Source organism: Phyllostomus hastatus, unplaced genomic scaffold, assembly GCF_019186645.2.
Source record: "Phyllostomus hastatus isolate PE091 unplaced genomic scaffold, TTU_PhHast_1.1 phas_contig_41, whole genome shotgun sequence".
Lineage (NCBI taxonomy): Eukaryota > Metazoa > Chordata > Mammalia > Chiroptera > Phyllostomidae > Phyllostomus > Phyllostomus hastatus.
The window spans coordinates 2,820,673-3,059,880 of record NW_025333876.1 but is presented as its reverse complement, the minus strand read 5'-3'; the positions used below and the strand labels follow the sequence as shown (position 1 = coordinate 3,059,880).

The following is a 239,208-nucleotide window of genomic DNA, read 5'->3' as shown; positions in this document are numbered from 1 at the left end:
GACAAGCTCAGCTGTGGCAGGTACTGGACTTTTGGCCAGCCTTCTTGGTAGCTGAGTGACCAATAGGGTTTCTAGGATAGCAGTGAATTAGGCAGACTTTTCCCATGGTCACTGACAATCTTTGACTCTTGCCAACCACCCTCTCCCCAAGAAAAGACCCTGTCCCAGGAAGCTCCCTCCTTGACTACCAGGTTTTTCCTTCCAAATCACTGATCACCTGATAAATTTTCAAGGCACTCCCAGGAGTGAGTAGAGGACAGGGAGAAGCTGGGTGGGCTCCTCCTATATTTCCTTCCTGGGAAGTGGAGTGGGAAGTCCTCCCTTCTGTGGAAACATGAAGAGTGAAAAATAAATGCGTACCAAGGGCCTATGTTTTTCCCTCCTTTAGGTTCTGTTTCCCATGGGTTCATCACAATGCCCAGCACATAGAGGTAGCTTAATAAATGTTTGCTGACTATGATAATGCATGAATACACAGTTATGTGTGCAGTAAAGTGGTAAGAATGTGAGGTTCTGAAATCAGATAGCCTGGGTTCAAAGTAAAGCTCCATCACTTACTATGTGCCCTGGAATAAATTGTTTAGCTTTCCTATGATTTGGTTCGTTACCTGAAAAATAAATATAATAGCAGTACATATTTTTTAGATTTGTGGGAATTAAATTATTTAATATATGTAAACCAGTTAGATAAGTGCTTGGCATATAGTAAAGTCTCAATTAATAGCAGATTCTTGGAAGGATCATAGCAGATAGAATCCAAGTTGTTCCCAAACCTAGGCAGTTCAAGAACTTTTCTTAGTAAAAAGGAAAAGTAAATATAGTTAAATATATGTGTATATGTGTACAAATGTAAAAATGTGCACATATACATACATATACACAGGTATATATATACACATATGTTATCAGATTTTTAAATATTTTGAGATATCTCTTCTGCTGTTTTGATATTAAAATGTCCTTTATTTCTGACAATGATCATGATCGTAAATGGTCATTTTCTTTACTACCTTGACAAACTAATGTATACATTGCTCCCACAAGTGCTTTTTGAAATGTCCATGGTCTGTGAATACAAAAGCCTGGGAAGCACTTGGTTGTTGGCATGAATGTCTCCAGGGAGGTTCTCACTAACAATGCTATACAGTTGAAGATGGTGGTTCTCAGCCTTGGCTGCACATTAACATTACCTTGAGAGTTTATAAAATACAAAACAAAGCAAATTGATGCCTATGTCTGACTCCTAGGGATTCTAATGTAGTAAGTCTGGATGTCAGAACTTTAAAAGGTGGCCAAGGAGACACATGAAAGTGAGGTGGGACAAGGAGCCAGACAGTGGTCATTTATTTTCTTTTTGGGCTATCTAGTCAAATATATTGGAAATACGTGGTGGAGGAGAACTCTATGTATATACCCTGGGCCACCAGAAAGAGGGACCAGTGGTGCCTAGAGCAAATTAAGCCAGAAAAGTCTCTGGAGGCAAAAATGATGAAACCAAAGTTATCCTACTTTAGGCACATCATAAGAAGGCCTGGTTCTTTGGAAAAGATAACAATTCTGGGAAAAACAGAGTGCAACATGACAACAGGAAAACTAAATAGAACATGGATTGACTTCATAAAAGAAGCCACAGGCAAGAATCTACAGTCGCCGAGTAGGGCTGTGAAGGGGACCTCATGAACGTCACTTACTCATAGTCATCAGAAGTCAATAGCATGTAACAACAATCAAATATATGTTTCTTTTTTGTTATTATTATTTCCAGAGTGTAAAATGAAGGAAATAAAAACAAACAGGAGTTTGAAAGAGCAGAACATTGAAAGAAAAAGTAGCAAAACCTTTGTTTTATCATTGATTAGCTTCTGAAACCGTATTTCATCAACCACCTTTTCTCTTTATGTCATTTGAGTTGAAGAACCCATTGATTCCTGCCCTGGCTGGTGTAGCTCAATGGATGAGTGCAGGCTGCAAACCAAAGGGTCACTGGTTCAATTCCCAGTTAGGGTACATGTCTTGGTTTCGGGCCAGGTTCCTAGTGGAGGCCACATGAGAGTCAACCACACACTGATGTTTCTCTCCCTCTCTTTCTCCTTCTCTTCCCCTCTCTCTAAAAATAAATAAAACATCCTAAAAAGAAAGAACCCATTGATTCCTAATTATGTTTGACAAAGTCTCATTCTCTCCCCTCTTATTTTATGTGTAAATAACTTTTCACAAAAACAGTAAAACAGCAGAAGGAGAAAATCTCTCAAAATGTTGCTGAAGACTCTTTGGTACTCCTCTCCATGCCATGATTGTGACATCATTCTGAAACATGTGGTCACCCAGAAATGTACTTCCTCTCAGCTTTTAAAATTCCTTATATGTTAAGATACATTTCTAATTATATTTCAAATAAGAACCAGATGTTTTGAACACTTAACTTTCATTGCTTTCTGAATCTTGTTTAAAAACTATCAGGAGGGGGTGGTGTTTTGGCTCACTCTTCCCTTACTCTTTCTGTACATTTCTCAAAGATTTAACATTCTCAAAGATTTTTCCTGGGAATTTACCAATTTCCTTCTAAAAGAAAGTTATTTGGGTCAACTGACCTTTCACAAGGCTCCACTGTGAGTACTACGAAGAGAGAAGAGTTAATTTTGCAGGTAATGGTCTTCCTAGAAGTGTCGGTAGCATTCTTAGGAGTAGAGAATAGCTTGCTGGTTGATTGCTCCCTTCTCTCTGTCAAACACTGACTTTCACCTTCGTGTGAGTGGAACAAGCCTGCTTTGTTTTAACACTCACTTTAACTCATGCTGTATCTTACCTCCAGAAGGTTAATTGCTCATGTAGTAGGAAGTGCAAAATAATACAGCAACAGTTAGCCTTAACTTAGAATACAAATTTCTTTCCTCCTGGTATCTGTCCAAGTCACTACTGGTTGGAGCTCACATATTAGCACAGACCAAGTTCCCACATCTTGAACTGTATTGATTATGAGATTCTCACTCTTCATGGGTGCATCTGCTGGGGCCTGAGTGTTAAGGGCATCCAACTAAGGTAGAAGGAATAGAAAGAGAGGCTTCCTTTGTTTTTGAAGATCAAGACCACTGCTGTGTTTCTTAACCCCAAACAAGGTCACCAAAAAGAAGAACTGACCAGGCAAAAGGATGAGAATACCATAGGACTGACTTCGGTTGGCCAGTCACACTACCCAGAGGTGACTTCAAGAGGACACATGTTTGGGAAAATCACCTTTAATTGAGTCTTTTTCCTTTCCTCATGGGACTCTCTTGTGTAGAAATGGTACAGGAGACTAGGCTATTCGCTTACCTGCTGTACAAAAGTGGAGTAAACTGTTTAAGTCTTGTGGTATTTTTCTTACAGAAAAGAACAAAGTAAAGTTTGGCCCCAACTTATTTTCCACTTCATCTTCTGCCTTGCTTCCTCCCTCCTCCCACCCCACTCAACCTCTTGCTATGCCTGGGACATGCTGTGCCCTTTAGGCCTCCCTCTTAGGCTAAGTTTTCCTTCCCCTTTAGTGAACCCATATTCAAGCTCTGAGAGAGGTTGGTGGTGAGCTCCTCAGAACAGCCCTCCCCATCCCACTCAGCTAGTGGGGGCCACCTCCATGTTCCCGTACCATTTTGACATCTCTCTTTATATTTCATCTTGTGTCATGTAATTTTTGGTTCATGACTGTGAACCTCACTAGGCTGTGGCCTCTTCAAGGATAAGGGCAGTGTCTTTTCTTTGTGAGCCCTGGGCCCAGCACAGTAACTGGCCTGTGGCAGAGAGGGAGGGAAGAAGGGAGAATACATGAAGTCCTGGTGCTTTTGTCTCTCAAGAGTGACCCCCTTGGATGAATGAGAATCAAGACAAGGCACTGTTGGTTCTCATTTGCTGTGACCCTCTAAAGATAAGCACCTTTCTTGAGTGTGATTCCATTATAAACCCCAAACACAAGGTGACCACTTCTGATGTCAACTGAAGACATGGTGGCCTCTTCCCATGCCAGACACAAAATTGGCTGTTAGACTAAGGGAAAATAGACTACCATAAGTTATGGACCACTTTAAAGATTTTCTAATGTAGTTCACATCACATTTGAGTTTGGGAACTCATTCTCCCTAGAAACAGTAATTGAATGAAAGCCTCTTCCCCTTGTCAGATGGGATGAGGGGGTAGAAGGTAGGAGTGAGGGCACAGACCAGGAAAGTTTAGCATTCTCTTTCTCTTGGGTGGAAACAACTGCAGTAACAACAATCTAAACATATGAACAGGGCTTATTTAAAGCATGGAACTTTACCAGATGTGGAAGGGTGAGACACAGATTAAAACAGAACATACCCCCACTACCTCCTAGCTGAAGGTCTTCAATCTTTTTTTTTTAGACAGATCCTGCTTTAAGTTATTTTGTATGAGTAGCACAAGAGGACACCAGCCCTAGGCAACCCAGGGGTCACGTGGATCCTTTTGTCTTCTCCTTGGCAGACAGAGATCTCACTATAGAGCCTTTGTTAGGGCCTGGGAACCTTTGGGACACTGAGCTGGAGCTGGTCCTGGAGCCAGACTTCAACCTGAGCCTTGTTTTGAGCTATGGTCATGGAATTTGCCAGCAGAGCCTGAGACCTGTGAGGATGTGGGCATGAGCCTGTTCCAAAGCTTGGGGTGGGCAAGGCCTGCAAGTCAATTGACCTTGCAGCCAATGGCCTGTAGGACCTTGGGGCTGACCTCCTTGGGTTTTACAAGGCCTTGATAGCCTTACACATACACCCATGGCCTTGGCATTACTGGCCTCTGTCTTCTTCCAGTCCTTGCTGTGCTTCTTGGCAAATGCATGTTCTTTAAGAATGCAGGGTCTATCCCCTAAAGACATTCATATCTTTGTGATCAGGTTTCTTGATGCTGTTTCTGTGCCATTTGGGACATGATATGGTTCTTGGTTCTAGCCATGTCTACACTCAAAGTGCCTGAAACTAAAAGACAAAGAGGGTGGCTTCCAGGAGGGTTTCAGTCTCAAAGCAAATTTTGTTCTATGAAGTTGTGAGTTAGTCTAACCTGCTGCTCTTCTGAATTTTAGATTTGCCTCCTTTATCAACCATTTACAACTTCCTAAAAATGCTATTTGAAGAATAATAGGGATCATACCAGGACATTTTCCCCCAAATAGGGACTTTACCAAACTATGTACGCCCCAAACAAACTTGTTTCTTTTGATTCCTTTTTTTATTGTACTTTTTCATTACCATTTGCCGCCCGCCCCTTGTTGTCCATGTCCATGAGTTCTTTTTCCTTTTTGCTCCATCCCTCCATCCCCTAACCTCCCCCATAGCTGTCACCCTGCTTTCTATCTATGCATCTGTCTCTATTTGCCCATTTTATCAGTTTATTCATTAGGTTCCACATATGAGTAAAATCATATGGTATTTGTCTTTCTCTGACTGGCTGATTTCACTTAGCATAATATTCTCCAGGTCCATCCATGCTGTTGCCAATGGTAAGATTTTCTAATTTTTTATAGCCAAGTAGTATTCCATTGTGCAAATATCCCGTAGTTGTTTTATCCACTGGTGTACTGATGGAAACTTGGGTTGCTTCCATATCTTGGCAATTATAAATAGCACTGCATTGAACATAGGCATGCTTATGTTTTTTCAAATTAGTGTTTTGAATTGCTTTGGAATAATTCCTAGCCGTGAGATCACTGGGTCAAAAGGCAGATCCATTTTTAATTTTTGAGGTATCTCCATACTGCTTTCTACATTGGCTGCCCCAACCTACATTCCCACCAACAGTATGAAAGGGTTCTTCTCCACTTTCTCCACATCCTTTCCAGCACTTATTGTTTGCTGATTTATTGATGATAGCCATTCTGACCAGTGTGGGGTGATATCTCTTTGTGGTTTTTATTTGTATTTCTTGGATGATTAACATCTTTTCATATGTGTTGGCCATCTGTATGTCTTCTTTAGAGAAGTGTCTATTCAGGTCCTTTGCCCATTTTTTAACTGGATTATTTGGTTCTTTGGTGTTGAGTTTTATAAGTTCTTATAAATTCTGGATATTAACCCCTTACTAGAAATATTGGCAAATATGTTCTCCCATCTCATGGATTGTATTTTTATTTTGTTGATGGTTTCCTTTGCTGTGCAAAAAATTTTTAGTTTGATGTAATCCCATTTCCTTAATTTTTCTTTCACTTTGCTTGCTTGTGGGGATATATCAGAAAAAAATATTGCTACAAACAATGTCTGAGATTTTACTGCCCATGTTTTTTTCTAGGATTTTTATGGTTTCAGGTCTAACATTTAAGACTTTAATCCATTTTTAATTTATTCTTGTGTGTGGTGTAATAAAGTGGTCTAGTTTCATTTTTCTCCATGTATCCGTCCAATTTTCCCAAAACCATTTATTGAATAAACTGTCTCTATCTTGTGCCTGCTTTCTCTGTCAAATATTAATTGGCTATAAAGGTGTGAGTTTAATTCTTGGCTCTCTGTTCTATTTCACTGATCTATGTGTCTGTTTTTATGCCAGTATCATGCTGTTTTTATTACTATGGTCTTGTAATATGGTTTGATATTAGGTAGCATGATTCTTCCAACTTTGATTTTCTTTCTCAGGAATGCTGTTGCTATACAGGACCTTTAGTGGTTCCATGTAAATTTTTGGAATATTTGTGCTAGTTCTGTGAAATATGTCATTGGTATCTTGATAGGAATTGCGTTGAATCCATATATTGCTTTGGGTAGCATGGACATTTTAATGATGTTAATTCATCCTGTCCATGAACATGGTATGTGCTTCACTTATTTATAATTTCTTTAGTTTCTTTCTTCAGTGTCTTATAATTTTCCCAGTAAAGCTCTGTCCCACTGTTTTTGAGTGGCCCAGTAAGAATTTGTTTACCACATTTTGCTCTTTCTTGTCTACCTGGAAATTGCTTATTTTTTCTTTGAAATTCCAGATTGCTGCCCTCTTTCAACCTTTGTCCAAAATGGTATATAAGCCTCAACTGCTCAGGTCCTATAGCTTATGGCACCCCCCCAAATGTACCTCTGTAATAAATTTTGAGTGTTTCTCTTATTAACCTATCTCATGTTAACCTGATTATTAGCCCAGCTAGAAAAAACTTAGAAGGTGGGAGAAAAGTTATTTTTTGTATCACCACACTGTGCTGGCTGACCACCTGGTAGGTAATCACTCTGAGAAGGAAGGAGCTACCTTCAGGTCAGACCATGCCCTTTGTCTTAGAGAACTGTATTATTTAACACCAAAGACAAGAACATCCATTCCATACAGTAGGATGTAGCTGCAGGTTTTCCTTTCTGGCTTTGGCTATCATAGCATATAAATATCAAGTGTTCATCTCTCCACTTCCTAATCTCATAACTGGTGCAAACTTTAATGGGGACACAGGAGATGTAGCGTCCTTTGTTCTCTTAATGCCAAATAAATATATAATTTTTGAATGGCTTTTGAAACTGAGGGTCCTTATGACTTTGATGAAATTTAGTTTTCAATCCTGGCTTTAGAAATCAAAGACCTAGATTTCCCCCCAGATAATCAGCAGCCCTCAGGCAACAGAAGACAGTAGCCTAGACCTGACTAATGGTCACATGGTCTGGACCTCCGGCAGCCTACAGAGAACATCTTGATCTCAGTTATGTTTCAGTTCCTGAACCCTAAGTGGAAGGCCTCATGGTCTACTTTCTCATGACACCAGACAGAGGGGCAGTAGAACAGATCTCAGTGCTGTCCTCCAGACCTAAGGAAACAATTCATTACCCTTACCTCATCTCCAACTAATCAGCTCCCAGCACAACCCCCAACCCCTAACCCATGGGTTGTTTTGTGATTTTGCCCTGTATAATCTGAAACCTACAGGCCATCAGAGAGTTTGAGCTTTTGAGCATTAGCTTCCTGTTTTCCTGGATGGTGCCATTCTCCACTCAAAATAGCCCAACTTTCTCCACTGCAATTCTCAGTGTTTAGTATTTGGCTGTGCCAGCATCATGTGGATGGACTCTTTCTGTAACACTTTGAGTGAGCCTGCGTTCTAGACTGTGAACTTCACTCATGCTTTTCCATTTCCCTGCCCCTTTAGATGGGAAAGGATGGCTAGAAGGGAGCTGGAGTTGAGTATTTGTATTCTCCCAGATCACTTAGGCTTTCATAAAACCTCAGCAGGTTAGGCTCTGGGTAACTCGATTCCCCTGAGTGCAGCCTTGTTAAGAGCAGAGTGCTCTGATGCATTTCCAAATTGTCCACTTCCCCCTCTCCCTGCCTGAAACACCAGGGGATGGTCACTGCTATTCACCTTGAGAATCTGGTAGAGCTCCAGGAGCTAAAACTCCCTGAAGTATGGAAGTACCCCCAATGATGGGGTATCCTGCAGTTTCTTTCTCTCAGACTTGTCCCCACTGAACCTCCAGAAACCACAGGTCTGATTGTCCTCCTCCATCACCAGTTCCCAAGCAAGTGTCTGCTGGGTACACAGGGGTTCTGTTTCGTGAATTGTCATTCTCCTTGTCTGCCTGTGCATTTCTCCAGTTTAGGGGTCAGTAGTTTGCTCTGTGACCTCACATCTCTTACAGATTCAAGATGAGTTGTTGATTTTCCAGTGCTTTGATTTTTTTTAACTTGTTGGGATGACATATAGGTTTCTAAGCTTATGTGCTAGACCAGAAACCTAAAATTTCCAATGGATTTTTCTTCTTGACTATCCACAAGGCACTCTGAATAGACACAAGAATTTGAATAACAAAAACTGTGGTCATTCATTTCAGATAGTCCTAGAGATCTTCATGGTTCAAAAGAACTTTCTAGAAAAAGTTAGCTGTGTGTTTGAGAAGTGACTAAATACTCCAGGGTTTTGGCAGAGATAAGATCTCAAATCTCAGAGCTGGAAAAGTTTGCTCTGGTTGAGCCTTGCACTGACAGCACAGCCCCTTTTTAATTTCAACTTGATGTGATGAAATTGGTGTCCCCAACTTGAGGGAAGGAACTAGGGTTTTCCCTCTTACCCTTCTATGTCACCAAACCCCAAATTCACGTTTTCCTGAATTGGATTTGTCCTCTGGGCAAAAGCACCTTCTGAGCACACAATTCTGCGCTTCACTTTCCTGTAAATATCAACGTAGTTAAATTCTGTAGTATCATATCTGAACTTTTAAGGAAGTCCTCTAAACATGTATTGTACCCAGCATTTAGAGTTGTTTTCAGTGGCAGCACTATCCTAGATAACCTAACCACCCCTAATCCTGGAATGGGAAATATACTCTTATTTTCTTAATACAAGTTAGTAACCTGAAAAGTTCCTCATTACTATTGCTGGTTATCTGACCACTCTGAGAATATATCCTCCATTACATTCTGTCTTAACCACTGTGTATCCTCAAGGCTCAACGAGTGCCTGGCACATGGTAGTCATCTAATAAGTAGTTATGAAAGGTAATAATAATGATGATAATAATGAAATAACAACATTAAAAGACCTTGAACATGGGATAGGTGTAGTGTCCCCTTCTCCAAACCATCCTCCATGTGTGGGAGGGTTGACTTCCCAGAGCATGTGCTCTCAACTTTCAATAGCTCCCACAGCCTTTTCCATAGAGGCCATATTTCTTAGCTTAGTTCTTAGTATCCGTACAAGTCTGCCTATAAACTAATCTTCTATTCTCTTTGCAGCCTGTGTTCTCCCCAAATCAGTCTACCTGGCATTTCTCAAACATACAATCCAACTTTGCTCTCACTAACTCTCCTGCCTTGGCTGCTGTTCCCATTACCTCTTCCTTCTGTCCCAAACTTACTATTCTTTGGACACACCACTCACATCCCACTCCCTCAGAGATTCCTCCTCTCATTCCCTGGCCAAGAAATAATTCTCCTTTCTTTAAATACCCAGAGTATTGGGGGCTTCTTATGTCTCTTATCACATGTTCTTTGCATTATAACTATTTATTTATGAGGATTAATGCTTCCCCTAAAAGCTTGATGGTGCCTTGCTTATAGGAGTTACTCCGTATATATGGATAGAAAGATGGAGTGTCAAAACAAGCTTAGATTGAGGACCTCAAACTGTATCAAAATGAGGGAATCTTTGTCCACTGCTCTGAATATAGTAAGTGGGGTCAGGCAACAGCCATGTCAATGGACACTTTATTTAAATGATTATTAGGCCCCAACTATTTGACACCTTTACAGAATAATTGGGGGACTGATTTTTTTCTAATTGTAAGCACATGGAGAATTTCACCAGAGACTGGCTTTAAGGAACACAGATCTAACCAAATTGGCTGTGACTCATATTTTCTATCAGCATTTCCTGTAACCTTACTAAATTTCTCATTTCTACTATTACTACACTGAAAGCCACCATCCTGAAAAACAGAAACCAAGACAGCATTTCTCTTGTTCGCAGAGGCTAAGTTGTAAAGATGGAAAATTCCAAGGTATAAAATTAAGAGTTTGAAATCCTGTCATCTGCATAATGTAGTGTTTTTCTTTTCTCTCTGAAACAGGATTGGGCAGCTTTTGTATTGCCAATATTAATGAAACCAACAGACTGCATTATTGTATTTGGTTGACTATTAAGAATCTTCTGAGTTCTGCAGAAAAATATTTGTAATCATTGTATTCCCACTGGAACAAAAGACTACAGAAGGAAGCACTACTACTGCTAATACTACTGTCAGTGCATGAGTCATGGAGATTAGTTGGTCTACACTCAATGTTTTCTGACCCCCCTTTTGTTCAGGAGAGAAGTTCGAATAATCAAAGAAAATGCCCTTGAAAGTATTTGTTTTGAGTTTGCCTAACACCTAAGAGAAACTGAATCCTATTAATGAAACAGTTTTACAGATCACAAATGACCAGTTTTAGGAGAAGAAAACAAAAAAAGACACAAAAGATATTGAAATTATATTTCAGAGAGAGAAACTCTCTAAGGCAAGAATGTCTTAGGCCTACAATCTAAATTGAAGGCCAGAAATCTGAGTATGAACCCAGGAGATCCTAACTGAAGGCATGAAGGACTCAAGGGTAGCAGGGTGGCAAATGATGCTTGATAGAATTTCAAGTAATATCTCATAGGATCTTACGTCTGGCATCTCATTGATAATTTTGGAGGCATAGCGGTATGGAATGTGTTGTACCCAAACAAGGCTACATGCTCAAACCCATTCTGACCACAGTCGCTGTCAGAAATCCAGCCCTCTCTGCTCATCCCATACGGCTTCATTCATCTCCGATCAGACACAACCCCAAGCCCAACCTCCTCTCCAACCCTCTACCACCCCCTAAAGAACCTGCACTTTGCAATTGGCAAACCCCTCCATCTCCCCCTCCATTTCTTCAGGAGCACCTGGATCACCCTGAGAAAGTTGCACTGAGATGGGAGCAGTTGACGCTGTTTCTCTCTCATTCATGCCTTAGATCTCAGGACCGGAGGCAAAGCTGTGTTATCCTGGGGCACCATTGCCACAGGCAGACTGTGGTTTTCCCTCTCCTTCTCTGTTACACAAACCCCTGCTTTTTAAGACTCATTCCACTCACATGCCATCTACCCTTGATAGCTGTCATGCACAGTCTTCCAGAAGCTCCTCCCACTGCACACATATATACACCCTTCATACACTGGAAGCTTTAGCTCTCAACTGCCTGATTTACTTTCCACCCCAATTCCTGCCACATTTTTGTCCACTTCAATGTACATGGAGATGACACATCCACCACACTGACCTCTGGGGCCCTTGGCTATTCATTAGTCTCTAGAACAGCCACCCACAAGTAGGTCACACCCTGGCTTAGGTCATCATTTTCCCCAGTCTCTAATCCTAACATTTCCCTCACCCACCACCCTTCCTATCCTTCTGTTCATGTTCAAATACTTCCTCCACACAATCCTTCAACTCCACCAGCACCATAGTCCCCTGACCACTCATTCTCTGCTGATGGCATTGTCTCTTATTTCACTGAGAGAATAGGAGTCTGGGAAGGGTCTCCCTCCTCTTCCCATCCCCATATTGGCAAACCCATAGCACCTTGCACCTTTTACCTTGTTCCCCCTGGTGTCACCTCCAGTGTTTATACCTGAAACCATGCTCTCTCCTTCTCTTTGGGACTGTTTCCAACAGCTTTCCAACATGTTTTAGTATCTACCCTTCTGGGAAAGAACTTTCCCCTGATGCACTGACATGCTGGAGCTGGTCACACTGGCTCCTAAGAGCTTTTAAAATTTTCAGGTATTTTGCAAGCTATGTGACATTACATCGGTAACTTGAAATTGGCCATGCTTGGAGAATGTATACCACTAGAAAGGAAGGTTTTGGTTTTCCAAAGAGAGGCTACTACTACACATTTACGAGCATATCACTGCTTTATCCCACATCCTCCTGTGGCTAAAATGTGTTTCCCTGCGATTCCTCCAACCTTTGCCCCTGTTTAAGCAAAACTCCTCAAGAGTTGTCCACGGTGTGGGCTTCCTCAGGCCCATTCATTCCCTAGACCCACTCCAATCTAGCTTCTGTCCCTGTCAAAGCCACTTAGCACGTCCATATTGCAAATCCCAATAACACCATTTCTGTTTTTATCTTACTTAACCTTTGCATTCAACTTACCCACTTCTCATTCTTAAAACATTCTTGCCCTAATACCCCAGATGCTACACCTCTCCTAGTGTTTCTCCTGCTTCTCCTTTTATTCTTTTTAAGAATCTGTTGCAGGCTTCTCTCTGCCTCCCTCACACACACACGCATGCGCACTCACAACTCCTAAATGTTGGCTTCCTGAGGTGCAGTCGTAGGCTTCTCTATATTTTCTCTCCAGGTGACCTCATCCTGTGTCAGGACTTTACATGCAAAGGAGTCCTAAAAGGCACTTCCAACCTCTCCAGCCTCCCGATTCTCCATCTAACTGCCTAGCTGACAACTCTACTTGGAGGCATTCTTTGCTTTCACAGTAACATGTCCTGCGTGAAACTCTTGATTCCTTCACCACCCAGAAAACAAATTCCTCTTCCCAGTTTCCCCATCTCAGTAAGTGATTAAGCCATTTGCTTCAGCTGGAAACCTGGCCACCATCCAGGATTCCTCCTCATCTTTACCCTCTACTTCCAAGGCCTATCATTTCTACCTCCTGGGTACACATACATCTTGATGCTCCTGCCTCTATCCAGGGCCAATACTACACCATCTTTGAAGTCACCCTCATCTCACACCTGTGTTCGCCCAGTAACCTCCTGTGGACTGTCTCATTTCTACCGCTTAGCATATTCTCTACCAAACAGCTAGACTCAACATTTAAGAAAAAAAAAATCCTGGACATTAAAATGGCTTTTAATTTTAAGGATACACAGAAAAATAATTATTTCCTTATTAGGATGGCCAATTGCAAGAATGTGTATAAAATAAACTATCAATAAAATAACATTTTAATTGCATAGAAATGAATGCTTTTATATATGATTTCAAGTGAGAAAGTGTAACAGAAACATATGATGGAAATTAGTTTGATGGAAATTATTCATGTTTTGATGAATCAGTTCAATAGAAATTATTCATCTTTTAAATTGATTGAATTTGCATAGGCATCATTTTTTCCCCTTTAGTTTAAAGAAATTATTTCCGTTTCCTTAATTTAGGTTTTGAAGTAGTAGCTTTCATTATAAAAGCAGTGATACACGCAAGCAGAATTTTAAAAGTCAAGGTTTAACAATATCCTTGTAAATGATTACCAAAGCTTTTTGTATATATGCTATCAAAATAAAACTGAATATAAGAGTTGCCTGGAATGATCTATTCACGTAGAAATCACTTAACTAATGTGCACCCTTTGTTCTGATATAAGAAGAAAATTAAAATCTTATGAAGTTTTCATATACCTATGGACTTTGTCAATTTACTTTTTAAAACAAATTCTTAATCCTTAACCCTTCCTGTACAACCCTAAAAATTAAGATGGCTTTTAACAATTTCAAGGGTACATAGAAAAGTAATTCTCTTACCCTTGAAACTGTCAATATTTTTTCTTTTGGACTTAAAGATGTTTCCCTATTGACTTGAAAGACTCCAGAGTCAGGTAATCTTTTAAAAACAGGCAACAGTTTGTTTTATCACACTGCCTAAAGCCTTCCTTTCCAGCTCATCTCAGATAAGATCCACATGCCTTTTCTACGAGGTCCTGTGTGGCTTGACTTTACCTTTCCCTCAGCTTTATCCAGCCCTCTTGTCTCTCTAACTTCACAGCACCAGGTACACTGGCTTCCTCTTGGCCCCTGAGACACTGTCTACTTTTCTGTGGTTTTTTTTTGCAGGAAGGGGGGTACTAAGGAAATTTTTTGGGTTTTGCCTTTGAGCATTTGTACAAGCTCTTCCCCCTGTCCAGGGGCACTTTCCTTCCCACTTTCTGCCCACCTCACCTCCCCTTTCAGGGCTTATCTCAGATACCATCCCCATAGGCAGAGGGTCTGGTGGAGGAACATGGTCATGTTAGACAAACAGCAAATCATCTATCTTTAAATAAAATATCTTAAATTTACTTAATGTCTTAAGTAAATAAATATCTTAAATTTACTGTCTGGTTGGTATTTGTTATGTATTCATCACTGTTTGAGAGGTGACTTTCATTGGCCAGTGTTGGGCTGAGCACCCTGGGGCCAGCGGTAATTGGCAGAGAAACTCTATGGAGTCTGCCCAGGTCCTTCAGCTGCCAGGCCCTTGGTGGTATTTAGTTGGTCTGCTCATGTTCTCCCTTCTCCCACTGACAAATGTCAGTCATGCCCTGTGTCTTAGTTAGGATTTCCAGAGGCAGAGCAGATGGGGACTCTTGTACAAATGAGATATTGGGAGAGGGCTGAGAGAAGGAATCTGGAGGGAGGTGAGGGAAGCAGGGAAGGGGAGGAGAGCAGCTAAGAAAAGATAAGTTTTCTGCTGCAGTCTAACCTCATCCTGAAAGTGATATCTGCAGCATGAATGGCACAACACAGCTGCCCCTCTTTAAAGCAGAGACTCTGAACTTTTGTCTCCCTCTATCCATTGGTCATTGGCTGAAGGCACCTCAGTGGTGGGGGTAGAGGTAACCTCACAGATGTTAGGTGGCTCTTGTCTGCATAGTCTGATGCATCCTCTAGGCAAAAGGGATCTGGGTGGGGAATCAAAAACTCAGGATCATCTTAGGGCAGGATTTCTCAGCCTTGGCACCATTTACATTTGGGGCTGGGGTTGTGGGGCCGTCCTATGCCTTGTAGAATGCTTACCAGAATCCCTGGTCTCACCCATTAGATGCCAGTAGTGCATCCACACCTCCATCTCTAAACATTCCCAAACATCCCCTGGGAGGCAAAATTGCCCTCCCCTCCCCAGCCACCCCACTATTCTGTGGTGTCTTCAGCCAATCCAGAGAGGGAGCTCCCAGCTTATTCACAAAGTTGTGTAGCACCTTACACACACATTTCATTATGTTTGAGTGTGTATATGAGTGTGCACATGTGTGTAGTGGGAAGCCTAAACTGCTCTAAATATGACTTGCTAAACTAAGACTGGGTCAAAACAGAATGAAAAAAAAAGGCCAATTAATTTGATAGCTATTAAACAAAGAACATTAACAGAGTTACGTGACTAAGTGAAGATTAACGTTAAAGGGGCGGCTGACTGCCAGGCTTCTGGCTTTGGCAAGTACAGGATAGGACAAGGAGAGCAAGCTGGAGAAAGAAGGACCAGGTAAAATTTGGCCATGTTGAATTTGGTGTGCTGAGGCTGCTTGCACACAGAGAATGCTGTTGCTTAGAAAAATCCCACAATGCAATCCACAGAATAAGAGAAAATATTTACAAGTCATATTTTGATAAGTATTTAATATCCAAAATATGTAAAGAACTTCTATGACTCAACCACAATACCAACCCCCCCAAAGAACCTAATTTTTATTTTATTTTTTAATTATATTTTATTGTTTATGCTATTATAATTGTCCCAGCGTTTTCTCCTTTGCCCTCCTCTATCCACCTCCTCACTCTCTCAGGAAAACCCCACACCATTGTCCATGTCCATGGGTCATGTATATATGTTTTTTGGTTACTCTACTCCCTATACTGCACTTTACATCCCCATGGCTATTCTGTAACTACCAATCTGTACTTAAACCCTTCACCTCTTTCACCCACCCCACCGACCCGTCTCTCATCAAAACATTCTTCGTATCTATGATTCTTTTTCTGTTCTGCTTGTTTGTTAATTTTGTTTTTTAGATCCAATCATTCATAAATATGTATTTGTTGCCATTTTATTGTTTATATTTTTTATCTTCTTCCTCTTAAAGAAGACCTTTTAACCTTTTATATAATACTGGTTTGGTGGTGATGAACTTCTTTAGCTTTTTATCATCTGAGAAGGTCTTTATTTGTCCTTCAATTCTAAATTATAGTTTTTCTGGGTTGCAGATCCTTGCTTTTTTTATCACTTTGAATATTTCTTGCCAATCCCTCAGGTCTGCAAATGTTCTGTTCAGAAATCAGCTGACAGTCTTATGGGAGTTCCCTTATAGGTAACGAACTACTTTTCTCTTGTTGATTTTAAGATGCTTTGTCTTTAAACTTTGGCATTTTAATTATGATGGCCCAAATGAAAGAACAGAACAAAACTCCAGAAAAAGAACTAAACAAAATGGACACAAGCAATCTACTAGATGCAGAGTTCAAATCACTGGTTATAAGGATGCTCAAGGAACTTAGTAAGGAAGTTAATAGCATTTAAAAAATCCAGTCAGAAATGAAGGATACACTAATTGAAATAAAGAACAATTTACGGGAAACCAACAGCAGAGCTGATAAAGCTGAGAATCAAATCAGTGATTTGGAATATAAGGAAGCAAAAAACAACCAATCACAACAGCAAGGAAAAAAAAGAATCTAAAACAATGAGGATAGTGTAAGGAACTTCTGGACAACTTCAAGCATACCAACATTTGCATCATTGGGGTGCCAGAAGGAGAAGAGAGAGAGCAAGAAATTGGAAACCTCTCTGAAAAAAACAGTGACAGAAAACTTCCCTAACTTGGTAAAGGAAATAAACATATCAGCCCAGGAAGTGCAGAGAGTCCCAAACCAGATGAACCCAAAAAGACTCAAACCAAGACACATCATAATGAAACAGAACCTTTTTTTTAAAATGAACAAAGGACTTAAAAAGACATTTCTCCAAAAGAGATATACAAATGGCCAATAAGCACATGAAAAGATAGTCAACATCACTAATCATTAGGGAAATGCAAATCAAAACCACAATAAGATACCAACTCACACCCATTAGGATGGCTACTATTAAAAAATAAATAAATAAATAAATAAATAAATAAATAAATAAATAAATAACGTGTTGGCAAGGATGTAGAAATTGGAATCCTTATGCATTGTTGGTGACATTGTAAAATGTTGCAGCCACTGTGGAAAACCAAATGGAATTTCCTCAGAAAATTAGTAATGGTATTACCATATGACCTAGTAATTCCACTTATAAGTATGAATGGATGGATAGATAAGATAAGATAAGATAAGATATATGACATAGACAGAGATTTCCAATAGAATTGGAAGCAGGCTCTCAGAGTAATATTTATACATCCATGTTCATAGCAGTATTATTCACAATAATCTAAAGGTGGGAAAAACTCAAGTGCCCATCAATATATTAGTGGATAAAGAAAATGTGATATATATACACAATTAATTATTATTAAGCCTTAAAGGGAAAGAAATTTTGACACATTATACCATGGATGGATCTCTTTGAGATTTATTTATCTATTTATTTTTATTTTTTATTTTTCAATTACTGTTGACACTCAATATTCTATTAGTTTCAATGTACAGAACATGGATAAATCTTGAGGACATTTCTACTTTCTGTCTCTATGAATCTGACTATTCTAGATAGCTCATGTGGATGAATCTTGAGGACATTATGCTCTGTGATACAAGCCAGGAACAAGGGACAAGTATTGTACGATCACACTTATATACAGTATCTATAATAGAATAGTCAAATTCATAGAAACAGAAGGTAGACTCATGGTTACCTGGAACTTGGGACAGCAGACAATGCAGAGTTGCTTAACAGAGACAAAATTTCAGTTTTGCAAGATGAATAGAGTTCTAGAGATCAGTTGTATAATGTGAACCTACTAAACACTACTGAGATGTACACTTAAAGTAGTTTAAATGATTTAAAAAATTCTATGATATTCACAGAGAAAAAAGTTGACAAAATAAAACAACTCATGTATATAAACACAAATTGGCATATTTCCTAATTTTCCTAAAGCCAGCTATACTCTTATATTAATTAGAAGTAGTCTGTTATTTAAGTTGGGAGTTTATCTTAAGATCTATTTGTTATTTTAATACATTTTAAAAGACAAATGCTAGATTAGAAACTTAGACAAACTTATCTATCTTGTGGGGTGGCGCTTTCATCTCCAGAACCCTCTGCTGCCCTGAGAGGGTTGTTTCTCCTTCATGTGGTGGTTCCAACAGGCCTTGCCATGCAGGCCCTCCAGACAGTGTTTGCATGTTTCAATATTGAGTTGCTGAGAGGGTGTTTCCTGAATAAAGTTCCCACTTCCAGATGAATAAGACTTCCTCAGAAATCCAACTCTAGAGGTCCCAGGAGCATGACGTTCTCCTGCCAGTGAGTACACCCTCTCACACTGCCTCTGGGATGTGGGATCATGGAGAGGCAGGTTCCTCAGGTGAAGAGCAGAGCACCTTCCAGACGACCAGAGCACTTACTCTTTCCCAGTTTCATGTCCACCCAATTCGATGTCATTGAAAAGCAAAACTTTTACAGGTGCCTTCATGCACTCAACCAGTATTTATTGAATACTAGCATTATGCAAGTTACCAGAAGATAACCATTAAAACTGTGGACAGAGCTTTTTCTAAGTCCCTTGTGTTAAGGTATAACTTACATACAGTAAAATTCACCCTTCTAAGCGTGCAGTTCTATGACATTGATGAATGTGTATCCGATGACCATGATCACAGTCAAGAAATAAACTATTTCTATCAACCCCAAAAGTTCTCTTATGCCCCTTTGTAGTCAAGTCTTCCCCTCACCCCTCCCCTGGCAACTACTAACCTGATCACTGTCCCTATCATTCTGCCTTAGCCAAATGTCAAATAAATGAAGTCACACAGAATGTAGCATTTTGTCAGGTTTTGGAGATTCATTCACATTGTTGCATGTATCAGTAATCTATTCCTTTTTATTACTAAGTAGTATTCCATTAATAGACATACCACCATTTATTTATCTAGTCACTAACTGATCAACATTTGGATTGTTCCCAATTTTCAGCATTATGAATAAAGCTGTTACAAACATTTGCATATGGGTCTTTGTGTGGATATGTTTTCATTTCTCCTGGGTTAATACTTAGGAGAAGGACTGCTGAGTCACCTGGAAAGTGTATGTTTACATTAATAAAAAACTGCCCAACTGTCTTCTCAAATGGCTGTACCCTTTGCATTCCTACCAGCTATATATGCCAGTCCCAGGTGTTCTGCATCCTTGCCAGCCAAACAAAGCTTTTTGCAAACATCAGCATCTTAATTATTTCAAACTTGCAATAATCGTGATTGTTATATTTTCAGCAATGTGTGGCCATATCTCTAAACTTCCCACTCAATAAGCTGGGATCAGAAATATGCACTGCCTGGTTCCTTCCACAGTGCATATTTTTCCTTATAAAACAATTATATAAAAGTGCCTTCATGATCTCACTGGGTTTAAGGAATTATGACAAGGCAGAGTTAGCCCTTAGCCAGAAGGAAGTAGACATTAACAGAATAGTACATGCTCAGTGTCAGAAGGGATGTATAAAGGGCTTCTTTCCACCCCCTCCCCACCATGGGATGCTTGAATCCTGTCTTACTCTGTTTCTGGCAAGGGGTCATCCAGGTTCTGCTGCAATCAGGCCTCTGTTAGGGATCTCACTTCCTGCTGGGGCTCTGTGTTAGTCAGGATTCTGTCCGTTACCAAATGATACGGTCATCAGGAATTGTGTCAGCTGTGGACAGTCACTTGCCTCAGGCTTCTTTGGCTCACTGGTCTTAGTTTGGGTTATGGAAGCTGGCATAACTCCAAATCCTATTTTTATCTGACATCTCTGTAGACACTCAAAAACAGCTCTCATGTCTTGTAAAGTATCTTCTCTATTCCAGACCAAACATCTCTAGTTCCTTTGACCGCCCTTAAACATGATCAACAGGTTCTTCTCCAGCCTGTCCCTCTCCTCTCAAAGGATATGGTTATATTGAATATCTGCCAAAATGGGGAGCTTGGGACTGAGCCCAGACCTAGATATGTCTAGCAAACATGGGGCAGATTCTCATCCAGGGCCTCTACTTTTAATCTTCCCTAAGGTCACATTCATGTTTTGGGCAGAGGTCTCTGGTGCCTCACACTGAATTTACTATCAGCTGTGACCTGTGAGGCTGGCTACCCATATCTTCCCCAATCTGTATTTGCACAAATGTTGGGTGACTCAAGAGAAGGACCTTAAATGTTCTCATTACAGATTTAACTGCTGCTCCAACTTGCTAGGACTTTGGCTGACTCCGGTTTTATAATCAATTATGTTCACTATCTCAACTTTGTGTCACCAGCAAAGTGGATAAACAAATGTACAATATCTTTGTTCAGCAATGTTCTATGTTCTATGCACTTGACCAGGAGCTGGGAATAATACAAAGATGACTCAAATGAGGCCAGTCTCTAGAGGAGCTCACCATTCACATAGAGGACTGTTTGGTTTACTACAATGAAAGCTTCCCATAGGATTTCATTAGCATAGACATCAGAACTCTGTGGGTTCTATCTTCTAACCAGTCACTAATGCAACTACCTGCATTGGCATCGGACCAGGATGTCTCCATTTTGCCCAAATGGCTGGCATGAGAAAGTTTGAGGACCATCTATAAATCTATATATATATGCTACGTCTATGCATCACTGCAGAGCTAGGTGTCAGAGTATTGAGAGGAATGAGGACATCAGTCTGCTCTGAGTTGTACTTAGTAAGTGGCCAGCCCACACTCTGACCACATCCCCACTGTATCCCACGTTCCCTAATCTCAAAACATTACATGAACTTATTTGCATGGACATAAAGATAACTGAAAAGTTCAAATAGAATGAAGTCGACAATGAGCTCCGGGAGTGGCCTAGCTTATACGAACAGGTAAATAATAAGTGTGTAAGTAATGGATCAACACCTTTAGCAGAAAATTGTATTTTAGGGTCTAAGCCTTGTTCCAAAGTAATAAATCTCATGCAGGGCACTTTGGGCAGTGTCTAAGAGGCTTCTGGAAATACAGACTTGTGGCTGAACCTTAAGAGGTCCTTATAAGCCATGGAGACTGGCAGTCTAGCTTCTAGCTGAGTTTTGCAGGGGAAGGAGAGAAGAGAAGAGGCCTAGAAAGGCCCTCAGCACTGACTCCCAGAGGCCTGGGCCTGTCTCCCTCAGGGAAGGCAAAAGATGGCTTTGGTTCTCAAATTCCCGGTGAGAGAAATGCACAACCCTTAGGTGTGCATTCTCAACAGGCATTTTATTGTATACCCAGCAGTTGAAGTTCTCCGCTTGGAATGTTGTTCCCCTCTGATCTGGCAAAGTGTTCACATAGGTGATAGTGAGATTTTTACTCTTTTATGTTAGGAAATCAAGATGCAATCACCAATGGGAAGGAGGGTTCAGTGGCTGACAGCTAGGATTTCAAGGAGCAAACCTTTGGGAAGGAGTTGTTTCCTCAGGAAATTCTTTCTCAGCCTCCCCTTCCAGAAAACCCTCATCTCAACCCCTGCTCCAGAAAGGTTTCCTGCATTGCCCCGGAAGCAGGCTTCTTACCCAGAATGTGATAGTTGCCAATCGGTGTAAAGGACAAAGTTTGAACTGCATGTGGGGCTTATTTTTTTTAATTTCCTCATTTTCCCTGGAAGAACATCCCCCCGCCTCACTCTCCCCCACCCCTCACCAGCAAAAGCAAGCACTGCCTTTGACTTTCCCTGCAGCAAGGGCTCCGTGAGCGCTTTGGGGTTCTGTTGTTTACTTACTGGTCCCCGAGTTTTTGTTCAGCCCAGCAAGCTGCGCCGGGGCCCCTGGCATGTTATTTATCTTTTCCCGCGAGGGACTTGTGACAGCTCAGGGTGTTGTGTATCCTGTGAGATTGTTTATCGCCCAGCCCCTGCAGTGGCCCGAGCAGCCTCCTTGCCGGCACTTCACGTTCCGAAAACCGACTACGTGAGCGAGCGAAGGGCCGGAGGTCACTCTGGGCTCAGGGGTGAACCCGAGTCCCCTGGAGCCTGGGCGGCGTGTTCTCAGGCGCAAGCTCTGACCCCGAGGGCCCAGGTTACATTAGCCTACTCTGGGAAGTCACCTTCGAGAGCCACCAGCTCCCATGGTCTTCCTGGCGGGTGGGAGGGGGTGTCTCCGAGTAGTAGTGCCCCCCCGACCTCCCCCCACCCCGCCCCGACGGCCCTGCGCCACCTAGGTCAGGCGCGGACCCGGCGCACGGCGCTCGCTGTGCAGAGTCACCCGCAGGAGATCCTACCGAAGAGGCTGGCCCTTGGCCTTCGCCCCGACACGCTGGGTGCGCTCCCACGAGTCCAGCCACAACCCCAGGCACAGGCACCACCGGAAGCCACCCTCGCCCCGGTTCATAGGGGAGCGGGGCTGGCACCGGGTGCACAGCGGAAGGCTTTCCATGCTTAGCAGGACCTTGGCCGCGGGGGACTTGAAATTAGCCCATTGGGTGACTTCGGGGTGAGTCCTTCCTTTTCACTTTTCCTCTCCTTTCTGTTCTTTACATTTCTATCCCTTTCCCTGTCCTTCTTCTTCCTTTTTTGCCTTTAGAAGTTTCAGAGGGTGAAGTCTCTGTAGTCAGCCTTAGGGGCGCGCCTGGAGCTGGACGGAAAGGGGCGGTGCCCAGTCACTGCCAGCCTGACTAGCCCTACACCCCAAGCACACACGGGCGCACACACTCACACTTACGGGGAAGATCAAACGCTCACGGCGGCCCGAGGTCTGTTTTCTCAGGCGTCCGCCCGTTCCCCATCACCACATTGTTAGCGGGACAATGGGCTCCTGTGTCAGTCTTGTTGGCACCAGTTTTGTACGATGCAGGAAACAGCATTTCCTCTCGGTGCTGGAAAATTAACTTGGGTCGTGCTTTTCCCTTTTTATTAAGAATCCGCACACACCCCGGGAAACCCGAGCTCCCGGAGAGGGGAAGGAGCGGCCGCAATAGACATCCCAGGGTCCTGCCCCGGCCGTCCCCTTCCCGCTCGGCTCCGGCTCCCTCCTGCCAAAGGAGGAAACTCGCCGCGCTAAACAATGAGATGGCCTGGTGTCTCGGCAGTGACCCTCCCACTGGGGCTGTCACGCCGCCGGTGCCAAGCCGCAGAGCCCTCGTGCGGCCCTCTAGTTGGAAAGGGAACTTGGCAGAAGGGGCCCCCCCACTGCCAAAGGACCCCGACTTCTGGAGGTACCAGCGGTCTGTTCCAAGGGACCAAGCTTGGGCAATGGGACAGTTGCTTAGGTAGTCCCAAAGTTTAGAATTTGGAACACTGTTACGATCACAAACTACTAGTTCACATTATCCTTTTCCACTCAGTACTTCTTTTCAGGTACTCATCTTACTTGGCCATGAATTACATAGTGTTGCCAGTCTTTTGAAATAACACTGGATTGCAAAATCCTGGAATCAGGAAAGGATCTTCTTTACACTTACCACTACAAATGTTCATTGAATACGTAGATATGTGAGCCTCTCTTAGCTGCCTCTACTGCCATCTCTTATTGTTCCATTTGTGGGCTAAAATGAACAGCTGACTGATGACCGTTATATACACACAGGATTTCTGTGTATATAATAGACATACTCTTTTCTATACATTAAACATTTGTGCACACACTCACACACAACATTTCTACACTATGTGTTCAGTAGCTGTGATACCATTACCATCCGGCTCTCCTTCCCTGCCCTTCATGGTCAGCTGGAGAGAAAAAAGTAGAAACTCCATTTTGAATCTATTATAGGAGTATCTCTCCTCATTAACCTTCTTTTGAAAGCTGCTATTCAAACATTTTATATAAACTAATTTTTGAAAATGTTGTTACCTGTCAAATTTCAAGCCCTCAATTTTTTATAGACTTTATTTTTTAAGAGCAGTATGAGGTTCACAGCCAAAATGAGTGGAAGGCACAGAGATTTCCCATATACCCCCAGACCCCACACATGCATGACCTCTCCCATTTATCAAAATCCCTCACCAGAGTGGTACATTTGGTATAATCGATGAATCTACATTGATACATCTTAATTACCCAAAGTCCATAGTTTACCTTAGGGTTCACTGGTGGCATTGTACATTCTATGGGTTGGATAAACACATATGACGTGCATCTGTAGTAGGTGATTGAACAGACATGAGCAGAACAAGGATGATGGGCCAGGTGCAGAAGGTCACCAGGGTGGAAAGATCCAGGTGTCTAGCAATGGACAAAACTTGGAAAATAAGAACCTCACCCCCAGGACCTCATTCCTCCCCTAGGATGTTACAGGTCATGTGATTTAGACCTTCTGACCTTTCATGTCACTGCTCATGCAGTTTGGACACTCTCCTGACCTCTCCTCCCCTCCCAAGCTAGTACTGCGGTAGGCCCCCTTGGAGGAGGAACAAGGGGACAAAGAGTGGCTCAATGTTACTCCCATGCCAGCCCTTGCGTGACCACTCCCTTAAATAATAACCCATAGGGATAATATCTAGGCCTCAGTTGTGTTTCAGCTCCAGGCCCCAGAAAGCAGCAAAACCAGACAAGTGATGCCATGGCAGGCATTAGGACTAATGATCCCCTGCCCTGGCACTGGCCAATCAGTTGAGACCACGACCCTGAAAGGACACACCTGCAAAGCTGATGAATATTCATCGGGATCTTCCCCTGAGATGTCTAGATAAGTACCCTCAAGACAGAAGACCAGTGTGGCTCTCTCTGTGGAGCTCACTTGGGCCTACTCTCATACCCTCCCCCAGGTGCGTTTTCCTTGTCTCTCTTCCTAAGCTCCAAGGGCCCTTCCCTTGCTCCTGTAATTTTTTTTCTCAGCTCATTTCTCCTATGACTCACTTCTTCTACCTCTGTGACTTTCTAAACAAACTTTTTCTTGTACTTTGAGTCTTGGCTCTGAATTTTTTCTTAGCCAGAACTCTAGTATCAAGGCTGCTGAATTGAGGTGTAGTCTGACTGTACCAGTCAAATACCTGGTGCCATTCTTGCCACTGCCAACACACGGAACTGTGATTTTGATCATCTTATCATGGCACGGTGTGGCAGACATCTGGAGAAGCCCACTATGACCACCTTGAAGACTTGGACCACATGCTAGGTACTAACAGGCATCCATTGTGCCCCACCAGCTCCTCTCTTTGCTTTGGGTGGACTTGGGTGAATTTTCTTTGGAATTCTGGACCTCCCTATTTTAAGGTAAGGGGCCTTGACTTTCTTTGAACTGCTTATTTTTCTTTTTAATCCTTGAGGTGGAGCTAAAGATTAAGGGTTGAGATAATTCAGGACAAAAGGAGAAAAAAAATGGGTGGCTGGTTTTTAACTTTGGCTGTTGGATTGGAATTGCTTTCTGAGGAGGTGAACAAAACCTTTTGCTGAATAAATGAGAGCCTGAACTCATTCAGTTCTGAAGATAAGGGCACTTCCTCCCTCCAGCTTGAATCTCAGGTATTCATAAGTGACTAAAAATCTCTGTGGAGGTGTCAGAAGTATCCCCCATGACATGTGGAAGTCCCATAGGGAATTCCAACTGTAATTAAATAATTGATTCATCTTGGGGAGCACACATAAAGGCTGGTTACCTAGCACTTTGAGTCCTCATTGCTGTATTAGACATCCAGGGAGGGAAATCAAGACACATAAGAGGGTTTGAGATGACTGGAGAGGTGACAGCCACTTGGAGCTCAACTCACAAGCAAGCCACACACTTCAACCCACTACACAATATCCCTAGAAACTTGTTCAGATTACAGATCTCAAGATAAAACTAAGATTAATGTAGGAAATCATACCTCCAAAGCTGAAAACTCCCAAACCCCAAATTCCATTAATGGTCCCACAGATATACAATTAATAGGAAGACTTTACTTGAAAGTACTTACAGAAAAGGGAAGAATTAACTAGAAGTGATATCAACCTAACATGGCCAAAATGTTGCTCTTTTGCCAGCTCTTAAACTGCATGAATGGGAAGCTCATCTTGATTAGAAATTAGAAGTTTCTAGGAACACAGGTAAATTACACTCAGAATAGAAAACCAGAAAAGCTAGTCTCAGGCAGAGGGGAAACAGCGATTTTATACATTCCTTGGATTAGAACAGAATTAAAGAATCTACATAAAGATTTCCCTGACTTTCTCCAGAACCTTGATGAGTTCACCAAAAAAAAAAAAAATTAAATTTAACTCTTAGAACAGATGGTCCTGGCTATTCTGACCTATTCCAATTAATATACCTACTGGTTTCTCAGTGCAAAAGAACAGAATTACTAAGTAGGGTCTGCTGGGAAACTCCTGTAGTGGAGTCTGCTTTTATTGTAGAAAGCCAAGTCATCTTAAGCAGGGTTGTAGAAAACCAAAATGGAATTTAGAAAGAGAAAAGGAACAGAAACAAGCATACCATTGCTCCAAAGACTGTGAGAGGGTGTTTCCTTTTCTTATTTTATTTAAAAATATTTTTTAAAGATTTTATTTATTATTTTTAGAGAGGGAAAGGAGAGAGAAAGAGAGAGAGAGAGAGAGAGAGAGAAACATCAATGTGCAGTTGCTGGGGGCAATGGCCTGCAACCTAGGCATGTGCCTTGACTAGGAATCGAACCTGGGATGCCTGGTTTGCAGCCTGCGCTCAATCCACTGAGCTACACCAGCTAGGGCCCTTTTCTTCTTACTAATAGTTTAAGAGCTGTTGAGATCATCATAAAAGGAGAATCCACTAAGGCTCTTACAGATACTGAAGCTACTTTATCTGTTCTTAAGCACACCCAACTAGGTCACCTTCTCCCTCAGAGTAAAGCTTCTGCACAAGTGATAGGAATATATAATCAACCAATGTTTGTTTTTATTTCTTTTCTTTTTTTATCATTGTCTAATGTTTGTTTTGAAATCAGAACCTGTTCCCTTCCAACTAGGGAATGTTGTGGGACAATATACATAGTTTTGCTAATTAATCTGCTCCAGTCCACCTGATAGGGCAAGGTTTCCTAGAAATCAATGATGTCCACTTATCCTCTTTCCAGAAGGGTAGAATGTATTTAAACTAAATGAACTGGAGGAAACTAATCTTGAGACTAAACATTTGCGAATAATGTTTTCTTCATTATTAACTTCCATGACAGCCTCAGGGGTGGCTTAATAGGGACTCTCCTTTCCCTTTGATTGGATGGCTGTTCTCTCTCTCCCAGGGCTCCGGAAGGACCAGGGCTCTTGGGACATGAAAGGTAGGGCAACAAGTCACTGGCTCAATGACCAGAGACAAGAGTTTTCCATCTGAGGTGACAAAGATATTAAGCAAACCTTTTACAAACAGACACAATGATCCAGTAAGCTATCTAAGGCTGGAGGCCAGCAAGCAGGGAAGCCTTGCTTGGAATGGACTTCATATAAAGTAGAGTCAGCCTGTATGAGTGAAGTAAATCCACTTAAGCAGTGCCCAGCCGTCACTGTGACCATTGGTTCAGTCTGCCCTCAGAACATGGGGTAGCATTCTATACTCCAGGTGGCACTCAAATGACAAGTTATCCCTGCAGAAAGAAGTCCACCTACCTGAGTAGAATGAGTCTATTCTCCCCGTGGCTGGCTATCACAGTGACTAGTGGTAAGTCTACCCTCCAGGCACAGGGCATGCACTCTATATCCCCAGAGGTTTTCAAGTGATCGGGTGCCTGCTCAACTGTAGCTCTCAGACCACAGGACAGCCCAAAACAGCCCAGAGACTAGGCTAGCAGGGACACCTCTGACTCTCAGCTCAGTACCTTTCTGTCTCTCTATAGATGGGAAACCAGTCCACAGTGCCTCAACATACTCCTTTGGGGATACATACTCGCCAACTAGGAGAGATTTGACCCTGAATCCCTAAAAAAAAATGGCTAATCTTTGTTTGCAGCATGGTCTGGCCCTAATATAAAGTGGGCAGTGGAGAGGTTTGGCCACTTAATAACACCATTAATTTCAATACTATCCTGCAGCTAGACCTTTTTTTTCAGTCCCAAGAAAGTAATGGAGGTTCCATATAATCCAAGCCTTTATTGCTCTCAAGGATGACCTTAAGCTACGTACTACTGGTAAACCAGATCTCTCTGTAATTGCTACAGAACCTGGAAGAAAAAATATACCCAAATGGAAAAAAATTCCAAATGGTGAATGAATTTGTCAGTCTTTTTCCAACATTTGAGTGGCAACCCAGTCCTTGAGGTATTAAAAACAACTGTCCTTGTTTTACAAATGAGATCTTTACAGAGCCAGAGGTGTGGCTTCAGAAGCAATTCAAAGCCCACCAATTCCTTCTAGCTTCCCCAAACCTTCACTATTCATCTCAAAAGTCTTATAAATAACTGACTATTAAACCAAAGTCCTTTTAAGAGTAGCTTATATTTCTCTTCCTGCAAATACCTTTGAGGTGGAAATACCTGGTCTTCTTCAAGAACTCTCATCTAGACCATCTTTTAAAATGCAAGTTTCTGGAAGGTATTCTCACTGAAAGAAAAAAACTTTAGCTATCTGCGCAGATCAATTTAACTTATTTCAGCTGTTCCTTTCTAAATTAATGTTCTGATAGTATTAAATATCTAGTTATTTTAACATAACACGAAATAGTGAAACATTGATTGCTAGGCAAGTCTTAAATTCACCTACTTTTGGTTTTTAGTACAGAAAGGCTAGAAAATACATTTGAAGCTGTTAATGAATGTCTTAAATTCTATTAGAAGTATGTCTCCTAGAAGTGTGAGTATGTTTGCCATTGGAGAGCCTATGTTTCTAGAAGTTATGATATGTATTTGCCAATCTAAAGAATTCTAATTGCTTATTTTTTAGTTGTCACTAAAAATTGAGGTTTCTAAAAGTTAAGACTTTTTAATAAACTATTGAAATTTATTTCTTACAGTGCTAGAGGCTGAAAGCCCAAGATCAAGAACCCAAGCCCATGCCAAGTGTGGTCAAGCACAGGCTCTCTTCCAACTTATAGATTTCTCCTTATATTTTCACATGGTAAGCAGTTAGGGGAGCTCTGTGGGAGTGCTTTTATGAATGGCACTAGTCCCATTTATGAGGGCAACACTATCGTGGCCTAATCACCTCCCAAAAACCCCTCCTCCACATTCAATCACATTAGGGGTTATGATTTCAGCATATAAATTTGGGGGGATACTTTCAGTCTATAGCAAAGTGTCACACCTAGAGGAGGGAGGAGGTGGGTACTGGTTGAAGAAGATGATGGGATTAGTCAGAGAACATATATGAATGACCCATGGACATGGACAATGGTGTGGGGACTGACTATGGGAATAAGGGAGGGCTGGGTGGAGGGAGGCAAAGGGAGAAAAATTGGGACAACTGTAATAGCATAAATAATAAAATATTTTAAAAACAAGACATTTAAAATTATATTTATGAAGTATCTGTAATAACTAGTGACATGATTCAATATTAAGTGAAAAAAGGACACAAAACTTTATGTATAGTAATTTCTACTATGTGTATAAGAAATAGACTGGAAGAGATTACACCAAAATAATAACAACTATTTATTGGAGTGGGTGTATAGGTTATTTTAAATTTTATGTACTTTATTTTCCAAACTTTCTACAAATATTATATATACTTTTAAAACCAGATAAAGAATTCTAATTAATTTGGAAATAAATTATATGGTTTTGGCACTAGAAGGTATATGGTGTGGAAATACAGAAGGAACAGGAAGAAAGTGAGTTGTTCTAAAGTTCGTTGTTTCTGAATAAGTTAGGAAGAGGTAAACTAAAAGGGACTAGGAAATTTGCAGACGGTTTGTGAAAAGAAATCTTGAGAGGAAATTACATGATTAAACTGAATAATAAATTTAAGTAAGTGAATTAAAAGATCAAACATAAGCTAATACAGAGCTGGAGTTTTGTTCTTTTCCACTCTGTTAAAAAAAAACACAAGGATTTGTCTCTTTCCAGATATAAGGAGATTTATTTTTTAAAACAATTTGATAAATTATATATGTTTTTCTCACTATCTATCTGATCCATCCAGAATTTGGAAAATTTAAATCAGTATTATTTTCATGTCAATATATTTGCATGTATGAATCCAATAAGAATCTGTTTTCTTTATAATAGAATACATAAAACCAATTTCCAATTATAGTTTTATTAATCAGGACTTTGACTGCAATGTCATGTTTGAGAGAGACATGCCTGGAGTCTGGATGTCACAAGAAAGCTTTAAGGAATAAAGACTGACTTCGAAAGATGATAAAAGCTCCTTGGAGAAATGGCCTGGTGCTTTGATTATTCACATGGTTCATGGAAGTTTTTCCAGATAAAGAACAAAGGTTGCTTTCCTGGGAGACAGCAAGAAGAACCTCAAGACATTTTGGGGACCTTGAGAACTTGAGCAATTCACCCAAACCTATAGCTATTGCAGGCAAAGCCAGGTGGCAACTGTGTGGTTTGGCTTCTTTGTCCTAAGAAACTAATTAAAGCTCAGTCTGGAGATTCTTTATGAGATTTCAGCAAAGCAGGTTTAAGAAAGCCTGTATGACCAATTGCTATTCTTGTTGTGTTTATACAAATAATCAGGCCAAATTGAAACTGGACTTAATGCAGTAAATAGGTTGGCCTTAATTTTGCTCTTTGATAAAAATGAGGGTGATTTTTAGGGAAGATGGGTATTTCAACAGACTCTGTGATACACAGTTGTGGATATTAGACTGTAGTTCAATTGTCTTAAGTTTTATTTTTTGCCTATAAACTGAACTGGATACTGATTTTTTCTAGTTTTCTTAAATATTTGGCTACAACCCTCTAAAGTAATGTTTCATCGTTCTCCCATCCTTTCACTTGGAATTATTGAGAACTAAATTTTTTTCCTTCCATTGAACAATTCATAATACTTGTTGTTGTTCTAGCTTTTGCCCTAATAATATTGAGATATATAACACAGTTTGCTTCCACCAGGTTACAAGTCCTACTTAAACTCAGGGAATACCACCCCTAGACACAACCTCCTTCCATGCCAACCCTCATGATCTCTCTGACATAGAGCAAGGATCTCTTGGCTCTGAAGGAAAACATCACTCTTCAGCAGGAAGCAGCTACAGAAGATACCCTGAGCCCATTTTCCCTTAAAGAATTCAGAGACAAGGATTTTTGAGAGGGCAATGTGGTAGGCAGTTAGACAGGTATGAGCAGAGCAAGGATGATAGGCTAGGTACAGAAGGGCACAAGGGCAGAGACTCCCAGGTGCCCAGCAACAGGCAAAATTGAAAAAACAATGTCCTCACCCCTAGGGCAACCTTTTCTCCCCTAGAATATTGTTGGTCATGGGATTTAGAACCCCTGACTTTTCATATCCCTGATTATGCAGTTCAGAGCTTCCCCTCACCTTTCCTCTTCTGACATGTGGCTGGTCATCAGGTTTGAACCTTAGCAACATGGGGCTGAATCATAGCCCTTAACATTAACCCCCCAGAACAATGAGGTTCTGACCCTCATCGAATTCATCTCTGCTTCAGTTGGGTGTCATCTCCAGGCACAGAAAAGCAGCAAAAGCAGACAAGTGATGCTATGGCTGACATCAGGACCACCTGCTTTGACTAGTGGACTCCTGCTCCAGTAATGATCAAGCAGTGAAGACTATGACCCTGAAAGGACACACCTGGAAAGTTAATGAAAATTTTATTGGAATCCTCCTCTGAAACCTCCAGATAAATAACCTCAAGACAGAAGACCTAGTGCCACTTTCTGTCTGGAATACACCCACATCTACCCCTACTCACTCCCCCAGGTACATTTTCTGGCCTCTATCTTTCTTCTAAGCTCCAAAAACCCTTCTTTTGCCTCTGTAACTTTCTTCCTGAGCCTATTTCTTCTACAGCTCACTTCATTTACTTCTGTGACTTTCTAAACAATTTTTCTCTTATACTGAGTCTTGGCACTTCATTCTTTCTTAGCCAGAACTCAAGTATGGAGGTTGCCAAATGGAGGTCCAGTGTGACTCTACCAGCCTAACTTCACTGGTCTAACACCTGGTGTCATTTTTGCCACCACCGACACATCCACCATTATAGTCTCATACAGAGTAGGAGCCCTAAAAATCCTATGTGTTTCATGGATTCATCCCTCTAAACCCTCAATTTTTGAGTTTATTGTTATGCCTAATTAATGTTAAGATCAAAATAGAGAATATTGAGAAAGTGCTTTGAGGACTTTCTACCCTCTATGAGTAGAATATAAATAAGAATTATTGGAATTATTGATCTACTGTTGGCGCTGGCTTCTAACACTTCAAGTTGAAATCTGCATTTTCTTGACCAACCACATCCACCCCTTCCTTCTCCTCCAGCTGTAAGAGTTAATGGTCTGTAAAACAATACTCAAATATTTAAGTCCTCTAGGGAAATGCTGAAAGGAAAGCTTTGGGACTCTTTGTAATGTGAAAATCATCCCCTAATTGCTTTACTCCCAGTTACTTCAGTCTTTAAGATCATCTGCTGAACTGGTTGAGTGGAGCCAGGGGTAAGAGCCAAGTCTGCTTAATGGTCTTGAATGAATGAATGATTGATCATATTCTATTTTTTGTTTACATGTTATTTTATTTATAATCTTACAAAATAGATTATAGCTTGTGGTCTGTAGGAATAAATTTGAGAAGAAAGAGGTGACATAGTCACTAAGAGGTATAAATTGGGTGCATACTAATTGCTCAACAAATATTTTTTAATAATGAAAAACTTGGCTCACTGCTATGGTTTGCCAAGATGAGACTTGCCCTGGCTGAGTAGCTCAGTTGGTGGAGTGTTCCCCATAGTACAGGTTCAATCCCTGGTCAGGGCACGTGTGGGAGACAACAGATCAATGTTTCTCTTTCACACAGTTGTTTCTCTTTCTCTCCCCACCCTTCCTCTCTCTCTCTCAGATCAATAAATATATCCTCAGGTGAGAATTCAAAAAAAAAGATGAGGTGAGACTTGTGGCAGCAAAGTGTGCAAAACCCTAAGGTACTGTGAGTTTTACTTCTTAAGACAGCCTTTGTTGCTTTTGCAAAATACTTACTGAGAGCCTTCTTGCCGTGGATCTTTCTAGAATGTGCAACTCTGATTTAAACTTACTGTAGTTGTTATTTATCTGTTTATATATGTGTGAGCCCCTTTGAGGATTGTCTTGAATATGCAGACCTCTCACTGTTTCCTATACCTAGAAACAGATGAACAAATATCTGATGATGATAATGGGTGACCTATGTGAAATGAATGCAGGGGTCAGAAGTCATCACTTAGAACATTAAATGATGCTAATGACCTCCAGTGGCAGTTTTCCAATGCCATTATGGATGTGCTTTGAGGGATCCTTGGAGGATCTTCTACTAGAGAGATTTTATATTTGAAGTCCAGCTGCTCAGGATGATTTTGCAAACTTCATCTCAGAAGAATGACAACAACAGGCAAAGCACAGATTGGTATCCCAAGCCTATTAATGGAGAAAATACTGAAGAATGAACTATCCCCATCATTAACCTTTTTAAAAAACCTTTCTGAACATGCTCTATACTCTATGAACTAGAAGGAAAAGAAACCTTTTCCTAAAAATGCTCAGAGCTATGGAAAAATGATGGAAGGTTTTAATCCTCTGTCCTCTTCCATAAAAACAGTTGTCTATAGCCATAGCTCCAGATTCTTAATGCTCTGTGTGTCCACCTCACTTTATTGCTGCTAGCAGACAGGTAGATTGTTCCTCACAGTCTTCTCTCAAAGTGATTAGCCTGAATTTAAGTTGAACAAGTCAAGGGCTTATTGAGTTGTGTAGTTTCTTGGGTAACCTTCAGCTAGGAAGATGTCAGGACCAGCAGATGCAGAATGGTCACATTTCAGCCTGCTTTTCCTAGACTATCTTCGTGTTGGCTTCATTTTTGTAGGTTACTACAGATGAGTCTTTTATTTTCTGCATGGATTGATGATACATATCAATTTGGCTGTTCCTTGGCTCCATCAGGTAGAAGTCTATGGGAAAGAAAGGAGTTCAGAGACTTAACAACAAGCTCTCTCTTGCTACATCAGGCATCCCACCCTTTGCCCTCCATTCCCTGCTCTGTTCCTGGGCTGATGATCTGGTCCTTCCCTACCTCTTAAGTTCCTACCCTTGTTTTCTGTCTGTAATCTTCTCCTTCTAGGACTGTGGCCAGGTCCCTTTTTCAGAACTCTGGTCCTGAGGCTGGGGCCTAGTTGAGAGCCCTATCAGACACCCCTTGCCTAACTGCCTTCCTAGGAAACATATCCACCCTAATTTCTTACTGTTGAGCTCTGTCTACATTTTCTGGTATCACTTTGCTTCATCTTAGGCTTCTTTCCTCATTGCTGATTAACTTCCTGGACTTGGACTCAAGATGATAATCTGTGGACATGAACATCCTGTGCGAGGCCAACTCCTGGCCTCTGTTCTTCTCCTTTCTAGTGCCTTACTCTTCTTTTGCTTCAGCTTATCACCTGACCATTCCCCCCACCCCCACTGGGCCCAATGACTGTTCATTTTCTGAAAAGAGGCAGATTTAATTTTTTTAATCAATAGAGAATCATCGTTGTGACACCTGAAAAAAAAGAAACGTGTGACTCACAGCAAGATTTGAAATGCCCAGTGAGGTCTGCAGTCACCTTGTAGGTTTGGGTCTGCAAGGCTAGCCAGATTCCAAGTGTGTTTATTTTCTTTTGGGTATTTCTGCTCACATTTTAAACACGTTGCTAATGAGTGAGCAGTGGTGCCTCAGATTTTCAAATGGCTGGATTCTCCCACAAGGAAGAATCACTAAGTGCAAGAATATAGCATGGCTTTAATAAATTATACATATAAAAGAAGAAGCCTTGTTATAGAGACTGCTGGTATAGGAAACATTCTTTAAAAATCCTAAACATGAATATTAAAGAACAATATGTTGACCTCCTATAAGCAATGGTTTATAATATCTTAAGATTTAATTTCTAAACAGCTCTACTTTGTCCTAAGTAGTTTAGGATAAGTAAGTAAATTTAAACTTGTTTTATTACTTAAAGCATGACTTAATTAAGTGAAATGTATGGATACAAGATGGTAATAAATAAAATTCAGTGACTTCATCACCCCTCTTCGCCTCTGTTCCGTTCCTGGTCCAGTGTAGGTGTGTGAGTTGACAACGCCTAGTTAACTCTCCTCAAACCTCGTGGCCCTATGTCCACCACTCCCACAGGCCTCTTTCCTGGATTAACTCTGGGTTCACACTGACAGCAAGGCTGTCCTTCACCAATGTAAATGGAGCTTTTTTAAAAAAAAAAGAGAATGACTCCCCTGCCCCTCTTGCCCTCTGTTTCCCTCCCACAAGCCTGAATGAGGGAGAACAAGCGGCATGGTGCTCAGCAACAGAAGCACCATGGCAGCTACCTTCTTTCTAACTGGAAGATTTTACATGAGCCACCTTTCTTAGGTAGGCCCTTTGCCATAGAGTTCATGCTGGGGATCAGATATGCCAGCACACCTCTCCATTCGTGTGTGTACCAGCACATAGGCATGTGCACACACACAGGCACGCATATGAACACACACCTGTCGCCACCCTCCACCAGAGCAAAACAATCCACAGGCTTCACTGAGCCGATAAGACTCAATCTCTTGAAAATTTAAGTCATGAGGAAATTGGCAAGTGAGTCATTTTAATGAGGAAGGTGTACTGAGCAGTTAGAGTGGGCTGAGTGTGTGGTGTGAGCACCTGCATGCCTTTCCCTCTACACAGCCCTGGGAAGTATGCACTGGTTTCCTCCCGGTTCCATAAATGAGGAAACTGAAGGACAGGGCAAGTAGACCACATGCTGGTCAGATCAGAAGTGAGATCCAAAGTGTCCTCATTTCCTGGTGGGCAAGAGAGGCCACCCTTTCTGAAACCAACGGTTCAGCTTCCCTTGGACCCCCCGGGGATCTAAATCCCTACTACCCCAATTCTCTGCCACTTTTTGAAGCTGACCAAGTTGTTTGGGTCTCCTGTTGGTTCTAAGAATGCTGCAGAGCTGTTCTGGGGAATCTGAGGCCTATTCTGTGTCTGAGGAACTAAGTATCCTTTTACCTTTTCCTAACTGTGTTGATGAAAACATGAAGGCAAACTTAGGGAAGGAGCTTAGGAAATAAAGGAGGCTCAGCAGAGAAAATTCTCAAGATGAATGAAATGACTAACTGTTGCTAACACAATGGAGTTGGTATGAAAAAGATTATGAATCAGGATTACTTCAAAGTTACAGTAAGTATAGTCCAGAAATAGAGAAACTGTATCTATGGAGTAGTTGTTTTCCTTTAATTGCCAAATTACTCACTTCTTTTAAGTTAATGTTTTCCTCTTTTCGTTTCTGTATTTACCGCATATGCCCTCTAGTTTTTCTATTTTAACACGTACTAACATTTTTGTAACTTCATTTCATGCCTGTAATATTTAGTTGTTCCTCTTTAGCAAACACTGGGAAATATTAAACAAAATTAGGCTTTACATTTCTGTGAATGCTAAAAATAGTGAAGAGGGAAGTTTACAATATGTACACATTAGTCAGTCAAGAAGCTGAAGTTTCACTCTTCTTTAATAGGTTTAAAACTTTTTTAAATAAACTGTATATTTTAGATCAGTTTTATGTTCATAGCAAAATTGAGCAGAAATTTAAGAGTTCTCATTCACCCCCTGATACCCTCCCCCAACACAGACACACACACAGCCCTCCTTTTATCAATGTCCCTTATGACAGTGGCACATTTGTTACGCAGCTAACCTACACTGACACATCTTAATCACCCAAAGTCCATAGTTTACCTTGGGGTTTACTACTAGTATTGTACATTCTATGGTTTGGGAACATATAGAATGACATGTATCTACCATTGCAGTGTCATACAGAGTATTTTCACTGCCCTAAAAAACCCTCTGTGCTCTGCTATTCATTTCTTCCTCTTCCACACAATCCTAATAACCACTGACCTTTCCACTGTCTCCATAGTTTTACCTTTTCCAGAACGTCATGTAGTTGCAACCATACAGTGTAGTAGAGCCTGTTCAGGTTGACTTCTTTCACTTAGTGAAGATTGACTTTTTAAAAAAAAATTATTGTTGTTCAATTACATTTGTCCCCATTTTCCCCCATTGCTGCTCTTCCCTGCCCTGCCCACTCTCCTCTCCCACATTCAGTCCTCTTACCAACCCCATTGTCTTTGTCCACGGACCCTTTATACATGTTCCTTGACTTGAGTTTTTAAATCAGCAAAGGAGTCTCTTCATATCAAGCTCCTGTCTTTGTGCTTTGCCTTTAAAACTTGATTTGATTGCTTTCTTCTGCCCTCTGATGGCTGGACACTCACACCCACTTCACTCTGAGTGTCTCTGGAACATTAGCTCAAGAGCACTGAAATGGCACAACTTTATTTCTTTAATTATTAAAGCACAATGGAATATTCTTAATAAAACACACTCTTGCCATTTAAGAATGATAAATATCTTACAAAAATAATTCCATGTAACATGCAAAAGAGCCTGTGTTGAAAAATACTACCTGTTCTCTAGACTCATGTAGTTAGAAAATATTTTATTAAGACAATTATACCCCAAAATACTACCGTGAAATTTTTATTTCCTTAGATCTTGACCTCAAAGATTCAAAGTAGTTCTCCACCATGATAATGGCCATTACCCCAGATTATCTTAAGCATTCATAATTCAGGAGTAAAGCTGCCAAGAAGTCCAGAGCCTCTTTCTCCAGGAAGCTGATTCCTTTAAATGGTGGTTCTCAAGTAGGTAGAGATTGTGGAGCTCAAGATCATTATGGATGTCTCTGGGGATGACCATGAATTACATGTTACAATTAAAACAATAAGGTCAACAATGAAGATGGGGGTCATAATAATAGTTAACATTTATTGAGTACTTACCATGTGTCATTCACTTTGCTGATTGCCACATACAATCCTCACAAGGAGGTATATATTATACTGTGATTATCCCCATTTTACAGAGTAGTAAACTGAAGCTCAGAGAGGTTAAATTAATTTGCAGAGTAATCTGCAAGTAAAGGCAGATTCAGTTTTGTAAAGTCAGCTGAATAGGCACTAACTTAAGTATGTTGCCCTGGTTGAATATACTATTTATTATTTGGGAACTTCATTTTCTTCATTTATAAGGGATGAGTCAGTGGGGCTTTTTCAAACTGAAATTCTATGGTTTTTTACTATAATTGCTGCTCTTTCTAGACATTGAAATCATAGTTCCTATTTTTTCCTCCTCCATCACCACTTAAAAAATTTTTTAAACTAAATTTATTGGGGTAACATTGATTACTAGCAAGAAGCTGAGAAGCCCTGACAGGCTGACCCTACCCAGCTTATACCACCCAGCCTATTAGCAGAAGTTCTTTGTTCTTTGCTTCATTTTATATTGTTTTGGGGGTGCGGATGACTCTCTGCCCAAAAGCAGTGATCTTGACCTGAATAAGATCTGAGCTTACTTGCATGCAAATCCTTCCTTCCTTCTATAGGCTTATCAAATCACCCCCACTGATTCAGTGGATGAAGCAATGGGCCTTTAAGAAAAAGTTCTCTCCTTCTCCACCAATAGGCTTAGTGTTAAGAGATCCGAAGGCCTGAAGGACTACGCAGCAGAGTCCAAGCTGTACACCCAAGAGGCCATTTGGATTCAGATTCACTATGGGCAAAGCACATCACCTCTCTGCCTGTTTCCTTACAGTAAGATCAGGTGCCTGGGCAAGGTTTTCTATGAGGTTCATCTGTAACTAGTATTTTATAATTTTATGTTTTATGTTCACCAGTCTTCTGGAATCTTTCTTTTCCCAACCATTGGAACTTTTCTTCTTCATAAGTTGTAGGAAAAAATGGCCAATTGTCTTGCAATATCCTCTTCCTGTTCTTAAAATTGCTTAGGATGCTTGCCAACAAATTTTGGGGTTTTTTTTCCTTAACAAACACAGTTTTTAAAGTCCTTTTAAAATAATATCATTAGATAATTAAGCACGGGTTTCTATCCTTTTACCTGTTTTATATTCTTTACATAATGATCACTACCCACAATTTTTAAATAAATATGATGGAGAGAAAAGTACACAACTTTCAAAGCTTGTGTACTTACCCCTCTTCACAGAGGTGGTATTTTTCTTGATTCTCCTTTTAAAAAACTTTCCTATTTCCTTCTTTTTTCTTCTTGATCTTGTCTCTACCCATCTGTGTTACATCTTAACACAGCAGTACTTATCAAATGAAGTGGAATTTTCAAACCATAAGTTGCTTCTCTGTGCGGTTGCTTTAATACCTATTCACACTTCTTCATCAACCCACTGTGGATTTGCTGCAAACTTGTGGGAAGGACATGTGTCCTCACGACCATCATCCAGAGCCAAAACTCTGATCACCAGGTATAATCACTGTCCCCCTTTTCTCTCTAGATGTATTTTTTCTAGGCTCAGATCCTAAAATTTACCCAAAGGATTTATAGTTTTGCATTTTCAATTTCAGACTAGAAAAGAAAAGCATGTTTTAGCAAGAAAACATTTTAAACATATGCATAAGACCATGTGTGTGTGTGTGTGTGTGTGTGTATAATAGACCCATAATCCAGCTTCACCATTATACCTTATGACATATCTTGTTTCAACTTTACTTTTTTTGTACACTTTTGAAACAAATCTCAAACATTTTTTCACTTTACCTGTGCTTCCTTCAGGATGTGAAGAAAGAGAATTTTTCTTAAATAATCAAGTGTTACTTGGCTGGGTTTTAAATTTCAGCAAGGAAAACCAAAGTAATGTTTGACTTGGTGCTTCAGAAATAAAATTTGTCATATCTTGACATTAACTTGTTTTCTTTAATGTGGATTAACTGTTGTACTCCAAAATTCAGAAATCGTGGTTCTGATTTTTTTAAAAGATTTTATTTATTTATTTTTAGAGAGGGAAGGGAGGGAGAAAGAGAGAGAAACATCAATGTGCAGTTGCTAGGGGTCATGGCCTGCAACCCAGGCATGTACCCTGACTGGGAATCAAACCTGCGATGCTTAATTTTTTATACAAGTGTTCTGATGAAAATCTTGTTATAAAATTATAGAAACAAAATGATTTAGCAGTCTTAAAATGAGGAGAAAGCATCTTATGATGTTTTGCCTTTCAAGTCATAATTAGAAGCAATGTTCTCAGTTTAGCTAGAACTTGATTTTATGGACTATTTTTTTCAACAGAATAAACCTAAGGCCACTGATACTCAATTCTTCCATCTGTGGTAAAGTTAGGTGAGCTTGGGGACCTAACTTTCTTACAAATGCCAGATTTGCCAGATTTTGGATCTGATGGTGACTTAGAAAGTTCCAGGCCCACACATCTATCTATTTTCTGACTCAGACTGGTCTGCAGCTGGAGACAGACAGTGGCTGGCCTTCTCCAACTTCTGCTGTTGCTGATACACATGAAAAGTACATCTGGGAGGAGCCTGGAAGAGGTGCAGGAAGGAAAGGGATGGTCTTCCACTGAAACTGCCAGGAGACCTGCCCTGGGGCTGTGTCTGCAGTCAGGGGAAATTCTGAAGAAGGAAGGCTGAAGAAGGAGAACTCTGCTGGGCATCCCTACTCACTCAGATGTGGGAATTAAATTCATGGCTTTTAATAAGCTTTCTAGTATACAGAACTCAGATTTTATACACACACACATACACACACATATGTATATGGTCTTATGCATATGTTTAAAATGTTTTCTTGCTAAAACATACTTTTCTAGTCTGAAATTGAAAATGCAAATATATATATATATATATGATTTCGGTCCAGCATTAGGATACAGCAATCTGATGCTGAATTTCTACTACCTTAAAATGTTTGGACCAGAGCTAGACTATCACTTTAAACACCACATTGTCCCAAACAGGAAAATAAAGTAGGTTGCTTTCAATTGCCCACTCACCTCAACCTGGCTGAAACCTAGTGCACTGTTCTCCTCCCCTCTCAGAGCCCTCTTATATCCCCATCCTCGCAATGCTCAGCAGCTCAGAATGCTCCTTGGAAACTTGGTTTCTCTTTGGCTCCTCCCTCTCCCTCACTGAACCTCAAAGTGAATTTCTGTCTCTATCCCTTCTCTGAACTACTAACCAGAGCTCCTTCTCATCCCTGTTCCAGTCCTATCCTCTCTCCTTCTAATAGTTTGTTTCTTCATAGATTTAGTTAATGATTTATTATTTTCCTTTCAGTCTCACTCCTCTTTAATCCCCCATATGCTACTCTAGCCACTTTAAACCATCCCTTCCTAGTACTAGCAGGATTAAGCACACTTTACCTACCAAGTCATCAAGGGCCCTCAACCTTGCCTATTTGAATTTAACCCTCCTGTTCCCTGTCACCTGCCTCCTCTACTGGCCCTACTCACACACTTCCCTGTCCCCACTGGTTTTACTGTTTTTGCCTTCTTTTCAGAATGCCTTCTCCTCTGCTGATACTAATCTTGTTGCTACCCTCAAAATCATTTCTAAGTTTAGTAATTAATAATTTCTGTACTCATAACTGTATCTTCTTGTTGCTTTTACATGCAGTAGAATTGTTTCCCAAGGTTTTAGGTAAACCTGGCCATCTCAAATAAACTGGAAGCCCTTCTAGGACAATAATTATGTCTTTCATTTTACTCTTTTCAACAAGACTGGCCCATGATTGGGTAAGGGGTCTGTGCATAAAAATATTAACTGAAAGCAAGAATACATTTTCTGGATTGTGTACCACGACAAGGACCTTTTCCTTCTGATTGTTCAGCCACATCTCTGTTTGACAAAACAAGTGCTGGTTTCAAGTGAAGCAAGAATATTGGAGGGTGTGTGTGTGTGTATGAAAGGGGCTTGGAGGGAAGAGAGGAATAAAAGTATGTGTACCTAACTGACTAAAAAACATTCCAGCATCAAATTAAGTTAATTTTGGAATTATTTGTAAGGATAAAATTGAAATGTCCAGCAGTAGGATAATATTTTGCAGTTATTAAATATAATAATTATGAAAGCAATGTAAAAACATGGAAAAATAAGAGCATTCTGTGTGAAAAAGAGTAGCATGAAATATACCAAAGTGATCATGGTAATTATATCAAAATGATTCAATTATTACATCCTCTAGCTTTCTCCCTATCTTCTCATCTGTCTAAATGTTTTCTAATTAAAAAAGTATATTAAAAATAATATATTTTTAAATAAGATAAAAAGTCAACAGCTAAGAGTTACATGCTAAGATAAAATTAACCTTTGGCAAAATTGTTAATTATAATGATTAGGTGACCCATATACATATTTCCTTAACCAACTACTTTTCCTTTAGTATTAGTCCCCTCTCTGTTTTGCCTTTCTCCTGCCGCAATCTTCTCTAATGGCTTGATTCTGGACTTTTTAAAAACTTTCCTAGGGTAACTTGAGTAAAACTTATCTGTCCTATTTCCTCTTGCTCAGTCCATCAAGTGTTCCTAAATAATGTCAATCCTAAATAATAACAAGTTAACATGAAGCTTCTATTGATGAACATACATCTAGAGATAATGACACAAATACTTTGGTTTATTTAACCCTCAAGTCCATTTATTCATTCATTCAGCTCTGTCTTCCTTAAGGATTTTGGTGGTGATCCAGAAGGCACGCTTATCCTGTCTGTCGATGATTTGAAGCAGAAGATACAGGAAATGCACTGAATGGCAGAATTGGAGAGCAGAAAGATTTCAACATGCCAGCAACATGGACTAAGTCAAATAAGAAGTTAAATAAGAGTGTGTGTAAGGGTCTGGGTTTGAATTGTCCAAGCTAGGGCTGTACAAGTATAGCCAGATCACAGCCCTTGTGAAAAAGCCTCAGGGGTCTTACCCAGAGTAAGTTCTCCTAAGAATGCAGGGACTGAATTAGCTGACAGGAAAGTCCCCTTTGAGTTTAGGTTGCAGTAACAGAAGTATTGTAACTATGTCTCAGCCCCTGGGGAGTATCAAGAGATATAGGGATAACTATCAGGCCTGAACTGGGACACACAGACTCAAAAAGAAGCTGAAACCCTGCATAAACCAAAATGAGATAAGTAGCAGCAGCACTCATCTATGTGAGGAGCAGGTAGTCAGAAACAGAATGGGGCTTATGGAGCCAAAAGGAGATGGCCCCCAAGGAACTCTGTCAGTAGAACTAGCAACCTAAGGTTTGTGAGTATGTTCTTCTTAGACCAAGGAGCCTGAACTGTCAAGTGGATATGTACTGTGAGGTGTGGTTTTTTTCCCATAACAAAGCAGGGTTTTATAAGATCATTTGGTTCTTGTGGCCAACCATACTTATTTATGCTATGTAGTGTGTAGCCACAGAATCCATTTTTTTCTTTGGTCTGGAGCTACCTAGCCCATGTGGGGATGAGATTCCTGATTGAGCCCCAGCAACTGCAAGCTGAGCCCTCTCCACCCTTGGTTGGCAGCAGGAAGATGAGGGCCTGGGTTTCCTTCTGTCTCCCACCCTGATGCTTTCACACTGTTTTTTAGTCTTGGACTTTAAAGCTGTTGGTGTGCCTCTGAATAGGGACTAGAAAGAACCCTCAAGAGAATGTTTATACCTGATAACAAGAGAGAGTGTCTGGTTTTGCAGGAGATGAAATGTTCTTTTGTATTTAAGCAGGAAGTAAGCAGATAGTCCGCTTCAATAGCTTTTTATACCCACCAGGGGTGTTGAAATTGATCTTTTCCATCACTATTATCTATAAAACCTCTTCCTTAGTGATTTAGTTGGGGAGTACTGTAGCCCATTCTCATTCAAATATTATCTCTTTTGGGGGGAAGAGCTGAGAGCCATACCTTTATTTCTCATCATTTCAGCTTAGATAGTCATTTATCTCAATGCTAAATTTCATCTAAACATAAAATGAAATCATGAACAAAGCTTTGTGACAACTTGTAGCATCCTGAATTCTTCGTGAGGAAGCGAATGTGACTAACAAAAGAAGGAAGAGTAAAAGAAATTGCTGGCTCTCATTAAAAGCCTGCAACTTTTCCAAAGAATAGTTGGGGGCTTTTTGGAAGACCACTCAATACAGAATGATTTGGGTGTGAAGAAAGTGAGACTCAACCATGACTCTTATAATAAGTGAGCAATATTGCTGACCAACCGACATCTTCGATTAGGAAGGCTGTTTCAGCTCTCCTGGCTTTACAAAGAAAGTCCACGCAGATTCATTTCTGACAGCAGCTATTTCAAATGTTGTTCCCTTGCGTGTTTAAAAAAAAAATCAAATCGCTTTGAAAAGTTGCAGTAAACTTTGGTAGGTCGTCCTGTGGACCACTTTCCCCCAGAGTCAGCTAAGTGTCTTTCCTGAGTCCGCAGGACAGACCGACCACCTCTTCTTTGTGTCCGTGGTAAACCCAAGCCAGCCCAGCCCTAGGACCTTAGCACTGTGTGGTCCCGGCCCCTTTGCGGATCTTAAACCCCTTAGAAGACGGAGATGAGCCCTTCCCATCGCGGTGTCTTTGGCTCTAACACAATGCCTGGTCCCTGTGAAGTGCAGAAGGGCAATGCTGACGGCCTGCCTTTAGAGAAAGCAGAAAGTGACAAGTAGCTCTAAAATTCGGCTCTCCGGGTGTGCTCCAGACCGTGACCTGGGCTGGGGGACCAGTTGCAAGAAGGATCCGCTGTCAGCTTCCAGCCCAGCGATCTGTGTTTACCAGCTCTACACTGAGTGAGCCTGTTTTGGGGAAATGTGGTGAGGAGCACTGGGAAAGGATGGTGAAGCCAGCGGGCAAGCAATGGCTGTGCGCCGTCTTGCTTCCTTTTAAACCAAGAGGGACTGTGGCTTAGTAGCCCCGGCGCCAGGTGCTCCGATGAGCGTTTCCTGCGTCGGTCGGCTGGTGGCAGAGACTTGGGCTTGCTCACCCGCCCAGAGGCGTGGCAAGTTCGGGTTGCCCAACTTTCCCAGGCCGGGTGGTAGTCCCAGCCTTCAGGAGGTGTCGCCGGCCCAGTTCAGGAGCAATCACAGTTCCCTTTATCAGGACCATCTGGCAGGTTCCAGGAGAGCGATTTTCCAAAGTGGCGGTGTTTACAGGGACAAGGTGGGATTGCTCCATGCAGCCTAGGACGCTCTCAGCCTTTGTGGCAATGGAGACGAAATTGAGGAACAACGCGGAATCAGTGCCCTAGCAAATGACCTACTGCCTCCAGTTAATTTCACCTCGTTTTGTTCGAAGAGCAGCAAAGTCACTCACTCATCTTGAGTAAGCTAGCTGCTATCAGAAGGATTTTTTTTTTCTTTTCCGAGAATTTAGGAAATAAAGTTCAAGTGTCCGGCCCTTACAAGTTGCAGGAGCAGTTTCACGCCTCAGGTTTGAAAGAGGTATCTTGATGCTATTTCTTGTTTTGCTTCTAGGAAGCGGCTTAGGACATAACTTGGGCGGGTACATCTGCGGCCGAAAAAGACACAGACGCACTGCACTCTCTAGGGACCGGAGAGGGTCCACTGTCTTCCCGAAGGTGCCAGGCAAGCGTCCAGTGATCTCGGGTTCTCCCGGTCCAGTGTCAGGTGCCGAAAGTTTCCGGCGCCTTCCGAGGTCTGGGGACAGTCAGGGGGCTCGGGGGGAGGGGGTGTGGCTGGACAAGAAGGGATGAGCAAGGAAGGGGAGGGAGCGGGACTGAGCCTCACTCTTTGGTGCCAAGGACACCGCGGCCAGCTTCCCGCACATAGGACTTTCCGCCCCGGGGGCGGGCGGTGGAGCTCCATTCCTGTGCCCTTACCAGCTTCTGGCGGCCCCCAGAGCTGAGTAAGCCGGACGGAAGGAGCCTGCCAAGATTTCCAGAGCTCTGAAGACAGAAGGGCACGCAGACTAGAGGGTCCGGAACGAGGACCCAGAACCTGCCCCGGCCGTGCTCCTGGGCCAAGTCGTCAGCGCTTCCCCACGCGCGCGCCCTCGGCCCTGTTTCCCCACGCCTGGCGGCCCCCGCCCCTCTCCGCAGCAGTAGGGAATCAGGTCCCGGAGGAAGAGGGTAGGTGGGGGGGGGGCGGATAAGGGGTGGGGGACCCCTTGACGTCACTGGAAGGAGGTACCGGGGTAGGAAGTGGGCTGGGGAAAGGTTATAAATGGCCCCCGCCCTCGGCTCCTCTTCATCGAGGTCCGCTAGAGGCTTGGAGTGCGCCGGGTAGACACTTCTCGCTACTCTTTCCCAGCGGCAGCGGCGGCGGCGGCCAGGAGCCGGCTCTGGGACTGAAGCGCAGCGGCCAAGGACGCTGGGCTGCGAGGATTACCCGTCAAGTGGCTGTCTGGCTGGCTGGAGCCGCGGAGAGGGGCGCTCGGGACGCGGAGCCGGAGTGCGCGGTCGGAGGCGGAGTGGGTGAAGACAAGCTCCGGCGGCTGGTTCGGTAGCCCGCCAGGAGTGCGGGCACCAGGCAAGCAGGCCGCGTCGCGCTCACCATGGTCAACTGCTGGGACACCGGAGTCCTGCTGTGCGCGCTGCTCGGCGGTCTGCTTCTCACAGGTGAGGCGAGGCCAGTGCCGTGATAAGCAGGCAGGGGGCACACCTTGGGGGGCCGAGGGCACGCAGGGGAGGCGAGCCACGGTGGGAACCTGGAAACCGAGTGTCACTGTGCACGCCTGGGGTCGTGGCTCCTTTCTCCTCCGCGGGGCGGTCAAGGCTCGCCTGGCAGAGCAACTGGCGGAGCCCGAGGGCATCGCCACCCTGGATGGCACTGGAGCTGCTCTTTGGCCGCTGAAGTCGCTCATCCTCTCTGCCTCGTTCCGGGCTCTGGGAGCGCCGCGCACCCAGACCTCCCAGGCGGCCAGTACTCAGGACCCTCTAGAGCCCGCGCTCGGCTCCCAGAACGCCCGCGGGGCCACGCGGGGGCTGGACTGAAGCCCGACGGTGGCGATGTTGGGCACCAGCCACGACGTCTCGCCCCGAGAGGAAAGGAGGCGAGCCCTTTCGGAGGCGGTCGTGTGCTTGCCGGGAGCAGACAGATCCCCGAAGATGGCAATAACTGGTACCCTTTAACCCACTTGGGGCCCCAGAGCCCGACTGTCCGCGGAACGTTCTGCAAGCGTCCACTCCTCCCGCTGGTCGCGGACCACGGGGCCGGAGCGCGCTGCGCACAGCCACCCGGACTGGTGGGACTCTTTCCACCGGTCCTGCCCACGTCCGCCCAGGCCCGCTGCTTGAGTGAACCTGACGGACGAGGGCAGTCCAGAACCCAAATACCGTTAAGTTTCGGAATTGCAAGTCTAGCCTTTAAATTCCGAGAGAAGAAAGGGCGGACATTTGGACAGAACGATGCGGTTTGAGAAACCGGTGAGATCCACCCCTTTGCCGGGTGTTAGGGAAACTGGCAGTCCGCTGTCTGGGCCCGGAGGTCACGCCTCTTTCAGGGTGGAGGCCGCCCCAGCCAGGTGTCGGAGCCCCAGGGGATTCAGGGGCTTGGGTCGGGAGTCTGCGCAGTGGGGCCCAGCGGCCGAGCCCTTGGTTCAGTCCCTCCGGGCAAAAGACAGTAACATCAAGTAAGTGACAGCAATCATTCAAGTAAAGTCAGTTATTTTTTTTTTAAATGTTTGTTGAACCCCACAGGCTGTAACAGTTAAATATTCTTTCTCAGTGGGAAGACTAATTAGACCGTCGGTTTTTAAATAACAAGCCAATAGTTCCAGTTAGATTGGTGAAACCATTGACCCGAGAGGAAAGGCGCAGTAATAATGTCTGAGAACCGCGCTGTAACTTGGAAAAAGCTGCCAAATAACTGTATGAATTTGAAATATTGCTGTTTTAACTCAAAAACACATTTTTTTAGTTTGGAAAAGTCATTTATTTTGAAGCAATTGCTTGGAGCATCTAAATAACTTGCTGCAGTGCACCTGTCTGTTATGTAAAGGGAAATCTAGGTAAATCATTGCGGGTCCAAAAATTGGAGGGAAGAGAGTATGTTGTATTGGATTTTCTGCTTCACGCAGATGTCTCTTTATCTTTGTTTTGAAACTGTGGTTGACTAGTGAAGTACAATTCTCTTCCTGATTAAGGGCCACTTAGGTCGGTGAAGGTTTTCAGAAACCTGTGAGATTCCCTTGTGATTTCCCTTAGATTTGATTTTACTTAAATGAGGCAAGAATCTTGGAACTCTTTTGTGATTAAAAATTTTACATATGTAAATTTACATATGTAAAGGGGTGAGAACCCCTTTACCTGCGGTTTAAGGGACGTTCTCTCAGCCTTTGGGGTTTGTTTTTGCGAAGCCTGACTTCCCAGAACACAGGCTTCTCGGTCTGGCTAACAGGCATCTCACAGCAAAATAGTCCCTACGTGCTTTCTGAACCACATCAGGACTTTCAAACTGACCTGAAGGGCTGCAGCTGTGGGGAGAGGGTCCAGAAAGGGACCACGTTTCTGACCGGTATATTTATCAGGAGTCCACTTGCGCCCATCACGGGCCTGGTCTGCGCTCCTTCGGGTACTCTAGATCCTTTGTGTACTTATCAGGTATTATCCTGTTTTTGACCGATGTGCACGCGCACCTGGAGGGATGAAATAACCAGAGGTTCGGCAGTACAAAAAAGTAATGCATTTCCCCCCAGAGAGTGTATTTACCTGCTTCCAAATATTCTGGGAAATAAAAAGATGCCAATAATTCAGATATTTTCAAGTCCTCAGTATTGCAATGTCTTTTTCTTAGAAGGGATACCAGTCCTCCTTTAACTCTACTCAAAGTCTCATTTTCTTACTTTTAAGTCACCACACGCTTGATTAAAGCCACAGACCATTTTTTTCTGGCCCTGTTTTTCTTGAGTTTTTGAGCAGCTAACATTTACAATTTGCTGTAACTAACTGGAAATTCTTCCCTTGGGGATTTTGTGAGTAAAGTCTACATTAATAACAAAGTTAAATCAAAATATACATGAAAATAATACATATTTCCAAATCGAATGTAATAAATCTCATAATAAAGCTAATTTGACATGACAATTTTTGTTGTTTCCCCAAGGTTTATGCAGTCACTCCTTTTTGTTGTGTTTTTCTGAATTGCATATTGAAAATGTTAATTATTTATAGCATGTTAGGCAATTCAGTTAGTTTTCCAACTGATAGATCATGTTGCAGGTGAATTGTAGATCGTCACCTACTTTAGTTCTTGAATATTTTTACCTTATTCGTTTATTATTATTTGAAGTTTTTCTTTCTCTGTTGAAAATTCTATAAAAGGCTATCCAGTTTCTTTTCTAGTGAAATCTAAGTGGCTTTTCTGTTTTCATATGTAAAATTTGGAAGTTGGAGTAGATGATTATTTCTAAGACCCTTTCCCAACTCTAAAATTCAATGAATGATTCCAAGAAATAGGCTGAACGCAATATGTCTTTTTCTTCTTCCCTTACCTACATTTTGCATGTAGGATGGGTAGTAAACCCCGCAATGCCAGAGCTGAGGCTAGAAGGATAAACAGGGTTTTCCCTGTTATCAGTAATCACACTGTATTTTCTTTTCCCTAGAGAATGCACCTGACCAACCAATTAGCTTGGTCTTCAGTGGGTTGCAAGAGCTAACCTATTAGAGTATGCCCAAACCAGTACTAATCATTATCTTGGGCTTTCTGCTTTTTTCTAGCAGAATATGTAACTCTAGCAAGTAGACTTTACTTTAGAACTCTAGTTACAGTATAAGTGCTAATGATGCCAGTCATTTTAAACCCATATGCATTTCTTTTTTTATTATTATTAATGCTCACTTTATTCTAAAAGAAGTTTAGAATTCAATGAGGATACTAAGCCTCTATTTTACATGATTTTTTAGAACAAACCAAATAATCACTTTGTTCTCCTTACCAAAAACTATTGAGACATTCTAAATCTACCTTGAATATACAGACTGTAGAAGTTGAAAATGGTATGTTGTAAAAAAATGGTTTTCTATTGATCAAAAAAATGGCATATCTTTGAGGAAGGTTACCCAGCCTATTGCAAAGTTATGGCTGGTATTTACTCTTCCTCGGGAAGTTCTGCAAGGTAAGAAGAAATAACAGAGCAGTAGCTTCTGTGGTGCTCCTTTAAGGTGAGATTTGAATGTGAGTGGGCATAAGAATGGAGAGAAAGTAAGGGAAGCTCTCTTGGCACTTGGGTATGAAATGCAAAGCTTGCAGGAGTTAAATTCTTGGTTCGGTTGGGTCAGGAGTTCATTGGATATCAAATACATGCTATAACTTTTCCAAATATGTACTTTGTCCTTGTGGATAGGAGAGAAAGGACATCTGAAATAACACCCAGTATTTTATATATTTATTTAAAGTAAAATATATTATTAGGAATGATTTAAAGCATCTGTTGCATGGGTTTAACCAAATTATTAAAACAGAAGAATCCATTCTGTTCAATTGGCCTTAGCATACTGGTGAGCTGGTTTGAAAAGACAAGATCTCCTGCCACATGTTTTTCAGGATTATTGGTGGTTACACAGACACTCAGGTGCCTGGAAAGTGCATGCTGCTTATTAATTACTGGATTTTATACCAGATTGAGGGAGGGGAAGGAAATGGGAGGAATGGGGCAATTGAGGGAGGACTTGAAAGGAAAGTCTCTGGCTTAGCATCTGGGACTACAGGGGGGTTTCATTAAGGAAATGGTTCCATTGAGTCTGCTGGAGATAGTGGACTAGATTTCCTGCATTGCTGCTGGGGCGGATGTGGGGGGATGTCAAGAATTCCTGGGGATTTCCCATCAGTCTTGGTGAAGCCATTTCTGATTATTGCTCCTCTCCTTGATGTTTTTGAGAGATTTGATCTTGTTTCATAAACACATACATTGGGAGAGTGGGATAGATAGAATATCATAGATGGAATCTACTCAATTCAGAGAGAAGAAAATCTACCAGGAGCAGTTGAGTGATGTTTTTTTTTTTTCAACAGCTGGCTAGTGGCAGATACAGGAACAGAATCCAGTGTTCACACTACAGATAACATTTCTTCTTCATTTTTGTTTTCCCTCTACCCTAGGCAGAGAAGAGGTATTCAAATATTTGCTGAATGAAATTATTACTGTGCTAAACAAGGTCAACAGCTGGCTAATGGCAGATGCAGGCACAGAACCCAATGTTCGTACTGCAGATAACATTTCTTCTTCATTTTCATATTTCATCTACCCCAGGCAGAGTAGAGGTATTCAAATATTTGTTGAATGAAGTTATTACAGTACCAAAATTTCTTTTTAAACCCTAGCATTGTTTTTTTAATATGAAATATTCATCAATTTTTTAAAAAGCCCATAGAGCTTTGAATCAAGAATACCTGAATTATGACTAACCAGTAGTACATTGAAAGATGTGGTCCAAAGATTAATTTTCCTTGTGGGCAGTGCTATACAAACTCTACCCCAGTCAAAGGAATTACCCACCCCCTTTTTTAGATGATCCTTGCATGCTCATTGCTCCATGTTCATGCTATTTTGTCTGCTAGACTCTTTTTCTCCTTGTGCTTCTCCTCCTCCCCTTGCCTTCAAATTCCAGCTCAGAACCATCTCCATGAGCACCTCAATATAGCCCCAGGCAGAATGAATGGCTTCTCCTGCTCCTATATGTACCCTCCTGTATATAGCCCCTCCCTGTGACCATCTTCCAGTTTCCACCTGGCATCGTTAGCATTCTACTTATATAGCTGTGCCTTCACCCTTTGAGGAGGAGAGACCATGTCTTAACTGTCCTTGGGTTCCTAGCACCTAGTGTGATGCTTGGCATGGAGGTTCTCAGGAAGTGTTTGAATGAGTGAATGAATGATGTAACCATACTATCGTTTCAAAGAAGAAGTCTGTCAGGGCCAGATATGAATTTATTTCAGTATATGAATGTGCTTCTACCTATCCATTTGGCCTCAGTTATAGTGGATTCTTTAGAGGGACTATTCTTAATAAATAGTGTTTATCCTCAGTAGTGAGTGACTAAGACATAGGAAATCAGCTATGAACTTCAACTCCCTGAGATACTTATCTCCTGTAATCCTTTCTTTTTTTTTTGTCATACTTCACTGGGACCTATGAGCCCCCAAAGCTGGATTTCAGTCTGTGCAGAAGTTCTGTCTTAGCCTGTATTGGTGAGATGCCAAACACTTAGCTTTACTCTGCACTGTCTGACTCAATTTTTAGAGATAAGAATGCTGTTAGATTTTATGCTTTGACTTACTCATCCTCTCAGAGACTCAACCCTGAGTCCTTGGGTGCTAGGCTTTGATGCAGAACTTGAAGAACAGAAACCTGTCCACACTTAGCATCAATGCTCTGCTTTAATAGCAGCCTTTGATTTCAAATCATTACACCAGGCTAGTCTGCCTGATTTCCTCTTTCCTTACAATGAGTTCTTCTCAACCATTCATGCAAACAGGCTCCTGGAAGGGTCATCCTACTAGGTAGGTGTGAAATGTGGATCTGAAAAATCTGAATCCTATGGTTGGGGCTCAGGTTGGTGCCTCCCGTTCCCCACTCCCCCACCAGCCCCACACTTACACGTGTCTACAACATACTCTAAAACATTCTTCTCAAAGTGTGGTCTATGGTCCAGCATCTGCTGAGTAACTTAATAAATCAGAGCCTATATTTTAATAAAGTCCCCAGATGTTTTGTTTGCTCATTAAAAATTGAGGAGCACTTGGCCAAGACATGGGAACAACCTTAGTGATCTTTGATAGATGATTGGACAAAGAAGACGAGGTCCATATACACAATAGAATACTGCTCAGCCTTATGAAAAGATGAAATACTTCCAACAGCATGGATAGATCTTGAGAATATCATGCTTAGTGAAGTGAGTTGATGGAAAATGTCAAGAACTGTATGATTTCCCTTGTGTATGGGATATAAAACAGAAGGCAACAAATGAACAAACAAGAAAAACAAACAAAAACTCACAAACAGTACCATGGTTACCAGAGGGAAAAAAGGGTAGGGGAGCAGAAAAAGGTAGAAGGAGTCAAATATATGGTGACAGAAAAAGACTTGACTTTTGTTGGTGAGCACACAATGCAACATAGAGATCATGTATTATAAAACTATACAGTTGAAACCTATGTAATTTTGTTAACCAATGTCACCACAAAAAAATTAGTAGTTTTTTAAAACTGAGACGCACTAAAGGATTATTAGCTCTGATGTCAAGGTCTAAATCCTCTTCACCAGTATCCTTTGATGACCATTGATTGACCTGTGTGACCAAGGAACTAGACTTGGGTCAACCAGGAGCCCCTTCTGGCTCCCACATTGTTCTTGTGCCCTGCCTCCCACCAGGGCACCTGTGTCCTACTTCTGGACTCTTTTTACAAAACCTTAGATTTAACTTGTACCTGTAATAAAAACAAATCGGTGTGATCTTGAAGATACCATGGTTAACCAAATCCTGGATGCAAGATTAAGGCTTTACAAAATACGGGTTTGGTGTAAAATAGTAAAAATGGAGTTAAATAGGTTTTAGCCATAAATAAAAGTTCTATAAGACATTTGCTTCCAAAACAAAATTACTTGGTGGTAAAAACTAGCCAGTGTCTCCTCCAGAATCTTTGTTGTCGAGGGGCATCGCTGTCTCATGGTGTCATGCTGTAGTTAATAATAAACTTTTTGTGTTTCTTATTGGCTTGAAATTTCATGTGTTTGTCCCTTGCATTCTTCCTTGTCTCATTATTACAAATCTTGGAAAATGCTTTTATCTTTTCATAGATTATCCTAGTGCTCATGGGTATTTTTCTCAGCTTAGTCTTCCATTTTTTTCTATTTAAAAGGTGGAGGGGGAATAGATTTCCTTTCAAGCCACCCATCATGTGGTTTACACAGCCAAGCTATAACAATGATCAGATTCTTTTGTTAAAAGAGGCCTGCAGTGAACCTTATATAAATAAAAAGCCTTGGCTTTCATTATATAAAAATGTGAAACCACTTAAACTCAAGGCCACCTTTAACAAAACCCTGATTAGTAACTAGTCTGCCCATTAGGGTCTATAAAACCCTTTGCTTCTCATCTAGGTCCATGGTCTCCAGTCTGGCCCTACATTAGAGTCATCTGGAGATGTGTTTGTTTGTTTGTTTGTTTGTTTTAAAAAGCTCTTCTTGCCCTGCTGCACTCTTGACCAATTTAATCACAATTGGTCAAGTGGGATCAAAACATCAGTGATTTTAAAGCTCCCAGGTGACTTCAGTGGATGGCTGAGGTTAAGAAACTCCTGTTTTATCAGGCATCCAAATTACTGGGAAAACTTTGCTACACTAGAGTACTGGGCCCCACCCCAGAGTTTCTGATTCAGTGGGCCTGGGGTGGGGCCAAGAATTAGCCTTTCTAACAACTTCCCAAGTAGTGCTGATGCACCTGCTCCAGAGACCACACCTTGGGATCCCCTCCCCTAGGGCTGCTTGGGAGGGACCTGCCCTGTGCCAATCTGTAAAATGCACTGAACCATCACTAGACCTATAACAAGGTGGAGGAAACTGTATTTACAAGAATTCCTGCCAGGAAAAGTGTGTGTTAGTGGTGTGTTGAAGGGATACAAGGATAAAGTGCTCGGGACGTGCCGTCAGTAGATGTGGCAGAATTGCCTTCTGGGGAAAGCGGGTCTGTACTGCCCAGTGGGGTGTGTGAGTTAGGAGCCAGAAGTGAATTACTGATCTAGACATTAGTCTTCCTTCTCTGCTTTTACACCCCAGAGCATTCAGCCTTCCCTTTTTATAAATACTGGAAAACATTTATAGATGTTTTTTGAAAGGTGTATATATTGACCTGTCCCAGGCACCCACATGCCCTGGTCCAGCCCTGCCTTCCTCCACAGCAGAGTGCCGTCTGAAGCCTCACGGTGATTTAACTCTCATTGAGCCTCTGTATCCATATTTCCTTTGCTGGGATTTTTCTCCTGACTTGGGTGGCTGAATTCTACCTGTTGGAGCAGTGTGCTTCTGCTGGCTTTTATGATGTGCCAGAGGTCTGTCTCCATTGGTGAGAAAAGTCACTGCTTGGTTGGAGACAAAGCTAGGCTGCCTCTGTGCAGAACCATGACTCTGGGACACTTTTTGTGAATCACAAAGCGTTCAAGTTGCTTCTCCTTCCCTGTGAGCATCTGGGGTCACTATAGGGCATTGAAGGCCTCATATTGTGTGAGTCCCACATGACACTTATATTTTCAAATATGGAAAAGGCATATGCATTATGCACTACTGAATCGCTGTTTCTGCAGGGCTCAGTCATGGCAGCATTTGTGTCTGTCATCTATTGCTATTCAACAGGTTGCCCCCAAACTCAGCTGCCTAAAAGAAGAATTTACTCAGTCAAATGAGTCTGCGGTTTAGAAATTTTGGGCTGGGCCCAGCTGGGTGGTTTTTCTTCCGGTCTCACCCAAGTCACTCGTGCCGCTGTAGTCACTTGGCATTTCAACTGGGGCCTTGGTGCATGCTGTTACTGGGCCTCCCTCCACATGCAGTCTTTTGCCTACATGGAGGCAGGAGCAGTCCAAGAGGGCAATGGTGGAAGCTTCATGGCCTCTTGAGGGCTGGGCTTTGGAACCACTACCACACCGCTCCTGCCACATTTGATTGGTCCTAACCCACAGTTAAGGATTGGGGAAACAGCTTCCTCTCCTGATGGGGGGAACTGTACAATATTGTGGCCATGTTTAATATACCACTGTTTGGTACTTAGCCCTTTCTTTTCCATCTAGATATTAAGCTGGAATTTGGCCAAGATATTAATAGTGAAAATACCTTGGCCCTTCTACATAGAACCTTTAAGTGAGACAACCGGTCTAATGGAAAAAGCTTCCCATTCAGAAATCTTTTGATTAGGGTCCATACCAGGTTGGCGCTGCTGGCCTCTTATGAATACCATGACACCAGCAGAGGAGGACCCCTGACCTTCAGATTCTGAGTATAGACATCTCTTGGGGTTTATATCATAGGACCTCTGGCTGAGTACTTTCTCCTGGAGAATGTGGTGAGGATGCGTGCTTTGGGAGAGAAAGAAGGGAGGTAACTAACCTCTGCAGATTGTCAGGCACTTAAACTTACATTCATTACCTTACTCAATCCCAAGAGGTAGCACAGTACTCTTCAGTGTGAAAAAAATGAGGCTGAGGTCAATTAAATACTTTTCCTAGATCACAGAAGTGGTAAGTAAGGCTGAAATTGTTTCAGTCTCATTGAGTCAGACTCCAAACCTCACTGTTCTCACCCCCACGTTCTAGCCTAAGTGAAAAGGGGAGAAAGAAATGATCATGGATGAGAGCATGCTGGTTTTCCCTTCATTCCAAACCATTCTATCCTTGGAGTTTTGTCATCTCCAAAGAATGTGAGAAGCACTGCTACTCCAGCTTAAAGTGGCCTTGGGACATTCCACTTCTGCTTGTGGCAGATGCCAGTAAAGTCTCCATGAAAACAATATTAACCATGTGGATTTTCTTATGAGAGCATTCAAGGACCGTCCCAAAAACTCAAGTCAAAAAGGATCTCCAAAGGCATTAAGAACATGATTTGATGTGGCCTTCCACACTGCTCTCCTGTAAGTGACTTGAAACTCAAGCAGAGGGACAGAAGGCCAGGCAGCACTTTGATTCTGAAAAAGGCCTTATCACTCTGAAAAGCTGGACTGCCTGCTGCCAGATTGCTTCCAGGAGGCCAGTGTCTACCGCACCTTTTAGATTTCCAAAAGACTTGGAGCTTTTCTCAGTGGAACTGGAGTACAGGGAAGGATCCTGAAGTGTTGTTTGACCCTGAAGGCAGTTGCTACCTGTATTGGGGCAGGAGCAGACGAAACATGACTCCAGGGAAAAGTGGAGGAATCATCTCCTGGGCATGTGCACCTTGTTTTTTTTTTTTTTAAATTCTCACCTGAGGACATACTCATTGATGTTAGGGAGAGGGGAAAAGAGGGAGGGAGAGGAGCATCGATGCGAGAGAATAACAATGCACAAGCCCTGACTAGGGACTGACCCAGCAATCCAGATATGTGCCTTGACCTGGAATTGAACCTGTGACCTTTTGATTATTGGATGACGCTCCAACCAACTGAGCCACATGGCCAGGCCATGAGCATGTGCACTTTTAACTTTGCTTTCCCAGCACTGAAACCTGGAAGCTAGGGAAACTTGATGATTTGTGGATGGTCACACTCTTAATGTAGTGATCAGACTAGGATTCAAATCTAGGTCTTTTTGATTTTAAAATCAGTGCCCTTTCTACCAATATTTACCCCAACATACCTTGAATGTTAAAATCTATGAATTAAAGAAAATCACTTTGGTTTTCATGGTGTAGAATAACAAGCTGTTGTGTCTGAGAAAAAGACAGCTAACTGTTCCAACATTTGCCTGGAGGTGTTTCTTTCTGTCTGGAAGGGCCACAACCACGGCCTCCATCTCTCCATTTGATTGGCAGCCCTTGAACTATTGTCGGAAATGGAAATGATCCTTTGGGCCCTGTTGTTGCTCCTTGGGTCTCTTGCTCTTCCTCAGATTATTCCTTTCAGGTATTCAAACCTGCAAGCAGTGAAGAGAAAAAAGCATTTTACTTATTTCTTGGTTTGTTACTTGAAGAGGGACACTTTTCGATACCAGGATAGGGCCACATTTATCCAATCTGCAAAAAATCTTATCCTGCCACCTATTAAGGAGGTTTTTTTTTTCCTTCTTTCGTTCCAAGGGAACAATGGAGAGTGATCAAATAGATATATGCTTTGGATGAAAATTTTAAAGAGTGAGATATATACTGTTTGATTTTAATGTTTGTTTTCTTTTTCTAAGTTGGCATTAGAGAAACCAAAAATATATGTAAACAAATGGAAAGGCAGGGATCTATTACAGGGAACTGCAAACAAACAATGTTAAAAGGCTATGTAAACCCTTGTTACAGCATTCCGACTATGATTAATTGTATTGTTTTCGTTTTGGAAAATACTGTTTAATTCTCCTTTCCACTTAATGTCGACTGCTAGATCAGAGTTTTGTTCTCTGTTGTTATTTGGAAATGTTTATAGCTTTGAAATCTTCTGCATAGGGAATTCTGCTAAAACTAGAGGGAAAAAACCATGGAGATTGAGTAACTCCCTTATTGATTATTAATTTTTTATTATTCTCTATTATTGCCCTGAAATAGACTTTGTGTACCTGTAGCTTCTTGAGTGCTAGGGGATATCTGACACACATCATTGATGCACAGATGAAAAGTGGTCCTGCCACGCACCCCGGCTCACTGTCCTCAAACCTCATAAATGGAAAACACCATACACCAAGTGTTTGCTACACAAGCATTCAGGAAATTAGCATGAAGGTTCATTTTCAAGAATTTCTGTTTCATTTTAGCCTTTTTAGACTGGACATTAAACTTAGTGATTTTATATTCAGGTATATCTCTTTTTAGGAGTAGTAAATTTTTTAAATGTAGAAATAGAGTTGTTTTTTCTTTTTTTAAACAGTTTTCCCAATTTCCCCCCACTTTATCTGTCCTCCACCCTGCACTGCCCAACCCTCCAGCATTCCCCCCACTTAGTTCATGTCCTTGGGTTGTGCATATAAGTTCTTTGAATTCTCTGTTTCCTATACCATTCTTGACCTCTTCCTATGTTATGCCTACCAATTATGCTTCTCATTTCCTGTGCCTTTCCTCCTCCATTCCTCCCTTCCCCCTCCCCACTGAAACCCCCCCATGTGATGTCCATTTCTGTGATTTTGTTCCTGTTATAGTTGTTTGCTTAGTTTTTGTTTTCATTGTTTGTCTTTTCTTTTAGGTTCATTTGTTGATAATTGGGAGTTTGTTGTCATTTTACTGTTCATAGCTTTTGATTTTCAGTTTCTTAGATAAGTCCCTTTAACATTTCATATAATAAGGGCTTGGTGATGATGAATTTCTTTAGCTTTACCTTATCTGGGAAAGAACTTTATCTGCCCTTCCATTCTAAATGATAGCTTTGCTGGATAGAGTCATCTTAGTATGTAGATCCTTGCCTTTCATGACTTTGAATACTTCTTTCCAGCCCCTTCTTGCCCACAAGGTAACTTTTGAGAAATCAGCTGATAGCCTTATGGGCACTCCTTTGTAGATAACTCTCTCCTTTCCTCTTGCTGCTTTTAAGATTGTCTCTTTGTCTTTAATCTTGGGTAACTTAATGATGATGTGCCTTGGTGTGTTCCTCTTTGGGTCCAATTTCTTTGGGACTCTCTGGGCTTCCTGGACTTCCTGAAAGTCTATTTCCTTTGCCAGATTGGGGAAGTTTTCCTTCATTATTTGTTCAAATAAGTTTTCAATTTCTTGCTCTTGTTCTTCTCCTTCTGGCACCCCTATAATTCAGATATTGGAATGTTTAAAGTTGTCCCAGAGGTTCCTAAGCCTCTCTTCATTTTTTTAAAAATTCTTGTTTCTTCATTCTGTTCTGGTTGGGTGTTTATTTCTTCCTTTTTTTCCAAAAAGTTGCTTCAAGTCCTGGTTTCCTTCCTGTCACTGTTGGTTCCCTGAATATTTTGCCGTATTGCACTTTGGGTATCCTTCATTTATTCTTTCATTTTGAGACCAAGCTCAATCAGTTCTGTGAACATTTTGATTACCAGGGCTTTAAACTGTCCATCAGATAGGTTGGCTGTCTCCTCATTGCTTAGCTCTCTTTCTGGAGTTTTGTTCTGTTCTTTCATTTGGGCCATATTTCTTTGTCTTGACACACCTGTGAAGTTGTAAGGGGGGGCCTTAGGAGAGAGTTGTTTTTTTTTTTTATTTTAAATGTGCAGGTGGGCATGGGATTGCCTCCCTGGGATAATTCACTCACCATTTTGGAAGAATGTTAAGTACAGATCTAGGGGAATATGTCTTAAAAGAAATATACTTTCTTACAATGTTTTGGAGTGCTATATTTTCTGATATGATTTCATGAGGAAAATTGCGGATCATATCAACTCTAATTCTCCTGATGCCAATTCGTAAGCGGTCATCATTCTAGGTTTATGTTCAACTTCTAGGGTGAGTTCAGGTAGGAATAGAAGATTCTTATTTTAGAACATTTCAACATTCACTTAAAAGGTACTTAAGCAATCATCAATTAACATGTTATTTTTTATTTCAAGATGTAAACATGGTTGTATTTCTTGTCCTACATTTACCATTGTCTTGTTTTGTGACATTAACTATGAATTTTACTGAAATGAGTCACTTAGGCTAGCAAAGAAGTTGTGACTCCTTATACTAAAAAACAGGTCTTTCAAACGCATGGCATAAATAGCTTTGAGGTGATGTCTTATTTGTTGACTTAAGTCTTCTACATTTCTTGGAATTCATCTAATCTATTTCTAGATGACTCATGTCCTAAGAGACCTCAGGGTTGAAAGACCTTCAAGAAGAAGGGCTTGTTCTGATTCACCTTCCAGCTGTGAATCCAGTACAGTGCCTGGTACATAGTAGTCACTCAATAAACACTAGCTGAACTGACTGAAACTGTATCCTAACCATTCCACTGGGCCTCAGAGGACTTTGAAGGAGTCATGATTCCATATTAGTTCTCCTTCTAAGAATCTATGTGTGAGTGTACAGGTGGGTGGAGGGGGTTGGCAGACATATGTCCCAGAGCTGCTGATAGTTCCCCCCACATATCTGAAATGTTCTGTTTCTTCCATTTGGACCATCCTCTGGTTCCAGTGACCCCTTTCTTGTCCTTGGCTAAGCTTGCCAGGTTCTCCTGAATTGAATCTAGTTCCAGGATTCAGAGTGAGAAACTAAGCTGCCCAGACACTGGAGAAATGGTTCCCAGAGATATTTCCTCTCGTGAATCCTCATGCTGGGATACTCTTAGCTGGGCAAGGTTTCCAAACAGCACAGAAGAGGGACTCTTTATGGGGAACTTTAATTTCTAGGTACACCAACACAGCCAAAATATACTAAATAATGTTACTGTTGTTGCCATTGTTTTTCCATCTTGGATAAGAACATGGGTTGAAAACTATGTCCTCTTGGCTCTGGACCACCCATGGTGTAACCTAGGAAGAGGAGTGAAAAGAGGGGACAAGTTACATCCTGGCTAATGTATCACATCCCATGGTTTTTCCTTTATGACCCTCATTGCTGCCTTTCCTTCCCAGACCTCTTCCTTTGTTTCAAAAAGTACAATGTGAAACTAGGCATATATTCAATATATTCTAGCAAATGTTCACTTTTGGCTTTTTTTCTAGTGACAAGTAAAGTCAGGTAGACTCTAAATTGTCTATCTATCTATCTATCTATCTATCTATCTATCTATCTGACAATAGGCCTTTCTCCTGTAGCAGAGAGGTCAAGGAAAGCAGAATTGTAGAAGCCAGAGACTTTGAAGGGCAGCCGGTAACAATTGCTTAAAAGATAAAGATGAGCTTAGAGGGTTTGAAGATTGGGAAGTCTTTGAAGAAGAGAGAAAAACTCACTGGTGTTTGTTTAGTAAATACACAGACACTCCGTTTTTCAGGTCTTACCTTCAACATCTATCTTCTGAGAGAAGTCCCTCTCTCCCTGGGCTGGGTTAGCTGCCTCCACAGCTGGTGCTTCCCTCTGATAACATGCAAATGTAATTTTATTTTTATACAAAAGGGAGTTTATATGTATGAAATTACATACATCTCTATTTACTTATTTTTCTGTTATTCAGCCTAAGTTAGAAACTTAAGGAAAACAATCTTGTCTTATTATTATATCCTTCTCTTAGTATATGTTTAAAATAGTAAGTGGAAAAATAAATGCTGAGGTTAAAGACTGGAGAAATCAACACGGTGAGGGGGTGAGAGGAAGGGGTCACATGGGCATGTGATAGACAGACGAGGGAGGAGTTCCCAGATTCTTAGAATCATAGGTCTCTTTCCAGGGGTTGAGTAGCTTAATTTTGTGGAAACAGCTCTGGTATTAGGGACCTTTTTACTTCACCACAAAGTTCTGACTTCTGGCTTTATGTAACTTCTACTGATTGTTTCTGGTCTTGTCCTCCAGAATGAGCTGATTCATAAGTTATTTTAAAGCTTGTTAGGTTCATGGCCAACTTGTAACAGAAATTGGTGTTTTGTTTTGTTTTTTAGCAGAGATGTGATATCTTGGATGATATAAAAAAAGACTAATTCCAGAAACAAAGTTCTAGATAAATTAATGAAAATATAAGAGTAAAAATGTCCCAAGAATTAAAAACCATGTTCTCCAGGTTTGGGGTACAAATGACTTCAAATCTCCTGTGGATGTTTGTCAGGAAGGCCTTTACATCACACACTGAAATGAGTAAAAATCATTCACTAAATTATTTTTCTAAAAGCTGAGATACTGCTGGTGGAGGCATACTGCTTTTACTAATTCCATCTAAGATAAGATTTTTTTAAAGTTTGTAAAATCTTAAGAAGGCACAGCTATTACAAATATTTGCTATGTAAATTTAACAAGCTGTAAGAAAACATGAAAATTAAAGGAACTCAGAATTTTAAAAAAGAATACTTAAGTCAACATGCCCATTCCATTGTCTAAGAAGGATTAGTCTCCAAAATATGCCCAGTGAAAAGCAATTATATTTCAAATAGTTTAATTTAGAAGGAAACTGATTTTGACAACAGAAACACAATGGTCAAGATAGTGTTTAATGAACCTTAGGAAGTATGCTGTAGCTTTCAAAAATTCAATTCCCCTACAATGGATCACTTTATTACACACTCTTAGCCATTTAAATCTCAAGGGTAAGAGGGTTTTGTGTATATTGTTGGTTATAAAGATAGGTTATCTCAGCTTTCCTCTTAGTGAGTGAATTTATAAAGCACCTTCTTTATAGACAGTCTAAAGTATTTCAGAAAAATATAATTAGTACTTTAATAAATATATAATTCATAAATATATAATTAGTACTTTGTAAACTGTCCAAGGAAGCTTAAAACTAATGTCAGAACTTTATCACACTCGGCCTTCCAATTTCCTTTTGTTTCTCCGCTATTTTTATATGCAAAACAATTGGTATTTTCTCTTTCTTTGTAATAGATTATAAAGTTAAAGACTGTATGAAAAGAACAGACCAATCATTGGGTTAGCTATAATAACATTTTTGGGTTTTTTCTTGCATAAATAAATAGTCTGCATGCATGCTAGACTTTCTTCTTCATTTTATTATACAAAAATTTAAAATCATTTTTTGTTTTCAATTACAGTTAAAGTACATTATTATATTAGTTTCAGGTATATACTCCAGTGATTAGACTTTACCTTATTTTGTTTTTTTGATTTTCTGTATTTATTTTTAGAGAAAGTGGAAGGGAGGGAGAAAGAGAGGGAGAGAAACATCAATGTGTGGTTGCCTCTCCCACATCCCCCACCAGAGACCTGACCCATAACCCAGGCGTGTGCCCTGACTGGGAATCAGACTAGTGACACTTTGGTTTGCAGGCTGGCACTCAATCCACTGAGCCACACCAGCCAGGGTGACATCACATAATTTACTAGTGATCATCCTGATAAATGTCACACCCATCTGACACCACACACAGTTATTAGCATATTATTGATTATATTCCTTATGCTGTACTTTACATCCCCATGACTATTCTGTAACAGCCAGTTTGTATTGTACTTATTAATCCCTCCACCTTTTCAATGCATCTGTCCATACCTCCTCCCATCTGGCAACAGTCAAAATCTTCTCTGTATCTATGAATCTGCTTATGTTCTGCTTGTTCATTTGTTTTGTTTTATAGATTCAATTGTTATAGATATGTATTTATTGCAACTTTATTGTTCATATTTTTTATCTTCTCCTTCTTAAAGAAGAAGTTAAAGGAGTGCATCACCACCAAACCAGTGTTACATGAAATGTTAAAGGATCTTCTTTAACAAGAAGAAGAAAAAAAAACATCAAAATTTATAGTTCACAATTTTAAAGGCTTTTTTTTAGATTCAAAATGAAAACTTTACCACAATGCATTTTTTCTCTGGTTAACTAATAGCATCACAACATACAGCTCTGGATGTCCCCCCCCCACCCCCCCCAGAAAGATCTGTGTGAATCCAAAGGATCTGTGTTACATCACATGTTATAAGTAGCCACTAAACTAAAATGTAGAAGTTCCATTCTAGTTCATCTGCTTTAACTATTATATGGCAGGTCTTATACTGAATTGACAAAATATTTCCCAGATCTTCTCTGATGCTTTCCTTCCTAAGGGAACCCACAGGGGCCCATGTAAGTAACATGTCCATGAAATTCAAAGACCTGCTGTCCTCAACACCACAGATGCCTGAAGCCTTGCATTGAACAGTAATGAACACAGAGTAATTGGTAAAACATTGGGTGGTAGACCACACTGTAATTCCAATGCCATGTAGGATAAGGAAAACTTTTGATTTCAAATAGTGGCCCGCATATAGAGAGTAAGATGCTACAAAGCGAATAACTTTAAGTTCAAGCATTTTATTAATATTACTGCTATTCCTGATGTGCCTTTATCTGAATGCTGTTTTAGTGATAAGCACTTTGTCACTGACTTGATGCTGAATTGTTTTATAGTGCTATGATTCTAAAGAGAATACACCAGTTGAAGAAATATTAACAGCAAAAACACCAGTTACTTACATTGAGCCAAGTGTTATATATTGAGTCTTACATATATTTCATGTGTTTATTGAAATTGCACCTCTACCGAACAATCTCTTTTTCTGGTGTTCATAACCTGAAAGTTAATATATACTGGCCTGAAATCAAAATGAACAGTAAGTAGCATAATACTACTGGTGAATAGGATCCATTCTATATGAGATGACATCAAGCCCAGCTTCCCCACAGCCCTCTGAATGGAGACATCAGATAACAGCATAGGCCAGGAGGTAATATGCTTCAAGTGTAATCCATTTCCTGCTATTGGTAGAGAAATGGAGATGTATCTAAGCCCTGCCTAACAGATGAAAGCATTCTCCCAGCATTTGGGAGGGTACAAAGACCATCTGCTCTGTTCATCTCCCTTTGCGTAATCAGATGAAGGTGTACCAGACTTCTCTCCTGAAATTCTTTCCAAGCTATGTCTCATGCACTGTCAACCAGATCTTGACCCCTGCTCCAAGCAGCTCAGATAACATCCATGACATCATCTGGTAAACTGAAATGACATGTTGTTAGACAGCTCTACAGAGGTGTTTTTTGAACCTATTCAATAAAAGAACTGTGGTGTAGGAGGAGAACATATTTTGGGAAAAGGTAACTCCATGGCTGGCAGGAGATTTCTCACTGACTGACCTTAATTAGTCTGATGTCACATGAAAAGGAGCTGTGCATGGGTACAGGTCATTGGGAGGGTAGGCTCCTGATCGTAGCCTGGTGACAGGCCTAATGATAAATGAACATGCTCTTTTAAACCATGACCCTCCAAGAAGCCAGTGTCAAGTAAAAAGCTCAAAGAGGTATACTGAAGCTATGCCTCCTTATAAACAGTGACAGTAGGAATGTCGATGTTATTTAGAGCATTTCTCTATTAGCAAACATCTCAAACAACACAGAATTTTTTCTTTTAAATGACTTTTATAAAGTTTAAGGAACAATGAGTAAAGTCTATCGACCCAGGGATGGAATGAATACTGTCCAAGTTCAGATTTTTTTAGACGTTGCCCACTTTAGTGGTTCATTGTGGATTGTCCCTGTGCCATGTGCTGCAAAAGCTATTCATGGATCTTGCTGGCTGACAATTAAACCATGAGTTGTAAAACAGCTTCTGCTCAGAAACCGTGGCAGAATTATTTAAATGAATATCTACAGAGTAGTGGCAATGCTAACTGCTGAAATTAAACATTTAAAATAATTTTCACTTGTTTTCTTTTATACTTGAATTTAAGACATAAATCTTATATAAATGACTACTTTAAATTCTCTACTAAGGCATGGAGACCAGACAGTTCACCTTTCAAATCTACAGATTTTGGGGGTCACTTAGAATAGCAAAAACTAAAGCAAGAAGCCAGTGAATTCTTCTTGTGAGTCCATGTGGTAAAATAGTGAGTTTAACATAATGTAAAGATGTCAAGGAAAATAGCAAGTCCCTGGCATTAGCAACTTTCAATAAATTAAATGTACAGGGTGGGGCAAAACTAGGTTTATAATTGTGAGTACACAAACAAGGTTTATTCCTATATTATTATTTATTAATTATTGTATTATTTTCTATATGAGCAACTGTAAACCGACTTTTGCCCCACCCTGTATTGTTGCTGGACAGCAGCCAGTTAGACATTGAGTGGTAGACATTTTGGGCAACCCTGAAGCTCAGTAACACAATTATTCTCCCCTAAAATGTCCTATTTGTCCATCTAAAAGTCACAAATAATCTTATCAGCATGAGGGATTAGTCAGCAGTGAGTCAGAGCTCCTTGGTATTGTTGGATACAAGTCCATTCCTAACTCTCAGTCTAGGAGCTTTTTCTGTGCCTAAGAGAATGAAGAATGTGATTAAGACACACACACCAAAAACCTTTCATTTCTATATCCACCTCCTCACTACACCCCCAAAAAACTTGATGTCTTCACAAAGAGAAACGTGTGCATACTGGTAGGTAGGTACTTATGTGTGTGTGTGTTTATGTAAACATTTTTTCATTTCTGTAGGTACTTCCTTGATTTAAGGCCAGTTGATTAAGGGGGAAAATAGCGTTTTACAAACAGGTGTCATGGTTCATTGTGGCACTGAAGTTACAATGCTGCCGTGCAGATTCCTAGGCCTGTCCTATCTTCAACTTAGCCTGTTGGTAGATGGAATATGAGCCCTGGGGTCTTTCCCCATCTTCCCATCAGTGGAAGAAAAACACACGTGTAAAGTCCTCCTTTACTTAAGGCCTTCTTGCTAATTAGTACATTCAGTTACAACGTACACTTCATATTACCTGATAAATACTTTAATAGAGGTGCAAAATGGAGATTAAGACCAAGATGTAACTTTTTATTAAGTGCTAGAGTCCTGCAAGAATTAGCAGCCTGAACAGAAATTTTAGTAGTTTCTGGAAATTTGGTTTACCTGCAATTCCATTCCTAGCATTTCTTCCCCCGATGTCACCAACCAAAAAGATTCTACGAGGTTTAGTCTGAAACTTAAGCTTTTAATATTGCTACATCTTGAAGAAAGAATATCTTTTATTATGAATTATGTCTAATTAACCTCACCCAACCTTGGTAGAGGCTCCTGATCTTAAAATCAAATTTTAGAAACATGATACTTGGGGAATTATATTTAGATAAAGAGGTCATTTATCACATAGGATTATGCACTGTTGGAAACATGGTATGTTAAATCAAAGACAGATGCATCTTATTTGAAATAAATTTAATATACAAAGCTTTGTTAAAAAACAAACAAGTTAGAAATCACTAATTTTAATATAAAAGTAACACCAGCCAGTTTCTTCAGAGAGCTCTCATAGCATAATTTTCAATGTGACTAAGTTTGTTAAAATTCTAATTTCAATAAAAATTTGTTATATACAAATTTAGTTAAAATTCAGAATATACAATTAGAAGTGATTTAAAATTAACATTAATCTAAATTTATAAAAATATTGTGACTTAGAGAAATAGTAAATTTCTTGCAGTATGTTTGTAAAGCTTGTAATATAAAAATAGTAATGTTATTGATCATGAAAGAAACATTATTTCTCTAAATCAGCCTTGTAAAGCTTTGAGCTGGGAAAACAGCTAGCATAAAATCTAACACTGATGGTGTCATATGTGGCAACAAAGTTCAAAATAGCTTGATATTCTAAGCCTTCACCTTAACTCTGTGATTACTTTAGTCATGAGGTTTTCTGTTTTCTTTTTAAATAACAGCTTTATTGAGGTAAAATTTACATTCTATAAAACTCACTGTTTTAAATTGTATAATTTGGTGGGTTTTAATATAGCATATTTTTCGGACCATAAGACACAACTCTCCCCCCTAAATTTGGGAGGAAAATGGGGGTGCATCTTATAGTCCAAATGTAGCTTACCTGGCTCACTGTGGGGGCCATGGGGAGGTGGCCTATGTTATTTATGTTATTAAATATTTTACCACATTTTTTGCTTCAAAATTTTTCCCCCTATTTTCCTCCTCTAAAACCTAGGTGTGTCTTATAGTCTGAACATTTTGGTATTCACTGACATGCATCCGTTACCACTATCTGATTTCAGAACATTTTCATCACCCTGAAAAGAAACTCCATGCCTACTGGTAGTCACTTTCCATTCATTCCCCTCTTTCCCTAGCACCAAACTGCTTTCTGTCCCTGTGGAATTCCCCATTCTGAACATTTCATATAAATGGAACCATATAATTGGTAGTCTTTTGTGACTGGCTCCATTTACTAAGCATAATGTTTTTGTTTTTTAAACAAAAAAGACCTATTTTTTCACAGTTCTGGAAACTGGACCTCCAAGGTGTAAGGAGGTTGGATTTCTCCTGAGGCCTCTCTCTGCTGCTTGTAGACGATTGCCTTCTCACTGTGGCCTCAGGTGGCCTTTTCTCTGAGTGCACCAGAATAATGTTTTCAGAAGTCGTCCACACTGTAGCACGTGTCCACACTACATTTTTCTTTATTGCCAAACAGTGTTCTGTTGTATGGCTATACTACCTTTTGTTTACCCATTATCATTGGTGGACACTTGGGTTGTTTCCACCTTTTGGCTATTATGAGTAATATTGTGATGGGCAAGTTTTTATATGGACATATGTATTTATTTCTCTTAGGTAGACACTTAAAAGCGGAGGTCCTGGGTCATATGTTTAACCAGTTGAGGAACTGCCATACTCCTTTCCAAAGTGGTTGCCTCAAATTACAATCCTACCAGGAATATATGAGGGCTCCGATTTCTCCAAATCCTCATGAATACTTGTTTTTGTCTATCTTTTTTATTTGAGCTGTCCTAGTGGGTGTAAAGTGGTATCTCACTGTGGTTTGTTTGCTTTTTAAAAATGTTTTATTTATTTATTTATAACAATGTTTTATTTTTATTTATGTATTTATTTTGTTTATGGAGAAAGAGAAACATCAATGTGTGGTTGCCTCTCAAGCGCCCCTGCACTGGGGACATGGCCCAAAACCCAGGTGTGTGCCCTGACTGAAAATTGAACTGAAGACCCTTTGGTTCATGGTCTGGCACTCAGTCCACTGAGTCACACCAACTAGGGCTCTCACTATGGTTTTGATTTGCATTTTCCTGATGACTACTGACATCCAGTATTTTTGCACGTGCTCATTGGCCATTTATATATCTTCATTGGGAAAATATCTATTGAGATCTTTTGCCTATTTTTGAAATTGGGTTATTTGTCTTTTTATTAGTGATCAGTATCTCTAGAATGCAATTTCTAACTTGTACATTCGGTACCCATTCCTGTGATTTCAGAATCATAGAATTTTTAGTCGGGAAGGGACAGTAGGAATTTAAGTCCAGCCCCTTCTGTTGGCAAATGAATCTGAGGCTTACCATGACATGCCCATGGTCACAACAGAGCTGTTTAGCAGCAGACCTGGGGAGATTAATTACTAAATAAAAAATGGAAGCATGAACATTTCATGATTTGTATTTGCATAAGGCCCCTTTCAATATAGCAGAGGTAGAATCTGGATGAAATGGAGCTTCAAATCTGGATGAAATAGGTACTTTTGTCTTGAAGGGCCTTCAACTAAAAACGATTGGTGTTTGAGAGGGAAACAATGATCAGTTGCCTCTCATATGTGCCCTGTGTGCCCTGACGAGGAATCAAACTGACAGCCTTTTGTTTTGTGAGATGATGCCCAGCCAACTGTGCCACACCAATCAGGGCTCTTCGTGTATTTTCAGTCAGACTTTACATAAAAGTCATCTCTCAGCTTTAAAATGATGATCTGTGTGTGGTTCCTTATGACCTATAGTGGGAATTCACTCTTTTCGGACCCAGCACTGTAGCTTTGAAGAAAGAGCCTCAGTCTCCTGATATAAGGAATGATTATACTGTAGTTGACTTGGATGAAAACAGTAGTTCACAGACCTCTCGCTAGTTCACTGAGAGGACAACAACTCTTTTAAACGAGACTTCTAGGCTACCATGGCCAACAGGACAGTTTTGATCCCCATCTGAGCTTCACAATGGGAGAGTCATTGTGAAATTGTGGCACTCCACCCTTGGAAGTGAGGTAGTCCGTGGATTTGTTTCTGAATGGGCAGTGTGACTCTGAGCTGCTTATTGAGAAGAGCAAACTAAGTTACACATGGTGTGAAGTGGACGTGTATGTGGACATGTACATATTTATATCTTTATGTTATGAGTATATCACTCCTGAGGAGAATGTATCTGACATGCAGTAAGTACTAAAAACATGTTAAGTCTTCATTACTCAAGCACGTTTGTGGACATTAAAATGCCTCAAAGAAATGTTTTAAGGCCTAATGTCATTTCCTAGCATTTGAAGAATAAATATTTCACTTTCCTTTTTCCTTATTAGTTTTCCTGTTAAACTGTATCTTGGCACCTCCATTAATCTTTACGAGACTAGTTTCCTATTAACTGAGGAATGGTGATGCACTCAGGGTCCAGTTTCTTGGAAACACAGTTTACTTACACTTCTCCTTTGCTTTGTTTTAATGAAGCTTTTCTCTAGCTTCCTTATTCCAAGTGCAAAATTAATTGATGTCAGTGGAGAAAAATTATATAGCAAAATATGTTTCTGAGCCTTTTCCCCCTAAATTTTCCAACAACCCTATTTTTGTCTCAGTGTCTTATTTAGCCACTCAGCTGTGTGTCTTCTCTCAGTTGGAGACTGGAATGGGAGTGAAGAAAGGAACTCGCAGATGGCATGTTCTTCAAGGAATCTTCTCTCTGCTGGCATTCGGGTGGTCCTTTGAGGTCAAAGTTTCTCTCTGTTTAGGGTTAGGATTCCTGGTGTTCTAAGTTGCTGATAAAGAAAGATTCATACACTTTGGAAACCAAAACAGCAGGCAGTGGGAATGACCCATACCATGGAAAGGGAGGCCTCTTCCCCACAGCCCCTCCTAGATGAGAAAGCTCCTCGTCTCCACAAAAAACACACAGATCACCTGCAAGCAATGCCAGAATTTTCCTCAGGAAGCTATGCTGGATCTTTTCCAAACACAAACAATTGTTCAACTAAATCCCCAAAGTTCCATGCCATAAAGAAGGGCAGAAATCATTCGGCCTGGACATTTCTCAGGGCAAGTGTTATCAGTTTCAGCCTGTGGCTTTATAGAAACCTAGTGTTTCCATGGATCACTGGTTTTGAGCTCAATGTTGCCTCAGGGAACCCATAAATATGAGTGACATACAAAAGGCCTTCCTAGTTGCTTGAATGGGTTGACTTGTTCGATGACTTGTTATGTGGTATACCAGTTGCATTCATATGAAACAGTGATTTTAATTTAAATTAGTTAATATTGAACCATGTTTTTCTGGTAGTATTTTGATACTAGGTCTATTATATATAAAAGGTACTTTTAAAATATTAATTTATATCACCAACAACACCAGAAAAGCAGAAACTGTTCATTTCATATCTTTGCAATTACATACCCAGCAAAGTATTCCCTGATAGGGGAGGGGAGCAGTTCCTCTGGATGTCAGTGACAGTGGGTGTCTGCCACATGCCAGGCAGGATGGCCACCACCTAGATGACACAGCACTGAATTCACACGCAATACCTGTGAGAGAAATCCTGGGTTTCCCAGTTTTACAAAATAATAATGCCAACAGCCATACAGTGAGTAAATGGAGAAACTAAGCTTCAAATTCAGATCTTTAACTGAGTCTAGTTTTTTAATTTTTTTTTTAGATATTAGGACCCAAGAGAAACACTAGAGAGCACTGCTAGACTTAACTGTGGAATTAGACATGTGTGTCTCATCTCTCAGCTCTGTGATCTCACACTAAAATGTGGAGGGCTGTCCAGCTCAACCTCCCACTTTGAAATCCATGGCATAAACCAATTTTTAAGTAAAAAATATTCCCTAAGATTGGCTCTAAATCCTGAACTTTCCTCCCTTCCAGAATATCTTTCCTCCCTCCCCCAACCATTATCCCTGCTAATCTCGGGGTTTTTACTTGGCCTTGCAGCTGCCTCAGCAGGAAAAGGAGGAGGAATGTGAGAGGAAGGGGCGGTGGGGGAGCAGAACAGGAGGAGGTCAAGAGGTCTTTACTGAGATCCATCCTGACTAGTCAAGGAGAGCTTCAGGAGAGCATCAACCTTGACAGTACCAACGGCTCAAAGAGCCGAGAAACTGGGCCCGGTAACGGGAAGTCAGAGACCCAAGGCTATGCAGTCCAGTGCCTCTTTTCCAGATAAAAGAACTGAGTAGTGGAGAGAGGATCGACTTGTCCAGGCTCACCCAGCCAGTCAATAGTGGGGGGAGGGGTGTTATTATTGTGCAGTGTAGAGACGTATAGATTTTAAGGCACTTTTGCAGGGCCTATTTTATTGTCTTACAACAATCATGAAATATGCCTGTCAAATGCCACATAGGTACATGGTGAGCAGTTCCTATTTTTCTGTACCACAGCAGAAGGAACTTGGAGATTATGTAAGACAAAAACTAAGTGGCTTCTAAAACTGATTTTGGCTCTAGAATTAGTTTTCCATATGAGGAAACTAGTTCAGAAAGAAAATGACTTGCCCAAAATATTATGGCTTAACTAGTGACTGAGCTATGTCTAGAACCCAGGAAATTTTGTATGCCTTGTAATCAGAAAAATAGATCACACAGGCCATTTATACAGATGACCTATACTGGTATTAGGATTATATTTTGGATGACATTGACATTTTATCCTGAGAATTTTTAGTTAAGTTACTACTGTTAATGTCAGAAACATCCAAACCTACAGAGAATTTATATGAATTTATCTGAGCCAAATTGACAAATTCCAGGAAGCAAAACCTTAATGGATTGAGAAAATGCTCCAGAGAATGACAGTTTCACAGCATATTTTATACATTAGAATCAAAAGAAGAGATATAAGAGGGATTCCATGAAATCCATTGGTGGTAGATTAAGGGGTGGGAGAAAGCAAAGCTGGGAAGTCTCTGGGATTGGATAAAAAGTAAAACAGAGAGACACGTACCTCTTTCACATAGGTGGGTACAAGAAGGTTAATAGTTAACATTTACAGCACATAGAGATGGTATGTGGGGAATAAGATAACCATGGGTGAGGTATTCTGTGGTCTCGGTTCTAGTGCAGAGGTTGTGCCCCAAGGCGTCTGGAAAAGGAAACTACTCTGACATTTCAAAGGTATGCTGTTAATTGCGAAAGGACAATAGACTGGCTCACTTAAGGTTAAGATTGATGTTTGTCAAGGAAGATACCAGCCAAGGACGTGACTACCTGCCATGACCCACTTTTCATTAGGAATTTTGACATCCAGACCATCCTGCGTGGTCACTTTCAGGCTCTGAGTTTGCAAGGCTGCCGCGCAGGCCTCCCCTAAGCTTGTCAGGGTTAGCATGCGGCCCATTTTTCGTCCACATTGTGTATGGTCTTAATGTAGTTGCATTTTGAACCATGTATAAATCTGTTAATGTTCTAAATTAATGGTCTTTTGGACATTATTTAGACCATTTGGCATAAAAGGATACATAATATTCATGAGTAAGATTTGGACTTGAAAAAAATTAGTGAATCGAGAGAAACTTGTTTTAGCTGTACCTTTCTGCATGTGAAAATAAGTTAAAGGTAAAATGTTACCTTTTTGGAAAGATATAACTTTAAAAAAACATGAGAGGGCAATTTGTGAATAATACGTTTCTAAAATTTATTTTCCAGGATCTAGTTTGGGTTCAAAATTAAAAAGTCCTGAACTGAGTTTAAAAGGCACCCAGCACGTCACGCAAGCAGGCAAGACCCTATATATCAAATGCAGGTAAGTGACTGTCGGCTTTGGGATTACCTGGCTGCCCTTCCTAAGGCAGAGTAGAACGGTCACCTCTTAGAGTAGAAAGGTAGGGACTTCAGTGGTCTCTAGTGATTCACAAAGTGCAAATCACAAGGGTCCTGCTTCACACGAAAGTAATTCACCTCCTGAAAAGACTCACTCAAGGGGAAACAAGGGAAGGGGAGCCCTGATCATTTTTGCACCTTTATTCTGAGTTGTTTAAAAGCTGTTCTAAATTTAGCATCACTTTTCTGTAAAGAAGATGACTGCGCTTAAGACAGAACCTCAGAATAGTGCTTCCCAATGAGATGAGTGCCTGGGACCTGGCCCCAGCCCTAATTGTGTTTTCTTTTCTTTTCTGTGATTGCAGAGGGAAAGCAGACCACTCATGGTCTTTGCCTGAAACAGTGAGTAAGGATAGGAAAAGGCTGAGCATAACAAAATCTGCCTGTGGAAGGAACAACAAACTGTTCTGCAGCACTTTGACCTTGACCACGGCCCAGGCAAACCACACTGGCTTCTATAGCTGCAAATATCTATCTATTCCTGCTTCAAAGAACAAGCAAACAGAATCTAAAATCTATATATTTATTAATGGTAAGTCTTCCATTTTGTACATTGTTTTTTAATAGCTTCTCAGAGGGTCATAAACCTACCCTGACCCCTTGGAAAGGGGGCTACCTCAGAGAGTGAGAAAGAAAGGGGCCAGGGAAGAGGTCCTAGCCTAGTTGTAGGAATTTTGGGGATACATTTTTAATGCATTTATTGAGTGTCCATTTCAACTAGAATTTTCATGGACCAGTCGGTCAATTCTATGCTCCCTGAAGGAAGAGATTCTTGTCTATTTTGTTCACAAAATAGAACTGTGTCTAGCACATAGAATAAATGAATGACAAGAATTCAGTTCCATCTCTTAAATACTGAGAAGCTCAAAACAGAATACAAGATTTTTTTGTCCTTTAACACAACTATATTCTTTTATACATTAGAGTTGTAAAAATATTGCTCTTTCTACTGAATTCATAAATGTAATGTTGCTAATTGTCTCTTGAATGCCACAAAATTAGTTCCTGTTCATGATGTTGTATGATTTCACATTCCCTAAGTAAGTACTATAATGATATAAGAGCTGGCTTATGCCATTCTATAGGAAAAAGGGCAAAAGGTAAAATGTATAATTTTTCAGTTATAATTTTTATGGTGTTATTTTTTTTAGAGAATGAAGAAATACATTAATATTCAGAGGGAAGAAGTGCAAACTTCTTAAATACAAATTGATTATAGAAATGGATCCCTGAGGAAGAATAAGGAAGCAGGCTTGTTATTTTGTTCTTCCTTGGAAGGGGTTTTTTTTAAAAAAAGAGGTTCTGGAGAACATAAAGCAAAATTAGTAGGTAACTTAGGCACAAAAGCAAATTAAGAAACAAAACGATCAACCATATGTCACAGTAGCCTAAATACATATCATGTATACATCCAGGCAAGTTAAAGAACTGGATCCTTGCATTGGAGACAGTACCATAGACTTATGTTTTGGTGGAAATCTTTTTGACTTTTTGAAATAAGGCAACTAAATAATGTTTTAACAGAGCATCTTATGTAGATAGCAGACTCAGGATTAGCCTGAGGAGACAGTTGAACAGTTGTATATTAGCAGTAATATCTTTTCAGCTCTTGTCAGCCTGATTTAGACCAAGCCAGTTTTCTGTCCCTGCTCATCCAAAGTCTTGTTTTCACATTTTGTACTTTTCTAGGCGGGTTGGTAACTGGAGGAGATACCAACTTCCTAGCAGTTTGCCGGGTAGGGATACAATCCTCCTGCTTAAAAACAAGAGGAAGTAGGCCAGGGGTCTTTGCTGAGGGAAGTGAGCCTGCTTCCATAGGAGTCCAGGGCAGGTGGCAGGCAGGGCGGGGAAGGTTCATAACGAAGGTAAGACTTTCGGAGATTTACTTTTGCAGCTCCAGGAGAAAGCAGACAAAGTGGTAGGAAAAGGTATATACACAGACATCTGTTCCCTTTCTATAGTTCTGCACAGTCGTTATGCTCTTTCTGGCACTTGTGGAGGAGAAAACACTTTATCCCTGTCTTTCTAGGGGAGTGGTGTAAAATTCATTCATGTGAAAATTCTCATAAAATTATCTCCTATGGGTTTATCAGAATCTGACTTGCAAATCAAGTACTTAAATAAGTAAAAGAAGACCATCTCTTTTTCTCTCTCTTGCTCTGAAAAACAATGTTCAGCTCTTTTCATCTTTAACTCCTATAGTGTTCAGCAGACTGCACGGGTTTCTGGAGCCTGTAGGTAGGGAGTGCAGCACCCATCTTCTTCCCCTTTGATAATAGAGGAAGAAACTTAGTTACTTAGGATTATTTCCATTTCAGCTACAGAACAAAGCAGATCTTGCAAGAAGCCATTACTCTGGGTGTCAAATCAATTGTTAACCTAAGCCCCATGGGGGCAAGATCCATGTCTGTTTAAATGACTTTAATCTGCAATGTGCCTCCCTGGTACAGTGCCTGGCACTTAGCAAGAATTCAGTAATAGTTGTTAAACAAATATAGGAAGGGCTTAACAGGGCTGTGTAGAATACTCTGTTGGAATTGACATGGAGGATAAACTCCAGCCTAAGTAGAAAGTGCCATAGCTAATTATTGTTGTCTGTTATGTGATTAGGAGGAAGAGTAGTGGCCATTTTGTTGTGTATTTATTATGTCTGCTTGCTTGTAGTAGTCCACAAACATTAGCATAAAGTTATAAGTCCCAGTATCTCAAAACTCCTGCGTAATCTGATTAGGCATTAGGAATTTGGAATTAGGAATTAGGTATTTGGAGAAGAAAGGATTGTAAAATGCGTTAATTCTGTATCATAGGACATCACTATGGAACATACATAACTGCTCTATTATATGAGTTCATTAGAAAAAAATATGAGACTGATTACTTTCAATAGCACTAATACTAAAAGATTTTGAATTAATAATAGTAGCCATAGAAGAGCACCCAAATCTTCTTTGTTAATTAGCTTCATCAGCAAACATTTAGGGAACACTTGCTATGTGCCCGTCACTGTACTAATGTGAATCCTACCATCGACTATACTGTCTTCTTCCTGGTCTCAGAATTGTACTTTACTGAAGTCTGTGCAGCTGTGAAACAATTCATTAAGCAGTGGTAACTTTTCCAGATACCTTAACATTGTATGCATTTCATATTTTCATTATTTTATTGATTTTCCTCCTGAGAAAATTTGGTCTTAGGCTTCTCTTTCTAGTGAATCCTTACTACATCACAGGTTTCATTTCATTTAGGAGCATTTAACTCATCTCTGGTCACTCGGGATTGTCTCTGGGATTAATAAAACTCCAACCAATTCCTAATACACAGCAGTTAGGAACTCGTTGTCACTTATTTATTATTGTTAAGTCCTTACTTAGAACACATTATTCTGTTTGGAAGATTTCTGCCCCTGATAAGCACCTGCAGATGTGCTGGCATTTCATTTTGCTTCTCTCTAAAGAGAAACACTAGTAGGTACACCTTTTGAAAAGGCACAGATTTGTGGTCTAATGTGGTTCCAAGAAAAAAGAAATCAGGGCTGCATAGCTTTGTCTACAAAGAGCCAGATTCAGTGTGTGGATGATAAACACACCACTGCTTCGACATTAGTGATCGCCTGCTGTGTAACAGGCATGGTTCCCATTTGAGCACTAATTTGGACAGATCTCTGCTATGCAGTGTACAGAAAAGTTGGCGTCACCACTTTATCACTTCAGCTTGTATGAACCTGCAAAACTTTTGACATAATTCATTAACTTCATTTAGTTATTCAAGTAATTATATTTGACTACTTAATTCCTGAATTGTCTGATAAAAATTTAATAACTTCTTACATTTGTAGTTTCCTTTCATTTAAAAAAAATGGTTTTATTTACATTATGCTAGTTAAATCTCACAGTAATCCATGAAGTTGTCTTCTCTTCATTTTACACATGAAGAACCTAAGGCCACTTCACAACCAGGCTATGTGGGGAGTAACGGGAAAGCCTCAGCAGCAGAGTGAGTGAGTGGTCAGGTTCTTCTCTTCCGAGTCTCAGTGGTGAGAGGAGATCGAAGGGGCCAAGACTGAGGCAGGCAGATTAGGTAGGGCCTCCTGCCAGAGAGGCAGAAGAGCTGGTGGGCCAAGGTCACCACAGCAGCTGTGATGAAGGAGAGGTGATGAATTGGAGGGATTCCATCCACCTTGGTGAGTGGGTGGGAAGGGTGGGTGAGAAGAAGGAGGAATCAAAATGACACTGGGAATTCTTGCGGGGGAGAGGGGAGCAACTGGGCAACTTGCTGCAGGTCCCCTAGCCAAGCAGACCTTTGTTTCACTAAATTACATAACGCAAAGGCAACCATCTTCCTCTGCTGATACTCCCTTGGCATCATCTCCACAAATGGCTCTTGCATGAGAGTAGCTGAAAAATGAATAGACTCCCTCAGGAACTATAGCTACAAAATTCTGAGTCATAAAGAAAAATAAGTTGTAAAGTGCTCCTTAATGCTTTCCTAATTACAAAACTAAAATATTGCTAGATAAATTGTAATGTTAGGGCTGTTCAGGTGGTATTCATCTCCTTTGTTGAGAAAAAGGACCACTTTTGCATTTCTTTTCTGCCCCTTTGGTATACAAAAGAAATCAGGTCCGCTTTTTCTAGAAGTTAGAAGAGTTCATTGAAATCATTATTGTACCATATGAGTTGTGACTGTAAAGTAAGACAACTGACCTGAAAAGTTTTTAGTGGCATTTCTGAAGTTTTAAATACTTTGTCAATGTCTCCAATTCAGTTAGAAAGACCTTGAATGTGGTGTGTTGAGTCCCCTACACCATGAAGTCAGCCGATGCCTCTCTAAGCCCAAGTCTTTCACGGCTATTTAAATGTAATGTCTTCTCTTGAAAATTATAATTGAAAAGGGAAAAAATGGCGTGTGAGTGCTGTGGTTGAGTGGATATATTCTACTTCTTCCCTGTTAATGAAACTCATCTTTTTTCTTCTGCTTCTCTTCACTTGATTGTTTTTCTCTCTGTGTCTATTTAAGCAAATAGGTTGGAGCATTATCATAACAGATTTTCCTCCATTGGTTCTCCCACATGCATAAAACTGATGAGATTTGCATAACAGCTTAATTTCGGGTGGAAAATGATCAGACACACTGGGTATGTAATTGAAAAGAGGTAGAAGTTCTAGCCACCCAGATATTCTGGGAGAGGATAACCATTATGCTTTCACATAAATATACTTAGTAGGAAAATGTTCTACCTGGCCATGGGACTTTGAATTAGTAAAAATAATAACAGCACAGATATTCTGAGAAGATTTCAATGTACTTGTTTGTATAGCACTTCAGATTTTTCCAAGAGCTTTCCTATAATTATCTCTGAGATAAACTAAGTTGGTATGATTTCGTATGTTTTATGTATAAGAAAACAGCCTCAGCAACCTGCACACGATAGAGAGAGCTAATAACAAGCTAGGAGGGGATCCAGGTCAGGTTCTGGGTTAGGGCTATTTCTAGAACACTGGGGTTTCAGCTATTGACTTCAAAGTATGAACTAGTTGTTATTTTAATCTTTAAGAATATAGATTATATAGTTATTAAGTTTTTTAAAATTTCAGACTGTTTTTCTGAATGATAGACCTTAGACAAACAAATCATGATCCCAAAGAGTTTTGTGTTGTCCCCTCACAGGGACAGAGCTTGTTTGGCACTGTCTGTATGCACACGGTCTCACTGACACGTTGTAGCTCACACAACATGGGCAAGAGGCACCACGCTATTTATTAAGTCAAACAGGGCTTTCTTTATTTATCCTCACCTAAGGAAATTTTTCATTGCTTTGAGAGAGAGAGAGAAGTATATCAATGTGAGAGAGAAACATTGATTGGTTGCCTTCCTTTACGCACCTCCAGCCCTGACCAGGAACTGAACCCGCAACCTGTCAGTCTACAGGACAACACTCCAGCCACTGAAGCACACCAGCCAGGGCAGTTGACAGGGCCTTAAAAAATGTGCCTCCTAACACATTAAATGGGCTGTGAAAGCTGATTAGTAGGCTGTGATCAGCATTAAAAAAAAAAAGAATGGAATGGAAAAGGTTGAAGTATATTGCAAAAGATAAGGGTAAATATTGTTTAGAGAAAATTCTTTTTTATATAAAAGTTTGTTTCCATTTTATACACATACTTTTACATTTATTTTTTACCCACATACATGTAAAATACTTATGAGTATGTGTGTGTGTTTAAGGAGTTTGATGTAAAATGTATTTCTTATTGTGGAACTTGATATAATAAGTTTAAAAGCTTTCTGCTCTTTAAAGTTTAAATAAGTAAACATTAAAGTTTTAACAGGTTTAGACAGGGTAGGTCATCTCTGTACTTGGACAAACAGCACCAGTGGTAAGTAGCACGGTGTTTTTTGCATACCACTGCTGGAACAGAGGCCACAGAGAGCGTAGTTGTGGGAGTGCCCCTCTCCGCCAGGCACTGTGGCTGTACCACTGCTGGGTGGTTCTCTACAAATACCTGCCCCATTCCTGACCTGGGCTTTCCCACTGCTGGGTCTGGCCCAGGAGGGGTGTCAGCAGTGGAGTCTGTCTGCCGTGTGGCTCGCACACCTGCTCCGTGCAAGGCCCTGTTCTTTATCCTGTGGGCGGCACAAGAGCAAAGATATGGGGTCTTATCATTTTGGAGTCCCCTGGTCAATTTCTAGGACTGTGACTTATAATAGATTTTTAAATACACAAGTTTAACTTTTGTAAAGAAGAGGTATTGTTCAAAAGTGGGTCTTTGCAGGGAGTGAGGAGGACTCTAGTATTCATGGACGAGGCCCCCTTTGGGGTGCCGTGCTGTGTGCCCAGACGTTCTGTTCCAACACTGCCTTCTCCTAGATTCCTACCCAGGTCAATGCACTGAGGAGCACACGGAACATGCTTGGTCAACATTGCTTAGCTGAGGACTGGCTGGCAGCTGGTGTTTGTTGACCGATGTGCCACACTGGTGGGGCAAGTCCCACCAAAACCACCATTAGAACAAGCAGGGACGTGGGTGAAGAGTAGCAACATGCGGCTTTACTCACAGAGACTCTCAACCACCACTGTTTCCCCTGGGGGAATAACAATGTTCGAGAGGTGGGGATGCACAAAGGACGTCGGCCCTCCAACCTGAATTGCAAGGTCTTGCTCTTTCCGACTGTCATTGGGCAGGTCAGATCTGGGATAGGTGCAGACAGCATTGTGAGGCTGAATGCACTTGCAAAGCCTCTGAAAACACTTCAGTGCAGTCACAGTCATACTTTTGTGAGAGAAACTTTAAAAAGAAAGTATTGGTTCTACTCATCAAAATTGGCTGAATCCTTTTGTCCTGGATTTCTTAGCAAATTTATTACATGAGCTACCATTGCTTGGTTATTTAATTTATTTTTTATTTTTAAACTTACTCTTATATTTTTAATTGAATTTATTGGAGTGATGTTAGTTAATAACGTTATATAGGTTTCAGGTGTACAGTTCTATATTACAACACCTATACATTGTGTTGTGCATTCACCATCCCAAATCAAGTCTTCCTTCATCACTTTATCCCCCTTTCCTTCTCCTACTTCCCCCCACCCCTCTCCTCCAGATTTAAAGGTCAGTTTTCAACACGTGCTCATTTACCCTCCCCTTGCCGGTCCGTAAAGCTTCCCACACCTTTCTTACTCTCACATCACCTCTGTCTCTAATGCCTGGCACTTTCCACCTATTTTCTGAAACTTGTGTTTAATCTGGCATGAATCTTTCAGTAAGAATTGGTTTCCAAAGTTTTGGTTTCAGGGGTTGTCTAAGATTCCTACCCTAGTAGCCACCTGAGCCCATAGTTGTTGAGGAGAAAACTCACCAGTCACCTTGCACCACATGGAAACAACCAATGCAGACAGCCTGGGTGAATATCATGTTTTTCTTCTCACATCATTGCCTGATGTACTTGTTCAGCAGACAGATGAACACATTGGGATGCATGAAGTTGGGAAATTTGGACTCAGCCTCTGGACTGAAACATGTCTGAAACCCAGGTGGGTTTCCTGAAATGGCAGCCGTCCAAGGCTGGCTTGCATTTGCAGAATTTTACTTCAGATGATCTTCTGTAAAGAATTTCTAGGAATTTTCTGGCCTGTCTCTACATACAGCTTCATCAAAAATCTAGTACAAAGTCAGGTTTTGCTGGAATGTCTTTTTCATTTCAAGAAAGTTGTAAAAGAGGGGAAACAAATATTTCTAGGGTTTAGAACACACACTGCAGCATTGTTGACTGGAATCGCAGAGCACTCTACAGCCTGGCTCTGGGTTCCCTCTAGAGCTGAAGCATGAAGGACATTATCCATTCTATCCATCACTGGGGGACAGCTGATTAGGACCACATGGCTAGAGTTTAGACAAGAGTGACTTAACTCTTATCCATTCTCCTTTCCTGATACTTGAAAGCTTGATGGAAGATATTCTTGATATCTTTAAGCCCTGCCATTCCACATTTCCTTTCTAGAAACATTTTTGTCATTAGATACCAAGGGACTCTGACTATAGAAAACACTCACAGGTGATGGAGGTAGAAGCCACTCATGTTGGTGGCTTCCTTGGCACCTGGGAGTGTTGCATCTTCTTTCCTTAGCCCCTGTCCCTGATCTCGTGTTCACCTAGCACGTTCCTAGGAATTTCATCCTTAGTACTCGAAGGTGCCTGCCCAGTGTCCAGGACATTCCTTCAGGAGAGAACATTCCTTAACACTGCCTAGGCGCCACACCGGGGAATGCTGGCGTGCCAGTTCTGTGGAGCTACATCGCTAAGCTTCACTAGCAAAAACACAGTTGTATATAACCAGGCACTGAGTACAACTACGTAAATACTCAAAAATAATCAGAGAGAACGTAGTCTTGAATAAGCTGTTTGGACATAACTTTGAAAAGTTAATGATTGTGGTAGAATTACAAAATCTCAAGATGGCAGTGAAGTCTACAGGCATAAAATTGACAATATCCTCTCGTGTTCCCCCTATAAGCAAGAACTGTGGAAAATAGTATATCAAAACTTTATGGTTTAAAGGAGTTTTTAAAATCTTCAAGTAATCTTTTTAAAAAATGAGCAAGGGACTTTTTCAGGAAAAAATCCCCTTCAGCTGAAAAGCCCTTCCGTTTCCGACTCTTTGTAACTTTCTTTAACAACGACAAACAAGTGCCCGGCCTGCGGGGAGAGGAGCAGGTGATTTGTTTTGGTCTTCATGGTCCTTACAATTCAGATACGTGTAAGTTTGCCTTTACTATTTAAAGTTTTTGTTGTTTTGTCATCTGAGGCATTTTTGCTGGGCTACCCTGGCAGTCCCCTTGGCACACACATTGTGCTATTCAAAAACCAGTGACTACTAAGGCAAAAACACTCCTCCCTTCCTTCCTTCATCAAATATCAATTAATAAGCTATAGTCGAAATAGTGTGATCTAGGGTTGAAATTGGGTTCAAACCCCTGTTCTGACACATGTGAGGCGCTGGTACAAATTCCTTCCCAAGAACAGTGATTAACACTCAGGTCTTGGTCTGTGCTGGACGCTGTTCTCAGCACTTCGCACATGTGAACAGTTTCATTCTCACAAGTCTTTGAAATAATAATATCCTTTTCGTCTTCTCTTCACAGAACAGCTAAGTAACTTGCCTGTAGAACTAGTCATGTAACTAGTACATGTAGGTCATATAACTACTACATGGTAGAGAAGGCAATGAAGTTCTTGCCTTAACCGCCTCTCATAGTCAGGAGCTCTTATATATAAAACCCTGAGTTTCAGTGTGTGGCCTGCAGTGTGTGCTGTGTCAGTGTTCACTCTTACTGTAACAGGGAGGCTGTGACTGAGACAGCCCTCATGAGAGCAGTCTCAGGCTTTTAGTGGATTACATACTCAGCAAGGAAGTTAATACAGGCCCTGGCTGGTGTGGCTCAGTGGATTGAGTGCCAGACTGCAAAGCAAAGGGTCATTAGTTCGTATCCCAGTCAGGGCACATGCCTGGATTGCAGGACAGGTCCCTGGTGGGGGGCACAAGAGAAGCAACCACACATTGATGTTTCTCTCCCTCTCTCTCTCCCTCCCTTCCCCTTTCTCTAAAAATAAATAAATAAAATTTTTAAAAAAGTTAATACAAGTGTGGGCTGCATTAATAAATATGCAGTGTTCTACTAAGGGGTGCCAGTCTCACTGTTCAGTTCACACTTCAAAGGATATACTGGACCCAGTAACTCCAAGCAAATTAACCCCTCTCAACCTCATTTTTGTCATCTGTAAAACGGGTATCTGCCTCATGGGCTTGTGATCATAAAATAATTAGATGATTTATTATTTTCATTGGCAAGGAAATCAAAGAAAATGAAATGTTTAATCTAAAAGGCTAAGAATTGAGAGGGAAAATAGGAAACATGACTGGGATGGTCTCCTTCAAAGTTTTCTTGGGTGAGAAAGAGGTTAAGCCTCATCTTTATAATCCCAAATGGCAGAGCTCCTATCTAAGAATGAAAGAAGTCAAGACAGGCAGATTTCAGCTTGACATAAGAAATGCCTTCTGACATGGAAAGCTGTCCAAAAGTGGCGTGAACTGTCTTGGGAGACCATGAGCCCCTCGTGTGTGTAGGCACTCCAGCACAGGACAGGTGCTCAGGGTGGGATCGGGCAAGATCAGGCCCTTTCCCTGCTGAGATTCGACGTGAGCCTGTTGCATATCACTATTACTTGTTGATATCTGATTCGGGTTCATTACATGTATCATCTCATTTTATTCAAACAAACCAATGAGAGAAATTCTATTATCTGTCATTTTTTACAGAAAAGTTGGAAAAATTCCATACCATGTTTGAGTTACATCCTTGTAAATGACCAAGTCAAGCTTTGGACCCAGGTTGACTCCAAAGCTTTTGTTCTTTCCAACATGGCCTTGCCTGGGCTTCCATCCCAGCTCCGTCCGAGCTTTGTGTGCAGAATAAAATGGAGTGGGGGGTGGTAGAGCATGATGCAGGGCTGCAAACTGAAACTGTTTGGGCCAGATTCAGCTAATATATGTTTTGATTGGCAGGCATAGTGCTTTTGGCTGCCAGTATTTAACAATTGTCTTAAAGTTTTGAAACTCTAGTTACATTGGCCCAAATTCCCACTTGGCAACAACTGGCTGCAGCATGCAAGGATTGCCCCTTTATCACGGCCCTCACATTCTCAACTGCCCCCACTCTTAACGGCCTCGCATCCTGCTGCTCCACTCCTGTGTCCTCCTTGCCGGGTCTCCAGAGGGATGGCATTGTGCTATACCCATGTGAACATTTTAGCGAATGCACAAGCAATCGTAAGCTCAGGAGTAGGAAAGTACCTGTCTAATTTTCTAGATGGGAAGGTTGGGCCCCAGCCAGAGACCCACAGTGGCACGGGGCATCAGAGCCACAGGTCCTGACCTCAGCAGAACCCTGACTCCTGGCTCCCAACCACACACACACTCTGGCGGAAATGTTCTCGTGGGAAGTGTGGAGGCTATGCTCTGAGGGAACCTGTGTCCCGGCTGGAGTCTGACCAAGCCCCTGCACCCTTGGAAGGCATTTTATGTCTAGTCTCCATAAAACAGGACTTTCTCTGGTTTGAGTGCTTTTGGTTCTCAGGTGTTTTCAGAGACCTCCCCACCCAAGAGTCCCCAGCACCTTATAGCTAAAGATCTAGGCAGAGGGCCCAGTGACTCAAGCTTGATTTTAATAGTGAGAATTACTTTATAAGTCTGTTATTTCATATTTCTAAGTTCTGTCAGAAGATCCCATGTTAAACCTGTCTCTGTGCCACCAGTTCCCCCACTGATGTGGGTATTTGAAGATGAAGTTGTCACTCCCAAGTCCTTAAAAGGATTAGACCAGGTTTTGGTGTGGTGGAGAGAGAATGGTCTAGGATCAGGAAACCAGAATTCACTTATGGCTCAGCCATTGAAACCATTCCTGTGCTTATAGGAAGGTCTCTCCTTCTCTCTGGGCCTCGGTTTCCTCTTCTGTAATATAAGAGGCAGTGTTAGGGTATCTTTAAAGTACCTTAAAAATTTAATGATTCAGAGGTAGAACTGGGAATAATAGGACTTGGGACATGGCCAAAAATCTTGGCAGTGGAAGGAAAAAGTTATAGTAGTTGATCAGAGTTCCTTGCTTTTTCCTTTCCTTTCTCTTTCATTTCCTTCTTCCTTCCCTCCCTTCCTTCCTTCCACCCATCCATCTCTCCATCTTCTCTTCCCTCTTCTCTCCCTCCCTCTCCATCTTCCTATCTACCTTCTGTCCTGTCTTTCTCTTCTCCTCTTCCCTTTTGAGATGCTTTACTTAATCAAGATGAAGATATGACTGAGGTCATTCACTTGGTGAACATAGAAATCGACTAAGCAGTTTTATGTGAATGCCCATGGAGCAAAGTTCCACAAAGCCTGGAAAGTCTGAGACCTTCTTTGCTTGATCTTCTAGCTAAGCTACTGTCTACCCAGCGTCTACTCTCACTTAGATCTTCAACTAACTTCTTAGCTGATCTTAGCTGTAAGTTTGTAAAAATGCTGTCCTATTCTCCTTCAAGGCAGAATTCAGTACTCACCTCTTCCTCTAGTCAGCATGAAAGCAGATGCGTGTGGGAGGTAAGAGTTGACCATGCAGCTAGACTGTAAAGATGTTGAGTTAGTGGCCTATGCTTTATGCACAATGCTGGGTACATGATATGTCCTAATTTCACCTTTTTCTTTCACTTTTTTTTTACTACTTACTTCATCTGATATCTTCTCCATAAACATCAGTTGACTATGTGCCATGTGTCCGGCCTGTCACCCTGGTCACCTGCTGCTAGCCACGCACATTTCAAGGAGTGGAAGATGTGAGAGGAAGGAGAGAGGGTGGCCCGTTGTCCCTGTTCTCTTCTCTCCTTTCTAACTCTTGTCCTTTCCCCTTACCTTTCTATCCCATCCACTGTTATAAGTGGGCCAGGGCCTTCAAGGCAAAACTACATGTTTCTATTTTGAAGATGGGCAGGGAGGTGGCAAACAGCGTTTTTAGAAAGAGGAATTTCTTATTTTATACCATTTTTTAATTCCTTTTAGTTTAGGATGGCCTCTAGAGTTTGAAACATAAAGAGCTTTCTCTATGTACTTTGCTCTAATAGAAATATTGTGTAAACTCTCTGTCCAGAGGGCAGAAGCAGACAACTGACATTCCTGTGTCAGCTGTAGTGGGATTATTCATGTTTGAATCCTGATACTGATTCACCTCTAATGGTGACAGTGTCTGTATTTTTAGGGTTAGTGGTGAGTTACAGCTGAGGTGTTATGATATTCATTTGGATCATCATGATAACTCACTAGGAAATACTTAATTGTATACTCAGTGTGGACTATAATACTCAGATACATCTGTCAAATAACTTCCCATCTAAAGGAAGACGGGTATACTTCATTATGTTTCTGGCTGACCTGGGGCTGCCAAGGGGAATGAAGGGACATATTTGCAATCAGGATGACTTTGTCACAGGGGAAGATCTGATTTTTTGTGAGTGGCCCACCCAGTTGCAGAGGGGAGTGGGAGAGAAAGTTGAAAAGACCCGTAAGGTGAGGAGTCTGTACTAAATGATCTCCAGGAACTACTGCAGCTCAAAAAACAGTGGGTCACCTCTTCTAAGAAAGAGCCCAAAGTTTTCTCTTTTCCTCAGTATAAGATTTTTGAGGTATAATTCACATGCCATACAATTTATTTAAAGTATACAGTATAATTGTTTTTAGCATATTGACAGATGTATGCAACCACCACCACAGCCAGTCTTAGAACATTTCATTATCTCAAAAGGAGCCCCAGTACACTTTAGCTGTTGCCCTGTTCCCTCCATAGCTCCCAGCCCTAAGCCACCACCAATCTGCTTTCTGTCCCTATAGATTTGCCTGTTCTCGTTTTTTTCATATAAATAAAATATATAAATATTTGCTAGCTTCTTTCATTCAGCATATTGTTTTGAGGTTTGTCTATGATGTACCATTATCAGTAGTTTATATTTTTATTGCTGGATAATGAATATTCCACTGAGGATCTACAGTTCAGCTATCAGTACATGGACATTTGCGTAGTTTCCGCCTTTTGGCTATTATAGATAATCCTGTCATGAATTTTCATCCTCTTGGGTAGATACATAGGCAGAGAATTGCTCGTCCATCTGCTTAACCATTTGGAGACTGCCAGACTCTTTCAAAGTGGCTGTACCATTTTACACAAACCAGCAATGACTGAGGGTTCCAATTCCTGTACATCCTCATCAATACTTGCTATTGGATCTCCTTCTCTTCTAGCCCTCCTGATGGGTGTGAAGCAGTCTCTCATCTATTAAGTATTAATAGATTTTATATAATCATATTATAAATATATTTTATGTACAATATAGAGAGAAATTATATATATATTTATATCTAAAATTTAGTGTATTCTACACGTAAGTATATTTTATATATTCTAGATACAGATCTCTTACCAGATACATAATTTGCAAACATTTTCTCTCATTCTATGGTTCTTTTCATTTTCTTGTTAATTTTTAAAGCACAAAAGTTTTAAATATGGATAAAGTCCAACTGATCTATTTTTTCTTTTGTTGTTTGTATCATATACAAGACTCTAATGCCAAAACCGAGAGCTGAAGATTTACTTCTTTGGTGTCTTTTAAGAGTTTTACAGTTTTAGCTCTTACATTTAGGTCTTTGATTTACGTTTTGAGTTAATATTTCTGTGTGATGTGAAAGTCCAAATCCATTGTTTTGTGGTGTTGCTCCAACGTGATTTGTTGAAAAGACTATTCTTTCCCCATTAAATGGTCTTGACACCCTTATTGAAAGTCAACTGACCTTAGACTCATGGACTTATTTCTGGACTCTTAGTTCCACTCCACTGATCTATATGTCTGTCTTTATGTCAATACCACACTGTCTTAATTAATCACTATGGTTTATGGTTTTAATAATAACTTTTACATTGAGAAATGTAAGTCCTCCAACTTTGTTTTCCTATTTCAAGATTGTTTTAGCTATTCTGGCTCCTTGCAATTCTGAATTTTAGAATCAGCTTGTCAATTACTACAAAGAAGTCAGCTGGGATTCTGATAAGAATGGTGTGAAATTTATAGATCAAACTGCATGGGATTTATAGATCATCTTAACATTAGTAAGTCTTCCAAACTATAAACATTTTTTTCATTTATTTATCCTTTAGTTTCTTATCACAATTTTTTTAGTTTTCAAAGTATCAGTTTTACATTTCTTTTGTTAAATATATTCCTAAATACTTTATTCTTTTTGATGCTATTTGTAAATAGAATTATTTTCTTAATTTTATTTTCAGATTATTCATTACAAGTATGTAGAAATAGAATTCAATTTTGTACATTGATCTTGGATTCTACAATCTTGCTGAACTAGTTTAGTAGCTCTAATAGTTTCTTAGTGAATTCCTCAGGATTTTCTATATGCAAGATTGTGTCTAAAATAGATTTAAATCTATTAAGATTTTCTCTATTTTCAGATGACACAGTCTTTTAGTTCTTTCTTTCAAATCTGGATGCCTTTTATTTCTTTTTCTTGCCTAATTGCACTGGCTAGAATATTTATTGAAATGTTATTTATAATAGCGATTGAACCTCTAGTATGATGTTGAATAGAAGTAGCAAGAGTGGAGAACCTTATCTTGTTCCTAATCTTAAGGGGAAAGTGTCCAGTATTTCACCATTAAGTATGACGTTAGTTGTTAATTCTTTTTTTGTAGAGGCCCTTTATAAGATTGAAGAAGTTCCTTTTTACTCCTAGTTTGTTGAGTGCTTTTGTCTTGTGGGTTTGAATGTTGTCAAATGCTTCTTTTGTGTCTAATAAAATAATCATATGGTGTTTGGTTTTTATTCTATTGATATAATATATTAGTGACATTGATTAATTTTTAGATGATAAACCAATTCTTACATTCCTGGGACAAACTCCACTTAGTCATGGCATAAAATTATTTTTATATATTCAGGTTTCTAGTATTTTCTTGATTTTTTTGCATCCATATTAATAAAAGATAGTGATCTGTAGTTTGTTTGTTTGTTTTTTTTTTGGTCTCAGGATAATAATCACCTCATAGAAAGAATTAGGAAGTTTTTTCTTCCTTTCTGTTTTTTAGAAAAGTTTGTGAAGGATTGGTATTAGTTCACTTGATAGAATTCACTTGCATCTGGGCCTGGGCTGTTCTTGGTGGACAGTTTAATTACTAATTCAATCCCTTTACTTATAGGTCTAGTTGGGTCATCTGTTCTTGTTGAGTTAGTTTTATGTTTCTCTAGAAACGTTCCTGTTTCATCTGTTATCTAATTTGAAGGCACACAAATAGAATATTCCTTTATAATGTTTTTTTATTTTAATAATGTCAGTAGCAATGTCTACCATTTCATTTCTGATTTTATTCATTTGTCTTCCCTCTTTTTTCCTTGAGTTGCCTGGCGAAAGGTTTATCAATTGTGTTTCTCTTTTAAAAGAACTAGCTTTGGGTTTCATGGATATTTCTCCATTGTTTTTCTGTTCTTTATTTTGTTGACTTTCACTCTGATCTTTTATTTCCCCCCTTCTGCTTCCTTTAGTTTTAATTTGTTGTTGTTTATTTATTTATTTTTAGAGAGAGGGTAAGGGAAGAAGAGAGGGAAAGCAACATCAATGTGCAAGAGAGACATCTATTGGTTGCCTCTCGCATGCCCCCAACCAGGGACCTGGCCCACAACCCAGGCATGTACCCTGACCAGGAATCAAACCAGCAACCCTCTGGTTTGTGAGATGATACCCAACCCACTGAGCCACACCAGCCAGGACTTTGCATAGAATTCTAAGGTGGAAGATTAGAATATTGATTTGAGATCTTTCTCCTTTGTCAGTTTTGGTATACAGCTGTAAGTTTCTCTCTAAACATTGTTTTACCTCCATCCTATAAGTTTTGGTGTGTTGTCTTCATTTTCAGTCATCTCAACATATTTTCATTTCCTTTTGATTATTTTCTTATTCATTAGTTATTTAGGAATATGTTGTTGAATTTCCACATATTTGTGAGTTTCCTAAGTGTCTTTCTGTTATTTATTTCTAATTTCATTTCAGTGTAGTTGGAGAACATACTTTGTACTATTTCCAGCCTTTTACATTTATTGAGTTTTGTATAATGGCCTAGCATGTAGTTTATCCCAGAGAATATTCCATGTGCACTTAAGAAGAATGTATATCCTGCTGTGATGGGTGGAACATTCTAGCAATGTCAGTTAGGTCTAGGTGGTTATTAGTGTTGTTGGAGTTCTCTACTTCCATTTCAATCTGTGTAGATGTTTTATACATTACTGAAAGGGATGTGGGATACTAAAGTCTTCTAATATCATTGAATTGTCTATTTCTGTCCATTTAGTTTCATGTATTTTGGTGCTCTGTTGTTAGCTGAATATGTATTTATAATTATATCTTCCTGGTTGATCGACTCTATTGTTATTATAAAATGTCCCTCTTTATATCTAGTAACATTTCTACTTTTAAAGTCTATCTTCTCTGATATTAGTGTAACTACTACAGCTTTCCTATAGCTGCTCCAAAGCCCTGTTTTGAATTCTCAAAGGTTTTGAGGGGCAGGGTAAGTCAGTGAAGAAATTGCCTCTTTTCCTCTTCTTTGACTCACATTTCAAATGAAATACTTCACCAGTCAGCAGACTCTCCTGGGGCACTGGACGTGGTTCACAACACAAGGGCCTGCATGATATGAAGACTCCTGAGCATGGATGGAACTCTGTTCATGGGATTGAATTAGTTCTTTGTCCTCTTCATTTCATCCTCAATAAATTTAAATCACATCCTCTTTTAAAATAACTAGGAGTCCTCATGACAGTGACTAAAGGTAAGGAAAATGAAATTAAAGGAAAAAGAAATCAGGAATAAACAAGTGCTAGGAAACAAGATACTCACTTTTGAACCCCTGAAGTCAGAAAAGCTCCCGGAGCTCTCTGGGTTATCACCTGGTCTGAGCCCAGTAGAACTACCATGTGAGGCCAGTGGGAGATGGAGCGGAATGAGGATGGCACACTGGGACCTCTGTCTGTGTGCCCTCCTGGCCACAGTGATTACAGGCTTCAAAAGGAAGAAAGAAAGCATAAAAAAAATAGATGTAATGCCCTCCTGAGCAAGGGTTCCTGTTGGATGTTTTCCTGGTCTGAGTCCACTTGTTTTGAGGAATGAGAGCCCAGATACTCTCATTGCATGAGAAAACCTCATATTCTGTGCCAGTTTCCTGTCTCTGCTTTGAGCTCCACGAGTTCAGAGAGGGGAGGGCGGCATGGCCTCTACCTAGCTGTGTGTTGGCATGGGTCCCTGGTGACAATGTGTCTGCATCACTGGGACACTGGCAATCTTTGGGGAAGTTCTTCTTCACTCTTTCAATAACTAGCCAGCTTGGTGTCAGGAAACCACTCTGCAGTGGTGGCTGGGTTTGGAATTCATTTTTAATTTTGTGACAAAGATAACTGTATTCTATGGGAGTAAAAAGTGGATTCACGGGTGATATTAATGGAACCATGACCCCCTCTGTGTCTATGGTCCTGCAAACACAAAATGTTTGTACTCAGTATGCCAGGCACATTCATTCCTAGCCCTCCCTTGAAGTAAACTGCAAAGGAAATATACTATTAAGCCCAGAGAATATGGTTTGTGAGTATGTATATACAGGTGTCTATAACCATGAACTCACTTGCAAATGGCTTATAATGCCACTATATAGGATACAAATGATGTGTTTTGAATTATATTAGGATGGGTACAGCTCGTTGAAGTTCTGACACCTTTGAACAGAGTTACAGTGGGCCCAGTGCTGAAATTGGTATTGATTTTTAAAGGCCAATAACTGTAATAAAATTCAAGACTTTGGGGGATCCAAAGTGGCAAAGGGAAAGAAGAAATCCAAAGGCCCTTTGAATGAACTGCTTCTGTTTTCATTTAGGATTGGCATTCGTTAGCCTAGAAATGACTACACTGATGTTTACTATTTCTTGCAGGAAATTCAATGCCAGTGTCCTTGGTCAAAAAATGGTTGCTTAAGGAGACAGTAAATTAAATGTGACTCACTTACAGTTTAGTAACATGAATTAAACCATTTCCTGGTGTTTGTGTGTACCTTGCAACTAACAAAAGGAAACAACAATATAGACTCACAGGGGGAAGGAAAAAAATGATCAAATCCCGATAGTCTCTGCCCAAATGACTAGCTAAGCAACTTTGTTAAGGGGAGTAATTTTGTGTTGATAATGAATTTTTGTCCCTGTATAATTAACTTTTCCTCTCTGCATATGCTACTTCACACATTAAGCTTTCCTAACAGGCATGTAACTGTTAGCTATGATACTTAATGTCTCATTCTAGTATATTGGACAAAACTAAAGTAAACCAAATGCAAATTTTATAGTGTTCCTCAAGTAAAAATGGATGGTGCTTTATAATTTGAGACTTAAATCCAATAATTGAACATGTTTTTATAAAATAATACATAATTTCTAGAAAATCTGGCAAATACAGAAGAAGGTAAATGAGAAAATAACCCATGAAGCCACTACTCAAAGATAATCATTAACACTTTAGTGTGTACATTTTGGGGGTTTTTTGGTGCCATTATATGAATATATATTTTTGCTTTTAATAGTTAAGATCACCAGTATAATTTGCGATTTTCATGTAATCTAACCCCCTCTGCACATAAGTTCAAATTTCTCATAATAGAAGAAAAGTAACAGCTAACACATATATGGTACTGACTACCTGCCAGGCACCATTCTAAGCACTTTGCATATATTAATTCACATAAGCCTCATTATAACACTTTGAAGAAGATATTATGAGCGAGGCACAGAGGGCAAAATGATTTGCTCAAGGTCTCACGACTAGGAAGGGGCAGAACGAGGGTTCAGACCAGACTGTAAAGCATGTGCTCTGAAACACAGTGGTCTGTCTGCCTCCCCCTGACTCTCCACCTCTGCATGGGCCTGCCCCAAAGCTGCAGTCCAGCCCTGCCTCCTGCTGATCATCCTCTTCTCAGAATTTCTCTAACTCTAGATAGTATGACATGCTCCTTTCAGGGGAAAGGGTTAGTGGGGAAATCAGCCCCATCTCTGAAAAACAGTCGCCACCTACATCCCTTCCTGCATCCCTTCCTGCATCCCTTCCTGCATCCCTTCCTGCGGGGGAGCCCTCCCTCGGGAGAAGGCTGGAGATTGCTGCTGAAGGAGAAGCTGGCCTCCAGGCCTAGCTCTGCTCACAACTCATTTCATCTGTTTACACCTCTGTTTTCTCATCGATAAAATGATGGCGTTGGACAGCCCTTCATTCACTTATTGGCCCACTCATTCATTCATTTAACACACTTTGGGGCAGTTTGTCCTCTATTTCCTCTCCTGTAGGAATTCATCACCCAATATGTAGCCACAGAAGTGAGCTGCCAATTCACTGTCAGTGTATTGTTGTGATGAGAGAATGCTGGGGGTGTTGTGAAGGCCCCTCAGCTGGGGCAGAGAGGGTCCAAGGAAGGGGATGGCCTGCCAGGTTTCCCAGAGGACAAGCACGAATGATGTAGGATGTAGCGACAAACAAGCTGGTCTGTGGTGGTAGGGTATCTCGAGGGCCCTCTCTAGTGTGTTTTAAACCATCCCACCCTCAGCAGGCTACAACAATGTCACAGTGGCACTTTTTTCCTTTTTTGGCTTAAAACTACAGGAATTTATTGTTTCACATTCTAGAAACTAGAGGTCAAAATCAAGGTGTCAGCAGGGGCGTGTTCCCCTGAAACCTGAAGGGGAACATCCTTCCTGCCTCTTCAGAACTTCTGGTGGGAACTGGCTGTGCTTGGCATTCCTGGATCTAAAGCTTCACATGGCATTATCCCCTGTATGTCTGTCTTCAAATGGCCAACTTTTTATTAGGACACCAGTCATATTGGACCAGGGGCCCACCTTACGTGACTGAAGTAATTGCATAGGCAATGATCCTGTTTGTCCCAAATGAGGTCACATGCCGAAGTGCTAGGGGTTAGGACTTAAAACTATCATTTTGGGAGGGAACACAGTTCAACCCATAACAATCTCTGGAGCTACCACTGGGTCTAGGTAACCATTGTCTACTCACCATTCTTGTTTCTCCAATTCATTCTCCACTCAGCATCCAGAATGAGCTTCTTCCACTCCAGCAAGCAGGTGAGGAGGGCCTAATTAATTCTTTCAGGTCCAGATGGAGAGAGTTAACATAGGATTTTTTTCCATCTGGGCATCTCAGGCTGAAACCAAGAGGAGAAGATGGGAACATAGTAACTCCTGAGAGAGCACTGTCAATGGATTACCGAGGGCAAGGTCATGGTACATATGAGGATGTTTCTAATAAGATCTGATGCTCATCCTTTTCCCCAGAGGAACTAAAGCGAAGCTGAACAGGTGTCTTTACTCCTAATGACCTCTGAGACTGGCCAAATGCCATCCTTTAAAGGGTGACGATTTAAAGACTTTTTCTGACCTCTTTGCATGCACTTGCTGGTATTTTCTGTTAGAAAATATGACCAAGTACAGAACTGGTGCACACTAAAGAAAAAGACCTACTACTCGTATGGAATCAATACAGTATTCACCACAGCTTCTCCAGCCTCTCCCCCACACCCTAAGTAGCTCAGACCTGCAAATTCATTGTTAGGCTGCAGGGAAAGGTTTAAAAAACCTTTAAGTCAAGCTTTGGTCATTCAAATGCTAATCCCCTTTTCAACTTGACACCTTTCCATCGCCTCTATCTGTGTCATCGTGTGCTCCAAAGACATCTGATAGTAGTACCTTCCTTTGACTTCTCACAAAGGCTCTGGAGGGGCTTCCTGAGGCACTTAGCATAGCTGTGGTGAGAAGTTTATGCAGAATAGTGTCTTTTCTCTCTAATTTGCATTTTTATGGCTTTTCCTCACAGTGGTCTAAACAACCCCCTCCCTCCTCATGTCACAATTGCATATCAAGCCATCAAGTCAAGCTAATGGAAGGCCAACTCCTGAAAAAAAGTAATTCAATTTATTAGAGAAGCATTCTTTTTCTGGGCAGAACCACAGAGAGCCAGCTTCAGGAACAAAGACGTGAACTTGCAGGTTACATTAGGGGCATGATGTACTATGGTTGTGTCCATATTGCCTCACCAGCTACAAGCTCTAGATGTTTGCAGTATGATCACTTATATATGTGTACATTTCTCTGTTTTCTTCTCATTCAGATACAAGTAGACCTTTCTTGGAGATGCACAGTGAAATACCTGAAACGATATACATGACTGAAGGACGGGGGCTCGTCATTCCCTGCCGAGTCACATCACCCAACATCACTGTCACTTTAAAAAAGGTAAAGCTGAGCGATGCTATTCTCAGAAGATTTTTACTGAAAATCAGCATAATGAATTTTTTGATATTTTATATCTGTAGAATACTTCTCTTATAGACACTTGGGCTCCCTGGTGGGCTTTTAATAACATCCTTTTAGTATAAAGCATAAGAGCTAGAAGTTATACCTGTGCATGTATCTAAATGAATAAAATGATAATGTCTTAAGCATAAATCTATGTGAATAATGGAAGAACTAAAACCATGAAAGGTTTTGTATTTGCCACATATCCAAGTATTTGCCGGTGTGAGAAAGAGCAATTCTACTGCTTACACAAATTAGTAACTTGGCAGAGTGGTTGATCAGATTGTTGCTAAAGACAGAACTGCCGGGCGGGTGATTCTCCACGCTCCCGTCCTTGGTGGAGTTGGGGAGTTCCTGGTAACAAAAGGCTTTTCTCCTGCTGGGCATCCAAACTTAGCCTCTTAGGAGGGAAAAAAGGGAAAGAATGTTATAAATGAGATGTTTCTTCCTATTATGTTGTAAATTGTGCGTGAAGAGAAGGAAAAGATTTAGGCTAGAATTTAATAAAAACAAAAGTTAGAGCTTTTGTACAGCCCTGCTAATTCACCAGCAGTAGGAGTTCAGGAGTACACTAATACTAAGAATTGGATAAAAGCTCCTAAAATGAAAAACTACTGAATACTGAGAGCTCAGAGTTTTAAGAGGAAAAGTTAAGGCTGTCCACCACAAAGCAGCAACTCTGGATGTGTGTGGTGCAGTGGTGGTGGTGATCAGTAGGAGTTTAGAGTGATTTCCAGTAACACCTATGGATCCTGAGTACCGAAATGTGATGGGGGTGTCTCCCTGTCTTCTTCCTTTGCATTCACTCTTTCATATTGTTAATTTAAGTCCTCAATGCAGCCCATCGGAGACAGGTTTGGGCTTCTATTACATCTGTGTATCATTGCCAAGAAATAAAAAAGCCTTGTATGTCCCAGTGGAAACAGCAGAGGAGTCTAACTTCTACACAGAATGGAAGAAAAGCCTGAGGTTCCTGGAAGTAAGGGCCCATGTCCTGTCTGCTCCTTCAGTGCTCCCACCACCCTTCTGGAATTGTCCAGTTTGCATGGGAGGAAGCCCACTGTGGTGGCCCAGGCCTCCCCACGTGACTTCTTACCACATGACTTCTTACCACCCAACACTTACCTGCTGGGCAAACTGGCAAGTTTCCTCACTTTCCTCATTTTGGAGATGGGAGAAATTACAGCAGTACCCACCTCACAGGATCGTTAGGAAGTGAGGGGATCTAGGGAAGGCACTAGAACAATGTCTTGTGCAAGAAGGGTCCTAATCAAGGATCAGTATTTTTATTACTTAATCTAGCATTTAATACTCACACTTGGGTATTATCAAGTCATGTTTTCAATAACATGGTGTTACTCCTCTTAGTGTGATATGTTAATTGCTATATGATGAATATAAAACAAACCTTGGGGATATGAAACTTCTCTTTTTCAGGCAAGCCCCTTGCTTGTTTGCCCTAATGCAGATTCATTGCAAGGAACATTCCTAAATTCCCGTGTGTAAACATTTTTTTAAAGGTCTATAACAGAATGAGAGAGAGAGAGGATCAAGTTCTATTAAGGATTCTGGTTTGGCACATATATATTGAAAATACCCTAACCTATAACATATGTAGGATGAACTGACATTAATAAAACATCTTTCCCTTAGTGGGCCTTATCTTCCAATTTGCTAGCGCCTCCCTCTCCTTTGCCAATACGTGCTTCCTCAGAGCCGTTGCAGACAGGCCTCCCTGTCGGCACTTCTGCTAAGGTGTCCATCATCCACCTGTTTATGATGCAGGCACCACTGTCACAGCTTTCGAGCCCTGTAGTCTTTTGCTATTTGAGCTCTTGTCAGCCAGAAATAAAGTTACTTCTTAATGAAATCCTACTCAGAGCAATTATGGTTAGATTAGCACAACATAAACACTTTGGAGGAAATTTTATTGTTTTAAACTGTGCTGTGGAAGCCCATCAGCAAACCTGTCTTTCAGATTCAGCACATGCTTCTTTTCACATATTGTTTTTATTTCTTTTTTTGTGCTGTTACAGTTTTCCCAATTCCCCCCCCTTACCCCCCTGCACCCTGTATCCCCCAACCCTCCAGCATCTACCCACCTTAGTTCATGTCCATGGGTTGTACATATACGTTCTTTGAGTCCTCTGTTTCCTATACCATTTTTTACCTCTTCCTGTTTATTTAATGCCTACCAATTATGCTTCTTCTTCCCTGTACCTTTTTCCCACTATTCCTCCCTTCCCCCTCCCCACTGAAATCCCTCCATGAGATGTCCATTCCTCTGATTCTGTTCCTGTTCTAGTTTGCTTAGTTTTTGGTTTCCTTGTTTTTCTTTCTTTTATTTTTTTAGGTTCATTTGCTGATAGTTGTGAGTTTGTTGTCATTTTACTGTTCATATTTTTTATCTTCCTTTTCTTAGATAAGTCCCTTTAACTTTTCATATAATAAGGGCTTGGTGATGATGAACTCCTTTAACTTTACCTTCTCTGGGAAGCAATTTATCTGCCCTTCCATTCTAAATAATAGCTTTGCTGGATAGAATAATCTTGGATGTAGGACCTTGCCTTTCATTACTTCATATACTTCTTTCCAGCCCCTTCTTGCCTGTAAGGTTTCTTTTGAGAAATCAGCCGATAGCCTTATGGGCACTCCTTTGTAGACAACTCTTTCCTCCCCTCTTGCTGCTTTTAAGATTGTCTCTTTGTCTTTAATCTTGGGTAACTTAATGAGGATGTGCCTTGGTGTGTTCCTCTTTGGGTCCAATTTCTTTGGGACTCTCTGGGCTTCCTGGACTTCCTGGAAGTCTATTTCCTTTGCCAGATTGGGGAAGTTCTCCTTTATTATTTGTTCAAATAACTCTTCAATTTCTTGCTGTTGTTCTCCCTCTGGCACCCCTGTGATTTGGATATTAGAATGTTTCAGGTTGTCCCAGAGATTCCTCAGTCTCTCTTCATGTTTTTTGAATTCTTGTTTCTTCATTCTGTTCTGGTTGGGTGTTTATTTCTTCCTTTTATTCCAAAAAGTTGCTTTGAGTCCTGGCTTCCTTCCTGTTACTGTCAGTTCCCTGAATATTTTGCTTTATTTTATTTTTGGTATCTTTAATTTGTTCTTTCATTTTTCGACCAAGCTCAATCAGTTCTGTGAGCATTTTGATTACCAGGACTTTAAATTCTCCATCAGATAGGTTGGCTATCTCCTCATTGCTTAGCTCTCTTTCTGAGGTTTTGCTCTGTTCTTTCATTGTGGCCCTATTTCTTTGCCTGGGGCCCATGATAAGTTGTAAGGGGGGGCCTTTGCTGCAGGCAGGGCAAACTTCCTTGCTGAGCTGGGGCACTGCCTGTGGGGGAGGATCCAGAGGGGGAGCAGCACAGTTTGCCTGCTTGTCTCTAGTGCATATTTCAATGAACTCTTGTGAGACTGGGAGTTTCTCCTACCATGGCAACCGCTGTAATCTACCTGTTTTCAAATATTTTTTAAGCGCCATGATTTCAATCCCTAACTTAAATTTTTCTGAATTTTTCCCTTAATAGTTTGCACTAAGTCAGAAGAGAAAGTTGTTTTTCCCCACTGAATGCAAAGCATTCCTAAGTTTACAGGTAGAATCTTGATTTTCTAAAACATGAAATATGCCCTTTGGTCTCTTTCAGTTTTTCATGAACAGGGTATAATTCATTACAACCCAAGGAACACTCAGGTAACATAGTCACATATCCACTTACACATTGTCACTGGGAGAGAGGCAGTGGTGACTTCTGGAATAGAAATTTGGCCCCAGAACCACAAATGCCAGCCAGATTAGCTTCTTCAACAAGCAATGTAAACAAATGATGAATGGATAGAGTGATGTCAGGTGTACTTTTTAAAAGAATATAGAAAAGATTTTAAACTTCTTCATGCAGTTTGGCCTTTCTTTTATGGTCTCTGATGGTAAAGTAATCTGATTTTTTTCCTTTTCCAAGTCGGGACAAACACTAGTGGCAGTGGGCAGGTAGTGCATCTGAACCTAGGCTGGCAGCCTGGCATCCAGGGGATTTGTCCCGGCCCCTCTGGGCAGCAATGACCCTTTATAATGTCCAGTTCCAAGGGACTGTTTACATTGTAGTCTTCAAAAATGAAGTCCTTGGGGTTTAGAGGAAGGCATAAGGGAGAGTCAGATCCTAGATTCTTTTCTTCTGTTTGGACTTACTGTGCTTGGGAATACTTTGAGGATTGGAGAGCACTCCGCCGCCCCAGTGCCTTTGCTCTCTGCACCTGTTGGCAGCTGTCTTCACTGTTGACAGCCTCAGCTTCAGTGGCCAAGGTGGGAAGGTGCTCCCCTCCAGAGGCTTTTGGTACCCTCAGCCTTCTCAGAATGACAACCCAGAGAATACTCTGAATCTTGGAGGATCTAGAATGATTTCTAGCCCTTTTAAGACTGCCACCTCTTTTGTGAATCATGCAAAATAGGAAGACAAGTTACAATGTGTTAACAGCTCCAAATAAAGACATTCATGAGGATAGCCTGGCAGCCCCTTGGGGAAAATACTAATTTTCAGTTTCTCTATTGAGTATCAGGCCATTAGGCCAGTTTATTACAAAGGTTCCCAGAGGCCAAAGAGACACAGGCTCCCACCAGATGTCTGACATGACAACTTGGTCCATCCTAGGTGGGGGCAGATTGTTGTTAAGGCAATTATTGTCAATTATCATGATTACTCTAATCTACCATAATAAATGTATATCTTGCTACATGCAAAGAAAACTAAAGAGCCACTTATAACAAACTAGATCTTTGTACCTGTGCTATTTTTATTTTAGGTGAGAGTTATGTTTTCACAAACTATTAGTGAAACTAATTGCCACAGTGTTAATATGATTTTGTTAAAGCATGTTTCTTCCTTTTCAGTTTCCATCTGATACTCTGATCCCTGATGGAAAAAGAATAACTTGGGACAGCAGGAAGGGCTTTATAATCGCAAATGCAACATACAAAGAAATAGGGCTTCTGACCTGCGAAACAACAGTCAACAGCCATTTGTACAAGACAAACTATCTCACATATCGACTAAGTAAGTGACATTCCAAAGGCGTGAACATAAAACAAAATGCTCAAGGGTTTAACCTGCTTAATGAAACCATGATTTTAAAAAATACTATTTCTTATGCTTGTAGGCCATGTAATCTTTGATGTCCAAATGAGCACACCAAGCCCCGTCAAGTTACTTAGAGGCCATACTCTCACCCTCAACTGTACTGCCACCACTGCCTTGAATGCAAGAGTTCACATGACCTGGAGTTACCCTGGTAAAGTGAGTGACCAATTTTTCTATTTCTTCTGTAAGATAGTATTTCTACTTTAATGAAATGCCACTGTGTTTTGCAGTGGGAAAAACCAGAATGTTCTGAACTTCTATGGCAGTGTGAGTTCATGAAGAAGGTTTGAGTTTGGTTTGGGTGCTTTCCTTGCTTAGCATTTCGTGAGTCTGATATACATAGATATGGTCTTTTGATGTCTGGAGGTTTCATTTTGAAGTATATAGACTGGTATTTCTATTGCATGATTCTGGGTGGAAAAAGGGATTGTTTCATCCTTGGAAACCATTCTCCAGGATTTAGAGACGAGAGAAATTTATCACTAATGCCAGGCAGGGACTATCTTTTGTAACAGCAACAACAAAAAGTTGTCAGCGCATTAATTTGAGATACTGGCAGACAGTCAGGCACCTGATTGGAGCATGTTTGGAAAAGATAATACAACCCAGCCATCCAGCGTTTCATTTGTTAAGTGACAAAGGAGCAATTCTGTCCTTCAGAAAAATAAGAAGAATGAAGACTGACTTGGGTTCCCTTATACATATTAAACATCCTTGCAAACAGTAATTATTTTAAAACTGTGTAGATGAGGAACCTATGATAAACTGTTTGGAAATGTTTGACAGCACACCCCTCCCCCTTCTCTTGTGTGTCAGTATGATTTATGTGACACATCGCAAGTACAGTCATCTGTTATGTCATTCCAATTGCCCAGTCACCAAGTTCACTTATGATTAAATTATGTAGGAAAGTTTCATGCATGAGCCCCAAGCTATTGTTCTTCATCAACATTTCTTGCCATGAAAATTGAATAACTTGGCAATGAAAAGGTGTCACAAGTGCCTGGGACACATTAAGGACTCATCAGTCAAAGTACTTTCTAGAAAGTGGTATTGTTTCATTTAAATAGAAATGCTATGACTTGAGAAAAGTAAATATTCTCAATCAATTAACTATTTTCAATAAGTACCAAGAGGGTAGGAACTTTCATCTTGTTAACGTTGCTACTCTTAAGTGAGAGTACAATAATACATCTACTAAAAGCCAATAACCTTCTAACATGGTATTGTCCAATAGAACTTTCTGTGAGAGAAATATTCTATATCACTGCTGCCTACTATAGTAACCCCCAGTCACATATGGCTAATGAGCACTCGGAATGTGGCTAGTGTGACTGAGGAAGAGAATTTTTAACTTTGTTTACTTTTAACTTAAATAGCCACCTGTGGCTGGTGGCTACAGTACGGGATAACTCAGTTCTAAAACACAGGATCAGTTGTTTTCCAAGGCTGAAACAATATCAGTGTTACTCAAACTTGGAAAGGAAAGCATTCTCAAAGGGAGAAGGGGAAGTAGCACCTCTATAAGTTGCTGAAAGTCCCTTAGTCTGTTATTTTAGGGGACTGAGTATCTGATTTTTGATGGCGGAGATTGACATTTTCTCCTTGGCTACTGCTGAGAAGGAAGAACATGTCCTAAAAGTGTGTCTGTCCCAAGAAGGCAACAATAGGACAGGTGGGCAGAAGTTATTAAACATGGTGCATAGGAGAGAAGTTCAAGACTCGAAGTTCTGGACAGTTTCCAGTCTTTTTTTCCCATGCCCCCTCATGAGGAAGAATGGACAGCAGGAAATAACATATTATGTGCTATAAAATATAATGCTTAAAAATAAAAATGAGGAAGGGACAATGAAAAGAAAAGGCAATGTGACTTCATCTTCTCAAACCCAGGAGTGGTCATTGTGGCCAGCTAACAGGGCAGACCCTGAGGCCTGCTCCAGGTCTTCCCAGAAGCAAACACAAGACAGCACCCCCAAGGTGGTGGCTAACCATGTCGACAGCTTTGCATGTCCCCAGATCCATACAGTGTGATTTAGCAGAAATTGGCAAGCATGGCTCAAATGGTGAAATAATGAAACTGGGACTGTTACACCTTAGTAGGCGTGGCCGGGACTCACTACCTTTTCCTTCAATTCAAGTAAGGAAGCAGAAGAAAGCTCACATGGTGATTTAGTAAGAGAAATACTGCCATTAAGCTGGATGTTAAAGAGGATTTTTGCCTGCATTTGTGTGTGAGGTGTGTGCCTAGAAAACATGTTACTGTTCAGAGAAATGTGTGTGCTGGAGAGAAGACTCTAGATGTCTGCTCCAAAGACTAGTTCTTCCTACTTTGGCTGGTGTCTCTGACAACTTCAGTGTCCATCTGTAAAAGGACAAAAATCCTGCCAATCTGACTGGGTAGTGGTGAGGAATGGTTGAGACAATGTATGTGAAAATACAGCTGAAGAAGAGGAAGTGCTCAAAAATACCACCATGGCACGTATCTGAAATGTCCAGACAGAGACATAATTTTCAAACCTCTTGCTCCAGGTGGGTTTGCTTCTCAGCATCAAATGTTGATCTCAGTAATAATCCATGAAGCTCTATCACTTTAATTGTGAACAATTACTACCTCTACATTTGTTATACATTTTCTTTCTAGAAAAATAAGAGTGCCTCTATAAGGCAACGATTTGACCACAGCAATTCCCATGCCCATAATATATTCTACAGTGTTCTTACTATTAACCAAGTGCAGAGCAAAGACAAAGGCATTTATACCTGTAATGTGAAGAGTGGCCCATCCTTCAAATCTGTTAACACCTCAGTGCGTGTACATGGTAAGCAATTCTAGCTCTGTTTTATAGTCACTGTGGTCTTGGGGAGGGTGGGGGCATTCAATAAACCAAGTAAACTTTCTTTTGGTCAAAGGAACACTGCAGAAATGAAAGCAATGTTGTCCCACTCCACCCCCTGCCAAAAAGCAAATCACATTAAGTGCTCTTTAAATTGAATAGTTTAGAATTGAACAGAGAATCTTTTCCTTACAAATTTATTGTAGTTAATAACAACTCAGGTCATATTAAAATCTATATGAAATCCTTTGTTTAGTGTTCTTTTTAAACAAAATGGAAAAATAGGATCATTTTTACCCTTATTTTCAAGGGAAAGTTTCGAAGGTATTACTCTGACTTAGAGAAATAAAAATATGCTGTGATAAATTATTTAGAATTAATGCTCTTTCATCACTGGTTTTACTCGCATGAAATCCTAATACTGTTGCTTAATTCCAAAAGGCAAATTCTGTTACAAAAATACTTAACCCTCTCTAGAAACCTCAAAAACCTTACCTATCCCTTTTCACTGTTGAAAAGAAAAACAGTGTGAGGTGCAAAAACCAGGGAACAATTCTGTCAATGCCTTTGATACTGTTTTGATGTTCTCCAGTTGATCTTTATATCGAGTTAGTTGTTTTATGGTGCCTGGAGCCACTTTCTCTCAGCATACTCATTTGGCCTGAGAGATTTTAAGAAGTCTCTTTCTACTTTTTTGTTATTGTGCTGTAGACATGGTGCTTCAGCCTCTATTGGCCCACACTGCTTCTGTGCTTCTGGGACTTGCAACCATTTAGTTTGAAGGTTTTTTACCGGTTAGGGCACTTTGAAATTATTTTACTCATTCATCACTGTTTGGACTCATTGATAATTCAGCTCTGCTTATTTACTCATTGGTTGCACCCTCCTTTAATGGCAGGGGGAATTGAGGGGTTTTTTATTTTTGTTTTAATACATCGACCACTTCTCCTTTCCAAGACAAAGCATTCATCACTGTGAATCATCGAAAACAGCAGGTGCTTGAAACTGTAGCTGGCAAGAAGTCTTACCGGCTGTCTATGCAAGTGAAGGCATTTCCCGCACCAGAAGTGGCATGGTAGGATCAAAATTATTTTCCTATCCTTTCATGATAAGCTTTGTAAATCTGAAGATGCAGGAGCTCACTGGCTTGAATTCCTGAAGATAATCAAGATAAGTTCTCAGACAGCAGTGGAGAGCCAAGAACCGCACTGAGTCTGGACTGGGAGTGGAGTGGGCAGGACGGGCTGCAGGGAGGAGCAGCACTGTGTCAGGATGGAGTGGGGACGAGGGTGTTTGAGTGCTCATTTCAGTCTAGTCCTTCATGCACTCGGATGAAATTTCTGCATCTCTAAACCTTCCTAAGATGTCAACATCCTCTGAATGGAACATGTTGGGCAATGACCAGGAAGCCTCCTGAAGAAATAACATGCTCTATTAACCCTGAAGAAGTAGCCCTTGTGACAAGGATAGTAATTCTTTTATTATCTGAAAATAATTCTTTTATATACAACTGGGATGAAAATTCCAGTCTTGTTGTAAAATTAAACAAACATTAATAGGGACAAGACTTAATTCAGTTGCAGGGATGGACAAATGCACCTACTTGAACTAATTGTGTGTTTGTCTTGGCTCAAAATTTACATATTCAGAAACCTCTTAAGCAGTTTTTTTATGCTTGCACAACACCTGATTTGAAACAATGTAATCCGTTTATAATCTGCAGTCATTTTTAAAGCGCTTTTGAATGCCAGTATCCTTGGCTCTAACTATTACATTTTAAACAAAGAGTTCAGCACAAAGCTGATTAGGAAAACAACCCATGTAATATAGAAGTGGTGCCATTTTAGAATCTCCTTGACCAGAGCTTACTTTGCTTTCGCTGTCATATGAGCCTTGTGCTTGCTTTCCATTTCCTCGAATAGTTAATAGGTAATTAAACAGAAAATTAAATTTGTGCTAGGGCTCTTCATGCTATTGCAGTACAAGAGAGATTTTCAGGGGAATTTCATAATAGTGGAGTTTAATAGTGAATTCCCTATTAGCGTACATTATTCCTTAACTGGCATTTAATCTCTTCTGGAGGTATGTTCCCTCTTTCTGAGGCTGAGAGTATCCCCATCCATTAAACAGCACTAATTTCTATAGTCACTAAGTAGCAAGACCTAAAATAAAACAAAATATTAATCCATTTTTAAAAATACTGACTTGTTGTTTAAATGCTTTGGAACTGAGACCCATCAGTAATGGGAATTGGGTTGCAGGACTGTGTACTACATGCATGCATATGAAGTAATACCACTTGCAATATTATATACCTTTATACAGAACACAGTGAACTCCTAACAGAGTGTAAATTGCTCATTTCAAAAACTGTGCAGTTTAATGAAATTTTACTATTTTATATAGAAAAACTATATATACTATTTTACTATTTCTATGGAAAACTTGAGAAACTGAGGCTCACATGGACAAGTCAGGTGCACAGCATGCAGTGGCCCAGCCAGGCCCAGCACTCAGGCCTCCTGATCAATTCTCAGTACTGTAAGCAGCTGTATGATATCTAGGCATCACTTCTATATTTGCAGTTAAAAACATTTTTTAAGTTTATACCTTTTGTTTGTGAGTTTTGTGCTTTAACTATTCTTCCTTGGGAAAAATCTCGATAATCTTGATTTCACTCATTTTTAAAAGGGACAACTGCTGTGACCATTTATATAGCTAATAAGAACTCCACATGAGATCACAATAGGAAAGTCTATTTTTATTTTTATCTGGAGAAGTGATCTAGTTGATCTGACTTACAATGGCCCTTCTGTTGCTGGTGGAGCCTCATGGAAAACTCTGGAAAACATCTCGGAGGGAATCAGCCAGTGCCTCTGCGTTACTGCTTAAGTCACAGTGGCGGCCAGAACACCCAAGGGTACATGGAACCATCACTTCTCTGTCTCCCTTCAGCTTATTCCTTCCTTTTTGCCAAGAATTACAAAGCATACCACAGTCTAAAAATCATACCTGGCTGTACTGAAAAGTTAGTGTCTAAGTTTTTGTGAATGAATGCTGAGGATCAAAGGCTTAAAAGGCATAAATTTGAGTTTATGAACGTAAGTGGTAGTGTCAAAATGCTATCTGAGAGGCAGTGTGAAGTGACTTACTGATCATGTGCTTAACCACAGGCTAAAAGATGGGTTACCTGTGACGGAGAAATCTGCTCACTATTTGGTTCGTGGCTATTCGTTAATTATTAAAGATGTAGCTGTTGAAGATGCAGGGAATTACACAATTTTGCTGAGCATAAAGCAGTCTAATGTGGTTAAAAACCTCACGGCCACTCTACTCGTAAATGGTAAGTTTACTGTTCAGGCTTTCTCCTGATTCTGGTATAGGTAAAAATAATGAAAATTTATAAATCAAAAATCAGTATAACAATATCAGAGAAAACAATTTGTAAATAATTATTTTAAAAACCACTTATGTCTCATCATAAGTATTTCATGTCTACTTGTTATTTTCCATAAGTGATGTAGCTTTGCATCATTATAATCATACCTGCCATAGGATCAATTGTTAATGTTCTCCAAACATTTTTACTTTTTAAAAAGTTGGCATTATAATGACAGGTATGAGCGCTTATTTGTTTTTTGTTCATGTGTGTGTTTCCCTAACATCGGAACCAGTGATAATATGGTCCTTACTGCTGTGGCCCAGGAGCACAAGTCATTAGAACAGCTCCTGACTTCTGTCCTGTCTTCATCTTCTTTCCAGTGAAACCCCAGATTTACGAGAAAGCTGTGTCATCGTTCCCAGAACCTATTCTCTACCCACTGGGCAGCAGACAAATCCTGACTTGTACCATTTACGGTATTCCTCAACCTACAATCAAGTGGTTCTGGCGTCCCTGTAACCATAACCATTCGAAAGCAAGGTAGGGAGGGACAGGTAGTTTCTTGAATAACTTTCAAATACTTTTTGTCACCTGGTCTCAAGATTCTTTAATGAACACCAATGGGAGTTGGCAGAAGGGATGTGCAGTATGTTGGGGGCAAAGACTTTGCCTGCCTTGGGAAGAGGTAGGCAATATCTATTCTTTCCTACTCATTTCTGATTGATTTCTGGAGTTGGTAGCTTTAGGAGCACAGGGACAGAATTAAGGTCACCCTGTGAGCCATCATTTAGAACTCAGGTTGAAGGCCAGTCTCTTGTTTTTCAGTTAAGCACCCCCAGGCTTTGGCTGTACCACTGGTCTTCCTCTTTCTCATCTTCTAAACATTGGATATGATATGAGATCTTCCCAACACAGATGATCATGGGGCTTTCGGGGGCTTTGCTCATACTCCTCAATCTGTCCAAAAGGTACTTCTACCCATTTTCCATTTCCCGAGAAGTCCTTCTTTATCCTTCAAGGCTTGGCTCTTATGTCACCTCCTCAGAAGCTTCCTGACTGCCTCGCTCTGACCCTCCTCCCTCCCCCCTACAAAAGCACTTTGTGTAATCCACTTTGACAGCACCAGGTGTGTATACATGCGTTTGCTCTCCAGCTCTGAGCTGATGGAGAGCACCTCTGTGTCTTTAGGGCCCAGCATGGTGTGGGGCACATAGCAGATGCTCGCTGTGTACTGGCAGATGGATACATCCCCACCCTCTGCTAACTGTGCAGTGTTCCCTTGCATCCTGCTGATGACCGAGTCCTGTTTGCTTTTTTCCATTTCTGTCTAGTGTAAAGGAATGGTACACTTGATAGTTAATGGGAGCTAGTTTGACAAATAGGAATAGAATTGGTAGGTAAAACAATATTATTGAGTTGCTCGGGAATTGTCATTATGCCAAATATTTGCTTCATTTCTTTTAACTCCACATGCAGAGTGTTCAGGAGAATTTCTCTTAAAAATGTTAGCTTGATAAAAAGTAAACAAGATATAACTCTAGCATAAATGGATAGAAGTGGCTGCTTGGTTTTCTAGCTTCATCCTGCAATTTCAGCTCTTTCTTATTTTGTGTTTAAAGTATGTTGTTCTGACATTGAAAGTTACCGGTGAGTTATGGAATTTCTGAGAAGTAGCTGTTTTCATACACATCTGATTTCTCATCTGAAATATGGAGAACTTACAAACCTTAAATAACTTGTTTGCCACTTGGATATTTAACTCAAAAGAAAATGAGATATATGAGATTTTCTATTATTTTGCTAATTTGGAGGCAGGCATCCATATTTATAGATTCATCCTTTTTTAATAATAATGAGTATTTTCTTTTTAAAAAGATTTTATCTATTTTTAAACAGGTGAAAGGAGGGAGAAAGAGAAGCAGGGAAGCATCAATTTGTGGTTGCCTCTTGTGCGCCCCCTACTGGGGACCTGGCCAGAAAACCCAGGCATGTGCCCTGACTGGGAATCAAACTGGCAACCCTTTGGTTTGTAGACCAGTGCTCAATGGACTGAGCCACACCAGCCAGGGCTAGACTCATTCCTTTAAAGCCTAGATATTTGTGCTACCCTAACATATAAATAAAAATAACTAAATAATTTAAACTATTAAATTTGGGTAAAAGTTTAGAGTTGAATTTTTATAAAATAACACACTTCTATAGATAGTTTAAATTTTTGTTTTGATAATAGAAAATCTAAAAATCTGTTCTATTCAGAACTATAACTAGTAATTATGTTAGAAAATAATAATTATAAGTAATAGAATGTTATATTATAAAGTTAGGTTTAAATAATGCTAATAAAATATAGTTTAGGGAATGAGGCCTGCTAAAATGAAACTTTGGAAACTTTAGCTCTCTTTTCCAATTTCTTTGTGGAAAATGGAATCCCTCTCCCATGTTATGGAATAATGTTGCCAAGGCACAAAAAGATGTCTTATTTCTCTTGGAATTCTCTCAGGACTCAGAGCAGTGCCTTAAATCTTCAATGTTTGTTGATCATTTGATTTATCCTTTGTTAAAGGCATTTTTTTTTTTTTTGCTAATCACAGGACATGCTTCATTTAAAAGAATATCTTGTTGCTTGAAATTATCAGTTGAAAATGTGCATGTTTATACAATGTTCTCATTTCTTTTAGTCAGTAGACTGATGGAGTAGCTTACCTGTGTCAGGCCCAGATATGGTGCTTGGTGGTTAAGTAGTACATTTAACTCAGAAGCATTTCAGAAAGATATATGGGACCTTTGTGCACTAGCAAACAAATGGAATAATTCTATTTCACCCTGTCAGAGAGAGAAAAGCTAAAATTGACAGATCAATGAAGCCCTCTTTAATTACTAAAACTTTAAAAATATATCGTTATATAAATATATTTTATATACTTATATGAACACTTACATTGCATTGTAAACAGGAATTTTAGTAACATTTGAATAAAGGGATATTCTATTGCATACATTTTTAAATCTTACTTATTTTGAGTTACATAGTAACATATTTGCATAGTGGTATCTGTAGGTGATCATCAAAAGCTATTTGGTGATTAATGTAACAGCAAACCCTCAAATACTTGTTTCATTCAATGATGTTTCATTGTAAAATTGATGAGGGGAAAAAAACTCATCCCCAGCCAGGGTCTGTGTGGAGTTTGCCAGTTTTTCCCACATCTACGTGGGTTTTCTCTGGGTCCTCCAGTTCCCTCCCTCTTCCCAAATCCCTCGTAGTTTTTGATGCTTTTCAGTTCTTCTGCTATTTGTTTTGTTTCACCTCTTCCAAATCAACAAAATGTTTCCCTTTGAGGACTTTTTTCATCAGAGAAACAAAAAAAAGTTGCTCAGGGTGACATATGGTGAATAGGGAGGGTGGGGCACAGGGTTCATGCTATTTTTGATCAAAAACTGCTGAACACCCAGCGTGGTGTGGACAAGTGTGCTCATAAATCACCCATCATGAAATGGGCAAACATGTTGAAAGAGTCTTCAAAAAAAATTCACTGAAGCCGAACACAGCCTCTCCCAACAATGCCATCTGGTACACTGATACAGATGGGTTCCTAGAGCACTCACTTAGTGGAGGAAGCCTGTACTACAAGGGGCTTACCCTCCAGTATATGATTCTGGGTTTATTTTGGGTCCCCCCTCATAGAATGGTAGTAAGAGTCTTACATGGAAGTCTGTATTCTGGGGTACAGAACTGACTCTGTAATTATAATGTCAATAATAACCCACTGAGAAAAAAATGCAGCCACTCCTCAACCAGTAATGTTAACCCATATTTTCTTCAGGGTCAAACTGGCCTACCTTTGACACACAGATGAAGACATCACCATTCTTTTCCTAGTTAGTTTCCACACCTTGCTTGCTTTATTTGGTCTTTTGCCAAGGAACCCTTTCAGAATGCAAAAAAAAAAAAAAAAATGTCATTGGATTCTTAATTCTAGGGATGTGGCAAGGGGTAAAGTATTCTTTCTTGAATTTCTTAGCTAAAATGGTGGCTTTTCAAAGGGAAACTGAACAGACAGCCATGGAATCTCAAGGTACTGCTTCCAAAACTCTAAAGTTGACCTTCTCTGGAGTCTTAAATAATTACATACTTTAGAAGTTTAACAGAACACAATATTCCCTGACACACAATTTAATGTCCCATTTCTGAAACGCTCTTCATCTGCCCCAGCAGTAGAGTCCCATGGGGACTCTAGAGAAAGCTCACCACTCCAGGACTAGGTGTGGTTTGCTGGAGTTTTGGGGGGTTAGATGAGTTGGGGGTGGCCTACAAACAGGGGAAGGAAGAGGCATCTAGAAACTATGAGATGGCCTTTCCTAATGGCATTTCTCTACTGTTTATGTCAGCAAATTGGCAAGGAAAAGAAGGCCTGAATCATTAGGGATGGGTCAGGGGAAGATCATTTGGGAGAAAAAGAGTTGTGTGCACCAGTGGGGTGTGTAAAATTAACAGGACGAAGACAAAACAATTGTTCATGGTAGTTCATTAGAAATGTACTTAAGGACCCAAATTTAATTGACCGCCAGCATGAATGGCTATTATTTTTATGCTGAAACAGTTTTATGCCCCATATTCTATTTTCTGTTTACAGAATAAAAGTTTTAACCATTTAAACATGAAAAAAGTCAACATTTCCAGGGGGATAACTGTAGGTCAGATATCTGAGGGAAGCTGGAATTTGACAAGACCTCTTCTTTTGGAAATGTGGTTACATACCCCATGTTTTAATCTTTATTACATTCCTCTTAACCCTGAACACAGTGGTATCCAGGTGTCTCTTGACATATATTCTGTGTAGTGTGTATATGGGTAGGCAGACTCCAGCCAGGTATCCTGCAGGGCGTTTTACTTTGCCACACCCACAGCCTTGGATGAATCAGAATGGGGACTTTAAAGACCACGTGACCAGGGACCACTTTGGCAGGACTGTGAGCCTGAACAAAGAACCAAATAAATCTGGCCATCTTGTACAGAAGGCTTTCATCACAAGCCCAAAGTGAATGTTCACTTACTAATGAGAGAATTCTTGCTTTCTGTTATATAATTACTGGCTGAGGAGGTGCATGCTGCCCCGTGTGAGTGTTCAGACAATGGCCCTTATTAATATTTCATACAAAGTCCTGACAACTGAGCAGCAGTTCATTTGCCAAGTGCCTCTTTGCCACTTTTCTAGGCTTTGTGGGATTTTCATTTTTCCCAGTCTTCACAGCTATACAGTGAGTCTGATGAGTAATTGTCTCTTATGAATTAACTGTCTCCTGTAATTGCTGTCAAACATTTCATTATGTGTTTAAATTAAACCAAATGGCTGAGTCATAGGAAGGCTATGCCGGGTGCTTTTTATAGGGAAGTTCTGAGCAAAATTCAGTGGAGTTTCCCAGGACTAGGAATACCAGAAGGTAGTGACGCACAATTTGGGAAGATTCCTTAAGAAGACTGGCAGAATGTCTTGAAATTTCTTTGGCCACATTTACAGATTTTAAAAAATTGAATAGGCACTGTCACTGCTGAATCTAGAAACTAACATCCTGATAATGAGATCCTTAGGTAGTACATAAATAGGACAAATCACATATAAAACACACCCTAATTCTCAGAAATCTATATTTTAGTTCTATCTCCATTGATTTGGTAGACTGTTTCTTGGAATATGGACTGTAGTCTGTGGTTCTCAAGTAACTTCGCTGTCCTTTTGGGTGAGAGGCAGAATCTGGTGGATTGAGAAGATGGAAAGTGTGTTGCAAATTTAAACTATGGGCCAGTTAGTGCCTTATAAATGAGCTTCAAATCACTAGATCCTGTTTCTTCACACTTTCTCTAAAAGCCTTGTAGGATATTTTGTTGCCTTAAATTCAATTGTCTACTTAATGATAATAGCTGTGATCAGTTCAATCAAGGAGCCCTTACTAACGGTCTGTCAAAACAGTGTTTGTCCTTTTACATACATTATCCCTAATCTGTACAGTAATTTTACATAATGGACATAATGCCCCATAAGGAAACTGAAGCTCAGGAAATTATTTCTCAGATGTTTTCAGATCACAGAATAAAAGGAGCTAAGTGGGTTGGTGTTTCAGAAGATTACTTTTCCTTGGTGTTCCACAGAACCCCTCAAAATCAGTCCCTGTGAGTCGCTACAGGAAGGAGCAGAAATCCTTGCGGGGACAGGTTTGAGGGAGCACTGGCCTAAAACTATCGGTTTTAGTCTTGTCACCAGTAATCCCACAGAATCCATTTGTTGAGTTAGAGCTGAACTGAGGGTGGGAGAGGAAAGGAGAAAAGCTTGCAACAGTTGGGAGAATTTGACTCAAATTTCACAATTTCTTTGGGAACCACTGATGATCTGCAGCTGGTTCAGGCCCCAGCCTACAGGTGGGCGTAGACCCTTTTGAGCAGGGATAAAGCCCAATGGGATGAGCAGAGCTGAATAAGGCCAACCTCAGGAGGGTAACGAGTCAAACAGCTAATTTGGCGCTTCTTCTCTGGCACTTCCCCCTAATACTGCTCTTTGTGACCTTCCCACCATGCGGGGGGATTTGATCTTTTGCAGCGAAGTTCCATTTCTTTATCTGTTGTTTGGGATTAATTTTGGGGATCAACATTCAGCAAGCACCCAGCTGTCAGTGGATGTTTAGGCAACAGATGTGGGAGATAATGACAGGAGATGAAGAAGGAAAAGTAAAAGAAAATGAAGAGGAAAACATAGGGTTTCTAGTTGACGAGTGTACAAAATGAGGAGGCTACAAATTTCAGCCTTGGCATTGCCTCGTGTAGTCACTTTGAATGACTGCTTCACTCAGAATTAAGGAGTTTTCGTGATTTTTTTAAAAAAGCTTGTTTTATACATGAGAAAGTGAGGCTCAAAGATAAACAATTACCCGTCACCTCTCATCCAGTTAACGGCAAGCCCAGAACTAGATTCACGTCTCTGATGCCCTGTTTATTATTTTTCTTTATTATTATTTCCACAATAACATTGTATTGACTCTCTGTGAGAGGTGCTGATAGTCTGGTTTCAGTGGATGGCGGGTGGCGAGTGCTGCCATTGAGAGGAAGCACCACGGAGGAAGTCAGATCTGGGTCCTAAAGCCGTGGGTGCACACTCGGGACGTTAGATGGAAAGGGAGAGGAACATAGATGTGACAGAGTGACATGGGACTAGGAATGAGTTGATGATTTGAAGAAGACACCGCTTGAAGAAGAATTTGGCTGGTTCACTGGATTTGGGTTTAGAGAGAAAAAAATAAAGGTGGAAAGTAAGTTTGGACCTGACATGGAATTTCTTCAGTGGGGGCTGAGTAGTTGAGCCTGTCAGTCGTTCTACTTCAGATCATGTTCCCTGGCTAGCGCCTGTTCATCACAGGCCCACCCTGTCATTCCCATAGATCGATGGGCTTTTACAAACTCATTGGTGGTCTTTTCCTATGGAACATCTTAAGCATGTCATGTGCATTGTATCTCTGAAACTCTGCCTTCCATGTGTGAAGATCAAGATCTTGGAATCGAAGAACTTGAATTTGTGCTCAGTCTTTTAGAAAAGTTATGTGCGTACATATTATCCCACTTTCTTTGGTCTTTAATGTTCCCCCTGCCTTGTCCTCATCATTGCTTATTGCCACCTTATTGAGAAATCCTTGCTTGCGTGAAAAAGTCTTTGGGTAAATAAGTGGGGAAGAGGAAAATGGGTAGAGACTATACAGAGCCAAATGGAAGGTTATGGCTCAGAAGACTATGTGGCTTAGAATTTATTTTATTTATTTATTTATAGGATTTATTTTATTGATTATGCTATTACAGTTTTCCCAATTTTTCTCCCTTTATCCCCTCTCCACCCTGCTCCCCCAACCCTCCAGCATTCCCCCTACTTAGTTCGAATCCATGGATTGTACATATAAATTCTTTGAGTCCTCTGTTTCCTATACCATTTTTTATCTTTCCCCTTCTATTTAATGCCTACCAATTATTCTTCCCTGTACCCTTTCCCCCATTCCTCCCTTCCCCCTCCCCACTGAAATCCCTCCATGTGATGTCCATTCCTCTGATTCTGTTCCTATTCTAGTTGTTTGCTTAGTTTTTGTTTTTGTTGTTTTTTTCCCTTTTAGATTCATTTGTTGATAGTTGGGAGTTTGTTGTCATTTTACTGTTCATATTTTTAATCTTCTTTTTCTTAGATAAGCTCCTTTAACATTTCATGTAATAATGGCTTGGTGATGATGAACTCCTTTAACTTGACCTTATCTGGAAATGACTTTATCTGCCCTTTCATTCTAAATGATAGCTTTGCTAGATAGAGTAATCTTGGGTGTAGTCCTTGCCTTTCATGATTTCATATACTTCTTTCCAGCCCCTTCTTGCCTGCAAGGTCTTTTTTGAGAAATCAGCTGATAGCCTTATGGGAACTCCTTTGTAGGTAACTCTCTCCTTTCCCTGGCTTTTTTTAGGATTTTCTATTTATTTTTAATCTTGGGTAACTTAATGATGATGTGCCTTGGTGTGTTCCTCTTTGGGTCCACCTTCTTTGGGACTCTCTGGGCATCCTGGACTTCCTGAAAGTCTATTTCCTTCACCAGATTGGGGAAGTTTTCCTTCATTATTTGTTTAAATAAGTTTTCAATTTCTTGCTCTTGTTCTTCTCCTTCTGGCACCCCTATAATGCAGATATTGGAGCATTTCAAGGCATCCCAGAAGCTTGTAAGACTCTCTTCACTTTTTTGAATTCTTGTTTCTTCATTCTGTTCTGATTGGATGTTTATTTTTTTCCTTTTACTCCAAAAAATTACTTTGAGTCCTGGTTTCCTCCTTCCTGTCACTGTTGGTACCCTGAATATTTTGCTTTATTTTATTTTGGGTATCTTTCATTTGTTTTTTTCATTTTTTGACAAAGTTCAATCAGATCTGTGAGCATTTTGATTACCAGGGCTTTAAACTCTTCATCAGATAGGTTGTCTATGTCCTCATCATTTAGTTTTGCTTCTGTTCTTTCAGAAACAACAGAGATTTTGCTCTGTTCTTTCATTTGGGCCATATTTTTTTGTCTCAACACACCTGAGAAGTTGTAAGGGGATAGGGCCTTAGGAATTCACTGGGCAACCCTCTTTGCTGCGCTGTGGTGCTGCCTGTGCGGGAGGCTCCAGAAAGGGAACAGTGCAGCTCACCTGCTTGCCTCTGGCGCACTTTCCTTCAGACTCTTGTGTGAGACTGGGAGTTTCTCCCAATGTAGCAACTGCCCTATTAACTCTGAGTCTCATTTTCCCCTAAGTCAGCCCCACCTGCACAACCAGCCCCACCTCCCAAGGTCCTCGAACTCACTGTGGTTTTTCTCCGCTGGCCAGTGTCATGGTCCACTGCCTTACCGCTGTGGTTGTTCTGATTGATTTTTTCTTTAATTCCTTGGTTGTCAGAGTTCCATGCAGCTTGATTTTCTGGCGCTTCTGGCTGTTTATTGATTTTAGGTTGGTCATTATCCTCTTTTTGGTTGTGCGATGAAGTAAAGGGTTTCTACCTCCGCCTCCATCTCGACTGGAACTCCTTTTTTTTCCCTTTATAGCTAAAAGTTGTTAAGCACTTATCTATAGGATCTTAAGTGATTAATATGTGCTTTGTATGTATTATCTCATTGAATTACCACAGAACTTCTGTGAGGCAGGTAGGTACTATGATTATCACCATCTTCTGGGTGGGGCACAGAGAGTTCCTGGTTGACGTGCTAGGGACTATGAATGAGTGGCCTTCGAGCACATCATCTGCCGGGCACTTCATTCATCGTTACTGGGACTAGTCCTGTAACAACTACTCAGACATTAAAATGAGTAATTTTTGGTCAAAAGCTCATGATAAGGAGGCAAATATGTTTTGAGATGCCTATGCTATGACATTAAGAGCCAATTTTAAAAGTGTTAGGATGCAGAAAGGCAACAGAGTCTAGAGTTCAAGGACATGGGCTCTGGAGTCTGAATCTTGGCTCTGGCACCTACTGCCACCTACCAGCGGTGTGTTTATGTGCAAAATAAACCTCCTCTCTGGGTCTGAGTTTTCTGATCTTTATAATAGAGATAGCAGTGACATTGTAAGGTTGGTTGGGGAATTAAATGAGATACTATATTATAAGAAGTCTTTAGCTTAGTGGCTGGCACATTGCAAGTATTAAGTTTGTTTGCCATAAGTTGTTCAGTGCTTTTAGGTTGTTCTGCCAACCACTGCAAAGCAACTTCCTTCCGAGGTGGCATCACACATACTAAGTATCCTATGAAAGCTGATGACGATCTGACAAAATGAGCTGTGCTGTTAGGTTAATGTTCGCCCTGGAAACAGGCTTGCATTTCTGGAGTGGTCTTCTGACTGTGGTGATTTACTCCAAGGAAATTAAGATGGACCAGCAATAGTAGAATTTTCGGATTGTTTAGGAGGTTAGAGGAGTTATAATGTCCTGGATATACTCACATATGTGAATTCTACCTCAGCTCTCCAAACACTCATCGACCCAAGTCTTGTCCAGCCTGTGGCATGAGGACTCCAGACATTCACTTGCTTGTGCTCAATTATATTCTGATACTTTTCCCATGCATTTGACTTATCTCTTCAATAAAGAGATATGTTCCCTTATAACAGAAGGAGTTATCAATAAATCTTGTACTTCTTTTAAAGGACGTGATTTTACTTCTTAAATGAAATATGTGTATAAATTATTTAACTAATATGGTGCTAGTCATTATGAGCCACTGTTCTTGCCAACCCTTGAAGAAAGGAGAAGACTATTGCTGGTTAGTGTTCTGTTAAATCAGAAGATGCTTCTCCACATGTCAGCATCCTCGCCTAAGCTGAAATTGTCAGATGTTGATACTGCTGTGACAAATTTATCCAGCCCCAGTCAGATCCCTTGTCTTTATTAATACTCTTCATTGTGACTGGACAGGCACTGATGGAGGTGACATTGTGCTTAGTTGAGGCAGTATGTGTGAGGTCATTTGAGGGTCAGTAATGCCCCTTTTTTCCAGCACATTCAAGATAAGTGATGGATGTGGGGTTGACACCTGATGTGAGGTTGAGTTCATACCCAGTCAGGCCATTTTCAGGACTTACCCTTCTCAGGCAGTCACCTGAGCAAGAGGCGCGTGCTCTTGTACACTGTTCACCAGATGGTTGGCTAGGCCCTGAGGTTACTATAAAGATGAGCAAGACGCAGCCCCTGCTCTTTAGTAGCTCTTCTCCAGTCAGACGATAAAATCTCAGCTACCATGAATGACCTGTCTGCTGTGTGCCAGGCACCATGCTAAGTTTGTTACACAAATTAACTCATTTAGTATCACAGCAATGTGTGCTGATGCAAAAGGGTCTTCCTTAACTTATTTCCCTCCTGTTTGCTTTTTAGCTTCATAATAATCTAGTGAGACAGGGTAACAGAGGTAGCTTCTTTTTAGTTGGCCATGTTAACAGTATGTCCATTCCCACAGGACTTGAGATGATTCACACACAAAAAAAATTACAATAAATAATTGAGCAAACCTGGATGAAAGGAGAAAATGGGGTTAAGAGTTGTGGGGTATGGAGATATGGCCCCCAAGCTTTACTTTGTAAGTTTTCCAGAGAAAAAGAGAAATAAAATAGACATTTTCAAGAATAAGGGGCCCATGAGTGAAAAACAAATCGAGAGAAGCACAACCTTACAGAGGACTGACAGCTGAGAAAAATGATTTCTCATCTCCTGTTGGGTGGGGTGTATCTGACAAACTCCTCAACCACATTTCCACAAGAGGGAAGGTCACAGGACTGGGAATGATAATGCCCCTCAGTGGTGACCAGTGCGTAACACCAAAGCAGAACTTACTCAAAGTGATTTTGTGGGCTGATACGATCCAACGATTTCATAACTATTCAAGGATTGAAACTTCTGAGCAGTTTTCTATGACTTTGATTCTCAGAGCCGGGCTTTTGCTATCCAGGGTTACATAACTAGAAAGTTATAAAACCATGATTTGAATTCAGGTCTGGCTAGGTCTATAATCTATGGTCCTTAGGGTACATTGTGACTTCTCACCCCCACCCCACCTCTATGCTTTCTGAATGTTTCAGTGTCGACTGCTGTTAATAAGTAATGTATTCTCTTCCTTTTCATGAGAACAAACTGCTGACAATGTTGAAATATTCTTCACTGAGTGGGTGTAGTTAATACCTTAAGGCTCCTTGCATGTGTCAGAGTAAGAGCTATTTGTAGCCACTCCTAACATTTCCCTAAAGATTCCTTTTTACCAAGTCACTCTTCCTCAGCTGACCAGTCTTTCACTAAGAAGAAAAATGAATGAACAGAGTAGGTGTGCTCTTTGAGACCCATATCAGGTTGTAACCAAGTAAGTATCCACCCTTTTAGCCTCCCAGTCACCTCGGTGGAGGACGGAAAGGCTGCCTCAGTCCTGGCCCGGATTCCGTAAGAGAGACTGAGAGTTGGAGGTCCGGGGATTGCTGGAGCTCTCAGGGGAAACAAGCAGGAGAGAAGAGGAGGGAGAGCGGAGACTGGGAAGACGGGCCTTGTCCTGAGTGTGAATGGACCACGAGGCCCTTGAGAGCAGGAAGCAGGGCAGGCCAAGACGCTCACGGAAAAGCTCTTATCTAAACAGAGGTGGCCAAGACTCTGGATCACCTCCACCATTGTCCGAGGAACTGTCCCAAAGCCTTCAATCCCTGAAAAGTCTTCTCCACTCTGCCCTCTCCCCTCTCCATTCAGATGAGAAGTACTTTTCAGTATGGGCTCCAAGGCGTCACAAGGTCTCTCACTGCACAAGAAAGCCACTCCTCCAGAATCCCCTCGGCCTGACCCCGTGGCCACCCTGAAGGCCCAGGCCCTTTTCCTGGAGCTGAAGGAGCAGGAACCATTCTGTCTAAACACTCCTTCCAATTCTACGCCTTTTTCTGCCAGCATCCTTTCCCCTACATTGTTTTATTTGTTTTAAGAGAATGTGAGAGGAGGGGAAAAGATAGTGTTTGCAGCTCCTATTAATCTGATGGCTCAGACACACTATCACTGATGTTTTGACACAACACCCTCGGTGGCAGAGGAAAGTTTACATCAGGCGCTCTGCAGGGGCGCTGCCGTCGTGGGGAACCAGCCCTGGCGTGCCCTCTGGCAGACTGCCAGGTGGTCTTTTCTTTTCTTTCCTTTCTATTTTTTGAGAGACATTTTACAGCCTCAATTTGTTGTTTATTGCTGTCCTTCCCCTTTGTTTCCTAAGTTGACTTGATTCAATATTCTTTATGAATAGATTCTAATCACAGTTAGCACGTGCAGTCCAATCTCATTAAACAGATAAGCAGAGTCTACCCAGAGTCCTCAGATTTTGTTATCCAAAAATGAAAGAGGGAAATTATTGTCTCAGGACCCTTTAGAGATTTCTAGAGCTGCTTTCCACCCCTCTCCCCCATAAATGTGCTGTAATTATAATTTAATGTATACAATCACTCCTAGGCAATGGCTCAGGCTCAAATAGGCAGCCGTTGGGTGTTGGGGTGCTCAGCTCACCGCTGCACATTCCCCCACCCCAGAGACCCTCTTTAAAGTCAGCTGCCTGCTGTAAATGTTTCGGAGTTCATAATAAAGCAGGCTAGCTTTACCTCAGAACATGTTCAGGAATCATGAGGACCAAGTAAGTTAACAAGGAAAGAGAAAGGTTGTGATAAAGTTAAATTTCATCTTTCATTGCAAAATTTTTAAATGATAAAATTTATCAGCCAGTAGAAGGCCAGAGTTCTTATAATTTTAACATCAAAACATTTTTATGAGCAAAACTAACCAGCATTTAAGTCCCAGTGTAAATATCAAGTATTCTTCCCCTCTCTCACTTCACCAGAGGACTGGGTGTCTCTTCTTTTGGCAAGCTATTGCTCCATTTCTCTCCGTGCTTGACTTTGTAACTGTGGGACTCAGAGGATCCCCCTGAGCTTTCCCTCTAGCAGGTAATTCTGAGACAGATTCACCCTGTAATGTGAATCTGTGGTAAAGGTTGGGGAGGTTACTTGGGAACAGAATTCATCCTGTGTGATGGATTGAGTGCTGGTGTGACAGGAAGAGTTAGGAAGATCTGGGTTCTGATCCCAGGGCTGCTACTTTCTCTGTGAATCTGAGCAAGGCATTTGATTTTTCAGAGTCTCAGTTTCCTTATTGGTGAAAGGGTTTGTAAACTGGGCATCATAATACCTGCTTCATTGCATGACTGAGAATTTGTTGAGCTTAAATGTGTGTATATAGCTTCTAGCCTGGGCCTAGCATTAGAGTCAGAATTTAGAACAGAGATTTTGAAAGAAAGGTCAGCCTCATATCATTTATCATAGGGAGAAAGGAGATCCTAAAAAAAAATCTTTCTATCTTAAGATTCAGACTGTAGAGTAAACTTTCTAGGATTGGGGTGGTTATGAAACTTGCTAGAAATCATTTATGAAATGAGGATTTTGTGATGACAGGGGTCTTGGTTACTAGAACAGGCACTAAACAGATGGGTGATCTCCAGAAAGGTGAAATGCAGGCCTGAATCATCTCACTTCATTCTTCAAACACTATTGTTTGCTCATAGAAGAGTCACTTCAAAGAAAACACAGATACTAACTATCAGTGGCTGAAGCTCACCCAGCTGGACTGTCCCTTCTTACTCCACTGGATGCAACAGTCTGTCCTCTAAAGGAAGAAAAGCACCAGCTCTGCACCCAGGCAGAGGGTGGAGAAAGAGAGGCAGAAGAAATGAAGAAAGCCTGAAAGTTGGAATTGTTCAAAGCCAGCACCTAAGGAAAATCACAGGGGAGCCCAAAGGGGCCCCTTGAGTGCATACTGTGCATTGTGTTTCCTGGGCTGGATTTGCAAAGGTGATTTGGAATTAGGTTCAGAATGGTGGGGTAACAAAGGGAGCTCTACTATAGACAACTTGCAGACCTCAGGCACATTGGATACTCAACACATTTTGGTTGTGTATGATGAGATTTGTTTGCCAAACTTGGGAAAGAAACTGACCATGTTATACAAAAAGGGCTAAAAAAATTCAAATCCCCACTATGTTAATAGTATTCGTGTAGTGAATATTTGAAGCCTGGTCTTCCTGTGCACACAGAAGCACTGAAGCACAGCAACTTCTTGTTACGTGATGCTTGTCCGTGGATGTTATGTTACCTACGGGTTAAGTGCACAGATTCTGGAATAAGCCATGACTGATTATGAATTCTGCCTCTGCCACTTACTAGTTGTTTGACCTCTCTAATCCTCAATCTCCTTACTCATTAAATGGGAGATGAGAGTACTTACTTTTTAAGATATCATACAGATTAGTGAGATAGCATGTATGTACTGCCAAGTGCATGGGAAATATAGTCCTTGTTGTAGTAGAGAGTAATGTGCACGGTATATATTATAGTTATTCTAACCTGTGGCTGGTTAACATGCCTCTCGGGGACAGTGTTGGCTTTGCCCTTCCTTATCTGTGGCCCCAGACTGCCTGTATCTGTCTGTGGTCACAGAGGAGCCAAATGCTTACGAGTGTGAAGGGAACAGGGCAAATCCATCACCCCTACAGGAAAATCAACCCAAAGCATGTAGGTCAGTAATGTCTTCTACGTCTCTGGAGGCTGGCGTTTCCCTAATAATGTCAAGAGAAGAAGGCTGGTAACTTAGAACAGATGGGAGAGTCCCACAGGTGGCTCCTGCCTGGAGTTACAGAGACTGACATGTCACATGTAGGGCCCCAGCTCCATGTGTTGGATATGAAATTGGCTGCTTTCTCTTAATTTATTTATATCAATCTCGAGTAACTAATTTGTTTCAACTCCAGGGCAATGGATGAGATGACATGGAGTACACTCTTACCCCGGAAATTTTTTTTCCCCTCTCAATGGTTATAAATACCTCCATGCTATTGTACTTGGCATGCTACATGCAAATGGAGGTCAGGGCCCTAAAACTCATTAGGAAAGGGACAGAGGCTTGGAGCAGAGAGAGGACGGTGGAGTTGAAGCTGATAACAGTGGCCTTGTCCAGAATAGTGCCTGGGAGCTTTCTTATCTCTCCTTGGCAGGAGGTGCTGTGGGCTTCCTGTGCGAAATCAGGAGCGAGCGCTGCTTTCCTCTTGTTGTTCGGCTTCCTCCCCCCTCAAGACGGTTCCCAGCACAGTGATTATCTTTGCATCTTCAAACATGGCACAATCTACTTCCTTAAGAGCTTGATGTATTCTTAAGGCTTAGGCAAACTCCCCTCCCCCCAAATCCCGTTTCAAGTGCTGTTATATAGTCAGGCTCCCAAATGACATTCTATTTTTATGGTTCCAATTACAAAGAGGGAAAAATAATAGCCCCCAAATTAGAAAACAGCCACAGAATCTGTCCTTTTTGTTTGGAGGGCCTTGCACTAGTCTAGCCTATACTTTCCACGCTGGGGCTGTGCCATCCGTAACCGCCCTCAGACTTAGGGCCGGGGGCGGGAGTCAGAGGTTGACAACCCCTACTGAACTCCGGCAGCAGACAGCGCTTCCCTCCGGAAACACCCAGACGGGCTTTACTCTCACATATTTCTTTGTATTTCCTGAAGACCAAGCGTATGAAACTATGATCTTTGTCTAAGACCTCCCTATCCTTTTTGCTTCTTTGGGGGAAAAAGAATGAAATGAAATGCTTCTCTTTCAGATACAACAGAACTTCAGCTGTTTGTTGTTGTGATGGCCCGTATAAACACACATGTCTAACATAGGTGTATACGTGTTCATAGAGGTGTCATAAACCCCATATACCTATAATGTACATATACATTGTATATACTCATACAAGTACTGAGCATGTGTGAAAAATGTGAGGTCAAGTACTAGTTTGAAGCATAGATGTTATAGCCTAGAAAGTGTAGAATACTAATAATGAAAACTAGAGCAAAATGATATTATGTCTGGGATTTGCTTTAAAACACTTATAAAAAATAAAAAGAAATAAGGAACAGATGAAACAAATGTAAAATCTTAGCTTTAAATTTGGGTGCTGGGTATATGAAGATTTATTATATTATGTGCACTTATCAGTATGTTTGAAAATAATAACTGGAACAAATGAAACCTCTTACTAGAAACAATGTATCAGTACCTCATGCTTGTTTGTATGTTTATACATGTTTATGGAGCACCAATTACCTCCTAGTCCTTTGTTTAACTGTGAGGACAGGGTGAAGAAGTAGATGTGGCCCCTGTCCCCCTGTAGCTGTTGGCCCAGTAGGGCCTGGGAAGCATTAAATGGAAACTTAGAAAGTGTGGGTGCTCTGGGGAGGACCTCATGGGCAGCATGTCCAGGAGGGGAGACCAGCCAGAAGACTGGCTCGTTTCAGACTCTGGAGCCTTCCTCAGCTCCAGGCCCAGGAAGGAATATCACAGGACTTCCCACTGATCATCACAATCCTGTCTCTCTTCCCTTTTTCTCACGTATTTGCCCTCTCACCTTCATCTCACGTAAGTCACAGCTGCCTTTGGCTCCTTAAGATCATCCACTCAATTTTTCTGGAAATTGGGCTCTAAAAGTTTCTCCTGGTTTGAATATCTCCAAAATCTGCCCAAAGATGTAAAGCCCAACAAACTTTCTGCTCACAATAAATTCTAGTCCAACACATAGCAATACAAAATGCTTCAATGAAATGGTCACAGTACAAGGAAACAGAAAAATCAATACGTAAGTTCGTCGGGAAGCAGAGGGTCTGGCTGAGGGTGGCTGTAGGTCCTCAATTCAGGCTCCGCCAGCACCTGTCTCTCCTTCCCTGCCCAGACTGGCAGAAAAGTGCAAACCTTGGGAGCCCACAGGTGCAGTTCGGAGGGACCTGAAGTCTCTCTCTATTTGCATTGTGTCTCAAATAAATCCATATTTAAATCTCAAGGAGTCTTTTAAGGTGAACTTGCAATAAATTCAGTGAGTGGCTCCAGTCATGAGAGCAGTGAGGAGTCGCAGAGGTCAGAAGAAGCTGTTAGATAAGGTCAGGTTGTGGGAAGAGAGGGTGTCCAGTCCGTGGTAGCTGAGTGAGTGAAGTGGAGGAACCACATACCACATGATACAGTGAGAATATTTCCTTACTTTTCTGCGGTGTCTTTAATTTATAAAACCTCTGTAGGTAAATTAAGTCATGTAATGCTTATATAATCCTGTGAGATTAACAAGGTGGGTATATTTTTATTCTTATTTTTTTGAAGAGAAGACTAGTTGTGCGGGGTGGGACTAGGATTTAGGAGCCCTGTGAGTCCGGGTCCAGGACTCTGAACTAACCAAACCAAAACATGATTTGACTACAACAAAGAGCTTCTGTAGGGTTCAGGTTGGCAAAGCATGCAGGGAATCGACTGTGGATGGCCTTGACTGTCAGACAAGGAAGCCTGGGCTTTCTCCAGTACGGTAGCAAAAGGACTCCCCTGAAAACCAGAGCATTCAGGAGTTGGTCTGCCAGCAGTTTGGGGGATGTCAGAGTGGCAAAGCCAGGGGCCAGCAAGGGTAGTTCAGATGCTGGTGCACTGTCCAGGTCAGGATGGACTTGAATGTCTTTTTTGTTGTTTGGGGGGTTTATTCAGGTAGAATGTAGGATACATGAAGTGCAACAAATGCTCAGTAAATACTTAGACCAATGAAACTGCACGAAAACAGAAGCCTGCTGATGGTAATGTGTCTGAGAGAACATGCTGACTTCCGGATCCAGGTCGAAATCTCTCCAGTAACTAGTTTGAAATAATAGGAGAGATTTCATGGACTTTTAGAATCAAAAAAGATTTTATAGATAAACAACTTCAACATCCTTATTTTATCATTAAACACTTGAAGCCTGAGAACTTAAAGAGCTTGACATGATACCCCCAAACTTGAAAAGAAATAGACTGAACATAGTAACTGTTCCATAATGTGTTTCCATACACACCTAATTAGCCCTGGAAAAAATTACCTGCATAATGGAATGTTCTGATTAAAAGCCAGCCTTTTATAGAGGTGAAATGCTATTATTTGAGATTTCCATTCATTAGCATAACTTCATTTTTTCTGTTTATATGTTTCCTCCACTACAAACTAATTAAAATCTAGATACTAAAACTTTCTAATTTAGGCATTTTTACTTCATAATTAACATTTAGAACAGGAAAGATGTATGGAGATACATCAGTATGGGTTTTTCAGGTCATGGAAAATATATTTGCTATTTTTAAGTTTTGAGGACAGATATTGGGGGAAATCTAAGGAAAGGGGGAAAATGTGATTTTTGTTACCCAAGCATTCATCCAATGACTTTATTTATTTGTTTCTTTGTTTGTTTTTGTTGTTGCCCAGTGATTCTCATTTCACCTGAAGCCTTGGGCTTGACCGTGTTGCAAAGCAACACAGTAATGACTTTTTTTTTTTTTAAATAGGTATGACTTTTGCTCCAGTAGTGAAGAATCCTTTATCCTGGATCCTGACAGCAACGTAGGAAACAGAATCGAGAGCATCACTCAGCGCACGGCAGTAGTAAAAGGAAAGAATAAGGTATTTTTTGGAAAAATAAGCACTGGGATATTTATTCTAAAAACACACACTCAGTTCCTAGTTCTGGGTTTATTAGAACCTGACATAGTTAAAAGGCTGAACAAAAAATCAGAGAGAAGAAAGTATTGAGCTACGACTCCCTGAGAGGGGCACCGAGACCGCTCCAACGGTGGCATTCTCCCGCCGACCACCAGCTCCAAAGCACTGAGGACCGGTCCTAGCAGAAGAGGCGAAACTGCCTCCTAGACATCAGATTTGCCCACATCAGTGCTTCTCTGCTACGCTCTGGGGGCATGTTAGAGTACTCACCCAATTATTACATTTGAGCCTCTGGGGTGGAGCCCCGGGTTCATAAAAGCTCCCCGGAGAGGCCAGGACTGAGAATCACTGCCATACATAAAGTGGGGTGATGCTAAGAAAAAGCTAAAATGTAATGTTCCCTTTTCACAAAATATCTTGTTTTTCCCTTTGTCTTTGCAAGAGCAAAGCCTGACTATGTTGGGGTATACAAACATTCAGTGTCAAGATTTTCTGTCTTAAGCTATGTAAATCAAAACCACAATGACATACTACCTCATACCTGTTAAGAATGGCCATCATCAAAAAGATAAAGATAACAACTGTGGGCCAGGATGTGGAGAAAAGGGAACCCTTGTGCACTGTTGGTGGGAATGTAAATTGGTGCAGACACAATGGAAAACAGTATGGAGTTTCCTTAAAAAAAATGGAACTATCATATTGCTGGATCAATGGAACTAATTGATCCAGCAATCCCAATTATAGGTACATAGTTGAAGAAAATGAACATACTAACTCAGTGAGATATAGGCACCTCCACATTCATTACAGCATTACTCAAAATATCCAAGAAATGATAACAACCTAAGTACTCCTCAATGGATGAGTGAATAAAGAAAATTCAGTGTGTATACACAACAGAATATTATTCAGCTATAATAAAGAATGAAATCTTGCCATTTGTGACAACATGGATACACCTTGAGGGCATTATGCTAAATAAAATAAGTCAGAGGAAAACAAATACGTCATTTGTATATGCAATCTAAAACAAAACAAACAACAACAAAAAACATCAAGCTGATAGATACAGAGAATAGATTGGCTGTTGCCAGAGGCAGAAGGTGGGGGTGGGCAAACAAGGTAAAGGGGGTCAAAAGATACAAACTGCCAGTTAAAAATAAGTAAGTCATGGGAGTTTAATGTACAGCATGGAAGCTATAGTGGTAATACTATATTGCACACTTAGATGTTGATAAGAGCCCTGAGCAGTGTGGCTCAGCTGGTTGAGTGTCATCTCACAAAGCAAAATGTTACTGGTTCGATTCCCCATCAGGGCATTTGCCTAGGTTGCAGGCCCAGTCCCCTGTTGGGGAGCATGTGAGAGGCAACCAGTCAATTTTTCTCTCACACATTGATGTTTCTCAGCCTCTCTTTCTCCCCCCGCCTTTCCCTTTCTCTAGGAATAAATAAAATCTTTTTTAAAAAGTTGCTAAGAAAATAGATCTTAAAAGTTCTCATCACAAGAAAAAAATTGTAATTATATGTGGTGAAAGATGTTAACTAGAGTTATTATGGTGATCATTTTGCAATATATACAAATACCAAATCATTATATTGTACCTCTGAAACTAATCGTTATAAGAGAGGAACTTCAACACCCGCCAAAAAGTATCCAATCTCATCAGGGTCCAGCAGGCATCTTTTCTGCCACTCCTGTGCTACTTATTCATTCTGTTCTCCCCTAACCTCCACTGAGCCTCCGCACAGCTGGCACCAGGCAAATCTCAGTGGGCCTCAGACCGGCTGGCTTTTTTTTTCTGTGGAATTAGTGAAAAGAACACGTAAAAATCTGCTATTAAAGGCATGGAATAGTGATGCTTTGAAAAGGAAAAAATATATATCAAACAACCCCTTGCCGAAATGTCCATACTTGCATGTCTTGATTTGGAGTCATCTGTTAATGCAGATGCCATCTGCTTGAGAGGGTTATGCTTGTGACCTATTTATTCAGCTGTATGCATTTGAAGGCGACAAAATAGATGGCATCATTGTCTGTGTAGGATTTAACAATAGCAGTAACAACAAATAACATCTGAGTTCTTCAATGTGTGAAACTTTTTGACATACACTAATGTCGATGTCATTTTTTGGCTGGCTAAAGTGGTTATCTCCATTTTAAAGATAAGAAAAACTAGCATGATAAGATGATTAACTCAAAGCCACACAGTGTAAAAGTGGAAAATAAAGAGCTCAAACCAAAGTCTTCCTGTTCCAAAACCCAGTATTCTGCAGACTTAAGCCAATACAGTTAAATATCAGTTAAAATGGGGGTGGCTTCCATGAGACTATCAGCAATGGTTTGTCAAGGATTTAGGAAATGTTTTTATAACTACCAGCAGTTGTAGGTGGTTTATAGGGGTTTTTTTTCTCTGATACAAATGAACAGCAGTTTGAAACATTCCATGACGTGTAGCTGTCGATGAGGGGGCGTTGTAATGAAATACTAGGAAAGAGGAAAGTCTATAAACTTGAAAGTTAAATTCACAAAAATAAGCTATAGAAAATAAAATGGAAAGTGAGAAGGCGAGGTGAGGTTTCTGAGTAGCCGGAACCATGAAGTGGCTACCTGACTCCTTAGAGAGTAGTAGCACAACAGCAGGAGCTAGGAAAAGGAACTTCCCTGATTTACATGTAACTCTCTGGTTACTCAGAGGTGTTAAATATCAATCTCCAGACCCAGTGGGTACCTATGCCTTCCCAGGTGCAGTCAGACTCTGCCACTTTCTGTCTTGTAGAACCACGTGCAAACCAGTTCATCTCTCTGAACTGGAGTTCTCTCCTCCAGAAAATGGGACTAGTAATATTTGCCCTACCTAATTTGCCTGTTGTTACAAAGGTGGTCATCATAGTCCTGGCTGGTGTGGCTCAGTTGGTTGGAGCATTGTCCCGTGGTCCAAAGGGTTGTGGGCTGGATTCCTGGTCAGGGCACACACCTAGGTTGCAGGTTCAGTACCCAGTTGGGGTGCATAACAAGAGGCAACTGATCAATTTTTCTCTCTTATATTCCCTCTCTATAAAAATCAATAAGCATGTCCTGTGGTGAAGATGAAAAAAAGAAAAAGTGGTTGTCATATAGACCCTAATGTGAGTCCCAGAATTATGGGGATCATATATAATGAAGACTATTTGTTAAGCAGTTACGTGCAATGCAAATAATAGTTAATACTCTTTCTAAACAAAGTTGATATATATGTATATCTGTATATATAAAATATCCTTTTAGTGGCTATAACACATTAGACTTTAAGTAAATTATTAATTTTAGGTTCTAACTTTTAAAGAATTTTTTACTTTATTAATATATCTTTATGAAAAATTACCTTTCATATAATAATAACAAGTGGACGTTTTGCTATTTCAGAATGATTTGTACTGGTCTTCCCTTTACAATTCAAACCGCCTTTATGTTCTGTACATTTTAAGAAAGTGCAGTCCCAACTTGGACTGTCACGATCCTTTTCGCTGGAGCAGAGTGTCGGCACGCCCAGCGACAGCCCCGGCCCCACAGATCAGTGGACAGTGGGTCCGCCGGTGCACCTGTCGGATTTCAGGGACTTGCATTTTTTCCCTTTGTTTTGTTTTGTTTTGATGTAATTCAAGTAAGAGTGCAGGGGACAATAAAATTCAGTTCCTTACTGGCAGGTTTTGGCCTAGATTTGTGAAAAGTGAGTCATCAGTGGAGTTGCTAGTACGAAACGCGGAGTTTTGTATTGTTTAAAGGGGGCAGCCAGACTGCGAGGTCTGTAGATGCAGAGTAGGAAGTAGAAGGAGCCTGGGGCAGAAAAAACGCACAGGAAACACATATCAGCGTTACTTCTGCGAGGCTGGAGAACTGTGACAACACAGGGTGTCAGCACCGTTCCCACTGAAGCTGTTTGGAGGTGAGAGTGGGAAGTGGCACACCGCGTGCGGCAGTCCGTGACAGAAGCATCAGCACCGAGTCGCAGAATCCCAGTTTCTGTTGGGTGGCCCGCACATTCCCCAATTTTTCTAATTTCATTCATGTTCTATTCTTCCATCACGTGGCTCAAATGTGCCACCCCGGGCTAATTTTAGATTTTTCCATGACCTTTCTCCATGTCTCCTTTTATGTCTCCCTGTGACACTTAGGAGGAAACTATATTAGAAACATTCTGAGATTAAAATCTCTGTTCTGTATACAGAGTTTAAAAAAAACTTTTGCTGGAGATTAGGCCGAATTACACGTCATCCCATCCATTCTATTCTGTGAGGTTCAAACCATATTGTAGTGGTGAATTACTAATACTTAGCGAAAAGGGGGGAGGGAATATGAATAACTTCCGGACTTACAGTACGTGAGGAGGGTTTTCGTCAGTGTTCCTGAGTCATACAAAAGAACCAGAGAATGGCCTTAAAGGGTCTGTTTCTAATATCTAAATTTTTGAGGTCCTGGCAGGGCAAGTAGAGGCACCCCCAAAGTGAGGGTCCAGAGCCAGAATATTGTTGCAAATGAAAATTAATTATAGTAATAATACAATCATAAATCTTGGAGAATTTCTTTCGGTGTGCCTTGTAAAATAAATTATTATTATTTTAAACACATGCTACAACTCAAATTCTTGGCACTTTCTCTTTTAAAATATTGAGTTGGTATTTGGGTTCCAACTATTCCTTTATTTGTATCTTTTCTCCTTGAGACAATAGTATTTGGTTATGAGCACCAAAGAATGAGTTGGCCCCTTTAACACAGAAGACTCTTGCATTGAGACTTACTGCCGTCAGTCCAGATGATTGATACTCACTTATAATTCATATTTGAGCCTTTTTTTCTCTGATCCTATAAAGTTTATACTTCAATTGTCAAAAAATATTTCATTTTTCATGAAAATATGTTTAAATTAACAATATATATTCTCTGAAAAAACAGGAGTACTCTTGAAATCAGATAGTTTTTAATAAAGTTGATCATGCAATACAAGTTTCATCTTATTTTTAAGTTTTCTTTAATTATAACTTTTTCATTCATCACTCCTATTCTCAAACCATGTAACACAATATACATTGAAAAATAGCTTGTAGCTTTTGTAAAATACTAAGAAAGAAATTAATATTCCTGTACATAGTAGCATTTAGCTTATGTGACCTATCTCTGCTGGCTAAAGGAAGTATTCTTGAGGAATAAACCCAATTTGAAAGACAGTCAGAACTCTACAATAGATCTGTGGTATCAGTTTAAATAGTTTTAGGGTAAGAAGTAGTTTTGTGTATCAGTTCTACCTAGGTCTGCCTGTGCTACTGTGTATCTTTGAGTGAATCACTTAACCTCCTATGACCTCAGTTGCTTCTTGTGCAGAAGAGGGTAATACAGCCCTTTCAGGGCCAGAGGGAGGGTTAAATGAGATAATGCTTTGCACACTATCTGGCACACAGTAAGGGCTACATAAAGGTACCCAGAACCAAAGAAATAATGAAAACTCCCATCAGTGTAATTTTATAGTTCAATTTTAATAGAAACTTTGGAGAGGTGAGTTCTGTGGCATACGTCACTAAAAGTAAGGTGTCTGTTTTAGGATGGCCCATTCGGGCAAAATAAGAGAGACTCAAATGCATTAGTATCTCTATGGTTTATCATGAGACTGGATTCATTTCACTTCTAGGTACCTCAATTTCATTGATTATACAAAGCTCCTGAGCTGCCTGACTGTGCTGGAGTCTTGTAAGACGGCCATCCCAGATGGCCTGCACATGTCTTAAATATGGCAAATGTGTACATCTGATGATTCTCCCTTATCATGGAACCCAGTTCTTGTTCTTAGTTGCTTTGAGTTCAGTGAAATCACAATAATTTTTAATAGAAGCCCAAATATAACTTTCAGATTCAGGTTATTGCTGTCCATAATATCAGATATTCTCAAGCCAAATAGAAATGAGTTTTTCAGCTATTTATTGAGAAATGATAGATCTGAGACTCTAAATAAAGTTCTACTGAGGCCCATTAGGGAAAACACTAGAGAGCTAACTCCATAAGAAGGCAGTACTTACAGGAGAGGCAAGAAGCGAGGGAGGGGCTGCGAGCCCCCCCCCCCCCACCAACCCGTCTGCATCCTTGGGCCTGAACTCAGTGTGGCACGCTGCGTCGGGCATCTGAGCCTGGGTTTGCTGAGACACGTCCTTCCAGCTGCCACCAGCTAGCCCTTCATTTCACATTGCCACCTATAACCTTCTCTCCTAACTGCTTTCCTTTTCTTCCATGACTCTTAAGTGGTGGATGCAATAATTCAAAGGAAATGGCTATCCAGAATTTTTTTTATTCCCCACCTCTTACAGATTAATAATCAAAAGGGAGACACCTGAGCTCTCTTCCATTCACTTCACTGCTTATCTGTCTTTGTGTGAGTGTTCTTCTGCAAAAGAGAGTAATATATATTGGATTTTCAAGCTGGGACATTCTCCTTTATAATCTTAAAGTGGTCCTTCAAGGTTACAAATAAGAATGTCATATTCATCTCCATCTTCCTTAAAACATCTGGGCAATACCCAGTAAAAGCTCAGTCAGTGTTTTCTAAATTGAATGAAAAATGCCACATATTGTAGATACTTTCATTTCCAATAATTTCAATAATATACAAAGAATATCTGGATATATATAATTAAAGAGATCCAACAGACAGAAGAGCAACCATCGTGTAATACTCACTATATCATAGTGAAAATTACAAAGAATGTGGAGCAACAAACTTGACTAAAAATAAGGAGTATATTTTTAGTCTTCCTGATCTGTAGACTAAAGACAGAAATAGCTTAATTTCTTGAATGGGATATGAGAACATGTAAAGTGCCTAGCATATTACTTGGCAACTCAGAAAAAACATAAGGCTTTTTCTAGAATTTGTGTTGACCACTTTAGAAAATCCGTGGTCTCATTTCAGCTCGTATGTTACTTTAGCCTAGAAGCCGCTCAGCCATTATACTCCAGCTAGGACATGCCGTTAGTCCGGAAGCATCAGCACAGCCCGTACAACTTCAAAGCCAGTTATGTGTGTCCAAGGAGATAGGCTGCAACAGTTTATAAGTAACTAGGTCAATATTTTAAAAATAAGTTTAAATATAAAAAATTTGCTTTTTCATTTTTTTCATATAGTATGCATTACTTTTTTGCAAGGTTGGGTTGGATTTTAAAACTCAACAATTTTTTCATGTTACTAATTTTTCTCTTAAAAGAAGATAGCAATGCAAGTCTTTATGCTGTATAAATTTGAGTTTTATTACTTTTTGAGACATATAGTTTCTAAAGTGCTCTCAAGTTTACACAAATTTGACTCCTGGTCTTTTTGTAACAAGGGCCAATTTGTCAAATAGCAGCACTAAAATCTAGTGAAATGATCATGGAATTAATTCATAACTTATATCCTCATTTCCTAGATGAGGAATTTACAGACCAAGAAATTAAGTCATTGACAAACACAGGCAATAATCTCAATGAGCTCTCCTTCTTCTCCTCCAACACCATCAGGCTACAATGCCACAGTCTTTGAGCACATTAAAAAAAAAATGGTTCAGTCAACCTATCTCTTCTGTCCCTGCTCACTTAACACTCTAAGGTTCCTGTCCCCAGAGAACAGCCACAATCTCAGGCCATCCAAATGAAGGGAGGCTTCGGCCTCACCTGTTGCTCTTGTTGACGTGGAACTGACCACCTCAGAGAGTAGGACGTGCAGTCCCACATCTTAGCTTCAGGCCTTTAATTGTTGCACCAGCAGCATGAGATAAATAACCCTGAAACCCTAGTACGAGGCGGACGTCATTGGCTCCGGTCTACTGAGGACCTGCTTTCCTGTTATTTTTCCATTCTCACTGGGGCTCGGGAAGGGCAGAGCCTTCTGGTAACCACCACTCGTGCATGCATTTACTATCTTTGTTGAATGAATGAAATAGCTGAATCATTTCAACCCGCAGAAGTAGCTGACCGATGTTCAAATGGTGCTTTGTCCTATCACTAGCTAAAATTTCCTTTTCTTTTGTAGACTGCTAGCACCTTGGTTGTGGCTGACTCTAGAATTTCTGGGACCTACAGCTGCATGGCTTCTAATAAAGCTGGGACTGTGGAGAGAAACATAAACTTTTATATCACAGGTAAGGCATGCATCCTATCCTCAAAAAGACAGCCTGGTGACTTCAGTTGCTCTTCAGATATTGTTTGCTGTTAGAGCACTCACAGATTGAGTGACTTTTATTTAAAGAAAATATTTCATAGAATTGTTAAAATTTGACAGCCTTCATCCTTGCCCTTAGGAATAGTATTCTACAACATCACTGAATCTTCTAAAGAGTAATTTCCCTGAATTCTCTTTTAGAGTTCTCTGTCTTTGCCTGGCTCCAGGGCTGGATTGTGAGCTTGGGATCTTGTCCTGTTGATTTTCTAACTCATTTCAGAACCTAGCCCCAGGTCCGGCACACAGCAGTTGTTTAAGAACAAGCAAGGAAACCAGTTGTAATACATTATAATACAATATCATATAACTTAACCAAAAAGCTAATTGTTTCACAACTTAATTTCAACTTTTTGAGAAATGAGGCTCTCCTATAGAAAGAAATCTGAAACTGAGTTTTGATGACAATAGTTAATGCACTATTTTTTGGTAGCATTTAAGAATGTTTGGCCTTAAATAAGACCATCTCTGCACATCTTAAAACTTCCAAGGTACACAAATGGCACTCCCTGTGTCCCTCCACGGGTACAGGAAGGAAGAAGTAGCTCAAAGTATAAAAACAATCGCCTGGCTCCACACTCCCCCAATTTCTGAGGAAACCTAGGCAGTGTGCCAACTCTTTGGAAACTTCACACTGCATGAGGCAGGCTGCAGCGGTTGCCTAGAGTTCTCCAGAAAGAAAGGTAGGTCCAATGTCCTGAGACATATGGGCTGTCAGATCATAAGGAGCCTTCTGGCGAGAAAGCCAACCCAAGAAGCTGCCCTAGGAGACACCCCGAGCAGGTTGCCGCAGAGTGTCAGAGCTGGAAGAGACCTTCGAGCCTCACGTTCCGAACATGCAGAAATGGGGTCTGCAGATGGGAGGAGGCAGACAGCAGAACTGCTCTAGACTAGACCAGTCCCTGTCTTGCCAGATGTGAGAAGTGGAAGGACAGTCATCTTTGCATCCATTCCAAGTGGGGAAATCCTTTACATTGAGAAGGATTCAGATAGCAACTTCACACAGATCCAGTCTCAGATGATTTAGACTAATTAAGTACAAAGGTTTGTATTGCCCTGCATATTTGGTTGGAAACAAGTTACCATCCAAATCAATAGCCACCATACATGTGATTTAGAGTACAAAAGACTGAGCAACTCGCGTTTCAAACGATTGGCAAGTTTATACAAATTAAATGCACTGGCTATTAGACAGTAGAGTTTAACTCTTACAGAGCACTTGTAGAAGTATCAGTGGTGCCCTGTCTTTCTAGGAAGATAGTTTTAACACCAAGGAAACAAAGAAGAAATATTGAATTATATATATCCTAGTATTAAAAGGTATGAGCAGAAGTAACGTGACAGATGAATTTGCCAGCGTTGAGCCAACACTGTCTAACAGAAATACAAGCCACATATGTAATTTAAAATTTTCTAGTATCCAGATTTTTAGACGGTGAAAGGAAAAAAGTGAAATTAATTTTATTAAACCAATATACTCAAAATATTATCAACCTGCCCTTGATGTGTTTAAAAATATTGCACTGCTTTAGTTTTTAAACTTTAAATTAATTGGAGTAAAGAATTGGATAAAATTCGGTTCTTTAGTCACCCTGGCCACACTGTAAATGCGCAACAGCCACATGGGGCTCTCGGGTTCCGTGTTGTACAGTGTAACTTGAAGCCTCAGAGAAGGAGGAGGGACTTGAGAGGGTCCTGGATTTGAGTCACTACTGAGCAGAATTAGAATCTGAATGGGTAGAAAGAAGAGGACAGTGTTGTCCTGGCATTTTCAGAGTCAAGGCTGGAGTACCATAAACAATGCATCTGAACACATACAGGTTCTAGCTCAAGCAAATAGCTGTTCAATGTTTCAGCCTCTGGGGATGAACAAGCCATCCATAAGGACTGGAGAGATCAGGTTCAAATTTTGAGTTCTGAGACTACTCAGAGTTCCACAGCAGAGTGTGGCAGCACCTAGAGGTGCAGAAAGGAGCTGCTCCTGACTCCCCTGTGTTCTCTTTCCACTCCTGTCTCTGCCCCACATGGTGAGGGGCCATGCACCCATGCGTCCGGGCTCCCCAGCCTGCAAATGCAAACTCCTTCCACACCTCTCATGAACAGTCTTCCCCAGGACCTTGAAGTGTGCTCAGTGACACGCAGTCTGGCTTCAGGAGGACGGATCTGGAGAAGAGGAAAGAGACTTGGGATCATCTTTACAGGGAATTTTAGGATTCTGGGGACCCCGTCCCCCAACAAGGATCTAGATGTGGGACTAACATAGGCTCTGAGTGGGCATGCCCACTTAGCCCATGGACTCTTTGATTGTGAAGACGGACAGCCAGACAGAGCCATCCGAAGGCCCAGGTCAGGGACCCCTCTTGCCTGAATCTGAAGCAATGTTGGAAGAGGATGTACACATTGTGGAGGGGAACGGCGTCCTCATTTCCTTATTGTTCAGCATCTCCGGGAAAAGTGCACGGATGCCCAGCATGAGTTGCAGCACCCACGTCTCACCTGTCTGTCCCACTGAGTTCCTCCTCGCTGCACCATAAACCCACGCACAGTATTGTTGCTGATAGTGTCCCAGCTGGTGAAGCTGATCGAGATGATCAGCTGAATTCAGAAAGAAATTCCCTCTCACCTCCTGCCATTTGATACAGTTAATAACTGTGGAGTGGTTGAGACCTTTTCTAGATCCCAAGGCTTGTCCACAGAAAGGAGCAATGAGAATTCAATTCAAACATACCTCCTTGAAGCTCTCACCATTTTTTCCCTAGAAAGTCTAGAATTGTACTCTTAAAACAGAGCACAAATTCAACCAAATTCCTATTGCCTGAAATATAATTTTTCTGAACTCTTCCCTACCAGTAATGAAAAGTTCTAGTCTTGATTGGTGCTAATGGATTCATTTGCTTACATTCATTATTTTAAAACTCATTATTATCTTTTTCTTACTCAAATCTTCTTTGTCACCAGATTTACTTTCACTAGAGAGGAGACTAAATAGTCTTGGGAATATCACCCCTTATGTGTCTATTTTGTGTGTTTATGCTTGACCCTAGTGCAGATAATGCTTTAAAAAATCTGTCTAAAATTTAACTGCTTTAAACCTAGATCTGGATTTGGTTCTTTGCTGAGCCTCATTTCAATCACGTTTCTCCTTCCTTAAAATACCGGGTCCGGCAGAAGTAAGTCTTGCTCGAGTGTGGTCAGTAGGCTACATGAATGTCTTGCACAAGATGGACAGCAGTTTGAACATTTCACCCGAAATGTCACGTGGTGTGCTTGAGTGTGATATTGTTATGTGACAGAATTACATGCTTAGGATTTTGTAATAAAAGATTCTGTAATAAAAAGGCATGTTATTTGTGCCGGACCCTGTCTAATGATGACTTAGCGTTGCCTTCTAAATCAATGAAAAGTGATGACCTGCAGCCACTAGAGCACTGCACGGCTTTGACCCTGAGTTGGGCCATCACATATGTGTAGCAGCGACTGAAAAAGCAAAACTTTCTGGTAACCACTCACTTTCTTTTTAGAGAATATTATTTCTCTTCTTCAGTAGAAGAGAAGTTTTCTTTCTTCCCGCCTGACAAATGAGACACCTTCCATCCTTTTGATTTCTTTCAACCTTTTGTCTCTTTCATGAACTCGGTTCACATGTTTGACCAATCCAGTCAAAATGTCTACGCCCTCGTGCATAGATAACATTTTCACCTAACCCTAGGTTGAACGTCTCTCCTGAGCAGGGGTGGGTTCTTCTCCCCCACACCTCATAAGCTGCCATGGGTGTGATACCTGTTAGACAGTGAGTGTTAGCGGATGCTGATGCTGCTTGTGCTGAATCTTTAACAGACACTTGAGTGTGGGAAGATTTCTTGTTTTCACTGTGAGAGTTAGAAGGCAATTCTTTCTTGGGTCTGTTTTTGTACTTAGGCAAAAAGAAAAAAAATCAACATGGATTAAGGAGAAAAATCCCTCTGGATTCATTAACTAGTTTTAGGACATTTTATTTATCATCTTCCAGAGATCAAGAGAGAATGCCAAAGGGGCAATACTGAGACATAGATAATCACTTCTAAGAGGCTGTCCGATAATATACATCAAATTAGCTTTGGTGACAGTGTGCCCCACATGAAAAATGGACCTCAGAACCTACTGGGTTCTTTTCTTTTCCCATGTGTGTGTTTTTGCTGTTTTGCTGGCACGCAGCAGGACTGTGGGTGTGTTAGCAATCACTGAGTGTGAAACAGGAACAGCACTGCCTTATCTCCCTGGCTTCCCAGTGTCACTAAATGCATTTTATTTTGAGATTCCTGGTGGTGCTTGGCAAAGATAAACAAAATCTTCCATCAGGAAACCTGTGAGCTAATTTCCACAGGAAGTTTCAAACCACTGAAGTAAATAGAAACTCTCTACTTGGTCTCAGTGGTGTTACTTGGGCTCACTTAGGTTCCAGTACCAGATGTGACCTCATAAATGGAGTCTGTGGTCTTTAGAGAAATTATCTGATTGCACTTGGTACGCAAGACTTCTGTTCTAGTATATGTGTAAACGGGGGTGGCTGGTGTTTTGATCCTTATGCTTAGAAAATGTCTCAACTATAAAAATCTGCTGAATTACAGGGGCTATTTCAGACACCTTATTGTTATGTTAGAAATGACTGTCAGCTGCTTCTGCATCTTCTGGCACATCCTTAGATTTTAATTTTCAAAGCAGGAAAACCTCCCCTGTTCTCCTCTCTCTCTGACCACTGATAGTTTCATAAGCCACTGTTACTCCCGCTCCCAGATTTCAAATGAATACTTTGGCATTTCTTCAGACGTGACACTTTATAATAAAGCCAAGCCCAGAAAAATCAGAAAAACAAGCAAAGTGAGATTTAGGAAAGAGTTGATATGATATCTAATTTTGGACTATTGTCTCTTTAAGGTTTAAAGGTTTCTTTATAGCTTTGTGTGCAAAGGATAATAATAATAATAATAGCATAACATAGAGCTTTTCATCTTCAAAGTACTTTGTAAAATGTTGGCCCAAATTCTTCGCTCAAATACAGATACACCACTAGTAACAAGCAATGCAAGGTTCTGAGAGCAAATCAGTTCAGGGCCAGTAGTAGCCAATGGCTTTTTAAAATCCCCTGGTGAAATGAGACTGGGGACCTCTCAGTGCAAAAGCTAATGGTGGTCCAGGGTGAGAACTCTGGGGAGGAGAGAGAGCTCATGAGGTGTCTCCAGGGGCACTTAGAAAATGGACATGAAGGTTAGCCAGAAATGGGCACTGGAGAAAATGGCTTTAATGACACAGACACTTTCAGAAAATGCTTAATAGGCTTTTGAGAGCAAGTTTGAGTTTTAAAATTATCTGGCAACTCTTCCAGACTAGTTGTTTATATCTTCAGAAGAAATCTTTGCTCTTTTATGTCTGAAGGGCATGATCACCATTGAGGGGACCTGAGGAAGTGAGCTGGCTCTGCCCGGCTGCTGAGCCCACCGTGCCAGTGAAGAGCAGGCAGAGTTGTGGATGGCAGCCTGGGGGGGGGGGGCGGTTGGCATGGGTGGGGGGGACGGGGCGGGGTGCTGGCGACCCAGTCATGGGAAAGTCGGGGAAGCAGTGTTCTTTCTCTGGAACATTTAGGGCTGACGTGGTTTTGACTGGCATGACTAGGTCTTTCTTCTACCAGGGACCTGGGACTTCTAGTCTCACTTTTCACAACTTACTTCGAATAAGCCTGACTGAAAAAACACCTGTGATTTTTAGTACAAATTGCTGTTATTACTTTACTATTTTGTCCATTTACCAGTAGTTCTGTTTATGATAAAGAAATGGGAAATGTGGTTATCATCCCAAACTGTAAAAAACAATTCCACTTTGAAGAGCGTATTTGGGCAAGTATGGAAAATGTCCCATCCTACTAAACGTTCTGTTAGGCATTTCCTGCTTTGGATTTGGTTGAACTTAGTTGGTTCCCACCTGCTATATTTGATCAGTGCCCCTAAAGTAAACAGATAGTCATCCTTTTAACGCTGATGCTGACAGGATCTGTAGGAACAGTTCTTCAGATCTTTGAATATCTCCTGATGAGATGCTGCCTCTGTGTGATACATTGGTTTTTCTATGAACCAAAAGTTCTTTCTTCTTATTTTATAGATGTGCCAAATGGATTCCATGTTAACTTGGAAAAAATGCCTACTGAAGGGGAGGACCTGAAACTGTCTTGCACAGTGAGCAAGTTCTTATACAGAGACATTACTTGGATTCTGCTGCGGACAGCTAATAACCGAACCATGCACCATGGTATTAGCAGGCAAAAAATGAGCGTCACTAAGGAGCACTCCATTACGCTTCACCTTGTCATCAAGAATGCTTCCCTGGAAGATTCAGGCACCTATGCCTGCAGAGCCAGGAACATATACACAGGGGAAGATGTCCTTCAGAAGAAAGAAGTTATAATTAGAGGTGAGCACTGCAACAAAAAGGCTGTTTTCTCTCGGATCTCCAAATTTAAAAGCACAAGGAATGATTGTACCACACAAAGTAATGTAAAACATTAAAGGACTCATTCAAAAGTAACAGTTGTCTCATATCATCTTGATTTATTGTCACTGTTGCTAACTTTCTGGCTCAGAGGAGATGCTCCTCCCAAAATGAGTTTGGAGATGATGGGAGTAATCATGAGCCCCCAGGCCTGCACTGGGCTCCCCATCAGGCTGAGGGGTCTCCCTAGGGCCAACCCAGTGACGTGGTGCACATTTGGATTTGGAGGATCCCCGCAGGCACACTCTGTGCTTTTGCTCTTTGCTGTCTTCTCCTGCCTGGTAAACAACACCTGGGAGCTGACCCCTTCCTTCCACTTTGACGCCAGCCTCTTTGTATTTTTGAGTTTCAAAGCTGCATGAACTGAAATGCTGGTTTCTGCCAAAGATGGACATGAATAAGTTAATTTCCCAGCTGAGAATGAGTACAGTTGAATTTGAGACTCCGTCGGACCTCTGCCTGGTTTTATTTTGTATTATTTTATCTATTCTTCATTTGTAAATAGCACCTAAATACCAAGTTATAATGCTTATTTATTTGAAAATGCTTTGTTTTTTTACACTAAGCACATTAATCTTAAACTGGAGCTTCTAAAGTGGGTCCCACGGGTGCAAGTGTTGGTATGATTCATAGGTATTGAAGGTTTATCACAACAGGAATCGGGAAAACGCACCCCAATCAAGATGACTCCTGTCCCGTGTGATTCTCAGTAGCTGATCGACCAGTCCAGGGGTCAGTTTGTCCTCGCTGCTTCTGAGTGGACTGAGCAGCTACTGACAGCACCTGAAACAAAGCGGATCACACCTTTGTTTCAGATTTTTTTGTTCTCTGGTTATTCTTTTAAAGAGCTTTATCCTGTTTAATTGATGGCATTGAAAGGTGTACCACAATCAACTATTAAGCAAATAAAGGCCATTGTGACCAGAGGTTTAATGCAGTCTTCCAAATGTAAATCTAAAATTTGCCCATTAAAAAAAAGTTTACTTCCCCACATACCTATGTTAGTAGGTTTTCTATGGGGATTAAGAAATGGCAAAACTACAGAAGCAGAATTCAGAGTCATTGAAAAATACACATTATTTTTAAATCAAGAGAGATTATAATCTCTTGTTTTAAGCTTGCATTTGAGGGGAAAGTGATTTTTTTTGACTAGTTTAATACTCACTGTTCTATTGTTTTCATTTATGATTGATCATCATATTTGACTGGCATGAACTATTGGAAAACAAACCATAATGACCAAAATAGCCAAGGCTGGGAACGCTGTGGCCAGGCAGTCCAATGGGAGCTGACGGTGTGACAACCTTTCAGGCTCGGGAACTCCCTGGAGTGTTTCCGACTTTAGGTAGCAGATGCTGTCCCACGGCTAAACTTGTCTTTCACGTGGGAATTGCTTTTGTCAAGTGTGAAAGAGTAAACAATACCATTTCCCCAGAATGCCAGTTTTATGGAGCCCGGAATACTCTGAAAACAATCAGTAACCTGGAAGTTGTCAGCCCAAAGGAAAGAATAATCAATTGTATGTTGAAATTTTACCTATGGCTCTTGTGCCTGGCGTCTTTGTTCATTATAAGTCAGTGTGTTTCTTCAGGAAATAATACCTTAGACCCACAGACCTTGTGAGCCTGATTTTTAGAGCAAGTGGAACTGTGGGGGAGTGCTTTGGAAAGCATCGGGAATTGGACATGCAGAGTCTATCATTTCCTTCCCCTTAAAATTGCAACTGCAATTTTCATGAGGAAGACAAGGGTCTTTGTATTCACAGGACATGATTTTAAGTACTTCCAAGAGATGGTTTTAAGAATTCTGTAATTAATTGTTCATTGTATAATTAATCCTTCCAGAGAGTTTCAAAAAGAAAACCAGTTGTTTTTATTAGTCACTTTTGAGTTTGGAGGGAGGGGTGGTAACAAGAAAAAGAGAGAGAAAAGAGCCCATGTGGAGAAGGAGAGCGATGGAATGGAGGGCGAGAGGCTGGCTCCTCAGTCCCCGTCCCATGCGCATGGACGCTCTGTGTGCATGGGGCCTGCAGGGTCTCAGGCACAGAGACACGGGCACGAGAGGGAAGAGCTGGTGGGAGCTCTCTTTGGCTATGATAAGCAGCAGAAATATTCTGTTAGTTCTGATTTTCTCAGTTGGAAGGGATCAGCTCCACTTTGTTAACTTTGGGGAAGCAGCTGCCTATTTTCATTTAATAACTTAGTTTTAAAAATATGTGTTCGATGTAACTTTCTTATTCAAAATGTCAAAACAGATAACTAGAAAGTGGAAATTAATAAAATGATCCCTTGATTGATTGGTCACTCAAAAACTAGCCCAAAATGAGAATTTGCTTCTAGGAGAACTTTTTATCAGAAATGGGTACAAAGAAAAAAGCCATACTACTGTAAGTTTCAGACATGTTTGTGTAAGCTTTGTGTTTAATTGAAAGTCCTATGTTTATTCTGAAGCCTTTCTTTTGTTGCTCATCTGAAGTTTGTGTAGGGCAGATACAGCCTCTGGGCGTTCTTCATGACATTTTTGTTAAAAGCAAGTGTTCTCGTGCACATAAGCATTGCTTTCCAGTACACCTGCCAGGAAAGCCAAATCCTGCCTGTGTTGATGATGTTACAGTAGGTAGCTATGAAGATTATCTGGGTGCTGCAGGCCCTATGATCAGATTTTCTTTTTATGTTAAGGCCTATGGACAGTGGTTGGTTATTTAAGCATTTTTAGTACATGGGAAATAGCAAATGTGCTCAGAGAAACTATTAAAAGTCTAACTTAGTGAACTGGGTCTGAATTTCCATGAGACACATCACATCACAATTGGCTTCCTCCCATAGAAGGCACTAAATAGTAAATGACACTGTTCTTCATCATCTTCCAGGTTTCACTGACATGTCTGGGGTCTTCTCACGTAAAACTGTCAAAACTGCCAGATTTTGATAGATGGCTACCTGTTTGGTTAGTAAAGCTATCTGACAGATACACAGAACACAGGCACAGAACTACTCAAATGGTTCTGTTTGGGGCCAGAGAGACGAGGAAAGACACACAGACACTGGCAAAAGGGTTGGGGAAGCACTTGCAAATCAGAGCTTTTCCTTCAGCATTCTTATTTCCCTTCAGATTTCATTTTGTATAAAATGAGAAAAGGCTAATGATAAACTATGGAAATCAAAATTTAATTGGAAATCTGTTTCTTTTAACATAGTAACTGCCATATTATACTATGCCATATTATACTATGTCAACATGTTTAAAAGTTACATGATAATACACTTTTTAACCTGAGATTTCTAAATTGCTTCAATGAATGCTAATCCTGAGAGTTTCCCTGCAGGAATAAGAGAAAGGTTTGGGGCCTCGGCAGAACCGCAGGGACATGGAGCCAAAGCCATGGCAGTGTGTCATCTCCCATAGCATTGCAGCCCCTCCTAAGCTGCTTTCACAGTTTAGTACAATCAGATGAGAAAATCAGAAATGGTCAGAGAAAGCTCATACTGTGTAATTGAAACCAGTGACGCAGAATGTGTAAGTTATGCCAAAATTCTTTTGATTTCTGTTCTGGAATTTGCTACAAAGGGGGAAATGGATGGTTTGGGAGGGTGGGGAAGACATCAGGAGTTGTTTTTATCCTTTTACTGTGGAAGCTTTAGCACCTGCTTAACTAGAATGTACACACATCAGCAGGACTGACTTCGTTAAATAGACACTGTGCTCACTGGGACCTCGGGGGTACTGCCGTTTCTGTGTGGGATTTTACTGTTGTAATGTATTGCATCCTAATGTATTAAGTTCATTTTGTTGTACTATATTGGTTGGCATTTTATTAAAATAAATTGTATTGTATCATATTTGTATGTTTTAAGAGAAAATAATATAAAATATAATATTGTACTATTATATAGTGCAAAAACCACAAATCTGTGCCTCTGCCTCTTGAATGAATCCTTTGGTGACTTGCATTTGGGAAGGGAACTGAGGGAGGAAATAATCAATAAAGCTTTCAAAGTTCAAGAAATTCTGCTGTTTGGTCTGCTGCCTTACAACCCAGGTTACTGACAGCTGAGAAACACAGACATCCCCTCACAAACACAGCTACACAAGTGCCTACAAAATTACATTAGCTCATCACCACCATGCTATGTTTTTATGTAAAAAGTCATTGCAAACCTGCATTCAAAATTCTGTTTTTCCTTTCTAGTTCCTAAAACATTATGCAAAATCCTTAGGTTTTAGAAAAGCTTCTCTCAAAAAAAGAAGAAAAGAGAGAAGGAAAGGAAGGAAGGAAGGAAGGAAGGAAGGAAGGAAGGAAGGAAGAAAGAAAGAAAGAAAGAAAGAAAGAAAGAAAGAAAGAAAGAAAGAAAGAAAGAAAGAGAGAAAGAAAGAGAGAAAGAAAACTTGTTGGCCAGGCAAAAAATCTTGATAATAAAATCTAAAAACAAAGAATTTAGTTCTTGATTTTACTCTGTGTTCTAATGAATTTCAATGTATTGTACCAGCCTAATAAAGAGGAAGCAGTGGGTTAATCACAGAAGAGACATTTCGGAAAGAAAATACGAATGAAACCTTACAGTTGAGTTTTGCTGGTTATGTGTTTCAAATGTCAATATGCATATACAAAAAAGAAACTGACAAGTAATAGCAAATCTCTTTCTTCATTCATCAGATCAGGAAGCACCACACCTCCTGCGAAACCTCAGTGACCACACAGTGGCTGTCAGCAGCTCCACTACTCTAGACTGTCATGCCAGCGGTGTCCCTGAGCCTGAGATCACCTGGTTTAAAAACAACCACAAAATACAACAAGAACCCGGTAAGAGATGTTTTCTTTGTGTTTACTCTTCCTATTGTCCCCTTCTTCCCTCCACACTCCTACCCCTCCAGCCAATACAGCTAGAACCACTTGCTAATAGAGCTGCAAAAAGTTGGGCTCTGGTTCATACTTACATCAACTTCAAGTGAGGAGTATTTGAGCCAGGTCTTATGCAGACCATGTTTCTAACCCTACAGCATCTGCTTTAAACGGTGCATTCAGAAAGAAATGGTAAGCGCCACGCAGGAAAGGTTTCAGTTCACCTTCACAATAAGGAGAATGTTGCCAGGATTGGTTCCTTGGCTTGCGGGACAGCAGAGCTTTGAACACTTGCCATAGATGAAGTTTGGAGTAGTTTCACAAACTTTTAAATTCACCTGTATCAATTTTAACAGTTTGGTAAAAAGAAGAATACTTTAATTGATATTTTATAATACTGGTAAATAAAATCTAAACTAATGATCATACGTTTATTTTCCTTCAACAAAAAATATATTTAAAAACAGCTACACTTAAATTAGTAAGTATAAACACTATCTATTGCTTGCCTCATAATTCTATGGTTAAATAAGTTTAAAATAAACTTATTTATAATTGTGATTAATAATTACATTTATATTAAAAATAAAATTGCCATTTGTTTGCAATAACCCAACAACCCAAATCAGATCACGGGCAATACAAAGCGGCCCGGAAACATGAGCCCTCCACATGAAGTCTCCATTTAAATTTAATGAACGGAAAGGGCTGTGGTGTAATGGTGTCTCCTTAAGCCCACTCCCCTAATTAATCACCAGGCTGTGCAAGTTAAACTTACTAAATGCTAAATATTCTCAAATCCATTCTTTCTTCTGCTTTCCTACTGTTACTCTCTTGGTTCAGGTGCCCATTATCTGTCCCCTGTACATCGGCAGTGATGTCCTAACCGGTCTCCCTAGCTCTCTTTTCTCTCTTTGTATCTATTTTCCACACAGCTGTGTAAAACGTAACTGGGAGCATGTCACTTCCCTGTTGCACATGTTCCATTGGATCTTTATCGCAGGACCAAGTTCAAGCATCTGACAGAGCAGGCCCTCAACAACTGGCTCTGCCTACTCCTACAACTCTGAACTTTCCCTCACACTTTACATTCTAGCAATTGCCACACTCCCCGAGATCTCTGCGAACTCTCGGAGACCACTGCACACTGTGCACGCGTTATGCTGCTCCAACCCCCTGTGTCTTTGCTGTTCCCATGGCACCTCTGCCTGGAGTGCCTACCTTCCCTTCCCCTAACACCTACCCATCCCTTAAACCCAGATTGGGTGTTCACCCTCCAGACAGCCTTGCTGAACTCCTGCAAAGAGGTGGCAGGTGCTCCTGGAGTCTTTATTATGTATGAATGTTTCTATTCTCTCTTCTGAGTTGTTTTATGATCATCCATTCACACTGCCCTCTGACTATGTTGTCCATCTTTCCTGCACATGCTTTCTTACTGTCTGTGCACCAGTATGGCACACCCTCACCCTGAGGGCACACAGTGGAGCTTAGGCTTCTTTGCATCCTACTTGTTTTTTTATCCTCAGAACCTGGCACAGTGCTTGGCGATCAATAAATGTTTTATGGATGAATGAATGATCTTTAGAAAATCTTATTCTACCTTTAGCAAGTTCACTTGGTAGCACAAATGCTTAAACTTGGTGGGGAGAGGGGGCTATGTCATAGAATTTTTAAAGCTAAAGAAAACTTTGGAATATTTTTAGCCCCGTTTGTAAAACTGAAAATTTAGGTCCAAAGAAGTGAAGTGATGATGCATAATTAAGATACATAATCTTGTCCAAGATGATACATAATTAAGACATGTAGTCTCATAGAAAACTAATCCCCTGAGGTAGTCTACCAAAATAAAAGAATGAATAAATAGCTTGTGAAACTATACCTATGAGTATAATGTCCTCCCATTAGAGATTCAGAGTTCACACCAGTGTATTAAGCACCCAAAGAAGTCCTGTACTGAAGAAATCAGGTAAACTATGATTTCAAGTTCTTTATTCCCTCAACTCTCTTGGACACAAAATACTTTTTATGAAATGTTAATGTAAGATGTGATTCTTTGAAAGAGTAATTTTGACTTAAGTTCAGTTTTCATACCTTGGATGTAGATTAAAGAATTATAGCTGAACCAATTTTGAAAGCTCGAAAGCATTCTGGGACTAGAGGGTAAACACGCAAGAGAATGTTGTAAAGAAGTTACTACAAAAAGAGAAAAATTATGAGGTGTTAGGGAGGGTCTGAGTACTAGCATTGTCCTCATTGGCCAGAGGATTTGGGCAACTCACCCCTTACTCTCTGAGCCTCAATTTCCTTACTTATAAAATAGGGATAATACTGACCTCACAGGCACATGTGAGGTTTAAATGAGTTACTATAAGTTGGCAGGTAATCATGACTTACTTAGTAAATGAGACCTTCTGACACACTTCATTTATATAGAAATTGGCCAATGAGTTGTCAGAATTCATCGGAAGGTGTCAGGTCAAGCATCAGACAACTCTAAATCCAATAAAGGTATCTTCCTCCCAGGCTTCTTTGATCTTCTGAGGGCCAAAAGAAGAATATCTACAGAATCTTATAAATTCTTATGTAAAATCTTTTCTGAATCTTATTCTAATATGCTACTCTTAGGATTTATTGAGTTCAACTCTATTAAGTTGTAAATTTTATCTCTCTTCCTTTTTTTTACTCCTTAAAACTACTATAGCCTTTTAAAAAGGAATTTCTTCATTTTCTGGGGATAATCTGTTACATGCATATAGTATTTACAAAGTTTCTTATGTAAAATTTCTATCTGAGGCAGTGAATTCAGCAGCCAATGCAATGTGCTCTGTGACTATGACTCCTATGCTCATGCGTGTAGATATCTTCAAAATACCAGTTCTCTCACAGTTATGTCTTTTTACAGACCTCTGGGTAAAGATTACAGGTAACCAAAGTGATACTCTTTGACCGACCAGTGGTTCCAAAGCAAAAATGGAAAAACATTGAGATTACAACCTGAAAATGACTGAAAACTGGTTTACAATATACTAAGCCTTTGGAAAGCTAGACTGAGAGTAAAAGCCCTGAGAATAAATCATATCCTTTAGAGACTCAAGAGGCATCTTTTATGTGAAGCGCTGCAACTCAGGAAGAATTTATACACTGATAACATTTTAGTGACCTTGGATCACTGATAGGATCTGGCCCATTATCATTGTTACTGGTTAAATGACAACTTACTCTATTCCGAAGAAAATAGGAGAGAGGAAGCAGGACACATGTGAGAGCTCACTGGACAAGTGGCCACAAAATGCCTGCTGCAAGGACTTAGGGGACTGGGACATTTTCCCTCCCTGCTCATTTCCTTTCAGGGAAACTTTTCAGTGGGGCACAGCCATTCTATAGAAGAAATGAAATTTCAAGAAAGTGTTATGAAAGCTGAGTACTAAAGTCGTGGGTATCGAGCAGGAACAACAGGGACCCTCAGCACATAGACCCAGGAAAGCGTGTGTGCAGGAGACATGGAGCGACTCCACCAGGGCAGCCCAAGTGAGAAGAAACCAGGCACCTGGACACCATGCTGCCCGACACCCACGGACAGGGTGTCCTGCCTCCAGCCTCCAACTCCAGCACAAGTTCAGGCTTTCCAGGGCCTCCACTGCATGGCCTACTAATTATGACTCACCCCCCACCCCCGCACCCTCAGCACCCCCAGCACCCCTAGCACTCCTAGAGTGTCTCCCCTTTCCTCTCCCCCTCAGCCTCTGGGCCCCGGGGGCTGCCCTGGGCAGGGGTCCTTCTTTCACACTCCTTTTCTCTGACGTCGGGCTTTAGTTTTGGTTCCCATTACAGAGAGCATCATTCAGTTGTTCCCTTGTTTTATGTATGCTTATTTTTAAAGCCTTTGTAAATAGATATAAACTGTGTTATAGGAGATATAAAACTCCTGTGTTAGGAGTTTTACCAACATCTCATTTACTTTTCACAGCTGTCATCTGAGGTAGGTAATGTTATTAGATTCATTTCACAGTCTCTTTTAGCAGGCACTTGTTAGGTGCCCGGTGCTGTTCTAAGCACTTTATTAATATGAATTTCTTTGCTCCTCAAAGCAATTCTACAAAGTTTGCTAAATTGTTATGCCTGGATCACAGATCAAAGGATGAGGAAGTGGAGGCAGAGAGGAGCAATAACTGGCCCCAAGTCATAGGGGGGAGGTGACCAAGGCTCAGACCAGAAGTGACCGTGGGCCTGTGCTCTGCACCTGAGGCGGTGGGGCTATGCTCAGTACACGTCACTCACAAAAGAACAAAGAGGTACTAGTTTTAAATGACCTCATGGCCATTAACAAGCATGTATTTAAACAATGAATATTTATTTTTTCATTTCCAACCCTTAAAGAGTAAGCTTCCTAAAGACTACAGTTTATTTTTTAATTTATTTATTAAAAATTTGTAAAGCATAATAAAAAGATTTAAAGCACTTTTTAAAAGCAGACATGCCATATATAAAGTTAAAAATCATTTCAAACTCAAATCAAGTTACTTTTCAGATTTTAAAGTTCTAGAATGCATTGCATATCAGCCCAACACACTTTTACTCACTCAACAAACGTTAACAAGACACATCTTTGTGTTTGGTGCTATTCTTGGCTTGGCAAGTAGAGCAATAAACAAGAAAACTAAAATTGGAATAACCAAATATCTAGTGTAATTAATTCCTGTGTTTAAATGAATACAGCTTCTTCAAGCAGCAACCATGTGTGTCCTAACTTACTCATTATCATCATTTCTATTAACCAGATTTAATGGGTCTAAAATGAGATAAGGTGAATTAATAAGTGGGACAAGTAGAAAATAGTATGGCTCGATCACAGGATTAAAATGCAGAGAATGGACAAGAGATAAAGAGAAAACATGTGAGAAGCAATGAAGGTAGGAGAACATTCACATTAGAAGTGAGCAAAGAAGGAATTGGTAACTATTAAGAAGGACTAATGAGGTGCAAAGAGTTGAAAGAGGGAGATAATTTGAGACATATTTACTTTGAAGAGACAAGGGAAAAAAGAATGGACTGGGCATACCAAAAAACAAAAACAAAAAACAAAAAATACACACATAATATGAAAGGACCCATACCAGAAGGCACCATGTAAGAGTTCTCATTGGAGACAAATTCTGTGTGACAGTGGCTGCTTTGAGTACTGTTCAAGTCTTATAGGTACAGGGACAGCAAAGCTCTTTTAGGAAACATTCATTCCTGTTGGGCTAAAAATGTACATGGTTTGCATCCAGACTTGGGATGATGGAAAGAGATCACCTTGGAAAATGTTTGACTCCCCAGAGTGTCTTCACTACTTCTCCAGCCACGTGGCCAAGGGACCAGCAGTTCCTTCAAAATGATCAACACTCACCCGTCTACCTCACACTTCACAGATCCTCCAAAGAGGCCCTAAGTATTTTTAAAGGACATATTGTGTGAACAAGGGGAAGTTTGGCAACTTCCTTCAGAACTGGCACTGTGAGGATCCGAGATACGTTTGCAAAGCAGATATGGCAAAAGGCCTGTCTAGCCTGGTTTTACACCGACACAAGAATGAATCATCGCACAAACCATTGTGCAGAGAAAATTGGGGTATTTGGAAAAGTCATTAGAATGCTAAGCAAAGTAACAAACTCTCCTTCTCTGAAAATATTCAAGAAGACAGAAGGCAATATTGACCTGAGATATTTTTAGTCAGGCCTGCCTGAACCCAAAAAACCATCATCAAACTATTACCTAAACTAAATTTCTATAATAGCAAAATATTTTCAGAATACTTTAAGATTAAAGCAGTAAGATTGGAACAACAAAGAGTTTAGAAAGAGTAAGTTCTGTCTTAAATAGACTGAGGTTGGAAGAGGAGAGCTGCTCTAACCCACTGATTAATGATATTCATTATGAATTAGTGACCTGGGAACCTTGGTCCCCAGGACTATTTCGTGACTTAACAGGGAGTTTTTTCCTGTCACCACTATATCACTGACACCAAATATCTGTACCTGTAAATGCACATTCAGACCAAGGTGACGTGTCATAGTACCCAGGAAAACAGAATTATATCTGAAGTTTAAAGTGGTTTTCATAGACCTAGGAGAGATCTTAAGGAAAAGGAGAGGAAAGAGATGAATGGGAATATTAATGCCTGGGGATGACTGACTGTCACCCACAGGCTATTTGAATTAGCAGCTTTGCTTGATTTCTTAGTAAAAATAAAATCCAGAAATGTCAATTATCTTTTGCAAAACTTGAGTAGTAATTGCCTTTTCTTACTCATGAAATCCACCCTTATAGTGCATAGTGAATTAAGAAATATTGCAGAAAAGAAATGTGTACAAGATTCTGAGGTACACTAGGGTGGTACATGGAAGGGGAGCTGGCTGCTCCATCCATGACCCCCACAGAGCCAGCCGGTCTGTTGATATGATTGGCTAAGCAGCCATTCTCACCATTCCCTTCTCTTCAATATGTCATGTACCCAGACCAAGAAGGGCCCGGCTTCTCTAGCAGATATACCAGTAGCTCTTCTCCCCTGCCAAAATCTTCTAACAAGTTCTTAAGGTTTAGGTGTACCTCTGACAAAAATATAAGCATAAGGGACATCCTGAACATGTTGCAGAACCAAGGCTTGGTTTTTCTTAAGGAAAAACTTCCATTTAGAAGGTGAAGCAAAAGGAGTGAAATTAAGAAGTGGAGTGGGGTAATAGCAGGGAAGACATACAGTTGGTTGGCTACAAGCCCAACCCCAGAAAAAAAAAAGGAAGCCTGACTTGAACCATAGCCCTAACATGGTGAAAAATGGAGAATATTACTTTATTCACTTCCAGAAATTCTGCAGTGACTTGTTAATGTCTGGCTAGTTCAAGGAGACTGATGGGAACAGCTGTAGAGTTCTACAATTTACACCCAGGAAAGTCAAGTAGTCCAAGAGTACAGTCCCATTTTATATTGGAAATCAAAAGTTATTTATGGAGAATCGATCTCAACCCCCTCCAATATACCTCTTCATTGTCAAGTTCCAGCTTATTTAGGTCTTACATATATATACACAGCATTATATTATATTATAATGCTTTGCCCCCCCCCAGACTTCTTGGATGTATTTTCCAGCATATCATCCTCATCCCCATTCAGCCCAGAAACGCCTCATAGCAGGACCCACCCGAGGGATCACACACTGGGTGGCACAAATCCATTCACATCAATGGCAGGGACCCTGCCAGCTGGTTAAGAATTTGTGTGCTTTTTAATTTTTTCCACACTTTTATTGGTGTTAAAGTACAGTTGTCTCCATTATCCCCCACCACTCCCCACTGTGTGCTTTTTTTAAAAGTCCTAAAATTTTCAAATGAAAGATTTAGGATGTAAGAAATGGGAGAGGAGAACTCACAAATGCGGCCATTGCTTTGAGAAAGGCCTCTCCTCTTTTTTTTATTGTGGCAAAGTACACATAACATAAATTTTACCATTCTAACCACTTTGAAGTGTACGATTCAGTGACATTAAGTATGTCCACAATGCTGTGCAACCATCCCCACTGTCTAGTTTCAGGACTTTTTCATCATCTCAAATGGAAACCTCATGCCCATGACAGCTTCTCCCTTTTGACTGTGAATCGGCCTCCTCTTTTAATTCTTTCTGTGACCTCTGATGCAACCCATGGAACTGTAGTGTGACATGGCTGAGATCAGCCGCTTGTTTTGTCTAAAGAGCAGTTGATGTTTGCAGGGCCAGGAGTGGAGAAAAAGAAATGGGGAACGAAAAACCAAAGAAGAGAGAAATAAAGAAACATAGAAATATGATGGGAGACAAGGGAGAGTAGACACCCAGCAGTCAACCCAGAGATTTCAGGGAGTGTACCCCATCCAAAGTCAGTAACCCCCAAACTAACATCTCTGTTTGGGCTCTTAGAGTAGGAGGGGTCTCAATGCCCAATCTACACAGAAAACTGGGAGACTAAAGAAGGAAAACTCTCACAGTACCTTAGATAAGTCTTCTTCTCTATCTCTTAGCAAAAAAAAAATTACATGAGGTTTTTCTGTTACACATATCTACAGTAACCATAGAGACCCCTCCTCTACCCAAGTACAAACTTGAAGCAGTGTAGCCAGAACCAAAAGTGACACAGCAATGCAGCTGGGGTCATCACTATGCTCGATTCAATTAAGGAAAATAAGTACACAAATATATCCTCAGATAACTTATTCGGTGAACTCAGCCTATCACTCACATTATTCTGAATCGCTGAAAAAGTCAAATCAATAAAGTCTATTCCTGAGTTCTGGCCAAGATGGAGGCATAGGCACAAATGCTTCACTTCCTCACATAACCAGCAGAAGGATAACAACTAATCTAAAAACAATAAACAACCAGAAATGCCAGAAAATCAAATTGCAGGGAACTCAGACAACCAAGGAGTTAAAGAAACATTCACCCAGACTGGTAGGAGGAGCGGAGACCAGAGACTGGCAGCTGAGTGGAGAGGACACTCAGCAAGGCAGTGGAACCGTGGGGCTGGCTCAATGGGAAACTAAAGACTCAAAGCTAGCTGTAAACTACTGCAGGAGTTGCAATGGTGGGAGAAACTCCTTGTCTCACAGGAGAGAGTTCACTGGAAGGTGGAGCTGGAGCACAGCAAGCGAGTGGCATTGTTCCCTCTGACTCCTCCCCGACAGACAGCACCTCAACACAGCAACATGGGTTGTCCAGCCTAGTGAATACCTAAGGCCCTGCCCCCTTATAACAGAAGAGGTGCACTGATACAAAGAAATATGGCCCAAATGAAAGAACAATCAAAGCTCAAAAAAAGAGCTAAGCGATGAGGTGATAGCCAACCTATCTGATGCAGAGTTCAAAACACTGGTAATCAGGATGCTCACAGAATTGGTTGAGCTCAGTCACAAAATGAAGGAAGAAATGAAGGCTACCCAAAGTGAAATAAAGCAAAATATACAGGGAACTAACAGCAAAGGGAAGGAAACCAGGACTCAAATCAACAATTTGGAACAAAAGAAATAAAAATCCAAACAGAACAGAATGAAGAAACAAGAATTCAAAAAAAAAAAAAAAAAGAGAAAAGGCTTAGGAACTTCTGGAACAACTTTAAACTTACCCATATAAGAATCTTAGAGGTTCCAGAAGAAGAAGAACAAAAGCAAGAAGTTGAAAACTTATTTGAACAAATAATGAAGGAAAACTTCCCCAATCTGGCAAAAGAAACCAACTTCAAGGAAGTCCAGGAAGCCCAGGAAGCCCAGAGAGTCCCAAACAAGTTGGACCCAAGGAGGAAAATGACAAGACATATCATCATTAAGTTACCCCAGATGAAAGATAAAGAAAGAATCTTAAAAGCAGCAAGAAGAAAGGAGCATTACCTACAAAGGAGTTCCCATAAGGCTATCAGCTGATTTCTCAAAAGAAACCTTGCAGGCAAGAAGGGTTGGGAAAGAAGTATTCCAAGTCATGAAAGGCAAGGACCTATATACAAGATTATTCTACCTAGCAAAGCTATCATTTAGAATTGGTGGGCAGATGAAGGGCTTCCCAGATAAGGTCAAGTTAAATGAGTTCATCATCACCAAGCCCTTATCAGATGAGATGTTAAAGAGACTTATCTAAGAAATTGAAGATCAAAAACTATGAACCGTAAAATGACAACAAACTTACAACTATCAACAACTGAACCTAAAAAAAAAAACAAAAACAAAAACTAAGCAAACAACTAGAACAGGAACAGAACTAGAGAAATGGAGATCACATGGAGGGTTTTCAGCAGGGTGGGGAAGAAGTGGGGGAAGGTACAGGGAACAAGAACCATATGTGGCAGGTATAAAATAGATAGGGAGAGGTTAAGAATAGTACAGGAAACAGATACATGTATAACCCATGGATACAAAATAAGGGGGGGAATGCTGGAGGGTTGGGGGGGTGCAGGGCAGAGGGGGGATAAAGTGGAGAAAAAATGGGAAAACTGTAGCATAATCAATAAAATATACTTATAAAAGAAAGTCTATTCCTGCTCCACTCCACATCCAAGTGATAAACCTGATTTTCACATAACCTCTGCTGCTAAGGAGTCTTAAACAATGAATTTGTATATTTGCTTATGGAGCTATCTCATTTAACTTGATCATAATTAATCTGAACATCACTGACAGATGAAATAAAATAAAAAAACATATTATATGCCATACTTCCCCCTGACACACACACACTTTATAGGGGCCAGATGATGGAATGGGTTTTGATTTGTCCTTTTATTGCTTTAACCTAAATTTGTAAATTCTTGTGAAGTGTAAATATATTTTTCTTGCTTCAAAAATATTTCATTGTTCCTTTATAGTCAATATTATAAAGTTTTGCAAATGTTTAAGTATTTGTATCTATATAGTTTTTAAGCTTTAATTCAATGGCTCTTGGCTGATGATAAAGATGCCTAAAATTTCATTTTTTAAACTACCAATATTTATTTTAATTAAATAAACAATACATGAATACATTTTATGGATTACATAGTATTGAAACAGAAAAAGTTATAAAAATTTCCCTTAGGAAGAATTAACACATGATAACTATATAATGTGTACCTTGTCAATGATTTTTCTGTTTTATGCATATATATATATATATATATGCATATATTCAAATGTGAGGCAAGAGTGGGACAAATAATGAACAGGATTCAGTCATTCATTCCTTCATCAGCTCTTCACTGAGAGCCAGCTCTGGGCCAGAAATACACTAGTGCTGGGGACAAGGCAGGAACCTTGAATTTACATTCTAATGGAAAATTACATGTCATAAATTTTGTAAGCAAACAAAACTGTAAGCATATAACATATAATGAGATAGTAATAACTACTACGATGAAGAAAACAAGATCATGGATTATAGTGAGGGGCCAATAGTGGGGTTTTATGGGAAAGCCAGTATCTGTAAGACAAATCGGAGCTGAGACCATGCTGTTTTGTTTTATGACTGGCTTTTATCACAATTTCTCTGGGAGTTCTTTCTATGTCAGTACATATTATTCTAGCTCATTCACTTTAGCAGCTATACACTATAATATACTATGTATTCCCATAATTTATTTAGCTATTCTTCTTCTGATGGAAAAACACTTCCTTAACTTTAACCTCTTATGCAATGCAATGCTATTAAAATGGTCACAAAAACACTGCTTCACTACACACAGAAAGGCCATTTAGATGAATGGCTATATCCTGCAGTATAAATGCATCCAAGCTCATGGAGGAGCTGTGGCAAATCTGAACACACCACAAGAACTTGTTGGGGCAAGGATGAGTGCATGTGTGTGTACATGTGCGTATTTCACAATTTGTAGATATACGTAGTTGATAACTAAGGTTTTATCAACTAATAATCATAGAATTAGCTCTGCTTGACACGTTTTCAAGACCATTTGACGTGCCTGAATCATTTTGAAGTACTTCATTAGAACAACAGCAAAGTTCACAGGGGATAGACACAAAAATGCTTTTCATTTTTAAATGTTTAAAAATACATGTGTTTTTGGCACAGTTTCAAGGTGCTCACTTCCACTATAATCCCATCAAGTCAACCAGTTTATAACTTCTTGAAAGCTGTTAGAAACTTTTCTATTATCACAACCTAATTTTATAAGTTAAATTAGCAAAGGACTAGATATTATCCCCAATGAAAGCACCTTGGTTTATGGCTTTTTCTTTATTACATGGAGAAGAATAATATATATATCTTTTTTCACCACTGTCATCAGTCCTACTCTTATCTAAGAGCTCCTCTTTTTTCTGTCTTTTCCATGGCTAAAGAGTAAGTTGTCTCATCAGGGATCACATTCCCATCAGATTTCCTTTAGACCATCTGTTTTTAACATCTCATAATTCTCTTCCTACTTAACACATTATCATAAAGCTGCTTTTCACTATGTCTCAGATTATTCCACCTTTCACCAACTTCTTTTTTCTTACATCTACAAAGGCTTTTCTATGAGGTTTGATCTTAGGGTAAAATTCTCCATAGACAAGAAAGAGGCCACATGGTAACCATTTGAAAACACTGGAGTCATTTATATTTTAGTGCCATTTAATGAGTCCATCATCCTTCATTTCCCAATGTTGTCAGCCTAAATAGTTTACTAAACTTGTATTTCTGTTCCCCAGACATAGTTTTCCAAACTTCCAAAGACTGGATATATGAAATTGCCTTTGTATTCTTTGTGGGAAGTCAATCAGACATGCTCTAATTTTCTTCAGTTACCTTTAGCCATCCTGAATCTATGTTTTGGTTCTTTTGGTCCTTAGTTCAAATACAGCTCTTAGCTAATCAGTGCCTTTAAGAGCTACCAACTGGCTGCTGCTTGGAGGCAGCAATAGAAAGCAGGCTCTCTGGGGAACGCTGAACACAGGGCTCGCTGCCCATGTTCACTTCCTGAAGGTGGAGCTGATGAAGAAGGGCTTGTTCCCCTGCGGTATCTGTTCTATGGAGCTTGTTAAATGTAAGGAAAGCTTAGAGACTTCTGATCAAGATGGCAGCATAAGCAGACATGGCTCACCTCTTCCCACAACCACAACAGAATTGCAACTAAAATATAGAACAACCAAAATCAAGTTGAATGGAAGTCAACTACGGAATTAAAGGAACTACATCCATCCAGACTGGTAGGAGGGGTACAGACGAGGAATGGGCTGACCCCACATCCATGTGTGGTAAATAAAATTCCAGAAGGGATACCAGGAATGAGGAATCCCAGGCCCACACCAGGCCCCCCAGCCCAACAAGGAAGAGAAGTCCCCACAGCTTCTGGCTGCAAAAACCAGCAGAAATTGAGTCAGTGGAAGAAACCTCTGGAGCCCCAAGAAGTTCCTCTTATAGGAGGAACCCACATATGGACTCACCTACTCAGACTCACTCCCTCTGAGCTCTGGCACTGAGGAGGTGGCTTGAGGGGAACCAGTGGCTTGTAGAGGGAGGCTGAGGTGTTTGGCATTGAGGTGAGCAGAGGCCATTGTCCCTTTTCTGGGCTCTTCTCCCACAGGGCCAGCAGATTGGTGCCATATCTAAGATTCCATCAACCTGGCTAACACTGTTTGACCTGCCTTGGAGATCCCCAAGACTCCACCCCATCCAACTTACGGACGCACCCAAACTGGTTTTCCATATGAATGTCTGGTCTTGGCTCTTGCTTCACAACTTCCTAAATCCTCTCAAACAAGCAGCAGCTGGCCTCTGTGAGCCTCAGGCTAGCAGCCTAGAGTCACAGCTTGGCTTCCCCTGGAAATCTCCAGGCCCAGCACAAGTAGCAGCCATCTCAGATTATTTTCTAACTCAGGGAGGGTGGTCCCAGGCTAAACACAGATAGGGGATGATCTTAGCCTGCACCATCTGGGAAACATCAAGGCCAGCACACCCAGTGGACAGCTACAGACCATGTCCGAACACAACCACCCTACCCCTACACAGCTGATCCTCCATGGAAGGTGGGGGTTGGTGCTCAGCAGTCACAGCCAAACCTTGCAGCTGACTGGCCTGGGTAAATCCCTCCCATTGACCTGCCAACAGCAACCAAGGCTCAACTATTAGAAGAGAGTGTACTCAGCCCAAAGAAAGGGTGTACCTTGAGTACCCAGCTTGAGTGATAGGGGAGGCTGTGCCACTGGGCCCTACAGGACACCTACTACATTAGGTCCCACTACCAATACACAGAGTCAAAGCACCTCTACCTAATACATGGAAACAAACACAGGGAGGCTTCAAGAATGAGGAGACAAAAGAAACATGGCCCAAATGAAAGGACAGATCAAAACTCAAGAAGAACAACTAAATGAAATGGAGATAAGCAATCTATCAGATGCAGAGTTCAAAACACTGTTTATAAGGATATTCAAGGAACTAAGTGAGGACCTTCACTGCATAAAAAAGATCCAGTCTAAAACAAAAATACACTAATTGAAATCAAGAACAATTTATGGGAAACAACAGTAGAGAGGATGAAGCCGAGAATCAAATCAATGATTGGGAACACAAAGAAGCAAAAAGCAACCGTGCAGAACAAGAAGAAAAAAGAATACAAAAAACAAGGATAGTGTAAGCAGCTTGTGGGACAACTTTAAGCAATTCAACGTTTGCTTCATAGGGGTGTCAGAAGGAGAAAAGAAAGAGCAAGAAATTGGAAAATCTATTTGAAAAAATAATGAAAGAAAACTTCCCTAATTTGGTGAAGAAAATAAATGTGCAAGTCCAGGAAGCACAGAGGATCCCAAACAAGATGGACACAAGGAGGCCCACTCCAAGACACATCATAATTAAAATACCAAAAGCTAAAGACAAAGAGATGGAAGAGGGGGTGTAGGAGAATAGGTGAGAGGTGAGGGAATTAAGAAGTATAAATAGGTAATTACAGAATAACCATGAGGATGTAAAGTACATATAGGAAAGGGAGTAGCCAAAGAACTTAGACGCATGACCCATGGACATGAACAATAGTGTGGGGATTTCCTGAGGGAGTGGAGGATGCTGGGTGGAGGCAAGCATATGGGGAAAAATCAGGACAACTGAAATGACATAATTAATAACATATAATTTAAAAAAGGGAAGTAAATAAATAAATGTAAGAAAAGCTTAAATTTTTGTATCTTTAAAAAAGAAAATCTTATTTAACCCTTTTGCGTTCTAGATATACTTATTTACACACATACCTAGAGTTCAGTTTTAGTTTTAACATTGTAGAAATATTTTTAAAGTATTATATTGATTATGCTATTACAGTTGTCCCATTTTACCCCCTTTATTCCCCTCTACCCTGCACCACCCCTTCCACCAGCATTCCCCCCTTTTAGTTCATGTCCATGGGTCATACAGATAAGTTCTTTGGCTTCTCCATTTCCCATACTATTCTTAACCTCCCCATGTCAATTTTCTACCTACCATTTATGCTACTTATTCTCTGTACCTTTTCCCCCTTTCTCCCCCTCCCCCTCCCCTGCTGATAACCCTCCATGTGATCTCCATTTCTGTGATTCTGTTCCTGTTCTAGCTGTTTGCTTAGTTTGTTTTTATTGGGGGTTTTTTAGGTCCAGTTGCTGATAGTTGTGAATTTGTTGTCATTTTACTGTTCATAGCTTTTATCTTCTTTTTCTTAGATAAGTCCCTTTAACTTTTCACAAAATAAGAGCTTGGTGATGATGAACTCTTTTAACTTGACCTTATCTAGAAAGCACTTCCATTCTAAATGATAGCTTTGCTGGATAGAGACATCTTGGATGTAAGTCCTTGCCTTTCATGACTTAGAATTTCTTTCCAGCCCCTTCTTGCCTGCAAGGTTTCTTTTGAGAAATCAGCTGATAGTCTAATGGGAACTCCTTTGAGGGTAACTGTCTCCTTTTCTCTCACTGCTTTTAAGATTCTCTCTTTATCTTTAATATTGGGTAATGTAATTATGATGTGCCTTGGTGTGTGCTTGCTTGGGTCCAACTTGTTTGGGACTCTCTGAGCTTCCTGGACTTCCTGAAAGTCTATTTCCTTCACCAGATTGGGGAAGTTCTCCTTCATTATTTATTCAAATAAGTCTCAATTACTTGCTTTTCCTCCTCTCTTTCTGGCACCCCTATGATTCAGATGTTGGAATGTTTAAAGATGCCCTGGAGGTTCCTAAGCCTCTCCTCATTTTTCTGAATTCTTGTTTCTTCATTTTGTTCTGGTTGAATATTTCTTTCCTTCTTCTGCTCCAAACTGTTGATTTGAGTCCCGGTTTCCTTCCCATCACTCTTGGTTCCCTGTACATTTTCCTTTATTTCATTTTTCATAACCTTCACTCTTTTCTCTAATTTGTGACCGTATTCAACCAATTCTGTGAGCATCCTGATTACCAGTGTTTTGAACTGTGCATCTGATACGTTGGCTATCTCTTCATTGCTTAGTTGTATTTTATCTGGAGCTTTGATCTGTTCTTTCATTTGGGCCTTTTTTTTTTTGTCTTGGCACAACTGTTACATAGTAAGAGGTGGAGCCTTAGGTGTTCACCAGGGCAGGGCAACTTACGTTGCTGCTTTGTGATGCTGTCTGTGGGGAAAGGGAAGGGTCCAAGAGGGAACAGTGCCTCTTGCTCTGCTCTCTGCCAGTTTTCAATCACTTCCCCTGCCACCCACAATCTAATTGGGCCCTCCTGGTGCTGATTCCCAGGTGGGTGGGTTTGTGTACATTCTAGGACCCTGTGGGTCTCTCCAACGAACTCTCCTGTGAGGCTGGGAGTTTCTCCCACTGCCGCCTCAACCCCTGCAGGTGTTTTCAGTCAGAGGCTTTGAGGCTTTATTTCCTGGTACTAGAACCCTGGGTTGTACAGTTGGTCTCACTCCCCAGTTTTTCCTTCTTGTTTATCTGCTTGCTAATGTGGGACTGCCCAGTCCTCCAGCAGCCACCTTGCCAAGAGTCCTCTCCACCTGGCTGCCTGTCTCCACCCCTCCTACCACTTTGGATGAATGTTTGTTTTTAACTCCTTGGTTGTCAGACTTCCATACAGTTCAATTTTCTGTCAGTTCTGGTTGTTTTGTTTTTAAATTTGTTGTTGTCCTTCTTTTGGTTGTGTGAGGAGGCACAGTGTGTCTACCTATTCCTCCATCTTGGCTAGAAGTCCACATTGTAAAAATATTAAAAGAATCTTGTAGCTTTATTCTTTTTTTCTCCTGTTGAAAAAATAATTATATCAATCATATAAAAAAGAGCCAGCAGTCTAAAGGTATGATTATTTACTATGTACCTGGAGCTGTACACATCACCATCACAATAACTTACATTTATTGAAAGTATATCATGTGCCAACTTCAGAGAATTTATCATTTAGTTGGAGAGCCTATCATAATAATAACAAACAAAACTTATTTTTTACTTCATTAAAACAACAAACATATATTAATTACCTACCATGAACGAGACATTTTGTTATATTCTAGAGAAAATAAAAAAGAGAAAACTTAGCCTTTACCTTTGAAAAATTTACACATAATAGGTACAAAGATTATTCATAAATATACAACATGAATGGTGTGAATGCTACTGAATATAAATTAGCACCTCTGATTGAGGTGCTCAGGGTAGGCTTCATGAAGGAGATGTCATTTGAATCAGACTTTGGTAGATGAAAAGAGTTTTGATGATGACAATTTGGCCACATTGGGTGGACATAATATTCTTTAAGTCAGAAGTACAAATGCTCAACAGAACAACAAAATGGGAGTCATTGGTCAGTCTATTAGACAATTTAGGAAAACAACAAGTCAGATTTTTGTGTGAGAAACAGAAGGCAAACAAATGTTGTGCCCTTATTTCATCAAATGTGTGAATCCAAAATCTGTAGACTTATTTACTCAGTGGTGAATTGAATTAAAGTTCTATTCCATGTTTTTCCCTGGACAAAAATGCTTATATATAAATGGCAAGATTGCAATCCCTTGAAAATGCTAAAAACTGAAGGACTGGACATGTGTTTAAAATTTAGACTGTATCCCATGGATAAATATGTAGACCAACATCATCACACACTGCTCCACAACCCCCATTAGCAACCAACACAAGAAATAATGCAAGTCTTGACACTGAGTCTCATCATCCGATTTCTTGGAGTACTTCACAAGTTCCTGCAAGAAATAACTCAGTGTGAAATTTTACTCGACCCTTTAGGGTTAATGTTCTAGCAGAACTATGAAATGACCTGAGTCTGCATTTCTAACCTCTAGGAACTGGAGCTCTTCGAAGCAATTGTAAGGCAAAAATATTAACTGACATACAATTTTACAGACTGAGGAGAGCTGGGCATTCAGCAAGTCATAAGTCAATACTACATAAGGAGTCAGCATTTTCTGCCACCTTAGCTTCATAAATTCACAAACATGGCAATGCTCACGTCTTTCCTCACCCCTAAATTCCCTTTGCTATAGTCTTGGTTTATTTGGACATTTGCTCAGTTACTGAGTGTCTGCTGTCTGTTGGTACAGCTCTAGATACTGAGGACTCATTAATGAGTACGGACAGCACAGTTACTGCTCTCTAAGAGCAAGTGAGAAAATCAGCACGTTCACTACAAAGTGGAAAGTGCCAGAGCAGAGGAACAGACAAAGTGGTACAAGAGTAATAGAGTACAGGTCCAAGAGCATTAGAAGATGCTTTCCAGAGCAGCTAATCCTTGAGCTAAATGTTAATAACAAGCAAATGCCAGTCAAGTGGCAGCTCAAGAAAATAATAATGTGCAAAGTTCCTGTGCCTTGCCAAGACTGTCACTAGATCAGTATGGTTCACACCAGGGATACATTTAGGGATATAATAGGACAGAAACTGGAAAACTAGGCAGACAGCCTAATTATAGAGGTCTTTCCTTAATAAAAGTATAGCAGTATATTTCCATGTACATCCTCTAGGTCAAAGTTGTCTCTAATCTACCTGGCATACAAGCTGTACTAGTCCTCACAGCAAACTGAAATAAGTTGGTTTGATCACTGACATTTAAAAATCATGAGCTTTATTGTGAAAAATCCAGATTTCCATCTTCTCTTTAAAACTCAGAAGATAATTCTGGACTCAATTTTCTAGATTCCAATTGATTAGAGCTAATGCTTCTGCCTTTAGATGGGAGACAGGCCCTCTATGCTCCATGCACGGTTCCTCTCCCATGATCTCATCCCCTACTCATTTATGTTATGTGCCTGGCCCCTGAAGACATCCACATTTACAAATCCTGCTCTGTGTCCTGTTCAAACAATTTGATACAGCTTCCTATAGTAAAGGGAAATAAATTGTATATTTATATGGGAATTGTTATGCTTTTAGTGGTTGGAAATTACTTCAGTCATCCCTCTAGAAGCAAGCAGGCTTACAATTAAATTATGTTAGCAACATAAAGCAGAGCATCACATTTCTAAGTGAATTCTACTTGTTAGATCTGATTACTGACACCCAAAGGGGAAAGAGAAAATACCATTTTGCATAACAACAAAAATTGTAACATACCTAGGAATAAATATAACTGAAAACCACAATATTTACAGAGAAAATCATAAAACTTTAATGATATAAATGAAGACTTAAATAACTTAAAGATATTTGACATTCTTGAATGGGAATAATTATTTAGGTTGAAATATTTTTAGGTCAAAATATTGGCAATTTCATTTGTTTTAACCTAAAAAGAAATATAACAATTTCCTCTAATTGTTATATAAATTCAGCAGAATTCCCATCAACATGTGAACAGTGTTTTTTACAGAATTTAACAAGCCAAACCTGAAATTCATATTGGAGTTATAGAGGGTGAAGACAGTTTTGAAGAAGAAGGGATCGTGCCACACCAAATATCAAAATGTATTATCAAGCAATCATAACTTGTGTTGGGTAAATAAATAGATCATGATGAACAAATTGAGAACCTAAAAGTAGAACCATACAAATATATGGAAACTTACCATCTGACAGAACTGACACCACAACTCAATGGGAACAGAGCAGATTTCTGAGTAAATGACACTGGGATAATTGGCTATTTATATGATAAAAATCATATAAATGACAGCAGCTTGAGGAGTGCCAGAGACAAAGGAAAACTGAGTTGTGTGGTGTTGGGGCTAGGGCTGGAGGGACAGCTGCCTTTGTCCCTGTGTTGTCCCTCTCTCCACACAACCAAATCTGAATCTGCATTACCTACTGATCTCCACGACCTCCACCTTGATGACTCCCTGAGAGCCCTAGGCTGTGGCAGCTGGTCTTGGTGTTCCCTGAGATTTTTACTGATTATCCTCAGGCCCAGCACTAGTGCCAAATCTGAACCTGGTTGTTGGTGAGTACCACTTACCCCACCCTGGGGATTGCCTGAGACCCTGCCTCACCAAGCCCTAGGGTCTTTCAACAACAGAGCCTTATGGACAGTCAGCAGCCAGTGGCAGGTCTCAGTGTGCCTTGTGTCTTTTGCTGACTTATCCCAGGCCCAGTTCTGGTGGCAGCCAGTGTCAGATCACAGCATGGCCCCTCCCACATACATCCAGACCCAACTACCAACCATGGATCAGTTTGTAGCTCCTAACAGATAGTCCCAGGTCTGTTACAGGCAGTATCTGACATTGACCTGCCCCAGAGACCCTCATAAGAATCCCTAGAACCAACATACACAGTTGGCAGCTTCAGACAAAAATAGAGCACCACCCAATTAGCTCTATAAGCAGCACATCCAAAGGGAGGTCTCAGCAGGCACCAGGCCCTGCTGGGGTGAATCCCTCTTGGTGGAATTAGCCTAAGACCTCAGCTCATACATTATGGTCATGGCCAATCCTCACAATCAGCCATCCTGAGGGTCAATTCCACCCACTGATGTACCAACAGAGATCAAGCTCAACTACAACAGGAGGACACACACACCACAGACAAAGGACCCTCCTGGAGCACCCAGCTGAGGTACTCATGGAAACTGCCACTGGGCCCACAGGACACCTACTATATAAGGTTACCCTGCCAAGGCTATGCAATATAGCATATCTACTTAATATATAGAAACAAACACAGAGAGGCAGCTAAAGGGGGAAAATAAAGAAACATGTCCCATATAAAAGAACAGGAGAAATCTCCAGAAAAAAGAACTAAGTGACATAGAAACAAGTAATCTACCAGACAAAGTTCAAAACACTGGTTAAAAGGATGCTCAAAGAGCTTAAAAAAATAAAATCAGTGAAAACTTCAAAAAAGAGATAGCAAACATAAAAAAGATATACCATAAGAAAAAAAAGAGTCAGAAATGAAGAATAAAATAGCTGAAATGAGGAATACACTAGAAATAATCAACATCAGATTAGATGAAGCAGAGGATCAAATCAGTGATTTGGAAGACAAAGTAGCAGAACATATTCAATCAGAACACCCCAAAGAAAACAGAATTTAAAAAATGAGGATAATCTAAGTGACCTCTGGGATATCATCAAGTGTAACAACATTGGCATCATAGGGGTACCAGAAAGAGAAAAGAGAGAGCAAGGGGTTGAGAACCTATTTAAAGAAATAATGGCTGAAAACTTCCTTTGTTTAGCAAAAGATAAAGATATACAGGTCTGAAAAGCACAGAGAGTCCCAAACAAGATAAACCCAAAGAGACAACACAAAGACACCTCATTATTAAAATTGTAAAGGTGAAAGACAAAAAATCTTAAAAGCAGCAAGAAAAAAACAGTTACCTACAAGGGAGCACCCATAAGACTGTCAGCTAATTTCTCAATGGAAACTTTGCAGGTCAGAAGGGATTGACACAAAATATTCAGTGATGAAGAGCAAGGACCTACAACCAAGACTATTCTATGTGTCAAGGTTATTCATTTAAAATTGAAGGAGAGATATAAAGCTTCCTAGGCAGCAGAAGGCTAAAGAAATTCATCATTACCAAACTAGTATTACAAGAAATGTTAAAGGGACTTCTTTAAAAAGAATAAGGGAAAAAACATAAATATTAATAATAAAATGGCAATAACTACATACCTATCAATAATCACTTTAAATGTTAATGGATTAAATGCTCCAAACAGGGTAACTGAGTGTATAAAAAAAAAAACCCATACATAAACTGTCTACAACAGACCCACTTCAGATTAAAATACTCATGCAGACTAAAAGTAAAGGAATGGAAAATCATATTTCATGCAAGTGGGAATGAAAAAATAGCTGAGGTAGCAATACTTACATCAAACAAAAACAAACTTTAAAACAAAGATGAAGAAGGACATTACATAATGATAAAGGGATCAATCCAACAAGAGGATATAACACTTGTAAATATTTGAACACTTAAATGTATAAAACAAATATTGATGGACATAAAAAGAAAAATTGACAGTAATATAGTCATAGTAGGGGACTGTTAACAACCCTTTGACATTAGTGGGTTCATCTTTCAGACAGAAAATCAACAAACAGTGGCCTTAAGTGGCACATTAAACCAGATAGAAATAATTAATATTTTCAGAGCATTTCACCCCAAAGCATTAGAATATACATTCTTTTCAAGTGCACATGGAATATTTTCTGGAATAGACCACATGTTAGGCCACAAAACAAGTCTCAATAAATTTAAGAATATTGAAATCATCTCAAGTATCTTCTCTTACTGCAATGATATAAAACTAAAAATCAATTACAAGAATAACTGATAAACACACAAACAATGAAATCAAGGAAGAAATCAAATGCAAATTAAAACACAGTGACCCAAAATCTATGGGACAGCAAAAGCAGTCCAAAGAGGAAAATTCATAGCAATACAAGGCTACCTCAAGAAACAAGAAGAGTCTCAAACAATCTAACCTTACACCTGAAGAGACTAGGAAAAAAAAACCAACAAAACCCAAAATAAGGAGAAAGAAGGAAATAATAAAGATCAGAGCAGAAATTTTTTTAAAATAGGGTTTAAAAATACAAAACATTAATGAAACCAAGAGCTGATTTTATTTTTTTTAACCCTCACCTGAGGACATGCTTATTGATTATAGAGAGAGAGGAAGGAAGGGAGAGAGAGAGGAAGAGGAACACCAATATGAGAGAGAAACATCAAGTGGTTGCCTCTTGTACACTCTCTGACTGGGGATAAAACCAGCAACCAAGGTTTGTGCCCTGACCAGGAATCAAACCTACAACCTTCTGGTTTACAGGATGACACTCCAACCAACTGAACCACACTGACCAGGGCCAAGAGCTGGTTCTTTGAAAAGATAAACAAGATTGATATTCCTTTAACTGGACTCCTCAAGAAAAAAGAGAAAGGACCCAAACAAATAAAATCAGAAATGAAAAATAACAGCAACCAAAACCACAGCAATACAAAGAATTATTTAAAAATGCTACAAACAATTATATGCCAGCAAATTAGACAATGTGGAAGAAATGAGTAAATTTCTAGAAACACAATCTTCTAAACATACAATCTTCTAAAACTGAATCAAGAAGAAACTGAAAATCTGAATGGATTACTTTAGAGAAAATCAAATCAGTAATCAAAACAACTTCAAACAAAAAATTCCTGGACCAAATAGCATCACAGGTAACTTTTTACCAAGCATTCAAAAAAGAATTAACACCTATCCCTCTCTAACTATCCTAAAATAGTCAAAAGGAGATAAGGCTCCCAAGCTCATTTTATGAGGCTGTCATTATCCTGATTCCAAAGCCAGGAAAAGACATTGCAAAAAAAGAAACAAGAAAGAAAGAAAAAAGAAAAGAAAGTTATAGGCCAATATACCTGGTGAATGTAGATGTAAAAATCCTCAACAAAATATTAGCAAACCAAATTCAGCAATATCTTAAAAAGATCATGCACCATGATCAAGTGGGATGTATTCCTGGAACGCAAGTTAGGTCCAAGGTCTGCAAATCACTTAATATGATACACCATATCAACAAAATGAAGAATAAAAATTATATCATATCAAAACCCAGTCAAATGGGTTTTTTAATAGGTTTCATCTTAAATGGGTTTTAATCATAGATATAAACCCATTTGTGTTAAAAATTCTCAACAAAATGGGAACAGAGGGAACACACCTCGACATAATTAAAGCTACATATGATAAACCCACACTAACATACTCAATGGGAAAAGGCTAAAAGTGTTTTCCTTAAGAAACAAGACAAGGTTATCTACTTTCACCACCTTTATTCAACAGTATTAGAAGTCCTACCTACAGAAATCAGACAAGAAAAAAATAAAATATCCCAATTGGCAATGAAGAAGTAAAACTCATTATTTGCAGATGACATGATACTGCAGAGAACCCTAAAGATTCCATCCAAAAACTATTGGAACTGATAAATGTAAAGTAGCAGGATACAAAATTAATATTCAGATCAGTGGCATTTGTATATATGAATACTGTACTCAGAAAGAAAAATTAAGAAAATAATCCATTTATAATTGTATCAGAAAAATACCTAGAAAATATTTACAAAGTAAGTAAAAGACCTGTATTTGGAAAATTTTAAGACATTGAAGAAAGAACTTGAAGATACAAATAAATGGAAACATATACCATGCTCATGGGTAGGAAGAATTAACATCATTAAAATATCCATACTACCCAAAGAAATCTATAGATCCAATGTAATTCCTATCAAAATACCAATGGTATTCTCACAGGGTTAGGACAAATAACCCTCAAATTTATGTGGAACTACAAAATACCTTGAATATCCACAGCAATCTTGAGGAAGAAAAACAAAGTTGGAGGTATCACACTACCTGGTATCAAACTATATTACAAGGCCATGGTAATCAAAACAGCATGGTATTTGCACAAAAGCAGACATATAGATCAATGGAACAGAATAGAGAGCCCAGAAATAAATCAATGTCTATATTGTCAATTAATATATGGTAAAGGAGGCAAGAATCTACAATAGGAAAATGACATTCTATTCAACGAATGGTACTGGGAAAATTGGAACAATACATGCAAAAAAAAAAAAATGAAACTACAGTACCTTCTTACACCATGAACAAGAATAAACCAAAATGGGTTAGAGACTTAAATGTGAGGATCAAAACCACAAAACTCCTAGAAGAAGACACAGTAAAATCTCTGACATTTCTCTTAGTAATATTTCTTCTGATATACTTCCTCAGACAAGAAAAACAAAAGAAGAAAATAAACAAATGGAACTACATCAAACTAAAAAGGTTTTGTAGAGCAAAGGACCATCAATAAAATGAAAACACAATGTACTAAATGGCAGAAAATAATTGCCAATGACACATCTAATGGAGGGTTAATATCCAAAATTTATAAAGACCTCATATGACTTACCCTGGCTGGTGTGGCTCAGTGGATTGAGCACTGGCCTGTGAACCAAAGGGTCGCCAGTTCAATTCCCAGTCAGGGCACATGCCTGGGTCATGGGACAGTTCCCCAGTAGGGGGAACTTGAGAGGCAACCACACATTGATGTTTCTCTCCCTCTTTCTTGCTCCCTTCCCCTCTCTAAAAATAAATACATAAAATCTTTTTTTTTAAGAACTCATATAACTCAACACCAAAAAGATCCAATTAAAATATGGTCAGACAACCTGAATAGATACTTCTCTAAAGAAGACATCCAGATGGCCAATAGACATATGAAAAGATGTTCAATGTCACTAATCATAAGAGAAATGCAAATTAAAACCAAAATAAGATACTATCTCACACCTGTCAGAACAACTATCATCAATAAATCAACAAACAACCAGTGTTGGCAAGAATGTGGAAATAAGGGAACTCCCACTGTTGGTGGGATTGTAAATTGGTGCAGCCATTATGGAAAACAGTATGGAGGTTTCTTTAAAAATTAAAATAAAACTACCCTCTATTGCGCTTCTGGGTATATATCCAAAGAAACCCAAACCACTAATTCAAAAAGATATATGCACACTTACGTTCATTGTAGTGTTATTTACAATAGCCAAGATATGGAAGCAGCCCTAGTGCCCATCAATAGATGAGTGAATGAACAAGGGGTGGTACATATATCCAATGGAATATTACTTGGCCATAAAAATGAATAAAACCTTACCATTTGCAACAACATGGATAGACCTAAAGGGTATCATGCTAAGTGAATTAAGTCAGACAAATATCACTGATTTTACTTAAATGTGAAATCTAAAGAACAAAATAATGAACAAACAAAACAGAAACAGACTTATAGATATAGAGAACAAACTGAGGGTTGCTAGGTGGGAGGGGTTGGGGGAATGGGTGAAAAAGGTAAAGGGATTAAAAAGTATAAATTGGTAGTTACAAAATAGTCATGGGGATATAAAGTATAGCATAAGGAATATAGTCAATAATATTGTATTAACTATGTATGGTGTGTACTAGAATTATTGGGAGGATCTCTTTGTAAATTATATAACTGTCTAACCACTATGCTATACACCTAAAACTAATAGGAAATAATATTGAATGTCAACTGTAACTGAAAAATACAATTAAAGTAAATAAAAAACAAACTTACAAGGGACAGCTCCAGGATATATTGTTAATTATAAAGATATTAATTATAATTTACTTACATATATTTTTACAATTATGAAAATATGTTATTCATGTAAATGTTAGTGTTTTTTTTTAAATCTGATAATGACAAGTATTGGTAAGTATGTGAGGAAACGTGAGCTCTTACTCATTACTGGTTAAAGTATAAACTGGTATCTTTTCAAAAATAATTTTGCAATACTTGGTAGAGTTGAAATTGGGATTAGCTTGTAACCCAGCAAAAGGTGATATATATAATTATGTACACATAGCTGTATCAGATGTGCATTGTAGCCTTCTCTGTAGTAGCAAACACAATCAAAACTACCTATCTATTGTACAGTAAAGAAGTAGATTTAAAAAAAAAACAACAACATTGTGGCTTCTTTATACAATGGAATACAACACAGTTAAAAATGAACTCTGTCTTATAGTAACTCCTTTGTAGGTAACTCTTTTCTGTCTTCTTGCTGCTTTTAAGATTCTCTCCTTATCTTTAATCTTGGGTAATTTAATTATGATGTGTCTTGGTGTATTCCTCTTTGGGTCCAACTTCTTTGGGACTCTCTGAGCTTCCTGGACTTGTATGTCTATTTCCTTTGCCAGACTGAGGAAGTTTTCCTTCATTATTTTTTCAAATAAGTTTTCAATTTCTTGCTCTTCCTCTTCTCCTTCTGGCACCCCTATGATTTGGATGTTGGAATGTTTAAAGTTATCCCAGAGGTTCCTAAGCCTCTCAAAAGAAACCTTGCAGGCAAGAAGGGGCTGGAAAGAAGTATTCCAAGTCATGAAAGGCAAGGACTTACATCTAAGATGACTCTATCCAGCAAAGCTATCATTTAAAATGGAAGGGGAGATAAAGTGCTTCCCAGATAAGGTCAAGTTAAAGTTCAGCATCACCAAACTCTTATTATGTGAAATGTTAAAGGGGCTTATCTAATAAAAAGAAGATCAAAACTATGAACAGTAAAATGACAGCAAACTCATAACTATCAGCAACTGAACCTAAAAAAAAAACAACAGAAACAAACTAATCAAACAACTGGAACAAGAACAGAATCACAGACATATGACCACATCTCAAGTGTTATCAGTAGGGAGGGAGCAGGGGGAGAATGGGTGAAAAGGTACAGGGAATAAGAAGCATAATTGGTAGGCACCAAATAGACAGGGGGAGTCTTAAGAACAGTACACGAAATGGAGAAGCCAAAGAACTTATATGTACATCCCATGGACATGAACTAAGTAGGGGAATGCTGGAGAGAATGGGGATACTGGGTGGAGGGGGATAAAGGGGAGAAAAAAATGGGACAACTATAATATCAAATCAATAAAGTATACTTAAAAATGAATTCCATCTACATTTATCAACAAGGATAAATATTAAAATGTTGAATTAGGTAAAAACAAGTTGAAAAATTATGCATGCTGTATAATATTTTTATTCAGAATTTTTAAACCCACAAAAGATTTTATAGCCTATAGAGATACATATCCTATGTAGGAAAGGCACGAAAACATTAATGAGAATGACATGCACCAACTTCAGGACAGTGGTGCCTCTGGAAAGAGGGAGCAGAAAAGGATAAGCTGCATGTTTTATTCATATGAAAGAGATGGGTCTAGAGCAAATATGGCAAAATATTTACATCTGATTATCTTAATGGTGGTACATGGGTCGTATTTTTAATGTACTTTTTAAAATTAATCACAATGAAAAAATGAATGAAAAAGAGAGAACTCATTTTAAAAAATGAGTTCCTCCATAGAACAGAGCCTGTATCACAGGAATTGGGTAATAGAAAGTGAGGAATAATAGGTTAAGGCATTAAAGAAGGAGACAACTCTCCAATAAATATGGGCAGAAGATTTGAATTATGAGCAAAATATAATAAAGGCAGTAGCTGGCCTGTTTTTTGTGAGAAGGGAAATAAATAACAAGAGTAGCGAATGAGATTTTTGAGTGGCGTATCTGATGGGGGCCATCAATGTCTGCTATTTGTTATGGTGCAATGTGAGAGCAAGTCAGAAAGAAGAGCTTTGCTTGTTGATGTGGGATGCCCTCTCACCCCATCTCCTCTTCTCCATGTGATGGAAAGAGGAAACTGTGCCAGATGATGTTAGCTTATCAGCGTTCTTGGCACTATTCCTCTCTCCTTTACAACCACACATTTGTCTCTTTGGCTGGAATCCAAGTCCTTTGGCTGTATTTGTTCATGGTGTTGGCCTTAAATTGGGATTTGAGTGATAGAAAAAGTGGTCGAGGCTCAGGTCTGCTGCAAGAGATGATTAAGGGTAACAAGATAGCTGCATTATAAACATTCATTGCCCCTGACCACCTATTATCCAAGTATACTTTTACTTTCTGTGATTACCACTTATATCTTCATCTTTTCAAAGCTTCAAAGCTTCACTAATATGATTTTAATTGACCTCATAACAATACCATGAAATGGGCAAAGCTGATATAATTCTCATTTAGCAGATGGGGAAACACCCTCAAAGAGATTAAATGGGTTAGCCAAGGTTACAAGAGGAAACTCTCACTTTTTCCCTGTCTTCTAGGCTTAGGACACTGAAACCCTGTAAAACTCACCTCCTTCTGTTCCTATATCCAGTGAAGCACTAATTCCTATAGATCGTTTCTACAAAGTGTCCATTTCCATTTCTCTTCTCTGCTTCCTTCCCCACCCTCCAGGTTTGGGTCCTCATCTTCCCCTGCCTGGATTACATCTGCTGGGCTGGCCTTCCAGACGCCACGTTTTCCTCATTTTTCTTCATACTGCATTCTCCTTCTAGACTAAACTTCCTTAAACATTGCCTTCACATGTCATTTCCCTGCTCAAAAATCTTTGTGACCCTCTCTTTCCTTCTACATAGAATGGGAACTAGTCAGCCAGGATTTCAGAGCTCTCCTTAGTATGAACTCACCTTTTCAACTACTCAAAACCAGTACTTTAAAAGTAAACATGGCTACCAAACATATGAAAGAATGTGCAAAGAAATAAAAATTAAAATGACTGTGATCTTCATCTATCAAATAAGCAAAGTTTTTTTTGTATTTTAGGTGATACTGCTCAGTACTGGCAGGAGAGTGATAAAATAGTCTCTTATCCTCTGCTATTGAAGTGTTAATTGGTATGATCTTTTTGGAAGACGTTTTGGTTATATGAATTAAGAGTTTTTGACCTAATCTGTTTCTGGAAATCTATGCTAAGGAAATAATCTGAAATATCCAAAAAACCTTTATGCCTAAAGACATTAACTGCATTATTATTTATATTTATGAGCAATTAGATATATAACCTAATGCCACTGATAGACTACACACACCTAATGAATGATTATACTAAAAGTACATAAGAGCATGGGGGAATACTTATGCTTAATATTGGGGAAGGGGGAATTAGTATTTTATAATTAGAAGAAGTCTTACATTTCAGTGCTGAATTTGTTTACTTTCTTTCCCAGCACAATATTTCACACCTTTTTCTCTCTCTTCACAACTCCAAAATTTCCTCCTCTTCCTGAATTTAAAAAGATGAGTACCACTTATTTATTAAAAATATATATCGCCAAATTATCCAGTTTACCTCTCCCATTATACTCTGCCATCCTTCCTGTTAAAATGAATTAACTATCTCCTACCTAAGGCCAGTTTGGCCACAGAATTCCATTCCTTCTCACTTCAGAAATTTTACTCCTGGCATTCACATTCATTCATATTTATTCTCTCTCTCTCTCTCTCTCTCTCTCTCTCTCTCTCTCTCTCTCTCTCTCTCTCTCTCTCTCATTTTTCCTATTAGCACAAGAGCATGATATAAAATTTCACATTTCAAAAAAGAATTCAGTCTTTGGGCTCATGTTGTTCTCCAGCTACCTCTTTGAAAGTAATTTCTAGTTCATTATCTCCTATTCTCTAAGTTACATTAATCATGCTTTTGATCCCAAACTTCACTGGAATGGCTCATTGTCAAATCCAGTGGCCAGCTGTCTCCCTTCGCAATAGTCTCGCAGCAGTATTGCATGGAGCTAACCACTCTGTCCTTGTGAACTCTTTCCTCGGGTTCTGAGCATCCCGCTCTTCTGTTTTCTCCCCAGCTCAGAGCCTACTCCTTTTTGGCCTCTGTTGCTGTTTCCTCTTCCTCTAAGTTCTTACTGCTAAGCCTTCATATCTGCTCTCTTCTCTATTTGGACTCATGTCTGATGAGGTTTATTTCTGTCCCCAGGGCTTGACGCGCCTTCTGTACGTTGATTCCGTGTAGCTGTCTCTACTCCCAATCTCCTGCCTGATCTCTCAGTTAAACCTCATTCTGGATGTGCAATAGGCACACCAGTCTTACCATGTGTGAAACAGAACTCTTGATTTTCCTCCCTTGAACCTGTTCCCCCACAGGAAAGGTACCACTATTCTCTCCCAGGTATTCAAATCATTCACTTTCATCGCTCCTTTTCATGTATCATATACTAACCCATAAGTGAGCTGATTGGTTCTGCCTTTGCAAATATCCCCAAAGCCAACATTTCTTACAACTTCCAACACAGTCACTCCAGGAAAAAGCCACGTATCTTTCATGGACTGTTTCAGTAGCTAGCCAACTGCTCTCACTGTTTCCTCCCTGGTCCCCCTACAGTGTTGTAACCCTCCACTGGCTTCTTCTGTGCTTAGAAAAAACCCAAAATCTTTACCATGGCCTGTGGGTACTGCCTTTGCTCTCATCTCTCCTGGTGCTCACTCTACCCTAGTCGCAATGGTCTTTTCACTATTCCTTAAACTCATTCTTGCCCCAGGGACTTCATGCCTAAAGTGCCCTTTTCCAGATCTTCAAACGGCTCATTCTTTCCCATCTTTCTAGTATCTGCTCAAACATCATTTCCTCCGAGAGCCTTCCCAAAACACCCTATATAAGCTTCCTAACCCTCCTTCACCCACAATCCCCTTAATCAGGCTTTCTTCTCAGACTTTTTAGCTGCTTGATATTACATTATTTATTTATAGTTCTCTAAAACTATAACTTAAGCTCTTTGTAGACAAATATTTATTTGCCTTGCTTATTATTATATCACCAGCCTCTAGAATACTGTCCAGTAATGCTAGGAGCTCAAAAATATTTATTATGTGAACAAACAAACAGTTTACAAAAAAGTCCACTTAAAAGACTAAAGAAAAAATATCAGAGATAAGAGTATAGGTTTTTTCTTTCACATATTCTTTATGTTTTCCAAGATTTCTCAAATTTTCTATATTGAATATATTATAATCAGAGAGACTACAAACTATTTAAACTAACAAAATATACCCTGCAGTCCTGTCAGGCCCATTTTGTCACTGTGCCAGCACAAGCACTCACCGGATACTCATTTCAGCATCACGCCTTCTCTGCAGCCTCCCTTTCTCCCTTCACCTCTGCTAACCCTTCAAATCTCAGTTCAAGGCCCGCCTCCTCCATTTCTCTCTCCATGCTGCCTTCCCTGAGTATTCCTAGTCTTACCGAACTCACCCCCCACCCCCACCCTAGGCTTTGTGTTTAATTGTGTATGCTGTGCTACATTTATTCATTCTCATTCATTAACCATTTTTGTTTGTTGGTATAGCTGTGTGTCAGATATATATATGTGTGTGTGTGTGTGTGTGTGTGTGTGTTTGGTATGAGTTAATTTTCCCTTCTCAGCAGGTGTTGTCTTAGCCTGGCTCTCTCTCTTCCCTCCCCCCACCTCCAGTCTCTACCATGGGCTAATGGCAGAGTAAGCACTCAATAAATACATGGTGATAGCACTTGGCATTGAAGCTACTGGGTCTCAAGCCGGGATCTGAAGATTCCTGATGCTCCTGTCATGACACCCTGCTCTGTAGTGGTACTTAAGCTTATATTTACTTACTATATGCCGTACACTTGCCTTCATTTTCCTATTTATCGAGTAGGAACCACTTTCATATTCATCTTAAGACTGAAGTAACTGAAACCTAGAAAGGTTAAGTAACTTGCTGAAAGTGACAAAGCTTGAAGCAGTAAGGTCTAGATTAAACATAGCCCAAGATCTCTACCCCTATGACAAACGACGCCTGATTTCCTTCGACCCAAGTGCCACAAATGTGCGTTCAGTCCAGCTGTATGCTCTTGGTCAAGTTGCTTAACTCACCAAACCTCAGTTTCCACGTTCATAAAATGGAGACCATGCCTCACAGATGGTTCTAAACCCAAGATAGTGTCTCGCATAATGCCCAGAATGCAGCAGACCCTGAGCGAATGGTAGTTATCATTATTAGGTATGCTACCTCCTTGATATTTGCTCTTCAAATGAGATTTGCCCATCTCATTTCTTTCGTACAGTGAAAGGCCTTGGTCAGACGCATCCCCAAAGCTGGGGGTCAGAGTGCTGCTGGGTGGTGAAGGTGCTATTAAAGAGCCTGGATCAGAGAAAACAAATAAGCAGTCCTGCCCCAGGTTAGCCCAAGCTCGGATTTCCTTGTCTGAATGCATAGTGATAGGAATGGGTTGTGTTACCAAAGGAGCTGTTTATGTTTGTCATCCAGGCCCACTAATCCAAACATCTCTCACTCCTTAGGAATTATTTTAGGACCAGGAAGCAGCACGCTGTTTATTGAAAGAGTCACAGAAGAGGATGAAGGCTTCTATCACTGCAAAGCCACCAACCAGAGGGGGTCCGTGGAAAGTTCAGCATACCTCACTGTTCAAGGTAAACAGCTGCTTTAGAGAGCAACCAGAAACTGTTCAGACATCTATTTCCCTGTTTGTTTAACTTTTCACCTCCCAGTCTCCTGTTGCCCCTCCCATCTGTGCCTTTCCCTGACCTCCTGCCCTTCCCCCTATCCCTCTGGGAAGAGCTTGTCTGGCTCCACTTGGCAAGACGGAAGGTGAGGACATGGGCTGGCTGCCCTAGAGAGCCATCAGAACAGAGTCTTCGTGAGGGGAGCAGCTCCCAGAAGAAAACCAGCTGCTGCCAGTGTGATGACATTGACCCACAGAGGATGACTGAGTGGCCACACCTGTGAGAAGGAGATCCAAAAAGGAAGATGGGTGTAGATGGGAATAGAAACACGACACACTGGAAATTGTTCATTTTTTCCCATTTCTAATTTCCGTGAGTTAGACATATCTTCCAAATTTTTCACAAGGCGGTTTTTAACATGAAGTAGGCAGCAAAATATTATCAGAGAGAAGCAACACAATAAACAGACCACCTTTAAGACCACCTGGAAAATACTCCAAGTGCTTCTACTTTATGGTCTTCAGATAGTTTGTTGAGCAGCAAAATCCAAAGAGGCCTCATCCCACCCGGAGCTGTGGCCATGTGGCTTCCATTTAGAAAATAGTTTAGACCTCAGCTTCAATTCTCCAGTGCCAAGAATCACCCAAAACATAACAGTTAGAGCATCATAAAATATTAAATTGGCAGCTAAATATTAAATATTAAATTAGATATTAGATGTAAATATCTATAGTACACTGAGGTTTTACACGAAAAGAAAGAATTTGTTCAGTAGCCTATTTCCAAATGCTCCCCAGACTTCAGAACATGTAAGGAGAAGGCAATATACACCTGTTCCTCTGCCCTAGAAATTTTCAGTGCTTAGAGATTGTAACTGAGAATTCAGAATCCTTTAAAAGAGAACAGTATCCCCACACTTTTACAAGGAAATGATTTTAGAGGCTCTCTTAGCAAATCTGAAAGTACTCTCCCACAAATTTAGGCTTTCAGAGGAAGCCGAGGTAGCATTCCCAAATACTTCTAGTGATGGTCCTATTTGTCTCCCAGGTAACCCTTGTTTTAAAGTATTGTTTCAACTTTTCTGCTTATACAGGGAGAAAATGATGTATTAGGTGTGAATCTCTCGTTAGTGCCTCATTCTTCAAAGGGCTGTTAAGTTATCTCTTAACAAGAACCCCAGATGTGACTCTCAGAGAGGAGCTGCACTGGGGCACAGAGGGACCTGCATCTGAGCGAGGGGTAGCAAGGAAGACTCCTAATGCTCAGTCCAGAAGGCATTTTCCCCCATATCCTCACAGCAACCCTGCAAGATACTTGGAGCAGTTCTTATAAACCCAGAGAGGAATGAAATGGTTAGCTATAGCTAGGAATGGCAAATGGGCGCTGACTCACTCCAACCCACCACATAGCTGCTCTCCCTTCCCAGGTATCTGTACCCACTTCTGTCTGAATGTGGGTCAAAAATGGCCGTGAACACAGCCTGTGAAGTCTTTTGTCCAGGCTCCTCCCTGTTTCATTGACATGTTCCTTACCCTCCAGGATGGTTTAGGTGCATTCTACCTGGTAATGTCCTCCAAGATGAACAGCTGAGTCAGACGTTGTCTCCTCATTTTCTTCTCTGCTCTCCCACACCATGGTTCCTAGGTCTTTAGTCAGGCTCATTTTATTCTGCATTCTGTTATTATTTAATTATTGATATGCTTTTCTTCCCTACTGAATAATGAACTGTGTCTGACATATTGTTGTATCCCATACCCATACCCAGCACTTAGCAAGAGACTAATATTTATTTAGTCCAAAGAAGTATTATAGTATTATCTTCAGGCTACAGATAGGAAGAAAGAGACTCAAAGGGGTTAAATTACTTGACCAAAGCTGCACAAAGAATAGGTAGTGAGGCTAAGACCTGAGCTCACGTCTTTGGAAACTGTCAGTTTCCATCCTCCCTCCGTTCTTCTCGTTCCTGAGTTGTCTTGGGAATTGTCTGCAAGGCCTTAGCATAAAATTGAGTTTTTAGACTCAGTTATCCTCTTATTTGGCTTTCTCTCTACCTGCTTTTAGATCTCCTACACTGATTCTTTTTCCCACTAATGTTATGCTTTCCTGAAAAGTCAGACAGGAATACTGCTGTCACTGGTAAGTTCTGACAGTTTCTAACAGCCTATATCATTTTCTGTTGAGCAAAGGGGAAGTAACCATTACTTGAATTGCCCATATCAGCTGCCATTGCAGATGTTCTGATCCCCTATCATCTCTCGACATCATATCTTAGCCTCCCAAGCAGCCTATCTACTCCTCTTACCCTCCAACGTACTCCCAAATCTACAGCGACCTTTTTGAATGAGTAACCTAGGACATGTTACTTCCCTGCTTCAAAAGCTGCAGAGGTTCCCAAACGCCTGTTCCCCTCACCAGGCACACAGGTCCTCCATGGTCTGCTCTCCATCCTCATCCTCACCCACATCCCTCCCACGCCCAGCACTGCAGCTGGCCTGCACTGCTTGTGATCCAGCGTGCACACTGTGCTCCTTTTAGTCTTCTGCCTTTACATTTTTCTTTTGCCTGAAGAGGCTTCCTTCCCATCTTCCCCCTGCCCCAGACAATCCCACTCATCTATTAAAATTCACTTTCTCTACACCTGACTACCTGTCACACCATCATGGGCCCTTCCATGCTCCCATGGCACTTGACATGCACCTTTACTACAGTGCTTATCATTGCCTATTATTCACTTGGCTATCCCAAAGCAGTTGATAAGTGTTTGTTGGATTTATCTATTTAGAAAACCACCACTGAATATCTGAAAAACAATATATTGTTTAGGGCAATAGAGATAAGCCAAATTCAGTTTGTTGTTAACTCAACACATTCATTTGCCCAGGATTATGCAGGCTGTGGAAGTGTAAGCCATGACCAACTTCAATGGGCTTTGAGGACCTAGTTGGAAGGAGAGTAAGGTGCATGTGAAACAATTAGAACCAGTTCAATAAACACTCTGATTGCTTCTTAAAGGTAAAGTAGAAATACTAGTTTGTATAAAACAAGACTACATAATGCCGCTAATAGGGGCTCAAGATGTTCATAGGAGCAAGAAAGGACATGGTGACTTGACCTCTGAGGAGGCCTTGTAGGATATTGGATTGGCAAGGTGAATGAGTCAGGAGAAAAGCAGCAAGTTATGAAGCAACTTTGGACTTTCTACACTGATATCTTCTTTGGTAATTACAGAGTCTAAATAATTCTATACATTTCCTATTGTCCAGTCCATTGAACTTCATGAGGAATCTGTGGTTTTGATCCATGACCTCTTTTCCCTCATGCAGCATTAACTTCTGCCATCAATCAGAGAAATGGTGGAGTTTGCAGCACAGCCACGGATGCTCCATACACCCTTGCTTTTACTGGCCGCTGCCCAGCTGCCATGCTTTTCAGTTCTTGTATCTGCTTTTCATAGTGTTTCCACCTTCTCGCTTGCTCCCTTTTGTACTTTTTTAGAGTGATGACTGTATCCAAACTCTCCGTTCAACTGTTGTGGTTAGCTGAGAAAACAGATGACCTGCTCTGCAATCATCACACCTGAGACATCACATCCATCTGTAACAGAAGCATAAATTAGTGGTACCATAGTCCTAATACGGTAATGATAAAACAGTACAAGGAAATGAGAATGTTTACTCTAAAAATTAGACAACCTAGGCTGATTGTTTTCTTCAAATATTTAAAGGCTTTCAGATCAAGGAGACATTTAACTCATTCTTTGACACAGAGAAGGAGAGAACCAAGGTAGGAGATGGTGGTGAGGTTTCAAGGAGGCAGGTTTCAGCTCCATTTAAGGATAACTATCATTTTCAGTAGGAAAACTTTTTGAAAGTTGATATTATATGACTCCTATGAGTTATATGCCATCTTAAATTAAAATACTTTGGGTTCACTGAATAAAAATTTGATCTTTGAATGCTGTTCAGAACAATAGAATGCAGTACCTGCTTACTAATTTTATCTCTGAAATTAGATTCCTGCCCTAGAGTCTAAAGCACTATTCTCCTCACTCCAGTGGCTGTGAAACATTCCCTGGCTTTAGCCTGATTTCCTAATATATGCAAATTGTCCCTTCCCACTGACCTATCTTGTCAGGTTGAGTTTAGGAAATGAAACCAGGCGAGTAAGTTGTGTCTGTGGTTATGTTTAACAGATTTAAAGAGGTTCGTGAATTAGCCAGGAAGGAAACTGTCTGCTCTTTTTATTTCCTTTGAAACACGATTCTTATACTCAGAGATAAAACAATGTGTTATTTTTGTATCTGAAAAGGATGAGTGGACTGTGGAGTCAAAGGAGCTTCTTTAAATAATCATGACTCTTGTTTGGCTTGGACCGCACACCCGCGCAGGAGCGAGCGAGCGCACGTGGACCTCTTGCAGGGGAAGTTCTAACATTAAAAACAACAACAAAACTGTTACTAACCAAAATAATTCCCGAACTTAACACAGCCTTCAATAGCCGGTGGAGTTCAATGGACTGTTGCGATGAGAGTGTGGTGCATTTGCATTCAAGGACGTAAGATAAAACTCTATTTTATAATTATTATGGGAAGTGTAATAGTTACAATATGTATAGATACATTCCTGTAACAGATTTAGGCCTTGCTATTGCAATGCTATTTCAATAGTGTTTATAATTACACAGGAGAAAACAACATGAAGAAGAACTACCCTTTTAAACATTTTTTTAGGATGACTGATGGATACAAAAGGGTGATGGCCTCAGGGCCCGGCAGGTCTCCCTGCTCAAAATGGCATTAAAGGTGTGATTTATAAATTGTGTGCCACAGTGACTGCACATCAACACATTTCAGAAAAGGACTCATACAGCAGAAAGTACACACTATGTCCTTTCATAAAATTCCAAGAGTAAAGAACAGGAACAGATCAAAACAAAACTCCTTTATCTTACCCTGACCAGCTTTCAGTCGTTGTTTCTCCCCCAATTCCTGGCTGTCCTCCGCGTTAGCCCCTTTCTTCATGAATCATGTCCCCACATTCACCCCACGGCTCTCCGACACTAGGAAGGATGTGATGAACTAATCCAGGCGATGATGTTGGTGATTGATATTACTCCTCTCATGGGTGTTGGCAATGCAAAAGGGTTTCCCAAGGAGAGGATAGTGCTCACAACAGAGAGCTGAATTGGCTGCCGCTATTTTGCACAGGACGGCCAGGGGACAGGACTTCTGCCTTTGGGCACAAATCCACAATGACATAAAGCTGGACTTGAACAAGAATTCAAAAAATGGTGATGGAATTCATTCAGTTATGTTTATGGAACATGTAGTACACTTTTTAAAGCACATAACATGCATTAACCTCTTTAACTTTTGCAGAAATCCAATGAGGATTTTTTTTCCATTTACAAGTGAGAATCTGAGGCTCAGAGGGGTTTAGAACTTTGTCCCAAGTTCCTAAGCTAGGGTGTGGCAGAGCTGAGAACTGGATCCATGTTTAACCATTCTGCACTATTGCCTCTCAGCTCTAAGGCAGGAGAGCCATGAGGGGAAGAGGACCCACTCTAAAGCGAGGTGTGTCACTGCTCATGAGCTGTGTAACACTGGGCCAGTTACTTACCATATTTTTTGGACCATAAGATGCACCTAGGTTTTAAAGGAGGAAAATAGGAAATAAATTTTTGAAGCAAAAAATGTGGTAAAATATTTAATAACATAAATAACATAATATTTCACCAATGTAAATGTAAACAGAACTCAACAGCAGCATTAACAATCATTATTCCTCCCAAATTTGGGGGGAGAGAAAAAAAGTGCATGTTATAGTCTGAAAAATATGGTACCTTCCTGGTGCTTCAGTATGCTCACCTACAAAATGTATGTTGATAGTGGTACTCCAACTTATAGGGTTGTGGTAAGGATGAGCACATTTAAAACACTATCTAGCACATAATAGAAGCTTTTGAAATATTAATTAACATCATTATTTTTTAATGATACACCAAATCCTATTTCAACAAAACCTTTATACTATGGCTTTCCCAGACTTAACCAGTAAGTCACCAAAATGGTGTTCCAAACCGCAAAATTTCTATTTGACCTAAGGATTTAATTTGCCACAATAAAAGTGTGATATAGAACTGATGGCACATAAGAGAAATTTTAAATATCTTTACCTAAAATTACTCTTGAGCCCTGGCTGGTATGATTCAGTCCACTGAGCACTGGTCTCAGTAGGGGGTGTGTGATAAGCAACCACATATTGATGTTTCTCTTCCTCTCTTAACTCCCTCTCTTCTACTCTAAAATAAATAAAATCTTTAAAATATATATAAATAAATAAAATTACTCTTGAAAATTTACTTCAAATTTAATCTTAATACAGTATCTCCATACATCATTCTCCTTAATAGGGATTCCAAATTGGTGTACATAGATTCCTATAAAGCTTCAAAAATAGTATGAAGACCAATTTTAATATTCCAATAAGCCTTAGAAAAAATTACACCAATGTAGAACCACACATCATATGGGCCTGACATTCCTGAGAGCCTAAGTGAACTCCCAGTCACTGTTAAATCCCACCCACACTTCCGCTGGCCTCCTTTCCCCTGCCACGTGCAGCTGGGCTGTTTCATGCACTGAACTCATCAGCTGTCACCAGCAAGTTGAAGCTGGCTCTAGTCAGGCTAGTGTGTGGATGCTTGACCTCTGAGCAAACATCCAAGAGCTGTATAGGAAGAGATGTTGCTGATTTTAGTCAGTCTACCCAGCCTAAGGTCATCCTGATGGTTACTTTCCAAATAAAGACAGAGATCAAGCTATCAAATGAGAACGAGCATATATACTACATTACATCTTATACAATTCTTATCATAGTATTCAGTGAGCAGGAATACATTAAATAGATCTTTTCCTTTTAATAAATGTTCTTGAAGATGTTTTTAATGAGCTGGTTCTTTAAATGTGTAAGTACACACAAACATATATGGAATTTTGTCTGAGTAAGGACTATGGAATTACTTTGGGGTCAACTTCCTGCCCCATGGAATGCAGCAGGAACGTTCCCACAATGGGAGGGAGCCTCTCTCAGGGCACTCCATGCAGGAGGTGTCCACAGAGGTTTTATGCAGACAGGCCAAGACTCGAGATGCTATCAGCATCTCCAAAGGCCAAAGGCCATTGTGCCCTCAGCAGGTCCCAATCAGATTCCACAAAACTTCCTTGCATCACAAGCAAAGAAGTGTGTGTGCATTTCTCTGCATGTGTGTGCGTGTGTGTACAGCAGCAGCAGACCTGCCCCTGTTGGGGCTAAAATTCAAACTTATATTAACCTGAGCTTAGCATATCCCCATGGAAAGGATGCATACTGAGAAAAAAGGTGGTCATACTTTGAAAGTTCTTCAAGGAGGCTGTTCTCAATCAATCTCACGAGGTTCAGGAAAACAACCCTAAGCTGACTAAGCAGCAAATGGAGCCAAATTCATTTATTCACTTAACCAATACTTGAAGGATGCCTCCTGCATGCCAGGAACTCAATTCTTAATACTGAGAGGTAGCAGTGAACTAGAGGACCACACTCCTACAGTCCGCTTCTGCTGCTTCACCCTGAACCCGGAACATAGTCATCAGTTCAGATATGAGCACCAGACTGAGCTCCAGACCATGCCCTTTCATTCACCACTGTACACCAGCACCCAGAACAGAACCTGGAATATAAGCCGCTTTCCTATATTTACTGGATTAACACACATGAATAAGAATTTGACCCTGAATGCTTTGAAAGCGTCATGAAACTCTTTGGAGACAAAGCAAAACTGTTGCGCGTGGGTCACCGGCCAGCAGTGACCACGGAACGCTGTGGATGGCTCGACGATAAACACGCGAGAAAAAAACATGCACAGAGACAAACTAGTTTCTGTGGGGAAGTAGGGACGAAATGGCCACCCCCCTAGTGGGGAGCGCGCCGATTTACAGTCCATACCTGCTTTTATTGGGCTCATGCTGCATAATAATTCAGGTAAAGTACAGTACTCATTAGGGGAAGTAAGGAACTATAGAAAACAAAGAACTCTGCCGGTCTATTGAGTTGGGGTCAAAGAGCTGTAAGACTGAGGAACAAACTAACTTCCTCCTAAGACCCTTCTCATTCAACTGAGAGCATTCTAAACAAAGGAGGTTTCACAGTAATTTACATGTTCTTTCTTAGGCCTGATCACCCCTGGGAAATCCGCACTTCTCAGTACCGAGCTGTACTACCCTGTCATTGTTTCAGGCTTAGGTGGAGCAAGGGAACTAAGGCCACCGAGAGATAAGGAGATTTTCTCCCAGACGCTGAGAACTCAGGCTATGTCAAAGCCGAGGAGTGAGGGTCCATCACCCCCCTTTTGCTGCAGCCCCCCAAGTCCTTCTTTTGGGGGGGGCCTCCCAAAAGTGATCGTGCCTGGCTTAGGTCGTTCCCCCCGTGGGGAATCTTACCCGTCTTTGGCTAACCGACCAAGCTTTTGGGGTTCAGTTATGAATAAAGCAGCAGAAGCAGCATTCCTGCCAGGAAGACAAGCTTTTGTCTCCTTGCTGGCTCACGGTTCCAAGGGCGTTCCCTTAGCTTTAGCCTAGGCGGGGGTTTCAGCCTCTGATACCAGTCAGGGCGGTTCCCAACACAAAACATTATACATCCACTAGTTCACCCAATCAGATGAGTGGGGATGTACAGATGAATAAGATGTGGCCTCAGCCTCTGGGAAGCTTACAATCTGGTAGAGAAACAGCAAAGGCCAAAGAATAATGACACAGAAGGGCTGGCATATTTAAAAAACTACAAGTATCTTGGTGTGACTGGAGCAAGTGGAAGGTAGCAGGAGATGAAGCTGAAGCAATAGAATAGGTTGGGTATAGAGGATTGAAAGATTTTTTTTTTATCCTGACAGTGACGGAGGGCGAGGTTGGCAAAGATGGAATTTAGATAGAGGAGTGGTAGGATTAAATTTGTGATTTGGGAAGACGACCCTGGCTACAGAGTGGAGGAGAGACTGGGGGAGTTGAGGTCGTTAAGAAGCTAATGCAGGTGTCCAGGTGAGAGCTGAGGAGGCCTTGATTCAGGCAGTGATTGTGAGCAAGAACAGGTGGCGATAACTTCATGAGCCAAAACTTGTGATGGACCGGATGGAGAGAAAATGTCAGTTTCCTCTGCAAACTAAACAATACACTGCAGGGACTATGGCCCACAGAGAGTAGAGGCTGAATGTATACTAGGGAAGAAGGAATTCTAGCTTGAGTATTTGCCATTATTCAGGGCAGAGAACCTTCATACAGATCTCAGATTGTCTGTGGCCTGGTCCTGTCCTAGGTCTTACATTATACTGCCATCAATCCCCTATCATTTCCGAGTTCTGGGTCCTAACTCATACTGTTCCCTCTGCCTTATAATGCCCTCTCCTGTCTGTATCTTCTTAGATCAAGTCCGTTTCAGATGTCACCTCTTCCAAAGAGTGTTAGATTCCCTCAATCTCAGATACTCTTTCTATCTAATTCCTTTGTATTTGCCTTAAGTCTCTGGGTTCAGTTTGTGAGAGAGTGCTTTGAAAGGGATGGCTTTCCCTTCTTATCTTCCTGCGTCCTCCAGCCTGGAACCTCGTTGAACTGAAACAAAGAGCCAATGAGAGGACATACTCATCTAGGAAACAGGGATGTTATTGCCACCCACTTCATAGGGTGACGAGGAGAGTGTGGCTCAATAAATGACACCATCCACACCATCATTTCTAAAAAGAGTTTCACTTAGTCTTGGCCTAACTTTATACTAACTCTATAAAAGAGACAGAAGAAAGAGCCTCTGCCTCTTTTAATGCAGTTGAAGGATACAGGTATTGCTTTAGAGATTCCTAGGAAATTGTCCACTGGAGGCAATAAGTAGGGAAACACTATTCTGGCCTCTGGGCCTTCCTTTACAGGTCCCAGAGTTTCCTCTCTGGAGGCTTCTGGTGAATGTTTGGATCTTTTCTTTCGTGGTCATGAGCGAACAGTACTCAGCTTTTTATCTCTGTGGTTCTGGGAAATGAGGTGATGGGGAAGAATCCCACTCGAGCGGTTACCTCCTCTCACCTCAGCCCCTGCAGGCGGACTGCTGGAAAGGTCAGAACCAGCCCTGGCCATGGGACCCGTGAGGTGAGCGAGCTGGCCTGGCGGTTCCTGAAGCAGCGAGCCGGCAACTGGGATAGGCCTCGAGTTTTCGTTTTATTTTTAAATCTACTTTGAAGAATTTTGTGAGTCCCAAAGGAACTCTTTTATGTAATATTTTTCTTTTTCTTTAGAATTTCCTCTAAAGCCATTAGGGAGATTTAACATATCCCAGATTTAGCACTTTAATGGGCTTTTGTTCCTGCATAACTTTTCCCCCATTTTTAATTTCTCCTCTGATTTTTAATTAACTATTTCTGGGGTTATGAAGTTTACGATCTCAATAGCTACATTTCTGGAAAGACTTTTAATTGGTTTGTGAGTTTATTATGATAATATCATTTGTGGATCCTGCCTGAATCAGAAGGAAAGAGAAGATCTATCCCAGACACTAATTCTTGCGCCAGCAGACTGCATCCACCATGGGGAACCTTTCAGGGGCAATGGACCTCTGTTATAACATCACAAAGGCCTGCGCTTGAGAGCTGGTGTTTAGCACCATCTTGGTGTTTTTGTCTTTCCAGGAGCCTCGGACAAGTCAAATCTGGAGCTAATCACTCTGACGTGCACCTGTGTGGCTGCAACCCTCTTCTGGCTCCTCCTAACTCTCTTTATCCGAAAACTGAAGAGGGTAAGGATATTTCAGATAAGTTCTGTGCTCCTTTTTACATAATATCCTAAAATGCTCACCTGATGTCTGGGACAGGCACTAAATAAATGTTAGACCCTTTTCTTCCCTTTACCTCTGACCTGGTGAGCACTGGAAAATGAATAATAAAAATGTCTTTCAAACATAAAGTGGGGCATTCAAAAGGAAATGCTAGAGCAATGAACAGGTGAATATTTCCTAGGGACATGAAGGATATTTTTGATACAAAAATATGTAGTAAAGTATTTAAATTAAATTTAGCATAAGACCTATGAAGCCTTAATTTTCTCAACCTCATTCTCTGCTGAAAAACAAAAAGAAAAAGCAAAACAAAGACACCACTCTGACTTGTCTCTCGTAATACAGAAACACAGAGACGTGCACTGCTGTGGTAAAATCCCGTTCTCTAGAGTGTGAGGTTCAGGTTGGAATTTGGGACATCAGATTTCTACAATTTGGTCTATAGTATGACTTGAGAGCTTCTCTGAAATTCAGTGAGGAAAGAGCCAACACTAATTCTCTTATTTGTGCCTTAAATATTAACTGTGAGCCTGTTACAGAACAAACAAGGGGGGGCCTGGGATGATATACTATTATTTAAAAAAAAAAAACCCAGGTCCTTCATGTCCGCCACCCAAGGAAAGACGTCTCTCAATGCCAGAGATTCGTGAAAAGGAAAGGAAATGTTTATTTAATGCTATACAAACTTAAAGTAGTGACCTAATATCTTTATCAAAAATCCTAAAGTCCCTTAAAACACCCACAAACAGACACAGTCCTTCCTTCCTTCCCCCTTTGCCCAGTCCAGAGTACCGTATCTCAGGAAAGGAAATAGAAGTCCATGGCTCAGGCAGTCCTCTGGTTCTTCCCAGTTAGTACTCCATCTCGACTGGGAGACCTCCCTGGGTTCCCGGCACCCTCCGCTGAGTCGCCAGGATCTCTGCTAAAACCAGGTGGTGGTTCCCCTTTCTAAAGCTGCGGGGGTCCCCACTCTGGCAAAGGCACGTGGTCCGCTCTCCCAGGGCCACGGGAGTCCCCACTCTGTCCAGGCCGCGTGGTTCTCTTTCAATGGCTGCCGTGTCTGGGTTTAAATCCCCGCGCCAATCTTCTTCTGCAGCCCCATTTCCAACTCCTCCTACACTCGGGCACACTCGCCCTCAATCTGCTGTCTTCTCCAGCTTTTCTGGTCACCATCGTGGGTCTGGGCAGGTGTCACCCCATGTCATGGAGCCAATCTTCTCCCAGCTCCCACACAGGCACTGTAACTCAGGGGACCTGCCCCCCCCAGTCCCATCTTGGGGGGAGATCCCTTTCCATCCCCCTGGCCTTGAGCCTGGTCATAGCTATTTAGCATATTTAAGCAACCAGCCAAAGGCTATAGGTATGTTAAATGACCACGCCATGGATTAGCTGCAAAGCTGCCCTGTATGTTCTTGCTCTGTGTGCCCCTTCCCCCAACTCACACCTGTGGGGGAAGGGGTGAAGACATCTTAAAATCTCCTGGACACCTTAAGTTCTGGACCCCATTTCAAATGCCTATTTGGGATCCTCCCTCTTGGCTGCACCCTGTAACAAGCCTGCTCTATGCAGAGTGCCAGGCCCTGTGGGGCTCTCTGATGACAATGGATAACAAATGCTACGATGTACAGTCTGGGGCTTTAATCAGGTACACTTGTGCAATGCAAAGTGTAACTGCAGTGAGCTGACTAGAAGATACCCTGGACTGGAGCAGAGGGGGCAGGTGGCCAGGTAAAGAAGGAAGGAAAGTGTTGCAGATGGAGAGGAGTGTGTATGAAGCAGGGGCAGGGCAGAGGGACACCGTGACAATGAGTGGCTGACAGAAGGCCAGCGTTGGCACAGTGGTGGAAACAAGGCATGAAGTGTGTGTGGCAGGAGAGGAGAGGAAAGGCTGCCATGCCTGATCAGGCAGGGCTTTAGGCTATAGGAAGGAATCTAGTCTGTATTCTAGATGGTAATAGGAAGCCTTGGAGCAGGTTGTAAAGCAAAGGTAGGTAATTCTAAGTGTGAGAAATTTGTGTCTGCGATGACGATTTTGGCTGCTGTGAGGTGAATGGACCGGAGGGGCAAGAGCGAATTGAGAGGCACCTAGGGGAGGGCTCGACAGTAGTCTGAGTAAGAGATGGTGGCAGCTTAGTCTAAACGATTGGAGTCAGGAGATATTTAGGGGGTAAAATCAAGAAAACCTGAAGAAGCCTACTCAAAGAGGCCTACTCAATGTCTAGACATTTGTCAGCCCTTATTAATCTACCAAGCCTGTGGAAAGCTTTTTATGTAGTATCTCAGTTAGTCATTCAAAAAATGCAGAGGTAAATATATTATTATTACCACTTTATAGAGAGGGAAACAGAGGCTCCGGGAATCAAGGTAACTTCTGCGTAGTCACACTGCTAAGCAGAGTTGGAGCTGAGTTTTGAAGCCTACTCGTTTGACCTTAGACTGGATATTCAAAACTTGCTTGTGAGAAGCAAGGCCAGCAGCCATCCTCTACGTTGAATACGTAATAAGCTTTTGCTCTGTGGAGTGACTGGTTTTGAGACAGGACAATTCAGAACACTACTTTAGAAGGAAACAGGTCAAACAATAGCATTTGAAAGGGGAGATACATCATATAGGGAAAAAAATCTAACAAAAAACAACTTGCCAAATCTGTAGAGGAGGTACAGAGACTATAGGAGTTCAAAGAGGAGAGTGGGAGAAAAAACTTCGGAGAAAGCAAAGTTTAGAGACAGATTTTAAAGGCTGTTGCTGGAAGGAAAGAGGCAGAAAAACACAGCCCTCCTGCTCCTCCCCAGTCCCCAGGTTAGGGAGGGAGTCCAGTGACTTTGTCTGCAGGAACAGAGTGGAAATAAAACTGGAAAGGCAAACTGGGCCTAAACTAAGTGGGTCTCTTATATTTCTAAAAATCTATGCCATTTTGGCATCAATAGGAAAGGATAAGAGCAAGTGCTGGAATGCCTATAAAATCTGACAAGTGATTGGTTGTGGGAGGCAAAGAGGAAAAAGGCATCAAAAACTATCTCCATGTGGTTTCTCTGACCACAATGTAAATTCATCACTGATAAAGGCTACTTTATCTTTCTGTCCCCACCCTGTATGAGCCAGTGTTATAATTGTAATCCAACATTTATTGATGTTTAACAGCTTTACATGGATTATTTCATTTGATATTCACAACAACCCTGTGAGATAAGTACCATCTTTATCACTATTTTAAAGATAAGGACACTAGGCTTCGAAAGGTTAAGCAATTTGTCCTGAGTTCTGTGCTGGTCAGAAGCTGGGCTGTGATTCCAATCCAGGCAGCCAGCCTCAAGGCCTGGGCACTGACAAGCTGAGATGTGCAATTTTCATGCCAAGCACCTCAAGGTTGTTCAGTGTTAATGGCAATTAAAAGAGCAAATAGGTGACAGCTGAGATTCTACTACCACACTCTCCTCAAAGCCTTTTTTTTGGTGTTTCCTCTCATCTGCCTTATTGAGACAAACCATAAAATTCCACAGGTGACACATGAGGAGAGTGCCTTCCATGGCCTGCTCCCCGGCCCATCAACACCACTGCCAACCTCCCCTCGCATCCTGCAGAACCCCAGATGTCCCTGCCAGGCTCGGCAACCCTGTGTTCTCAGGAGACTAGAGATTGCCCCTCAGAGCCCTGGCTATATCGGACATTGAGAAGTTCCGCCACACGTGTGCCCTGGCACAGGGGCTTAAACTCCCCTCCCGTCTTGCAGACACACACTGTGTCTGACAGGCTGGGCCCTCGCAGTCGAACCCATGTGGCAAATGCAGTCTGTGACAAACGTGCTCCAGATCTTTCTCTGTTTATCCATTCTTTGTGGAGGCCAGGAAAATCTTTCTGCCTTGAGCTATGTGTCACACATTTTAGTGATAATTTTTGTGAGAAAGAGACTGATTGCAAGTGATGGATGAGGTGAGCTGTGACAGCCCAGAACAGGGTGAGTAAGGACTGAAGAATGTGGGTGGGTGGGTGGGAAATGGTGTGTATGGAGAGGTTGTCTTCTCGACTGAACTCCGATCTGGTTGAGAGGGAGACCCTGAAAGGAAGGGCTCTAAAACTCATTTAAATGAAGTTTACATAACTCTGACAAGAGTTATCAAAACCCACCTTATATGGGTAAGCAGACTTCCTTTCTGCGCTGCCCACAGAAATGCAGTCAATTCTACAACTAACTAAAAGGACAGACACACCCATGGATATGAATCTAAGACACTAAATGTAAATCCAGTTATTTATGATCTGAAATAAAGGGTATTTTCTGGGCTTGATTTGCGTGACCAAGATAGAACAAGCACGTGAAGCCAGATGTCCACCTTGCTCACTTGACGTCCTACCAATGGTCAAAGGAACTTGGATGAATGTTGCTGTGTATAAGTCTTACTCCTTGGTATTTGAAATAATCAATTCCAATTTCTTACTGAAGGTAAATCCTAGTCTACTCTCACTAATGGACCTCACAGTCTTACAGACAGCTACAGTAACTAAACGCCAGGCCTTCTGAGTATATTTAAACACTTCATATGAAATGTGCCTCTAGACTGTCCCGGGGAAGGACCCTGGGCTTACTTCGCCAGCTTTGGCCTTTCTTGCAAATGTCGAGAAGCCACAATCATGAACCACTATTAGCCCAGCTGTGGGGTGTGTGTGTGTGTGTGTGTGTGTGTGTGTTCCTGATTACACAGAATGGCCATGGAAAGTCATTTTTAGTCATTGTTTGGAATGATTTTATAAAATGCTTTGCATTTTTTAGAGGACTATGCTAATCATATGCTAACTGTTTAAGAACAAACAATAAGGTTGCTGGAGAAGTTGAGTGCACTTTGTCTGAGATAATACTCCAGAAATGCAGGGTGGGACAGTGAAGGCTGTTTAATAGACGTCACATGCTCAGGTGTGATGTGCATACGTATGCTGAGGGATACTTTCTATACCTGACCATGTGGTTTTAACATAAGGAACCAAAATAGCAACAGATGTTGCCAAGTATTGTTTTAAATTGGATATCAGGAGATTTCAAAGTTGTTTCCTTATTTATGACCTTGAGATCTTTTCATTTTTCAGTCTTCTTCTGAAATAAAGACTGACTACCTGTCAATTATAATGGACCCAGACGAAGTTCCCCTGGATGAGCAGTGTGAGCGGCTCCCGTATGATGCCAGCAAGTGGGAGTTTGCCCGGGAGAGACTTAAACTGGGTAATATATTTGTTCAACAGATTCCTAAACCCATAATGAGAACCTACTACATGCAAAAGGCTGCGTTGAGGGACACAAAAGTAGACTAGACTTGGGATTCTCCCCCCTGGCTGTTCACAACCTGGCAAGGGAGAGGGACATGGAGGCACAGGATTCTATGAGAATGCTGAGAGGACAGCCAGGGGACAAGGAACACCTGCACGTTCTTTCAACAGTTACCAAGCACCTTCTCTGAGCAGCAAACACAAAGGTGTCTAGATCTCTTCTTTCTAAGGAGATCACCATAAAAGTATACAGTGAAAGAAAAGGAGGAGAGGCTAGTTCCATCAGGAGCCTGACAAGTACAGGCACTCTTAAATAATGACATTTTTGAGGAGTCAGAAACTTATGACCTGGAACACAATTCAGGATGATGAGGAACAACAAAATCAAACATTTGGGGAAAGAGTTGGTACTCTTCAAGGCTGTGGATCAAAAATTGCTTTGCACAAACCCACCTTTTATATCCTTTGAAAGCCCTAGGAATTCATTTAAGTTTCTTTAAAAAAAAAACACCCTTCCATCCCCTAATTTCCATATGTGTCAAGACCACTCTTTTTTTTAATCCTCATCTGAGAATATGTTTTTAATGATTGGAGAGAGAGAGAAGGGAAAGAGAGGGAGAGAAACATCAATCAGTTGCCTCCCTCATGTGCCCTGACCAGGGATCAAACCCTCAACATTTGGTGTACAGGACAACACCCCAACCAACTGAGCCACCTGGTCAGAGCCAAGTTTCACTTTTGAAAAGCAAAGACTGTTGTATTCCAGGTAACACAGGTGCTATAAACACCAGGCAAATGTGCTTTCCCTCAGTTTACCCCCAAGTTGCTCCAGCTTGAACACCACAGTGCAAATTAATCTCCAGCCCAGTTGCTACAAAACAATGGGTCCCTCAATCACTCCTGCTTAAAATATTTGGATTGTGGCTCTGAAGGTTTTCCACTCACTCCTATGCATGCCAGGGTCATTAGTAGCTGGATCTCAGAAAAGAGATCATGCATCCGGTGTCCCCAGAACTTGTCACTCAGTGTAGAGGGCCCGTTGTTCCAAATTCAGTGGCATGGCCCCCCTTCCTTTCTCCCTCCCACACTCTGACTATATGGAGGTGAAGGTGTGAGGCAACGGAGAGGAAGAGTAGCTTTTCTCATTCTGTCGGGCCTTGAAATGATTCCACTTACATTTCCTTCTACATGAGAAAGAGGACTTGGCCCCAAGAGTATGTTCTATTTGGCTTGAAGACGAAAATTAGAAATCAGTAAAAAAGCTGGAGAGGCAGACAAAAGCCATTAATGGCTGCTGACAGGAAAGAAAATCAACCAAATTTAGAGTAGTTAAGGGCAGGTGGCAACTAGATGAGTTCCTTCTGCAAGTCTAAATTATATGGCAGCTGGCCAAGCCCCTTCAGTGACCTTGGCACAGGACATGAGGTAGTTTTCCCACAACCATAAGCCATTCTCAGGCCACGTTGCTTTCCAGAGTTATTAGTCACAATCAAGTGTGCTCCTTCCAGCGTAGGACACGTGAGCTTTCCATCCCATTTCTTCATTCCTTGGCCTAGTGTCATTGTGATCCAGAACACATCCAGGAAGATTGCTAATCCTTCTACCAGAATTCCCCTGGGGCGCTGTGGATTTAGATAGTCCCATTTTAGGAGATTCTCCTTGTAGAAGAGCTTTCTCATGGTTCTTCCCAGAGTGGTCAGATGCTATGATTTGGCTCATGTACATGTGAGTGTCTTTGGTGAGCGAGAGGAAGTGTAGCAAGTCAGCTAAGTCTTTCAATGCAGAGTGTGTCTGCAAGGGCCAGAGAAATTCTCCTCTAACTAACGGGAGCAAAGAGGCCCAAGATTTGTTTGTTTGTTTTAAGCCAAATAAATGACAAAGAAATCTGAAGCAGTCTGGCAAGTGAGAGTAACCAAGATTATGTCTGGACAGATGGGAAGAAAAGGCAGGTTTGATGGACAGAGTACAGCGGGGTTATAAATGTAGAGAAATGCACAGGAAATGCACAGACCAAGCTGCTTCTGATTTCAGCTGTCTGCACTCAGTGGGTTACTATCAGCCCTGTGCAGAGAAGTGGGAATTTACAATACCTGATAGCTAGATTAGTTGAAGCTTGAGTCAAAGGTGTTGCTACCATTGAAATTCCTAAAGTCCAGTAACAAAAGAAATCTATTTTGTTAGTGATTCCTCCCTAAACCTCAGAGAAAATTGCCTTCCTATAAATTTATAAATGTCTGACACTGCCCCTTTCTATTGGAAAATAAAGCCAGAATTAGCAAATATCGGAAACAACACAGGCAGTCTGGATTTTGGCAGTTGGATGCTGCCTGGGCTGATGCTGCCGGCCGTGGGTGCCAGAGAGGGGCCGAGCCCCATGCTGCCACACCGGGTCCCCAGATCTTCCCAGGGACCCTGGCCAGTCATTCTTGGGAGAAATTCCAATATCGTTTCATTGTATGAAAATGACCTAGCACTTTTCCAAACTAGCTAGTGGCATTTGGGTAACACCAAGGAAGACTTTAAATGAAAAGGAGGATCAGGCAGTTCCAGTCCAGTGTGACTAGGCGCCACTGGCACTGGAGCTGTGGGTCTGCCAAAGGACTCCGGTGCAGGACTCCAGAAGGTTAAGGAGCCCACGATAGCTTCATGCTGTTCTGCGAGGCAGCAGTCAGCTTCTAAGAGAAAAAAGGGAAAGACTGAAGGAAGCCAAGTGAAAATGAATTGATTCTCACTGACAGAAACAAAGTCTCCAAGTGCTGGTTAAAACAAAGGTCCTGTGGTGGCTACAAAGGGAATGCACGGGGGCTGGCGTGTGGAAGGAAAAGGACTCCATCTGCCCCAAACAAGCAAGAGTCTTTGTAGCGTGTGGGGAGGTGTCCTGAGACAGAGATAGTCTTACTACTTCTCAGACTCAGGACACTTTTCATACTAGATGGTAGAAGGAGGCACTTCAAAAAGAAAATGTTGTTCTTTTACCCTAAAAAAAAACAACCAAAAAAACAAAAACAAGGAATAAACCTGAGATCAAATGCAGCAATTTTTACAAGTCTGAAGGAGGGATCTGCCAGTGCTCTCCCCATACATGATCTCCACCTCTGGAGGTTCTTCTGTGTAAACTAACAGTCCCCCTGTTGGTCTGTATCTCAGACAATTTTATCTGAAGAAGGAAGCACTGACTACATCCCAGGCCATGGTGTGTGCTCTGAGAGGAATGATCTTCATCAGTCACTCAGGTGTGTGTGTGACCAGAGGCAAAGCATGTGATCCCATCAGTGCTGCCTTCCTAAGGCAGCGTGATTCCCTGTGAGGTAGATGCAGAGACTGCTGTAAGGAGGCTCATATGATTGCCTTGGTAGCTGAGCTCTTTGTGTGTCCGACCTGGATGCCTAGGGTGGTTGGTAATGGAAGACACTAGACAGAGGCAGGGTAAGGACATCTTTGTTACTGAGAAATTGTGCAGTAAAAGTATAAAGATTCTAATATGGTGAAGTGGCAGAAAAGCTTCATTATAAACTTTTAAAAATCTTAAAAAACAGTGTCCTTTGGGGGAAGGAACTGGAGTATGAGGGACTGAGGAAGGAAGGAAGGGACAGAGGGAGGGAGGGAGGGAAGACAGCTAACTAACTGAGGCCTTATCAGAACAGTCTGAGAAAGAGGACTTGCTTGGGAGAGCAGGTGTTGTATTAAATCAACACTCGTAACTACCGGGACTTAACATTTGACCAGAGGCATTTTGTTGGCTTTTCCCCCGCAGAAGAACCAAGAGGAGTGACTTCTTGGCTCACTCCTTTTGCCGTATCATGCTTGAGGTGAAATGTTGCTCTAGGTTCTACTTAGCTCCCTATTTCCTGGTGAGCCAAAAGGAAGTCCCAGGGGACTTCCTTACAAAAGGTAGCTAAGGCTGCCCAGAGGATGCCCTCCTCACAGAACATCACGCTCAAGGTCTCTATCTCATGGGCCCTTCTATGCACCAGGCACTGCAGTAGGTTCTGGAAGATTCAGATGTGATCCTTGCTCCTCTCAGTCAAGTTGTCTCCTGCAAGGGTGAGGAAAGAAGCCTGCAAACAGTTGTAGCATTACATAACGGGTGCCACGAAAGAAACCTTGCTTCGTTATGGCATGGCAACCACCTCCCTGCGGTTGAAACAATTACTGCCAGTGGCCGATAGACTGATGTGCTGAACCAGGAAGACTTATAATCATCATGTGAAGACACGGTAGAAATACTGGGGCTATTTTGCCTGGCAAGGAAGTCAGAGAAATGACTTGATGGTTATTATTATTTTTAATCTATGAAGCATTATTATCACCAATAGCAATAACTTACATTCTCAATTTCTTACTTTCTGCTGAAAACAGATCAAAAGAAATGACCTTAAGTGGCAAGAAAATGGGCCTATATTAAACACAGGGAAATATTCTTATTAATAATGTTATTAGCAATGGAAGAGACTACTCAGGATTTGGTGGCCTCCCCCTTCCAGGAGGATTTTGTGAAAAGGAAACTGGCCATCCACTTGCACCAAAGTGTGCTGGTCTGCTAGGGGCCTGGCACAGCTGTGAAGAATGAGGGTGTCGTGGATACAGAGTAAAGAGTCGGAAAGAAGATACTTCAGAAATATGACCCTTACTTTGACTCTTTTGGGGTCAGCTCGTTGGAGATCCCATTCAAAACTACATGCCTCACATGCCCCCATAGGAAAAAATGGCACTTCCTTCCTGAAAAAGAGTTCAACTCACTCTACTGGCTTGGCATACAAATCAGTGTTATCATTTTTATTGTAGGCAAATCACTTGGAAGAGGGGCTTTTGGAAAAGTGGTACAAGCATCTGCATTTGGCATTAAGAAATCACCCACGTGCCGGACTGTGGCTGTAAAAATGCTGAAAGGTAAGGACACTGTGGTTTGGCTTTCAACTGACCCATTACATTTCCTACATGTTGAGATAAGTTGGGTGTAGCCTAGAAACAGATTCAAGCTGTTTCTGCTCTGGCCACATAACTTTCTTCTACTGCTGGGACTCCCTTTACTTCAGGAGTCTAAGATTAGGACAGTGAGAGTTCAGAATACATCTTGTTAATGAAACAATCAGCGTGGTCTATGGGAAAATGATTTCTGTCACCTCGAAGATAGTTCTCCTAACACATCTCGGGCTCTAGACTATCAGGGACTTAAGCCCATGGGAACCATGGGTTCAAACTTTTGAAATGACCCATTATGACATTATAATGGAAACTTAACTGTACATAATAAATCCCAAAGGCTTAGCCTAACTATAAAGTAAAACTATGAAACTAAAACAACTGAAATGATCAAAACCCTAAACTATTTTATACTGTCAAGTCCCAGCCATAAAACATCTTCTCTTTAGAAAATAACAACAACAACAACTAATTATCTTTCTAGTGTGAAGTGCTGGGGGGCAGAGCCAAATCCAGAGATATGACCACCACCACAAGGCCTATCGAAAGTGAAAATTATGTAGACCAAACGAATCAAAGACTCATGGGTCCTTTGAAGTTCAGAAAATGTTCACTTCCTTATTTATGGTGGAATTTTCATGTTACTTCAGTGCATTTTAAAGTCCCCAAATCAAAAGAAACAGACTGAAAACCCAAAGGGCAGTTTTCAGCTTTCCAGAGTCTCCAAGATATTGCTAGGGGATTCTGAGGCGCTGGAAGCCATGCACCCAGCTAAGCAGGTTCCCAGCAAAAGCCTCCAGGAGAAAAAGGGCCATTTGCTTGAGGAGACCTCAAGGCTCTTCATCTTCTTCCCGCCCTGACACCATCACCACCACAGTGTCGTGTAATGGTATTTTCCACCTCAAAAGGCTGTCCTTTTGGAAGGAAAGCTTTGATAAAACTATACAAAGAACCTGACAGTTCTACTCTGAAAGTAGCCAAGAAAGAGGTTTTGCACCCACAAGTCAGGACTTTTGTTTAAGGCGGAAGACCCAGGCGATGGAAGGATTTCCATGAGAATACTTACATTCCAACACCCCACCCTGTACACCCCCAGCCCAGATTCTGAAGAGAAGAGGCATCAACATGTTTTCTGTGTGAGAAAGCACCAGACTAGGTGCTTTAGTATGTTAGGGTGAACCACTTGAAATCGCCATTTTCTTAATTTTCCCTCTACAGCCTTGTGAGGTAGATACTATTGTCCTGGTCCCCAGATGAAGAAATATGGCCCAGAAAGGTTAAACCGTCTCTGCAAGGCCACGCAGCTCCCCAGTGTAGAAGTAAGGGTTTGAGTGCAAGTCTTTTAGCTTTGAGAGCAGTGCTTCCTGGAAATGCCTGTTGCTCCAAAACCCTGAAGATGATCCTGCCTGTTCAAACTTAATCTGGAAGCATCTGCTTCCTCAGCTGGTCCCATTTCCCTGCTTAATCCCACCCTCTGAGACAGGCGCATAGGCTGTGTTAAAGGGGTACAAATAAACGCACGGAGGGAATGATGAGCCTGAGGAGGGAAATTCTGACCTGAGACTTTTTTTAAAGGCCCAAAGAATCGACTCTATATAAGACAGAAATGGTATGTGTACTATCTTTATAAATACTTTTTTGTTAAGCCATCAGCTTTGGTTGAAAAAGACTGCCAAATCATCCACTATATAAAATTCCTAAAAACTATTTTCATTCAGCTCTCTTGTTAAATTGGTTGGCCATCTGTTTCTAGGAGAAACTGAAAAGGCAGAATGTCAAACAAAGGCCATGAGCCAGAAGCTTTTTCAAAATGCCCTTGAGCAAAACGTTTAACCTTTTGGGGCATTATGCCCATGTCTGAGAAGAGTAACCATGTTGTTTATTTATCTAATAAATATTTGTTGAGCATTTTCTGTGAGCCACTCCCAACTTCACTGGGAGGCTTCCAAAGTTTATCTAATTATTATGAAAAATGATTTGTGCTTATGAAATACCATGTCAGTATCTACCACAATGTTAAATGCATACCCTTTGACCTATTCTAGGACCATCTTACAGAAATACACATGTGTACAAAGGCTACACACAGGCTGCCTATTACAGCATTATCTGTAATGGCAAAAAAAAACCCCCAAAACTGTGGATAGTCTAAATGTTAGGAATGTCATAAACCAACTTTAAAAAGTGGAAAGAACCTCTGATATATTAAGAAGGAGGAAAGGCAAATTTTAAATATATGTATATATATATATATATATTTAAATATATATACAATCCCATTCATGTAAATAAAAATGACATTTGATTGGGTAGATGGATGGATAGATAGATAGATAGATAGATAGATAGATAGATAGATAGGTTTATAAAAGCATGCAAAGGTCTGAAATCCCAAAAGATGAACAGTGGCTACTTTTAAAAAGTTAAGTGGGCTGGACCAGCTTTCACTTTTTACTCTATAAACATCATACCATTGAAATATTTTACAGTAAGATTATATGACTTTTTATTTCTAAAAGTAAACTCTAAGGTATTTAAATACCTTAGAAATTAACCAATAAAAAGAGACAGAAGTTAATTTAGGCTTTAGACTCTGCTAATTCTTAAACTGATGTTCTTTATCTCTGAGAATAAAACTTTTCTGCTTTTCCAAAGCAGAAAAGATTATATAGAGGGAGAAAATAACACGTGGAAAAGATGTTTGCAGAAATGGCCATTCTGCTGTTGCAGGTTCTTGTGCTCTCTCTTTGTAATTCCTCAAAGCAGGGAAAATTAAGAAAAGGAGGTGAGCTGTGGCCACACCCCTTCCCGGAAGGAAGGTTCGGAAGGAGGGAAGCCTGGAAGGCGCTTCCACAGGCTCCCTGCTCTGAGTCAGCGCATTCCTGAGCAGGACTGGGTCCACAAAGAGGAAATGTGCAGTGACTACCCCAACACTGCTCTGGGCCTTACTGCAGCCAAAAGGATGTTGGCTCAGGAGAGTGGGAGTAGCGAAAACAGTCCTGGGACTTGGCCTTTCTGCAGAATGCGGGGGAGTTAATGAAGCAACAGTTTGAGCACTGACAAACATGGAGGACAGGGATGCCACCTCCGGTGGAAAGAGTCCCATTGTCCCTCAACCTTGACTCTTCCTTGCTTCTCACACAGAGGGGGCCACAGCCAGCGAGTACAAAGCTCTGATGACTGAGCTCAAGATCTTGACTCACATTGGCCACCACCTGAATGTAGTCAACCTGCTAGGAGCCTGTACCAAGCAAGGAGGTAAATGCTTCATCTCCCCATTCACATGCTAAGATAGAGTTCTCCAACATGCAGCTCTTTCTCCCCACCCCTGTCGCTCATCGCCTGCCGGAAAATGGCCTTTCAATAGGTCCAGAGGAAACAGTTTGTCACCTATAAAAGGAGGTCCCCATCCTAGAAATGCCTTCTCTGTACAGTTAACTTAAAGGTCCCGAAGAGGACCATCTTGTAGATCACCTTCCACAGGCTCAGGGTCAAGTGGAGGGCATTTTTTATTTGATGGTGACTTTGAAGGAGTGTGACCAGAGCTAAAGTAAATGCATAGAAGGTCGCACGCATACTCCTTGAAGCTTCACCTAAAGGAATGAACGTTCTTGAACACCTTTCTATCTTCCCTTATGGCAAGGTTACTGCTTGGCTGTGATCGCTGCTTGAGCCAGAAGGAAAGGTATAAGGCCCCTGTGCATAGAAATGTTTTCCAAGCTCAACAAGGGCAGGAGCGGTGAAGGACAGCTGGGAAAGACCTGCCGTCTGGAAGTCACAGCGGGTAGAAGGAGCAGCTGCGCACTGGGGAGGCCAGAACTAGGGAGTCCTAGGGACACAAACAGCCCGCCTGCTTTTCTGTCATCCTCAAGTATCGACAAATTATAAGCTCTTTCTATGCATTTACCCTGGCTCTGGTCACCCTCCTTCAAAGTCACCATCAAAGCTGACCACGGCTAAGTAGAGAACCTGCCTCTGCCTGTGTCTCTGAGCTCCAAGTAGCCGGCTTCAGGATGGAAGCCCCTCCTGAGTGCAAGGATTGCTGGACCCCTGGCAGGCAGCCGAGAGGCAGAGAATTCTCCTAGGTGGTGGGGAGACAGACGACCTGTGGAAGCAACTTCCTGTTCTGTAACCAGAGGGAAAGAGGAGGTGCTGTCAGGGTTTGTCATGTACACTTTTAAACCAGCACAGTCCTGGTGACTCTTTTGCTTTCTTTCAACCAGAAGTCGTTGGCAAACCATGGGTCTAGCCTGTGAGCTTAATTTGACCATTTTAAATGGTTGAGGGGAAAACTCAAAAGAATCATATTTTGTGATGTGAGAATTATATGAAATTCAAATTCATGTGTTCATAAAATTTTATTGAAGCACAGTCTTTCAATTGGTAGTATTGTTGGCTATGGCTGCTTTCACACTGCAAAGGCATAACTGAGGAGCTTTATGGCCTACGAAGCCTAAAATATTTACTATCTGGTCCTTTACAAAAAAGTCTGATGGCCCCTGCTTCAGCCTTTCTTACAAGCCCCAAGGCAAAGGCTGTGCAGACACCCCCAGCGGCTGTGCGAGGGGCACAGACAGGGCAGGCGGAACCAGACTCTTTTCACAACAGAAGGAAGGGGCTGCTTGACAGTCCTGGGGTTGGTGTGACAGTGTCTGAGGCCCCTGCACTCGCTAGGGTCCTGCAAACAAGCAGAGGAGGTGGCTGGTTGTTACAGGTAGAGCCCTGGTTTGGGACCTCCTCTCCTCAAAGTTCCTTCTTTTTCCTCTTTTATTATTTTTTTTCTGTTTCTCCCCCAGCCCCAATCCCCAATTGTCTCCTATTCTTTTTGTATTTTTTAAGTATAGTTTATTGATTATGCTATTATAGTTGTCCCATTTTTTTTCTTCCCCTTTATTTTCCTCCGCCCTGCACCCCCCTCTCACCCTTTTGGTATTTTTTAATTGAAAAAAAATTCCCACCCTAAGTCGCATCTCTAGACCCCACGAATATAAAGGCAAGTCGGTCTGAGGTTTCTCAGGCCCACTGAAGGCTGGCACACAGCTGGCCGGCTTGGTGTGGCTGAGCTTGTGTTGTTTCGGTTGCAGGTCCTCTCATGGTGATTGTTGAGTACTGCAAATATGGAAATCTGTCCAACTACCTCAAGAGCAAACGAGACTTATTCTTTCTCAACAAGGTAAGGAATTTAGGGGTTGGAGGTTAAGATAGCAATGACTTTCCATTTAGGCTGTAACAGTATAAAGCAAGAGAAATCCGTATTTTTCCATTAATGACTACGTTTAAAATTCAGTGTCTGTTTCTCCCTCCTTTTTCAAATAGTCCTCCCACCCTAACACATCATACTGTTTTGGTGGGCAGCACAGAGAATATTTGGTCCCAGTGTGCAGTGATAATTTGGGGTTAAAATTTACTGGCCATCTATCTAAATACCTATGAAATCATCTTGATAACTCTCTCTCTCTCTCTCTCTCTCTCTTCTGCTCCCTCTTCCTCTCCCTCCCCAGATACACACAGGCAGACACAAACCACTTATTTACTTGTCTTTTAAAAGATGATAGCAAGTGTAATTGTCTCAGTTTATTATACTAGAGAAATTAAGGACTCAATCACCTGAGTGACTTTACAGTCTACAATAGACCAATGATGAGTCCCAAGAAAACATGTTCTTTCCTTCCTGCTCCCCTTTCTCCCACTTCCCCACACCTTCACACCCCTATCACCCCTACACGCACACTGAACCAGCCTTATCCACTAAAATAAAAGAAGCACTCGGGCCTGCGTCCTAAGGGCAAACCAAGTTTAAAAGAGATTATTGAGTGGAGGAGAAAAGAGTGTGATAAAACTGTGCCAGTGTGGCCCACCCCACCAATGGACATCCTTCTCTGGTCTGGAGAAGCTCAGGAGACGATGGCTCAACACTATGAACTGATAATGAGCAATATAGGTGATGAGTCCATGTAGCATGGTGGCTAAGCACCCAGACTCTAGAACAAGACTGCCTGTGTTTGAATCCTATTTCTACCACTCACGAGGTCTGGGGCCTTGAGCAAGTTACTCCGTCTCTCTAAGTTTCAGTTTCTCACTTAGTAAATGGAAGTAATGACAAAACCCAGCTCACGGGATTGTTGGGAGAATTGAATACAGTTAAGTGCTCAGTGAATGTTCACTATCATCATCACCAGCACTGACCCACTGAGATAGAAAGGTTGAGTGGATTCAACTTAATGCCACTGGCCTGTATGATTTGTATTATAGATTAAGTGTCTAGCATCCATGAATGCTGCCCATCCCTGGCGCACGGGCAAGAGGCGTGATGTGGCATACACATAAGGACAGCCGGCCCAATCTCTCATCTCCTAAACTTTGGCCCAGCCGAAGATTTCAAGTGTTCTACTTGACAGACAGCATATATGCAAAAACATGTTTTCTCACATTTTAAACCATGCCCTCTCATAATTAGAATGTTAAAGCTGAAAGGGATCTTTGTGATCAGCTAGTTCACACTCTTACATTTCAGATGTACCCAGAAAAGTCAAGTGATTGACTTACGAACAGATACCTACCAAGTGATGAAGTTGGGGAGAAAGAACCCAGCTCTCTTCTCTCCCCTTCTAATGCCTTTTCTGTGCGTGACGCTGGGTAAGGAGGGGAAAACATAAGAAAAAGCGGAAAGAGGTGCCCTGGGCTAGGAGCAGTTCAGACTCCCCTCAGTCCCTGAAATCCTGGACTGGCTTCAGGAAGAACTAAGCCAGCAGAATACCCTAGGGATCAGGGCAGGATGGAACGTTTGGGTTCATGCGTCCTTTGTTTTGAAGAGTTTGCTTCCTTCTCTGGCTATATTTAATGATCCACCACCCTGTTGGCGGAGCCTAGGGTTTTCGTGGAAAACACATGGCTGTATTTCATGTTTGGAACGTAAAGGAATATAAAGAGAAGGTGAAGGAAAAGCCAAAAGGCAAAATAGAAATGGGATATTTTATTTTCCAAATAAATCACTGTATTCTGACAGAGTCCCAAAAGTTCAGTAAATCAACCTTTATTTAACAATAAGCAAAGCTGAATATACCATTGATTGAGAGTCAGGAAGAGGGTGAGGAGGCTTGAGCTGTGAGCTTGGAGACATGCTCCGCTGAGACTTCTGGGAAAGTGCAGAAGGCCGCCCAGAGAACGCTGTCACAGTCCCGAGCTGCTGCGAGTGGGCCTGCCCAGCACTTTCCTCCCCGACACCCTCGTCAGCACGCTTCCTCCGCTGCCTTCTATCCTGGAGAGGGTCTCATAAAAAATAAAAGTCCAGTCCCCAGCTGAGCGGAATCAAATCTAACTGCCTCGGGGAGACGATAACAAAAGCTTATATTCTTTACCAGCTCTCAGGTGGGTCAGCTGGGGTGGCAGTGGGTGTGCACTCGAGGCCTGCCTCCCCTCCTGTAGCACCAGAAGGTCTCTTTTCGGGGGAAGGAGCCTGACACCGTCCGTCGCCAATCTTGCATTGCCAGTCGCCACCCGTCCCGCAGCTCCCTCTTCTGTCCTGTGCTTGCTCCCACTGTGCCCTCTAGTGGAGGGATCACTCCTACTTTGTGACATTTCTAGGAAAAGCCAAGGAACCTAGCACTGCCACATGGCACTGAGGGGTCATGGGGCACCACGGAACCCCAGTCCCTCTAGGCCCTATTTCAGTCTGGTCATCTAGCAGAACTGAGCTTAAGTGCATGGTCCCATCACGAGGCCACTGGGAGTGCTAAATTTCTGTCATCTTCGCAGTTACTAGATGAATTACTAAATGTGGTAAAAATTTTTCCTGGTCCCAAAGGAACACCCAGAGCAACAGCTCCTTTTCTGTGAGTCAAAACACAATGAGATGATAGAGCTTTTCAGATGAGGAAAAGGAAACCCAGAAAAGTAAGGTGATTTGCCCAAGATCACATGCTGAATGGCAGAGCCAGACTGTATACCAGGGCCTGGACGGACACTCAGTCCAGGATGAAGGGCCTGCTCTGCCCCTGCTGGGGTCAAACTGTATCTTCGTTTTCACTGGAGGGGAAAAAAGTTCATATGCCCTCCTTTCCTAAGGAAACCAGAGAAACTGGTAACTATAGCCCTCTCCTATTCCTCCTCACAGGGATTACAAAGTAAAGCCCCAAATTCACTGGGGACCCTTTCCTATCATCCAAACCATCTTTAACAAGATGGTACGTAGTAGGGAAATGTGGTTAAGGGTACAGGCTACAGATGGCTGAACCTGAGTTCAAGCTTTGCCATTTAATAGTTGCATATGACTTTGGTTACTTGACTTCTCTGTACCTATTTTTAAGTGTATAAGCAAGAACTATCTTACAGAATTGTTGCAAAGATGAAATGAGAACATATACCTAAAATTCTTAATATTCTGTCTCACACTGAGTAAGCTGTCAGTGAGTTCCAGCTGACATTAATACCCCTTCATCCTACCTAAGATGCTGTCTAGAAGCCCGGTCAAGAGCGGTATTAGACTCACGACCCCAGGAGCAGGCAGGTGCCTGGCCACCACAGGGCCCTGGCTGCTCACTCACTCTCCCTTGTACAGAACGACCTTCTCCCCACTCGGGCAGTGGCCATCTTGATGGACTGTCTTCCCCATTTCAGTCTGGAGCTCCCTTTCATCTGTGTCCTTCTTGTTCTGTGCAAAGGATGCAGCATTACACGTGGAGCCTAAAAAAGAAAACATGGAGCCAGACTTGGAGCAAGGCAAGAAACAGAGACTAGATAGTGTCGCCAGCAGCGAGAGCTTCGCAAGCTCCGGGTTTCAAGAAGATAAAAGTCTAAGTGATGTTGAGGAAGAGGAGGGTAGGTATTAATAATTCCTTCCTGTCTTACAGTCCGAGATATTTTTACAACATACTGCGCATCTCTGAAATTTTTTTCTTATTTATCACCCTAATAAACATCCGTGGGAGACTTGAAGGGTAATGTCCTGAGGAGATAAGATTTGAATTAAGATTATTTACAGAGTTACTAATTTGGACAGGGAACTCTGTATAATTGTCTCCCCTCAAGCCTTTCTGTCTTAACAGACCCCTACGCTTTGGTAAAATAGGCCAGAGGCCTGGAAAAATCTCTGCTATTTGTACCGAAACTCCAATGCTCTTGAAAATGAACTCTGATCCACTTGTTGGTTTGTTTTATGTTTTACTAACATTGTTTCAGTGAGCTGGGATTTGGCGGAATAGCAAGCACCATTACAGACTGCTGTGGTTTTAATGCTTTCCAGATTCCGAGGGTTTCTACAAGCAGCCCCTAACTATGGAAGACCTGATTTCTTACAGTTTTCAAGTGGCTAGAGGCATGGAGTTTTTGTCTTCAAGAAAGGTCAGTCTTGCTCTTCACTGTTGTTCTTGCCAGGCCTGGGCACGTGGACACTCACATGGACAAACATATGTTTGCTATAAATCCACTTCTCTTAGTATTTGCTTATGCTTATGTCCTTAAATATAAAGTAGACATCAGGAAAAATGCCTGAGTTTGTCCTGATTGGAGTGAAGAATTATGAGAACACTGAGTCTTAGATACCAAGGGGTAGAACTTAACTCCAGGGAAAAATCCCACCGGACAGTCTTGGCCTCCATTCTCCACATTGCCCTCCAGTGTCTTCGCAACACTGGCCAGAGCCGCAGCACACAGCACTTCCCGGGAGGGCCCGTGAGTCTGACCGGCTCTGCAGCTGGATCACTGTCCGATTGCTACAGCTTAGGTACAAAGGCTGGGGGCACGCTTTGCTCACTGAAAGAATGAGGTTGCAACTGCATTGACCAGGATGCTGTGCTGCTAAACGGCAACAGAGCCGAGTCAGGCCTTGCCTTGGCTCCAGGGTCTCCGGGGGCCACTATTTATGAAGAGGCCCTCCATGTTTACGGTGACTCCGTGAGCACTAGGGGTTGCTTCCGGCATGTCACAGATCCTCAAAAGAAGAAGAAGAATGACACTGACAAGCTGCAGGAAATTAGTCAGTTAGATTGAGGAAACACACTGATTATGCAACTGCTTTATTATAGTGCATTCATCGGGACCTGGCAGCGCGAAATATTCTTTTATCTGAGAACAACGTGGTGAAGATTTGTGATTTTGGCCTTGCCCGGGATATTTATAAGAACCCCGATTATGTGAGAAAAGGAGATGTAAGTCAGTTTGATGTTTATTTGACTCTTTTCTACCCTATCATTTTTAAACCACAGACCAAAGCCCTTGGTAAATGTTGACACTTCCTCAACAGTGGCCCCTGAAAGCTGCTGTGTGCTTTCCGGGGAGACAAGCAGTCCAGATGGGCTGTGTCCCGCCAGAGAGACCGCCGTCTCCGGTCCCGTTCCTCCTGACCCCCGCCCAGTCCCTGTCCTCCGGGCAGTGCTGACCGAGCATGCTAACCTGAGAAGTGTTTAGCAGGACCCTGGGCTCCTCCCTTTGACTCCTGTGGGAGTTTTCAGAACCACTGGAAAGAACAGCCTGGACTCTTTCCCTCAAATAAACCCGGGTGATTGATTCAGCAGGTGTATGCATCTCAGGAAAGGGTGGGGGAGGTACTGGTTATTATCTTGCTGTGGAGGAAGCTGTGTGTCCCATCCCACCCCCACCCCTGCCTTCCACCCCAGCATCGCCCTGCTGGCTCACACTGGCTTCCCTACTTGTTTGTGGACATAGTGTTATGTTTCACTTTTGTAAATGACCTCCTGTGTCCTCCCTCCTCCGCTGGTACCCTGCGAGTCTGAGCCTGAGTCTGGGCTCTGCTGGTCACTCTGCAGTACTGCTTCTCAGACTTCAGTGAGCACACAGACCCCCTGAGGGGCTTGTGGAACTACACTTTTGCTGGGCCCCAACCCCAGGACTTCTCATTTAGGAAGTCTTGGGTGGGACCTGAGAGTCTGCCTTTCTAAAAAATGTTAGATGCTGCTGACACAGTCGGTCCCCAGGACTCTACTTGGAGAACTAGTGCTTCACGTCTCTTTTTATAAAAGAAAAAAATCAACATACTTTCCTGGGGAGCCCTGGTATGCAGAGGTGGCAGCTACCTGTGCGTCTCTTCTGTTCATCTGCATCTCTTTTAGCCACTCTCTCCCTGACCCTCCTGTCATATTGTCCTCTGTCTCTCCATTGTCCCCTGCTTCCAGTCAATTCCCATCCATCTAAAGGGCAAGGCCTAGCGCACTGGGATTCCTGCGACCTAGAGGAGAACAAAAATTTGTCTGCACACTTGAAAATCAGCCACATGGTCTCCTAAATACTGCCTCTCACCTTCTTTCTTCCCAATGTCTTTGCCCACTACCCCCATTCAATGACTTTTAAAATTCTGTCGTTTTGCATGAGAATGCCTTTCAAAATCGTCCTTCCTAAGAAAACTTCCTGGAATTTATGGATTTCCAGGATGTCTTCTAATTCAAAGCACTATTTTCCAGGTTGCTGTGGAGTGGAAGTTTTGGGGGAAAATGATTTTAGAGTCATAGAGTCAAGACATACAGGACACATAGGAGGGGCTCACTAAACATGTATTATCTTCCTAGGAGTTGGTACAGCACACAGCTCTCTCTTTTAGTTTAATGCTGCATGTTATAAGAGTTTCTCTGTGTTTGAAAACCGTAACTGCTCTAGGAAATGATTTCTGGGCCAAGTGTTATCCGGGAGGTGACCCTAGGGGCACTTGGGTTGAATGTGCTGTGTTTGCATGTTCTGCTCAAGGCCCCCTTCTCCTCTTCCAGACTCGACTTCCTCTGAAATGGATGGCTCCTGAATCCATCTTTGACAAAATCTACAGCACCAAGAGTGACGTGTGGTCTTACGGAGTACTGCTGTGGGAAATCTTCTCCTTAGGTAAATTTGGGGGAAGGAAAAAATCAAAAAGACCCAAACCAAATGTCTGCTGAGTGTCCTCTGGTTAGATAGGACCTTTAGGTCAGCATCTGAGAGAACTGAATTCCCGCAGAGGCATGGCCCGTGCAGAATCTCCGATGTGGAATGGTGTGGGCCTGTGTCTCCCGGATAGTAACGCTGCCTCACCCAAACACAACGTCAGACAGTATGAAATCTGAAGTCAGGCATGCAGTCAGCCAGTCTGGCTTCTCCTTTTTCTGTCCTTTGTTCGCTTCTCCTAAACTCCTCAAACACCCCGATCCTAGTGCCCTTCCCTCCCCTCTTTCTGCATCATGCCTCTTCTCAGAATTTTCTAGAAAAGGCCCCAACAAGCACAGGTCCCACAGTGTTAGGAACCAGAGGCCTTTCTAGTGCCACTGACATTAACTCAGCCTGTCCTGGACACTGGTTTGTGTGGGCTGAACACATGGGAGCATGGCCTGTGTTCATTCTGCTTCCAGCCACATCCACTGTGGGTGGCTGGAGACCATGTGGAAGGCCCCAAGCACAGAGATGTGCACACAGCCCACATCTGCTTGCAGACACACACCGCTGCTCCGAAGCCTCCCAAGTGTGGGGTCTAGCCAAGAGTCTTTTGGACTTTGCCAAAAATTTGCCTTTCAGAGCAAATAAAAATCATGCAGTAACATCCCTGGTTTCCTGTAATGTGTGAAAATCATTCCCCTGCTTTCGATGACAGGCACCTGTTGCTTCCAGTCTTTGAAAGCAGCTTGGCGGCCACAATGGCCCCGAAGTGACACAGTGCCAGCACTGCACGCCTCCCAGCTGCTTCCTACCAGCAGTAATCACTAGAAAGCACAGACAAACAAATGCTGAGATAGAGGAGGTTCGAGGTCTGAAACAGAGCGGACTGGGAGGCCTGGTTCACCACTACCTCTAGCCAAGAATATCCCTAAAGGAAAGGTCACACGGGCATCCTGAACAGTAAAACTAGCAAAAAGCAAAGTCTAGACCCCTCTGGGACCCTCTGGTCCACAGACTCCTGTCCACAGGCAACCCCTACCTTCAGCCTACTCCTGGAGCTCAAGACCCCCCTTTCCCTTAGGGCCATCATAGCAACTAGGCTTCCTAGATCCCAAGTTTACAAGAAAGTAGTGAATTAAAATCATTCTCACGGAGGTGTCATCCACAATTGACCTATTCCAAGTCCCTTGGTCTTTTAAAAATAAGGTCATTAACCCAGGGAATGAGTCTCTTGAGGTGGGATTTCTTTAGATTCCCTCATGGGGAGAGGAAAGGGACCGTTTAGATGACACCCTCTCTCCTGACCAAACGGACAGGAGTAGCCACAGGAATGACCTGGGGCATCAGACACCCAGCCCCACGGGGCCAACCAACCACAGGTATGTCACTAGTGAGGCTTTGCTGAGCTTCAGTATGAATTGTGCTGTGTGTGGAGATCCTTTGCAATCACTGGGAATTTATTACTAAACCATCACTTTAAAGGGAGGAAACGGACACTGAGTTACCCCTCATGGTCTTTTGTGCCCCGAAGCCATAATGTGCCCTGTGATTTCCCCATTGTCTCGTGCAGGTGGGTCTCCATATCCGGGAGTGCAAATGGATGAGGACTTCTGCAGTCGCCTGAAGGAGGGCATGAGGATGAGGGCTCCTGAGTACGCCACCCCTGAAATGTGAGCCCTTGGTCTCCTCCTTTCCCACCCTGACAGCTCTTGTCCCCACAGGACACCTCAGAAAGGGGATGTTCCCTTGAGTTTTAGCCTCAATGAGGTCCAGCTGCACGGGTAGTATTTTCCAGAAGTGAGGCACATTGTCCTCACTCCATCCTTACCTGTTTCTTCTCTTGATCACGGGCATGACTTTTCAAGACCTGTGGCTGGGAACTGAAGTCAGAAACTCAGTGCTGGTCTGAATCAAGGCAAAACTAGCAGATCACTCAGGAACTGAATGTAAGAAAGACCTTGTCCTGGCACACAAAGTGGAAGCCAAATGCACTAAGCAACCACAGGGATGAAGGACTGGAAGCCACCAAGACCAGTCCTCTATCCGCACTGAAGACCAGTGAGAGGGTTGGTTTGGAATGCAGTGGAAGAGGTATAGGAAAGGAAGAGGGGACCTCCCTCATGGAATTAGTAATTATGCTCCCCAGAGGTTACTTGTGCAATAAGGCTGCTTTAGGCTCAGTTTAGGAATTGTCTGGGCAGCCGTCTGAAGCTGCTTCTTGCGATGGCTTCCTGCTGTGCAGCCCCGTGACTCCAGGAAGAAGCCGGGCTCTGTGTGAAGGTTTCTCTATTGTTCAGTCCTTGCTTGCCTCTCTGGGATGCTCTTTTTTCCTGTAGCTTTGTGGATGTTTTGCATTTTGAGTCCTGAGCAGGAATGTGATGACATTTGCAGTTTTGTTGAGCTGCTGACAAGGACATGGGCCTGCCCAGGGCGGCACCACCTTTCCTGAACTGACAGGCGGCCCCCTCACCCCGCCCACACAGTGGGTCCTGTCAGAAGCCCTGGGATGGCCTTTGAGGAGGAGTCAGAGAGAACGAAGGAAGTAGGGGCTTGGCCAAAGTGCAAGGTCGAGGTCTCTTTCCTTCATGTCTGGAGACAAGGCTAGGTCAGATGCAGGATGAGGACAGGAAACTCAGGCCTGTGAAGGCTGAGTTAGGGGAGCAGCCTTAGTGCAGAGAGGAGAGAGGGGACAGAGCGGACCTGTTCTTGTCAGTCTTATATGATGGTGTCCTCATCAGGAACATGCAGGGAGCTTGAGGCAAGGCTGGGGACAGATATATCAGCTCTTGGGCAGCATTGGGGTGGTAGTGTTGGTAGTATTGAAAGCATCGGGAGATTTTTTTCAAGGGATATTTTATTTATTTTTAAAGGGGAAGGGAGGGAGAAAGAAAGGGAGAGAAACATCAGTGTGTGGTTGCCTCTCGCACACCCACTACTGGGGACCTGGCCTGCAACCCAGGCATGTGCTCTGACTGGGAATCAAACCGGAGACCCCTTGCTTCTCAGGCTGGCGCTCAATCCACTGTGTCACACCAGCCAGGGTGCATCGAGAGTTTGTAATTACTTGCTTCATTTTACTTGGTGGAGAGAGGCAAACCCTACGAGATCTGGTTTAAAATGAGATTACTTTACATTTTCGGTTTTCTAAATGTTTTCCTCCATACCGTCTCATGTGAAGTTCCCAGCAACCTTGAGGAGCAGGCAGGCAGATATACAATGTGACTTTGATAAATAATGAAACTAAGCCTCTGAGAAGAGAGGTGATTTGTCCACCATCAGCGAAATAGTAGAGGAGGCAAATTTAGAAGCCAGTCCCTTGGGCTGGTCTCCCTAGATCCCAGGACTGATAGGAATACACCCCACATGCCATAGAAGAAATGTTTTCCAATATGTCCACTCGTGATCTGAATTAAATAGTTCCTTCTGCTTTTCACATAATGTGGAAATCATGAGTGAATTCTTTATTACTAACAGTAATAGTAATAATTGTAGCCATTAGTAAATAATGCTTAATACTTATTTAGTGCTTATAAAGTGTCAGGCACTGTTTATAGCACTTTTAATATATGGTAATTTTCCTAATGCTCATAACAACCCTATAAAGTAGGTACTGTTATTATCTCCATTTTACGGAGAACGCCAAAGAGCATAGAACATCTAAGCGATCTGCCACATTGCCAGTAAGTTCAGCAAACTCAGTCTGAGTCCAAAGTCCACAGAACTGTGCTATGGACCTGCACAGTGTATTTCCAATCCTTACCCAGCTCCTGGTCCAGAATAACTGTCCAGCTACAGAGTTGTATCGACTTTGGACTAAAAGCTTCCTTGAACCTCACCAAACCTTCGAGTCACATAACCACATAACCCTCTCCCAGGTCGCCTTGGTACCCACACAACCCTTAGAAAGGATTGTTTCTTAGTTCTAGGGGTTTATTTCAGAAATGATAGAAAGTATGAAGCAACTGTTTTGAAATGTTGGCTCAGAAGGCCGAAATTCAAACCTTGAGCCATTCTCAAGCGTTTGCAAGCTGTGGGGGTGAGGACGCACACAGTACAGCTCTCAGAACTGGGGTTCTGAGACCTGAAGTGGCCTGAAGTGGCGTGTGCTTGGGAGCTCGGGCGACAGCTCCGACAGGAAGCTCTTCCCATAGGCTCCTCACCCCCAGCTTGTTGCAAGGACTGTTGGGTTGGGTGCAGCTGGTGCCCTTTTACTGCATTAAACTTGTTTACTCAGTGGTGTAAAACTGTTTAATGCTCAGGTGTAGGTTTTCTGCCCAGAGCCTATTTAATCAGATGCCTTTCAATATGGGAATAAGCAGTTAATGGGTTTTTTTTTCCTTTTCCTTCAATGTTTGCTAAGATAATTGCATTGAATTTTAGTCAAGAGAAATGGAACCTGGAAATCAGAAACCAAGAATCAAAATGCAGAATAGCAATAGCTGTCGGTGGCCTGTCTTGCTAGTCTCAGCACTGGGGACCGGAAGAGCCCTGCTCACATGTGGTCAGACCCCCCAGCGGCCTGCGGTGGGAAATGGTGCTGGCTGCAGATGAGCTGGGGCCTCTTACCAGCACTCCTGCCTCAGGGCCCCTTTTTGTTTTTCTAGCTCAAACCTTTCTTGCTTTGACTTCCTTTTATAGGTCATCAACTTCTATGGTTCATGTTCCTCCAGTGGCCTCCGAGAATCTGTTTATTGCTAAAGATACAGGAGCCTTGGCCTGTTAGGCTTGACTGTGGTCAGGTGGGAGCAGGCCAGCCTCTGCCACAGCCCGTGCACCTTGGGGTGGGGATCTGACTGAGTTCTCTAGTGACCCCTGCCTCTGTGGCAAATACATTTTTGTACCTATCTTAACATTAGTAAAATGTGTAAACTTACCTTAAAATGATACTCACATAGGATTGTGCAGACTGTCTTACGCTAGTTCAGAGCAGGCTGGCCCCAGCGGCCTGAACGAGTGCCTTAAGCCTTCAGTGCGAGGCACTGCAGCCCCGGCCTGTGTCTCCCAGAGAACAGGGACCATGGCCCAGAGTTAGAGTTCCCATCCTCCTTCCCAGTCTGCTCCGTCTATAACTCAGTCCAGTGCAGTGGTCTCAATGCCGGCCCACACATCACACTCACCAAAGGCCCCTCACAGCTCTCCGAACTGGCTGGGCCACTCCACATCCCTCGGGAGGGAGGCAGAATGGGTTCAGGCCAAAGCACAGGGGTGAGAGGGAACTGGAATCACCTCCCGAGAAGGGGAGGAGAATTTGTGATGCAGACAAGTGATCTTCATGAGCTCTGGTTCCCAATCAGAGGCTTCGGACATCTGCTTGCTGGGTCCTCGTCAGCGAGCAGAACCTCAAGACCAAACTGTGAGGACAGCCTGCTCGTCCAGACCAGTGCCCGGGGAGGGTGTCTGGAGGCCACACAGTGCACCTCTCCCCTGGGCACCTAGAAGTTCATCCCCGTGTTAGTTCAGAACCTTAGGACGCATCACCTGAACCACACTGTTCGGCTGGCAGGATTGTTTTCACTGAGTGGTGTTGTGGTGTTTTTTTGCCATGAAGGCTTTGGGCCACATTAAAAGACAATGTAGGAGACACTCCCACAAAACCGTTATTGCCCAGATAGTAATGATGCTGAGAGGCATCTAGGAGGGCCTCCTTTCAGATTTCAGTTCTGGAAATGGCCATCCTTCTTCCAAGTTAACTAATTTGTTTCGAGCTTCTGGCTCTGGTGTGTCAGGTAATTGATTGTGCCTCCTTTTTTCCAGCTGCCTGGGAATCATGAAATAAACTTTGCATATTAACTATGTCTGTAGTTCCACCCTTTTAATCTTTATTTTACCTTCCTCCTGATACTCTCCCTCTCTTTTTTTAAATCTTCCTATATTCTTAGTGTCTTTACCAGCCACTTCATATGCTTTGAAACCAAATAGGGGTATCCTTAGGAGACAACCTGAAAGCACGCAGCAGGGAAGCGGCAGAGGTCAGAGGGCACTGGTTTCCTCAGGTGCCCTGCCCTCCCTGAGAACGGCCTGACCTCCTTCAGCTTGGACGCCAGGCCCTGAGCTGGGAAAGGAGCATGGCCATAAGGCCCCCACCTAGTTCCAAATTCTGAGCCCATTCAGATTTTGTAAAAATATAATAAAAATAAAAATATATTTTATTATGTTATTACATTTGTCCCAATTTTTCCCCTTTTGACCCCTTCCACCCAGTACCCCCATTCCTTCCGGCAGTCTCTCCATGGGTCATGCATATAAGTTCCTTGGCTTCCCCATTTCCTTTACTGTTCTTAACACCTCCTGTCTATTCTGTCCCTAACAATTTGTACTTCCTAATCCCTGAATTTTTTCCCCCATTCTTCTCCTTCCCCCTCCCAACTAATAACCTTTCAAATGATCTCCATATCTATGATTCTGTTTCTGTTCTGCTTGTTTGCTTAGTTTGTTTTTTAGATTCAATTATTGATATTTGTGAATTTATTGCCATTTTAATTGTTCATCACTTTGATCTTCTTTTTCTTAAGTAAGTCCCTTTAACATTTCATACAATAAGGGCTTGGTGATGACAAACTCCTTTAGCTTTACCTTGTCTGGGAAGCAATTTATCTGCCCTTTGATTCTAAATGATAGCTTTGCTGGATACAGTAATTTAGGTTTTCATCACTTTGAATACTTCTTGTCAGTCCCTCCTAGCCTGCAAAGTTTCTTTTGAGAAATCAGCTGACAGTCTTATAGGAACTCCTTTGTAGGTAACTATCGGCTTTTTTTTTCTGCTTTTAAGATTCCCTCTTCATCTTTAACCTTTGACATTTTAATTATGATGTGTTGTGGAGGCCTCTTTGGGTCCATCTTGTTTGGGACTCTCTGTGCTTCCTGGTCCTGTATGTCTATTTCCTTCACCAAATTAGAGAAGTTTTCTTTTATTACTTTTTCAACTAACTTTTCAATTTCTTGCTCTTTCTCTTCTTCCGGCATCCCTATAATTTGAATGTTGGTATATTTGAAGTTGTCCCAGAAGCTCCTTAACCTATCCTTATTTTTTTGAATTCTTTTTTTTCTTGCTGTTCTGATTTTTTTTCCCTTATGTTTCAAATCATTGATTTGATTCTTGGCTTCCTCCACTTCACTGTTGGTTCCCTGTAAATTTTTCATTATTTCACTTACTGTAACTTTCATTTCTTCCTGGGTCTTTTTTATGCTGTTGAAGTACCCAGTGAGTTCCTTGAGCATCCTAATAACCACTGTTTTGATCTCTGCATCTGATAGATTGCTTATCTCCATTTTTTTTAGTTCTTTTCTGGAATGTTGTTCTGTACTTTCATTTGGGCCATATTTCTTTGTCTCCTCATTTTGGCAGCTTCTCTGTGTTTGTTCCCATGTATCAGGTAGAGCTGCTGTGACTCCCTGTCTTAGCTGCATGGCCTGTTGTACAAAAGCACAGCAGTAAGTTGGATGGGGCAGAGCTTTAGGTAATCACCAGAGTGGAGCAACCTGTTATAATCAAGCTGATGGAGTCTCCGATATGGTGTTGCCACTCTGTGCCTGTGTGTGGCAGAGGTCTCAGAAAGGGGACAGTGCTGCAACCTGACCTCTGGAGTTTTGTCTGAGAGGAAGCTGTTCCCTAGCACTCACTCTGATGTCAGACACTTCAATTTCTCCCCATATGCCATTGGTACCCTTCCAGTGCTGCACTGGTGCTGAAGCCCAGAGGAAGTGAGCCTGCTTAAGTCCTAAGTCCATGGCAGGCCCTTTAAGAGGAGACTCCTGGGAATCCCATAGTTTCGTCTGCTACCCCAACCCCCACTGGTTTTTACAGCCAGAAATTATGGGGACTTATATTCCTGGCACTGGAACTCTGGGCTGGGTGGTCTGGTTTGGGGCTGGGATCCCTCGCTCTCGAGGTATCCCTCCTGATTTTTATCTACCACATGAGGGAATGGGACCACCCATTCCGTATCTCCCCATCTTCATGCCTCTCAATGTGTCTCCACCTCTCCGCCCCTCCTACCCATCTGGATGAAAGTGATTTCAATTCCTTGATTGTCAGACTTCCACACAGCTCGATTTTCTGATGATTCTGGGTGATATTTGTTTTGTAGTCTAGTTGTAATTTTTGCTGTGATTGTGCAAGAAGGCAAGCCATGTTTACCTACACCTCCTTCTTGACCAGAAGTCTCCCCATTCAGATTTCGATCCTACTCAGTCAGAGTCCTCTCTAGTCCAAATATCTACTGAGAGAAGAGATTACCTACAATAAGCATGTGTTGAGCAGAGTGAAGAGCCCAAAGAAAATAAATCCTTAAGCCAGTCTTGCTGTGGTGTTTTGCCGAGAGGGGCAGGTAGAGATCTATACTCCCTGCAGATGCTTCCAAGAGAGGGGCCTGATACCTTCACTCCTTAGATGTCAGAGGAGAATAATCACAGAGCAGCCTGCTGACATTGAAATCTCGGTACAAGATTCAACTTCTGTAATATTAAGACAAACATTTTCAGGTCCAGAAGCCCAGCCTGTACTTTTTGCCTTAACTGGTAGGAAGCCAGTTTATAATGGCAGCTTTGAAATGCTAGAGGGAAAATCAGCCACATGCAAGAACCTTGCACACAGCCCAGGGAGATGCTGACACTCAAGGTGCTGTGAGTCCTGTACACAAGGCCTTCCCCATTGGTCTCCACAACTGAGCTCAACAGTGGGACTGTGAGGACTTGGAAATGCCACCTGTCAACCTCTGCTGCAGCCCAAGAACATACTGAGTGCTGCAAACTATGCACCCACTGATAGTTGTGTCTATGTTAACTTTTTACCTGTAAGGACATCGTCTTTCGGCGGTGAGGGGAGAAGTGTTACACTTCAGATCTGACTGCAAGTGAACAGTGGCTTTTCCTTTCTGAATAACTCAGGGTCAGGGATGGGCTCTGGAGGGTGGTTCATTAGTCTGCCCTTGTAGACATATCTCCAACTACTTGCGGGACCGGACCCAAACAGCCACTTACGTGGTGGTGCTGCATATGCAAATCTACAAATACAGGCAGATACCATGTACAAAGCAAAATCTTTATATGCGTGACAACACCTGTCACTTTGCTGACAGGACATGGAGGGAGATCTGTGTAATGACCCTGCTCCCCAGCCATTTCTGCTGTGCTCCCCTCTAACAGCTATCAGATCATGCTGGACTGCTGGCACAGAGACCCCAGAGAAAGGCCGAGGTTTGCAGAACTTGTGGAAAAACTCGGAGATCTGCTTCAAGCAAATGTACAGCAGGTAAAGCCAAACTTACCTACAGTATCAGCAGCCAGGTGCCTTTGAGTGTAAGTTAAGGGGGTGTTTTAATAGCTAAGATCAGCAGTTTAAAAAAATGTGGATGTGTGTGCATGCACATGGGCACACAGTTATCTTTCACAGAATTTTCTTTCCAAACCAAGCTAAGATTGTGAAAGTGACATAGTTGAAGCTGACACAATGGTTCACTGAAACAAGTTGAAGTAGAAATTTCTGCACTTAGAGCTTGATCTTTGGTATTTTAGGATGGTAAAGACTATATCCCACTAAATGCCATACTCACAGGAAATAGTGGGTTCACATACTCAACTCCTGCCTTCCCTGAGGACTTCTTCAAGGAAGATATTTCAGCTCCAAGGCTTACTTCAGGAAGTTCTGATAATGTCAGGTAAGATTTCTTTTCCCCTCAACTTTATAATGTTTTCAGGCATATACAAGAAAAATTGCACCTCCTAAATTTAACCATAGTTAACAGCCCTATTTTGTCTATGTCTATACCAATATATTTATACACAGTCTCTGTGTATTTTTCTTTTTGCTGAAGCATTTGAAAAGAGGTCTAGAACATTGTGACACTTTGCCCCTAACTACTTTGGCATACATCTTGTAAGAAGGACATTCTCCTGTGTAACCACACCAAAATTATCACACCAAAGAAACAGATATTTTAATATCGTTAGATATTCAGATTTCCCCAAATGTCATTTACACCTTATTTTCTTTATTTTCTTCAGTCCCTTTAGTCTCTTATTCTAAAATAATTCCTCTATCTTTGTTTCAATGACATTGACTTTTTTTCATGTGTAGCCCACACATTTAGCACTGTTACATGTCACACATGTTACTAATCATTATACATGTTATTGCACATCAGCACCAATGATGGCACATATATGACACTCTGTGCTAATGGTTATGTGTGTATCATGTACAATCTGTATATGAATGGTCACATAGACACATGCTGCATGTGGATGGGCACTGGGCTCAGCTTTTTGCATATAGCAACTCCTTCAATGCTCAAAATAATCCTATGGAGGAAATATTCTCATTCATGTTATACAGCTGCGGACATTAAGGCTCCATGGAGAATAACTTGCCAGAAGTGTGTGCCTGGAACGGGGCTGAAGAGTTTCTAACCCGCGTGTTCTGACGCTCCCTCCCGTTCCCATGCAATCAGGACTCTTTTTAGGACCTTGACTATCCTGTGGGCCTTCTAGCATCTTTGTCTGCAACTGATAGAACCCTGGGACTCTGCCCTCAGTTCAGACAAACTTGGCAGGGGACCAGGGAAGGCATCGTCGGGAAGAGCTGCACAGTCTAGAAATACTGACAGCCGAGAAGCCCAGAGGCCAACCTAGATTTGTGATCAGGTTGAATAGGTCAGTGGCACTGCTCATGTTTCACAACCAGCCCAAGCTGAGACAGATGGGTCATCTATTTTTTTAAGATGAGAAAACTAGCTTGGATTAAATAAATTGTCAGGGTCTGATTGAGTCAGAGATGGGGGAGGGGAGTGTCAAAGTTATTTGGGCCCTTCCAGTATATTGCTTAGCCTTAGGCCCAAGAGAGAGCTTACCTAAGAAACTGGGCCTTGCAGATGGTGACAGGGTATCTATCAGGCTGAAAATTTCTTATGAGTAGCCATATGGTGGATAGCTGACCGTCCTCCCTAACGGATCACCAATAAAAGGCCAGGAGGTATTTATGGGCAAATCACACAAATATTACCCATTTCTGCCAATCTGTAACACAGAACAGAATATGCAAGACTCACTCTAGTACTCAACTGTGCCATTAAATCAGCTGTTAGACTTTAACCGTTCATTTCATTTATTCCCTCATGTTCTTTTAGAAGGAGGCAGCTACGTGATAAAGTCACATTAATTCTCTGGACATTATTTCCTCTCCTTCATAATGTGAGGTGTTTAGACTAATGACAGGTCTCTTCTAGGCCTCCCATTTTCTGATTCCACAAGGGGCCAGAGGCCTACCCACTACTGGGAGGAGTGTCAGGACCCCTAGGGGAACTTCAGTCTCGGGAGTAAGGTGATTCCTCCTGGTATTTTGGTTCATCTTTGCTGGGATGTGGTGCCCATGGTCTCCTGACTAATCAAAGCTGGATGCATTTTCCTGTCTTGATTGTTCTTTCTGCTTCTTCATTAGATATGTAAATGCTTTCAATTTCATAAGCCTGGAAAGAATCAAAACATTTGAAGAGCTTTCACCAAAAGTCATCTCCATGCTTGATGTAAGTAGTGGAATTAGCTTACTCAATGCACCCTGGAAAGCCTTTTGCCAGACTCCACCCAAACACAAACTCTAGTAGTCTGGTGGCTCTCAGTCAATGCGGGCTGGTAATGAGTGGTGGCTGAAATGGCAGTTTCAGGGGGATTGACAACCATACAATTATACAGAGCTCATTTGAAAGGTAATTCCATGTGGCGGATACCGGCCAGTGGTATCCATCGCTGCTGCAGATGCTCGAAGACAGGAGAAAACATACACATGGACGACGAGTCCTATGGAGGAAGAGGGACGAAACGGCCACTCTCTCTACTAGAGAGTGCCCCAAGTAGCTGCCTGAGTAGGCTTTTATTAAGAATAGAGATACAGTTTGTGGATTATAGTCTGGCAGGGAAGATAAAACAAGTAGGTAGCTTTCAAAGGGGCTGGCAGATCTCCCGCTGGGATTCTGGGCTGAGATTTTTGGGTTTTATCACTTTAAAAGACTACAGGACCTAAAAGGCTAGTTTTGTTTCCTGCCTATGCCTTCATATTCTAATTCAAGAGCATCATCCAGCAAGCAGATCTCACAGGATCTTGCATATTCTATGTCTCAGGTCTGATTACCCTGGGGGTCCGTCGACTCTCGTCTGGACTGCGCCGCCCCTGGTATTTCCGCAGGCCTGAGTCGGGCAGAGGAGACAAAGGCAGCCAGGAGACTTGGATTTCTCACAACTAAGAACAAGGACTCAGGCTTTGACAAAGCCGTGGGGGCAGGGGTCGATGTCAATCACCCCTTCATTTCCACAGCCCCCCAAGTCCTTCCCTGAGGCCTCCTCATGATCATGCCTATCTTAGATCATTCCCCCCATGGGAAATCTTACCCATCATTGGCTAACTGATCAAGCATTGGGGGATGGTACAGAAGAGGCAGCGTTCATGCCAGGGAAATAAGTTTTGTCTCCTCAGTGTCTCCTGGTCTGGAGGTTTCTTACTCAGCCTGAGCCATGAAGGGTTACAGCTTCCTGAGACCAGGCAGGGCGGACCCCAACAATTCCATAGTTTGAAGATGACCCAGAATTCACTCCAGGATCCAAGTCTTTGCTTCATCATAATGTAGTCCCTTAGGAAACTTCATTGTGTGTTTGTAAGCTTCTTGCCTACCAGCAATGGAACCCCACTTTCAGAGGAACAGAAGCACTCAAAATGGTGAGTGGCCAAGCGTCGTGCAAACTTTCTCACAAGAATAACCCAAGACTCTGGAAGAAGTTCATCTGGGCCTATGTTCCTTGCCACTTAGGTTCCAGAGGCTGAACAGTCGTGTTGCCAGCCAGACACTGGGAGGAGCAATCCATGTCATCTGGCACATGGGAGGGCTCAACAGCTTGTCTCTTTAAAGCCCTGGGGCCCGGAGTTGAGGAGATACGGGAAGAGAGGGAGTGCTGGGCAAGCATGTCCCTGTGGCATCACAGAGCCTCAGCCTCACAGTGTGGTCCCCAGGAACACACTGCTGCCCCTAAGTGGGCCACCACTGCTGGCTCTCGGGACCAGCCACACCCACCGAGCCTGCCTCTGCACTATCACAGGATCCCAGGGGACTCATGTGTACATTGAAGTTTGACAAGTCCTGGTGATGACCGTGTCCCACAGGGGGCCTAGAAAACCAGCTATAGTGGGCAGGAAATGACCACAGTGTGGCCTTGAGACAGAGCACAGTCACCATAAACAAACAGACAAACACAGGGGAGGGAGGTGGGGATGGCTGGGGTGGCAGGGAGCGGCAGGGGTGAAATGGAGGCAACTGTGCTTGAACAGTAAACAAACAAACAAAAAACCCCAGCAAAACTGCTTCCAACACACCAAGAGGAAAAGATTATTTAAACATTTAAGAAACATCACAAATAAGCCCAGAATACAAAGGTAAAGTAGCTGGAAATCTTGTTTTGCCACTTAGTACATAGGTCTTAGGTCCAGGGAAATGATACCAAGCAAATGTGGAGAGTTTCTCTCCATCTTACCCTCCCTACCCTCATCCAGTGGGAATTGCGGCAGCTTCTGTGCTTGCTCAGGCCTGTTTACTGGCGATTAAGGACATGAACACAGCTCAGCAGCATGTACAAAGCGTGGCAGGAAAAAGTATGGAATCTGCTTACTGGAAATGGTGTATTAAAAGAGTAATGAGTCTGCACAAACTCAATGCTAAAGATGAACCAACGAGAAAATAGAATTGTTGGAAACCATAGCCAAGAAGGGCCTGAAAATTCCATAGAATCTTCAAGAAAAAGAAATAAGCCATGTCTTTATAATTTCTCAGAATTTCTGCATACCATGGCCACCAAATAACAGCATTCTTATAGCCAATACTCATCTGCCAGAATCAGTTTTAATACGAGTCTGTCCAGAAAGTATCCAGCCACGTACTATGAAAAAGAGACACACATATTGAAGAAGATACAAGAAACTTTGTACACAGGAAAATGACACCTCAGCCCCCTTCAAAGTAGGCACCTTGGGACCTCACACTGTTCTCCCAATTACCGTCAGTTGTCCCGACATATTTTCCTGAATCTCATCAACGGTCTGAAATCTCCTCCCTTTCAAAGGTGATTTTAGTTTGGGGAAAAGCCAGATGTCACAGAGCACCAAATCTGGGCTGTAGAGGGGCTAAGCCACCTGGGTGATTTGACGTTTTGCCAAAAAATTCTATACAGGACGTGATGCATGAGTGGGCATGTTGTCATGATGAAGCTGCCAATCACCAGTTGCCCATAGCTGTGGCCTTCTGAATCACTCAAACAGTTTCCACAGCGGAATGTTCAAACTTAACACAAAATTTCATGCAGACTCATGCTCTACTCGCTCAGTCATTTTGAAAGCAATGGCCACACAGTACACATGCTCACTCAACAGCATCTACCACCCCCACTGACTAGTACAGTGAAGTTGTCATTGTTCATACATGCGCATTCCAGTCCACTCTCCTTGGCTGCAGGTTACATCGGTGTCATGCAAACCATTCAGCATATTAACAAGGGTTGGACTTTTCCCATACATACCTTGTATATTTATAATTTGCATAAAAGTCTCCTATGAAAAATGCTCTTCTGTTATCTACAGTTTCCCATTTTGTTTTATTTTTTCTACCATCAGGAAGGGCCTCAAAGCCACTGGGAATAGGCATTTCTTGCAACTGACAAAGTTTAGACTTACCAATATGGAGACAATGCTTTGTTTTAATGGGCAGGGGTTGTGGAAGGTGAGAATGTAGCCTGGAATGACTTTAGAAGTGCATCCTACTATTCCTCCCATTCCTCCCAAATCTAGTGTGGACACCCTGGGTCAAACAAGAAGTGTGACTGTTACAGAACAAAACCGGGGGGGAGGGATGTACGATATATTACCAAAAGGACCCCCCTTTTTCTCCAGGGGTTTCCCCCACACTAGGTTTGCTACACCTGCTGCCAGAGGAAAGACATCTCTCAATGCCAGAGATTTGTGAAAAGGAAAGGATTTATTTAAAGCTATACAGACTTAAGAGTAGTAACTTAATGTCTTCATTAAAACACTGAAGTCCTTTAGAATACAGATGCACACAGTCCTTCCTTCTCCCTCTGCCCTAGTCTGGGGTATCGTATCTCAGGAAAAGAAGTAGAAGTTCATGATTTGAGCTCCTGGTACCATCAGCTCTGTCGCCACCACAATCTCCAGTTAGTCCCAAACCATGTGGCACCTTCTCATGGCCCACAATCAAGAGTCCTTTCACCCCTCTTCTTCCAGGCAAAGTCTCTCCTGCTGCCTAAGCCATGTGGCAAAAGGAAACACCCCAAAGCTGCAGGGTCCCCACTCTGCCAAAGCCTCATGGCTTTCCCTGGTATGGCTGCTGCACCTGGGTTTAAATCCCAGCACCAGTCTTCCTCTGCAGTCCCATTTCCGACTTCTCCTACAATCAGTTATACCCGCCAGCATTCCCCTATTCTTCCAGCTTCACTGGGCTACCACAGTGAATCTGGGCAGGTATGGCCCCATGGCATGGACCCAATCATCTTCAAGCTCTCACCCCCGGTGCTGTAACCAAGTGGAGCTGCCTCCCAGTTACATCTTGGATGGAAGTCACTTCCGTTCCCCCCCCCCGCCCCCCTTGCCCCCCCTCAAAGCCTGGCCACAGCTGTTTAGCATATCCATGAAACCAGTTAAAGGCTATAGATATGTTAAATGACCATGCCACAGGTTAGCTGCAAAGCTGTTGCTATGCAAAACAGCTTTCAATGGTGCTGCTCCATGTGTCCCTTTCCCCAGCTCAGATTGTGGGGTGAGGACATCATATATATATATATATATTTCTAATATTTCCTGGACACCTTGAGTTCTGGATCCTGTTACAAATCCCTATTTGGGCCCCACCCTTGGCTGCACCGTTACATGACCTCTGTCCTTCTTCCCACCAGGATTATCGGCTGGATGGTGGCACTCTGCTGGCCTCCCCTTTGCTGAAGCGCTTCACCTGGACTGAGAGCAAACCCAAGGCCTCACTGAAGACTGAGTAAGGAAGCTGGGTGTCTTTCCTATGATCTGTTGATGGGGATTGAGGGGATGAAGAAAGATGCTGAGAAAATGGTTTAATGGGGATATTCGAGAGCCACTTGTCCTCCTGAACCATAGCGTTCAGGCAGTACGGAAAAATGTTTTTTTCCCTCAGAAGGGCAAGGAGGAGGACATAAGAGCACTAAGCTCTGGAAAGAAAAACTGGTTTAAGAAGAGAAAATATGCAGAAATTTCCAGCAAAGACAGGCAGTCCAAACACACCAAACACAGTGTCCCAGGATCTGCCCGATCTGCCCAACTGTGAACAGAGCAGGCATCAGACATGCTGTGGGGCAGGGAGAGAAGTCACACCTATTGTTATGCCCAGGGCCAGCGGCATCTGTGCAAGAAGGGTCACAGTGCTATTTCCCAACCCTAAAACAGGCCACCCTGAGAATCCAGCCCTTCGAAGGAAGGCTTGCTTCCTGTTTGATCCTGGCATTCCTCCTTACATACTGGGGCCAGCAACAACTACTCTCAGAATTACTTCAGCCCTTGCTTTGTACTCCACTGGCCCTGGGTCACTTCAGCTTCTCTGTGCTAGCCTCTACCAGGGCAGAGTGCTGGGCAGGGAAAGGCTGGGCCTGGCAGGCATTCCATCCTTTCCTGGTTTCAGTGCCTGCCCATCTCACCCACAGGCAGAACCTGCTCCTCTTTCACTGAAGTCAGGGGTCAGCAGACTCTTTCTCAAGGGCCAGAGGGTAAACAAAGACTCCACTCTGCCACCCGCAGTGTAAAAGCAGCCTTGACAATATATAAGCAAGGAGGTGTGGCTGTATTCCAATAAACTTCAAAAACAGGCAGGCAGGCGGCCCTGGCCAAGGAGCACATGAAAAGATGCTTAGCATCAGTAGTCATCAGGAACATGCAAATCAAATCCACAGTGAGACAGTACTTCACACGACTAGGGCGGCTAGAATCAAAAAGTCTCTTGAAGACGGTGTGGAGCAATGGGAACCCTTGTGCAGTGCTGGTGGGAATGTGAACGGTGCAGCCGCTGCGGAAAACCATCAAGCGGTTCCTCAAAATGTTCAGTGGAGTCACTCTGTGACCCGGCCATTCCACTCCCACACCCAACATAAATGAAAGCTATGTACACAAGTGTTTGTAGCAGCATTTCTCATAATAACCAAAAGAAGAAACCATCCCGATGTCCATCAATTCATGAATGAATAAATGAAACGCAGCATATCCATACAACAGAGTATCATTTGACAATACAAAGTCTGAAGTACCGTGGGGGGTGCTGGATGGAGGGGGACAAAAGTGGAAAAATTGGCACAATTGTAATAGCACAAACAATAGAATACTTTTTTAAGTATGAAGTACTGACACACGCTACAACATGGATGAACCCCGAAAACACTGTTAAGTGAGGGAAGCCAGTCATAGAATACCACCTATTGAATGAGTCCGTTCATAGGAAATGCCCAGGAGGGGCAACTCTATCACGATGGGAAGCGGCTCAGCGGTGGTCTGGGCTGCAGGGGGAGGGTGGCAGGGTACACCTCCGGGTCTGTATGGGTTTGGGGGCGATGACAAAAATCTTCTGAAATTGAGTGTGCTTATGGTTGTGCCATCTGTGAATATACTAAAAACCATTGTACACTTTATATAGGGGAATTGTATAGTATGCCAATCACACATCGACAAAGCTGTCATTTAAAACAAAAGCAAAACCAAACCAAACGGGGGGCCAGCCCACAAACAAACAGGCGTGTTTGCCGGTCCTGATCTAAATCAAAGGAGAGCAACTAATGCCACTCGGTGACGCAGTCCACAGAGTTCACCGGCCACAACTCTGTTGGAGGGGAACACGTGCAGGCAAACCTCTGCACATCTGTTTGCTTCTCCCATGAGCACGGTAACAGCACCAGAGTCGAGTGCCTTCCTGGTGTCCTCAGAGGACGACAGACGGGGGAGCCATGAGGGGTGGGGGGAAGTGTAGGGTACCATGGTCTGTCGTCTCCTCCTTTGGAACACTGTAGCAAATGTGCAACCACATTGATCTAGATCTTCCTAAAGGAAGGAACACCATTAACTGCATCCTCTAAAATGGAGAATACGGAACACAGGGCAAACGCTGGGCGAGCTAGTCCAGAGCCCGCCCAAATGAGTGGCGGTGCACAGGCCCTTTCATCTTCATCCCAACCATGAGAGAAAACCGCTGAACAAACACGGAAGGAAAGCAGAGCTTTTCTTCCTGTGTGTCTGCTTAAACTGGATGTTAACATGTAGAACCCAGAATCAAGCTTGTCACTATTGAGACTTGTCAGTGACATACAGTTTCCTAGAATGCAAACATGACAGGGAGGCAACTGTGCTAATCTTTTTGTATGAAGCTCTGTTAGTTTCTTGAGACTACTGTAACAAATTACCACCAACGTGGGGGGCTTGAGAAATGTATTCTCTTGCAGATCAAGGCGTTGGAAGCTATGGGGGAGAATTCATCTCTTGCCTCCCCCAGCTCCTGGTGGCCCCTGGCAGTCTTTGACTTGTGGCCATGTTTCTCTGCTCCACCTTCCTATCACCTCCTCCTGTCTCAGGTTGTCAATCTCCCTCCCTGCCTCTTTTATAAGGATGCAGGTGATTGTATTTTGGGCCCACCTAGATAATTCAGGATAAGCTCCTCCTCTGAAGATTCTCAGCTTAGTCACATCACTTGCCATATAAGGTACTATTCACAGATCCCAGGGACTTGGCATCAGTACTTTGCGGAGCATTTTTCAGCCTACCCCAGAAGCTAATTGAACCAAGAGTGGAGGAGAGCTATCCCCAAGTCTTGGGAGTTACTTTCCTGCTGGATTTATAGTTTTGCATGATCTCATCACGTAGTGCAACCCCAGCCAGCAGAACGCATCCTTCTGCCTGGTGACACGCAGCTGGTAGGGAGGTGGTGTGCCATGCAGGACAGAGAACCTCACCCGAGTCCGAAACGGGATTCAACAGCCATCAACTCTAGGACAATTTGAGCAAATGACACATTAAGAGAAGACATCAGTGTGATTTCAAGAAACTGAACTTGTATATTTGATGGTTTTCTTTTTTTCTTTAGCGTGAGAGTCACCAGCAAGAGTAAGGAGTCGGGGCTTTCTGACCTCACCAGGCCTACTTTCTGCAACTCGGGCTGCGGGCGCATCAGCAAAGGCACGCGCAGGTTCACCTCTGACGACTCCCAGCTGGACAAGGTCTTGTGCTGCTCTCCTCCCCCTGACTACAAGTCGGTGGTCCTGTACTCCACCCCCCCTGTCTGAAGTGTGACACACAGCCTGATTTCCACAGCCACATGTGTATTTACATCCTGAGAAAATGAGCTTTTGCCAGTATTATACACATATACATTTACACCTCTACCTTTCCACAGGGGCCACATGCTTTATGTGATTTTTAATAGTGCTTTTTTCTGACTAACAAGAATATAACCCGACAGAGAGAGTAATGGTGACAAGTGAAGGCCACTACTGCTACACCCTCACATTACTCAGTGTGCTCGAGAAAACTGTTTAAGCCCAGAGAGTCCCTGCTCCTTCCCCCCAGGCGGGAGGGCATGGATGACTCAGGAGACACACAGCACAGGAGGCCGGCCGGCTGCTGCAGCCCTGGAACCAAGCTGGCTGGAGCGATGCCTCTGGGTCCTTTGGCAGACATATTGTGCAAGGGGGAGAAGGAAGGGAGAAACGCAGAAGAGAGAAACAGAGGACAGGGTGTGAGAAAGGAGAGTTTGAGCTGGACCACAAGAAAAGAGGTGAGGGCTTCCTGCAAGGCCCCTCCAGTGGCTCCCAAAGCCCTGACCTGACCTGTCCCATTTGAGAACCCAGCCTGGGGTTCGCAGAAAGAGGGTGCCCTTCCTCATTCTGGGAGGCAAGGAAAGAGCAAACATTTGGGGGGACAAGAAAGCAAATTTTATAACATTAGCTAGAGGACTGGTTCTTTGTCCATTCCTGTATATGGCACATTTTTTACTTCTAGCACTGAGGGTGGTACTCAGAGCTGACCCCATACTACTGGCCCCTCGATCAAGACACACTGAATACTCACTGAGCTAGCTCAGTCGGCATATTAGTTCAGGGTGTGCAGCATACAGCTCACAGTAACCTCACAGGAATGTCTCTCATCTGTTAGGGAGTGTCTCTGGTGGGCCTAAGGCCCCATTTTAGAGAATATTGTCAGAGTCTATTTTGAGTGTTAATGTATAGTCAAAACACTTACCTCAGTGTTTTGTATTAGCCTGTTTTGTACAGTTAGTTATAAAAGGAAGCTGAAGAGAATGAAAATGCAGTCTTGTGGAGGCTTTCTCTATATCAAAACTAGGATAGAAGGAGTGAAAAATACAAGGCAGAGTGAAAGCCCCTCTCTCTACCAACCAAACCAACTCACAGAAACAATTGGGACCCAAAGGATAGAAGTCAATCATGGTTTTGTTTTTGTTTTTTAAATTTCACGGGGATTCCACTGTCCAGTTTTTCTCCTGGGAAGATGTGTTAGAGCATTTACCAAGGTTTATTAAGCACTTTATGCTCCTTGAGAACAGAGGTGATACGTAAGATATTTCTAGAATCAGGACTCAGGATATTAATCAGCCATCAACAGGAGAAAAGCCTCTCTTCATCTGCTTTGGACCTCGCCTTGGTCTGAGGAGGATGGGAACAGGGAACCAGGTGCGCAGGGTGCCTGCTCTTCCATGGTCTGAGGGCCCTGGCCTCCCGGATGGTTCTGATCTGTTTGATGCTCAGTATTCAGGGCGTTTGGAGCCAGTCACAGCTGGAGAGGCAACAGCAAATTGCTGCTTCCAGTAGAGAAGATGTGGTTCCCTTGAATCATGTAACTTAATTCTAGAACCCGAAATGTAAGTAGTGGAAGAATCCTTCCCGTTGTCAGTCTGGTTTCAAGGTTCTTTGTACGAAGAGATGGAATTCGTCACATCCCCAGTGAGACACTGGCTGCTCCGACGGTAGCTCTGCTGCGGGCGCCTCCGGCCAGCAGAGCACTGGGCCGGCCTCTCCGCCAACAGCCAAGTCCAAACATCACCTGCACAAAAGCACCTGTGACAACCGGTGACAGTGTAAACCAGGAAACCAAGAGGAGGTTAAACATGGGGAGGATAAAGAAGACCTCAATCAATTTTCTCACTTTTTCAAATCAGATAAGGATCCAGCAATTAGTGAAAATCAAGAAAAACCTTAGCTATGTATGAGGTCCTGATTCCAGTCATCTCATTTTTAATCAATGAAACCTTAGTAATACCATCTTACCAATAGAAAACAATGTATCATATGTTAATTCAGTTTCTTGAAAGACTTGAGTTTGTAGCCTACAAGTTCATCTGTCAAAAAAGGTTCCCATCTGGAGTCTGGACAAAGGAAGGAAAATGGCAGCTCGCAGTAACGTGTGCTGTATGAAGTTGCACGGTGCTCGCCACAGACAAGTTCACTGAAACAGCACCAAAAACTACAGCACTATCCAACCAATGGCGTCATGAGGGTCGTCTGTCCCTACGACAGACAGGGTCAGCACTGACAGGACGCAGCAGCGTTTCTTGCAGGATTGGAGAGAGAGCACGCGTGTAGCAGCACGGGCGGAAGGGGACAAAATGCGGGGAAGTGCTGGTCTAGTCAGTCTAAGAAACAATGCTCAGACCTTAGTTGGAGCCCGTGCAACTAACGTGTTTGTCCAAATCCTGGAAAATGTTCCTTAGGTCTTCTAGCTCTGCCCTGTTCCCCAGCCTGTAAGAATGTCAAGCATAAAATAAACATTTGCCAGCCCCTTTTAGTTGACTAAAGGATGAATGCATCTTTTGACTGACATGGTAGTAATTAAATGTATATATATGTGTGTGTGTGTGTGTGTTTTGTGCAGAACTATTTAAGGAAACTGGAATTTTAAAGTTACTTTTATACAAACCAACAATTATGCTGCAGATAGATATGATTTGGTCCTATCTCTCTAGTCAATATGAATGTATTTTGTATACTATCTTCATATAATAAAGTTAACTCCCAAAATCGTCTAAGTATTTTCTTCCTGACTTGCTTAGAAAAGAGAACAGGTGTCATAGGTTTCCCCAGGGATGGGAAGCTGGGGTTCAGGAAGGTCTCTTTAAATACAAATCACTAAACACGCCACAAGAAAGGTAACTCGAGCACTGCTAGACAGGGTGAAGAGCCTTCTCTCAACACAGCAAAACAGCTGCTCTTAACAATCAAATCAAATCAAACTAGGCAGACTGCCCAGGAAACACTAAAATGACTAAGACCACAATTAAAATGTACAGGCTGAGTGCTGGCTGCAGATGAAAGTGCCCTCAATTTAAAAAGAGGCAGGCTTTTCCAAACATTAATTTTCAGCTAATAAACAATTACCATAATTACAGGGTGTATGTGTGCATGCCTGCACACAGTTGTGTATCGTATTTGAGGTTGTGTGCAGGAAACCAAACAAAATAATGGTATTTGAGACAAAGAAAGTACACCAGCTAAGTATTCTACAATTTTGTTTTGTGGGTGAAATCCTAGTAAGAAAAATAAACAATTCAGACAATCACTGTCAACATAGAAAAAGTGATTGATACACTGTCTGAGGAATTGCTCATAATCATCACCTTCCTAATACACAGGAGACTGGTTTGGAGAGATGTTGTAAGGGAAAACAGACCTGCTTTCTTTGGGACAAAGGTAAACAGTATAAAGGGATAAATGACTAATCTCAGTAAATATGTGGTTAACTAAAGGGGGCAAGAGGCATTTTATCTTCAAAAATCTAAGTCTTGAGAAATATCAGTGGCTTTCATAACATAAGAGTAAAGTCACTCATCTAGGGAAATGACCTGAAGAATGCTTGAGGAACGGGTCTCATGTCATAGTTTAGAAATTTTCTCATGACTCTGGGAACTTAACAGTTCATTTGGGAATTGATTTTTTAAAATTTCCTCCAGCAGAAGGATGGCCCGTTAAGGTTTATTAGAGTCCTTGGTGTTAAATATATTACCAGATTTGGGGATTTCACAGGCCAGGGAATTTTTCAAAAATATCTTGGGTTCCAACACAAGGATGACAAGCTTTCTATTTTTTTGAGCTGAAGACATTTAAGAAAGAAAAAAAAAAAAACCCAAAAACCAAGTGGATGCCACTAACATTCTATTTCTTGAGCTGAGTGTGTTTACTTTGTGATAATCCATTGAGCTATATGCTTATTTGCAAATTTGTGTATGCTATTCTTCAATAAAAGATTATCTTTAGAATCCCATTTTAAAAGGAGTAGGAGCTTAATCTCAGGCTAAAAAATATTAACTTTATGTGCCAGCAACTATTTTAAGTGCTTTAGAAGGAAAAACTCACTTAATTTTCGAAGCCACCCAGTTTTGGGGTCCCCCCTTGGATTAGCAAAGCCTTCATGTCAATGGGAAAATTGGATTAATCAAAGGAGAACTTCAAAATCCCACCATCATATCTACCCTCCTACAGCATCTGTGCTCACACTCTACTCTGCCTTCCCTCTGGACGGCCAACTCAAAACGCCTGCTGGGGCACCCGACCCCTTACTCGCTCTCATCTACACATGGGCACTGCTCCGGCAATTCACCACTCCCTTACCCCCACCAGTGTTTCCCTTTCCCACTGAATCATCTCTTCTCTTCAGAACAAAAACCGTACATTTATGCTTTCCCTTCTGGCAGCCACCTCATTTCTCTATTCCTCTTCACAGCGGTACTCCTTGAAAGAATTGGTTATACTCCTTGTTTCTATTCCTCACCCCCGAGGCACTTTAAATCTCCCTGAGACCAGTGTTTGCTGTCACACTCACTGAAGCTGTTCCACCAGGTTATTGGTGGCCTCCAGATTGCTCAACCTAATGGCCCATTTTCAGCCACAGTCTTTCTTGACCCATCAACAACCTGACACGTTTTTACTTAGATTCCAAGACATCACATTGGTTGGGTTTTTTTTTTCTTTTTTGCCCTAACTCACTGGTCACTGATGTTTCTCTTACTGGTTTTCTCTTCTCTGACCTTTGAATATTGCTCCAGTTACCCCAGAGCTCTGCCCATGGACCTTTTCTCGGTCTACATTAACTCCTTTCATCACCTCCACCAGTATGACCATGACTTATATAAATTGCACGTATGAACTACATCTCAGCTCTAAACTCCAAAGTCATGTGTATGCAAGTGCTAAGTTGACATCTCTTCTGGATGCCGTGGCAGGCTGTTTTCCTGAAGATCTGCAACAATGGCTCCTGAATCCCACATGACGTTTGGCAATGTGCACTTGCCATTTCCCCGTTCAACTCCTTTCCCCCAGGATCAGACCTGGCTTTATGACTCACTTGTAATCAACAGAATGTGGCAGGAGGGACACTATATGACTCAGAAGCCTATCAAGAAAAAAAAATCATGTGCCCTGGAAGGTTGTCTCAGTTGGTTGGAGTGTCATCCCATAAACCAAAAGCTTGTGGTTTCAATTCCCACTCAAGGAACATATGTAGGTTGCAGGTTTGGTCCTGGTTGGGGCACATAAAATAGGCAACCAACTGATGTTTCTCTCCCTCCCTTCTCCTCTCTCTAAAGTCAATAAGGATGTCCTTGGATGAGGATAAAAAAAAAATCATGCATTTTCCACAATCTTTTGGTATACTCATTCTCTGAGAGCTCCCATTAGAGACCCAGTGCCCATGTGTGATGAGCCTAAGCCACATGAAGAGGCCATAGTAGGTGCTTTCACTGACAGCCCCCAGCTGGGCCAGCCTTCAAGGAATTCAGTTCAGGTGCAAGATCAGATGATTTCCCAGCTGAGGCCCCAAACATAATAAAATAGAGAAGCCATCCAGCTATGCCCTGCCCAAAGTGCTGACCCACAGAATCCCTGAGAATAAAAAAAAATGGTTGTTTTTTGCCATTAAATTTGGAGTTGCTTATTACCAAACCAGAACAAATGTGCACTAAACATCTTAAAGTTAACAGGCCCCAGACCAAACTCCTAATTGTCTTTCCTCACTTCCCCATCCTCCCTGCCTCCTACCCCACCAAACCCTTTGTTTCTACAACAGCCTCTATCAACTCAGTATGATGCTCCAGACTTCCCTCTTCCTTCACATCCAATAAATCAGAATATCCTGTGGGCTCTACATATAATCAGAATCCATTCACTTCACACCACCTCTACTGCTGTTGCCCTACCCAAGTCCCCACCATCTTTCACTTGAAATAGTGCAAGAGTTTCCTAACCAGAAGCCAAAGTGATCCTTTTTAAATGTCCCATCACACTATTCTGCTCCAAACTCTCCTGCAGCTTCCCCTTTCCCTGAGAGTAAAAGACAAAATGGTCTTAAAATCATCTACAAGACACTATCCTCGTTACCTCTGTCTTCATTTCTGACTCACTGGATTCTAGCCACATGGACTTCCTGCCACCCTTCAAATACTCCTGGCACACCTCCGTACCTGGAACTCCTCCCCTCTGATACCTGCATAACAGCTGGCTCATTTGCTTCATTTCAAGTCCTTCTCGGAGAGGCTACCACGTAAGCCCTCCCACTGGAAATTCTATCACCACCGGCACATTCCCCCCATCTGGAGCTGCAAGATTAAACACAGGATGACCAGTTTTTAACATAACTATGTCCCATGCAATATACACAACATAAATTATCTAAAACTCAAACTCAACTTTGGTTTCTATATTTATGTTTGCTAAATCAGGCACCCCGTCCACATCCTCTACTTTTCTTTCCCTAACCATTAGTTCTTCTTTATGTACTATATACTTTGTCTTCTTCCTGCTAGAATAAAAGTTCTGTAAAAGTAGCAATTTTTGTCTGCAGTAGTCAAAGTTGTTCAGTGGGTTCCTAGAACAATGCCTGACATATAAGAAGCATTCAATACATATGTAATGAATGAGTGAATCTCAATTCATCCAACTGTGGCACTGAGTGGGCAAGTGGCTTACCCAAGCTCACAGAGCTCTAGTTGGTAAAGCCAACAGTTGAACTCAGGTATCTTGTCCTCACAAGCTTGTTTCTTAACCACTATACATGCTGTTTGAAATAATTAAGGACATGCAATTTTAAATTCTCTTTCCTCACCTCTCCTCCCATCACATTTACGTAGAAGGATATTTTATGGATATGTCCCTAACCATCTACTTGCTAAAGGTGGAAGGAAAAAAAAACTACTGGTTTCACAGAAGATGAAAACAAAGTATTTGTATCTCCACTTGCCAGAGTGTATCAGATGTAACACTGGCCTAACATAAACATTATTTTTAATGTTTTCTCTTAAGAAATTTAAACCTTAAAGATCCCTAAACACCTCAATTCTAGGCAGACTAGTTTCCCTTCTT

The 239,208-nt window shown here is 41.5% G+C and overlaps 1 protein-coding gene across 1 annotated transcript; it reads left to right on the top strand.

The window, feature by feature from the left end:
* The first annotated feature begins 46,433 nt into the window (after positions 1–46,433).
* On the top strand, positions 46,434–234,867 carry FLT1 (fms related receptor tyrosine kinase 1). Its single transcript, XM_045844753.1, has 30 exons — positions 46,434–46,790; positions 74,019–74,115; positions 74,498–74,724; positions 96,476–96,600; positions 101,552–101,714; positions 101,818–101,954; positions 104,440–104,617; positions 105,590–105,707; positions 107,806–107,975; positions 108,395–108,554; positions 127,434–127,548; positions 135,615–135,723; positions 141,933–142,241; positions 146,974–147,120; positions 179,762–179,893; positions 190,625–190,731; positions 195,850–195,982; positions 200,812–200,916; positions 204,094–204,207; positions 206,034–206,122; positions 209,610–209,766; positions 210,191–210,288; positions 210,972–211,094; positions 212,664–212,775; positions 214,370–214,469; positions 221,944–222,049; positions 222,313–222,455; positions 224,234–224,318; positions 228,739–228,833; positions 231,930–234,867. The coding sequence occupies exons 1-30, from the start codon at positions 46,727–46,729 to the stop codon at positions 232,126–232,128; spliced, it is 4,017 nt and encodes a 1,338-aa protein (XP_045700709.1). The 5' UTR covers positions 46,434–46,726; the 3' UTR covers positions 232,129–234,867.
* The last annotated feature ends 4,341 nt before the right edge of the window (positions 234,868–239,208 follow it).

Excerpts from the sequence above, each read along its gene's own strand:
- FLT1 (XM_045844753.1), top strand. The coding sequence starts at position 46,727 with ATGGTCAACTGCTGGGACACCGGAGTCCTGCTGTGCGCGCTGCTCGGC. Across the intron at positions 107,976-108,394 it reads GGCCACTCTACTCGTAAATG|TGAAACCCCAGATTTACGAG; the intron begins GTAAGTTTACTG and ends TCTTCTTTCCAG. Across the intron at positions 195,983-200,811 it reads CCGGGAGAGACTTAAACTGG|GCAAATCACTTGGAAGAGGG; the intron begins GTAATATATTTG and ends TTTTTATTGTAG.